The sequence below is a fragment of the Eulemur rufifrons genome, chromosome 6 (assembly GCF_041146395.1).
Source record: "Eulemur rufifrons isolate Redbay chromosome 6, OSU_ERuf_1, whole genome shotgun sequence".
Taxonomy (NCBI): domain Eukaryota; kingdom Metazoa; phylum Chordata; class Mammalia; order Primates; family Lemuridae; genus Eulemur; species Eulemur rufifrons.
In genome coordinates, this window is record NC_090988.1 from 58468467 (window position 1) to 58729333 (window position 260867).

At 43.8% G+C, this 260867-nt stretch overlaps 7 protein-coding genes across 8 annotated transcripts; 4 read left to right on the plus strand and 3 right to left on the minus strand.

The window, feature by feature from the left end:
• The first annotated feature begins 1113 nt into the window (after positions 1–1113).
• On the plus strand, positions 1114–18290 carry OLFML1 (olfactomedin like 1). The gene is made up of 3 exons (XM_069469497.1): positions 1114–1605; positions 3638–3926; positions 16849–18290. Exons 1-3 carry the CDS (start codon positions 1480–1482, stop codon positions 17637–17639), a joined length of 1206 nt encoding a protein of 401 aa, XP_069325598.1. The 5' UTR covers positions 1114–1479; the 3' UTR covers positions 17640–18290.
• Positions 18291–21368: 3078 nt separating this feature from the next.
• On the plus strand, positions 21369–155457 carry PPFIBP2 (PPFIA binding protein 2). 2 transcript variants are annotated; one of them, XM_069471128.1, is made up of 27 exons: positions 21369–21475; positions 52096–52191; positions 67674–67888; positions 95109–95201; positions 99136–99249; positions 110028–110159; positions 120458–120550; positions 122995–123106; positions 125890–125951; positions 127042–127117; positions 128195–128298; positions 130476–130543; positions 132073–132130; positions 133126–133167; positions 137573–137708; positions 138880–138912; positions 139319–139460; positions 139942–140070; positions 146395–146545; positions 146798–146909; positions 147483–147571; positions 147883–148005; positions 149232–149357; positions 150035–150223; positions 151353–151529; positions 153736–153801; positions 155344–155457. In XM_069471128.1, the coding sequence occupies exons 2-27, from the start codon at positions 52128–52130 to the stop codon at positions 155413–155415; spliced, it is 2778 nt and encodes a 925-aa protein (XP_069327229.1). In that variant the 5' UTR covers positions 21369–21475; positions 52096–52127; the 3' UTR covers positions 155416–155457. The 2 variants fall into 2 exon arrangements, with proteins under 2 accessions (XP_069327229.1, XP_069327230.1); XM_069471129.1 differs by lacking the exons at positions 21369–21475; positions 52096–52191; positions 67674–67888; ... (2 more) ...; positions 153736–153801; positions 155344–155457 and adding an exon at positions 98933–98968 and having other exon boundaries at positions 151353–151616.
• Positions 155458–157917: 2460 nt separating this feature from the next.
• CYB5R2 (cytochrome b5 reductase 2) lies at positions 157918–166009 on the minus strand. The gene is made up of 8 exons (XM_069469498.1): positions 165866–166009; positions 165590–165662; positions 162908–163014; positions 162494–162623; positions 161806–161889; positions 160765–160850; positions 159227–159326; positions 157918–158352 (listed from the first exon to the last, which is right to left on the minus strand). Exons 1-8 carry the CDS (start codon positions 165956–165958, stop codon positions 158180–158182), a joined length of 846 nt encoding a protein of 281 aa, XP_069325599.1. The 5' UTR covers positions 165959–166009; the 3' UTR covers positions 157918–158179.
• A 23727-nt stretch (positions 166010–189736) lies between these two features.
• OVCH2 (ovochymase 2) lies at positions 189737–207216 on the minus strand. The gene is made up of 14 exons (XM_069469499.1): positions 207129–207216; positions 204800–204909; positions 203037–203128; positions 201350–201522; positions 200876–200971; positions 200483–200634; positions 199621–199810; positions 197974–197997; positions 196175–196265; positions 195929–196053; positions 195052–195192; positions 194542–194672; positions 190412–190505; positions 189737–189909 (listed from the first exon to the last, which is right to left on the minus strand). Exons 1-14 carry the CDS (start codon positions 207214–207216, stop codon positions 189737–189739), a joined length of 1680 nt encoding a protein of 559 aa, XP_069325600.1.
• Positions 207217–222569: 15353 nt separating this feature from the next.
• Positions 222570–223523, plus strand: LOC138384889 (olfactory receptor 5P4-like). Its single transcript, XM_069470548.1, has one exon. It carries the CDS (start codon positions 222570–222572, stop codon positions 223521–223523), a length of 954 nt encoding a protein of 317 aa, XP_069326649.1.
• A 12805-nt stretch (positions 223524–236328) lies between these two features.
• LOC138384193 (olfactory receptor 5P76-like) lies at positions 236329–237273 on the minus strand. Its single transcript, XM_069469500.1, has one exon. It carries the CDS (start codon positions 237271–237273, stop codon positions 236329–236331), a length of 945 nt encoding a protein of 314 aa, XP_069325601.1.
• A 14794-nt stretch (positions 237274–252067) lies between these two features.
• On the plus strand, positions 252068–253021 carry LOC138384890 (olfactory receptor 5P4-like). The gene has a single exon (XM_069470549.1). The coding sequence runs from the start codon at positions 252068–252070 to the stop codon at positions 253019–253021; it is 954 nt and encodes a 317-aa protein (XP_069326650.1).
• Positions 253022–260867: the final 7846 nt, after the last annotated feature.

Consider the following 260867-nt stretch of genomic DNA (forward strand, 5'->3'; position numbering starts at 1 on the left):
ATGCCAGGCATGGAAAATTTAAGAGAGAGCATTCTTACTTGGAGAAGGAGCCTGCGTCGGGCAGAACTTTTAATAAGGATTTAGGAGGAGGGGTCAGGGGAAGTTCAACTAGTTTAGGGAATATTTCAAAGATGGGTCTCAGAAATAGGAGGAATTGTTTTTAAGGATGAGGAGCTACTGTTTGGGATTTTACCAAGGAGAGTGGGGAGGCATAGTCAGGGGCTGAGGTCATATGGAAGAGGGATAGGGAGGAATATCTACTGAGGACAAGGACATTCAAGGGCCACCAGTGGAAAATTCTCAGTCTATTAGTGTCTCTTGCAGGGACCAAATGCAAACCCAAGTCTTCTGACTCCTAGAGAGAGCTCTTTCCACATCCAAGAGTGGAAATGCCCCAACCTTCCTCGCTTTGGTAGGTGATTGAGAAAGAAGGATGAGGCGTCCTGGGCTTCCCCATGGAAAGAGAGGTTGAGATAAGTAGAGGCCTGGAAAGCAAAGGCAAAATTGGGAGATTTTACCGCTTTGCCCTAGGGATATGATTTATCTTCAACCAGACCAGGGCCTGCAGGAGTTGAGTCCTGTATATTTCTGGTCTGCAGCTACATGAAGGGAATTCTGCCACTAGTGATTGAGAAAACTCAAGGACTTCCTTACAATGGAGTTTCATTTCCTGATGGCTTGGCTCTGGAAGCACCATTGTATCAATAATTTTTGTTTCTCTTAACCAAATTCTTCTCAGCTCAATCCTGAGATATTTGAGCTGTGAACCTGGGCAGCCTGTACATCGCCCATTATACTTTCCTGCCCAATGGGCAACGCAGCCCTGTGTACTGGCCGTTCAGCAATAGTGGTACATCAGTGTCCATTTTTCCTGCTGTGCCTTTAAGAGCTGCAGGAATGCAAAGGGAGTCCGGAGGAGGGGTGGGGTCTCCTAATAGGACTTCTGGGAAAAAGATCCTGGAAGTTTTTGCCAGAAACTAAACTGATATTCCGACTCTGAGAAGTTGGGAACGGTTTGGGTCAGGCCTGTGATTGGACAGCAGAATTCACTAGGGAGGAGGAAAGCAAAAGTAAAAAGGAAACAGACGGGGGAAGGGGTTGGGAAGAAGCCCTCTCTACTTCCACCCCAATACACAGGCACCCAAGCCTGGAAGCAGCAGCATGCCATCACGAACCTGGGGAGGGTCCGTGTGTCAAGGGTGAGGGCGACAGATGTTGGACCCAGGGAACTCTCTGCCACAAGTTGGCCTACAAGGCCTCCAGGGACCAGCTAGCCAACAGCTGGACTTGATCACCAGATTGCAAACTGAGATCATGCATCGGGTGGAATAACAAGCAGACTTTGCTCTCCGGCTGGGCAAGACGCTGTTTTTGGAGGATTTGCCACAGCAGCGGATAGAAAGCAGGAGACCACCACCTGGACCCTTGAATCTTCTTCTACAGCATAAGAGTTTCCAGCCCTTGGTGGTTTGCAGGACGATGGTGGCCCTTTGGCGAGCTTCTGCGTTGCTGGTCGTGTTTCTCGCAGCTTCTCTGCCCCCGCCGCAGTGTGCCCAGGACCCAGCCATGGTGCATTACATCTACCAGCGCTTTCGAGTCTTGGAGGTAGGTGACATCTGGGCACCTTGCACAGGGAACATACCTCTCGGAAGTCACCTTATTTCACCCATGCTTCCCTAGCAGTTGAGAGCACCAGCTCCAGAGTTCAGTCTGTGCCCCTCCCAGACCTTGAGCACAGCTTCACCCTATGCTGTGATCTGGCAGTTTTTCTCGTCTGTAAGATGGGGATAATAATAGAATTGACTTTCTAAGGCTATTCTGAAGATTTAATCCCTAGTTTAATCATTGTCTGGCATGATGATATATATCCAAAATGTTATTATTCCCCGTCATTCATTTTTTTTTTAAAATATGGAAATTTTTGGTCACTTTTTTCTTCATGTTTGACTGTAACAGGATGATAATACATTTTAGCTTTTCTTTTTGTCTTTATATGATAAACCATTAGTTCACCGTAAAAAGTCATGATAGTGGTATATCAAGAAGCTAAGTCTTAGCTTCTTTTGCCAAATTGGACTTGGATTTAGAAATAAGCAGATTTCGGCAATGTTAAACTAGAGAGGAAGTGTTTGGGCTATCACCTCATTAAAATATGCGAAACCCAACATTTTCATAGCATGGACAGGCTCCCAGGGACAAATGTAACCCTGCTCTAGTCTTGGCCACACTCTGGCATTGACTATTTCGCACTTAAAGCCTTGCTTTTGTACAAGTTAAATAGATAAATTATCTTCTTTCAAAGACACTCTTACCTCTAATAATTATTTTCTATATTTTCTTTAAAAATCTTTGTGTCCAAATTATTAGTCATATAGTTACAGTCAGGGTAAAGTAATTCTGCACAGCAGGCTGAATGCATTTCCCAAGTTTGTGCAGCCAACAGATTGAGGCCTGGAGGCGGTGGATGAAATATTCCCAGATATTCCCTCTGGCTGCTGCTTCACTTGTTCCCTCCCCAGACACTCCCTTTCTCTGGCTTACCGTCTTAGAAGTGCCAGAATGATGTTCAGCTGTGGTCCCTCTACATTTAGCGCCGACTTTCCTTGGGAGTAGGGCCAGCCAGATCCCTGCAAATTGTCCTTGGATACCTTAAGAGTTAGTCTGCAGACAGGGAACTGCTGCGACTTTCACAGCTATGAATGTGGATTTGAAAAAGCTAGGGATGTGATCTAGAGAGGCCTCCCCACCCTAGTCCTGACCTGGAGGTGAAGCCAAGTCCCAGGTGGTGGTCACTCTCTTAGCCAGGGCAGACTCTTAACAACAAAGCCATATAATTCCCAGCCTGAGGGGTGTGTGTCAGAGGGGTAGGGAAAAACAGGACAGGGATTTAGGGAATTATTTTCTCTTTCTCTCCTCCCACTTCAGAATGAACAGCTTTACATATTGCTGTTTGGAGTATAAATTTTTACATGTGTGGAGAGCATTTTGGGAAATTGTGCCAAATAATCTTTAAATATATATACTCTTTGACTCATCAGTCCCATTTCTATTCATTTATTCTTTCATTCAACAAATATTTATTGAGTACTACTAGGTGTTGGCCTTGTGTCAGGTGCTGGGGATGGAGTTTACTTATGGAAATCTATCCTAAGAAAATAACCAGATATGTACATGAAGATGTAAATGCAAATATTCTTATTTCTTAGCATTGTTTGAATGACAAAAAATGAAAATTATATATAAATGTACACCAAAAAGAGTCTAACAGAATAAATAACAGGATGACAATTCAAAGGAATGCTCTATCTTATTAAAATTATGGTATAGGTATATATTAATTGGTATTGAAATATGTTCACAATGTATCAGCAAGTTAAAAATATGTTAGATGTATACGTAGTAAAATCACATTTTAAGATGTATATATGTATAACTAAATGCTTGGGAAAATTTTTAAAAATTGATACACTAAAGTATCAATAGTACCTTTGAATTTAGAAATTATGGGTGATTTTAATTTTTCCCCTTTATGATTATTTATATTTTTCTAATCTTTTTCTATGAATGATAGCTATTTCTATTACTTGGGTAACTTAAATAAGTAATAATAATTTGGGAATTTGTTTTCTGACTGAAGCAAGGGCTGGAAAAATGTACTGAAGCAACGAGGGCATACATCCAAGACTTCCAAGAGTTCTCAAAAAACATATCCGCTATGCTGGGGAGATGTCAGACCTACACAAATGAGTACAAGAGTGCAGTAAATAACTTGGCACTGAGAGTCGAACGTGCCCAACGGGAGATTGACTACCTAGAATACCTTCGAGAATCTGATGTATGTGTAGAATCAGAGGACAAAACACTGGCGGAAAAGCTACTTCAAGAAGCTGAAGAAGAGAAAAAGATCCGGACTCTGCTGAATGCAAGTAAGAGAACTGCATCTTTTCCTACCCCTTCTAGGGACCTGCACACTCAGACGCAGACTCAGAGCACTTAGGAAGTGTGACTGAGCAATGAGAGTAAGAGCTGGGTGTGTGCTTTTGTGTGTGTATGCTGGGAGGAAAACCTCTGCAGGGGTAGTTGTCCAAAAGGAAATCCATTCTCAGAAAGCAGCTTTTGCTGTCACAGAGAGTGCTTAAAGACCCCACTGAAGGTCAGGGCTACAGTATCAGAGGTCAGCCCAGGGAGGCTGCCACCTGATAGATCGTGGTTTGGTGAAGGTGTGTGGTTCCAGATTTTTCCAGGGAGTGTGGCAGGTTGTTGGATTCTACATCCAGTGTCCAGGGAATAGAGATCAGCTGCAAATGTGCCAAGAAACAGTCTGAAGCTGGAAATGGCAACAGCCAACCCTCAGAGCTGGGAACTGTAGTGAGTTATTACTGTGTGCGCTGTCTGAGATGGTGATATCCAGGGGATTTGTCTCCAATCTTGTGATATGTCAAAATCACTTCTGGGCCATTAAGAATAATGTTCAGCAGCTCAAATTATATAAAAAGAATCAAGCAATAACCATCAATGACAAGGAAAATTTCCTGTGCATGAGTTCATTTCATTAAAGCAATGAGAGAGACAAGTGTCCCACCGCAGTCTGTATTCTGAGATGGTTTCATTGCAAATAGGAAGACTTTATAAGCTAGTTATGTCTGCTCCAAATTCAGGAAACTCCATCAGGGAAACAACACATAAATTGAGTGTCATTGTTGTGCAAAGGGTTTCACATATCTTCTCAGTGTAATCCTTAGAAGAACTCCATGGTCACTGCAGGAAAAATGGTCTTTCTAAATGAGGTGACACTTGAATTTTGAACAAAGAAGCTAGAGAGGAATGAGCAGAGGGCACTTCAAGTGAAGGCACAATACATCAAAGGCATGAGGATGTGTAGCACCCTGGTGTGTAGATTTGCAAATGTGGCTGAGTGAAAGCTATTAATATATGTAGGGAGGGGAGTGTAGGGAAAGAAGGTTGAAGAGTTCAGCAGGCCCAGGTAATGAGAGACCTTGCTTGTTAAGCTAAGAGGGTTCACATTGACTGGAGAAACCATAGAGAATGATTGAACAATTTTAAGCAGGGGCATGTTATGGAGAAAGAGGGTAGGACCAGAGAGAGGAGACCAGTCTGGGAAATACTGCAGTAATTTGGGCCACAAGAGATGGTGTTGGCATTAAATGTCATGGGCCAGAAAAGAGCAGATGGATTTGAGAGCCATTGAGAGCTGGAATCCACAGAGTTTGGAGGCTAACAATTAAAAGTAAAAGATGCATGAGAGGGATGAGTCCGAGATACTTCCCAGGCTTTGGGCTGAGGTCATTGAATGACTGGTATAAAATATGTTGAGAGAGAAAACTCAAGAGGAGTTTGGAAGCATTTATAACTCTGAAATCTTTTAGTTCATTTGTTTGCTCACTGCCTATTTTCTACCTCCCCATCTATAATGTCAGCTCTGTGAGAGCCTGGAGCCCTGTTTCATGTTCAATGCTGTGTCTCCAGTGCCTAGAATGGTGTTTTTGTTCAATAAATAATGGTCAGTGAATAAGTGAACAAAACAAACGAATGAATGAATGAATGGAGGGATTGTCAGCACAGACAAAAGGGATAGTTAGGCTTTGATAGAAAAGAGAACACCTTATCCCTGAGTCAGAAGAAAGAGAAGAGGGTGCCTGATCTATGATATGGAGCAGTCAATCAAGATGGTCAAGTGAGGAATGCTTTTTGACCCTGACATGGCCCTGCTATGAAACATCCTCTGAGAGGGAGCCCCTGGGAGTAAGCACGGGATGAGGGAAGGGAAGGGGGAAAGGTGAGAGGATGGGCCAGCAGAGGATGAACAGGGGCTGCCTAAAAAACTGATGGAGGATTGGGTGTTAATGTGGCCTGAGCTAGAATGTGTATGAACTTTCACACTTTCAGACAGGACCCCAAGTCTGAACGGGGGTGCTGGATTAGATCCCTGAGCAGCTCCTTGTCCCTGGGCACCTTAAGCTCAAGGTTACCCCTTTCCACTCCAGCTGGAGCTCAGCAGAGGTCCTGAGACTGGACTTGATGAGTTTTCAACCCCCATCCTCTGCTCCATCCTTCAGACCCTGAACACCTGAAATAGTCCCTCTCCCAGTTCTATGGTCCATGCCTGTTGCTTCTGGAGCTCTCATTCGATGCTTTGTTGGCTTGCGAGTCAGCCAGCACTTATTGCCCCCACTATTGGGTAGGCCCTGTGCTGTACGGTAGGGATGGAGGGGTGAGCAGAATGTGTCTGCATCCGCTAGAGCTCTCTTACTGCCTCTCTTGCCTCCCTCAGTCTGCCTGCTGTCACGTACTTAGACCTTCCCACAATACAAAGTGGATCATATTACTCCTCTGCTTAGAATTTTTTTTTTTTTTTTTTTTTTTTTTTGCCATTTGCCATCAGTTATCAACAACAACAAAAAATCCATTCAAGTCTCCCAGACTTTTTATGCAGGAAAGGCTCCTAGGCCCTTTCCAAAGTGGTCCAAGCTGATCTCCAGCTCCTTCTCCCATGACTTACCCACATGCAGTTGCAATTTAAAAAAAAAATATATATATATATATATATTTCTACTAACCCTTTATGACTCAAAAATGCTGTGAATTCTCTGTGCAGACCTCTGGGGTTGGGGACAGGGGCCCGCCAGGCAGATAGGCCCCTGGTGCTCCTGGAGCACCTCATTCAGTCCTCCAAGGGAGCATCTCACATACTCAACCACATGTATTTGTGTGTATCTGACTCCTCAACCAGGCCACAGACATACTGACATCTTCATTTCTGTCTTCACAGAGTCTAGGTCAGGCCCTCCTATGGAGGAGGCCATAGAAATTACTTACAGAAGAAAAACTGATAGCAGAGGCCACATAGAGCTTAGCTTTGGGAAAGACAAACTTGTAAACAATCATAACCGTGTGATTCATGCTCACATGACCTATTATTTTCAGAGGTTCTCTGTCCACGGGTAGACTCTGGAATGCCAGTTTATTCCCCTACCGTGCACTGTTTTGTATTTTACATGTTTTTCCCGCTGTTTGTTTGTTTTTTGCCATTTCTGTTAGTAACTATGCCTGTATCAGTTCTCTAATGCTATACAAAAAAATTACCACAGATTTGGCAGCTTACAACAATGCACCTTTTTTTATCTCAGAGTTTCTTTGGTCGGGAGTCCATGCACAGCTAAGCTGGGTCCTCTGATTGTAGTTGCAGGACTGAAGCCCTCAGCTTCCAGAGGCCTCCCCGTCTGTAGGTATTTACAACATGGCTGTTGCTCCTTCAATCCCAGGAGGGGAGTGCTTTTCTTCAGGAAGCACCTAAGTACTTCTTTTAACGGTTTTTACCAGATTAAGTCTTCTGCCCATAATAATCTTCCTTTTGATTAACTCAAAATCAACTTGTTCAGATTTGCAACCTTATTTATATCTGTAAAATCCCTTCACCTCTGTCTTATGCTGTAACACCATCTGAGTGCCATCCTGTCCTATGCACAGGTTGTGCCCACACCTTCCCAAGGGAGGGGAATTGCGTAGGGCATGCTCACCTGGGGGTGGAAATCATGGGGCTCTGCCTACCACGATGCCTTAGTCTGCTAAGCCCAGCTGGTGCTGCTAATTACCTGCACCTGCCTTCTTTCTGGAAGACTCTGATCTTCCTATTTTCCAACCTTGGGCTATAGGGACTGTGCCAATTACACAACTTCCACTAAAATCCTAAAAACTCAAGTCAGCACCCTTGTGTGGGCAAAGACTTTGGGATTATAGGCTAGGGAGGTGTTGCCAGAGGTCAGAGCACAGGGTTTCATTCATACATACACACTTAGAGAGTTTGTTTGGAAAACCTCTAGGAATATTATTTGGGCAACTACTAAGGGCCAGGTACTGGGGATAGTAAGTAAGACAGAGTGGCTCTGTAATTAAGCCACTCCCTATAGAGCTGTTCTCAAGTCTTCAGCCTTTATTTAGAGATGATCCCAAAATGATGTCCACATGAGGGCCTCAACCCCAGCAATCTTTCAGGGTTAGGCCAAAATCTTAGAATCTTAACTCTCTTTCTCCTTCTCACCTCCCCTCCCTCTTCCTTTTTCTCTTTTACACACATAATGCAATTTAGAATGCAAGTGAAGGAAAGTTGCTTGAATACACTCTAACTTATATTTAAAAATTATTCAAAGTCCTTGTTATTATAACTGTTATTACTAAAATAAAATTTTGCATTGCACTTGACAATTTAGGGCGAAGCACACTTGCCTCAGACATTCAGATTGAGAATTTATCCAACTGACAAGTTTTGGAAGATTCCATGGGCTGCATTCTTATGTGGATAAGAGTATTAACCTCTTTTTAACTTGTAAATAGCTTGTGAAGTACAAATCTCAAGGCAGTCAAAACAAGCCATTATGGCAGATTTTATTTCCTGTTGCAGTCCGGCTCCTCTTATTGCAAGGGTGCACGCAAGTTACCTCAAATAACCTTCACCCTGCTGAATTAAATAACTCATATATTATGTTAGATCATGTCTCAAAGAAGAATGTCTGTTGCTACATATTTTAATGTGTCTGGGGCCGGGCACTCATGCCTGTAATCCTAGCACTCTGGGAGGCTGAGGCAGGAGGATCGCTGGAGCTCAGGAGTTTGAGACCAGCCTGAGCAAAAGTGAGACCCCATCTCTACTAAAAATAGAAAAATTAACCAGGCATCGTGGTGTGTGCCTGTAGTCTCAGCTACTCAGAAGGCTGAGGCAGGAGGATCACTTGAGCCCAGGAGCTTGAGGTTGCTGTGAGCTGTGATGACACTATGGCACTCTACTCAGGGCAACAGAGTGAGACTCTGTCTCAAAAAAAAAAAAAATTAAATATGTCTGGGATCCATTCAGGTAGTATAAATGTGCATACCTCATATTCAAAGCCATTCAAGACAAAATAATAAAAAACAAAACAAATAAACAAATTAAAAATCCACTATAAATCAAATAAAACATATCTGTGAGCCAAGTTCCAAGGCCCATTAGTTTGTGATGACTTCTTCTCTTAAAACATTAAGAGAAGAATAAGTAATTTGCAACAGATGTATTTACCACAAAGGAGAGGATTAACGATATACATGCAGGTATAAGAACAGGAGAGCACGAGGGTTTGTGTGTGTGTGCATGTGTAGGCTCACATGCATCCAGAGTTGCTACATTCATGGGGCCAGCAACATTGGAGGTGTGTGTACAGTACAGCTTATCCTGTGATTTCTCCTATAGAGTCCATGCCCATGAGTCACTACGTGGTTCAGAAAGGCCTATGTATACAGCAGTTCTTTTGTTTATCCATCTGAAAGCCCTATGGTCTATGAAGATACCTCTAGTCCCATCACTGCAAATACTAACAGAAGGTTAGCTTGTGGCTTCAGGTGGTATGAACATCCATTCATTCTCTCTATAACTCATTCATTTATTCAACAAATGTCTGACTGAATTCTAGAAATATGTCGGCATCATGCCAGGCATTAGAGATGGAGTATTGGATAGGATAACATCCCTGTCCTCAAAAAGCTTACAGCTGAGTGGAGAAGCCATCTAGACAAACCCAGGATAACCGCCTGGAGTGATGGCCGTGCAGATGGAGGGATGCCCAGGGTGTCCAGAAGCACAAGGCACAAGCATTCAGTAGACAGGGTCTGGGTTGCCATGGAGATGGGGGACTCTGAAATCTGGAAAGTAACCCTCAAGCTGAGGTTCAATTATGGAAAAGAGCTAATTAAATGGAGAATAACGGGCATTTCAAGCAAATGGAATAGTATGTGGCACCACAAAGACATAATTGGGTTCGGTGTGTTTGTGGAGCAAGGTGTTCAATAGAGCTCAGGTGAAGGAAGAAGTTGTGGAAAGGAGATGAAAGAACCAGACAAGAGCTAAGCTCCTCTGTGCTAAACTGGTTCACACTTGCAAGCTGTGGGGAATGAGAACAATGTGAATCATAGCAGTTACTCTTTACTGCATGCTTGTTATGTACTAGGTAATCTTGAAGCATTTTACACATCTTATGGGACTATATCATGCAATGTTCACAACAACCCTATGAGATAGGAATTCTAATTATCCCCCATTTTATAGATGAGGAAGCCAAGACACTGAGAGGATGAGCAGTTTGCCCGAGGTCACACAGCTAATAGATGGCAGAGCTGAGATCCAAGCCAAGGCAGGCTGGCTCCTCCTGCACACACTAACTTTTAACATTGCTCAGCTTCCTCTTGTGCTGCTGTTGCCTATCTCCATCTGCCTCTGGCCGTCCATCTGACCTGCTGTTCTGAAAACACAAAATATACTTTGTGCATGCCTGCATCATTCATGCCATCCAAGTCCAGCAATGTTTTCTGACCTTCAGAAGTAGTTTATTAGAAACTATTTGCCAGAGACGGCATTCAGTCCTTTTGTCTGTTATCTTGTCCAATGTCCATGACAACCCTGCTAGGTCAATACTATTATGACTTCTTTTCAGATGAAGAATGTGTGGCTCAGAGAGTTCCTGTCTCCTACTCCCACATTCCTGCTACATCCAGGAGTACATGTCACTCCAGACATATTAGATTCATCGCTGCTTCCATGTCTGTTCACAATCCCTCACCCAACTTTGTGGCAGTCATCTGTTGCCACAGTAATGCTACGTAACCACTCTGAAACTTAATGGGTTCAAACAATAAGAATTTATTATTTCTCAGGAGTCTACAGGGTGGCTGGGCAGGCTCGCTTGGGCACCTGCAGTCAGTGGCGCGTTGCCTAGGGATGGCTGGGTGAGGATGGCGTCAGCTGGGGTGACTGGGCTCTCCCCTGCATGGTCTCTGATCCTGCAGGAGGTTAACCTGGGCTTGTCCTCATGATGGGGGCAGATATCTGAGAGAGGGGGCAGAAGCACACAGGGCTCCTAGGGGCTTAGCCTGGTCACTTTTACCGTATCCTTTTGGCCAAAGCAAGCTCCAAGTCTAGCTCTGGAGCCCACCTCTCCATTATGACCTCTAGTTAGAAGTCAAATGTCTATTTGAATGCAAATGTCTATATGAAAGCAGTGAACTGGGCATTGGTGTGACAGATGGTTTCGAGGAGGCATCACCAAAGGACCAGTGAGAAGGCTGCTGCAAAGATCAGGTTCAGGCAAGTGGACCCTAGACCATCACACTTTGAGAAAAGATGAAAAGAATGAGTTTGGAGAGTAAGCAGTAAGAGTTTGAATGGTGGGGGAAATATATATTGTGTCCCAGGCACTGAGGATAAAAGACTAATAAAATACACTCCCTGTATAAAGTGTTTGCAAGGAAACAAAGTGAATAAGCAATTCCAAGTCCAGGTGATAACTGCCCTGGAAGGGACTGCACGGGAAGCTTTGGGCACATAAGAAGGAGCAACTGTCTGCTCTGCAGAAGCACAGGATTTTGTTTTGAAGGATGAGTAGGTGCACCCCAATTTAGCAAAGATGAGCTAAGAGAAAGTGTGGGCAAAGTCTAAAACTTGTGGAGGGCCATGGCAAGCTTGGTGACTAGTGACCAGTCCAGTGTAGTGGGGAAGTGAGTGATAAGAAAGGAAGTTGATTAAGAACTCTGTATGCTTCATTGAGACACAGGAACTTACTCTGTGGGCAAACAGCATAAAATAGCCCTAATTTTTAGAATAAGTCCACTCTGACAATTTTATTGTAATGGCGTGAAATTTTATAATTGGCTACTAGTCTGAGAGCTGTCATCTTTGTCATCTCACTGCCCAATGTCCTACTTATCACTTGGTAGGTATTTGCAAATGTTTATTAACATGAATACAATGCAGGTGGTTGAAAAAGTTAAGTTTTACAGTAGTATTTCAAGAAGCAGTCAAAATACTCGTGGTTTGAGGAGAATTCTCTTCTTTTTGATGACTTCATCACTTTTCCCAAGCAAACCTGCTTTTTCTTCCCTTGCTATCTCGGGCATCCTGTACCCCATCCTTGAGTCAGTCTAGTTTGGTATTACCTGGCTCCCTCAATCTAATCTGTTACTGAGATCTGACCTCTCTTTTTCTAACTATCCATTCCCATCACTATCTGGATATGTTTCATCTGGTTTGCACTTAGAAACTCATTACTGTTTCCCTCTGTCCCTCCCCACCCCTAAACCGTTCTCCTCCAGCAGCCAGACCAGTGTTTCTTACATGTAACTCAGATTGAGTCACTCCCCTATAGAGGGGACAAGTCTCACCAGATCTGGAGAGTGTTGCTATTAAATAAGAGGAAAAGTATTTAAATCGCTCAAATAAGTGACACTTGTGTATGAATTTACTGCGAGGCCTTGGGTCAAATTTTATCCTAATTGCTTGCCTGCAATTCTGCCTGAGGGAGAAACCACAGACTTTCATTCTCTGGTTTGCCAGTGGAACCTTGCATGGCATTGTTTCTGTTAAATAATTTGCATCTTGGCTGGACTCAAAGGTTTTAAAGTTATTTCCCATCCTTCCTCGACCTTTTCTTTCCTGATAATTATGTCTTCTCAAGAGAAGCACAGCAGGGAGTTTTAACTTGTCCTTTTACTTGAACACTAAATATATTTTCCCCAAATTCCAAAAGAAGAGAAATTTTTAAAACTTAGAGAATGTCAGCCCTGAATAAAGTGTAAAAGGCATCCAGTCTAAACCCTTTGTGTTACCGCTGGGATTACTAAAGTTGGGTTGACACAGGGGCTTGTAGGGGGACCCATAGAGAGCCAGAGCCCCTCAGATCCCTGACTCTCAGACCTGGGCTTCATCTACAAAGGAAGAAACAGGAGAATCAAAAGGGACATGGGGAAAATTCTGTGTTTCATTTCCCCAGAACTGTGTTTCCCTGATCAAAACCATATATCAACCCACTCTTTTGTTATTTCCCCAAGGGTTCTGTATCAGAAAGGAATAGAAGGAGAAAGAAGAATGCTTGTGTTAGTTTCTGCTGTATTTTAAACAAACATTTTCTAATGGGTGAGACCTTAATGTGCCTTGTTCTTAAGCATAGTCCCTCGGTAGCTGGGCTGCAAGCCTGCTGGCTTCCTTCAGGCAAGAGGGATGGGCAGGTTGGGGGCTTCTTAGTCTGGGCCCATATTCCATAATTAGGTCCCAGGGAGCTCATGGCCCTCACCCACCCCTCCCCAGGCACACACACAGGCACCTGCTCTCCATTCCTTCCCACCACAAGCCTACACGACCACCACCATGCCCCTGGGGCTGGCTGGAGGGGTCCTGGCTGGGCCAGCCTCCCAGCTCAGACTGAGCTCAGAGGACCCATCTCTACCACTTCATAGCTGTGTGACCTTTCCAAGTAACTTATACATGCCTTAATTTTTTCTCATTTGGAAAATGGGATTAAAATATCTACCACTTAAATTTATTGTAAGAATTACATGAGTTTCACATTTTTAACGTATATCAAAACATCACATTGGTACCCCATCAATATATATAATTATTTGTCAATTAAAAATAAAATTAAAAACAATTTAACAAAAAGAACAGAGCATGGCGTCTCATGCCTGTGGTCCCAGCTACTCGGGAGGCTGAGGCAGGAGGATTCCTTGAGCCCAGGAGTTCCAGCATGTAGTGTGTGATGACTGTGCTGTGAACAGCCATTGTATTCCAGTCTGAGCCATGTGGGGACACCCTGTCATTACATAAGTTAATGTAAATAAAGTGCCTAGCATAGTACCAAGCATATTATATGTCAGATATTTATTAACTTCTCTAGCCTTTGTGATTATTCCTTAATAGGAAACAGCTTCTGGGCATTTCTAACGGCCCATGGATGTCCCTCATCCATCCCATAAAAGTCTTGTATGGTCACGTGCAGGATTAAACCTTCACTCCTGCATCCTCTGGGATCAGCATAGAATCTGGGAAAGGCAGAGGCTTCACATGAGACAGTTTCAGCTTGTGAAAATGAAAAAGGGTCTCTTGCGCTCAGGCAGAGATGGGGCCTGGTAACCAGGGCAGCTCATTCCCCTGCTTCCACACCACAGGCCGTGGGCCCAGTAGCTCAGTGTGGCAGGGCTCATTCTGTCAGCTACTCCTGCCATGCACGCATTTCCCAGCTGGCCCAGGCTTCTCCACCTCCCCCGGGGCTCTGGCTCCCGGTAACCCAGGCCAACCTGGGCGGTGTCAACCCAGAGGCCACAAGAAGGCAACCCCTCAGGCTGGCGAAGCACGCCAGCAGGGGGACACGGGGGCAGGGGATGGCTAAGAGACTTCAGCTCGTCCCGAGTCTGGCTCTGGCCACAGCAAGACAAGGCCTCTGTGCCCCTGGGAGTGGCCAGTGAGGACATGACCCCTGAAGGGACTGACTCCCTGGGACTCGGCTCTTCCCAGCTAAAGTTGCTCCCCACCCCCGCTTCTGCCGTGTTCTCTTCAATGAGAACCTTGGGTCTGATTTTTTAATGAAATAATGGATTTGAAAGTATCTTAAAAGCTTAAAAGTACTTTTCAAATTATTATTTACTTAAGATGGGGCTGCAGTCAGAATTCCGGATGTGCAGTGCTATTTAGACTCTAGAAAAATATCTGCTTCAGTGAGGCTATTTTCTTCATCCAATGGATATTTACTAAGGCACTGTGAAGATTAGGGTGCAACACTATCCAGGAAGACAAGGAAGTAGAGTCTAGGGGTCTAGGAGTGGGAGAGATGGATGAAGAACTAGTAAATACACAGATAAGAGTGTGATAAGTGATCTCAAAGAAATAAGAAAGGTGCCATAGTAGATAATTTTAGAGTAGACATATTTCAATAGAGTGGTCACAGGAAGCCTCTTCAGGAGATGAAACTGAAAGTGAGAATTGAAAGCCAAGGAGGAGCCAGCTGTGGGAAGGTCAAGAAAAAGAGCACTCCAGGCAGAACACTACAAGTGCAAGGGCCCTGGGGCAGAGACAGACCTAGCATGTGCACAGGATATGAAGAAAGACAGTGTGATCTCAACACAGTGAGCAAGGGGAGGAGGGTACAGGATAAAGTCCAAGGATAGGCAGGGGCCATATTATGTGGGTCTTGTAGGCCAGGGTAAGGAGTTAGGATTTTATTCCAAGCATGATAGAAGAAAGGGTTTAGCCAGACCAGTAACATAATTTATGTTTTTAAATGGATGACTCTGGTACTGCGTTGTGGAGAACATACTATAGGTAAGCAAGGGTAAAATGAGGGAGACAAATTAGAGACCGTTGTAGTGGTCTAGGCAGGAGGCGATGTTTGATGATTACAGGGGAAGAGGAGATGTCTGGTAGAAAGTAAGATGTATATTTGAGCATCCTAACTGAGAGGTAAGTTTACCATCAGGACTTGCTGATGGTGGGTGATGGAAGAAAGAAATCAAGGTAGGTAAGAAACTTGGTTGATAGCTCTTGCCTGAGATGGGAAAAGTAGGGAGGAAGGGGGTTTAGGGGATAAAGTAAGAGTTCTGCTTTGGGCAGGTTAGGTTTGAAGATATCTGAGTGGGGATGTTGAGTAGGCAGCTGGATAAATGGGTTTGGGGCCATGTATATATCCAGATAGGGCTGAGGATACAGGCTACAAGTCATCATTATTTAGAATTTCCATGGAATTCAGAGCCATGAGACAGGATGACTTAGAAAGTGATTGTAGGTAGACAAAAAAAGAGGCCTGAGGACAGAGTATGTAAAAGTGGAAGATGAGAAGGAACCAGCAATGGATGCCAAGAAAACAAATCCAGAAAGATGGGAGGACAAACACAAGGAGAGGTGTCCTAGAATCAAGAGAAGAGTTTCAAGGGCAGATAGTGATCAAATAATCAAATTCTGCTGCAAGGTTGATAGAATGAAGACAGAACTGACCCTTGATTTGGCAACAGGGAGGTTGCTGGAGACCTTGACAGGAACTAAAGTAATTTTGTTGACTGTCTAGAATGCTCTTCCCACTCCTCTCTGGGTGTTCAACTCCATTCATCCTTCAATGTCCAATTCAAATGCAGATTCTTTCCTGCCTCAAATGACATCTCACTTCTCTGTCCTTTTGTAGAAAATTCCACTTTAAGCCCTGCCTAATAAGAAAGAACCATGCCCAATTTATGATTGTATCCCCAGTTCATAACACCTAGCTCAGTATCTCACCTTTTGTAGGTATCCAATGTCTGCTGAGTAAATGGACTCTTACATTCATGAATGGATTAAAGCTCTTATGATGTAGTAGTGATAAGGGCCAAAATCCTTCACTAGAACATAACTTTCTCAGGGTTTAGGATTGATATTATATTTTTCATCCTCAATAGTTAACACTGTTCCTGGGAGCATGGCAAGCTAAGTACGTAGTAGATTCTGGATAAAATCTTGGTAAATGGAATTGAATTAGGTGGCTTCACACTTAAGTCATTCTCACTGTGCCAATCCCAAGTGCTCTAGAAGAGTGAACAGGGTCTCTGACCCAACAAGTAGCTATTTATATCCTGAAGTGAATAAAATGCTCGTTCTTAGAACTGGATAGTAACTCTCTTAACAGAGCCCCATGTATTCATTTATTCTTTGGTTAATTGAATCATACCATAAATTGTGATTGATCTATGTGTAATAACTATTCTAGACACTAAGGAAGAAAAATAGCAATCTGTGAGAATAAATAGGTGAGAGAATAAGGTTGGCTCCTCGCTGATATTTAACTGTCCTTTTTATTAAGAAAATGAAATACATGCCTACAATGCATTTTTGCTCTAGGATTTTCCAGAAGAAACTCTTCTTCTAAGGACCATCATTTCACAGAATTGAAAATATTCTCTACCAGTATTAGAGCTGAAAGAAAATAGGATTTACCAGGCATGCAGAGCCTTCTAGAAAGTAGGCATCTCATGTTTATAAAGTAACCTCTCCTTTCTTCCCTGTTTGGCCAGGCTGTGACAACATGCTCATGGGCATAAAGTCTCTGAAAATAGTGAAGAGGACGATAGACACACATGGCTCTTGGATGAAAGATGCTATCAGTAACTCTCCAAAGGTGTATTTCTTAAGTGGATCCAGAAACAACGTTGTTTGGGAATTTGCAAACATGCACGCGTTCATGGAGGATAACACCAAGCCAGCTCCCCGGAAGCTAATCCTAACACTTTCCTGGCAGGGAACAGGCCAAGTGATCTACAAAGGTTTTCTATTTTTTCACAACCAAGGGACTGCTAATGAGATAATCAAATATAATCTGCAGAAGAGGACTGTGGAAGACCGAATGCTGCTCCCAGGGGGGGTGGGCCGAGCCCTGGTCTACCAGCACTCCCCCTCAACTTACATCGACCTAGCTGTGGACGAGCATGGGCTCTGGGCCATCCACTCAGGGCCAGGCACCTATGGCCATTTGGTTCTCACGAAAATTGAGCCGGACACGCTGGGAGTGGAGCACTCATGGGACACTCCATGCAGAAGCCAGGATGCTGAAGCCTCATTCCTGTTGTGTGGGGTTCTGTACGTGGTCTACAGTTCTGGTGGCCAGGGCCCTCACCGCATCACCTGCGTCTATGATCCGCTGGGAACTATCAGTGAGCAGGACCTGCCCAACTTGTTCTTCCCCAGGAGGCCAAGAAGTCACTCCATGATCCATTACAACCCCAGAGATAAGCAGCTGTATGCCTGGAATGAAGGAAACCAGATCATTTACAAACTCCAGACAAAGAGAAAGGTGCCTCGAGAGTGATGTATGACAGCCAGAGCGCCAGGCTTTGGCAGCTGCTCTCCAGAACACTGAGGCCACATGGCCCCTTCACCGTGTAACATCCCTCTAATTACACACAGAAAAAGGGTCTCCATGCATCCTTTCCCAGATGTCACTGCCTTAGGTATCTTCCAAGAGTTTAGATGAGAGTCTGTCATTGGGAAATTTTCAACAATGTCCATTACTCACCCAAACCTCCTGGCTCTCAAGGCTGACAGCATTCTGATCCAGCTTACTTCTGGCCCTTTCTTCTACTGCTCTCGAGCATTTACCCTAACTCTGCCCTCTTCCCCCGCAACATGTAGAGTTGTACGCCACCCGCTGATACTCACTGGCTTTTCTCTCCTCTGGCCTTGGCTCAAGCTCTCCCCTCTTTCTCAGATGCCTATTGATATTGTCCTGTTTTTCACTGTCCAACTAAAGTGCTATTTCTTATTGAGCTTTAATCTCTATTTCCCCTAGCCCTCCCCTTCCACCAAGCTAGACGGATGTAATAATAGAGTAAAAACATTAACATTTGAATACCGGTTTCCAGTTACAAAGTGTTTGCCTGTCATTTAATTCTCATCTCAGCCTTGTGAGATATGCACAACTCTTTACAACTGGCATTCTAGAGATGAGGAGAGTTTAGGTGTCATTCAAAGTAACACAACCACAAAGTGAAAGAGCTACAAAATACTACAAATCCCACAGTCTTTTTCCATTGCCCAAGGAAGCATCAAATATGTATGCTTGTTCGCCTAGTCGTTTATAGTCACTGTGTTCATCATTTCAGCCTAAATAATTGTCTGCCCCTTTAGCCAGTTTTCATGTCTGCACAAGACCTTTCCACAGGCCTTTCAAAAGCTATTTCCTCCAGAAAACCAGCCTAAGGGTGAGGACCCCACCTCTAGCCTCATCTTGTCTTACTGTCCTCTGCTTCTGTCTTCTTACTTTACATACAATAAAAGTGACACTAAGCAAATACCCTCAGCAGGTTATATTTGCCTACATACCCTCAGCATAAAAGACTTCAGGGAATGCTGCCTGTGTTGGGTTTACTATGAACAATTCCCAACACAATGAAGCCCTTGGTAAATATTCTGGAATCTGGACGGAAGCCAGACAGCAGGCAAGCAACTCTCTGCCACAGCAGGCGTGCTGTGTGGCACAGAGGGCAGTGTGCCTCTTAAGAGGGGCTTCACAGTGTTTCCCACGTGCTTGTCCAATTCAGCTAAGTTCGGGGTCACAAGTGCAGGCTGTTGTGCCAGACTGTGTCATGTGCCAAGGCCTCTGTCTTTCCAGGTTGGTCACATGAGAGGGTTTGCTTTGTGTGCTTGCAGCTGTTTTCCCATCTTTGCCAAGCCCAGGATGGGACAGGCAGCACAGAGAGATTTTTTTTTTTTTTTTTTCCGTAGCATTTGTGTAGATCTCTGGCAAAATGGATTTACCCAGCCCATGGATACAATATAATTACCCACAGTTCTAATAGAATAGTACAAAGAGCCCAAATCCTTTGTGGAACGAGGCAGGTATGAATTAATAAACGTGGTGATATTACCCAGTCCATGGGGTTGGGGACATAACCTGTCCCCTGCCCCACAGGGATATAACATTACCTATATCACAGATACAAGGAATGTGTCCTGCCTCACAGAGGGTGAAGTACAATTATCAATAGGAGTTGGTTCTGCTCACATGGGACCTTTGGAGGCAGAGGAGAGGTAATGTGCTGCCTGGCTTATATCTGGGATATGCTTTGATTTGACAATTCTGCAGGGCACATCTGCCCCCAACAATTCACCCTGGTACCATAAATCCCTGTAGCTAGAATCACTCTTTTAGGTCAAGACATTTCCTCAGGAAACCCCTGTTAATGTGCCACTTTGCTTCCTGGGAGCCAGGGCAGGACAGTCTGCAGAGCAGGCCTGGGAACACCTTCTCGGGCTTCTTTCAGGTGAAACTTTTCAGCTGTAGGGTCTTGCTGGATTTAAGTGAAGACTGACATCTCCATGACCTACATCAATGGTTCTTAAATTGTGCTGCACATAAGAATCACCTGGGGAGTTTTAGGAGCCCTAATGCCCAGGCCATACCCCTAAACCATTAAATCACACCCTCTGGGGGTGGGACCCAGACAGTACTTTTTAAGACCCTTTCTCCCACTTGGTTCCAAAGTGCAAATAAGCTTGACAGCCAGTGGCTTATAACATTTTAAAAAGTAATTACATAGTTCTAAGAGCAGGCTAGAATTTTCTGGGGGCTGGGGTAAGGACAGTGGGTCCACTGGGGCAATAAAATGTGGGAATTGGCAACACCCATGAACTCGTGTGAACTGTGGCAGCCTCAGTCTACAAAAGCCTCTCTGCGGCTATTTTAAGGAAGTGAAAGAGAACTGAAGAGTGTCCTCTTGTAACACAACTCTTGTGGGCCCCAGCCTTCCTCTGCTGCTGGCCAGGTTCCTGCAGTGACCACACGTCTCATATTTGTCAGGGTGGCTTAAGTTCTGTTCACATGCAAAAGTCTTCCGGGCCCATAGTAATTTCAGACCACAGGGGTAAATTTGGTTTGAAAAAAGACGTGTCCTGTGGAGTTTGTCAACACTCCAGCCTGTAGCGAACTGGAGGCCAAGGCTGTGGCAACTGCTGCCAGAGCTGGGGACTGTGCCAGAGTCCCTGGTGTCGCTGCCATGTGAGGCCCACAGGGATTTTAATCAGCTGAACTGAGCATCCAGTCCTTGGAGGCCCAGGCAGGGCCACAACCTAGCAGCACAACTAAAAGGGATTCAGGCCACACACAGGCGGTGGGTGTTGGACTAGATCTCCAGGGCCCAGTCCTCCCCAATTCGAGAATCCATTCCTGTGGTCTCTCATCGCCAAAGCTTTCCTTGGACCTAAGGTACCGACTGGACCTCGGTGCAGGGCACAGGGAAATGCTTCTCGTCCTCAGCTGTTCACAAGACCGGGCACCAGGGCTTTGTTTGGCGCCAACCACTAGAGGGACCTCCACCCCTGGTCTCGGGGTTCGAATGCGGCGGGACCTAGGGTGCCTCGGGGCTTTCCAACCGGGGGTGGGGGAAGCGGCTCAGAGACGAGGAGAAGTCTGTCCTCAGGCCAACCTCAATTGCGATGGGATCGCACGCAGGCGGCGAAGTCCGGACGCCCAGAAGGGTTGCTACGCTGGTCATGCCTCTAGTACGGGTTTTCTACCCTTCTCTCCCTCTTTGCAATTCTTGACACAAGTTCCCTTCTTCCTCGCTTTTAGTCCCGTGGCACGGGGACGGTGCCGAAAGGCTGGAGCAGCCCCGGGGACTGGGATCAGCAGCGCTGGGACCCACTCAGGGACCTCCCTGCGCCGGAAGGGTGCTGGGGGGCAGGAGGAGGAGGAGGAGGAGAAACGAAGGAGGCGTGGCTCCAGGGAGGGCGTGGCCTGCCCAGGGAGGCGGGGCTTGGGCCAGACCCGAGCGCGGCCCAGGGGGCGGAGAAGAAGGCAGGTTTGAAGGGGCGGGGTTGACCAGGCAGGTCCCTGGGGAACAGGAACAGTGGCGGACGGGTCCCAGCAGTCTGCATCGGGGCCGGAGAGGGTGGAGCGGTCCCTGGGGAAGGTCCCAGGGGTGGGGGAGCTGGCGCTCCGGGACGAGCCTCCTGTGGGTCCCCGCCCCCGTCACGTGGGCGCCGGACTCGGCCGCTGCCGGTCGGTCCGCTGGTTGGTCCCGCAGTTGATCGGTGGGCCGGTGGCCTGTAGGTTGGTTCTCGGCTCTCCTGTTCAAAGGTGGGAGAGACACGGGAGCGGCCCGCACACCTGAGCCGCCCGGAGAGGAGCTGCTGCCCCGCACCCAGGTCAGTGGGCTACCCCACGCCCCCGGGCTCGCCGCGGGATCCCAGACAGGGGCAGTGCCGGATCCAAGAACCACACAGCCGAGGAGCTCAGTGCTTCTTTCGGTCCTGGAGCGTGTCCCAGGCATGAGGACGGGGACCCTTCTCCCCTTTTCTGGCCAGATGACTGGAAGGAGGATGTAACTCCTGCGGATTTGCTTCGAGTCTTCACTCGATCCTGCCCGGGGTCCGCGGGCACTGGACGCTCCTGCAGGTGCCAGGGTGGCCCCAGAGATGCGCAGGGGGTCAATTACCTCCGAGGTCTGTGCGGGTGCGCCCGAGCTCTGCTCAGCCCCGGGGGCAGCTCCGTAAACTAGCGAGCCCAAGGTGGTACGGAAGCTTTAGTTCTCTGTTCCCCCAGGCGAATCTCTGTTCTACGGAGCGCGTGTCCAGATGCAGCGCCTCCGCTAAGACCAGATCTATACTGTAAAAGCAAAAATGCAACTTGCTTTCCAAAAATCTCAAGGCACTGCGTCCCAGTAAACTGCAGGATGGGGATGGTCCTATTTGAAAGTGAGTTCCTCCTCCCCTCATGACGTCTGACTCCAGACCGGCAGTTTTTTCCTCAGATGAAAATAAGATATGTTTAAAGACCAGAACTTCCAAAGTTTGGGTAGGATTAAAACAGGCATTCTAGGCAGTGTTTAATCCTCTTAAAAAACAAATCCAATTATGATTACTTTTAGAGCAGCTGCATATTTGGTATAGATCCGTCTCCCTTTCCATATTTTGCTTTACTGCCTTTCTCTTTATCTCTCTCCTTCCTCAACCATTCCTTAATTAATTATAATACAAATCTGAAGCATCTCCAAATTTTATGGTGTATTTTATGAAGTTACATCCTCAACTACAGAAAAGTTTTGGCCGTAGGCATAATTCATCTTCAGCATGTTCATTCTTTGATTGTTATTGGTGTCTAGAAAACACTAAATGTTATCTGATTTAGAAATTATTTCTCTCTTGGGCTTAAGAGAGGCAGCCTGTCTGTACTCTGCTTAAGTTCATATGTGAATAACTTTAAAGTGGGAGATGCGGAAGATTGGTGAGTTTTTCACAGATTGCCTTTATCCACAATTTTATTTAACATATTTTAATTATCAGTAGTATTACTTTGCAATTTGATGATGTAGCAGTTATTAGCTTAGTGTTCCTGGGGAGACAAGCCATGGCTTCTTTACTGAGATAGCAAAGGCAGATGTGTTTGGACTTTAAGACTAAGTGGAATGAGATCAATGACATGAAGGTGGTAGCAACCGAGTTGTGGGAATTCCTGGTTTTCATCTGAGCGGGAAGAATCTTGGATAACTTCAAGAAGGGTGAGGTATGTGATGGACCTCAAAGGTCCTGGGTTTCTTCAGGCAGAGGAGGGTAGAGCGTGGCCTGGGCTGTGAGAGCTGTGTGGGCAGGCAGGCACGGACTGGCTATGAGACGTGGTCAGTGGTCCAGCTTGGCTCCTGTGGCAAGTGGCAGACAATAAAGCGGGTGACAAGGATAGAGCATGGTTCCAGCTGGCCATGACGGCCAGGGGCAGAAGTCTGGACTTTGTCTGAAGGCATGGGAGCCAATAACAGGTTTCAAGTGGTGATTGATGTTTCTGTGAGTTTCTCAAAGTCAGAGACCTTGGCCCTTGGCCTTTCTGACTCCCAGCCTGATACAGAGAAAATCCAGTAAATATTTGTGGAATGGATGGACTGACAACACTTTAGAGCAGGGCTTCTCAAACATTAGCAAGTTGGAGTATCACCTGGGATCTTGTTCAAATGCTGATTTGGATTAAGTCAGGGGTGGGACCTGACATTCTGTATTTCTGACAAGTTCCCAGGAGGGTGTCATCTCTTCCCTATCTACAGGGAGGATTTAGAGTAGTAGTTTGCAAACCTGGCAATGCCTCAGAATCGCCTAGGGACCTTTGCAAAACATTCAGATTAAGTATGTCTGGAACTTTTTTCCAAGTTCCCCCAGGTGATTCTGGTGACAGCCAGGTAGGGATCGCTGTACTGGCTTTGCTCTGGAGGGCTGTGGGCAGCAGTGACCAAGGGAAAAGGATATTGGGGGTGGTGAGGCCAGTCAGAAGACTGGAAGGCCAGTTCAGGGTGTAAGTGATAAGGTATGAGGCCTTGTTTTGGGCCTGAGAACGTGGTGAGGAAGGGTCAGGTGGAGGAGAGCCTGGAGAGAGAGAGTCCATCTGTAGGACAGAGGACTAGAGAATGGGAGGTGCCAGTCTCTAGACTGGACAGGATGAAAAGTGAGGAGGGAGGAACAATTCTGGACGAATTCAGCTTTGGACTTGAGGAATGATGTGCTTTAGACTATAATGTTTGGGGTAAGATTTGAAGGTCGTTTTTTACTTGGCCACAATGTATATACATATATATATATATTTTTTTTTTTTCTGAAGTACAAATCTGTTCATGATGCTCTCCTGCTTAAAATTGTCTGATGGATTTCCTAATGCAAAATATGAGAAGGAAGAACTAATATAAACACAACTGACGAGGTGTTTAAACATTTCTTATGTTTCACAGATTGTGCACTCCTCTTCAAGATGTGACACTCAGTCACACCACCTGGTGTGGGCACAACTAGGCTGAAACTCTTGGCAGCTTTGTTTTTTCCTGAGTCACTATCTTTCCTGCTTCCTTCTTTCTCTGGGGAGTTCCACTTCCCTTGGCCTCTGTGTTTCCTAGCATCATTCTTTGGTTCTCTTTTCACAGAATCCATTCAAACTCTAGGAAAGGCGTCCTGCATCCCTTACATACTCTTAAAGCCAGGTCTGGATTGACTTTGTGGATCTCCACAAGGTCCGTTCTTATCTCTCACACATCTGGTAAATAATCTAAAAGATGCTGTCCCAGGGCAGTCTGTTTAGCTTGAGGCCCAGATCTCCACAAAGCCTCTGAGCTTTGTCGTCAGTAAATTTATGATTTCTGTTGGCCTTAAGGTCATTGGTTTGGTGCTCCTTGGTAATTCTCAATTTCCTCTCTCTTTCTCTGTCACATTCACACATACACATTTATGCACACTGAGAGCTGAGCATTCATTGTGCAGGATGTTTTTAATCACCCTATTCCATGTTGTATAGTAACCTTGGCCTCTGTAACACATCTGTAGATGGGAGGCCTAGACACAGACGGGATAGGATCAATATCCTATTGACAGGATGAAGTATAACTTCCTTGTATGGCATTCAAGGCTCTGCAGAGGCTGGCCCTAATTTAGCTGTCCAGCTGCATCTCTGGTGTTCCCCAAACTGAGGAACTCAAGAATTTCTATTCTTTTGTGCCTCTCTGCCTTTGCATACACTATTTCCTCTTTCTGAAAACCCCTTTTGTCCCTGTACTGCAAGAGGGATGAACTTTTATTAATCCTTCAGGATTTGTATCAAACTCTTGAGACCCCCTAACCCGTAAGTAATTTTTACTTTTCCGTTATGTACATGTCACATCAAATATAGATCTCTGCTATTTAGTCACTTTATTTGCATGTCTCTGTCCATACCCTCCCTGAGCTGCTTTTGGGCTACATCAGGTCTTGTGTGTGGCTCCACACTTAGCAGATGCCGGGGAAGTTTGTGCAGAGGTGAGCCTGAGCTGGCTGGCTTTGCAATGTTTGCCGCAGTGAAGAAGGGCAGGTTATTTTGTGTGTGGCATGAGGGAAGCTGAAAGACTGGGAGGAAGGACAGGCCCAACCAGGAGTGGGCCCACATGGCTAGAGTCATGGGGTTGGGTGAGGACACTGGGAAAGGTCAGGCTGGAGTCATGGGCTTGGGAGAGATCATGGAAGGCCCTGAAAATTGGAGTTAAGTAATTTAAATATTATTCTGATGACTTCGATACCCAAGTATGGAAAAGACGTGGTGAAAGCTGTGTTTTCAGGAGGATTCTGGGCTGGAAAGGGCAGGTTGGAGGGACGGCCTGTTAGAATAACCCACCAAGGCAGATTAGGACCTGGATCAAGGCAATGGCATAGGGATGGAAAGGAGGGAATAGAGGTGAGCGAGCGTGACAAGAAATCCCGCAGGCTTTGGTGACTGATTGGATTTGAGGGAGACAGAAAAGAGTCAAACTGGACACTGACATTTTGTGCTAGTTTGCTGGGGGAAGAATGGGGCAATTGTTAGTCGCAGAGAGCATGGAGGAGCTTCTTAGAAGGGGGAAGGGAAATGAGGGTGGTTGATTCTTTTTGGAATCAAAAGGGAGCCTTGGGTCGTTTCTTGTTTGCCCTCTATATGTTTACCCCTGAAGATAGTGAAGCCCAAAGAACACTACCCAAGGTCACCTGCATCTTGGTGGCAGAACCCAGGCATCCTGGCCTTCTGGCCTGGAGCTCTGTCCTCTGTAGCACACTGAGTTTGGCCAGAGGAGAGCTGCCAGAAGGTCCAGACGGAGATTCCATTAGGCCATGAAAAATGGGAATGAGACCAGGTTTGGGGTGAATTCAGTCTGCAGAACAGCTAAGTCTGGAGTCTTATAGGTCAAACATTCAGAGGGGAAATGTTTGCTGGTAGCTAATGCCAGCAGGGGCCTGAGGGCTCATGAGGCCTCGGTTTTTGTCCTGTGGCCTAGCTGTATGTGGGGCTGGTGGGAGGTAGGAAGTGACTTAGGGTATCAGCACTCTTGTTATGCTCAGTGTGGGTACATGTGTATAATTGTTTTATTCTGGGAATGTAATTACGAATCGATTTGTCAATTCCATGGACGTTTGTATGCTAAGACCCAAACACCATTTTCCCCCCTAAACATTAGGGACATGTCCAGACAGTTCGTGAGAAGCTGCCCGTACAGCAGTGGGGTGGGGATGGACACAGGGAACGGCTACCTAGGGAAGGCAACTGATCATGGGGACCTCCTTCAAGCAGGGCCATTTGTAGGCCAGGGTGGAGGATCCAGATGGTTGGGTGAGGACCATATCTGTCAGATCTTATCTACACTGCTGGTGACAGACTCTGTGGCCCTCTCTTCATCCTTCCCTTTCACACCTCTGGCCAGCCAGGCTCCTCAGCCTCCCAGGATGGAGTCTGGCATCTGCCATTTTCCCCGGCACAGTGCTCATTTTGATTTTCTAAGGCAGAGCTGGGTTAATGCATACAAAACATTTAGATGATTGCCTGGCATGTGGTAGTTGCTGAATAAAAACAAAGACACAAGGAATACTGCGAGTCAAATTTGAGGGAAAATTTGTCAAGCTTCTCTTGCTCTTTTGAGCTTTGTAGCTGGGCCTTGCCAGTTTCTACCTTATCTTGTTCTGAGTTTTATTTTTGCTTTTTGGTTTTTGTTCCTCTACTAAAACCAAAATGTGTGCATGAGCCTTGCTCACCCATGGTAAAGTATCAGGGACAGCCGTAGATTGCAGACTTAGATGTGAGTTGTGCATGTGTTAGGAAGTACGTGGGTGGAGGACCCAATAATGAATCTCTAGGAGGAGATTTGTTAGCCCAGGTGAGGCTATGGGGAAAAGCTCCTACAAGGCCTGGTCATTCCCCTGGCTCACAGCAGCTGTGGTGTTCCAGGTGGCTCTGCTTTGGCTACATTTGTTTCCTTCAGGAGATGAGGATCCACACAGGGAAGGAGGTGATCCAAATCTCAGGATTTCTCTGCCTGCCTAGGGATAGCTGCTTCTTGTTGAGTAGTGAAAGGGAGTTAAGTGGGGATAGTCAGAACTCCTGCCTTGACCAGGGTAAACCTACAATTCCACAGCGACTGTGTGCGTGGTTGGAATGTACCAGTCACATGCTGCTGGGCCTCTCACTCTGACCTGGAGGGCCACTCTTGTGACTGGAGTGGTCTTCTTAGCAAACTTCTTCAACCTTCCCCTGGCAGAAAGGCCCAGAGAGCCCTGCCAAAAGGACCGCCTTGGTTTGCACCTGTGTGCAGGTGTGTGTGTGTGTGTGTGTGTGTGAGAGAGAGAGAGAGAGAGAGAGAGAAATATAGGAGCCAAGAGGTCCATTGTAGGGACAAAGGGGACAAGGAGGGGCAGAGACACAGCTCAGGCTTAGAAAGACCAAAAATAGGTTACCTCTTTCTTGCCTGATTAGGTGGCAACTCCTCTCTCTTCAGGGGCAAAGAGTTTCCTTCCTCCGACAGAAGGGCCTTGTTTCACCTGAATGCAAAGGTTTTTGCATGAAGAGTCAGTGGAGGTGTAGACTGGCCCCACAGAAAGCTTCCTCCAGAGGGAAGGATAGAGCAAAGTTTCATGTGGTGGGGGTAGTGCTATTCCCATTTTATGGGAGTGCCAGAGAAGTAAAGAGACTTTTGACCATTCCAGAGTATTAGATCTAATTTAATTTATCGTTCACACTGGATGCTTTTAAGAGTGGAAGGTGGCAGATAAATCCTAAACTGGATGGGACCCTGAGATGACAGGACTATACCAGGCACACTGGGATGTGTGGTATCAAACTCAGAGTTCAAAACTCCGATCTCGAAGGCAGGAGGATCCATTGAGGTCAGGAGTTCAAGACCAGCCTGAGCAACAGCGAGACCCTGTCTCTACTAAAAATAGAAAAAAATAGCTGAGTGTGGTGGCATGCACCTGTAGTCTCAGCAACTCGGGAGGCTGAGGCAGGAGGATCACTTGAGTCCAGGAGTTTGAGGTTGCTGTGAGCTAGACTGATGCCATAGCACTCTAGCCAGAGTAACAGAGCAAGACTCTGTCTCAAAATAAAATGCAACCCTCCCCCACAAAAACAAAACAAAACAAAAAACAACTCAAAAGTCCAAATTCTAGGAGCAGTGGGGACAGGAAAGGGGAAGGGGTGTGGGGAAAGTGGATTGGCATTAGGGGAGGGGAGGAGTTGATTTGGGATCGGAAGGCAGATTCTTCTAATTCAACATTTAACCAAAGCAAAGGAATAGTTCTTGGCTCTGACACCTGACCTTGCCTGGATGTCATGAAAAAGTTTTATTACATAAGCTCTTCCTGTGACCAGCCAAGACATCTGGTTCTTCCATGCAACGTGCTCACCTGGTAACAATAACAACAGCCTGTGTGTCTGTCTAGGTTTTCACTGTGCTGGCTCACTGGTGCGGCGCGATGCCCCAGGCAGGGATTATTGTCCAGCTTCAGGGGATGAGGAAAACAACTCCTACCCCCACTCCCCCACCCTTCCCGCCATTCCACAGTCCTGGCAGGCAGCAGGTTTTCTCCCTCAGGAGGACTTGGCCGCCCTAGCTCCTGGGGACCCTGGTAGCTCTAGAGTGTGGGCTTTGAATCAGAGTCTTCCATAAAAATCTCAGCTCTACTCAGATTTGCTGTTGCTACTTTGAGCAAGTTTCCTTGCCTCTTTGAGCTTTAAATTCCTCATCTGTTAGATGGGAACAAACTTAATTTGGTGTTGTGAGAATTAAGTGAGATGATGCAATGTTCACTACTGTGCTTGGCACATGACAGGCAGTCCACAAATGGTATTATTATCATTATTATTCTCTTCTCAGGAAGCCCAAGAGAAAGGCTTTGTCAGGAGGAGAGATTTACATCATCCAGAGTGTTTATCCTGAAATTTCAGGGAGAAAGTAGTATTTAGAGGTCAGCAGAAAGTTCGGGAGGCAAAGCGCATGACCTGGTGGGGAACACCCTGGCTTCAGATGGTTGGTCCTCAGTGCACAGGACAGACAGGACAAGGGCAGCAAACAGGGAGCTCACAGCTCAAACCGGCTGGATGAGACGTGGCAGGGATAAGTACAAAGTCCTACCCTTAGGCTCTGACAGCCAATTGTGTGAGTGTCCTACCTATCCATGTGGAAAAGCCCACATAAATTGGCTTAGCTTGGCTGCACTAATAGAAGTCCTGGTTTAGACCTTGGTAGGGTACCTCTTCTTTGTGTTGGCCAAGACTGGCCACACCTAGAGGTGATGCTCTGGCCCCCACACTTTGGAGGCAGGTGTTAGAGGGACCCCAAATACTGCAAAACTAGGGGTCCCTGTCCTGCAAGCTTTGGAAGGACCCGAGGACGGATAGGAAGACACAGGGATGTGACTTCTATTTTCAGGTGGGTGAGGGAGCCAACATGTTCTGCATTGCTTGGAGGGCAGAGCAGAGGGCCCGTGGTGGTGATGGCAGTAGGAATTAAAGAGGAGCCTGATTTTAGTTTGACATGATGTAAGAAATTTCAGATAACTCAAGCTTGTCTCTAGGACCAAGCAGCTGTCTTACAAGATGTATTAGAGTCTGCCTGAAAAGGGTATTGTCCAAGCAGTATTGACTAGACAGGAGTTTATAAAATAACAGGGGAGGACGGTGTGCGGAATGGTTATAGGTAAAACTTCAGTGCTGTAGGATTTCGGCAAAGAGAAAGCTTCATGGGTTCACCAGCTGGGGCTGGGTCCTGAGGAGCTGAGAAAGGGAGGCTATGTGGAGATCCCAGTCAACCGAGTGTCATGAATAAGAGGCGTAGAAGCCTGAGCGAGCAAAGTGGGATCAAGAAATGATAAGGAAACCAGCTGAGCTGGACTCTTTCTGTTGTTAAAAATTTGAAAAAAGAATTTGAGACTCGTAAGGGGAAAGGGTCTGGAATGCCCAATCTGGTAGTGGCTCCTGAGCTGAGACAACATGCAGCAGAGGTAGGCTGGGGAAGGCTGGCCTTCAAGCTGTGCGGAAGCTTCTCTACCCAAGCCACAGGCTGAATGCCCCACTTAGTGACAGGAAAGGGCACTTTCTCAGAGCTGCAAAGGCTGCAAGTCTGAGACCATGACCCCAGAGATGTGACTGTACTGTGTGTATTCTCTGCTGACACCTGCCTTGGCCTAACCATCTGGCCAGGGCATGAAAGCTCTTTCAGACTCACGGGCTACCCTTGAAGGTTTTGAGAACCCCGTGTCCTGGGACCTGGAGGACCAGGGTGTGTGGTCTGAGGCACTGGGCTCAGCACACGACAGGGTATGGCAGGTGTGGAAGGGATGATCCAGGGACACTGGGGAGTCTGTCTGCAGCCTGGGCCACAGAGCAAGGTTCCAGCCCTGAGAGAGGGCGGGGAGGTGATGTGGGCATCAGGGCCTCATTCCAGCAGGCTGAGGTTTTGGGTGGGGAGCTGCGGTTAAGCAGTGTGGATGCCTGAGGGGCATAATATCTTGGTATGGGTGGCAGGGAGGGAGCCCGGCAAGGTGGTAGGAAGGGAGGCCATGGAACCCAAAGGCAGAACTGGCCCATTGGATCTAGGGAACCTCCTAACCTTTTAGGAACAGAGGTAGAGCATAATTCTTAAGTACTCTGGAGTCAGTAGACCATGACCTCAGCTGTTACTTCAGTCACTAAATAACTTCTGAATTGTGCTCTGTGCTGAGAATGATAATGATGGGAGCACGAGATAACTAAGACATGTCGTCTGCCTGAGTGGAACTTAAGGAATGGACCCCTTACTCAAAACAGGCAATAATAATGGCTCAGAAAGTACAGTGACTAGTCGGAGAAAGAAGAGGTTGGGGTGTCTGCTTGCTGAGGAGGTGGCTTTTGAGGTGTGTCTTGAAGGAAAGACAGCGACTGGGGACACCCCTTTATACGGGGGTGAAGAGAATTCCTGGCAGAGGGAACAGCAGGGCAGCAAGGAAGGCACGGGCCAATTAAAGGCACCAGTGGAAAACAGCTGGCGGTTTGGTTTGGCCAGAACTGAGGAGTAAACAAGATTAAATAGGGCACCAGGGATTGGAAATGATCATGTATTAAGTACCCATAATGCATCAGGCATCGAGCACGGCTTAAATCTCACAGCAGCCTTTCCGAGCAAGGACGGAGGAGGAAATGGGATCCCGGAAACATGGCCTTCTTTCCAAGATTCCCTCGCTGTTCGGCGGCTGAAGTAAGATTTTTGCCTCGTCTACGTTGTTCTTGTTTTTTTCACTCTATTTCACCACTATGTTTAGAGTCCAGATTATTCATTTACAGTGAAGACCTGTTCTCATCACGTGAGGCAGAAAGGTGTTCAGATGACATGTGACAGACCACATTAACCTTTGAGAGGCATTTGGTGGATGTGGCCAGGTTGTCACAAAACACACCTCGGCTCTGATAAATACATACACACACACATTTAGGAAGTTTATCTCTAAAATAGGTAGCAGGAAGTCACACAGTTTTCACATTATCATAGAAACGGTTACTCCCAGGCTGCTACAGGCAATTTCTGAATTATTGGCTGAATTCCTTTATTTTCTCACTCGCTCAAGAAAATGGAGCAAGATGAGTCTTCTCTAATTTATACAAAAAGCTTCTTGGCTTTAGTTACTTTATCACTAGTAACAAGTTACCTATAACCAACCTCACCTGTTTAGGACCCCAGGGTGTCAGCCCCGAGGGCTGTTTGGCAAGTGTGGTGCTCCGGAGTGGGGGAGTGGGGTGGAAGGGTGTGTCGCGGGTGAGAGTCAGAGAAACCTGAGCAGTAACCCAGGTGGGGCTGTGGGGGTGGGAGGAGGGTGACACAGCTCAGTGAGTGTTTGCCGAGAGCCTGCCCGTGCAGGGGTGTGGAGTGGGCACAGGGACACCTGTGTGAAAGGAGAGCATTGTTTCCACAGATGGCATGTTCAGGCTCTGGGCAGGTGGGTGTTTCTGGGGGTTGCCTGCTCAAGTCGGGGTTCGTTCTAATGCTGTATCCTGTAGAGGCAGCCAGTCCTTACTGCAGAGCAGGTCTGCCCAGGGCCCAACGCTCTGTCCCGCTCGGCCTTCCTCCTGGATCTCAGAGCCTGGATCCGACCCTGGTGGCCACACCTTGCTTCTGTCCTCAGGGTGGACCCGTGGTCCTTCAGGCTTCCTAATGGGAAGCTTTTCCTCAGCCCAGAGAGAAAGGTTGAAAAAGATCACCTGAGAGGCAGTAATAGCCACTGAGAAATATTCAGGGAAAGAAGTTAGGTGGCGTGTGGGCTGGGGGACTCCAGATCTCATGTCGGCAGGAGACTTGGCGTGGGAGAAAGCGCTCCCTCCGTGTCCTCCCACTTCAGAGGGAGCACTTTGAAAGCTGTTAAGGGCTGCTCCAGTGTCACAAATCCAGCACTCAAATGTCGTGGTTATTTCTATTTTTAAAAGAGAATTTTAAATAAACCAAGTGACAGTTGAATGAGGAATGGGGTTCATGAGAATGATCATATCAGCTGAACAAGAAATGCATCTCACTGCATCAGTTACACATCACGTGTGGAAACCTTTCCTAAGGAGCTCCAGAGTCATCGCCTGTCCTGTTGTTGGTGTCCCCTAAGAGTGTAGTGTCCACTAAGAACAGTTGTGGGGCCTCTTGGACACAAGTACAGCACTGCCATCTTCACTCAAAGCCATCTCTGGGGCTCTCTTGATGGCCAGTGCATGGGAACGGGGACCCCAAGGCTGAAGCCAGCCATGAATGTGGGCGGTACTTGGCCCTTACCCTCTCTGCCCCCACAGAGCCCAGCTTCAGCTTGAGCCTCCCTTTTGGGGCCTCCCAAATCCATCTCCCCCGTGGTGACTTCTGTCAGAAGCCTGCCAGATGGCCCCTAAGCGTCATAAACTCTGCCTGCTCACTGTCCCTAAGTAGGGCTGCCTGGGGGCTCGGGTGGAATTTCTGAGAAGGTGCCGAGGGGTTATAGGAGTGGGCGTGTGCTCTACAGGAAATGGTCTGCTTTGGAAGGCCCTGTGGCCCTGCCTTGCTCCCTTTCTGTCAGGTGCTGCAGGAGAGAGGGAGAAAAGCGGGAGCATGTGCGCTGTGTTTGGGCTACTGTACCCCCCAGAGTCTGCCTGTTTTTGGGGGGTGGCTCCAAGAGACTTGGTGACTTCTCCAAGGGATTCAGCATCACAGGTTTTCTCTCCTGATCCTAATATTGAGGCCTTGATGAAGGGTCTTGGCCAAATCTATCTTGTGGAATAGTGCAGTTAGGGACACGCTCTCTGAGTGGGGAGAGGCAGAGTGTTGCACATTTACTGGGCCAGGCACTGAGCTGGGTACTTTATTCTGTCTTCTTTCTTAACCCTCTGGCCAGGCCTGGGTGAGGCAGGCATCAGCTCCATTGTATAGTAACCTGAGAGGTTAATGTGTATTACCCAAGGTAAAAAACTAACACACCTCATAAGTAGTACGGCCAGGATTTAAACCCAAGCCTGTCTGATTTTGCTATGGTCTGCATGTTTATGTTCCCCCAAAATTCATATGTTGAAATCCTAATCCCCAAAGTGTTGGTATTACAAGGTGGGCCTTTGGGAGGTGATTGGGTCATGAGGGTGGAGCCCTCATGATTGAGAGTGGTGCCCTTATAAAAGAGGGGCTATGTATTAGGGGTACTGTATGTTAGCCCCAGAGGCTAGCTAGTCCCTTCCACCATGCAAGGACACAGCTAGAAGACACCATCTGTAAACCAGGAAACAGGCCCTCACCAGACACTGAATGTGCTGATGCCTTAATCTTAGGCTTCCCAGCCCCCAGAACTGTGAGAAATACATTTCTGTTGTTTATAGGCTACATACGTAGTTTGTGGTACTTTTGCTATAGCAACATGGAAGGACTAAGACAAAGCTTGGACTCCTGCTGCTGCATCCTGCTCCTCTGCTGCTTCAGGGAAAGGAGCCCCCACTCAGTTGGCCAGAGCGGGGCCTCAAAAGGCTGGGGACCGGGACCTGGCATTTGTACCACCGTCTTTTCTGAGACCCTTTTGAGTCACATACACCACTGCACCTTTCACTTCCTCAAGTCTGAGGAACTGTCTGGGTACCTTCTAAGGGGGAATAAAAACCCTGTTTTATTGAAAAGAAAAGGTGAGAAAGATGGGAAAGAGGTCCCAGGAGATTTTTAGACAGTCCCACTCACCTGGGGTTCAGCTGACAGACTTCCAGGAGCAGGACCACTTGAGTTTCCAGGGAGGGGGTTACCTAGTACAGTGTTAATGCTCCAGTGAGCTTGTCTTTGGGCTGCAGGAACATGTGAGCAAGTGGGGGATTCCTGGATCACTTTTCTTGGGAAAGTCCCTAAACCACTCTCTGGCCTCAAAGTTCTTAGTGGGATGAGCTTGAGGGAAGTGATCCAAGTGGCAAGTGTCTTGTGACTGGCGACTTGATGCTAGGGGACTGGGCTGCCCCTTCCTCCCACATCATATGCTGGAGCTGTTGAATTGGGTTGAAGAAGGCTGGGCCCAGGCCTTTTGGCCCCTTGAATGCATCTTGGCAGCTGGTCAGGCTGTAGGGTCTTAGGGCTTCCTTCTTGTAGCATCCTAAAATCTGGCCTCACTAAATGGTCTTGGTTTCCAGTGTGATTTGACTCAGAGCTGACTTACAAAGACTATCGATAAAGGGGTATTAGGAACTGCCCTTACCTGGATGTTGTTTAAGTTCTGAGGATGTAAAGCAAAGTCTCCCTTGGACTGAGGGAAGGGGACCGCCAGTGGGTCGGAACAGAGACCAATAGCTCTGGAGAGGAGGCTGCCTTCTTCTCACAGGCTCTCCCGGCTGTGTGTCCAAGATCAGACGGGAGTGGGTATGAGTTTACTTCAGCTGCCATAACAAAGTACCAGACTCAGGGGCTTACACAACAGAAATTTATTTTCTCACAGTTATGGAGGGGAGAAGTCTAAGATCAGGGTGTTGGCAGGGTTGGTTGGTCTGAGGGCTCTCCGTGGTTTGTAGATGGCTCATCTTCTTCCTGTGTCTTCACATGGTCTTCCCTTGGTAGCTGTCCACATCCTAATCTCTTCTAAGGACACCAGTCCTGTTGGATTAGAGCCACCTGTATGATCTCATTTTAATGTAATTACCTCTTTAAAGACCCTATTTCCACATTTGGCCACATTCTGAGGTTTTGGGAGTTAGGAATTCAACACAGGAATTTAGGGGGCGAGTCACAATTCAGCCCATAACAGGGTATTTCCAAAATCCTTAGTGAACAAGGCTCAGTGTCATGGTCAGGAATGGAGAGGCCCTCACTGCTTGTCCTGCCAAGCTTGGAACCAGGAGAGGGAGGTAGACCCAGCCCAGACAATGGAGGAAGCTTACTGGCCTTGTCTGAAGGCCCAGCCCAGAAAAGCTCCAGACTAAGGGATTTATTTGTAGTCTGGCTCCCTGGCAGCAATGGGTTCTGTACAGGGTCTTCATCTGGCTCCCATGTGGCCCTCAGCCCTCCAGTGAAGACGGAACTGCTGATACCCTACAGCCCAGGCCTGCAGGGGAAGCCCCCTCTTCCTGACAGAGGCAAGAGCCAGGCTATTATTGACAGCACACGGGGCAGTGGCTTTTGTCTCCCGCTGGTTTAATTTTCTTTTTAATGCAAAAGGAAAACCATTGCACTGAATCAAAATTAAAGTGTTCAACAAATGCTGAAATGAAGGTTTAAAATACAGAATAAACTTTGATTAATTCAATTCGTATTTACCTACAGCCTGCCAAATTCTGGGGCCTGTTCCCCACCCCAAGCGGGCAGCTAGGGAGGCTTGTAGGAGGTAGTTGGCTGTAGGCTAAAGTTACGCAGAAGGCCCTGAATACTCTAGATAAACGGAGAAGACTTGCCAATTTAGATCTGTTTTTTTCTTGTTGCTTAGCATTCTAAAATGATGGGATGAGGAGAAACGCCTGGTTTTATCATCTGTTAGGAGAAGTTACATCCTTTTCTCTTGTTGGTCCTTTGGGAATATAATTGTATCCATCAATTATGTCTCTTGCTCATGCCAGGCCGAAGCATGGCCAAGTTCTCCTTATGGTAGAGTTGCCTTCACCTCTGAGTATCAGGCTGTGAGAAAAAGAGGGGCCTCTGGTGTGGAGAAAGTTAGATGGGAGAGGCTGTCGTAGATGACCCACAGCCCTTGTTTCATAATGCTAGCCAAGGTCACACGCTCCTTCTCCCTTCACTCTCCACTCAGATGCACATTTAACATTTTGTGCCGGCAAATGTTTACTGCGTGCCCACCTGTGTCAGGCTCTTTGCTGGGCTGTGAGGATAGACAGGTGAATAGAACATACTCCTTGCTCTCAAGCAGCTCAACTTAGAAGAGGAGACAGACACACTGAGAAATAATACAAATTATTATCATTTTTATAAATAATGTAAACAGCTATGATGGTAAAGGTGGGTAACAAGGATGACAGCAGTGGAGAGAAGGCATCTGGCGCCTACAGGATGGGGCATCAGGAAGGGCTTCCTGGCAGTGGTCATTTGGATAAGGCCTTAGCATGGCTGGTATTCAAAAGTATGGATGGAGAAAGGCCGTCCCAAGTAGAGGAAATAGAGAAAACAGAGACAGGGCATTTCTGTATTTGGGGGTAGGAAGTGGTCCATTGTGGCTGGCACTTGGAACATGGTGAGAAGTGCAGCTGGGGGGTGGACTGTAATGCAGGACTTTGAGCTTCAAAATGTGGCTACTTCTGCTGAAAGCAGTGGGAAGCTGTGGAAAGTTTGGGAGCAGGAGAGCATGTCATGAGCTCTGTGGAACATGTCCTGCCTGCACCGGGAAACATAGATTGAAGGAGGGTGAGCTGTAGGTAGAAAGCCCAGAGGCAGCAGCTTTTGCAGGCCAGCTGAGAAATGATGACCCCATCAGTTAAGGGGTAAGGTGAGAGGTAAGGAGTTTGGGTGGACGTTAGGACCTATTCAGGGAGTCTGAATGGCACTGTAGAAAGAGCACCGAACACACCATCAGGACCTTAGGTTCAAATCTCAGTTCTGCTGGAAGGGAGGTGAAATCCTGTGCCCCCTGCCCCAGAAAGTCCAGATCCTTAGGTGGTGTTTTGGCTTTTTGTTTTAACCCTTTATTATAAAAAGAATTCAAACATACACAGAAGTAGAAGGAATAGTATAATGAATCCTCTTAACCATCACTCAGCTTCAACAAGGTCCTCTTGCCTGTATTATTTTATAGGGGGTAGTTTTTGAAGCTCTTCGGAAATATTCATGTTGAGGTTGTGTTCGAAGCATTTCTCTGAGTCTGTGATCAGGTTGAGGCAGTGAAATGACTTTATGTCTATTTGTTCCTGCCTGGAGGTAAATCGTGTGTTCTTTGTTGTGAGAAGGAAAATGAGGGTAACTTTCTTTGAAGGGTGGTGAGTTCTGGGGCTGAGGAAGCACATTGCCGGCAGGGGCCTGTGAGGGGGTAGGGCTCTGTCTGCCGTGGGGGCAGGTGGGGTGCAGACAGGGGAGAGAATGGAGGTAAGGGCCACTGGGAAGGTGGTTTGTGGGCCAGGCACCCTCATTATCCATTCATTGGAGGGTGCCTGTTGCCCAGGGCTTGATTCACACTGACCAACCTGACAAAGCTTGTCTAAAACCAGACCACAATTTAATTTACTTTGGCAGGCATTGTTCAGTGGCCATGACACAAATGCCTGCCTTCCCAGACCGCCTTCCTGGCATTACCCTACCTGGGAAAGTGAATTACAGCATCATCTGCAGGTTGCCCGGGAGCCAAGCTCCCAGACACAGGGCACCATGTGGATTATAAGCGCATCACCCCAGACCATGATGGGACTTCCAGGCCAGTGATGATGTCCTCCTGGGCAGGCCCCTTCCCTCTTCAAGGTGGCTCTAAGGAAAGGGGAGGAGGGGCCGAGCTACACTCAGTTTCTTCTTTTTTTTTCACCAATCAGATACTGAGCCACCCTCCAGGGGAGGAAGGTCTAGAAAGAGAAGATGCCAGTGTTCTCCCACTGGATATTCCCATGGCAATGGGAAACAAACTAAAGGAAGGTGTGAGCCCATGTTTCTACAGAGGTTCATTTGGACAGCTAGGGGTGGGTATGCTATTGTAGAGGACATAGAACTGGCTGGGTGTTGAAAAATTAGTTTTGATGGACAAAGACTGGGGAATGGGCCTTTAGGTTGAGGGGACAGCATGAAAAAAGCACAGTGACATGAGAATGCCCTCCTGTGGCTGGAGTATCAGACTCTCAGGAGGTAGTCAGGCTCGGTGAGGCAGTGCTGTACAGTGGTTAGGAATGTAACCTTGGGGTCAGACTGCTTGGATTCAAATTTTATTTCTGTTGCTTTCTGGATGTGTGATTTGGCCAAGTCACTTAACCTTTGCTCGCTTCTGTTTCCTTATCTGTAAAGTCTGGATAATAATAGTTATAAATATTGAGATAGTGAAATTCATATAAGTGCTTAGCTCAGTGCAGAGTAAGTGCTTAGGAAATGGCAGCCATAATTGTTACCATGATGAGTCCAGGGCACTTTGGAGTCAGCTCCAATTTGGATGCCAGCTCATGAGTTTGCACTGCTGTGGGAGAGGCCAGGTCCTTCAGTGCCCAGGTTCTGAATACCTGCATGTAGGAGTGGGAAGGATGAGATGGAGAAGAGCATCCCTGCAGAGGGGGACCCACGGAGACTGGGGCACTGGAAGGGAACAGGACTGGGGAAGTGTCACAGGTGAACGCAGTCTGATGGTTGAAGGAGGAACCCAGAGAGTGCTTCATCCCAAATGCCAGAGGAGAGTATCAACACTGATGCGATACCAAGTAGAATATCCAGCAGATGCTGGACGATCACTAGTCTAAGTGTTTTACTCTATTAACTCATTTAACCTCTACAACCACCCTTTGAAGTAGGTTCTTCTATTATTCCTGTCTTATAGGTGAGGAAACTGAGGCACAGAGGTTAAGCATCTTACCCTGTGACACATAGTGAGTGTTGGAATCTGGGCTCTCCCCCAGGCAGTCTCACTCCACCTTGGGCTGTTAATACCCCCCCCCCCAGATCCCCCTGGAGGAAATGGGAACAGAAGCAGCTCAGTGGGCAGTGGACGTCTCCCACAGTGGGCGTCAGAGAGCATGAAGGTGGGCAGTGGGGCTCTGAGGCAGAGGAGAAACGTGGAATCGTGGCTGGGGGTGCATGGTCAAAGGTAGTGTTGAAGAGTAGCAGAGCTTTCATATTTGTGTGGGTTGAAAGGAAGGAACTGGAAAGGCTGGGAGACATGCAGATTGAGCTCTGAGGGGGCATATTTGAGAGATTGGACCTCAGCAATGGTAGGAGACTAGGAGCCAAAGGGAGGAGGGGCAGCTCTTCCACAGGACAGGCGAGTAGGAAATGGAGAGAAAGGGAATCGAGGGGTTCCATTTCTCATTAAAGAAAGATGCAGGGTAGTTTGCTCAGAGGAAGTCTGACAGGAAGGTAACATGAGATTAAAGAGCTTGGGTACACGAGCATGTGATGGAGTGTTATATATTGTTTTAGCATCCTGGGAACAGAAGGAAGAGGAGACAGGTGAACTTGGTTCCCCAGGCAGAGGGAGTGAGCGGCTATGCTGTGAGCAGAAGGCAGAGGGGCTGGGGAGCAGGTTCATCGTGAGCTGGGAGGTGGCCGGAACCAGATAGAGTTTCAGGTGAGGACGCTGCACACTGACCGCTGACAAGCTGAGCCAGAGAGAGGCCTTGCGCCATCCAGAATAGGGGGATGGTGAGCAGGGAAACGGAGTCAAAGACAAGTGTGGGAAGAGGGAGGTGTAACACGGCGGGGACCCGCATTGCAGATAGAGGGGACAGGCTGCCAAAGCCTGGTTGTGCTTTGGGGGCCCGTGAGGGGGCCCGTGAGCCCCCAGAGGATGATGCTGCCCTCAGGGCTTTGAGTCCTGCCACAGGAGGAGCGGGTGCTCCTGGGCAGCTCCCTCAGCCGGTCCCATGGCCTGACGAGTTGAGGCCAAGTGCTAGGGGTGAGAGGAGGGGAGGGACCCTTCCCAAGCTGGTCCCAGCTTCATTTGCTGCCACTCTTTCCCAGCTCATTGGCCACAGAGCTACATCTTTGTAAAAAGGGGCTGATAATTGTAATATATCCCTCGCAGGACTGCCACAAAGATTACATGAGATAATGAGGACAGAGTCTTCTCACAAGGGCTGCAGCATCTTGTAGGAGACCGGAAACCTGCTGTGAACTTCCAGAGCAGGCAGCTTTCACAGACAGGTGGATATTGCACGTGCAGAAAGTGATTTGCTGTCACTTTGATGTCTTGTGAGCGGCCGTGTGGCTGGAGGGCAGGCAGCCGGATCATAGAGCGTGTGAGTTATTTGTTGCCTGGTCCTGGTCCTGGTCCTGGTCCTGGTCCTTCACATCTCAGCCTTGAAGGGTACGTTCTCATTTCCATTTACATCTCAGACCCACTCTTTCTTGAGTCTCTCAGATGGAAGGCAAAGAAACTTCCATCCCAAATTCTCTAAGTGGCAGCAGCAGGACCCACCGTGAGGACAGATGTACTTGCCACCGTGAGGACAGATGTACTTGCCTTACAGTGGGAAGGGGGGCACTGATGGGGCTTGGTGATGCTCTGCTCCCTGGACGCTGTCTGGCGCCCCATCTTGCCCCTTTTACGGCATAGATTCCTGTCTCATTTCTCTCTCCTCCCACCCCCTCTCCTTGTTGGAGTTCCTGCATTGTCGGACCTTTGACATCTTTCCAAACTGTTCGTCGGTAGGCTCAGGGTTAAGCCCCATGGCTTTGGTCACTGAGATTGTTGTGGCCTCTTCACCACAAAGCCCTTGAGTTGGGGAAAAGAACTCAGCTGGGGCAGGGGGCGTGGGCAGAATATCACCAGCAGAAAAGGAGGTGAGAACAGGCAGAGGAGAAGCAAGCGTTTGAAAACATTCAGGAGAGACACTGAGGGAGGCTCAACACCAGCTTCTCAGTGCTCGTCAACCAGGTCAGATGTGCCGTGTGGCTGTGAGCCACCAGAGCCTCAGGCTCGCCCATCTCCTGGCCAGACCCCGAGCTCCTCCTTGTGGGCTGGGCTCTCCTGCCTCATGCTCCTGTCTTTGGGAGGTGTTTCTCTTGAGAAGCTTGCCCTTTTCAGGAGAGAGGATGCCGCTCCTGACACTGCGGGACAGCGAGGCTGGGAGGGCCTCTGGCCTGGTGGCACCGGTAGGTGAGGGCTCAGTGCCTGGCGCTGTTCTTTGCCTTTTCTGGAGGAGGGCGTGCAGCTTTGTGACTGCGTGCCCTGCTGTTGTTACATGTTGCTGGAAAAGCTGTTTGGGATCACGGAGCCTTGTTTAAAGGGCTGTGGTTTGGTGAGAAGGGCTTGAGCTTTTTGGGTAAGTGCTTAAGTGGAAGCATCTGGGCTTGGCTGTGCCAAAGGAGGCTGGTGGTGGAGCAGGGACATGTGATGCCACTTGGGCTGGGTCTTAAATGGAAGGGCCAGAGAGCAAAAAGAATCCTCCCAGCGGGTTTGGTAGAGCTGGGCTCCAGCACAAATGTTCTTAGGGATGTCTTGGAACTCGCCCAACAGGGAGTGGCTGGAAATGCCCAGTGCCTACAACTCACTAACCTGGTATAGCGGGAAAAAGACGCTAAGCAAGAAATATTGCATTAGTCCCCTGCCGTCACCCAGCACTGCCAGCCTGCGCCGAGGCTTGGGGCCCTTTCCACAATTGTGAAGGATCTCAGCCCCCACCAGTTCAGCTTAACTGACTGATGCTGTAAAGCTTTAAACAAACGTTTGCTGTTAAGAGTTACTGATACCGTGATTAGATAGGCACCAGTTAAACACGCTTATTCACCTTCAGTGACATGCTTTTATTTTCTCCTCTTCAGCTTTTCTTAGGCTACTTAAGCTATTTATTGACAATAGAAATGAAAGCTCCACCTCTTCATTTTCACTGGACTCAGATATTCACCAAAGGCATCTACAACTCCGATAGCAGCCTTCTTAGCAGCCGGGTCCCTCTGTCCTGCTTTGACTCCTCTTTGCTGTCTTGCTGTGTCTGGCCCCTCTGGCCTGAGGGAAAGTAACGCCCAGAGAATTATAACTGCGTGCCTGTGAACTCCCATCCGGTCTTGAATTCCTACAATCCCACAGTGTGTGTATTTTCACCAGAATTTTATAAATAGGTAAAGTGAGGCTCAGTGGTGTTGAGGAACTTGTCAGGGGCACAGCTCATGAAGGTGAGAACTCGGATCCAAGCGCAGGTGTGACTACAGAGCCCACACTCCATGCGCTACCCACTGGTCCTTAACTTCCTCTCCGGGTCCAGGTGTCCCTTCGCTGCCTGGCGATGGGAAGCTGGGAAGTGCTGTGAAAGCCCTGGGGAACCTTTGTTAGATTTGGGAGGTAGACCTATCCCGGCAGCAGTGTGGAGGGTGAGCGGTGTGTGGGGTATGAGGCTGGAGGCTTCCAGTTAGGAAGCCAGCAAGGTAATTCTGATGAGTGACAGCAGCAGGGCAGGCGAGTAGGAGGGGACAGATCCAGGAAGGACGCTTGACTGGACCTGGTGACCAACTGGATGTGTGTGAGAAAAGGTGAGACCGAGGGATGCCTCCCGGGTTTGTGGCCTGGTGACCGTGTGGCATCACTGAGGTGGGATGGAGAGCATTTGGGGGATCCCCAGTGTGGGGATGTGGAGAGGGAGGAGGGTGTCAGGTGTGGGAGGGACACGGGGAGGACATGGAGGGCACCTGCAGCCACCTCCCTTGGCCCCCACTATCTCCCTGGTTTTAGTTTCCCATTGACTGTGAATCGGTTTATTTTATCAATAAATCTGTAAACATTTCTCCAGGGCTTACAGAACGGGGATCCCACAGGGACCCAGACACAGGGCAGGGTTGCCGGGGAGATGGCTGTGCACAGCTGCTCTTATCCCTTTCCTGCAGGTGAAAGAGATGATGGGACGATCCCATTTAGGTGGGTAGGACTGAGCACAGTTTCCTGGAAGTTGGCTTGACGGGAAGATGGGAGCTTAGCAGGGACAGCCGCTGACATGGGCATAAAAGCAGGAAAGCCCTGAGTAAGACCAGAGCAGGTCTTCTGTCCAAACTCATGCCAGTGGTGAGCTCATCTGCTCCCAGGCCTCACCTGCCCCTGCATTACCTCACCCTGGATGACTGCAACAGCCTCCTGACTGGTGGCCCTGCCTCCAAGCAGCCCTCTCCGCTCTAAAGATTCACCTATCTCAGTGGTCCCCAAACCCTGGTGTTAATCAGAATCGCCTGGAGAGCTAGTCGAACACAGAGGCCCTGCCTCGTGTAAGCAGAGGAGGGTCTGACCTTCACAGCTGAGCCAGTCAACAATGAGGCTCAGTCCACTAATGATAAGGTGTGTGGTCCAGCTAGGGCAGAGGTCTGCCCAGGGCTGTGTATACTGGAAGTTAAAGTTTCAACCAAGTAGGTTGAGTCACATGATTAGAGGCCATGAATTTTACCCTGTGGCTGGTGATGAGCCCCTGAGACTTTCAAAGCAGGAAGGGTGCTCGGTGTAGGGCTGTGTTTGTATTCCATCACTTCAACTTTGGTCAGCATCGGAATCACCTGAATGGCTAGGTCAGCTGTGAAGGTCAGGCCCTCCTCTGCTTACACGAGGCTGGGCCTCTGTGTTCGGCTAGCTCTCCGGGTAATTCTGATTAACACCAGAGTTTGGGGACCACTGAGATAGGTGAATCTTTAGTGTAGAGTGGAGAGGGCTGCTTGGAGGCAGGGCCACCAATCAGGAGGCTGTTGTAGTCATTGAGGGTGAGGTAATGCAGGGGCAGGTGAGGCCTGGGAGCAGATGAGCTCACCACTGGCGTGAGTTTGGAGAGAAGACCTGCTCTGGTCTTACTCAGCGGCATTTGGCGCACCTGACTGCACCCTCCGTCCTGAAACCCTTCGTTGGCTTCTGGGCTCCGCTCTCACTTTCCCTGCCTGTTTGCTCCTCCTCAGTCTCCTTTGTTGGTTCCTCCTCTCCCTGATGGCTGTGCATTGGAGTGTTGCAGAGAGTCCTGGGGCCTCCTCTATTTTTATCCTCACCACTTCTTAAGTCACTTTGTGCAATTGCTTTAAATACCATCTTGATGCAGACAACTCCCAAATTGATATCTCCAGCCCAGACTTCTCTCTAAACACCAGACTCCTATTTCCAAATGGCTATTCAGTGTGTCTTCCTACGTGTCCGTAGGCATCGTAAACTGAACATTTCCAAAAACAGTTTTCTGACTTCACCCCCCAACACCCCACATTGTTGCTCCAGCAGGTCTCCCCATTCAGGGGCTCCAGGCAAAAACCTTGTAGGCACACTCGACTTCTTTCTCTCATGCCTATGTCCAATCTATCAGTAAATCTTGCTGGCTTTGCCCTCAACATATACCAGGAATTATTAGAACATCTACCATGATCGCTGCTGTCCATGCTACCTTCAAGTCTTGCCTGGCTTTCATGTGTTCACCGCTGCGCCCCCTGCAGTCTATTTTTCGAACAGCAGCCAGAGTACCCCTGTGCTCAAAACCCTACAGATGGGTTTCCTTCAGGACAGTGGAAGAATGGGAGGAAGAAGGGTGTGCATCCTCAGGCACGTTGCCTAATCTGTTTTCTCATCTGTAACAGGAGGAGAGTAATTCCTAATTGGTGTGTGGGGATTAAGTGAGATAACGTTGGATAAACCTGTAGCAAGTAGCTAAGTTACCTACCCAATATGTGGTACTACAGAGAAGACAGAAGCCGCACTGTTGGAATACGGGCACACTACACACGTTATCTCTTTTAATCTTTTTGGTTATTTTAATTTTCATCGCTACTATTAATATATAGCTACACAATTTAAAGAGTCAAGCAATTGTATGGGATTTGTTAAAACAGCCATCTCCCTGACTACCCACCCCATTGTTCTTCCTCAGATGTAACTACTTAAAATTCTTTTAGTATTTTTATCTGTACCTCTAAAAAAAATGCTTGTTCTGCTATTTTCTTTTTTATTATCTAGTGACTTACGAGTCCCACTCTAGACGATGGGGGATTCAGTCCTGTCCTCTTGCCCACAAGCACTTTCTCGTCCCTTGTCCTGCCAGTGCAGTTTGGTGAGATCAGTGTGTGGTGTTTCATTGTTAGGATGGTGGTTACTTTTACCTTTCGGTTTCTGTGGAGTTCCTTTGTCATTTGCTTGGTTTTGGTTTTTCTATTTTTTTATTGCATTAAATTCAATTATATAAATCTCTTGATGAAAATGTTTAGGTGCATCAGATATTCTGTCCGTTTCATATTACTGAAGAAATCTCTCCCAGGGCTTCTGGACTGGCTGTCCTTGAAGGCTTGCTGCAGAGCTGTCACCCTGGCATCTCCCTAATGCCTCCTATCACTTTCTCTGTGTCCTTGTGCATTTGGTTTTCAAAATAAATTCCTCTGTTATTTTAGTGAGACATTAAATCAGATGTTTAGGTTCAATTTGCTTTATTTACCTGAGGTCGACCTTGTTTACTTTTGCCCAGAACGATGACATTGATAACTTGTCTAAAGATCCACAGCTATTGATGCAGCAGAGCTCAGGTTTGAACTTAAGTCAGTATGGCTATAAAATGTATGTTCTTTTTTCTTTGTGCTTTAAAAAGAAAGTTGTTATTGGTAAATATGGGATGTGATTGAGAATCTAGGCACTTCCATCGACTTCCTTCATCTCTGTCTTCCTCCTTTTTATTTTTTGATGCTGCATATGGCTTCTTGTTCTGCTATACCAGAGAGGTAAGTTTCTTATATCCTTTTAAGAGGCCGTCTCTTACGCTTAAGGGTAGCAAAAGGTATTTCTTAAAATAACCAGTTAAGAGCAGCTGTAGTTTATGGGAGGCCTGTAAATTATGGGGAAAAGACTTTGGTTTCTTATGATGTGGTGATACTTCTTTATTTTCTGTTGGTCATTTGGGGCTGGGAGAGGTAGGAAATGAGTCCAAGTTCTGTGGTGGTGGTGGGGCCCTTGGCTGAGGGCTGCTTCCCAGGCCTCGCCTTCTGCGTGGGGACGCTGGCCCCTGGCTGGAGGCAGCTCCCGAGGAATCAGGTCCCAGCTCTGGCTCAGCTATTTCCAAGGCTCAGGAGATCCTGGTGGAGCAGGGGTAGCAGGGACTCCAAGATCTGTTCCCAATTCCTTCCTCTATTCGGGGCTGTGTGAGCCTGCTCCAAATGGCAATTGCAACCCTAGCCACTTTTATTGAGAGAAAAGTAGTTAAGAAAATGGATTGGAAGGTTGCAATTCAGCGTGAATGGGATAAGTTAAAGTTTACGTGCCCCAGATTTATCTTAATCCGTAGTTCCTGCCTACTTCTGATTTTCTTTTGCCAAACATGAAAGCAGTTAATATTGTATCTAAATCACTGTTTGCCTCGGAACATACTGGATGATAGATATTTTAGAAGATATACAGATCTTTCCCATTAATCAACTTTTTTTATTTTTATTTTTTTGTTAAAAAGTTAGGATCTTGCTCTATCACCAGCCTGGAGTGCAGTGTCACAATCATAGCTCACTGTAACCTTGAATTTATGGGCTCAAGTGATCCTCCCACCTCAACCTCCCAAGTAGCTGGGACTACAGGTGCACACTACCATGCCCATCTAATTTTCTCTTTTTTTTGTAGAGACGGGGGTCTTACTCTTGTTCGGGCTGGTTCTTAAACTCCTGGCCTCAAATGATCCTCTTGCCTTGGCCTCCCAAAGTGCTGGAATTACAGGTGTGAGCCACTATGCCTGGCTCCTAATCAACTTTGAGGTGCCAAACTGGCCTTTGTGTGATATAGTTCATGTGACTATAGCATCTGTCGTCATACATTGTCATTCTAAAACATGGCTGTTCCTTCCTCATTGGCTGTTTTCACAGCTAAGGGGGGAGGGGCATTTCCCCCCTGTCTGGTAGCAAAGAGAAGGGTAAAGTCCTGTGTTAGCAGCAGCCCCAGGCTCAGATGCTTTCACAGATGGGAAGATGGCAGCATTTGCAGAGGCCGGTGAGTGAAGGGAAGGATGAATAATGAAAGGACCACACATTTTCTTTTCATAAACAACATGCCCTGCCTTATCTTTGTGGCCAGGGGTGAGCCAATTTCTTGGTATCAGAAGCCTGCCTGCTTCAGGGTCAAATGCAGAGCTATGTTAAGTGTCCAGAGAGAAGGAAAAGTGTTTTGTCCGATATAACCACTGCCACTGCCTTGAGCATGTTAAGAGCACTGTCCTCCTCTGTGCTCGCTCCTTCCTTTCCTGGGCAGGTTGGGTGCTCGCCGTTAGACTCCCCAAGGTACACTGTTTGCTCCTGTTGTCCACGCTGGGTCAGGTCCTTGGGTGACTACAGTAGCTTCCCTCTCATTGGTGGGAAAGTGATTTAAGTTCCACTGCCCACCATCTGCTTACATGTCACCCTGATTTTCACTTGTCCTTTTGGGTTATGACCTGGACTCTGGCCCTCTTTCCTAGCCTCTTTGGATTATTGCCTCTTCCTGATGCTATCTGGCTTTTGCACCTTAATTCTCTCCAGGAGGCCTCCTGACATGTTGCTTTTGGAGCTTCGCACACTTCAGCCCTGTGTCCCTGATGAACCCAGGCTCCTGAGGGAGATACTGTGTCCCTGTGGCAGGAACAGATGTGGAAGACACTGAATACACTGAATGTGTCAGGTGGCACGTTTGCCTCCGAGACCTGTGATACCGTGATATACAGTAGTGCCCCTTATCTGCAGCTTTGCTTGCCTCAGTTCCAGTTACCCGAGGTACAGAATAAGATACTTTGTGATAGATCACATTCACATGCTTTTATTACTGTATATTTTTTATAATTGTTCTACTTTATTATTATTGTTAATCTCTTATATGCCCAATTTATAAATTAAACTTCATCATATATATAGGAAAAAACGTAGTACTGTATATACAGGTTTGGTACTATCTGTAGTTTCAGGCATCCACTGGGGGTCTTGGAATGTATCCCCCAAGGATAAGGGGAAACTTCTGTAATATAATAAATATATATTTGGTCTCTTTCTGAGTTCCTAGCACAGGGCTCCTAAAACCCTTGGATGGGGGTGAGAGGAGCCACTTTTGTTATTCATAATAAGCTCCTTTCAACTTTACCTGAGTTTACGCTAACGAGGTGATTCTGGAGGATGTGCTGGTTGCCAGAGGAACCAACCATGCTATTAGAGGGTTAGAACTTTCAGCCTCACTTTCAACCTTATGCCCTACCTCTGGGGGAGGGAAGGGACGGCCCCAAAGATTGAGTTCAATCACTGATGACTGAATGAACAATGATTTAATCAATCATGCCTATGTAATGGGGCCTCCATAAGAAACCCTGAATGAAGGAGTCTGGAGAACTTCCTGGCTGGTGAACACATGGAAATGCTGGGAGGGTGGCGCCCCTGGAGAGAGCATGAAGGCACCACGCACCCCTTCCACTCAGTACCTCACCCCTTCCACTCAGCACCTCACCCCGAGCCTCTGCCATTTGGCTGTTTCTGAGTTGTCAGAATCCCTGCGTTGGCTACCAGGATTCTTATGAAGGTGCATAGTATGATGATGGAATTAAAGGGTGTTGTGGTCTTGTGTGCATAATGTAGAACTCTCTGTAATTTTTCCTTTGTTCCATATTTGGACTGTCAGTAAGAGGAGGAGGAGACTAAGCAGGCCAAGGAGTCACGGCCTCTGATGCGAGTCATGTGTTGTGAATAGGATACACCTTTGACTCATGTTTCATCTCAGACCAGCTCCCACGGGTCCACCCAGCTTGCTGTTTGCCAAGTACCAACTCATCACTGGGCAGAGGGCCCATAGGTCTTCTTTCATGGTCCTTCTGTTGCAGGAGGCCATAGCCTGGGTCCTTTGGGCTTGGTGCTCTCTAACTGCCCTCCCCCCTTTCACCCAGGGACTAGGGCCCCAAATGGGGCCAATCACAGCTCATCAGAGGGCCCAGTATGCTGACACATGAAATCTTTCTTTTAAAAATCTCTATCATGTTTATATCTGAGGCTACTTGATTTGTTATGCGCTGGTATCCAGACCCCTGGAGTAGTGGGTGTGATTCTCAAGCTCCTCTCATTAATTGCCCTTGTTTTGCTTATGTGAATTCTTGAAGGTTTTGACTCATCTTGACCAGCTGGATGTTCCTGTATGATCTCCTCAACCATTTTGGTCTTTGCCAACTACATCCTGCCCTTACATGCTTCCCTGCCTTTCTTGCACCACCCCCTCTGCCTGGAATAGCATTCTCCTCCTTATCTTCTGAGAAAGCTCCTACACATCCTTCAAGACCCAGGGAAACCGCACACCTACCTCTATCAGCACACCTCACACTGTGTCATAATTATTTGTTCATACATCTGTCTTCTCATACTAGACCATGTGGTCCATGGGGGCAGAGACTGGCCTGATTTATTAATATCCACCCTGCTCCTCCAGACCCAGCACAATGCTGGCTGCGTGGATCTATCTATTTATTCACAAGCATTTATTCATAAACTTCCTTGTGCCAGGTACTCTGCTAGGCACTGGGAACATAGCAGGGTGAACAGGGCAGACAGAGTCCCCTGCCTCCATGGAGAAAGGTGGTCAGATAGTAAGGAAACAAAAGCACAGACAAAGATACATTGAAATTGCTGTGCTTGGAAGGGGCTGCTTTGGTTTGGAGGGTGGTGTGGGGAAGGCCTCTCTGAGAAGATGCTTTGGAGCTGAGACCAGAAGGATGAGAATAAATCAGCTGTACAGAGAGCTGGGGAGTGAGGGCAGTGGGATGGCAGGTGTAAACCTGCAGAGGAGGAGAAGGTCTTGGAGTGTTTGGGGAGCAGAGAGTGTAGATCAGGCGGCTAAACATGAGGAGCGACAAGGAAAAGAGGTGCAGTTTCCCTGATCCTGCAGCATCTCTTCCACAGGCCACAGTAGGGAGATTAGAATTTTACCCCAAGAGCAGTGGGAAGTCTTTAGAGGGAATTATTTCAAAATTTGAGTATCCTTCATGTTGAACAGATGAGAATCTGCTGATTATTGCTACCCTCCTTTTTCCTCCTACCCCTTCTTTTATTCTTACCCAAGCTGGCTTTCCTTGAGACCCCACGGTTTCCATACCATGTTTGCTCTGTGGCTGTCTGAGCTGTTGTTCTTGGCTCAGAAGCTTTGTTCCTTGTTGTAGCCTTGTTTGGTTCCTGCCATGGCTTTGAGGTGCCAATGAGGTTCCCCGACCCCCTCCATGAGCTCCCCTCCTCATTCCCTCCAAGCTAACTGTACAGTGGTTCTTGGCCCCAAGGCTGAGTGTCTGCTTGGCCTTTGTAGCTGTGAGTCACTACCTTCTCCCCTCTCCACATGCATAGTTGCTTGTCTTCTTCCTTCTTCAAATGAACCAGCCTCTTGAGCTTATCCGGGTTCTCCCTTCTTTGAGACAGAGAGTCTCACTTTGTCACCTAGGCTGGAGTGCAGTGGCTTGATCATAGCTCACTGCAGCCTCAAACTCCTGGCCTCAAGAGATCCTCCTACCTTGGCCTTCCAAAGTGCTGAGATTACAAGTGTGAGCCACCGCATCTGGCCCTATTTTTGTTTAACGTCTCATCGGAGCTGTTCAGGCAAAAATATGTCCTGAGGTTATCTCCTCACTTAACAAAACCAAAAAGCAAAAATAGCTAACAAATATTCAACACTTTCTCTAGGGCAAAGGGAATGCACTTAGTGCTTTCTATGAAATTTTAATTACCCCTTAATCATGACATCAATCCTATAAGTTAGATGCTGTTATCCCCATTTTACAGATGAGGACACTGAAGCTCAGAAGTACGCGGCAGAGCTGGGTCTTAAGTCAGGCTATCTGACTCTAGAGCCTGTGGATTTAACTGCTTACTGCCCGTCCAGTCCAGTGTGGTTCTTTGTGCTCCTGAAATCCTTATCCACACCATGTCCAAAGCCACTCCTCTGTGGTGCCTATTTTCCTCTCTTCACTGCAAAGGTCCCACTTCACAGGGGAAACGAGCAGAGACCCTCAGAACTATCTATTTCCTGGCCTGTGCCATGCTTGGGTGTGGGAGCCAAGCCCTTTCCCCACAGCACTTATGCCCTTTAGGCACACGCGTAGGTTTTGCTGAATGAGCAAACAAACGACTCTTCCAATTTACAGACATGAGCTAAGTCTCTTCTTAGGATTACAAGTGCTCTTGTAGGTCCCTCCCTGCTACTCAGGGAGGGAGTGGGAAGGAAGAAAAATGAGAAGAGACTGCAGGAAGAGAGTTTAAGCTAAAGACTTTTCTAGGAGGCAGAGTTGTCCAGAGATGGAAGCAGATGCCCAGAGATTGGGGTGTGGGGTAGGGAGTTGGCAGCTCCCTTTGGCTATAGATAGGACCCTTAGAGGGGAGATTCAGCTTTAGGGAAGTGGCTAGACTGTGTATCCTCAGAGATGTTCTTCTGCCCCGAGAGGATGGGATTCTGAACCTTGAACAGTGCTGGGTAGAGTGGATCTAAGATGGTCAGTTACGGTGCTCCTGGGCCAGTGCTCTCTCCACATCATTGTGCCTGAGAAGACCTTCCTAGGCGGGACACATAGGCCCTTTTGGAGGAATGGAAGTGGCAGTTGAGGTCTTTCAGCCTGGATCACACTACCCAAGAAAAGCATTGCAGGTGTGGGGCAAATGCAGACATGACAGTGAAATGTCTGCTGTGACCGACCCGGTGCCGCGTATGCCCTGACAGGGTCCCCGCCTGGGACTGTCGTGGCGAGGTGTAACAATTGCTGTCTTGCTGCTACAGGTGACTCTGGAGAGCCCTGGTAGCTTTTCATTATAGAAGTGAACAGGATTGTGTACTGCAGATTTGTAGGAAAAAAAGCACTCATGGCAGGAGGGAGAGGCCCCGGAGACGCAGAAACTACATGGGGGCTCCTAGGATTCTTAGGAAAGTGCTTTGTGTGATGATGGAATTAAAGGGTTTTGCAGTCTTGTGTGCCTAATGTGGGACTGTCTAATTTCTTCTGTGTTCTGTATTTGAATTTTCAGTAAGAGCAGGAGACTGAGCAGGCCAAGCAGTCATGGCTTCGGATGCTAGTCACGCGCTGGAAGCTGCCCTGGAGCAAATGGACGGCATCATTGCAGGTACGCTCCGGGAATCCCAACGACTGAGGCCTCTCCCGCCACGTCTCAGAAACTCTTTTCTCTCGTTTTACTTAGTATTTTTTTTTTTCCTCTTTGCATAGAGAGAAGCGTCCTGTTATATATATTTTTAAATAATGCTATTGTGCATGTCATCTCTATTTTAAAGTACAAACTTGTAGAACTCTCTGATGTCTGGTGTGATACTTTAGGTCTCTGTGGAGATAGTGTGGGTGTACCACATGCTTGGACATACCTCTGTCTCAGTTTGGATCCTGGCTGCGAGGCAGCTTGGGTGCAATGAGATTGGTTCTATTGCAAATTTTCCAGAGCACATTATAACTTATTACAGTTGAGCTGAAACTCAAAATCTAGCAGACTTTGCCATCTAACATAGGTGTCAGCTCACTTCCTCAGCTGGTCTGAGTGTTTTGGAGATGGAAGGCAATTTTGTATTGATTCACCTAATGATTAGAATGTTCTTAATGTCATACTGTTTTTATCCATCTTGATTGTTTGGTCTTAATGTTCACATTAGCCAGCAGGGGACTTTCTCTTGAAAAGATTCAACAAAACTGTAGTTAATTGGAAAGAACTGCCAGTGGGCTATTCTGGCTGACTAATTTGACGGGAGTGCCCAGAAACCTATATGTTGTTGAAACCCTTTCCAAAAGGTCCCAGCTCTTCTTTCTTCTGTTCTCACTGATACAGTTCAGTGGCCTTATTTGTGGACTGAGTGTGCTTCCTCGGGACTTTTCTCCTCATCGTGCGAGCTGTGGCTGAAGGGGACAGGGAAGGAATGCATTGGGCTGAGTGTGGCTAGACCCCAGAAGTACGCAGGGCACCTAAGTCTGCCCCTTTTCAGGCATTTGCTTTTCCTTCCAATTGCAGAGATACTCTATTCACAGAGGGTTCTGGGTGCTTGACCTGAGATAGGAAAGGTTGTCTGTGTCTCGTAGCTTCTTCAGGTTATTGGTGGCACTGTAACATGTTCTAGCTGTCATCTATCAGGGTCTTAATTTCCCAGTGAGCAGAAGGCCCTTGAGAGGCCACGACTAATGTCCCACTTTTCAGAGCCTTCATAGATTGAGATATCTTATTCTAAGTAGGATCTCTGATGCCTTATTGAGAAGAAACAGTCAAGAGAGTGGATTTCCTAGCAACCTTTTTAGGGAGCCTGATCTGGAAGCTCCCAGGGGCTCACATGCATTGAGATAAGAGCTATAGAATCACACTGTCAGAATGGCTGAGGTGGTCAGCACTTTGGACCACCAGCCAAAGAGCCAGGAGGAGAAACTGGTCGAGCCCCTGGCTGAACCCTTGTGAAGGATGAATGAAAATACTATCTTTTCTCTGTCATATTGCCTTTGTTCTTTTGTGAAAGATCATTTAATTATATTTATTTGAGTCTATCTCTCTTTCCCTTTTTTTTTTGTTTTTGTTTTTGAGACAGGGTCTTGCTGTGTCACCCAGGCTACAGTGCAGTGGCATAGCCCACTGCAACCTCAAACTCCTGGGCTCAAGTGATCCTCCTGTCTCAGCCTCCCAAGTAGGTGGGACTATAGGCACATGACACCATGCCTGGCTAATTTTCTATTGTAGAGATGGGGTCTGGCTCTTGCTCAGGCTGGTCTTGAACTCCTGGCCTCAAGCAATCCTGTCTCAGCTTCCCAGAGTGCTAGGATTACAGGCATGAGCCACTGCGCACATCTTGCCTATGTGGGTCTATTTCTGAGCTCTTTATTTCATTCCATTGATCTGTTTGTGTATTCTTTTGCCAATACCACACTGTGTCAATTACTGTATCTTTATAGTAAGTCATGAAGTTGGGTAGTGTCAGTCCTCCAACTTTGTTCTTCAACGTTGTGCTGGCTAGCTTGGGTCTTTTGCCTCTCCATATAAATTTTAGAATTGGTTTGTTGATATTCACAAAATAACTTGCTGGGATTTTGATTGGGATTGCATTGAATCTATAGATCATACTGGGAAGAACTGATGTTTTGACAATATTGAATCTTTGAGGGATGAATGAGACACCCTCTAAAGAAGGCAGCCTTGTGTGGGCTTAGTGCCTCTCCCTGCCTCCTAATTTCTCTCCACAGGAATTCCTAAAATGACGGAGCCTTTGACAAAATTCCTTCTGCCTCTGAGAGAAGATTATGTGGCTGATCCTCAAGGCCTTGCCTTGGCCCAGGATCTGCAGTTGAGAATCTGGGATGGGTGTGGAGGGAAGAAGCCTAAATGTGGGTTGTGTGGACCCCCAGAAACCTATTTTCCTAACCTTTCAGCACAAAGTGTTCTTCCTTCCATTTCCTTAGTCCTCTATCCTGGAGGATTTACATCTAGAAGGGCTCCTGGGGCTACTGTCTGGAACAGGTGTGAGAATTTTGTAGAGAGAAAGTCTAAGACATTTCCAAGGCATTCTTTGTAGATCGGTCCTCTGCAGATCGGGGTGGGGGGAGGAATACCTGTGGCCAGACTATCTGGTTCAAATCCTAGCTCGACAAGTACTTGCATGATTTGTGTCTTAATTTCCTCATATTTATCCTGGGAATAATAATGGTACCCACCTTAGAGAGTTGCCTATGTGAACACATGTGAGGTGCTTAGAACAGTGCCTGGCATGTAGTAAGCCCTATAAAATGTTAGCTCTTGGTAAATTGAGGGACAAAAAAAATCTTTTATCATGTTGAGTCTTTTCAGGGAACACAGTGGAGTTCTCATTTATGGAAGCCCTTATTTTGCCCATTTGAGTTTTGTGGTTTTCATTGTATAAGGCTTGTACGTTCATCGCTAGACTTGCCCAGGGTCTACAAGATTGGTACATAGTCTTCTGATTGGTCTCTGCTTCTGTTCTTGCCCCCTTATAGATTGTTTTCCATGGAACCACAGAGTAAGCCTTAAAATTTAAATCAAATCACATCACTCCTCTCTCCAAAACTTTTCAGTGGCTTCCCATCTCAGGATAGAATCTAAAGTCCTCACCATGGCCAGCAATGTCATAATGTGATTTGGCCTTTGCTGACTCTCTTTCACGTTCCCCCTGGCTGTGTCACTTTAGCCATGTCTGCTGGCTATCACAGGGCCTTTCTACTTGCTGTCCCTTCTCCTGGAATGTTCTCCTCTAGATCAAGATTTATGCTGAAATGTCACCATGTCAGAAGGTGTTCCCTGTCCTTATCTAGCATAGCATTTCCGTGTCACTCTCTGTCCTCATACCCTGTTTACACTTCTTTGTAACACTTATCACCAGCAGACCTGTTATATTCATATTTATCTCTTTGCTTATTGTCTGCCTCCTGTACTAGAAGTAAGTTCCTCCCATGTACCTCCAGTGCCTTGACTGGTCTGTGGCACATAATAAATGTTTAATAAATATTTGTCATATGTATATTCTATTTACTTTTGTGAACGGATCTCCTTTTCATTGGTTAAGAGGCAGTTATTAGTTTCTGTATATAGCCTATGTACAGCTATACTTCATTTGTTATTTTCTCTATTTGTGCCTTTGTTTGGCTGAGTCTTTTGGAATAACAAATCACTAATTTTTTTTTTTTTGAAAACTCAGTAGTTGGCATGTCCTGTGAACCATCTCTTAAGTAGTAATTGACTCACATAGACATTTGACAGGAGCTATTTGACAGATAATTCAACATTGAAGTTATTAGTATCTGGAGGGCATGTATTCTATGCTATTCCTTATGAAAAGAATGATAATTATTGAATGCCTTTGTTCAGGATACTTTTTCTCAAGATTATTAATACCATCCCTATTTTCAAGATGGCTGAGCCATACTGGGCTGAAGAGGTTAGGAACTTTTGTGGTTATTAATGAGGACCACAGAGTTAGCCTGTAGGGGCTTGAATCCCAGTTCAGCCACTGTCTACTGGCTGTGGGATCTTTGCACAAATTGCTTAATTCTTCTGAGTGTCAATTTCCTTATAGATAAAATAATGGTAATTATATTACGTATCTCATATTACTGTGTGGATTGAATTAATGCAGATAAGGTACTTAGAGTAGTACTTGGCACTTAGTAAGTGCTCAATTGGTGTTATTTGTTTTACTGATTTTAGCATTATTAACATTATTATTTTTACCACCCAAGGTCATAGCACTGGTAAACGGCTAATCTAAGATATGAGTCCAAGGCCATCGGAGTCTTCTCTAAGCTCCTTTCATTCCTGGGTTGGTTTTATGGTGCTGTGTTGGGCAGTCTATAGGAGAAAAGAGTTAACCCAGAAGAGGGTACAGTTCTGCTCTTGCCCACAATCCCTTAGCCAGAATGGCTTTGTTCTCATCTCTTATACATTGTTCCTTCCAAGCAAGCATTCCTTTGCTTAAGGGTGGCACAACTAAAAGAAGGTTTAAAAACTGTAGCACCATATCATGATACCACAGATGCCGCAGAAATGACATTTTTTGTGTGAACATTTAAATCTTCCTCTATAGTCTTATTAATCTGAGATTGAATGATGTCAAGTAGTGCCACCACTGCTACCAAAAGACAACTGTTTTGGGGTCTGTTAAAGTACTCAAACAAGTGCCCAAAGGCTGTATTATCTCACTATTTGAAAACATAATGACCACTTATTTCAATGGAAGACATTTTTATAAGCTTCCTATGCTCCCCAAATAGTAGCCTGTTATACAAAAACAACACAGATTCCTACTAACATGGATGCAATTCTTTCAGTAACGATTATTGATAATCATACCACTACATAACAAGGAATTTCCCTTTGTTAATTACTCTGTAGTATGATAGGTTACCATTTATTTTCCAAAACTTTCTAAAAAGAGTGTACTCCGGGCATGTAATATCAGTGTTTATGTAATTAAGCCTTTAATGCAAAAAAACAATGTCCCCCTCCCCCATCATTGAAAACAACACAGACAATGCAGATGATCATCATTCCTGTAAATCAGGAGTACTGTAAGAGGACATCCTAATGCACAGGTGGCAGGTACAGAGCCACTGGTGTGATGACCCTCATCTCAAGGTGGTCAGCAGCTTAGGAGGTGTGACAGATATTAATAGAAATTGATTCTTGTAAATGCAAACAGAAGTGCCTTGCAAGCAGAAGTAGGACTAGTAAATGAAACTCCTTGTAAAGTTGAATTCTTGAAATCTGATGAGGTGTGCCCCAGGTGTGACTGTACTTGACTGAGACTCTAGAATTTTATATGAGAAAGTTGGGAAGAGGTACCTGTTAGAGACTCCAGGACCTGTGCCAATAATGATTTGTTTCTAATACAAAAGACCATTGTTATAGTTTCCAGTAGGATGTTAACCTTTGATCTAGTCTTCCTCCTGATTGGCCCCTGTGATTCTGCCTGTGAATAACACTATAATTGAATTACACTCTTGACAGTTGAAATTGAACTATATATTGCTTAATTACATCTCTCTGGATGGCCCAGAACAACTTCCATAAATGCTAATTCTGCATAGGGCTTCATTTGCGGACTAACAGATTCAGTGGCTGCTCTGTCAAGCCACTTCTGGCATAGGGCCAGAGAGCCACGTGGTCAGGGCACAGAGGGCCTCTTATTCCCCTTTGCTGTGCAGGAGGTTACTCACGCAGTTATCTACAAGCTGTACTCATTGATGAGGAATAGTTAAAAGGAGCCTGTTTTATGACAGTTAAAAAAGAGGTTGCCCTGTCTGCTGGGTCTTTGTGCCAACTCTGATTAGTGTCTGGGTTTGTAAAAAGACAAAAAAAAAAAAAAAAAAAAAAAAAAAAAAAGATTGTGTAGGGGCAGAGAAAGTTCTGGTCAAGACTGAGTTTCTTCACCTTGGCCCATGAGTGATGTCAGCTGAGGTGTTAAAGCTGCTGATGAGTCTGTGCTTTGAACAGTTCTTAATTGATCCTGTCCACTTCTCTGAGGTACATCGGTGTATAGCATCATCAGTAACAGAGTAGCAGAACCTGAATGTTCCTGTTCCCATAGCAGATATGACTTTGTTCAGAAGGGTGTCCTCGTGGAGGTTTAGAGGCGTCTGAGGGGCTGCGCTGTCAAAGACTGCCCCCTGTGTAAAGGGGTCAGAATGCCCACTGTGGCATCGCTGGTCTGCAGCCATCCTTCTGTTTTTCCCTTGCGGGTAGATCCCACCTCCTGCTCCTTGGTGCAAAGAATGTGCCTCATTTTCTATTCTCTGAAACAGAGTTTGGATAAGACTGGAATTATTTGTTCCTTAAATACTTGCTATATTGGTAGGTATAGGAATAGACCTGCAAAATCATGTGGACTTGGTGTTTTCTTGTTGGAGGATTTTCTTTTTTTATTAATAATAGTTGCGGACAGTCAGGTTTTAATTTCTTCTTAAGTGAGTCTTGGCAAGTTATATTTTTCTAAAAATCTGTCCATTTTACTGAGGTTGTCAATTTTGTTAGCTTTAAATTTGGCCATTTTATATTATGTAAAATAGTTTGTTAGATTAGAATTATTTACTTCTTGAATGTTTGGTAGAATTAACTTGTGAAAGCATTTGGCCTGGTATTTTCTCTGTGGAAAAATTTTTAAGCTATGTTTCAATTTCCTTAGAGGGCTATTCACATGACTTCTTGTTTGTTATTTTATCCAGTGATTTGTTTTTGTGGCTGTTTTTAGCAGTTTGATCAAAGTACCTACTCCAATGTATGGAATTCTGGGTTTTATCTTTTTAAACACTTTATGCTTGTCGTTCAGAGTCATAGTTTTCTCTATGTTTCTCATAAGTCTCTTTTGGTAGCATCAAAGAACTGGATTTCTTTATTTCATTCAGATTTTTTAGTTTAAACAGGTGAATTTAATGCATTTATAATTATAATTACTGGTATACAGGTGCGTGTACTTATTTCTCCATTTTGTGTTATTTTTTCTATTTAACTTTTGTTTGTTTTTGCCTTGCTGGATTCTGTTCCATTGATCATCAATTTGTTGTTTTTAAATCTCTGTTAGGAAGTTAAGTATCTATTTCTATTCTTTTAATGCCCATCCTTATATTTTTTAACATGCATCCTTAAAATGAAAGCTAAAGGTAAATATGTCTTTAAAGAATTATATTTCTGTCTTCCTCTGTAATACTTGACTCTTAGAATGCTTTACTTCCCATCACTGCCCATTCTTCCACATTATTTTGTTTAGTATTCTAGTATTATCTTAATTTATATCCCCCAAATTGTTTTTTTGACAATATTAATTTTGTTTAATCAAGAATTTTAACTTTTCCAATCAGAGTTGATTCTTTCATCCCACTTTTGTTTTGTTTTGTTTTGTTTTTGCTTGGTGTAGTTTCTTCCTTTAAAATTATTTTGGTAATAGTCTTGTCAGTAATAAATTGCACTAGTCATCTGAAAAATTTTCTTAAATGTTCTTAATCTTGAATGATAGTTTATCTTGTATAGGCTTGTAGGTTGGTAGCTATTCATAGGTATTTTTGGGACGTATTGCCAATGAGAAGTCTGTTGACAGTCTATCTGTTTTCTATCTCTAGTGGCTTTTAAATTTCCTCTTTATCTTTCGTGTTCTACAGTTTACTGTGTTGTTTCTAGGGTGGATTTGTTTTGATGTATCCCAGGGACTCAGTGTGTATCTTTAAGAGGGCTCAAGTTTTTCATTCTGAAAGATTCATAGCCATTTTCTCTTTCACTGTTGCCTTGGCTTCATCCTCTTTATTTTCTGGAATTCCTGAAGAATTGTGTTGGACCTTGTCGTTCTGTGTTTCTTGTCTCTTGACTCCTCTTTCATGTTTTCTGCTTGTATCTCACTATGTAGCATTCTGGGTTAATTCTTCAGGTCCACCGTCCTCTTGTCTTCTAATTCATCTGCCCACCTAATTTTTAGTTTTATTGCCTGTATTCTTTATTTTGGTTTGTATTTGGTTCTTTTAAAAATTTCCCATTCTTTTTTCTTTCTTTTCTTTCATTAAGGTTTCTATTTCTTCCCTTTCCCTTTTAATTATGTAAAACATATCATATATGCCCAAACATATTCCTGAATAGACAAATATTTACTAATATTAATGTATTGATTTAGTTATACAATAATGTATTGATTTAGTATAGGCACTTATTTTAAAGAGTATATTAATTTATGAATTTCTTATCTAACTGCCACATTTTACGAAATAATTTTATTCAAGCTTTTTACATTTACCTCTGTTTCTACCACGAGAGCTACTTTTTGAGTAATCATGGCATTCTAGAGCAGTTGTAGAGCATTTGGGAATGTTGATAAAAATGCAGATTCGTATTCGTAGGTTTGAGTTCTGTACGTCTAACCAGCTCTCAGGTATTGCTAACACTTATGTGGACTCCACTTTTTAAGTTGGCAAGGTTTTAGAGCACATCGTCCTCACTTGTAAGTTGTTTTAAATACAGTATTTTAAAAGTCCACATATGATGCTGTCAACAGATGTTTCATCCCGTATCAAAGAACCTCATTTACATGATAAAAGAGCATTCTTCAAAATATTATATTTCTGAATTGTACAACATATATACTTTGTATAAATGAAAGATAGACTAAGTTATACTACAATAAGGAACAGTCTTGAAATGTCAGTGGTTTGAAAGACAATGGTTTATTTCTTGCACACACTGCAAGTTCCCCCCAGAGGAGGCGGGGAGGGCTCTGGTCCTTGTCATCTTTACTCCTGAACATGGGCTTAATCAGTCTCTATTCTTGCCAGTGGCCAGGGCAGGTGGGAGAGATACGGGGAATTGTGTACTGGCTCTTAGACTTTTTCCCAGAGTGACACATGTCATTTCTCATATTTATTGGCCAAAGGAAGTCATGTGACTATGAGTGACTTCAAGGGGCAGAACTGTAAGCCTACTATGAGCTCAAGTGGAGAACCGAAATATTTCTGAATAACCCTAATGACTACCACATACATACTAATGTGCTTTTGAAAGTGATCTTTAAAAGGCTTTCAATAAAATCCTATAGTATTTGCCTTTTATGTGGTCTTACCCTCAAAAATAATTACTAAACCTGTATTAAATTTTGGTTTTGAGCCTTTAAATATTCTCAGGTGACCTCTATACGCACCAAACGCTAGCATTGATTGAGGTAATCTGCTAGTGCAGTGTTTTCAATTTAGGCTTCATTTTAGAATCACCTGGGAAACTTTTTATTACCTCAGGCCACACCTCAGACCAATTAAATTGGAATAACTGGAGGTGGGACCCAGGCATCTGTAATTTGTAAAATTCCCCAGGTGATTTCAATGTGCATCCAAAGTTGAAAACCTTTGTGCCAATCTGTCTTCGCTAAACAATGCTTTGTTGTTCAAAATTAAATTATTAGGATGCCCCCCCCAAGAGAAACTTATTATCTGTTTTGTATTGTTCTGTTAGTCCCAGGTATTAGGACACACATTTTCTTTGTTGTTGCATCTGGTTGTTCTATTTTGATTTGTCACCTCCTGTGCTTGTAATTTTTTAATAGAAGCTAATCCTCTGCAGGGAATGTGTGTAGAGCATGGAGTTGAGCCTTCTGGGAGATTTTGGCCTTGGTAATGCTGGGCTTTCGCGTTGCACCATCCTGGACCATTTTGTGTGCATGTGTGTTGACTTCTGGTTTGGGATTTTAGTAGTAAGTGCATAGTGGAAATTTGGCACTGCACCTGTGGTATGCAGAGGTCTGTAGGTTTGATTTCTCACAGTGGGTATGTGTATGTATATGGGGTTTTATAAACACACAGGAGGATCCATAGCACGCTGTAGGCTTCTCTGCCATTGGGTGAATTTTCTCAGACCCTCTTCATGAGACAGGCAATACTTAGGGGTGCTGCCTTTCTACAGGGGGTTCACTTTCAGCTTACAGCTTTTACTTGAGGGGTATTAAAACCCCAAGCCCCAACCCCATGTCTTTCCTATATCTGGATCTTTGCCCCTGGGCTACTCTAGAGTGAACCTGAACTTATTTCACTGTTGAGTTTGCTCTTTGTTTCTGGCACCCAAGGTTTTTGTTTTCTTTCAAGCTTGGCTCCACATTAAGAAAAAAAAAAGGTGTTATCTTTTTCAGCTTTTCTATTTATTCATTGTGTGTAAAGGGGACTCCTGGTAGTTGGGTCTGTCCTATTGCCAGAAGTTTCCTCCTTAAGCAGTGCATGATTTTATCACATGGCCTGCTCTGAGATTTTCTGAAATGATTGTTCAGTGAAAATACTACCAGGTTCCCCCGACCAGTTTCACTTCTGCAATTACTGAGAGAAAGAAAGCTAATCAACAGCACAAAGAGGAGAGCTCTCTGTGCTTACGCACTTATTTCCTGCCCGGAGAAGAGCCTGAATTCTCCCATATTGTCTAGCATCCTATCCTATCTGGACTTTCAAAGCACAAGAGAACCTAGAGCATGCAAACTAAATGTCACACTTGAATCTGTCACTCTCGTTCAACAAATTTAAAGTTTAAAAAAAATGATTATAGAATTAATGAAAATTAATTATTGTCAACATTTGTGTCTTTTTTTTTTTTTTTTTTTTTTTTTTGAGACAGTCCTCTCTCTGTCACTCAGACTAGAGTGCAGTGGCATGATCATTGCTCACGGCAGCCTCAAACTCCTGGGCTCAAGCCCTCCTCCTATTTTAGCTGCCTGAGTAGCTGGGACTGTAGGCATGTGCCACCACACCTGGCTAATGTTTAAAATTTTTTTGTAGAGGTGAGGTCTTGCTATGTTGCCCAGGCTGTTCTCAAACTCCTGGTCTCAATCGATCCTCTCACCTCAGCCTCCCAGTGTGCTAGGATTACAGGCATGAGCCATCACACCTGGCTTGTGTATTCTCTGTATGTATATTTGTTTGTTATACATATGTATATATTTTTAATTCTAACTTTTTTTACTGAATAGTCTAAAACAAGTATTTCCCCATGTTACTGAGTCTTTGGACAATTGTTTTTCTATGTAGCTATATGAATCATATTCTTTGAATGTCCCAGAAGTTATTTAAGATTCATCTATTTGGAGATATTTCCCCCCTACTTTTTCACAATTAAGACACTGCTGAGATCATACTTATATATTACTCTTTGGCCACATGTCTGATTATATTTCCTTAGGTTAAATTTATAGACCTGGAATTGCTAGGTCAGAAGGTAGGAATATTTTTACTATATCTTGCCAAATTACTTTTCAGAAAGGTTGGGCTGGTCTTTCTGTTAACCCCATATGAGGATACCCTTATTAATAGCATGAGCTTGCTAACATTGAATATCATTGCATTTTTATCTTCAATAATTTCATAGGTGAAAAACTGAACATGATTTTTAAATGTTCTATTTAGTAGTAAGAAAATATTTTATTTCCATATTTTTATTTTTTACTTTTGTTGTTGTTGTTGTTGTTCCAGAATTACCCATATAAAAACCTTATGCCTATTTTGTCTGTGAGAAGTGGATTGGGACATTTTTCTTATTGCTATATCAGGTCTCTTTTTATATGAAAGATATGCTGATCTTTTGTTATAATTGTTACAAGTAGGTTTTTCAGGCTATAATTTGTCTTTTAATTTTTATTTTGTTTTTGTGTTTCAGAAGTTAATTTCCTGTAGTCATATTTATTATCCTTATGTCTTCCTCAATTGCTCATGTGCCTATAAAATCTTCCTCTAACCTAATTTTGACCTACTTTTTGTTTTTATAGCTTAATTTTTTACATGTAATCGTTATCTATCTAAATTTTATTTTTGTGTATGGTGTAAAATAGAGATCTTATTTTTTTCTGTAAGAGTAATTCCAGCAACATATTTTTGTAGTCCCTAGTCAAGTTCCCCTTGATTGTGTTTCTCAGAAGGTTCTTATTTGTATCGGTTATCATGATCCTTCGTATACTCATATGTTGTTATCTTTTTCCTTTCCTCACTGAGCATTTATTAGCTATTGATTTTGATAAAATTTTTATTTTACTATGTAATAAATTACCCCAAAATATAGCATCTGAAAATAATGAACATCTATTATCTCTCAGTTTCTGTGGACCCGGAATTCGGGAGTGGTTTAGCTAGGTGATTCTGGCTCAAGGTTTTTCATGAGGTTACAGTTGAGGTGCCAGCTGGAGCTGCAGTCATCTGAAGGCTTGAATGGGGCTAGAGGATCCGCTTCTGAGACGGCTCATTCATAGGGCTGTTGGTAGGAGGACTCAGTTCCTTGATGGCTGTTGACAGGAGCCATAGTTCCTCACCATATGGACTTTTCCATAGGGAGGATTGAATGTCCTTATAACATGGCATCTGGCCTCCTCTAGAGCGAGTGATCCAAGAGAGAGAATAAAGCAGGAGTCAATGCTTTTTATGACCTCGCCTTGGAAGTGGCATTCCATCACTTCTGCCATATTGTGGTGGTCCCACAGAGCAACCCTGAGATAATGTGGAAGGGGACTACCTGTGCCGTATGAATTATGAAGAGGCAGGGGTCACTGAGGGCCTCTTGGAGGCTGGCTACCACACTTTTCTTTTAAGAAAAGAAATTTAGAGTCATTATTTCTCCCTTTGTATAGATGCCTTCCTATTCAGTATCATTTTGTCATTTAGCCCAAGGGTAGCATTTGGAAGTTTCTTTTTCCCTTAGTTTTCTGTCTTATGAACCATATCTGATTCTTAGATTTAAAACCGAGTGGAGTTTTTTCATCTGAGGCTTTGCTGTCACTGTCATTACAACTAGCTCGAGGATAAATTTTCGTTCATATGCTTGTATATTGTTATCTTTTTACTTTCCTCATCTAGCATTTATTGGCTATTGATTTTTTTTTAATGCACAACTTTCAGTGGAAGGATATTGATTTTGATGAGTAATAAAAGAAATACAAATTGCAAAGAAGTAAAAATTAGAATTTTTGTGTGTATACACATATATGCCTGTAAAAAATTGGCACAAATACACATGTGCTCCTATATGTGTACACACACACTCTCTTTGAATAGCAGGGAAGAATCTCAAGCTTTAGGGGAGGGAGGGTCCCAGAGAAAGAAAGAAGCTTACCCAACGCCACACAATGATACATAGTTCATGAAAAGCTTCCCACCACCCCCCCCCAACCAAACCTGACTCACTAATTTGCAAAATATAGAAAATGACACTGGACGGCTACATGTTTGGAGTTAGAGTGTGTCTAGAAGGGAGAGGGAGTTCTCAGCAAGGTTTGGAGGCTGGAGGTCTCACTGTGCGTCTGTGCCTTTGCTTCCCTGCACTTTGGCTGTGGCTCTTCCCAGTCAACTCCAATTTGGACTGGTAGGAGCCAGAAAGTGCTGAGCACACATCAGAGTGTGGGTCATTAGGCAGTTTCCTGGCTCCTAACAGCCACTGACTTGTTTGTGGATTGCTATCCATGATTCCCTCCATCATGCATTTTCAGAAGGCAAACTGGCAATCAAGTAGTAATTGTTTCCTTCTGTGCTTCTGTGTGGATTTCTCATTCCCAAGACTGCCTGGCAAGGAGGGAGTTGGCTCTGAGAAGAGTAAAGGGACCTGGAATTAGACATCAGGCCTGCAGTGTGGTGCGTGTGGCAGCCCTACAGCTCACATTTTCCAGTAGAGTCCTGATTTCAAATATTTTATCCTAATGGCCTTATAAATAATCCAGGTGCCCTAGAAATTCCACCATCTAAAGCTTATTTTCTGAAGTGATTCTTACTGCTGAAAAAGACACAGAAATCCTTTGTTAGACTGTGTCACCCCAGTTTTGATTTGAAAAATATATCACTGTACTTATGGAAAGACTTTTTTTGTTGTAGTTGTTAAATGATGGGGTTTAGAAAGGTGAAAATGATCCTATTTGGGGCATATCAAATTAGAAATAGGTGACCCAATATCCCAGACCTCTGAGGAAATGTAAGCACTCATTCTCTTTAGATATTTTTTTATTTTATTTTATTTATTTATTTATTTTTTTTGAGACAGAGTCTCACTTTGTTGCCCGGGCTAGAGTGAGTGCCATGGAGTCAGCCTAGCTCACAGCAACCTCAAACTCCTGGGCTCAAGCGATCCTCCTGCCTCAGCCTCCCGAGTAGCTGGGACTACAGGCATGCGCCACCATGCCCGGCTAATTTTTTCTATATATATTTTAGTTGTCCATATAATTTCTTTCTATTTTTAGTAGAGATGGGGTCTTGCTCTTGCTCAGGCTGGTCTCGAACTCCTGACCTTGAGCGATCCACCCGCCTCGGCCTCCCAGAGTGCTAGGATTACAGGCGTGAGCCACCGCGCCCGGCCTCTCTTTAGATACTAATATTTATTCAAGTATGTATGTGGGCATTCAGTCAGATTCCTCTTCAACATCTACTGGGTGGAGGCATGATACCAGGAACTCAGCTAAATATGACCTGAATTCTGCTTTCAGAGACTTCCCCTCCCATAATGGGAGATGAAGTATGGATACATATAATAATACAAGTTTTAAAACATAGGTATGTTGGGGAGTATAGAGATCTCCCAATTGGGAAGATCCAGAAAGATTCCAATTCACTAAACTCTCACCAAAATGAGTGTAGTAATTGTTATCTATTGATGTCTGATAAACTAACCCAAATATAGTCACTTAAAACAACCACCACCATTTATTGCTTTATAATTCCATGATTTGGGCAATGTTCTGCAGGGATGGCTCAGCCTTGTCCCTTGTGGTGTCAGCTGGGGTGGCTCACTGGATCCAAGGTGACTTCCTTCACACATCTGTCACCACAGCTGGGAGGGCTGGAGCAACTGGGACTGTCCTTCCAGCAGGGTAACTGGGCTTTGTTACATGGTCATTAGGGTCGAGGAGAGGAAGAGTAGAAGCTGTCAGACCTCTTAAGGCCCAGGCCCAGAACTGGCACAGAGTCACTACCACTGGATTCTGTTGATCAGAGCAAGTCACCAGCCCAGCTCAGAGTCAAGATCCCCCCTTTGATGAGAGGACTGGGATGCACATACACAAATGGGAGGAATCTTTGGTGGCCATTCGTTCAATTTACTATATTAACTGAAAATAAATCTATTACTCTGAAAGCTGAAGAATGGGATCTCATTGTCTTAACTAGCATGTTTTGGTCACTGGGAAGGGCTGGCCATATTTTCCCAGTTGTCTATGTGTGTGAGCTTCATATGTCAATTTCAGTGGGTACAGTCACTCACCTCTGACATACCTCTTCTACCTTGCCCAGCCCAGGATTAGATAAAGAGGATTTCTGCAAGGTTTACATTGAGAGTAATTCTGCTGAGGCCCAGATGGCCTTCCTTCTTATTTAAAGACAGGGTCTCACAGTGTTGTTCAGGCTGAAGAGCAGTGGCTATTCACAAGTGCAATCATTGTGCACTACAACCTTGAACTCTTTGGCTCAAACAATCCTCCTGCCTCAGTTTCCCAAGCAGCTGGAACTACAGTGCACACCACCACAGCCAGTTCATTCCAGGCTACTTATCTGTCCCTTTCACTTCTACTTTGCTCTCCTCCACGACCTTTACTCATTACCAGTGGCAACCATTCTTACCGAGGTTCCTGCCCCTCTCTCTCATTCCAGGCACTAAAACAGGTGCAGATATTAGTGATGGTACTTGTGAGCCTGGACTGGCTTCCCCGGCCTCCTACGTGAACCCCTTCCCAGTGCTTCATCTCGTCGAGGACTTGAGGCTGGCCCTGGAGATGCTGGAGCTTCCTCAGGAGAGAGCAGCCCTCCTGAGCCAGATCCCTGGCCCAACAGCTGCCTACATAAAGGAGTGGTTTGAGGAGAGCTTGGTGAGTAGGCCCCCGGCCTGACTGGGGAACCACTGGGGAACATGGTTACACAGCCCATGGAATGCCACCACTAACTGGGGCTGTTGACTCATCTGTAACCTTCCAGCCTTTTCTGCTTCCCAGCCAGCTTTGACCAACCCCTGCTGGGTGGTCCATCTTTAGTTATACACCCTGCCTTCTTGTGGTCCACGGTCACTGTCTTCTGAGGAGAGGAAACCCAGGGCCAGAGAAGGGCAGGCATCAAAGATTGCACATACCTCCCCCAACCCCCAGGATGACATGTGCGCTTATGGAGTATACTCCCTGGCTGGAGTCTCTACCCTCGGCTGGATCCCACTACCCATTGTTTCTTACCACGAACTAAAACCTGGTTACCACATTCATTTCTTTACTTCTGCCCCTACTCTTGGCCCTAAAACTACTTCCTGTCCCTAGAGTGCATTGCAGATTTCCTAACTCTTCTCCTATTTTCTTGAGATCAGGCCCACAGACCTGACCCACTAGTCTCTAGGGGAAGCTGGTGGGTAAATGATGCTACAGCTTCCCTGTGGAGACCAGCAGGTTAACTTTAAGAGACTAGTAATATGTAGGAATGGCCCACTGGGGAGGTGATCTGGAATTCGACCATTCTAGGGCTGGAGGAAAGGACAGTGGGAAGCCAGGGGAAGTGTGTAATTACCTAAGCTGAGTTTGAGCGTGCAGAATGGGATGCAGTATTCTAAAACTAGAGTCCTGCAGACCTGATTCAAAATTGCAAGTAGGCACAGATGTGGGAGGGCAGGAACAGGAGCATTAAATTGGGAAGGAAGGCTTGATGTTGTAGACCAAAGACCAAAGAGATTGGGATACCCTGTCCAAAGGCCAAGTCACTTGTGATTAGATGGGCTGTTTCCCGAATGTCCCAGCTTACTGTCTGTTCAGGAGGCCTCTGTCAATACAGTCTCATCCCCAGGCCATCCTCTGAACACTGAACAATTTTTCATTATGTTCATTATATGTGTTATTCAATATTTTCATTGCATAGGCTGTCTGCCTGGTGTGTGTAATATACTTATACCAGTGTGGTAGGCAGAATAATGTCTCCCCAAAGATGTCTATATACTAATCACAGAATCTGTGAATATGTGGCCTTCTGTGTAAGGGCAAAGGGCAAGATTGCAGATGAAATTAAGGTTGCAAATCAGCTGACCATAAAGTAGGGAGAGTAGCCTGGATTATCCAGGTGGGCCCCGTGTCACAAGGGTCCTTATAAGAGCCTTCTCCACTGTTCCCTGAACGCTTTCATTAGACAGTAGAGCCTTATTTCATTTGCTCCCTGTCAGCTCTGGTCAGGATCTTGCCGTCACATACCATGAGATTCACTGAAGTGTCTTCTGGAACAAAGGCACAGTCTGCCTGTAGGACAGAAAATAGCCGGTTTTTATTCCTCCCTGTACCGTTTATGATGCCTATGGATGTTCCTTAGTCATCTTGTATGGATGTACCTCAATTTATGAGACCATTTCTCTAATTTTTGATATTTAGATTATTTTTAATCTTTCTGTAATATATGGCATTGCTGCAGTGAATATCTTTGTCCAGAAACATTTGTCCTTATCTCTGGATGTGTCTTAAAAGTAGAATTACTGAGTTCACATAGGGTTACCAGATAAAATATAGGATGCCCAGTTAAATTTGATTTTAGATGAGCAGTGGATAGTTTTTAATAAGTATACCCATGCAGTTTACTAAATCTGACAACTCTAATCCAAAGGTATTAATGTCTGTAAGCCTTCTGACACATTTTTCCAAATCACTTTTCAGAAAGATTTTTACCCATATATAGGGAGGCAGGGTTTGAGGTGAGTCTATCATACTGCATCCTGATCAGTAATCATTTAAGATTAAAAAATAGCTTTACTGATTTCTTAGGAGAGAATATTTTCCTGTCACTTTTGCATTTTGCATTTCTTAATGCTAAAATTTTTTTTATTAGTTTATTAGTATTTATTCTGTATGGTCTCTAAACTTTTGATTTCATACCTTATCTAGAAAAAAAATTCATCCCCCATATATACATACTCACATGTGCAATATTTTTCTTATATATATTTGAGTTATTAAAAAATACCCCCCAAATAGAAGATTTTTAAAGAATAGATTAAAAAAAATAGCTCTAATATTTTTTTTTTCCTCACACACCCCACCGATCACCGTAAGCCCCTTGGGTGGGTGTAATCCCACCCCAGTCTATTCATATTCTATGCTCTTATTTCTATTAGGGTTTTAGTGCTTTTCTTATCTATTTGAATGACCTTTTATTAGCCTTTGCTTTATTTGTAGCATCTATTTTCCTTACTTTGTTATTTAATGATTATAGTGCCTTTTGAGGCATAGATTTTAAAAGATTGTAATTAACTCTATCAGTCTTTCCTGTTTTGGTTTCTTGTTTTCCTTTTGGCTCTAGAAAGGCTTTTCCCAGCCTCAAATCAAGTAACTATTCACCTGTGTCTTTCTCCAGTAGGTGTATGGTTTGGTTTTTATCTTATAGTTAACTCTAATTCACCAATAATATTTTTTAGTGTGTGGTATCAAAAATGGATTTAACTTTTAAAATAATTTTTGGAAATTTATTAAAACTATTTTTGATCAAAGGCAGTTGACATGGTTGTTGGTTTTTGTAAGATGCATTGCAGAAAACAGCTTGCATTCAGATTCGCAGATCTGTTTGAGGATTATTTACAATAGTTTGGGGAATGTCTGCCTTTGGAGGGAAGATTTCCCTAAAAGTTATTGCGTTCATAAATCTTTTAGAGTAATTATGGCCATCAGCAACCTATGAATAGTGTACTTTTAGGGGGTCAGAAGTTCATATAAACATTCCAAGATGTGAGGGCTGGATGTTAAGGTTCTGATTCTGGACAGAGAGCGCTTATCTGTATTTTAGGTCTTGCAGACCCAAGGACATTTCACAGTCTGTCTATACACACATTCCACACTAGGTCTTAATCTGTATGGAAATAGAATTCAGAGCAGTGAACAAGCTCACCGGGTGTTTTAGATTGGTACTTTTAGTTAGAACTTGCTACTCAACTTTGGTCAATGGCCCAGCAGCTTTGGTATCCCCTGGTAGCTTGTGAAAAATGTAGAATATGGGCCCCCACCCCACAGCTGCTGAACTATCTCCAGGTGACTGATATGTATATTCAAGTTTAAGAAACGTTGCTTTAAACCATAGAGACTCACTTGAATTATTTTTAAGAAATCACATGTGGATTAGGATTGGAATTGGAACTGCTGAGGCAGTTTGAAGGGTTAGGCAGGACGGCCCAGTGCGTTCTCCCTCGTGATGTCTGTGCAGCCCTTGCAGGTTTGCTCCATTCTCTGCAGGCACACTGGCGATGGCGTGTCCCTCAGAGTTACTGCTCTGTCATAACACTGGCCTGACGTGGCCCATCTCTGCCTCATGACATCTCTATCAGTTGGGATACTTTCTCCAGGAAAGTGGTGTAAACAGTAAGGAGGTTTAGATACCACTAACAAGATGTCCAGAGAATGGACAGTCTCAGGGATAAATCAGCGGCTCTGGGTGACCTCAAGGGCTCTGGCTCTTGTCATCTTTCTGTCCCACCATCCTCAAGGGGTTGGTTTTTCCTCAGGCCTGTCCCCTAACAGTTGCAAGATGGTGACTGGGGCTCTAAGCAATGTCCACATACAGACACAACTATACACCTGTGTCCAGAGGTAGGGAACAGTTATAGTGTGTCCTTTTTCTTTTTAATCAGGTGAGAAAATCTTTCTCTGAAACCCTCCAGCAGATTTTCTATTTGGTCTCCCTGAAAAGGGTTTGTTCACATGTGCATACCCTGGCTGCAGTTGAGGCTGGGAAGGCAAGTACTGGCGCTTCCATTCACCACAGGGGGAGGTGGCCTCTGTCAGAAAGGAAAGGTGATGGGGCAGGGGCGGGGGAGGAGAATGATCCTCAGGAGGGCAGTTCCGAGTGACTGCCACAAACATCCATGAGGTTTGAGTTTACTCTTCTCATTGACTGACAATTTTTTTCCACATTTTCTCCCTGTTGTTTTTTTTTTTTTTATCTTAAAAAACTCAAATTCCTAAAGGAAAGGTTCTGATTGGCTGGCTCATAATTTTTGAGCTAAGTCCTCCAGGCCCATGAAGAAATGCTAAGTGCAAAAGAAATAGGAATTGAAAACTTAATTTAAGCACAGTTATGGAGTAGCTGTCCTTGGATCAGGCATCCACCGAAGGACAGTCAGCTGTGGCCAAAGGGGAAGGACTGTGCGGTAGGAAATGGGGACTTGTGCAGTTGCTGTTCATCAGGGACTCCCTGATCTCCCGGATCTCCCACGCCGTAACATCTGTAATCCACAAGAAAAGTGGGCTGCAGAAGAGGCACAGTGGAGGATATAGAGGAGTGGTTGGTCGTTAGAATAGAACAAATGGCAGAGTAGTCTTGGGCCCTCCCTCATGTTTTAAATGGAGAGGGAGCTCCTGTGCTAGAGCATCGTAGAAGGCAGCTGTGTTTCTTTAGAGTGGGGCTACTTCCCCTCTGCTGGGTCCTGGCAGAGCTGAGACACAGCTGGACCAGCATGGTCAGCAGCAGTAGGAGGGCTGTTGGCCAGGATTCTCTGCCCAGAGATGGGGATAAACTGGCCAGACTCATCCTAAAGACCGAGTGGCGCAGACCTGCTTTGGATTCAGTGGTGCTGGGTTGTGAGTGAGTTTCCAGGGCTCTGAGGCCTGAACCGGTGTCCTGTCCCTTGGCAGTAAGTACAAAGAGGAGAGGTGGGCTCCAGGCTCCAAAAGGCATGCATGAGGCTTTCTGAGCTAGGGATACCCACTGGGGCCTCAGTGAGGCAAGGAAGGAAAGGTCTGGATTCCCTTTGTCTAGGGGCAGTATCTGCATCTGAATTCCCAGCCTAGCCTATGTACTCTGGGCATGTCTTTTTTTTTTTTTTTGGAGACAGAGTCTTGCTCCATTGTCCCAGGTAGAGTACAATGGCATCATCATAGCTCACTGCAACCTCAAACTCCTGGGCTCAAGTGATCCTCCTGCCTCAGCCTCCCGAGTAGCTGGGACTATAGGTGTGCACCACCACACCTGGCTAATTTTTCTATTTTTAGTAGACACAGGGTCTTAATCTTGCTCAGGCTGGTCTCAAACTCCTGGGCTCAAGCAATCCTCCTGCCTTGGGGCTCAGAGTTCTAGGATTACAGGGTGAGCCATGAGCCCAGCTTGAGGGTGTCTTTGGAAGAGGGGTACATGGAGTAGGCATGGCCACCCAGCAGAAGCCCAGACTTTCCTTTGCAAGGTTGCAGGTATCCTGAGCAGTGTGCGTGGGCAGGTGGAGGCAAACTGAACCAGGGTGGGGCACTATGGGAGGTAGGATGGAGTTAAAATGCCAGGGCTTTACCCTGGCACTGTCACTCACTTGTATGTGGCTTTGGATGAACCTCTTCTTTGTCGGGACTCAGTTTCCCAACTGGAAATGACAGCTGAGTTTGACAGCGTTTGCATGTCTGGCCAAGCATCCATCCAATCCTGCAGTTTGTCTTAAGGGCTATATTGAGTGGCCTCTTTGTAAGCACCAGCCTTTGCCTCTCTTGGTTTCCAAAGTGGAGACAGGATACAAACCTCTCTATGTGTGGCTGCCCCTATATCAGAGCTTCACTGAGGCCCACACACCAGAGTAGTGAAGAGGCAAACCTGTTGACCATATTGAGCAGCCGGAGGAATTGTCCTCCTGAATGGGCAGCCTCTGCTGGGCCCAGCCGGGCTGGGGAGCGAGGCCCCATCCAGGGTGTGTGTTCACCTCTGCGAGCCCACCAGTCAGTTCAGGTGCCCTCAGTTACCTTTTTAACTAGCCTCTCAAGAAACAAAGAGAACCCAGACCCAGGCGTGGGGCACAGCCACCCCCGTCCTCGGCTCCAAAGTACCTTGTCACAGATGGTGGCTTCTTCAGCTCCCAGCTCCTCAAACAAAGCCGGTGCGTTCCTGCCAGATTCCACTTGCAATCTTTCCTTCTGGCCAAGTGGCAAATCTGTTTACCATATTGAAAAGCCAGAGGAGTTGCGAAAAAGGTGGGGAGAAAAGCTGTTTTATGAATTATAAAATGTGAATTTGAGTTTCTCTTGCTGTGTGATTCATTTCTATAATATATCTCCCTTCTCTACCCAGGGCAGGGAACAAAAGACAGATCTGGATATATGAATGTTGAGCATTTTAATTCTGAAAAGTTACAAACAGGAATTTTATAGGAAAACCTTTTCCTCTGGATCTGAAAAGAGAGAAGGGAAAATTGTCTTATTAAAAAAAGTAGAGCCTATGTGAGCCGGTTTACAGCATGCGTTTCTTACCTTCCCCTGTGATAGGGGTGGTCGCTGAGAGGGGAGTAGGTGTCAGGATTTTCTTTCCTGGGCTCAGCTCCCAAGGGACTCTTGTCCTGGACGAGGCCATAGGGGTGGCACCAGCAGTTCTTTGTTCCTCTGCAGTGCTGGAAGAAGCCACTAGGTGGGAGTCAGGGACAAATTCTGGGAAGTGTATGATCCCAAGGAATAAGGTACATTGTGGGCTTTCTATGAGAAAATAGCTTTTTTTTCTTTTTGAGATTAGAAAGATGACGTAAGCACTTCTCATTAGTGAAGCTGCTAGACAGTGCACCTGGGTCAGCTGGCAAAGCTTTCTCTCCCGTTTTCCTTGGAAACCAGTGGACAAAGGGCAGGCAGGGGAGGGCTCCACTCTTTGGGGTTGGGGAGAAGAGACAGGGAGGGCTCTAACCCACTTGGGCGCATAAACTTGACCTTCCATTGTGGATGGTGAGAAAACCTCTCCAAACTCCTTGACTGCAGTGGCTCTTGCTGGGGTGCTAGTGGATGGCCCTCTCCGTCCCAGGAGGCATTTCCTGACTCACAGGGTCTGCCAGGCCCTGCCCCCAGGAAGCTTCTTGTCCTTTGGTGGATTTTGAAGGCCTTTTTCCTAACACTGTACCCCAGATTAGAGGCTTTCAGACCCTGCAAATTTAGCAGTTTTAGTTTTCCTGTAGTTTGATCCCCCCCCCCCCCAAAAGTAATTTTACCCTACTGAATTCTAGTGATCTGGTTCCTTTCAGACCTGACCTAGAGAGACTATTTCAGCCCCTAAGAACCAATGTTTATAAATGACCAAGAATGTGCAAACACTGGTGAAAGAGCAAATAAATCCTTCCCCACTAAATTTCCTGCTTCAGGCCCAGGGGACATGGTGGGCGATGTTGCCAGGTTAGCGTAACTTGAGGTCTGAGCATGTAGACACCCACTTACCCTCCACCCACAAAGACCTGCCAGAGCCACACCACCGAGAGCCTTCTGCCCTTTCAGACACTCACTAGTGGGCAGGCTCCGGGGAATGCATGTTCCCAGGCCAACTGGTTCAGTCCCCTGGGCTTCAAGGAACTTCTGAAAGTGGTTTTCTGATCTCTTGCTACTCCTCGGACCTACAGTATGAGCATCACCTGGGGGCTTGCTGGCACTGCTGTGGCCTGTGTTTGGCCCACTGCCTATTTCTTATGCCCCATCAGCTAAGAAGGATTTGTTACATTTTTCAGTGATTGAGGGGGCAAAAAATCACAAGACTATTTTATGATGTGAAATGATATAAAATTCAAATTTTGGTGTCCATAAATAAAGTTTTACTGGAACACAGCCACACCTTGGTTTAGGTGTTGGCTGTGGCCCCTTTCACATACTACTAGAGCTGAGTATGACAGAGACTGCATGGCCCACCGAGCCTAAGGTATTTACCATTTGGACCTTCACAGGAAAAGTCTGCTGACCCTTGTCCTGACCCACTTTGGTGGCGGGTTCTCCGTGCTTGCTCGCTATGGGGACTTGGGCTGCAGTGGCCAGGAGGGTGCTTTGTGGTCAGGACTTCCTCTCCTGGGCTCTTCCCTCTCCCCCTGCCCTTCTCATTGGTGGCAGGCCCACTGTGCAACACCTCTGTTGAGGGACACAGCTCGTATCTGACTTTCAAGGTGGTGTCCTGGCAGCTGCCACCCATGGCCCGGAGGCCAAGGCTCAGGGCTAGCAGAGCCCTGGATGTGGGCGGTAGGTCAGCAGAACAGCACATGACCCACGAGACTCCTGCCAGTCCAGTCCTGCCCAGTGATAAGATGCTGCTGATTCCTGGAAGGCAGCTGCAGTCGGAGAACTCTCCCTCCCCCTTCAGCCATTCCCACAAGTACCTGGAATTCCAGCCAGGTAGGTGACAATCCCGGGGTTCTCTTAGAGATACCCCAGGTTGGGGGCGGGGACAAGCTACAGTGAGGTCCCCCATCCAAACCTGACCGCCCTGGCCTCTTAGCTGTGTTTCTACACCAGAAGGCCCAGGCTCAGTCTCCCGCCCCTTGCCCTCCACTGACTGCCTCACGTTCCAGGCGGAGATGGGCCTGGCTGTGGGCGAGCAAAGTGCTTCTGGGAAGGCCCTGGGGGCTGTCAGGGTCACTGTGACGCCCCCTGTTTGTGTACCCTTTGTGGTTCCTGAGGCCTCTGTCTTCAGAGATGGGTCCCTGAGACTCTGCCTCACAGGAGCAGTGTGATGGAAGCAGGAAGCCCAGGCTCCCATCCCCAGTAATAAGGGCAGCTAAGCCTTTGGGAGCAACTGCTTGGGCCAGATACAGCCAGGCTTCTAACCTTTTGGGAGTCTTGGGCCATTTCGATCATCTGAGAAAACTGTTTTAGAGAAAGAGATTTATGCATACAAGTAGCACTTTGTATATATTTTATGAACATATTCCGGGGCTTATGTGATTCCCTGAAGCCCATCTGTGGACCACTGTGAGGCCGTCCTGGCCAGGGCAGCCTGGGGTGGTGCAGCCATGGGTTTGCTCCCAGGCCAATAGGGAGCCGGCACTGGGCCCACTGCCCCTGGGGGAGTAGGAGTGAGGAGAGGCGCCGTGGCTTCCCAACCCCTGGAATCTTACACATCTCCCCCTTTCCCTCCTGCCAGCCACACACAGATGCCTTGCTCCTAGATCTTTTTGGAGTATTAATTTGTGGATTTTTTAGTTGAATTACAATATACGTAAGATGTATTTTGGTGGTTTTTGCTTTTTTTTTTTAAAAAAAAAAAGCTGAGGTAAGAATTGCTACTTGAAGATGCCATGAAAATATGTCAAGAATTTAGCTGCAGTTTGTCCAGATTCCTCTCTCCCTCCCTCTTCTCCCATCCCTTTCTCTCCGCCCTCTCCTCACCCCACACATACCCCTCTTTCTTCATCACAAGTGAGTTGAGCTAATACATGTCCTTTCCTCTTTAACCCGGGGAGACAGTCCTTTAAGTCTCTCTTTTATACAGGTAGAATTTTAGTCTTCTTTTGCTGGTCTTACCATGTGAGCCTCATTTTTTTCCTCTGAAGAATGTTTAAGTTCCTGCTGTGTACCAAGAATTGTGCTAGACATGTAAGTTGGAGAAGTGAGCCAGAAATCAGACGCACCCCCTACAGTCCGGTGCAGAAGGCAGATGTGTGGACAGTCAGCCCACGACGGGGCAACTGGTGAAGCAGCGGGGGTGGGTGCTCAGCAGGGGTGGAGGAGGGGTGCCTGGGCCAGGCTTCACGGCAGCTGGGAGTCAGGAAGGAGGATGAGAAGCAGCCCTGGTGGACACCCCATCCCCTTTTCCCTCCTCTCTCGTGCCAGAGCATAAAGAAGGGCCTGAGCTCCTCCAGGGAGAGCAGGGGTTTCTCCCATCCTGCAGGTGCTGGGTCTCTGCCTGCCTCTCCCTGCCAGCCCCCAAATCAGCCCCTCTGCCTCTTCTTCCCTGAGGCCCAGATACACCTTTATTACATACCATGTGGTAATTCTTTATTTACCCAGGGCAGGAAGTCGGTTTCATTTGCCTTGGATGCTAGGCAAATGGGTATTGACTAAATGAATTTCTTCATTTGACTTTCCCAGGCTTTTAGACAGAAAAGAAAACAACCTACTACCCCTGCCACCTTAGCGATGTTCTTCATTGCCACATCCCGTGGCAGTCTGGGTGGGTCCCAGGCCGTGCTCTGAAGCTGGGCCAAAGGTGAGGAGGAAGGGGCTAGAGCTCAGAGCCTGGGCCCTGCTTTTCCTTTCTGGCCTCTATACGGGTGTGTCTCTAGGAATTTACCCCTCCCCTCATGCCAGCTGCTGGCCGGAGCCCTCCTCCCCGCCGCCTCTGTGATCTCTGTGGGCTGGGCCAGCCTGCTGGACGGTGCTGCAGGCATTTTTTCTGCCCCGTGTTTCTCGGGCCCTGCTTCTGGCTGTGGTGACTGTGGATGCCGAGGGGCACGCTGACACCCAGCACAGCCTGCTCTGCAGGCTGGGAGTTCCAGGAAATCCCCAGGGGACCCCCAAGGGCACCAGGAAGGCCCAGCCACTGAAAGATGGGCGTCTGCAAGTCCCTTACCCCAGCTGAGCTCAGGGCCCTTGCATGTAACCACAGCTCCCGCCGCACCCACATCAAAGGTCACTTTCATGATCAGTCATAGCCAAAGGCCGCACATTAAGGGCTGGGTGAGGGAGAAAAGCTGCTTTTAAAATGGGAGTAAGAGGAGGAGCTGGGGGTGGCATCTGGGGAGTGCTGGAGGGGCCACCCTGGAAAGCCAGCATGTGACCCGCCCTCCCTGTCAGTAGGAGAACAGACGCAGCTCCCCATCTGGCCAGCTCTCCAAGGCTCCTGCCTACCCAGGGCTGCTCCCTAAGTCTCATGGAAATGCACACGAAGGGCCTCACCCTCTCCACCTCCTTGGTTTGTAAAGCAGGTAGTCCAGAGCCCAGAGCCGGGGCGGGCAGCCAGGAAGGCAGGCCCCGGACTTGACGGAGGCAGCAGCCTTCCCCAGCCCCCTGCACAGAATGTGGCCCCAGGGAGCCCCGGGTGGGGACTGACCACAGCCCAGGGCCAGACTCCCCTGAGGCTGCAGCAGTTGGTCTCTCTGGCTGACAGTGCCACCGGCGCCAAGGACAGCAAACACCCTGCACGGAGCCCGGCACGCAGCAGGGCCGAGGACTCGGACTGGAGCTCGTTCTGAATCTGTTCTTTTTTGGAAACAACAAGCTTTCCTCAGGGCACAGCCTGTCGCTCCTCTGGAAAAGGGGTAGGCGTGGGCTTCGGGGTGGGGGTCAGGCTGTGTGTGGGAACCAGCAAGCTCCTCCAAGAGCAGCACTTATTTTTAGTCTTCTCCCCAGTCCCAAATAAACTGAGAGCAGCTGGGAGCCCTGGGTAAATGCAGAGTGAAGCAGAGACAGGAAATCGGGGCTCTCGGTAATGAGTTCCAGCCACACCAGAAGGGGGAAGCCAGACGAGGAATTTTCTTCAGGACTGTTTCCCTCTGGCAGTCTCTGGTATTATCCCTGGGAAGATCGTTCCCGTGTGTGCGCGCGTGTGTGTTGTGTTTACAACTCCTGTCCAAGTCTCTTTCCACCTACCTTTCTGTTAGGTTTGAGCGCTCCGCAGGGCTCTGCATCCCAGTCCCGGGGTGTGTGTGGCTGTATGTCTGTGGGGGCGGTGGGGGAGGACCCTGGCGCGGCACAGTCTGGTCCGAGTCCTTGTGTATCTGAAACTGTCTAGGGAAAGGCTGAAGGACAAGGACGCGGGCCAGGGAAGTGGGGAAACTTGAACACAGCCTGGCGTTCCGAGGGGGGAGGGGGCAGAGGCAAGGAAGAGGAGAGAACTTGGTCTCCAGCCAGAAAAAGGGCTTTTTCCACCGAGGAATCTAACTGCTGACATGGGTGCCCAGCATGGATGGGGACATTGATGTTTACAAGCATTTCTCGTGGCTGAAGAGGGTAAGTGGCTGGCTGCTTTGTCTGGGTCTCCATGGAGATGAGTGGAGGGGAGACACTTTGGGGTGTTTGCGGGGGGAGTGTGTTAGGGGGAGGTATTGTCCGGCAAAGCCCTGTTGTGGCCAAGTTCTACATGAGAATCTAATTATAGACACCAGGGGCGAAAACAGTCAGCTGTCTTTGTTTCTCCGCTGACATTCTGGTGAATGAGCCTCTGTAAAGAAAGGCAAGAATGGAGTGAGGAAAGTTGGTTATTTTTTAACTTTGGCACTTAAACAGTCAGAGGCTGCAAACACCGTGAGCAAAAGAAAAAAATGTGTCCATCGGTACGAGGACACAGAGAGGAAGCTGCTGCCTTTTTAAATGCACTGAATTCGGAAGTTGTTTAACTCATTCTCAGCTGTAATGTTAGCCGGTGTGAAGGGTACGTGTGCTGCCAGCCAAGTGAGCTGCTGCGTTTCCGGAGGGTGGCTCTCGGAGCTCTCCTCTGAATGCTCTGAGGCTGAGGGTTTGGGCTGCAAGTTGTTCATGCCATTTCTGTAGGGGATGAGTGTGAGCAAGGGATGAATGAACATTGGGGGCTGGAGTGGCATCGTACTCATAGAATTCCGACTGTCTCCTCCTTTGTGGCTGCCTTTAAATTGGCTGAGATAGATATGCATTTATTTTCACACTGAGGGATTTTATGCTGAGTGTTTTTGGAGACAGGAAGGACAAAAGCAGCTGACAGATAAGAGATTTGACTTTGTAACTGCAGAAGTACAGGAGGGCCAGAAAGTGTCTGGCTCGGAAGGAGCATGCCAGGTCCCAGGACCCCAGCTCCCAAACACTGGCTGGCAGGCCTTTGTGTGTGCCCTCTGCGGCGCTCCTTCAGCAACTGTTTGCTGAGTTTTGGGTACAGGGTGTACAGTGAGCAAAGTAAAACCAGCCTCTTGTGGACCTTCCACCTAATGCTGGAGATGGAGGTTAAACAGTGCCTGGAAATAAACCTCAGATTGCAAACTGCTAAGTGCAGTGAGAAGGAACAACAGAAGGCACAGGACGGCTATGATGATTGAGGAGGAGGGGTCAGGGAGCCCTCTGCGAGGAATTACACTTCAGTGAAACCCGAAAGTGCAGTAGGAGTGAGTCAGGTGAAAAACAGGGTGAAGAACATTCCAGGCGAAGGGGATGGTATGTGCAAAGGTTCGAAAGCAAGAGGGAGTCTAGGCAAGTGGGAAGATGGAGAAAGGTGGTGTGGCCAAGCCCTGTGGTGGTGGGCAGGGCAGGCAGGTGCCGGCTCACGCAGGACAGCGAAGGCCGCAGAGAAGGGTTGTGGGTGATGTGGTCTGTGTGCCGGGGGACTTGGAGCAGGGGCGCGGCACGGGATATACTGGGGGCCCAATTTGTATTTTAAGAAAATAACTCTAGCTGTGATGTGGTCTATGGTATGCAGTGTTGGGAAAAGTGAGGCAGCTGAACACAATTATAGGGCAGGAGGGCTTCGTGGGATCAGCCAGTACAAGCCCCTCATTTAGCAAAGCCCAAGAGAGGCGAAGAGCCTCCTGGTTATTAGTGTCATAGCTATTTGTGGTGCAGCCTGGTCATGAACCCTGTTCTCTATCTCCCAGTCCAGTCCTCTTTCTTCATCTCCTCTGCCAAATATGTAGAAAATTATTGGTTTAGAATCCAGCAGAAATCCTGTCTGTGCTCAGCCCCTGGGGCATCTCAGCCTCCAGAGAGCCTGCTGAGATGACCAGACATTTTGGCATGGGTTGGAATCATCTTAAGTAAAAAGCCTCAGTGGGGAGATGCTGCAGGAAAACAGGTAAGAAGTGCAGTTCCCATCACTTAGTCTTTATTTCTCCATATCTAAAATGAAGCTCTTAACTAAGAGGTCCTTACAGCCAACATGTGCTTGGAATTACCGGAGCCATGTCCCAGCCCCTGGGGCCGATGTTGTAACTCTGCACCTTGTGCAAGAGAAGCTCTGTGTGTGGAGGAACTAATTCTGCACATGATGCAATGTAAGGAGGCCCCTTCTGTCCTGAGACACAGGGGTGTGAGCTCTGGCCATGGGGGATAGTTAGAAGTTTGTGTAGGGAAGCTCTGAGCAAGGAAACTTCAGAATCCCCCAGGATGACTCGTAGCTAAACAGATATTTTTCTTCTACCTTTTAAAGAACATAAAAAAAAGCAAAACATGAAGTGCTGGACATGTTATAGGTAATGTGATCAGAGTGTTTTCCCTATTCTTTACCCTGAACAGTACTGCCAGCTTGTTTTAATCTCCTTGAAAACAATCCCTTTCATCCTATGACCCTGATCATGAGTCCTAGTCTTTTATATCTACCTGATGAGCTCCTGAGCATACTCCCTCCCTTTTCAGAGCTTTTCCCCCAGATGTGCTCCTTCTCATTCCCACCCACTCTTTCTGACTCCATCAAGCCTCCCCCCGCCCCACCCCTACCCCGAGAATCCTTTGCTGACCCCAGCCCGCCTCTCCCCAGCACTTCTCATCTGCATGGCTCACTCACCCCTTCTCACGTGCTAAGCTGAGGTAGCTTTGGAGAGCAGGTTTCTCTGAGCCCGTGTTTTTGAAGGTGAAAATGCTGTCTCCTTCATTCTCCCATACAAGGGGTTGGGGGCGGGGGTGGATTCTAGAAGAAGAGGTGCCTGGGTGAGGTGTGACCTGACTCACAGGGTAGGAGCCCTTGTCCTTTGCACTAGTCCAAGAGGGTAATGCCTCAGGGTGGAGGGGAGACACCTGTGTTCAGGGAGGCACAGAGCTGGGTGAGAAATATTTGCTCAGAAGAAAAACATTGCTCTGGGGCCTTTGATGGATGGGATAGTGTGTACTGTTATAGTTAAGGACATGGAGTTTGGAGTGAGGCCTGGATTAAAATCCTGGCTTTGCCGTGTTTACTAGCTATATGATCCTAGGTAGGTTATCTCAAAAGCTTGGATTCCTCCATGTATAAAATAAGGAAGATAATAGTACCTGCCACTTATAGATTTTACCTGAGGATCAAGTAAGAAAATACATATAGGATGGTTTTTACATAGTACCATGCATGTAAGTCAACGTTCAATACCATGTTTGCTGTTAACTACTATTGGTTATTACCAGGAAGGGGAAAATTGAAAGAGGAACAGGTGGCACCAGGTTCTCTTTGAGCAGTGCAATTCAGCCCATTCAGTTCTTCAGCTCTAGGCCCCTTCCTGCATTCCAGATGGAGGTCTCAAACTGCACATGCTACAGGCCTAAAAGAGGCAGCTGCAACCCAGCCTGCGTAGATAACCAGAGGCCCCATTGGCTGTTGGCTTCAGCCAGCTTGGCTGTGGTTGCTGAGTAAAGGCTGTCCAGGAAGCCAATGCTCTTGCTCCTTCTAACAGATGAAGCAGAGACAAGGCAATCTCCTGTCACAAGTGTCTAGACGGACCTCAGCCAGGGGTGGGGAAACTGTGGCCTTCTAATTTCAAGACTGTTCTTTTTTTTAAGCACCAAAGGAGGCAAGAAAAGCTTCCTCTTTCTCTGCTGCACCCCTTTTAATAAAAGTATTTGTTCTGTAAAATATGGATTCAGTCAAAGGCTGCATTTGAGGACCTAGAAGGTCACGTGTTGGTTCCTGGCTCACAAACAGCTCACACCTGTCCTGCATTGAGATCAGTGGCTCCAACCCACACAACCATGAAAGCTCTCTAAAAATAGCTTCGAGCAGGGTCTGTGGGACCTACCCACTGCCCTCTGAGCAGGAGTTCATTTTCCCAGGAACAGTAGTCCCAGCACTGTCAGCATCTTCACACCCCTCCCTGGCTTCCAGCACTCTCAGTGTTTAAGCCAAATTCCAACCCAAAGTCACAAAGAAAATGGAATCACCATGGATTCCTCATGCAATTGGCTTGTGTTCTGCAGTAGAATGTGGAATGAACTCAAGCTGCTAATGTGAGACTTTATCCTATGTCATCTGGTGCTCAAATGGGTGATCTAGTAGCCTGGCCACTTGGGCCAGAAGGGCAGCAAATACAGACACACAGGTGTCCTAGCTCCAGACGCTGACTTGCCTTGCTTTCATGTTGGGCTGCATTGAAAGTTGGAGAAGTAGCAGCAGCTTCTGTGAAAGCTGCTTCTACAGGTTAAGAGCATGAATCCTGGATCTAGACTCCTTGGGTTCATATCTCATCTCTGTGTAACCTTGGGTAATTTATTTAACCTTCCTGGGATTCAGTTGACTGTAAAATATGGATAAATAATATATGTAAAGTGCTTAGAAAGCACGTCATAAGTGTTGGTTATAGGGATGATGACATCAATCACAACTGACAACTTCTGGTTACTCCAGAGCCAGGCAGCCAACCTTGAGTCCGAGCAGAGAGGGTTTTCAAGCCCAGTGGAAGGGCAAGAGTGTGGTTGCTCAAGGGTGCCAGCTGTCCACAATTTCCTATGGGTACCTCTAGCCGATGTACCCAAGGTGCCTGCCCATGATGTTCCCCAGTACAACTGAGGAGCTAGAATTATGCCATCTCTGACCCCTAGCACCTGTGACTCCTGTCTGCCAGTTCCTTGAAGAGAGGCCTTTGGGCCTCTTTTACACAGTGGGATTTAATAAAGTGGCATCGTACCAGGGTCATGTGCCAAATAGCTTGCAGGTACTCCAAAGCAGCACAGCCATTGGCAGTTTCGTGGGCTTGGGGATCCTTTGACTCATCCCTGCATTCCTTTCTCTCCCATCCTTTCACACTTTCCATCTGTCTCCAACCTTATACTCCCCTCTCAACTGATGTCACTGTCTACTTCATTGATAAAAAGAAAAACAAATAAACCTGGATGTATCTCTCATCTTCTCTCCCCTTCACCACAAAGTGTAACCGTTTACAGATGTCATTTTTCAACTTCCTTGTGTTTCACTGGCCAACAGTCCCTTCTCTTGGCCAAGGCTATCACAGTATCCTGTCCTCTTGACCTGATCCTGTCGCAGCTCCTCTTGTTCCTCTGATTGTTTCTTCCCTCAATTCCTCCCTGCCTACCTGTCCTTTGCCCTCGGTGGAAAATGCTTCTCTTCAGTACTTAGGGAAAAAGTAAATCAAAACTATCATTGACCCTGTGCTTACCTCTTCGTGCTGCCTTACAACTTACCTTCCTTTCACTATTAGGATTCTTGAAAGAGCAGGCTAAAAACTCACCATCTCTACTTTTCTTGTTCACTCCCAGACCTACTGCGCACTGGCTTTGTTCCTGTGGTCAGCTTTAAAATTCCTGTAATGTTATTCTTGCCGCCTCTAGTGCCCAAGCAACCTTCCTAGCCATTTTCCCCTGAATTCATTCCCATTTATGAATCTTGTAGAGTTAATGACAATCTTGTGACCAAAGGAGCAGCTCACTTTGGCCCTCATCTAATTCTGTATTCTCCAGCTATGGCTCTTTCACGCCTATTTGATTGTTGGCTCCTCATGTGGAAGGTCTAGGCAGTCCAAGAGGCACCAGGCAGTTAGCTCTATTGCCTCCAGGCGAGCTAAAACAGCCACAGCGCCCACTCCACCCCAGCTCCAGCACCCAATGTTGCCGCTCTGTCTCTGAAGGTGTTTTCAGTAATAATGAGTCAGTGCGTCTATTGGAGTTGGCAAGATGAGGAAAGTCTTCAAAGAGTCTGCTCTTTTTACTCTCCTTCTGACTTTAATATCATCCCTTCACAGATACCAGCACACTTGCAAGTACTACTACTGCAGCCCAGTGCCAAAACCTCCTTTTGTACCCAACCACCTGATAGAGAATTTAGCAGTGACCAAGTTTAGCCAAGGCTATAATTTTGGGAAAAGATCTTGGTAAATGAAATGCATTTCTCTCCAAATCTACTTCCCCAGGAAGATCAGTTAGGAGTCTCACGCTAACTCCTTGGTTGGAGAGCTTATGGATAGTCCATCTTCAAGGTATCTGTTGTTTGCTGTGTTAGTTCTGGAAGACCAGGATGTCTGAAGGATGGCTATTGTCATGGCTTCATGAATAGCATGTCTGTATTGGGAAGACTATTTCCAAAGGTGCTGTTCTCCCATTCTAGGGGCATTCCTTTAGCCTTCAGACTCAATCATCCAAATGGTGCCCCTCCTATAAAGCCTCTTCCCTCTTTTGAAGGTAAAATTTATCCTTCCCTCCCCCATGCCCCTGCTGTTGGTGTACGTACTATATCCTGCTGTAAAGGTTGATTTTTTTTTTTTTCCTTTCTGTCCTCCTTCCCTGTAAGACTACATAGCTTTTTGATGGCAAGGACTGAATCATTGCTTAAAACAGAGTGGCACCTAATAGGTATTCAGGAATATTCGAGTCATTGAATAAACACATGAATGGAGTGTGATGACATGAACATGGGTCAACCAAGAAGCTATTTAATTACTACTTATGAACTCTGCTTTGGTCTTCCTTATAGGTGGACATTTAGATCATTGGATGATAACCCCACCAGCAGCACTTAGCCTCTCCTCATACGTAATTGAAACCAAGAGGAGGTGGGCACAAGGGTCAAAGTCAGGATAGGATCTCTCTTGTTGGACTCCTGGCAGCTAAGGACCTAATTGCGCTCTATTCACAGTGCATTTGGGAGAAACTTCTTTAACTCTGTGCCAAAGACGGTAGATTGGCTTGACTGTTCTTTGCCTAGAAAAAGTGGAACTGGTCCTGGAAACAGTTGGGTTTATAACAACTGCCAGAAAGCCCCAAGATTCCTTTTAACCAAAACAATCTAGAGGAAGTTTACCTATTTATAAGCATCTTTCTATACTCACACTGCTTGGTTCCCTTGGTGATGAGTCACCCGAGTCATGTAAGAGGAATTAACTGTAGCTTCTGTGATCTACATATTTTTATTTATTTTGGACCTCTTATTTTTAAAGTCTGTATAATTTCCAAGTTTTGAAAAGGTTTGCATGTGAGTGATGTTTCTGAGCTTGTGATACAGTCTTAGTGATTTTGGCATCTCCCCTGCAGCCCCGTATCTGGCAGCCGGGGCTACTTGCTATGGGTTTTCTGGATTTTGATAAGATCCTCTTGACCAGGCAGCCTGGAAAAACTACACATTTTGTTTTGTTTTGTTTTGTTTTCTTATTGTGCTAAAAACACGTGTTATCTCAGTGGCTAAAGAAGGAAGAACCATTCCAAGACTTATCCAGGGCCAAGGCTTACCCAGTGTATTGTGTTCAAAATCCCAGCATATTTACAGGCAAAGAGCCATCATGTCATTTCACATGCTCTGACCAGGTGGAACAGTGTATACACTGTGGCCAGGATCCTGAATAGTTTATTAGAAGCACTGAGGGGAAACGTGACTCTACCTGGCCAGACAACAAACCTTGATATCAGAAAAGGAAGGCCGATGTGTTCCGAGGACCCCAAGGCAGGAGCTCTTAGAAGCAACCGTTTGCTCTGAAAACCAACATGATGGCTGGAGTTGTCATGCTGGGGAGCTGTCTTAGGATTTTCCCACACTCCTTACTTGCATACCAAATGACACTCCCCTTGTGACCTCCCTTGCCCCATTTGACTGCTCTGGAACCAACTCTGTCCCCATGTTTAGTGACGTGTAGTGCCAGCAGGAGGTCAGTTGGGGAATGCTACAGAACTGCCCTCACCCAGCATCTCTGAGAGTACACCAGAGCATGTGTAAAGGGGTGCACTCCTGGCAGATGCCAGCCAGGCCATAAAGGAGTCTTGCTCCCAAGGATTCTGCTGACACCAGCCATGGCATCAAGCACTCAGCCCCCATCTGGAACTCTGTAGAGAGCCCGACATGACTATCCCTGGGCCAAGCTGCAGCGGAGGGTCCAGGCTAGGAGTGAGCAAGCCCCGTGGGTCTGACCAGCCACTGCGGACACAGGGTGACGTATTTAGGAGGCTGCTGAGGGTTGATCTGGCTGGTAAAGCTCACGTTTAACCTAAACTTGACCTAACTTCTAGATTGGAACAGAAACAGGAATTCAAGTATTTATGATTAGTCATTACCAGCTGTTGAAATTCTCAATGTACTCATTATAAATGTGTATGTAACACATAGTACTTATAGTACTTAGTAAAGTGCTTGTAAAGAGGAAAAAATTGTGGCCATAAAGATATGACTCAAAATGTGAGCACCTTTTAAGGGATGATGGAAAGTGAACACACCTTTCGTTATGTGGATCAAAGGCACGGTCCCAGGGCTATTAGCTGACAGTGGGTTCTGTGTTGTCACGTAGGCCTTTTCTCCCTTTCCAGCCCGAAAGTATTTTGGATATTGCTCCCTTGGTTGTTTGCACAGATTTTTATAGCTATTTCTTAGGTGTCCTGATCAGAAATATTGCCTCTCTTGTTCTCTTGCAGAAAAGGAGTGAGTCAATTAAAACTTTGAGTAGAAGGGATGAGCTGTTTGTACCTGAACTTTGGTCTTTTAGCTTAAAGAAAGCCATTTAAATGATTTCCATATTCCTGAGATCATTCAAAAGCTGTTTATATTACACAGAGTATCCTGTTATAAAGAGCATCCTGTACTTTCATTCCCACGTTTTAAGATATATTGACCTAACTGACTGTCTCTGTTGCTCTGCGAGATGTAGCTTTTCCTATTGAAAGGCTGGGAAGCCTAAGACGAAGTGATCTGCCTGAGATCACGCATGGTTAGCCATAGCCCTGGCCTCCTACTTGTTCCTGGTTTGTGCTCTTTCTGCAGAAAAGGCTGTGCTCTGGGGAGGAAGACCCTGTAGGATTTCTGTAAATGAATATGGAAGCTCCCAGCAAAGTCCCCAGGGATTCCTGCCTTGAAGTCTGCCTGGGCAAAGGGTGGGGAACAGAGAACCTGGAGCTCTCAGCCTCCCAGCTCCCAGACCTGGCATTAGTACAGCTGTGTGTGATGTCTGATTCTTCCAGCTTCTTAAACGGTTGTGAGATAAATTTATGTTCTTATTTACCTTTCCTTTATTCATTTTCCCTTGCACTCTTATATCTTTTAGACTTTAGCTCCTATTTATTTCTTGTTTTGTTTGAACTTAGTTTTTCTTTTTTTTTTTTTTTTCTTTTGAGACAGAGTCTCACTCTGTCGCCCGGGCTGTTGGAGTACAGTGGCGTCATTGTAGCTTACTTTAACATCAAACTCCTGGGCTCAAGTTATCCTCTTGCCTCAGCTTCCCGAGTAGCTGGGACTACAGGCGTGTGCCACAAGGCCTGGCTAATTTTTCTACTTTTAGTAGAGATGGGATCTCGCTCTTGCTCAGGCTGGTCTTGAACTCCTGAGCTCAAGCAATCTTCCCACCTCGGCCTCCCAGAATGTTAGGGTTAACAGGCAGGAGCTACCACACCTAACAAACTTATTTTTCCTTATCCCACATCCTGCAACCCCCACCCTCCCAGCCCCCAGTTGATGCCTGTTGCATCTTGTGTTCATTCCCTGTCTTAACCGTCTTGCTCTACAGGGGAGATAAGAATGGAGGCAAACAGGCGAAGGACAGAAAGCCATCCATTCCACACACAGACACTGGGTGCCTTTTGATCCTGGCACATCCCACACAGACTCGCCTTGTGTCACAAAGTAGATTCTCCAGTGATTCTCAGCCCTCAGTGATAATCCTGGTTTTAACTGTAGTTGACTTAGAACTGACAACCCTGTCTTAAAAATTGCCAGTTTAAGCAAATCAAGCAACAGTAGGCAGAATTCCTTTGTAATTCAGTTCTGCATCCAAATAGCAGGAATTCTTTCCTTTAAGTCTGTTTCCAAAGGAGTAAATTTCAGTCACTTGATCACCCTTTGAGACAAATGCATTAGCCAGGACTTTTGGTTGCAAATAACAGAAACTCAATTTGAACTAGGCCAAGAGGGGACCAACAGAAAGGGCCTGGTTATAGCTCCGTCTTTAGACAGCATGAACTGGGGATGAGAATGCCACCAGTCTCTTTCTTGGCTGTGGTTTGCTTTTCTGTGCATGTTGGCTTCATAGCTGACTCCTGCTGCAAACGAGCTTTTTCCACATGGAGGGGGACATGGTCACTGACCACTTCAGAACCAGAACCTTCGAGCATCACTACCACCATGCTCTGTTCCCAAGTTTAAAAATTCCGAGGAAGGATTCCAGTGAGCCAAGGTTGGATTGGGTGGCTGGGAGCTGAGGATATCTCTAGGAAGATGGCAGCTCTCGCTTGTGCCTCATGGTTACAGTAAGCATGATGATCCCAGCCTACTCTGGATGGACTAACAATAGCTTCCATTAAAGCAGGGTTCTGAAGAATTCTCTGCCGGGATTCATACATGTCTTCTGGATTCCTTTCCCTTAGCCAGAGAACAAGGAGGAAATCTACTAATCTGGGATTTCTCCACAATTCATGATAAGGTTTCTTTCTTGGGCCTTAAATATCCCCTCGTAATCTGATCCCTAATTAAAATGCAGTGTTCCCCAAGATGTGGAAACCTTTAATTCTGGAGTCTGCCAGTATCTAGGTGTCTGTACATAAGGAACTTATTAAGAGTAAACTCTTTGCTTACTGACCCAGGGGAGCGATGGGAGAGGTAGGGACAGGACTTGGTTTAGATTAGGCTAGTGTCCTTGTACAGCCCACACTGCCCTTTCTGTGGGGACTGTCCCAGCTGCAATCTTGCTGGTCAGCCTTGTCCCTCCTGGCTACATGGCAGTCCTCCTTCTGTATTCTCACTGCTGAGGCTGATTAGCTGTCATGATCAACCCCAGGATCCCCAACCACAATACCCTGCCCAGATGCTACATCTCCCTGAGCCTCTCACTTAGGGATGGCTTAGCAAATAGCCCCACCTTAGGCTGTTGATTGCTCCAGCTGTGTATTAGGCCTGCCCAGCCCCAGCAGCAGTAGCCTTTTGGGTCTTACAGAAACAGACCCGTAAGACAACCTGTAAGAGTCGAGCTATGTTGTCACTGATCCTGAGGGCACTCTGGAGTATCCCTCTCAAAGCCTAGAGAAGACCTTGACTGTGTTTTATATGCCTCCAAGAGATCTGGGTTTTAGAGGATGGATTCCTTATATCCAAGACTTTGCCCAGCATCTTGAGAGCAAAGCTGTGATAAAGGCCAAGGTGGTTTGACTTCAGTAATCTTGCCTAAAGGTTCTGAGTCCTTGACAATATACATTCAAGAGGAACTCCTTGTCCTGTTTCAATTCTGTGATATAAGAGATATAGTGTGTTTCACTGTGGCGTTCTTGAATCAAAATGCAAGAGGCTGTGGAAATGTCAGTCAATAGTCAACATCTCACCTCCATAGAATACATAGATCACATGACCCTCACAATATTTTTAGGTAACTAACATGAATTTTATTTTTAAATTTTATTTATTTATTTATTTTTTACAAGTAGGGGCTTACTCTGTCACCCAGGCTGGAGTGCAGTGGCAGGATTCATAGCTCACTACAGCCTCATACTCCTGGGCTCAAGTGATCCTCCTACCTCAGCCTCCCAAGTAGCTAGGACCACAGACGTTCATCACATACCCAGCTAATTTTTTTATTTTTTGTGGAGATGAAGTCTTGCTATGTTGCCCAGACTGGTCTTGAACTCCTGGCCTCAAGAAATCCTCCCTCCTTGGCCTCCCAAAGTGCTGAGGTTACAGGCATGGGCCACCACACCTGGCCAGAATTTTAGTATCATGAACAGCTCTGACCTTGGAAAGCTTGGATGAGAAGATTGATTTTTCCCTCTGTCACATTTGTAGCAATAACTGTCAAAACAGGACAAAATTTGATCAAATATATGTAACACAGCTTAGTACATTAGTAGTCCATTGGACAGGTCTGGCCTGGGGGCTAATGTCATTGGTTGAGGAAACATTAGCTCTTTCGTACTTATACTCATCTGTGGAGAGTAGAACAGGGTTGGTACTATCCTTTACATTCACTTGTCATCCCATAGTGGGGAAAAATCGAAGGTTAGCATATAGCATCCTGCAGAATTCTATTTAACTTTCTTCTCAGTGGAATGTGGGCATGGTTCTTTCAACCCAACTTCATGCTGGAGAGCTGGGCAAGTGCTCTATCACTTCATCTAATTGAGAATATGGACAAGACTTTTCAGAGATGTCACCAACCCGAAATCACGTAAGGACCCCAGATGTATGACCTGAGTATTGATCCAAGCCTTCTATTTGCAATTCCACTATTAGAATTAAGGAAGCAGGTGTTACCCTCTGATACAACAAGCTCTTTTCAAAGTAGAACAAAATAGAGGTGTGTCCTAGCACTGTCTTTTAAAATATGTTTCTCAATACATTGGAATCATTTGATAACCACATGGCTTTTTATGCCCTGATAATGCAGCCATTTTATTCATGTAATGCAAGAGTAACATCTGAAAGTGATTGAACTTATTGCCCAATTACTGGAATAAAGAACATACATCTTCATTCAAACTCAAGTGCTTACCTTTGGCTAAGGAATATGGGCATCAACAAGATAATCCTCTTCTTGGCCCTGATCTTGGGAGCTTTCCAGGTTCTTCTGGTTCTTCTCCACTTGGAGGTGGCATTTGATCCTGACCTGTGCTGTTCTGAGGAGCTGCAGTTTTCTTAACATGCCAGTTTTGTCTAGATGGTGAAAACATACAGCTCTGGACTTCACTGAAAGCAAAGGATGGCAATTCTGTGGACTTCTGTCTGAAACATTATTTCCATTTTACTACTGTTTAATACCTTTCAAAAGCTTGCTAGGGAACAGCAGTGATTTTGGAGAATATGTAGAAGGGGAAGGCACTCTGTTCCCCTAGAACAGGGATTGGGGTAAGGGACCTCTCTGCTATGTGCACCACTGCTATAGGGGCCAGCGTGGCCACTGGGAGAGGATTGTCCCCTCAAGTCTGCTGTGGGAGGGAAAAATTACCAGGAACCACTGTTCTAGGTTCTCAAACAGTGCTTCTAGATTGTAAAATATATTTTAATTAATAAAAAAAAAATTTGTAAGAAATTCAAGCATTATGGTAAAGTGCCCTGGATAGTGCCTGGCGTGTGTTGAGTGCTGCCTAAGTGCCTGCTGTGTATTTATAGCAGTGTGCTTGGGCCATATTGCACTGGTCTCCATAGAATTGCTTTGGTTTTTGGCCCATATTATCCATTAGCCTCTGAACCATCACACAAAAGCATTGAGTTCTGCTGGGCTCTGTTTACTGTCAGGATGTCGTCATGGATGTTGTTTATCCCATTACACAAAGTCTCTCTGTGAAAACAAGAGAAGTTTCTCCCTTGCCCAGGAATAGTTATGCTTCCCCAAGGCAATCAATTTCATTTTATCCTACTAATCTGGGTGCTTTTAACTGATCGTGCTTCTCTTTTTTCATTGGCTGCTAGAGTGGATTCAGACTTTTGATTCACTTCTAGTATGTGTTATGGTCTCTATGGCATGCATTTTGTTTATTAACTGACCTTCAACTTACTTTCTTATCCTTATTTTTGTTTGTTTGTCAATTGGTAAAAATAGCTGCCCCTCTGGGTGATTGTATGGGCAGACTATTATAACAAAGAACATCGATTTAAATAAGGCATAGTTGGTGTGGTGTTTGCTGGAGTCTTGTGGAAGGAATCTTCCCTTTGGTCTTCCTTCGCTTCCTGCTGGAGAAGTGGCAGCCACCAGTGCTAGGCAGCTCCATGCTGATTTTGGCACTGGGGTTCCACGCGCAAAGCTTCATGAGGCTGCCTTGGTCCATTTCTATTCTCTGTCCACTGAAAATCACCATCATGTGAGTTCTTTGACAGAGAAGAATTTGATCTGTTACTAACAATTATTTTCCTTTCTTTTCTTCCCGGGTTCTGAGAAAATGTAGGTTATAATATGTCCTTGGATGCTAGTCAGAGAGTTTGACCGTGTAAGAACTGGAATATTAATTAATGTAACAATAATAAACTGCTGGCAACAAAGAAGTCATTTGCAATTGTTAAGGCCCCCTGTCTGTGGCATGAAATAGCTTCCATAACAATGAACAAGACACAGACTCCAGAGAGGCCGGAGTAGCAGGCCATGAATGGTGTGGCCGCAGGTGTGGTGTTTGCCATCTGGATGTGCCTGGCACAGCTGCCCTGGGAGGTGGCCGCTGGGCTTGTCCTCCCACTGCACCCTCCGCACTACTCACTGGCAAGATACTAGGGTTTGCATGCAGAATGCTTGGTCCCCATTTCTGTCCTAGGCCTGGGCATGGCTCTGTCACCTGCCCTCACTTAGGCAGTTCATTGGGAAAGGGTGGGATGTGGGGAGGAAGGAGGTGCCCTTTCTCATGGAGGGAAGTGGGAAAGCCCATTCTAAAAGCTGAGATGTGGGCAAATGGGCTCAGGACAAGGTGAGCCAATGCTGGGCCTTTCTGACTCACCCCCTTTTGCACAAACGTGACTTTCCTCTTGGGTGGTGGACACCTCATGAATACTGGAGCAATGGTTTCACTAGACCAGCTCAGATCATCATGATAGCCACTTCCCATTTAGCAATAAGAGTTTTTCCAGACTGCCAAGCATCTGAATGGCTATGACAGGGCAGCCTGGTTTCAGCCTTCCATTTGGCATGGAGGAAGGGGCATTGGTGGTATTGGGGCCAAGTCAGTGCCATTAGTGACTCCTTCCCTCCTCTTTGCCCACAACCAGGTCAGACACACCCTAGAAAGTGACAGCTCCTGTTTCTACTTAGGGCATTTGATAAGATTCTACCTCTCCTCTATCATTTCACATCTTCTCCCTTTCCTGTCTTCTGTAGTTTCTGGCTCCTCTCCATTTCCTGTGTTTTCTCCCTGAGATACCTCTGACTGTTAGTTAGCTTTTTCTGTAGTTGTTCCATCTTAGCTTGCTTCTCTCGGCTCTAGCACTACGGAAACATGACTTGGCCACCTGGCTGCCAAAGCCCTTGTTGGGGGGTGAGGGGAGGATTGGGGTGGGAAGAGACACGTCAGTAGATGAAGGGCCTTGCAGTTTGCACACCCCCCCCCCATCTTCCATGCTCACTGTGATGTTCAGGTTGAACCACCATGCAGCAAGGTGTGCCTTGGCCTTGGAGAAGCCTGGTGTGGAAGTTAGGAGATGCCAAGATCTGGACATGAGCTGTTCCCACATAGTTCCTTGGTGAATGGTACCAGCTCTCTGGTCTCCTCAAAGAGCAGACCCTCATTGTTGCCAAGCTGCTAGAGGCTGTGACTCCAGCTGAACCAGACCCAGCAAGTCCAGTCAAGTCGAGCACTGCTGGGTCTGGAGCTCCACCGAGGCCCTCCTGGCCAGAGGTGAGGTCATCCGGGGGGTGGTTGTGCCAACTTCCAGGGCACACCTTTCGATGGCATGTGGTCTGGTCCTCCTCGTGGTAGTTTTGAAATCTTGTTTCCTGTTTTTGGTGGGTGATTTTGTACATATAATCAGTGAAACTGTCCTCACAAATTGCATACGTTGCATGTTCCATTTGGAAGTTGGTAAGATGTTTTTCCAATCCTTTAAGTGTATTCTTTTTTCTCCTCCCTTTAGTCCCAGGTAAATCACCACGGTGCTGCTAGCAATGAAACCTACCAGGAACGCCTGGCACGTCTAGAAGGAGATAAGGAGTCCCTCATATTACAGGTGGGTCCTTTTTGGTGGGAATCAGCGTGTCCTGTTACCTTCAACTCTGTAGCTTCCCTTAAGTGGGAGGGAGCACATGAGCTTTTCTCGGTTGGGATTTTTCTGCTCCCAAAGTGTATGGTTTTGTGCTGGTTTTTTGGGTTTTTTTTTTTTTTTTTTGTCTTTAATTTTCTTTTCTTTTTAAATGCTCTTTTGCCAGAATCCCCAAAGTGTATGGGTTTAAAAAAACACTTTTCCTGAAATAAAGAAGAAAGTAACTGGGGGCACAGTTTAACTCTGGACTTGGTTTTTGGGGCTGTGAATTCATTTATTTCTCATGTACTACCAAGTACCTGCCTCTATGCACGGGAAGCCCTGTGGTCAGGCTGACTGCCAGGCACTAAGAATGAACAAAATGGGCCCTGTCCTCCAGGAGCCCTTGAGTCATGTCACTAACGAAACAAAGCTGTTCATGATACAGGCCTGAGGGTGAACGCTAGTGGGATCAAGTCCAAATTGTCTGAAGCTGGATCTAGACTGATCACTTTCATGCCAGATCTCCCGGAGCTGGTGACATGGGCTAAGCCTTTGATGGCTCTCTTCCTTTGAAGAGAGAACTCCAAAACTTTTCATGGAGAAAGATAGCCAAAGGAACATTTTCACTTCTGGAAGCTTGTGTTCCCTGATATAAAGCTGGGCGTTCTCACAAGAAGGCAGCCATTGCTGAAGCAGGAGCTCTCTGTTGTGTTAGCTCTCAAAAGTATAAACTGATGTAGCAAACGTTTACTCAAAGTCTGGTATGCATCAGATACTAATTAACAGTTTGAAAAATATGAAGACTAATATCCTAGTTCCAGCTCCTTAAAAGTTTAAAGGACGATGTATAAGACTGGTAGTGGAATTGAGGTGGGTATCAGGGGTGGGGGCTGTCTGGCCACCAGGCTGTGGGCTTTAGCTTGGAGCAGTAGGGTTGTAAGGCAGCAGTACGGTTTTTTTTTTTTTCTTTTTATCTTATTTGTTTTATTTTATCAACATAAGAATAATAAATGATTCTAGAGACTTTCAAAATTATAAAAGAATTTAAAGAAATAGGTTAACAATTTGTTTTGTTTCTAGTGTTTGTTTTCCTTCTGCCCTGCCTCTATTTTAAATGATTGAGCTCATACCAAATATACAATTTGGCATTCTAGTTTTGTTTTTTTCTTCACTCCATTGATTTGTTCATTATAAAATAATTGAGTAGCCATGACTTGCGGAATGCTAGTTTTAGACACTGGGTATGCAGCAGTGAACAAAACAGACGAAGTCCCTGTTCTTGTGGATCTTCTGTGTGTGAGAGAGAACAATAAACCAATACATAAAATATCTCAGGCAGTGGTAAGTACCATGGAAAAAAAATAAAGCAGAATGAGGATTGTGTAGATAGGGAAGATCTCCCTGGTAGGAGGGATCTAGGGAGGGAGCTGGCAGATACCTGAAGAAGCGCATTCCAGGTGGAGGAGGTGGTCAGTCCAGCCCACACACTGAGGCAAGAGTGTGCTTGGTGTGTGGGAAGAACAGTAAGGGGCCATTGTGGCTGGAGTTGGTGCCTGTGAGGAAGGGTGGTGGGAGCCGCCTTCAGAGAAGTGGCAGGGGCCAGATTGTATACCACATTGTAGAGCAGATGTTTAAGGGATGTGTAATTTGAAACTCCATCCCAATGACATGATTAATGAAAGAGTATCCAAGTTAGTTAGAATTTTGCAGCAAACAGTATGAAATTGTAAACGTTTGAACCAGGACCCTCATGGTTGAAATAACACATGCTTATTTAGAGAGGATTACAATTTAATAAAGAAGTCCTGTGTAATAATGTTCTCTTTTACATTCGTGGTTTCTTAAAATTCTGAATTCTTGAATAAAATCCCTATTTTAAATAATCCTAACACAATTGGGAAGTTACTTGCCAGTAAAGTCAGAAGTCGACCCCCAGCAGTTTCTATTCCACCAGTAGCTTACGGGCAGATGCTAGGAGTTGCTCTTATGTGATCCCTCCTGTTCCTCAGTGGACTCACGGAGCTGGTTAGATGGATCCTCAGCAGGATAAAGCCGCTTGCTTCCTTCACACAACTGCTCGGCCAGACTGACCTAATTGGAGATCTTGGCCCAGAATGTTTTTCTGTCCCTGCTCTACTTGTAGAAGAGCAAGGCAAATCGCATGTAACAAAATACTTTGTTTCTAGGATTAGTTAAAAACAAAACCAAAATCTTTTATAACTTCATTATAATGTAACACTTTAATGCAAGTATTGTTGTCTTTTTTTTTTTTTTTTACGTCTGTATCTCCCAGTGCCTGAAATTATGCCTAGCATGTAGTTTAAGGGCTTGAAAATATTTGTTTTTATTGAACAAAGGTCACATTTTAGGTTCCTTTATGTTTTGTCCCAATTTTCTATACCCCTCCATTCATAATAGTTAAGAGTCAGCATTGAGGTTCGTAAGCCCCTGCTGCAGCCCAGTCTGTATATCTTCAGTCTGTCGTGCACCTGATGAGCTGTAGAATGCGGGAGACCAACAGCACATGGCCCCTGGGTGTGGTGTAGACCATATAAATGTTAATCCTCATAATAAGATTAACCAGAAAACATCCTTCCCAAGCAGAAGCTCTGGATCCCAGGGAGCAAAACCCACCTCCCCAAATCCTACCTTTTTGAAAGTGGAGTTAGCTGTTGGAAAGGCCAGTGCTGATAGTATTGGGCCATAAGGATTAAAAAACAAATCCCAACAAAGGTTTGTGTGTAAGATGGACAGAAGAAGACCATTTTTGGATTAAAAGTGCAATGTTAGCACATCACGCATCAACTCCAGGAATATAGTTCAATAATTCATCATTTGGATCATAAAAATGGAAAGCTTAAAGTAGCTGTATTAATTTAGATTGGTTCCTTTTTAAACAGGAGCTTTATAATTCATAAGGTTTATTTAAACACTCGTAAGCAAATTCACATTAACTCTTTCATGTTCCATCTATCATTCCATTACAGACTGAGAAATAATTTAGGATAATCTATATGTAAATGGGAATGACTCTAACCAAAAGGGTCTAAGGCATCTCAAGTTACCAACCATCGATTTCTTTACTTTTGGGAGGCCACTCATTCTCTTTCTCTTCCTGCTTTGAGCCATCTCTTAAGAAAGGAAAAGGATCCTGGGGCAGTTTGCTAATAGAGAAGGCCATGAAAACCCTACTTAGTATGCATTTGGGGCATAATTTAATTGCTTTAAATGATGCATTATAAATGAGTTTTTATTACTGATAATTAATGTCTTTTCAGTAGAGATTCTCGGGGTTCTTCAAAAAGATGAATTTTTTCCCCCTGTCATTGTATATACAATGTGGCTTCTCTATATTTATGATTTAGAGTCATGTTTTGGCCTGTGAAGCACAGAAACCTTTTTGGAGCCAAGTTTTGTCAATGCTAATACATGCCCTTTTACATCCCACATTCCTTAATTGCTTCAAAAGCCTCACCTGATAGGTGAGCGGGCCTCACACCCTTATGAGAGAGGTAAGGTCATTGGCTGGTTTCCATGGAAGTTTGGATTGCTCTTCCCCATGAGGTGGCGGAAGCCGGGCAAGCCAGCTGAGATGTGCCTTAAGGTAGGGGCTGTCCTACAGGAGACACAAGGAGCAGGAGTCCAGCCCAGAGGCAGCTCTTGTGGCTGCTGAGTGTTTTTCTCTTGAGTCTCTCGTAGAGCAGGAAACGTGATGCATGTCATTCAGGCAGGGGCCAAGACTCCCTGGTAAGGTAAGACTCTGACTGGAGCTGCCCTTGACCAGGAAACTTCCCCCACCCACTACCCAGCAAAAAGTAAAGCTATTCCTCCCATGGTGGAGTCCATGGTGGGGTCTCATGGCTCACCTATGCGGGGAGACTTTCCTGCCTCTCCAGCACTGCTTTATTTTCTGCAACAGGTGAGTGTCCTCACAGATCAAGTGGAAGCCCAAGGAGAGAAGATTCGGGACCTGGAAGTATGTCTGGAAGGACATCAGGTGAAACTCAATGCTGCTGAGGAGATGCTTCAACAGGTGAGGGCGGTGGGGCTGAGGGCCCTTGGGTTCTGAAGCAGCCCAAGTGCTGAAGTCCCTTTGTGTGCCCAGGCCACAGCTTCCACTGCTTACTCTCCCGTCCTGCCTGGAGCTGGGCTTGGCCCTCAGTGCATAATGTTGATACAGCAGGTGAAACCAGCCTGAACACTGAGAGTGGCAGAGGGGGCAGGGCGGAGAAGGGCTGGGCTGAGAACCTGTTGAGAACTTGTTGAGCTGGTTAGACAGATTCCCAGGCAGCACTTTCTCCAGGCCTGGTGTGGTCAGGGAGCCCTCATCTTGTCACAGGAACCACAGTTTGACTGCCTGGCATCTGGGGCTTTAGAAAGTCAGTTCTCAGTTTATTCTGCGCCCGTTTCCCACCTTGCTCTGCACCCTCCTGCTCTGTGTAGTTTTCTTTGATAAAAGTTATTAGATAATATTTTCATTTAATAGACATCAAAATCAAATTATTTACCTGCTCCCCTACCATTCAAATAATGTCTTCTCCTTGTTTCCTTTTGGTCCTTGTTGTTATGTTTACATGTAATTTACAAAGCCATTGTCACACCAGAGGTGCAATTTAGTCCTCAGATTTTGTATGCTTACCATGATATAGTGACTTTTTTCCATCTTTAAGTTTTACTCTGTAGTCATCTTTACTATCACTTATCATAGATTATTTTGGCCAAGTATTATAATTGACTTAATCATTCTTTTACCCCTGAATAGTTTTACTGTATTACAAGTAATGAGCTGCAATGTTTAGGAAGAAGGGGTCTTTTCAGAACTGTTGAGAAGTTAATTAGATTTTTAAATAAAATCTATTAATATGACATATCTAATTAACAGATTTTCCTAATTTAATTTGTTTTTGCATTTTAAGTTATTTTGAAAATTAAACTATGACTAAAATTTGTGTGCGTGTGTATGCCTTATAAGTTCCTGGTATAGCCCTTGGCACATAAAAGATGCTCACCAATTATTTAAAGAGTGAAAGTCCCTTAAAATAAGTGGATTCAATTAGATGACTGCTTATAATCTTTCTCCCAGAGTACTAACTTTTTTTTTTATTGTCATGATCAGCATAAGATTTAGATTGTTTCTTGACAGCATAGTAATAATTAAAGGCTTTGCATTTTACTTTTAGTCTTAGGGTAAACATCTTAGTTCTGGTGTTTGTTTTGTTTGAGTGCATTTGAAGAACTTTTTTACAAAGTATTTTTATACATATGTCTTCAGAAAAACTAGTTGCAACAGCTCAGGAGCTGTTTGTTATCATTTCATTGCTGATTAATAAGTTACTACGCTGTTGGCTTAGTTTGATTTCCCATTTAGATTGTATGCCATTTCTCTTACTCATAATAATCTCTGAAAATCTGAGTAGCAGTAGTAGTTGAGTCTTTTTTCTTCCCCCTTTCAAGTTGAGTCTTTCTTTTGAAGATTCAGGAAAGAAAATATTCTGATAGAAAAAATCTCAGATGGTAAGAAAGCATTTTCATAAAAGGTGCATAACACAGCCCACTGGACTGTATTTTCAAGTCTGCACAAGGTGTCGTTTTGAGGTGGGAACGATACGGGAGGAAGGTGATGGAGTGTTGTGTAAACAGTCCAGAGAGAGACCAAGAAAATTTGAATGTGGCAGGGAACGTGTCAGAAAAATGTCAGAAGGTTGATGTTTCAGGAAGGTAGTCGCTGGCAAGTAACCACATAATGAGAGGTCAGAGAATGGCTGCATTGTAGTGCCTGAGTCATCTGCAGCCGCCTCGGCCTCTCCCCTGGGACTGCTCTCCACACCTCTCCATGGCAGTGTGTCTGCTCCAGTGTCAGAGTCTGTGCCAAGGAGATGTTGGTGCCCAGCACCACCTGGGGAGAGGCTGTCTTGTCCCTGTGGGCATTATCCCATGGATGGCATTGTAGACTTTTTAAAAAGTCTTAACCTCAGTTACCCTTTTTATCCTATTTGTTCTAAATCCTCTTTCCTTTTATGCTACCAGTGTGGTATCAGGCTTGTGGTGCCATGTGCCACAGAGGTGGATGTCCAGACCTGTATATTTTAGAGTATGGTAGCTCTTTATTTGCCACTTCTGGATTTCAAAGGTCTTCATGAACTTGATCAAGTTCTTTTTATGCCCATAGCTTTCCCCGTGTTCTCTCAGTCTTTCAAGGGTAAAATGATAAGAGTGTGGAATAATCCCTTCTTGACACATTGTGAGTTCAGGTCATAGGATACATTTGAGCCTCAGCTCTCACTCACGTGTTTGCTGGGCTTGATGGTACTAGAACTTGAAATCTTTGAGTTCCCAGCTCCAAATCCCCAGTCGAATGTTCAGCCGCACATGCTGCTGCTCTCCTGAAACCTGCCTGTTGCTGTCTGTAAAGACAGTTGATGGTGGCCCCACAGTGCTGACGCAATGCCGTCTACGGCTTGGGGTGTGTATGTGTCCTGCGAACTGGGGGCAGGCAAACACTTGCCGGATTTGCCTGAGATATCCTGGGCTGCAGGGCTCTTGGCTTCTGCTGATGGGAGCAAGAATGACCCATGGCCTGGAGGCAGAGCATGGAGGCAAACAATTGCCTCTCTCTGCCGGCCTCCAAGACTGGTCCTGCCCTGAGCCAAGCCTGGCCTCCTGCTCAAAGGCCTTGGGAGGCTGAAGAAGAACCTTTCACTGTCTCAGCATGGGGCCTTCTGACTGCCTGTGGACGAGGTGCTTCCCCTGGGAGTGCCGCTCCCGATCACCCTGTGCACTGAATCCACCCTGGCTGCTGCTGCGGCTGCTGCCCACCTCCAGTTGACTGCCCACGTAGGTAGGCCTGGTAATGCTCGCTATTCCCATTTCCACAAGAAGCTGGAAATCCGAATTTAAAGATTTAAATATGTCTGTTTTTAAAATATTGGCAGCTTATTTAAATTTAAAAAATGCTGCATGAATGATACAATACATGCCTATAGGTCAAGCCTGACCTGCAGGCCTCCAGTCTGCTAGATTTTGCCCCTCCGCTGGCTAGAATAGCAGGAGGGAGGACTTAAGGAAACCCAGATCCAGTGAGCACAGCCTAAGCGCTGTGCTTAGATAGGCTGCAAGAACTAGAGCTGTCTCTCCCCACAGCCATTCTCCTGACTAATGTTAGCCTCCCTCTAGGAGCCCAAGGGGGAGCAGTTAGTCCCTCACCCAATTTATAAGCCATGGACCCCTCAGCCTGGCCTGGCCCCATCCCTGCTCAGTGCTGCTCTCCCAGCTCCCGTCTGTTTTTGTCCACACATGAACTCATCCAGCCTCCAGGAAGAGAGAGCATGAGGACCTCTCCTGGGGCAGACAGGCACACCAGGACCAAACAGAACCAGCACAGGGGCAGGTGCACACAGGCAGAACCTAGATTGTGAACACATTCGAGGGCAACATAATAGTTCTTGTCTGTAGCCCTCTGCAGGATGCAGGGTGGGGAGGGGACACTGACGAGCATCTCTCAGGACTGCCTATGGAAGCACCTACCCAGATATGGTCTCGGAGCATGTCTGGATTGCCCAGGAAACTTTCCCCATTAAGAAGAGACGTTTCTCAAATGGATCTTTAAGGGGGAACAACCTGAGTCAGTTTTCGTGGTCTGAGGTAGTCTGAGCCAGGGTATAGATCCCAGAGTGCTGGGCCCTGCCTCTCTGGTCCTTAAACAAGTCACGGTGTTACCAGCTGCACACTGGACTCCTAGGGTCCAGTGCCCAGACTTGCATCCTAGGAGTTCAGGCATGGACCAGCGACCTCATTGTGACTGGCTCAGAAATCTCTGTATCACAGGAAGGCTTGCCCTTGGTCTGCCAGTGTATTTAAGGTCTCTGGTGGCTTTTTTTTAAGTGGTCTCTGTGGGCTCTCTAGGGTCCAGTATCTTCCTGCCCAAGTTTCTCCGCCCCTGATCGCAGACTCTTCTCCAGAGGGGGGTGACTCAGGAAAGAAGCTGGTGCTTCTCAGTGGATAAGAGGTTTTACACTGAGCTGGCAGCCAAATGGAGTATTTTCTAGAGACTGGCCATCTGCAGGTGTAACAAATGTCAAGAACAGAAATGATGTTCAATGTCAAAAGGAAAACGGGGTAAAGGGGTACAGTGGAGAGGAAGAAAGGATGCAGACCTCCTTGTGAGGACACAACCCTGCTTTTGGAGACAACAGCCTCTGCTTCCATCCTCCCACCTGACCCAGAGCTTCGGGTTTTAGGTGCTCCACTGCTCTGGCTGCCTTTCAGGGGGCGGGGTGGGGATGGGAGACGGACAGATGTCAGGGTGCGAGTCTGTGGTTGTGTTTGTAAAGTTACCATTTGCTGTTAATCTGGAAAAGTCAGTGAGCCTGTTTTTTTACTTGTAGAGGATGGGGATGACAATATGGACTCTCTATTGCCCAACTCTTACCTTTTTAGAGTTGTTGTAAAGCTATTCCAGTTTTGTTAAACATGAAATACGACACAAATGGCCAGTGTAAGTCAAGACACTGAGCAGGGGGTTATGGGGCCCACCACATAGGTCTAGTACCTGGCTGATAAAGTTTCCAGGAGAACCTTTAAGGAGGCATTTCTGTCTCAGAAAGAATATTAAACGGAGCTGTGTACATGATCCTGTGGGAGCCCAAATCTGTCTGGAGAGGTGAGACACTGAGTCATGAGTGAAGAAAACAGGAATTTTCCAAATATTCCCTTAAACTCCCTCTGGGGGATTTATGAGGCAGAGATAACTAGTTTCTTTAAGTTTATCTCATTTGATGTTGGATCTCCAGACCACAGTATGGAGCAGATAATTTAACACCTTTTTACAAATATGGGTGAGGTTCAGAGAGATGATTTAGTTAGTGGGGACTGAGTCTGGAATCGAGCTCAAGTTGACTGTAAGCACCTTTGCTCTGCACAGTGTTACTCATGAGCGAGGCTTCCCCGCAAGGCCTGGTCTTTACTTCAAAGGGCGAAGAGACTGATTTTTCCTTTCATGCCTTTCCATGGCCCGTTCATTCATTCTGGTTTCAGATTGCCGGTCTGGCTGCAGCCGTCTGTCATTGGTCAGCAACTCCCGGGGTCCTATTCCACACTTAAAGATGGAGGTAATTGCTTCAAGATGTGGCCCGTTAAGGGGAGAATAAGTTGAAAGGCAATTCTTTTTATCAGCTCCAGTCAGAACCTGAGCTTTAGAAAAAGGAAATGGCCGGTTCCTCTGTGATGTAAACTTTCTTTCATCTCTGAGACAGGAGGAGTATTTGTCCTTCTGGAAGAAGTTAGAGGTAGTGGTGAAGTGAGAGGGGTGAGTGGTAATTTTGTCTACTGGTTTTTTTTCCTAAAACTTCATCATTCACTTTCATGGCCCTTTCACAGTAAGTAAAACAAACCACGCTCCTCCCATGCCATCTCCCTCCCCTCATGCTGGCACCCTGGACACAGCTGGGAGTGGAAGCAGAATGCTGCCTGGGACACCTTGGCCCCCATCCTCAACCCCTCCCGACACACTGTGGTGGCTGCCTGCCTCCAGGAGACGCCCACAGGGTCCCTCTCGCCCTGAAGGTCTGGAGGCCTCCAGCAGGGGGCGGCCTTTTTGGCCAGACAAGTAGTCTGGATGCAGAGCTGACTCCAGTGTTGGGGAGGAGAGCTAGGGATCCAAGGATGTTTTCCCTACAGGCTAGACAGGATACAAGCAGCCAGCAAAGGAGATGGAGAAGAAAAAAAGAAAGATTGTGAAAACCTAGAGCAAGGCAGATGGGGTGGCAAGGAGTAGCTTACCCTGGGTGGATGTGGGGTGAGTTGGTTACGAGCTGAGAAGTATAAGTTGCATCTCAAAATTTGGACATTGGTCCCCAGAACCAGAACTGTCTCTGTGCCCTACTTGGTGAAGGCAGCAGCCAGGTTGCAGGCAGGCAGAAATCTTGTTGAGGAGTGACGGGAAGATGAGGCAGCAGGGGTAGGTTATTCTCTCAAGAGCTTGGCTGTGAAGAAGGGGGACAGAAGGGACAGAGAGAGACAGCATTTACACACGTGCACACACACACACACGCACACACAGTGTGTGTGCACTTGCCCAGCAAGAGGACATGGGTGTTGGTAGTGGTAGATTGAGGGGAAGGCAGGGTCAAGTAGGAAGTTTCTTTAGAATGTCAGAAATTTGATCGTGTTTATAGCCTGAGGAATGGAAGCTGATGGTGAGGGAGAGATTAAATGCCTGTCCGAGTGGGTGATGGATGGTGCTCCCCTGGAGTAGCACAGAGCTGGATGGGAACTTCCTCAAAGGCAATGCAGAGGAGAGGGAGAGTCTAGGACCACGTGAGTGGGAGTCAGTCTGAGTTACCAGCTAGAGGGAGAAACAGGACCAGAGCTCAGAGAACAAAGGCTCCCGGCTAACCAGGAAGTAACCTTAAGGTTCATCAAGTTGTGTGAGGATGTGTGAAGAGTCTGGAGACTGAGAAATGGCCAGAAACAAGGAGGTCAGTCAGGAGGGGCAATTCAGGAATGAATTCTGAAAGCATTTTATCCTTTGAAGCATACTCTTATGTGCAACCTGGAAACTTACTGGGCTAGGGAATAGTTCTTAAAGGTGAAAGAAGCTAACAGAGAAGATGGCAGTATACAATTGTGGCAGATTAGCCTTGGAAAGGAGCTGAGGGCTTGTTTTCTCTAAGGCAGGGATTTAGGAGATATGAATAATTCTGAGAAACTTTGAAACTTAAGTTTAATGAATTATCAGATTTTTTTAATCTTTTCAGTAAATATGAGGAGAGGTTATTTGAGGAGAAGAGGGGACAGGGTGGGAGTTTAGGGCATGAGGAGAACAGAAAAGATTTGAAACAATCCCTAGATGGAATCAGCCAGAGGTGAATACAAGTTTGGCCATACACTATTGGAAGATCAGCTGTGATTAGATAATGTAAATTTGAACTGCAACCAGTTGGCATCATTAAGTGACTTTTACTAGCAATTCTCAGGCTAGGGAGAGTGGAAACACAGACAAAAGACTATGAGCTTTGGCGTGGGCAGGGGCTCTGATTAACACATAGACAACAGGTCTGGGGGCAGGGATGAGTTTGGATGAAGGATTTTCTGGTGTAGATATGAGTACAATTGAAATGATTAACCTCAAGGTATAAAGTGGATAAGGAAACAAATGCTGCTTAAAGGAAGTTGATAAACCAGGAAAATAGGGAGTTATTAAGTAACTATGAGTCACAGAAGAATTTAGAGGTTGAGTGAGCAAGTGGGACAGGTGAAAGGTCAGAAGATTGTGGTCAGAGGAGAGAATTTCAGAGCCGAAGATTTTGGAAGCAAAACAAACACATTCTGGGTAAAGGTGAGGGCCAAGTTGTGGCCATGCTGCTGAGAACCTGAAATGAGGTGGAAGCAAAGCTTATTAGCGATGAAGCCAGAGAGCATACTGAGCGGAGGAGTCATTAACAAGGATGTGGAAGCTACTGAGGAGACAGAATGCACCTCAAGTAGGTAGAAAAGCTGTTGATCAAAAGATGAAAGCCTGAAGGGAAACGAGAGGCTGTATTGGTTCTGAGTGTTTGGGGAGAAAGTGATATCCTGAATAGGCTGTCTTAGAATAGGAGGGTGGATATGGATGATTGCTGGGGGCAAATCATAGTCCGGAAGCAGACCTGAAACAGGGAGAAACGGTGTTCTCTGTAAGTTGGGTTGGTGGAAGCAAAGTGGTCTCCACTTGAGGTGACTGGGAAGAATGTGTCATGTTGTACAAAAGCCAAGATTCAGTTTTTGTTGGAAGTAGATGGAGCAATTGAGGATGTAGGGTAGTTAGCTCCTAATAAGACAGGCATTTAGGAGATTACAGTACATAATAGTGGCTGGGCCCTTGCTGGATCTGGAGATGGAGAGGTAGAGATGGATTGGGATAAGTTTGTTGAAGGCTGATTTTTAGTTCAGAGACTAGAACAGTAATTAACAACAAGGGCAAGGAGGAGATGATCATGAAAGGTGTAAGCATATGCTAATAGATACAAGCTAGAAGGGAGTACATAAAAGTTTTATTATTGGAAAATTATACAAAGTTAAGCAACCTCAGGTTTCTAATTAAAACATTAGTGTGTCCTCTTGTGAATGTCCACTGGAATGTGAGTGTGGCCAATTCAAACGCTGGCATCACAAATTGGAATGGCTATTGAAACCAATTAAAATATTACCCTCATCAGCTGGAACATTGGTATGACTAATTACAACCTGATAGTTAAAACAGCTAGAGGGATTTTGGCAACGATGGAAGTAAAGTAGACTCTTAGCTTTCAAAAGAGATCTATTATGATACTTTCTTGAATCCCACCAAAGCAGAATCTTGAATGCCGATCAATAGACAAAACTGCATGTTTATCACCTTCAGATGCTCAAGTACTCAACAGGGGTTGTGTTTTTAACTTATATCCCTAGGCATTGGCATCTGGTAGGTATTTAAAAACATATTTTTTGAATAAATAAGGCTCATGGAGGAATTATTTTTCTCAGATCTCAGTACTCCAAAGAAATTGATATTATCTTATGGACCTCAATTTGTGTGCTCACTTTTTTCACCTTTGCATTGGCAGCCGGGAAGCTCAGACATACATTATAGTCCGTCTTTAGCTGTTTATAGAACTTTATGGTATGGGTCTTCTAGTGACCGTAACTCTGGTTTCAACTTCTTTTCCCACTTGCTTTAGTTTTTATGTTGTATTTTTTACCTTGAAATATCTATTTTGCAAAGTGCCTGAAATCATTTTTGGAACAAGGCAGATAGATGGAAGGGTTGAGAGAGAGAGAATGAGGCGGTGGAGGGAGAGAGAGAGGTAGGGAAAGAAAAGTGAGGGGGTGGGAGAGAGTAGGTGGTATTGGGGAGGATTACATCTTACGATAGTCACCAGCTCAAGAGCTGGAGAACTCATCATCGCTGTGTGCCCTCACACCCAGCGAAGAACTGCTTAAGGCCCTTTATAGCCTGTGCAGCACCAGGCCCTGGTACATCATATGTGCTCAGTGAAATCTTGTCAATTTGAGTGGACATTTCTTGAGCTCCCTGAATATTTGTTGGTTGCTTTTTTTCAGCATTTTTTTTTTTATATCTCTTAAAATTCTTGGACTTCTTTCTCTGTTTGGGAAACAGTATGCTACATTAGACAGAAATGAGTTCTGGAGTCAGATCTCGGTTTGGAAACTAACTCTGCTGCCGATTGGCATGTGCCCTTGGCCAAAAAATTTACTTACCCTCTCTGGGCCTGTTTCCTCTTCTGTAAAATCAGGATAATAATATTTATTGCCAACTCACTGGGAGAGTTTATTAAGAAGATGTATGTAAAAGCACTCAACAAATCCAAGTCCCCCCATTTTATAAGATACACACTCACTGGCTGACTCCTTATGACTAAGTAGCCTGCAGTGCTGCTGCCTCTGCCCTGTGAGCCAGCTGCAAGTCTGGCTGGCCCAGGAAGAGCTGGCCTCCTTGGCCCAGTGCTCAGGAAGCTCATCATGCTGAACTGCTGGGCTTCTAGATACCCATCCCTTCAGGTTAGCAGATGGACAGTTTGTAGCCTACCTTCCCCAGGGACTGGGGGTCTTTGGCCTAGGGAATCACGTATTCCAAGTCAAAATCTCTGTTGTATATGGTTTTATTTAAGATCTGAGGAAGTGCCAAATCTGTGAACTCAGAGCTTTTGAGTCAGAATGTTGAGATTGCCACACTTGTGCTGGGGTTGGGTTGCCCAAGCTGATACAGAATGTTCAGACTGTGGCAGGATGTGTCTTTTTCCTCTGGTTCTTTGGCCTGTTGCTCTCCTGGTTGCTGTGCATATTCTTCTTGCTAGGGCCTGTGTAGCCCGTGTCTACCATGTGCCAGGATTTGGGACCTCACGGGACATTGCTATTTGCCAGTGGAAAAATATGTTGCCTTGGACTTTGAGAAATACTCCTGGTTTTTGAGGTCCTTTATAATTCCTAGTAGTCCTAACTGGGTGTCTCGCCTGTCACCTTCAGTTTTTGTTTTGTTTTGTTTTGTTTCTTTACCTTATTTATGCTTGTTAAGTGCATTTATTAATGACAGGTTTGCTATTGAGTACCTGAAGTATCTGGTTGTAGTATACCACTGTTCTAGTTATGGCAGGACTAGTAATAATAACCTCCCTGGTCTATCCGCACACAATCAGGAAAGAACAGTCCTTTTTTTTTTTTTTTTTTTTCTTCATCCCATAGTGGCCAAATTGTAATTTTTGTACAGCCCAGGAAAGATCCATTTCATATAGTATCCCTATATAATCACTCAGTAAATACTCTTTGAGCATCTACTTTGTGTTCTAACTCCCTTCTAGGTTTAATGCAGTGAGGTCTTACACTGAGATGTGTTGAAGACTGGGCTGAGCATTGACTGAGCCCAGGAGGTGATCTAAAAGTTTTGATTTTGAAAAATATATTGTTAACATAAGTGTTTTCATTTGTTGCTGCTTTATCTTTAAAAAGATGGAGAAATTTGGTTCTCTGAGACTACCCATTCATTTTTCTCTATTGGGAAATAATGAATGATGGTTTCTGTGGGCAAACATGTTTTTTGAGAAATGTAGCTCACATTGTCTTTCAGAGCGTGGTGGGTGGTGGCAGGGGCTGTGCTAGCCCTGGGTGGCCCTGTGCCAGCCTATGTCCATCCCTAATGGCCTGTGGCTCATATGCAGCAGTCTCAGTTCTGTGTTGTCCAACACACAACTTAGAATGTTGCCTTACGCGCTAGATAAAGCTAGAGCTGTCCTTGTTGCCATGGTGCTTTCTGATTTTGAGATCTGTTTTTGCTTGCAGGAGCTGCTAAGTCGCACATCTCTTGAGACCCAGAAGCTGGATCTGATGACCGAAGTGTCTGAGCTGAAGCTCAAGCTGGTTGGCATGGAGAAGGAGCAGAGAGAGCAGGAGGAGAAGCAGAGAAAAGCAGAGGTGAGTGTGATGCACCAAATTCGGGGGGGACCTGTGCTGTCCTAAGCTCAGATCTCAGGAGACTGTCCTGATGTGGACTCGGGCCATCTGGTGAACCCCAAGCCTGGCAGCCACTGGGGGCCAGAAACATCTATACACTAGAGACGTAATGATCTGTTAATACCAAGTTATCAGGTTTTGCTGTGGCTGCACATTTTGGCAGTGCCCAAACCACCTCGTTTTGGCTCTAAGGCTTTATCCTCCCTCAAACTGCTGACAAGGGTGGAAAGGGAAGCGGTCGTGGGGAAGGATCAGACAAAATGTGGAGGGACACAAGATGTCTTTCATGTGAACCAAAGTGAGGATGACATACTGGGGTGAAATCAGCCTCCCGGCAGGCCGTTGTCACTTTGTCCAAGGAGGCTGGAGGCACTTTTGACGTTTGTTTCACTGACCGAGATGGAACCCTCAGATTATGTGTTTCTCTTCTCCTGATGGGTCACGTGGGTGAGCCTACATGCAGGCCTTCTCTGAGAGAATATGTCCTGATTTGGTTTTTTGTTTCTGAGGCCTCATATGCCATTGGCTAGAGCGTGCCAGACTCCTTTTTGAATAAACGTTTAGAGTATTTAGGCTCAGGGCTCCTATGAGAGAGGGCAGTCTGTTTTAATCACAGATAACTGTCTTCCTGTGCCTCTACCTTCAGGTCCTCGTATTCTCGCCTGGCAATGTGAGCTGTGCAGGAAGACGATATGGGTCAGGTTTAGAAACATCTCATTTACTGGCCTAACTGCTTAATGACTCTATGAACTTCAACAAGCTAGCTACTTAATCTCTCTGAAGTTTCCTTTCTTTATCCATAAAATGAATATTTGCTTGGTAAAGTCCAAATAAAATCATGAAAGTTAAGTGCCTATCATAGTTACCTGGCATTTTGTAGGTACTTGGTTTCTCTTCATCTCTTTCCTTCATTTAGGCATCTCCAGAATGTAAAGATGGATGGTGTTCCTTTCTGGCACCTGCCATCGGGTAAACACTAGTGATTGAAACACTTCTAATGTGTAGGACATAAGCCTTGCATTGCTTTTGAGAACATGCTCATTAGTAAGAAATAGAGTTGCCTAAAGGAGATATCTCCAGCAAGCTGAGGAAAGCAGCCAATAGTGATTAAGAGTACAGGCTGTTGAATCAGACCTCCTGGCTTTAATCCAAGCTCAACTACTAAGGCTTGTGATCTTGGGCAAGTAATTTAACCTCCCAACCCTCTGTTTCTTCTTTTGTAAGATGGAGATAGTAATATTTCCTATTTCTTTGGTTATTATGAGGAGTGAAAGAGAGAATGCATGTACAGCCTTTAGCATAGTGCTGGACAGATAGTAAAATAATAGCTTTTTTTGGGCACTTAATGATAGTGTTGTTAAACGTGAAATGGAAATGCAGACTTAAATACATTATTTATATTCTGCAAAGGTCTTACAGACTGAAATCTGATCTGTGCGAAATATTAGTTGAATGGATTCTGTTTTTCAAATGTTCAGAAAGAAGTAACTGAATTTTCTCCTGGTTTAAAGGTATTTTACCAATGTTTCAAAATGTGTGATTACCTGTGAACATACATTAGGGCTTTGGGGACAGAATTTAATGAGCTCTGAGAAGGCTTTAAATGGCAGAGACTCAACTCAAAGCCACTTAAGAAAAATAGGGAGGAGAAAGAGTTATTACATCACACAACTTGAAAAGTCCAGGGTTTAAAAAGTCCCATAATGACACTAGAACCAGATAATCTCGTGGTGTCACTAGAAATTAGTCTTAACTGTATCACTTGGTTCTGTGTTAGCCTTAGTCTCAAGATGGCCATCTGTAGCTTTAGACAGATTTCCTGCCAGCCCGGCAACCCTTGCAGAGAAAGAGATTCTTTCTCAAAAGCTCCAGCAAAAACCCCAGGATTGCATCTCATTGGGCCAATTTGGGTCACATGCCTAGTTCTGCACCAGTCACCGTAGGGATCCATGTGTGGGAGTATGTGTGAGCGTAAGAGTCGGTCCCCCCGAGGAAGCCTGCAGAGTTGGTACCAAGCTGGGACAACTCAATCCCTTCATAGGGAAGGCAGGAAGGAGGGAGAGCTCCCACTCCTGGGACAAGTATCACTAACACAGTCATTTTACTGTTTGCTTCTTTCTTTCTTTTCTGGAGGATTGTTTCAAATATGAGGGGTTTTGTTTTTTGTTTTTTTGTTTTGGTTTTCCGTCAGGCTGTTCATGCGTGAGGCAACACAGATCCTGAGCTGGCCTCAGTCCTACCAGATAACAGCCCTTCCCAGTTGCTAGTACAAATATTAGGTTTCCACGTGGAGGAATTCCGTAGGCTGTTCAGACCTGTGATAATCAGTGAGCAGCCACATGACCTGAAACAAATTCCTCATTCTTATAATCGAGCGCAGTCTTTGCTGGTATGCCCAGAACTGTCTGGGTCACCAAGGCCTTAAAGCCGTGGAGTGCTGCGTAAGCTGCACTGTTGTCATGTGCGTGGAGATGTTTATTTTGAGTGGGACGTTTTGCTAAGGTCACCAGGAGGCTGTAATTGCATGAGTAAAGGGAATGCTGCTTCCCATTCGATACTGCTGCTGTTTTCTTCCAGTGAATGTGCTTAGCCTAAGGGCTGATTGCTTGTGGTTTGGAAAGGGCAGGGTGGTTTTTTATTTTGAGGTATGAAGTAGCCAGATCTGAAATAAACTTCCTCAGTGTAGCTCAGGCCTTATCCTGAAATTCCGTTTTATGTTTTAATGAAAAAAAGAGGATGCTGTTGACAAGAGCATTGCAGACTGCTCCTGCTCTGGTTCTGATCATAGCCTAAGCCAGAGTCCTGTTGCCTGTCCCAAGTTGTGGAAATGATTACTGGCGGTTGTTCTGGAAGAGCTGAGGACTTGGAGGCACAGGTTTGCTGATGGCCGGCTTTGCTCAGGACTCGGTCAGTGGCAGCAAATGAGATGTGGGTGAGTTACTGGGTTTCCTGTTTACCTTTCCTCTTCAGCCTTTTTGCAGTGGTTTTGGGTCATTTCAGGTTACCCAAGATTGAGTGAATTAAATTTAGTCCTGAAAAGTGGGACTGTGGGAAAGTGATTGACTTGGAAAGTAAATACCAGAATAAGGAGGATGGAGCATGAAAGAAAGAGATCCAGAGGCGAATAAAAGCCTCTGTGTGGCACACCGGAGCAGAGTTATTTCAAGGGCATGGTGCTTGGGTGGCTCTTCCTTGGAGGGGGGAGTCTGGCTTCCCTGTGCTTTGGGGGTACAGGGGGCCTCTGCTGGATCCCACTGTGGCACCCAGAGGGTTCTGTGCAGAGTTACCAGAACAGCCTGTTAAGAGGGGAAAAGGGGTCCAAGATGTGCTAAGAAGTGGAGTCAGCCCGATTGGTGAGGGATATACGTGTGCAGGAGAGAACCGTAAAGAATCTTGAGGATTTCCTGGCAGAGGATGGAAGGTTTTACAGCACAGGTGGTGCCATCTTCCCCTCTTTCTTCACGTGATTAGCACCCCGGAAGGGAGGGACTCTGATTTCTGAACTGGCACAGCCAGAATGACAGACTTAAGGTACAGAGAGGGCTGGGAAGATTGTGTTTGCTCAGCGATGAGCTGGCCTGATGAGGAGAATTGTATTATTGTTGTTTTTATTTTAATTACTTTATTTATTTTCATTAATATAGGAAATACACTCCCACAGTTCAAAAATCAAAAGTTCAAAAGAGTATATAATAAAAGTCTTTTTCGATATGTGTCCTCCAGCCAGAAGTCAGAAACCGATGCTATCAGTGTGCTTTGTATCCTCCCAGAGTTATTTTATGCATGGACAAGCAAATTTGTGTGGACATATATGTGTACATACGTACACACATACATACATTCTTTCCTTCATTTTTATAAAAATGTACACTATTCTAGACCTTTCCTTTTTACATTTAGAAGTCGGCATTATTTTCTTATCAATTATGTTGAAAAAAAAACTTTCTCATTCATATTTTTGTCTACATATTGTTCCACTACCTGACTATAGCCTCATTTATTTAACCAGTTCTCTCAGTGGACATTTACATTGTTTCCAAGTTTTTGCTATTATAGATAATGCCGTAGCGAATACTCTTGTCTACACGTGAGGATGTTGAAGTGGAATTGATGGGTCACGGGGTACATGCACGTAAAATCTTAGATATTTCCAGATTTTTCCTGTATAGAATATAGAGGTTGTGTTCCCATCAGCAATGCGATATATAAGAGTGCCAGGCCGGCCGGGCACGGTGGCTCACGCCTGTAATCCTAGCCCTCTGGGAGGCCGAGGCGGGTGGATCGCTCAAGGTCAGGAATTCAAGACCAGCCTGAGCGAGACCCTGTCTCTACTAAAAATAGAAAGAAATTATCTGGCCAACTAAAAATATATACAGAAAAAAATTAGCTGGGCATGGTGGCGCATGCCTGTAGTCCCAGCTACTCGGGAGGCTGAGGCAGTAGGATCGCTTAAGCCCAGGAGTTTGAGGTTGCTGTGAGCTAGGCTGACGCCACAGCACTCACTCTAGCCCAGGCAACAAAGTGAGACTGTCTCAAAAAAAAAAAAAAAAAAAAGAATGCCAGGCCAATACTAAACTGAGCCTGAAGGGAGAGAGTGAGAAAGAACTAAGAAAAAACGTGTACAGGATTAACAGGTAAAATTGGGTGGGAAGCACTATGATTATGGGAGGTGCCCAGCAGTTCCACATAGAAAAGAACCATAAAAAAGAACACTGATGGTTGGCAAAGCAGGAATAATAAACAAAGTGAGCTGAGCTTACAACACAGGACAGCAATTATAACCTCATAAATGTAACCTGGACTTCACAATGTGGGACCCAAGAACAGAACAGAGCTTGAAAAGGGTCTGCCTACGCGAGAGAAGCAAACCTGTTAAGAAAGGAGATGGGCTGGCACCGGAGATGAGGAATCACAAAGCTAAGTTGCAATCAATGCCAGGCTTGAGGCTAAACACAAACTGGAAAACTGCAACGTGTGTTTGGGGAGAATTAAGAGGAGAGGCCCAGGAGTATGGGGAGCACCACATAGTCACGCTGAGCCGAGGGAGAAAAATCGATGCATTCCTGGTCCCCAAACTGATTGATACAGACAAGGGACAGTCACGGAGGGAGGGGAGCAGCCACTATTTGGATAGCTCCTAGAGATCTCCAGCTGAATACCGAAGTATTTGAAAGTTTGATTTTCTCACTTGCTTACTTTCTACTCAGAGAATAGGAAACAAAACTGGGAAAACTGCCATTCTAGTTCCAATATCGAAGCAAAAGCAGAAAGTCATTTATGACGTAAAAGTGATAGGCACGTTGAGAGAAAGTGGTCATTGTTATTTGAAAGCTCAGGAACGCGAGTGTGGGGAAAAAGTAGGCATAGACAGACGTGTACCGTAGACTTGGGTAAGTCATAACTTTGGAAGCTTAGAAATAAAATGCATGGGGAATTCGAGAAGAGAAGATGACTCAAGAATGTTTAACTGCTTAACAATAATATAATTCTGACTGTGCAACCTCACAGATAATACCAATAAAAAGGAAGAGCTTAGAGGTAACTTGAGAGGAACTGGTTTTCAAAGGGGCTTGTACAAAGGATAGAAAGAACATATGCTAAGGATGAATAAAAGTGCACCTGCATGACCAGCGTCAGGAAGGTCAAACCCCAAGCCAAAGGACAATGCTGAGGACAATACAAAGCCTTTATATTTTTGGGCTATGTTCTTGATAAGATCAGAGAATGGATTTGATTCCATTGGTGCCTCTGATAGGTGCACTAGTCATCTATTGAATTTGGGGTCAACCCTGTGATTGTTTGTGAGAAGCTAAAAGACAAAATAGGGATCCATGTCCTCTAAGAGTGAGTCACATCAGATTGACCTCATTGGTTTGGCCAGGAATGTGTCCCAGGTGAATCCACAGCAATGAAGTTTTGCAAAAACATTGCTTGGGATAGTCTTTTAGAGAGGATGGAGAAATATAGGAAGAATGCTAAAATAGGCATATTGGCACCTGAATGCGTGTAGGGTTGGGGACATACCATGTATGAGTGTGGTTCATGCTGTATATATCACCTGTGTACAGGTGTTGACCTGTTGAGTGTTTGAGCATGGTAGTTGGCATGTATGGCACGGACACGTGAGTAGAGGCTCTGTTTCCGAGTGTGTGTCCCTGCCGTGCACCCATTTCTGCCATTGCTCCTTGGATGAAGGGTTTCTTCTCGACTCTGTGCCTCAGATGTTGACATGCAAGGATGGCCATCTGGTATGGCACAAAGGAGCCATTGGGGGTTTGTTCAAACTGCAAGACAGGCCCCCAGATGGGGCAGGCCTCAGGAAAAATGCCTGTGAATGGTTGCTGCGAAGAAAGTGGATGGCCATCGACTGTGACCGCTGGGTGCCACCTGCTGCTCGCCCTCTGCACACTTCCTTCCTTCTGTGCTACTCTCTTAAGGAGTGCTCTGTCTGACCTTGAGTGCTTTTCTCTCCTTTCTTCTCCTTCCTGCAGTCGGTTCTGAATGTGATCAGTGAGCTGCAGGAGCAGATGTGTAGGCTGCAGCTGGACATCCACAGGCAGATCCAAGCGCGCCTGTTACTCAATAGGGACCACCCCGAGGAGATGGCGGCCGGCGACGGTGTGGCCGAGCCCCAGCCCTGCAGCCAGGACTGTGCCCGTTGGGAGGGGTCACCTGTAGGAATCACACTTAAGTATATCAGAGCATGCGTGTGTGGGGCACTTCACTGGTGGAGGGGCTGGGGTTTCTGTTAACCAGAACAGAGTGCAGTGGCTTAGCATGGATCTGCTGTTACCTCTGGGCAGAGCTGGGACTCACTCTCTCCTCTTGGGCTGTGAGCTCTGTGACCCTCACTGAGCAGGGTCCGAGCAGGTGAGGCCAACCCTCAGACAGGTGGCACTTATCTCCCTCAGGGCTGGAAATGAGGTGTGCCAGATGCTCTGAGCGATGGGGCATTTGTGCAAAAGGAAGCCTCGGGATTCTCCTGCCCAGATATGTGATTCAGATCCTGATTCCCTCTCCTGGGCTGGCAATGTGAATCATTTCATGAGATTCTCTCTCTCTTTTTTTTTTTTTCTTAAAGAAAAAAAATAGCATCATGAAAAAGAATCCTTTCGAGTTTATGTTTAAAGAGATTTTCCCCCAGTGAGAAAATAAATCACCAGTTTCCATTTGCTGTGAACAGTTAAGTCATCATCTGAATTTCTAGGAATATTTCCCCCACATCATGACATCAGGGTGATTTCAGGACCTCTGGGCCATGTGGAGTGTATCTGACTAGGATTCTGGACTTGGCCCCTCACACGGGGGTGATGTGGTCCTCGGGGCCTTGCTGATGCCGGGTGTTGGCAGCTGCACCAGAGGTGAGCCTATTGTTGAAGAGGACTTGGAGGCCCTCCCACCCCCCAAAAAAGGCTGAGATCAGAATAGCCATGAGCACTGCTGAGCGTGGCCTGGTTCTGAAGGAAGTTACCATGATCCATGCTCGGTCATGAAACCTGTCGAAAATCTCTACCCAGACTTGGGCATTAGGGGAGAGGTTAGGTGGAGAAGATTTTCTACTACTTTAGAGGCAGGGGAGAAAATAAAAGTCAAGATGTGAAATGTAGACATGGATAGGGAGGTGCTGGAGGGTGTTAGGGCATGTCCTATGTTGGGTGGGTAACTCCAGCAAGACTTCTAAAGGAGGATAAAATATGTACTGGTGTTTGTAGCCGGTGACATGCAACAAATAGCATAGGAGGAGGAGGATGTGCCAAAGAGGTCACAAGCGCCCCTCCAGAGAGCATGGCCTTTGTGTCCCCATAGTGGCCACCCTTCAGGCAGTAGTAGCCTACATGCTTCTGATTCTGATATCAGCAGGCCTGGAGTCCTCTCAGGACAAACTGAGTAGCCCGGCTAAGATATAAGCCTGAGCAGAAGAATCCCCGATTTCTGGGTGTTGGAGCCCCTCAGGCAGGGCCGATAATGCTCTCAGGAAATGATTCTGGACCTGCTGCAAGTCAAAGCAGGTGACTAAGTCCTTGGAGTTCAGTGATGCAGATTACAGATGCAATAACCTTAGCTTGGAAGATACTTTTTAAAATGGGCATCAACAGATGCTCACCTCAGCCATGAGACAGTCTTATTAATAAATTATCCTACAACACTCAAGTGTAAGCAATGTCACCTATGGTGGATTGTCTCAGAATGCCAAGACCTCCAGGCCAGCGAAATGATGATTTGAGCTTCATGTGTTTATTCATTGACAAATAGCACATCCTTACTATGTGCACTGCTATTAATAGATAATCAGAGGTTGGCAAATGCCTCATGGAGTTTACGGTATAGGAGGTGAACTAGCCATTAGCAATTATACAAATGAACATTTGATTGCAAATTTTGTAGGAGGCTCCCAGAGTACAAGGAGCGTATAGCACAGTACAGCGCTCCTGGCATAGTGTGGAGGTCGGGATAGCTTTGGTCAGGGAGGCCCGAAGGACCGGCAGGCATTAACCTGGCAGACAGTTCCGGAGGGAATGGTGTCTGCGAAGGCCTAAGTTGGGAAGAGGAACTAGACACTATCCACTGTGGCTGGCACATAACTGGGGACAAAGAGTGACCCAAGAGGCAGGCAGGGAGCTCAGTGAGGCCTGGCTATTGATCACGTCCTAAAGTTTATAGCTTTGAGGAGCAGGGGAGCTCCACGGTCAGATTTGCATTTTAATCATATTGTTGCCTTGAATGTGTGGGGGTAAGTGGACTTGAGAGGGGCAGGACAACAGAGGGGCATCCAACGAACGAATGTCCAGGCTGCCGACATCAACTGCCAGGCCGGAGCAGTGGTGGTCGAGTTGGAGAGAAATGAGACATTCAGGCTGTTTTCCTGGAAGTGGAATTAATAAGGCCTGGAGGGGAAGAGGGAGGAGGAGATACCAAGGAGGGATCCTAGGCTTCTGAGTCAGGGGATTAGATGGGCGGACGTGCCATTTGGTGAGATGGGGGTGACTTAGAGGGGAGTTAAGGGTTCCCCTTGTGGCATGACAGTCCTGAGATGCCTCTCCATGGGGAGATGTTAAGGGGGACATTTGTTGTGTGAGTCAAGAGTTCAGAAAGCCTGTGGAAATAACTGCCTTTATGCCAGTTCTTCTGATAGGAACTAATCAGCAGGACCAATTTTCTGTTAAGGGAAACTTGATTAAGACAACAGTGCTTAGTAGAGTCTTCTTGATCGAAGGGGTAGTTTCAAAAGCAGGGCCTCTGGAGTCAGAAGGTTTGGGCTTGAATTCCAGCCCCACCTCTTACTAGCTACACGAACACAGACAAGTGTTTAAATATCACGTCCCCACTTAGTACCTTCCTTGGCTCCCTGCTGTCCAGAGAGTGGCATCAGAACTCCCTACACTCTCACCCCTTTACAATAGGGCCCCACCTTAACTCCCCAGCCTCATCTCCCACTCTCTGCCCTTACCCATCCTCTGCTCCAGCCCGATGGGTTACCTTTTCACCTCTTATCCCTCCCCTTCCCTGGATGCCTTCTTCCTCTCTTCTTTCTTCAAACCAACCTCCTACTCTGAACTGGAACACCCATACTGGCATCTGCATTTGGCATGTAGTGTTTCATTTCTATCCTGCTGCCTATCACTTCCTCCGTGAAACCTTCCAGGACCACTGACCACCTCCTCTGGGTTCCTCGATTCCTAGCACAAAGAGATGCTCCCAGTTGGCCTGCTTCCTGCTACTCTGTCTGCATCAGAAGAGAAGAAGCTGCTTCATTTCAGCATCACTGTTCCTGCCACTCCAAAGCCCCACCTGCCTGGCCCCATACACGTGTGCATGATGCTGGCACCCCACAGAGGACAGAGATGTCAGAGAAAGGGGCAGGCAGAAAAGGTTCTAGAAATAAGAGAAAAGTTTTTTCCTGAGACAGGGTGTCGCTCTGTTGCCTGGGCTAGAGTACAGTGGCATCGTCATAGCTCACTGCAGTCTCGAACTTCTGGGCTCAGGCGATCCTCCTGCCTCAGCCTCCCAAGTAGCTGGGACTACAGGCTCATGCCACCATGCCCAGCTAAAGTTTTCACTTTCTAGTTCAGGAACTCCATGGCCTTTGTTTTTAAATAGCTACACAGCTTTTGTGAAACAGGGCCATGTTTAAAGATTATAGCCACCGCATGGAGCTTGATGCAGTTGCCGCATCCTCTGTGCATGAGATTAACCCGGTTTGTAGATCCAGGCACATCCTTTAACCATCATAACTTTGTCTTTGTCCTTCATCCCTCCAGGAGTTACTGCAAGAGCTCAGGCACCTCAAAATCAAAGTGGAAGAGTTGGAAAATGAACGGAATCAGTATGAGTGGAAGCTGAAGGCCACTAAGGTAAGAGGCAGTTCTGATGCTTACGGAGAGAGCATGGAGGCCTGTGGGGAGGGTCTGTGTTCAAACTCAGGCTTTCCAGTAGCTTAAGTGTGAAAATGCAGATCAACCCTACTGTGTGGGCATGCGCCAGTGATTCAGATGTGATTCAGGCAAACTCCTCAGGGGGAAAGCCTGCAATATTATGAGCCACTGAAGTGCAACAACTTAATCTGCTTCCTCTTGCTGCGTCCTATAGCACCTAGCTGAAGTTGGGCCAAGAAGGGGCTAGGCACTAGATCTGCATGCCTAGATGACCTCCCTCAGAGGCAGGGAGAAGAGACCTCATAGTGCCAGGTGCTGGGCTCTGTCTGATAGGCCCACATCGCTGAGTTCCAGCTGTGGGGCCAGCAGACAAGCTTCAGGATGCAGATTCCTAGTAGAGACCGGTACCCATCCTGTCTGCAAAGAAAGGGAGAACTGGCCATGGAGACATGCAAGAAAGGTTAAGAGAATTTCTTCCAAGAATTGTCTGGCCCTTGTAGAAATGAGAGGCATTTGGGTTCAAAGTCCCAGGACTAAGATTTTCAGAAGCCCATGGGTACCTTGGCCCTGAGTGAGCTCTGAAAAGCTGGTCCATGGCTGCATGTAGCTGCACGTCTCAACAAGCAGTTTGGCACAGCAGGGCCCGGCTCTCTGGCCTCTGGGGGTGGAGACCAGAGCAGAGGGGTAGTGCTTCATGGTGAATTTGGGAGTAAGGAAAACCCTACCCCTTGTTGCCTCTTTTTCCTTTACGTGCTTATCTCTGTCCCATTTGGGGGATGTTAGGGAAGGGAGCCCAAGCCTCGTAAGAGGAGCCCTCATCTGTCCTATTAACTCAGAAGCAGGCAGGCTGGCCGGCGTGGGTGGAGTTGGAGCCCTGGCATTGGAGCTGGCAGGTCAGGGTTTGCATCCTGGCTTGGTCACTGAGTAGCTCTGTGTTTTGACACCAAATCCTGTACTACTCCTGTTTTCTCCCCAGTGACTTGCAGAGGTATTGCTTCCTCCTGTGATTTCTGGTGAGGATTGAGCAAGGTTTGATGTAATTTGTGGGGGCTGACACAGGGTGGGTGCTCAGTCAGGAGAGAAACTGAACACAAGGCTGTCCAGCAAAGGAGCCACCAAGAGGGCCAGTGCTCATTTTGTTACTTGGGGTTGTTTAGAGGTTAACTTGGGCCTCTGTGGGAATGGACAGCCCATATCATAACCTTGAGGAGCAAATGTGGGACATGACTGGGCCCCCACATGGGGAGCAGGTGGCCAGAGTAGAAGCCTTTGCTGTGTGTTCCATTGACTGGCTCAGGGGTCAGTTCTCAATCACTTTCTTATTTAGTTGATGCTCAGAGAACTTATTATCCATAAGGAAAGGAATAAGATGAAAGGAGCAATAGCAGTAGCATTTACTGAGCACTTAATATGTACTAAGCATTGGGCTAAGTTGTTATAACCATTGTCTTACTCAATCCTCACTGCACTCCCATGAAGTAGGTGCTATTTTTCCCATTTTATAGATGAGCTGAGACTGAGAAAGGTTAACTTATTTGCCCAAGGTCACCCTACTAGGAAATGAGATGAGAGTATCAAAGTTTGACTCTAAAGCCAAGGTACCTCTTGCGATGGGACCTATGCAATTCTGATCTTCTCATGAGTATAGGAAAACATGGACATCCACACAGCATTGCGTGTGAAATTCAACCTGCTGTACTTAGTGGAGACATGGGAACCATCCAAGGCACCTGCCCATGTTTTGTGCATATGTGTTTGTACTTACATGCTTTTTTTTTCTTTGCAAAAGTATATCTGCTAAGCGCTGCCGCATGCTTGTACACGTGTCTGTGTGGGTGAGTGTGCACATGAGCCTGGAAGGTGGGCAGAGGTAGTAACTGCCCAGTGTGGGACAGTGTTGTGGGTGGGAGCACTTGGCTCACCCTTTGTCTACCAGTAGTGATTTGGTTTCCACTCTGTTTCCTGTATGAGGTGGGAAGATGAAAGTCACATGCATCTGTCACAGTGGCATATCTAAATGCTGTTGGGTAAATATCTTGGGATTAGGAAGACCATGTCCAGAAAGGATATCCATCTGTGCACTGAAGACAGCCCACCCTTTGCACATCATCCCAGCTCCTTGGGCCTCAGTGGCATCTGGGCCTCACAGCAGGGGAGAGAAAGAGCCTCGTCAGGTTGGAAGGTGCAGGGGAAGGATCAGATTGATGGACAGAGAGTAGGTGGGGCCAGAATGGCCTGGAAGAGTGAGTTCATTCAGAGAGGTCCACACCATGGTGAGGGCAGCCAGCCCCTCCTGCTGCTCCCCTCTGCTCCCAGCTCCTGACGTGTGCTGGGGCCCAGTGGGCTCTGGACTCTGGTGGAGGCACTTCATCATGGCTTGGCAGTCCTTCTGACCTGGGAGGGATCCTCTGTTGCTCTTCCAGGCCGAGGTCGCCCAGCTGCAGGAGCAGGTGGCCCTGAAAGATGCAGAAATTGAGCGACTGCACAGCCAGCTCTCCCGGACGGCAGCTCTCCACGGTGACCACGCAGAGAGAGGTAACTGGCTTGACTGAGACAGGATGCAGTTGTCCTGGGCCCTGGGCACACTCTTATAAGTGGGCCTGTGTGCCTGTGAGTGAGTGTGTGTATGCTTGTGTGTGTGGGCATGCTAATGTGCATGCACATGCATGTTTGTGTGTGAGCGTGTCCAAGTGAATGGATGCACGTGTGTGTTTCCGTAAAGCACAGCTCTGTTATGGATTCATAGCCTTGGAAGCTTCCCCCAACCAGAGGGCTCAGCCCTGAAGGCTTTTCTCGGATATACAGTGTTAACTGAAGCTCTGTGCAGCCGCCTCTGGAGCTTTTACTGAGAATGTAGGAAAGACCTGGCTCTTTGATTTGATTGAAACGCCTTGTTTCTGTGCCGTCACCAAAGGGGAGGCTTCAGCAATTTATTCAGTCATTTCATGGATACCTACCTGACATTTGTACAAAGCCCTGAGGTTACAGCAAATCAGTTCTTTTTCATCCTTGGGATTCCAAATGTTTCCTCTCAGACTTTTCCTAGCCACCCTACCTCAAGTAGGTGCCCCAGACCTATTGTTCTCTAACTCAACATCCTTCTTGTTTCCTTCATAGCGCTTATTATAACTTACAGTGCCGTGTTTTGGGAGATCTCACGGTATAAACTGTCATCCCCACTCTAGGGCAGAGACTGTATCTTTCTTGTTTAAGAACGTATCCCCAGGGCCCAACACAATATTCAGCCCATCGTAGGCTCCTCAGAAATATTTACTAAATAAGCGAAGGATGATGACTTGTCCCTGAAGAGTTCAAGTATTGCTGATTAAAAATAGAGGGTAAATCCTCAGCTGCTCTTATGAACACGTATTTTATATTCACGCCTGTTTACCATGTATGGAAAGTGACCACACACCCTCAACTTCTCCACTCACCACTAGGCTGCAGAGCAGTGCTGGAGGAGATTGTGTAGTCCCATGCATTGGTGCCACCACCTGGGCTCATCCCAGCCTCAGCACTGCTTGGCCCACCTGGGGTCTGGAAGCCATGCAACTACTGCTTAGGCTGGGGAAGGAAATTGGTATCAACATGCTCATCCCTCCCCCAGCCTTTCTCAGTGTCTTCCCAAGCCACTGGGTGTGTCACCTACCTGCCAAGGCCTACCCGTGGAAGCTGAGTTCTCCTAAGATAGCCTGGACTATCTTCCGATGCCAGCCCTGGGCAGAGAGTGCCCCACACCATGATCTCTAGGCCAGGCAGCCTTCCCTTTCTACCCCATGCTTCCCCACAGTCCCAGCCTTCCTGACCCGCACCTGACCCCACCCCTGGCTACATTCTAGAGCTGGTCCTTTGGTCAGTTGCTGCTCAAATTTGGTTCTGACGAGTGAATCGAGGTTTGCCAATCTTTGTCTGGAGGTTACCGCCCTCCCCCCTGCAAACTGAGCTGCAGAGCTGATGGTGGCTGCCAGGAGCCTAAGATAACCAGCAAGCACTCTCCATTTTACTCTGGAAATGAATCCCCACGACTGTTTACACAAAGTCTGTAGATCTACTGTTGCTGTTCTTGTTGGATGTAACCAGCATCCCGAAAGGAAGTGGGATGCCTATACTTCTGTTCCCTTGTCCCCTGTACTTTTCTTATATAGACAGCCCTATTCCCTTTGCAGTGACCAGTTTAGGGATGGGTATGGATCCTTCTTTGGAAAATCTAGCTATGGGCCAATTCCCAGACCTCTGAGTATCTGGCAAATGACCTCCAGCTCCTTTAGGCATTGGCCTTTGACCTGGCCTTCCAGAAGAGTTAGGGAAGAAGTCAAGAGAGTCCCTGCTGGGTCCAAAGTGAGACAAGGACATGAGTTTGCCACCACAGACTGACAGATCCCTTGGCCTATAGGGAAATTCTATAGGTTTATGATGACATAAAATTGTTTTCTCGTAACCATAGAGTTTGTGTTAATATATTTATCAATACCTCTAAACATTTGTTAGTCAATTTTGATGATACCATTTTAAATTAAGCCAAGTACCCAACTCTTTCACATAATTTTTATTTCCCAGTTTCCATTCAGCTGTAGACTTTTTTCCCCTTTCTTTTAAATAGTCCTCTGCCTACAGTCTGTCAACTGTATGATTTTCTGCAAAACCAGTCAGCAGCCGAGGCACATGCCTACTTGATTGGCAAAGGATAAGAATGTCTGCATTCTTAGGAGACATTGTCTGTGAAAGACTTTTGGGTCTCTCTGCCACCTTTGAGTACATGGCATTTTAATTTTACCCATAAATGTCTATAAAGAGAAAGTCGGGCGCAGTGGCTCATGCCTGTAATCCTAGCACTCTGGGAGGCCGAGGTGGGAGGAGGGTTGCTTGCGCTCAGGAGTTTGAGACCAGCCTGAGCAAGAATGAGACCCCATTTCTACAAAAAATACAAAAAATTAGCCAGGCATGGTGGCGCATGCCTGTAGTCCCAGCTACTCGGGAGGCCGAGGCAGGAGGATTGCTTGAGCCCAGGAGTTTGAGGTTGCAATGATTTGTGATCATGCCCCACTGCACTTTAGCCCAGGCAACAGAGTGAGACTCTGTCAAAAAAAAAAAAAAAAAAGTCTATAAAGAGAAGACAAAATACTAGGTTAATTCATTTAGTAGTCTAACAAATATTTAATGCGACTGACTCTATGCTAGATACCATCCTGGCCTCTTTAAAGAAATAAAGGAGCCATGTTCACATAAAAAGTCTTCAAGTTTGAACTTGAGGAACGTCTTAGCATGTGGAATAACTATTTGTATTTATGTAAATATTTCTACACCTATATTTTTTTTAGACCAAGAAATTCAATGTCTGAAAAAGGGGATGGAAACTTTGCTTGTTGCCAATGAAGATAAGGTAAGATGGTCATTGGGCAGCCCTGTCCTTTCCTTTCTGACACCCTTGGCTCTGTTTGGTCCCTACTGGTCTCTTATATTCTGAATGGGACTGTACGTATCATGTCATTGTCACAGTGATGTGTCAGGAGAACAGCTTCTGCCTCCTAGAGACTTGGCCTCAGCCACCTGTTCTTGCCTTGATGCCTGGGAACTTTGCCTAAATGGTGTCTCCCAAAGGCAGATAAGAGCACTGCCTGTTCCTGCTGGTGTGGGGAACACACTGCTGTGGTTACTGCCAGTATCACAGCTCCTGCTGAGACTCCGAGCAATCTCCCACGTGCACAGCCTGATGATAGAACCATCAGAGACATTGGGCATCATACTCTGCCTCAGTTTACCCTGCTGCCTTTATATTCTTCATATCTAATTCCAGCATAATCATAAATAGCCACCTCTATAAAGAGCACCTAGCTGGTATAAACATCATCTCTGAGGATCAGAACCCTGCATTTTACAGATGAGGAAACAGACTCAAAGTGCTTAAGTAATTTTGCCCAGAGTCAAGTAACTAATAGATAGCAGAGCCAGGTTTCACACCGGGTTTGGCCAGGATCTGTGTGGCCTCCCAAGTCCCTAGGCCATTGCTTTGAAAGATATGCTGTCTTCTGGGAATTTCCTCTGTAGTATAAGGTATCTCAGACTCCTAAGAAACAGGTGAGGATGTTGAGATAAATATGACAGCTTTATTTTAGTCTTTTGTATGTAGCTCCAGAGGGCCACACTCAGACTAGGAGGCAGATTTCAGTAGCTACTTCAAGAGGGTAGGAAGACAGTGGGTTTGATGCCGCTTAAAATGTTTAAGCCCTGTGAAGAGCATCTCGGTTACTGTTGACTCATAGCCTTCAGGTAGAGTCAGGAGTGCCTGCATGAGTTGCCATGGAGCAGACCACTGAAATCCCAGCCCTATGGGATGGGGCCTGGATATGCTTTTCCTTTGGACTATTCCATACATTCCACATGGGGTTCTCATGGTGCCCTGGACCCCAAAATGCAATCATCTGAGATGCCAGTGGCGGCGTTAATCTAAATCTACTCTCACACTCTGCCAGGACCGTCGCATAGAGGAGCTTACTGGGTTGTTAAACCAGTACCGAAGAGTGAAGGAGATTGTGATGGCAACTCAAGGTAAGAACAAGGGTGATCCTGCCATTTCCTTTGAAAGATACTCCCTCAACTATGTTAAATCCAGAGCCAGTTCTGCCAGAAGAGGTTTTATCTCCATTTTGGAGAAGATCCCCCTAGGAGAATGGAGCTGTTTAGACTTTCCTGGATAGTGGAAAATTGGCAGCTGTTGGTTTCCAGAAATTTTGTCAAATGGCAGTCAGCCTAGAGCTTTCAGGAACTATTCAGGTCACCTACCCTGGGAGGGCCTCCTGCACATCTTACCGGGATACCCCTTAGGGGCAGCAAGTGGAGTCAAACCTGGATCAAAAATCAACTCAGTCCCCTCACTGAGGATCAGGGCTTGTCCACCTCCTAGAGAGGCTAAAGCTCCCCAGCAGGCTCAGAGCGCCCTCTGGGAGCCTTCTTTGAGTCACTGGACACCTGGATTGCCACAGGAAGTCACAGGACAGGGAGAGCGTCTGTGTTTCTCATCTGCCGCCCAGACTGAATGCAACATGCAGGCATCGGTGTTCTCATGGACAGGGTTGGGCCTATGCCTGGCTTCCCTCCTTTTTGTTCATGCCATTGACCTGGGCTCCCATCACAGATCCTGAGGAAGCTGTATTACAAAAGAGGGCTGCTTTGGAGGGTACTCAGGAACCCCTGATTCTGGCTGAGCTGCTGCCTCTTAGGAAGAAGCCGAGCCTCCCCTGGGATGTGGCTGACTGGTCACTGCCCAGGGCCTCTGCCCGCTCTTCTCACCCCAACCACATCACAGCCCTCTTTTCTCCAATCCTTGAGATCTTGGGTCAAGTTACTCTTGGGGCCTGATTGCCTGTGGCTGCGGAGTGAGGAGGTGGGAGACAGGGGGTGCCTTACCTTGTTCTGCAGGTGAGCTTTGACCCTGAAGTGACCCTGATGGCAGCCCTTGCTCAGATGCCTTGAAGAACCTTCCAAATCACCTTTTTAATAGTCTCTTTATATATTTCTTAGTCTTTCTTAATGAAGGAGAAACAATGTTAGGATTTTGTGGTACAATTATAGGTTTCTGAGCAATTCACGCTGTAGTGATCACCCTTTCTGCATTAATGATTCCAGGGCCTTTGGAGAGAACACTCTCAATCAATGAAGAAGAACCGGAGGGAAGTTTCAGAAAGTGGAACACTACAAATAAAAGCCCCGAAGACTTATTTAAACAGGAGGTACTGTGTTTCTGTCTACGATGTAGGATTTTAGCAGGTCCTTGGAGCATGCCCTGAGCTTGGGGAAGGATCCAGTTAGGTATCAGTCAGGCACACATCTTGACAGGTGAATAATCAAATCAATGGACTGGCCCTCAAGGGAGAGGATGAGGGCCTGGCACTAAGGCTTCACCTGTGTTATGGTTGGGATGGTGGATCCTGGAACTTTCAAGGACAGAAATTCTCTTTTTAATTGGGTTTCTTGTTTGTGTTTGTCTTTCTTTTCTGGAATGTAAGCACAGAGCAAAGGTGATGTTTGTCTTATTTACCACTGTTTGTCCAGGGGCTACAGTAATGCTTGATACCCAGTAGAATTCAACAAATATTTGTTGAATGAATGAACATATCTTTCTCATTTAAAGGGTTAACAGCAACTTCTGAAGTGATACCCACCTGCTTCACAGTTATCCTCTCAGCCCCTATAACTAGCACATAGATTTTCCTTCTCTCCTCTTTTGTCTGTTTAAAATCTCGTCCTATTGTATGGATCTCTCCTGATTTAGCTAGATGTAAATAAGCAAACAAGCTCAGAGATACAGACCTCAGGTGGAGGAGGGGCTTCAACGGCAGGCCCAAAGGATTCATGAAACTCCAGGTGATCAAACTGAAATGGATCTTGGTTGTCCAGCTCAACCCTTTATTAAGAGAGGAGCAAAAGTATCACGCAGTGACCCACCTATCGAGTCAGGACAGGCACCCTAGATTTCTGGCAATTACAAAATTACCAGTGACTGACACCGCTGTGTGGTCACTGTGATGAGCACTGTATGTGGCTCACCTCGTTTACTCCTCATGACACCCCATTGGGATCCTTATTACTGTGATGAAGCTGAGATTCAGAGAAGGTACGTCATTTGCTCTGGGTCACACTGCAAGTAGATGGCAGAACCTGGCCTTGAACTGAGGCCTATCTGACCACAAAGCCCAGGCTTGTAACAACTGTACTGTAATGCCAGGGCTCTGCCTACAGCAGACCAAGAAGATGCTGGGCTGCAGAGAAGAAAGGCCATCTTTGCAGTCAGTGCAGTACTCAAGACGTAGGAATGTGTTCTCCCACACCACCATTAGCCCACCTTTGGTCCGCCTGTGATGCTCTTGCCTTTCTTGCTGAGCTGATTCTCATTTCCTGAGACTGAGCTCAGCTGTTCTTTCCTCTGAAACCTTCCCAACCCTCTCACCAGGGAGAGGGCGGGGCTTCCTCCCTCCATTCACATGTTATGTTACAGGTGTCGGTGGCGTAAGGACATGTTGCATTGTTCTTTTATCCTATTTTACTTGTCTGCCTCCTAGATGTGGGAATGCTTGCTCCAGACCCATCACAGGGCCTGGAAGGTGGTAGATGTTGCTGATGCTTGCTGAGTGACCATATCGATCAGGGTTCTCTCACTGCAAACAACAAAATCTGAGCCAAAAGGAGTGTTTTTGGTTTTTTTTTTGTTTTTTTTTTTTTTGAGACAGAGTCTCACTTTGTTGCCCAGGCTAGAGTGAGTGTCGTGGCATCAGCCTAGCTCACAGCAACCTCAAACTCCTGGGCTCAAGCGATCCTCCTGCCTCAGCCTCCCGAGTAGCTGGGACTACAGGCATGTACCACTATGCCCGGCTAATTTTTCTATATATATATTTTTAGTTGTCCATATAATTTTTTTCTATTTTTAGTAGAGACGGGGTCTCGCTCTTGCTCAGGCTGGTCTCGAACTCCTGACCTTGAGCGATCCACCCGCCTCGGCCTCCCAGAGTGCTAGGATTACAGGCGTGAGCCACTGCACCCGGCCCAAAAGGAGTGTTTTGAAAGGGTGTGCAGTGGCTCACTGAGTGAAAGGAAAAGGTGAAAACCAAGCTCAGAAAGGGCAGGAGCAGCAAAAGCCCAGGGACTCAGGTCTCAGGACTGTGCTGGGATATGAACATCACCTAAGATCTGGGCCCAGGGAGGAGAGGCAGGTTGGCCCAGATGCGTGGATATACCTACCCCCTTGGCATCTTGAAAGAGCAAGGCGTCCATACTGATGTATCCACCATGACTGTACCCAGGGGTGGAAATGTAGCTCCCTAAAAGGAATCATCCAAAGAAGAGGAAAAGATGGTGGGTGGTCCCCAAACAGTGACTGTCCCCTACAGTGACTCTTCTGTTTCTGGTGCAGATGCCTCCAAGATGTAGCTCTCCCACAGTGGGGCCACCTCCACTGCCGCAGAAGTCACTGGAAACCAGGTAAGAGGCCTGACCATTTCCCCAGAGCCACTGTGCTCTCAGGCCTCCCTTGGGGCTCCTGAAGTGGATGGTGACTGGCCATGCGTGGTGAGCACAGCCACCTGGGCACACCCACTCTCCGTTGTCAGGGCAGTCGAGAACCAAGCCTCTCTCTCCTGGCTGCAGAGGGGCTTCCCTTCCCATAGGTTGAGGGTCTGGATCACTGTCACTGGCCAGGGGTGGGAGCATCAGAGGAGAGGTGGCTGCAACTCATGTGTCCTTCAGTGGCTCCGAGGGCGGAGAGCATCCCATGATGTGTGTGGTTTCCGTCAGCCTCCTTCCTGCTCTCAGGGTGAACTTAGCCCTTTGACAATCCAGGCTTTGTAGGGAGGGTCATTTCTCCTCACAGGGTAGCTGGTATAATTGCTTTGGGGGTGTTTCACAACAATGAAATTATAATGGGCTCCTTCTGAGGTCAGTTGGCTGCCTGGTTCCCTCTAAAATGAACCGGTATGTAGTTACCTACGTCTGAACTTTAGAACGTGTTTTCAAATTGGGCCCCATGCTTACATGGGTTCTGGAGCCTTCACTGCCAAGAGCAGCTGTCTTTCAGCTAAGGTGTCAGGGGAAGACGGTCACGAGCATGGCAGAAGCTTCCCAGCATGGTGCCTTGGCTCCAGAGCCTGCACTCTCTGAGCCCACTTTCCAGACAACGGTTGTTTCCCTGAGCCTTTAGCCCCAGAGAAAAATGGCAGTGTCACAGAGGGCAATGGGCCAGTCCTTAGTTTTACAGAATAAGAAATTTGGTTTATGGGTTCACTCAGAGGATGTCAACACCAAGGAACTCACACTGCCTAGAGTCACAAGAGACTCATGTATAAAGATGCTGACTTATTCATATAAACTGAGAAACTATGACTGCCCAGGAGACTTGGCACAAGGTTATCCTTGTGAGCACTGGTGGCATTGCCTCTTCTTTACCTATTTGGTGCCCTTCTCTGCAAAATAGCCCCTGAGGGAGTAAAATTCCTCTGAGCAGACTGCACAGGTCATGTGGAGATGGAGCAGAGGGTGGAGGGGTCCCAGAAGGGGGTGCTTTGGAGCTGGCTGATGTGCTCGTACACCCTAGGCAGGTGCCAGCCCCCTCCGCATGGCTCACTCTTAGACTCCTACGCAAGCCCAGCATCAGTGCCTTTCCTCTCTTTTGGCTCTGTAGATATTGGTAGTCTTTTATCCCCACACTATACTCACCCCCATCAATGCAATGGAATTGAGTGTATTCTAGCTTTCTGAGCAATGCTAAGGACTTTTCCTCTGGATTTAAGTGATGCCCTCGTGCCTTCACCAGTACCCTGTCAGACCAGGCCATCCAGAGGGTGGGCCCATCTCATTTTATATGCAATGGCTATTATGAGAGGGTGACTTTTTTCTTGGGGGGTGACCCTAAGCCCAAGACAGACTACTGGTTAAGCATTTGAAATGTTCTCTGAATGATATTATATACCTCATTCTCCAGTAACTGTTTCTTTGTTCACTTTGTGTTTTTCCAGAGCTCAGAAAAAACTCTCCTGTAGTCTGGAAGACTTAAGAAGTGAATCTGTGAATAAGGTCAGCCCATCACTCTACCCTTAAAGATGACTGAGTTACTTCTGTGGGACCAGTATGGTGCTGGGATATACAAACAATGTCCTGGACCCTACCTTGTAGAGGCTTTTATAAAATTTTTAGGGAGGCAGGAGTTACATGAACATTATGAGAAAACCAGTTAGGTGTGGTCCAAGGCATCCTAGAGAAAAGACAAGTCAGGAAATGCTGCCTGGAGTTGCTAAGAGAAGATGTTGAGCTGGGCAAAGGCTTGGTTAGAGTCTGGTGGGCATAGGAAGGTTTTGAGAAATGGTGCAGAGCAAGAAGCGGCAAGTTCAGAGCCATGAGTCAGGTCAAGCCAGAGAAGATGTTGAATTCTGGCCCTGTAGCCCCAGGGCGCTTGGGGACATCATAGAGATTTTGAATGAGGGAGTTATGTGGATAAAGGAGATGATCCCAGGAGTAAGATGAGGGATAATGTGGGTTATTGGAGGGGAGCTATTGGAAGAGTCTAGGAAGATACACAGAGGGCTTTGTGGCTCCTTGTATGAGGGTGGCCCTTGATCATGTGGGTGGACCCCGGGCTTCAGGGGAGGGTTGCAGGCTCTTGAGCTTAGTCTTTAGGGACTGAGGCATCCTGCCCTGAGAGAGGGCCCTCAAGTGCCCATGCCGCATACCCTGCCTGGGTCTCCAGCGATGGGCCAGCTCCCTGGTGTGACGGTGGAGAAGCCATAAAGGCTGGAGTCAGCAGGAACTGTGGCCTCATTCAGTGGCTTTGCTCCTCCCATGGTCACGTGCCTCTCACTGCCCTGGTCATATTGCCAGCAGCTTCTCAGGACGTCTGTCCACGGAGTTGGACAGGGACCTGTGTTTCCTGCCATGGATGGTAATTACCTGACACGGAGGAGGAGGGGATGAGCCTTTCAGATAGAAGCAGGCAGGTGGTTCTGAGTTGTTGTTTGTGACTAACACAGGTTTCTTTTTCTCCATGTAATTGAAATCCTCTTGCTGCTCCACAGTGTGTCAATGGGAACCAGCTCTCCCCGGTGGTAGAACCCAAGGTACGTACATTAACTTCATGCCCCATCACCTATTTGTGGTTGCGCTGTTTGCTAGCGTTTTAATTTAGCAAATCGTAGCTTTTGTAACCTTAAAATATGTTAGCCATAAAAGGGATAAGAGGACAAGAGGAAAGACAGAACTTCCTTCCCCAGTTTATTTTTATGTGCATCCAGGTATATAATGTGTTATTACCGCCATTATCTGTGGGGTAGGATTTATTACTATTGCCTCCACTTTATAGGCTCAGAGAAATTAATCCTTAACAAATCAATCTAGATTTAATCATTGGGAAGGGTGATGTTATTGTCTCAGCACACATCAGAGTGTGGCAGCTCTTATCCTTTCTGTGCTGTTAGGTTGTGGTTAAAAAGACACAGGAATACACTCAGTCCCCCTTTAATGAACAAGTCATGCTATAAAAATCCCATTAGAACTGATTTTCTCCAAGGAAGCCTGTTGTGGAAGAAGATTAAGTTTCCAGGTCAATACACAAATGTTGAGCACATGATAAACTGAAGATTTGTATAATTAGCATGATTTCAGCCACGCCCAACCACCATTTATAATATACATGAAATGTAAGGCCAGTGGCATTTCCCTTCTCTGTGTCCTGCCTCCACATCCATATGACATGTTGGGCCTCACTGCTTGCTGACTTCTGCCTGAGAGCGTTGTCTTACATTTTCATGTCGATGTGTTAGAATGGGGCTTTTCTGCCCGTTCAGCTATAAGAGGAAGATCTTTCTGTACCTCTGCATCCATATAAAGGGATTCTCTGCACTTCCGTATTTGTAGCAGTGGTTGCTTCAGTTGGGCAGCCATTCCTTGGGCCACCTGAACTGTGCAGCAAAGGTCTTCTGCCTGCTCCCCTGCCCAGGTGCTCTGGACACACAGTCCCTGGGCCCGGGGCTTGTGTGGTCCCTTGGTAAATTGAAAGGCTTCCTATGGAGGCTGCTGTGTTACATCTTCCACTGTCCCCGTCCCTCCTTGGCCTCACAGAGGTCATTCACAGGTGTTTCTAAAGCACGTCTGTAAGTGATCACCTGCTCCTTTGGAAGCACAGCTAGCACACAGGCTCAGGCTTTAAGGCACTGACTTGATTACCAAGACACATGAGTGACGTGGGACTGTTTATAAAGAGGAAATATTCTGGATTAAAAGATGATTCTCATATGGCTTTGACCATAATCGCAACTTCTGCAGACTCAATTGGTTCCATGTGGCCACCCCCTCCTCACACCCACATACACCACTGTGCTCCCCAGGACTGTTCCACAGGTACAGTGGTCTCTCAGCACACCCCCTAACCTTGCTTCCTGTCCCTTGCTTTCTGTTACTGAGAGCTCGTTACATTGTAAGACGCCCCTGTATTCTTTTCCAGCTCTGTCTATCAGAGCTTCCCAAGAATGTGCATCCACTGATCCCGGCTCTTCCATTGGAGCCCATGGAAAAAGTCAATCTCCCCTACTCCTGACAGCTCTAGAATTTAAGTCCCTCATCCCCTCTCTGAGTGCTCTGTTCTCCACTGAACATGTGGGTGGATCACAAGCCTTTAAAGCTCCTATTCAGTCTCCTTAGTGTCAGCCCTAGTTTCTCAATGTGTTCTTCAAGTTGTGCCCTGGACCAGACTTGCGTGTGATACTCTACTGGTAGTCTGACCTGTGCCTTCCTTGATGCAGGGACTGTTCTTCTAGATTGCTGTCCCTCTAGGACCTCGGCACATGATATTTCTGTGCTTCTGTTTATCTGATGTCCACTGTGTACTGGGCCCTGAGCAGATGTTATTTCATGTCAAAACTGAGGCAGGAATTGTCATTCCCCATTTGGGAACGATAAGACAGAGGTTCTAAGAGGTGAAAGAGAAAGAGCTTTGCCTGAATCAGTCTGACTCAAACCCTGGGCCCTTTCCACTCTGGCCTGCTGCCTCTCTGTTCTAATTGGAAGCAGCTGGGTAATCAGTCTGCGCTGGTCCCTTGCCTGGGGTTGCCTTCCCCACAGCCAGGGTTACTCTTGCTGGAGACAGAAGAAACAGAACTGGAGTTGAGCATCCCCGTTTCCTCTGTGTCATGTCTTGACACTGCACTACCTTCTCCAGCAGTGAGTCCTTCCCTCCCAGCTTTTATTCTGGGCCTCAGCAGAGCTCAGAGAGCCCTTGCCATTGCCCTCAGTTCCTTTTGTTGTCTTTCCTACAAGTCTGGGCCGTTTTTTTACCACCATTCTTGGGTTAGGTGTGCGCTCTCTGCATCTCAGCTCCTCAGGGAGCTCCCTGGGTGACCCATGTGGTGTCCTTGGCTGTGTCTGATCTGCTTTGGGGGAGCATGTGTGAGGATGCAGCCAGAGATCTGCTTTTCAGAGCCCTTCCCCCTCCCATATTTCCTGTATAATGTGGCGCTTGGAGTCATTCCCTTTAGTTCTCTAAACTTTTTGAACACTGTCTTCCCACAGCCAGTGGTTCCTGGGTGTGACTCCATCAGAATAATCTGAGATGCTTGTTAAAAATACATACTCCTGGGGTGCACTTCCAGAGGGGCTGATTTATGGAGCTGAAGGAAGGTGGGAATTCATGTTGTTTTAAAAATGCCCAGGTGATTATGAAGCAGCCAGTGCACGAACTAGCATTTGGTATTTGGAAACTGTTGGTCTTTTTTTCTTTCTTCCTTCCTTCCTTCCTTTCTTTCTTTCTTCCTTTCTTTTTTTCTTGAGACAGAATCTTGCTCTGTTGCCCTAGCCAGAGTGCAGTGGCATCATCACAGCTCCCTGCAACCTCAGACTCCTGGGTTCAAGCAATCTTCCTGCTTCGGCCTCCCAAGTAGCTGGGACTAGGGGGATGCACCACCATGGCTAGCTAATATTTCTATTTTTAGTAGAAATGGGGTCTCACTCTTGCTCAGGCTGGTCTCGAACTCCTGAGCTCAAGTCATCCTCCTGCCTCAGCCTCCTAGAGTGCTAGGATTACAGACCTGAGCCACCACACACAGCCAGTCTTGATCACATGTTTGACCATGTCTAATCTCTACTTCGTGGGCTATCACAAATGTGAAAATCACTTGGTCTTTATCTCTAATTACTTCTACTTCATTACTTCACTGGCCACTTCTTTCAGAATTCTTTAAGAGTTTATTTTCCTCTTCCCATATCTCTCCTTTCTGAGCTTATTTCTAGAGGGTTATATTCAGTGTTCAATGAATGAATTGAATTTCAAACAGTTTCTAGGGCATGCATTTGTAAGCAAACTGATTTCATAAATGTACCAGACACTTGGCTTTTAGCTAAATGGAACTTCAAAAGATGTCTGAGTCATGGCAGTCTCTCGTTGCTGTTCTGACTTGGCAGTTTGAAATCTGTTTTGTCTTTCATATCACTTTTCTTCTGAGTCCAATCAAGTGATCCATAGTTGATTCTCTTGGTGACATTGTTTCACTTTCTCATTTCATTTATTCTCACTCTCTCAGTGCATTCCACTGTGTTTCCCTCAGGTTTGCAAATTTAGGGGCCATAGTATGCTTCTTGACCAAATAAGTACTATTCTTCTTCTCTTTTAATCAGCTTATTTCTTTGGGACCTTTCCATGGCCAGGGTCCAAGCACAGAGCCTAGGATCCCAAGTTCCTAAGGGAAGTCTGCTGGCATGTAGCCCTCTGGCCCATTTCCTGTTGTCATCTCTCCCAAATGTGTATGTATCTTCGTGCTTTGCCTTAACGTGATGTTTTTCAAGTAACTGTTATCACAATATAGGTTTTTTCAAATGTAAGCAGTAATCCCCCCACTGTAGCATAGCGTTCTCTCAGGCAAGGTCCATATAGTTTATGTACTTGGTCAAGCCCTTGCGTGGTCTGAGTAAGGGTCCTAATTAGCAAAACTGCCTCTCTCCTGACCATAGGAAAGCAAGTCTGGGGAAAACAGAGAAGCCCAGACCAAACTGACCTCAGTCTCCTCTCCTGTAACAGGATTGTTATTTCATATATATACACATACACACACACGCATATATACACACACAAACAACGTATATGAATGAGTGTGATAAAGCACTAGGTAGATTTTATTAGAATTTGCTTTGTATATTCAGAGAGCTCAAAGAGTAAATCATGCCTGTTACATCATTGAGCCTCTGAGCACTAGGCCAAATAGCAAAGGCCCCCTTTGCAAGACACCCCCACTTCCAGGTTAGAGTCAGTTGCAATCAGCCCTGGATTTGAGCTTATTTCTGTCCCCGTGTTACTGTGTGGCCTTGGGAAAGTTTCTTCCTTTCTCAGATCTCTGATCCCCTTTCCTGGCCTAGGCTAAATGACTTCTGAGAGGTCTGTGAGTCAACCTAAGTGAACAGTGGAGTTGTTCCTGTACCCAAGGGTTTCCTAACTGGGTTTGAGTCTGAGACTCAACTCTCTCTCTCCCCTTCCAACAGACCAGCCCTTTCCTGGTGGAGCACAAATACCCCACGTTACCTGGGAAGCTTCCAGGAGCCATGCCCAACGGAGAGGCTGCCAAATCTCCCACCGCCGGCCTGCCTGACAGCGCAGGGAGCAGCCTGCAGAGGCTGAGTGAGTGTCCAGACCCGGGGCTGGTGGCCTCTGAGCAGCATGCTTGGCACTTCCAATGACTGCACAGGTCCCTGCACCTCCCACCGCAGTCCACAGTTGGAGAATGGTGGGGGTAGGTGGCTGGGACAAGTTGTACCCTGGGTGGTCCCGTTTCTAGAGGCTACTCTGGGCCTAGGCAAGCTGTTTCCTAATGTCAGCACTCAGAGTCCCAGCAAACCAAAGTGTATATGCCCCCCACTTCTTTCCAGCTGCAGTTACCCAGCCTCATCTCCCCTCTTCTTCTCTTTCTCCTCTCTCGCACCCCTTCCTGTCCTTCCTATCATCCCTTCTCCTCCTTCTCAGACACCCCCTTCCCCCTTCCTATCTCTCACTCTTCCTTCCTCTGTCGTCCTGATCTTCCCTCTCCTGTCTCTGCCTTTTCCTCTGCAGCCTCCCTACCACCAATAGGAGGATAGTGTGGGCTCTTCAGGTGAGAGCACTTCCTTAGGCAGATGGGGTCAGTGGCCAGTGGGCAGCGATGTCTGTCTACAGGGATCCTTTTGGTGATTAGGACCTAAAACCATAGAGGCCTTTGCTGCTTTTTATTCAAAACAGGCCATCTTTCCCCAACAGCGATGGTATATTCGATGGGGCCCAGCAGAGAATGTTCTGGTCCTGGCAGAGCTCTCCCTACCCTTGACTCCTCAGCCCCAGCTGTTCCCTGAGCCAGCCCATGTGTTGGCTTCATGAAGAGCAATTCTGCACCCGGCTGCAGGAGCTCTAGATCAGCCCTTATATGAGTGTGTCCTAGTGACACCCAGGCTGGACTCAGGGCAGCTTCAGATCATTCTAGTATGAGCCTAGTGAGCCCTGGTGCCCACGTGGGACATGGCCTGGTGTGTTCAGACTCTGCTGCCCTCCTTCCTTCTCTTGAGTGTGCATATCCCAGTCTGCCGGAAAATGGCACCAGGAGCATTTGGTCCCCTCCCATGAGACCTCCTCTCAGTCTCTGTCACCACTCACCCCATCCTTCGATTAATACATGGGATTATTTTTCTTTCTGTTTGAGTTTTTCTCTCTTGCTCGATGACATCCTTTTGTTTATTTCTTTGCTCCCCTATAACTCTGTTGGGCTGGACTTTGGCCTCTCTTGTTTCCTCATGTGGCTTCTCTGCTTCTTGGTTGGCTGGAGATCGTGGCCGGAGTGTCAGTGCCCCCGTATTAGGTACTGTACCCATTCCAGGTGAGGTGGGGAGTGAGAATGCCTTTGTTTCCCTGCCCTGATACCTCCCCCTCCTGCCTGCATTCCTGCTTCTCCCTCCGAGAAAAGAGAGCAGGCTTCTTGTCCAAATAATCTGCAAGTGCTTGGATCCCACGTCCTTAGAATTTGAAAATATTAGTTCACCTGGATTTGAAATGTTGAGCTCACTAATTTCTCAGAGAAAGCCCGGAGTGTGCTTGAGTCCCTGCTAGCTTCTGAGGCCTTGCTATCTGTGGAGTTCTGCCCTGAAGGCAGAGCTGGGTAGATTCTTCTGGACTCTCATTGAGGGATGGCCCAGGTTCGGGGAGAGGGTCCCAGAGGTCACGTCTGTTACTCTCATTCACACATCATCTCATTCTCCCAACCTCAGGAGACACAGAAAGTGGTTGGGATGACACTGCCATGGCCAATGACCTCTCATCCACGTCATCTGGCACTGAATCAAGTCCCCAGTCTCCTCTGACACCAGATGGTAAACGGAGTCCCAAAGGCATCAAGAAGTTCTGGGGAAAGTAAGTCAGTGGTAATGATTGTAATCATATTGCTTGGAATTAATTTTCTTCTTGACTGGTCGAAGAGTCTACGTAAGCCCCTGGTCCATTAGACATTGGAACAGCAGTAAAAGCAGGGCAGTCATGTTTAGAGAGAACAATCTTAGTTATTTTTCAGGGCTGAGAGAAGAGGAAATGTGAAAGACACCCATTAAATATAGCCAGTTGCCTTGCGTGTCGTTCATTCTAAACAGCCACCTATCCCACACCTCCTGAGCATGTGCCCCGCAGCTTACACTCACCCAGCTTCACTTAGGTCCCCATGGGGTGTGGCCCAGACCCCAGAGGCAGGAACAGAATTGAGCCTTGAGTCTGGCTGAGGAACTGTCGCAGGTTGTGATCTTGGATCTCCAGGGAGGTACTGGGATTTGGTGCCGCCCAGAGTCCCGGGGCTGGCTGCAGGCTGTCCCCTGATAGTCTCCATGGATTCTTCTCCATGCAGAATTCGAAGAACTCAGTCAGGAAACTTCAACACTGATGTGCCAGGGATGGCAGAGTTTCGACGAGGTGGGCTCCGGGCGACTGCGGGGCCAAGACTATCTAGGACCAGAGACTCCAAGGGACAGAAAAGGTAAGGTTCCCTTACTGGTCCACCTACGAAGGAAGGCCAGCTTGTGAAGTGCTGGCCAGGGTGGAGTGAGAGGGGCGCTGGTTGTCCCAGCGCCTCCGGAGATGGAAGGCAGGGGCCCTTCCTTAGTGCAGAGCCTTCGACTTGCCTGTTTGACACACGTAGACATCGCTTGTGCTTACAGGTAAGCTGAGGTGAAGGCAAGAGGCCCCTGCAGTGGGAAGTGGCTCGGGGACACCTCCCTGAGCACCTCGACAGCTCTGCATACACATAACCCGTTCTCAGCAGTGCCTTTGCACACTGCATTGAGAAGCCCTGGTGCAGCCATTAAGAGCACAGGTTCTAGACCTGGGTTGGAATCTCTGCTGTACCACTTTCTAGCTGTGAGCCCCAAGCCAAGTTATAGAACCTCTCTCTCTCTGCCTGTGTTTCCTCATTTGTAAAGTGGAGGTCAAAAACAAGTATTTTATTAAAGTTCTTATGAGGATTACATGAGCTACTGCCTCAGCTGTCTGCCATTCAAAGGTTGACATCCTCTAGTATATTCGGGAAAGAAAGCGTCATCTCTTACCTGCTTCTTACCTTCTCTTACCAGCCCCCACCTTCCACACCGACTCTGCAGAAGGGCGCTGGTGGAGCCGGCCACGTCTCCCATATTCCCATTGTACCAAACTTTACTGAAGGGCATTAACTAAAGGGAGGGCACTAGAATCAAAATGGGAAGTTTCACATGGCTGGTCCCATTGCACCCTAATAAAAAAAAAAAACCATAGTAATCATTAAATTTCTCCAGAAGTGTCCCTGGTGGACACCCTCCAGTTATTAGTTTTATCCTCTTTCCTTCAGTTTCCCTGCTTTGAGAAAGAATGTCTCCCTTCAAACCAGCACAGGTGATTCTTTACTTCTGTGTCCTGGGGACACCCCTTTCTATATCCTGTCCCCCATCAGGCAGTCTCTACAGTACATCATCTCCAGTGGAATATCTCCCAAGGTCTGAGTTACTCAGCCAAGATCAGTGCTTCTGGGGGCCTTCCCCAGGAGTGGATTGTGACATTTTAAATCTAACCAAAAGGTGAAAAGTACAGTTTTACTCTCTTAAGTTTAGATCCCTTGAGACTGCCATACAGTGGTGCAAAGTAAAGGTAATTGCTGAATAAGAAGGGCACAACTCAAATATCATTTCTCAGAAATAATACAGTCTAGATTCCAATTAAAGGAGAAGAGCATTTCCCTAAATGCATCATATTGTTCACAGACCTGCATCCGCTGTGGAAGGGAATCTTAGCTTATTATGCACGTGGGTATGATATTCACCTTCCCTGGCTTGCCAACCTCAGGTTTCCACGCTTTGCTAGGTCCTCCTGGTGTATGAGACACAGGGCCTTTCCAGATCCACTTACACATGGATGGGTATCCCCAGACCTGTATTATACTTCAGGTGCCTGGAAAAGAAACAGGAGAACCTATAGACCATTAGCCTTTTAAAGGCCAGAGAATCAAAGGATGTGGTCTGAGAAGTTAGCAACCAATTCAGAGCCATTAGAAAGTGAGCTATAGAAAGATTACCTACTATATGTTCTGTGATTAGACAATTGAATTTACTTAGTGATTTTCTTAATTTAGACATTAGTGTTGTTTCTGATTTTTTTTTTCTAAGCTGAAAAAATAAAGTTAGGGTAAGCTTGAATGATTCATCTTTGTTCTAATTCTGGCTCTTTCTTTAAAGATTGATTCTAGAAGGGAAATCACTGGATCAGGGCATAAGGTCTAGGACCCTTAGGCATTGCTCCTAGCGCAGGACTGCATTGTTAGGAAGCCCTGTGCATTCTCTCTGTCACTTTAGGGGTTGGGATAACCAGTGTCAGTCAGAAACTTTCTTTGCCAAAGGAAAAAACTGCAATTCAGCCACAGGGCTGCTTTGTTTGAATGTTTTGTGCTTTGTTAATCACAACAGTGGATGATAAAGAGAATAGAAATGAAGAGATCCTGATGAGATGGTTATGTTTGGCGTAACAGTGCTTGTGGTAATGAATTTGATGGTGGAAAAGAAAAACCTTTATTACTCTTCAGCAGAAATTGGATATAATTATATGCTAATGTCCTCTGGTGTTTACAGTTTACAGATATTTAGGTATAGCCTTAAAAAAAAATGTTGTCACTAATATTCTTGTAGGAAAAGTACTTTGTTATGGAAAGCCTCCAGCCCCAATTCCTTTTTTCCCAATGAAACAATTATTTTTTTAAATATAATATTCGATAACATTTTGTAGGAACTCTTTCTGTGATTGTGGAAGAACAAATTTTATTGTCTTTTTTCCTCCAGGAAATGTTTCACTGATTTGCATTCCAATCAGCACTGCTGTACAGAGAGTACCTATTATACCCCATCGCTGTCAGCATTAAGTATTTAAATTTTTATTTGTTTAAATTTCTCTACTTTTATAGACTTCCAAAAAAATTATACTTTTATTGGTAATTTAGTTTTCATGGTTTTCATTTTAATTCTTTTGTGAATTATCTGCATTTTTTTGGCCCATTTTTATTTAATTATTAATGTCTTTCTTATAGATTTCCACCAGTTTTCTCTATGTTAAGACATTAAGCCATGTCTAATAATTGTGAAAAAGTCTTTTTAAGTTTGTGGCAGAATTTCACTTTTGTTTATGATATTTTGATATATGGAGTTTTTATGTTTATATATAATGAAGTTCATCAACTTTTCCTTTGTGATTTCTTTAAATTTTTCCATGACTTTTTAAAACTGTGTTTGAATAATGTATTTAGGGTTTTATTTTAGTACGTAAGTTTATTATGAGTTTCTTTGTTCTGTTTTTGAGGGAAAAAGCAGCACTAAAGTATAATGTTTAAGGCAAGCAGATTCTAGAGCCATCGCTGGGTCCCATCTTTGTGGAGAATTTTCTGAGTCGATCCACTAAGTGTATTACTCTTTGGGACTCCAGCTTTAGAAGGAGTCTCCACTCAGACTGCTTCCCTGTCTCGGGCCCCATTTTATTACCTTTTCCCCACATTCATGGTCAGAGACAGATTTATCACAAATGTAAGGAAGCTTAAGCTTCGAGGGCCCTTACTTGTGTGGGATCCAGTCAATGTGTTGAGGGGGCCAAGTGTTTTGGAAATTTTGCATAAATAAGGTATTTTAAACACAACCAGTTTTAAGACTGCTAACTCTTTACTTCAACTTTCCCTTGGTCTACACTTTCCCTTATATCAGATGATGTTGGAGTAGCTGTGGGGATTTTCAGGGACTGGCTAGAGCAAGTTGAGTTGGGGATCCATGTAATTTGGGTTTAATGGAATGTGTGTATGGTTTGCAGTCACTTCATGTTTAGTTTAGTTAGGCTTAGTTAACTAGCTGCCCTAGTGTACTAATGCTTCCAGGATTACTTCTGCTTTCCACTGGGCCAGTTTGCCCAGCACTGTGTACTCACTAGTGAAGGGTATGGTGGTTATAAGTGGGCCAGGTGTACCCCTGCTCCATGGGAATGGCATATTTGATAAATCTCAGTTACATAATTTTGACTGCAATTTGGAAAGATGTTTTGGAATGTGTCAGTAAAACAGATAGTTTGGTGGTACGTGAAAGGTACCATCTCTGTCATCTCTAAATTATTTCCTAGCGTGTTCGCCATGGCCCTGGCTGACGGGAGACGCTGGCACTGAGAGAGGCTGAGGAGGTGCAAGCTGGGGCTGGTGCTGTGGGACAGTGCGAGGCTTGGGAGGGTAGAGAGAATCCACAAAACAAGGAATGGGGAGACTGCTGAAGATTTGGACCAGAGCACTAGGTTGTTTTGCAAAGGGGTACAGGACAGAGGCTTTCAAATCATGATCTCAAAAACACTTATTTCCCTTTTAGAACTGAAAATGTCCCTCTGATGTACATAATGTTTGTTTTTTCCCAATTTCCAGAAGCAAGGAAATGAATGAAATAAAAACCTAATAGAATGTAAAACAAAAGTGGTAAAATGAGCATTGAAATTGAGAGAAATTATTCCCACATTAAGAAACAAATTATAAACAAAAAAACCTCCAGATCATACCAAACGTAGCAATTTGCTAAGAGTAGGAGATAAATTTCAAACAGAAGTAGTGACTAGGGTCCTAGATTGTTGTTCATATAAAGTGAATCATATGAACACATTGGAAAAATAGTGAAATTTCTGGCTGATTTTATGTGATATATTGACATCAACAAAGACAACGTAAAACTCATGCTACCACCACAAGGACATAAGTAACACACTGGTTAATGAATAGTCAATTCATAGAATGTATAAGATTAGCCATAGCATTAAAAACTTGAATGCTATGTGGTTTACCACTCACATATAGAAGACACATAATAGGTTTTCCTAAATTTAAATTAAATGATTCTAAGAATGCACCTGACAATACCAATTATAAATTGTGAAGCTGAAACTATTTTTTAACTACTATCATAAAAAATATCTATCAGTCATGCTAGAAGACTGACTCAAATATTATAGGGTTGTAGACATATGAAGAAGCAAACAAAGAGTATGTACCCAAAATATGAGGGTAAATTACTACAGAGGTATATCTAGACGTTAATTAGCAAAAATATTAATTTTTCTGGATTTTGTAATGTTTTTCGGTTTGGCCAAATTTGTAATTTCTTGTAATTTGTTTTCTCATTCTAATACTCAGTTTCTAATTCTATTTTCAAATTTTGTAATTTTCTTAAAGGGGGCATCCCAAATTTTGTAAGTTTCAGGCCTCATAAAACCTGGATCTGTACCTATTCAGGACCCATTAAAACCCAGGCTGTGAGTGATCAGCACCTACCCCAGGGTACACATCGTATCTAGCATTTGTTCTAGAATGGCACTTCCTGGTCATTCTGGCCCATTAAGGAATTCCCTCACTTTAAGCTCCACCAGGCATTAAAAAAAATTTTTTTTTTAAATCTAGTGTGTTTAGGGGTACTTTCCTGGAAGGAATCTTTATGACTATCTAGTCTTCTATATTCTATAAATCCTCATTTATTTTTAAAAATGAATATGAAATTGCTCAGTCGAATTTCCCCTCTCTAAAGACTCTATTGGGATTTTTAATGTGCCATTATATTCACACTTTAAATGAAAAATTGATGTCTTTAAGAATTGATAGCTTTATAAAACCCAGCCATCCTGTCTGGGAACATGATCTAGCTCTTCATTTATTATTCATGTCTTTTTTATCTTGCTCTGCAGAGTGTTGTAGTCACCACCTTCCCCGCCCACCAGTCCCCACGCGGAGTCACACAGGGCCCATGTGTCCCCTGTTAAAGCAATTCCTACACCTTTTATAATTTTAGTTGCTGTGAGTAGGATTTTTCTGTTTTAACAAAAGCATCAGTGTCCGTACATTGATGGTATATGGAAAATTGTTGATTTTTTATGTAACATACAGATTACATATGTTCATGTGTGTGTGTATTTTATAAGTAGCCACTTAACTGAGCTCTCTTGGGTTTTCTAGGTGGGCAGTCCTACCATCTGGAAAAAAATGGATTTATTTTGTTTCTGCCTTTCTAATAGCTATATTCTTGTTCTTAATCTCTCCTTATACTGGCTGCAGCTCTCAGACCAGTGTTATTAGTATTGATAACATACTGTCTTTTTATTGACTTGAATGTGAATACCCCTAGTATTTCATTAATAAATAAGGTATTGGCTGTTGTTGATTGGGGGGACTTGGGTTTTTTCATTTAGTGTTTTGGTGTTTTTTGTTTTGTTGTTTTTTTTTTTATGTTAGAAAGCTGCCCTCTTTTCCTAGTTTTCTAAGTATTTTCCTAAAAATTAGAGTGTTGAATCTTATTGAAAAGATGATTCTTTTGTGGGTTGTCATCCTAACGTGGCCACAGTTCTGGGCCTGTGGCATGTACATGTGTGTATGCGGACCTATGACATGTACACATAGTCTCAGGACAATCATACCAGCTACCCCATGCTCTAAATAGCTGGAGATTTGAAATTCAGACTGTGTGTTATCAAGGAAACTCCCGAGTCTACATCAAATGAGTATGCAGTAGTGGAATTTGGTTCAACTAAATTCCATGACTGGGGTTGCTTATTAAAAAGATAGTCCCTGAGCCAGGTGTGGTGTTGCGTGCTGGTACTCCCAGCTACTCTGGAGGCTGAGGTGTGAGGATCCCTTGAGCCCAGGAGTTGGAGCTTAGCCTGGGCAACATAGTGAGACCCCATCTCTGAATAAAAGAAAAAAAAGTTCCTTCTTTATGAGAAGTGATTAAACTCAGAACCTCAGGCTCTCCCGCTAACAGAAACATGCTGTTTTCCTGCTTCCCAGTGACGCCAACGCCCCCTTTGCCCAGTGGAGCACCGAGCGTGTGTGTGCGTGGCTGGAGGACTTTGGCCTGGCTCAGTACGTGATCTTTGCCAGGCAGTGGGTGTCTTCTGGCCACACCTTATTGACAGCTACCCCTCAGGACATGGAAAAGGTAAGGGCTGAGCTTGGGGAGGCTCCAGTTTCTCCCCAGACCAATGCATGGGGAGGCCAGGGCCCCCCACCCCTCCCACACCTACAGGAGGATGGACAGGGGGGTTAAGATCCCCTCTGTAGCTGTGGGCCATCCTAGGGCACTGTGCATCCATCGCCACACTCTCAGAGCATCTCCACCCAGACGCCATGTCCTCTGAGGGCCAAGTCGCCTGCCACAATTTCATATCTGGTCTTCATCTTTTAATTTCAGGAGCTAGGAATTAAGCACCCTCTTCACAGGAAGAAGCTGGTTTTAGCAGTGAAAGCCATCAACGCCAAGCAGGAGGAGAAGTCTGCACTGCTAGACCACATTTGGGTGACACGTAAGAACAGGCATACATGTATTAAGTATGTTTCTGGCAGTAACAAAGGGTAGAAAGAATCTCCCTATTAAATGTGTGCCTCAAAGACAGCTATCTCCTTGAAAAAGGCAAGGCATCCTAGCACTCTGGGAGGCCGAGGCGGGTGGATCGTTTGAGCTCAGGAGTTCGAGACCAGCCTGAGCAAGAGCGAGACCCCGTCTCTACTAAAAAAATACAAAGAAATTAGCTGGACAACTAAAAAATATATTCATATATAAAATTAGCCGGGCATGGTGGCGCATGCCTGTAGTCCCAGCTACTTGAGAGGCTGAGGCAGTAGGATTGCTTGAGCCCAGGAGTTTGAGGTTGCTGTGAGCTAGGCTGATGCCATGGCACTCTAGCCCAGGAAACAGAGTGAGACTCTGTCTCAAAAAAAAAAAAAGAAAAGAAAAAGGCAAGGCGCAAAGGGTTACTAAATCCTTTGGGGAATAAAACTAAAAGCTCAAAATGATAATTTGCTCCTTTTTTTTTTTTTGCATCTACATTCTCCAGCTCTCATGAATCTTGACACATCTGTTTTTTCTGTACTATTAGGGTGGCTTGATGATATTGGCTTACCCCAATACAAAGACCAGTTTCATGAATCCAGAGTTGATGGACGAATGCTGCAATACCTGACTGTGGTGAGGACTTTTCCTTTAAATATTTCAGGTGTCCCTATGAGCATTCAGCTCAGGTGTACCCATGGTGGTTATTTTAAACTTGATTCCGCCTCTTCCCTCATATTCTTAAGGCCATGATATAGTATTGTTTGTCACATTAGAGGTTCCAAGTAGCAGAGTACAAACCACTGTGATGAGAGAAGCTGTCCGTGTATCGTGGGCACCTTCCTGAGGTGCAGGAAATTTGTCTATGTTTGGTCTGGGAAGGGACATCAGAGATCTTCTGTCACTTTGGAAACTCTGGTTTATCAACCAAAACATTCCTCTTCCAGAATGATCTACTCTTCTTAAAAGTCACCAGCCAACTACATCATCTCAGCATCAAATGTGCCATTCACGTGCTGCATGTCAACAAGTTCAACCCCCACTGCCTGCACAGGCGGCCGGCTGATGAGGTGAGGGGAGGATGGTATCTCTCCAGCTAGCCCTGAGCCAGGACACCTGAAACCTTGAGCATGAGAAAATAAGAACGTCGTCGTCACAGATGGCTGCCTTTCAGATCACAGTGCTTGAGATTCTTTCCTTTGCTCAAGCTTGATGTTGCCCAAACACCCCTGTTACCTTTACTGTTGTCTCATGATAGCCATAGGCTTCCAAGCTCCCACTCTCCCTTGGGGAGACACGTGCTACAGGCCAGAGGGCAGTGGCAATGAGTCTTTCAAAGTCATCATGTGATTAAAGAAGCCATGGTGCAAAGGAGGGAGAAGGCAAAGACAAAATGGAAAGATGTGTGTCCGGTAGATGGAGGAGAGGAGAAGAGACAGAGGAGGAGGAGGGAGGGAGAGCCCTTAAGGAACCAAACATTTCAGAATAGGTTTCTCTACTTGTAGATACCAAATTAACTGACCTCCAGGCCCAGATACACAGGGGATCCATGAGCAGGTCTTGCTAGAGAAGAAATAGTGTAGGTAAATACTAGCACCCCAAATCACGGTGAAATACTTCATGATGTTCCGTGAACCTTGGTGTTCGTGGTGGGCCCCAAAGCTGACAGGTTGTCAATCACATCTTGTCGCCTCTGTTCCTGGGAACTGAATGTAACCCTGCTGCAAAATTAACTCAGCCTCCTGAGGAACTATAAAAACATTTTTACCTTCGCCCTCCATCTCCTGTTTTCTCCCTGTTCAACAAACATGTTTTGAATGCCTTGTATGTCGGGCACAGTGCTGAGCATTTTGAAGACCATGATGCCATGTGAGGGCACTTAGGTGTAAGTATCTTAGTGTGTGCTCCCCTAAAACGTTTGGCCACACCAGAGAGATCTTTTGTCTATAAAACACTCAGCTTACAATTGACAATCATCTTTAAAGTTCTTCTGAATCATGGACTGAATAACTGTGTATGTCTTCATTTATTTGTCCCAAAGTTAACCAAAAGATTAGGGAATGACAGGATTCTGGATTCAGATATCTTAGCGTAGACGATCATGCTAGATTCAATGAGAGCTCCATTTCTTGGAAACTGGGAAGGCTCTCAGGCAGGTGGTCTGGCTGGCCTGGGTCACTAAGATTCAGGGTTTTCCCAAGCCTGCCCCAGATGCCAGACCCACAGGGGCTAACCCTACAGAGGACCGTGGTGGGACCTAGTTAGCCTAACTTCTTTCTTCTCTTCCGTCCCACAGAGTAACCTTTCTCCTTCAGAAGTCGTGCAGTGGTCCAACCACAGGGTGATGGAGTGGTTGCGGTCCGTAGACCTGGCGGAGTATGCTCCCAACCTCCGAGGGAGTGGAGTCCATGGAGGTCTCATTGTGAGTGGCTCTTCGGCCTAGCCCACCTGCCTTGGTACAAACTGGGGTATTCGGAAACTGTTTCTTAAGGGCCAGACATAAATTCTAGTGAAAAAATAGGTACTTCCCCTGAAACCCCTGCATAATTTGAAGTCTCAAAGAAAGTATTTTGGTGATTTGTCGTTGAGGATTAATATAACCTCATGGAAACAAGGTGGCTTCTGGAAGGACTTCTTAGCAACAGACCCAGAGGATTCCAGGTCAACGGGATTGCATAAGGACCAGCTCTTACCAAGGCAGCTCTACCTGTTCCCACAGGAACATGGGGGCTGGGGAAGTGAGGGGGAGGCCATCAGAAAGTGACTTCCTGCTTACTATGATCTTTGTCACTACTACGATCAGTCAAGTGGCAAAGCCAGAGGGGAAATGAGGAGGGGGTGGTGGCTTGGATGTTGTCCAGAGGAGACTCTGAGAGGCAGCCTCACCAAGGAGGTCCCGGTCTCTGCTGGTCTGTGCAGACGAGGTGCTCAGTGGACAAACGCACCAGTGTCTGCTCAGAGTGGGACTCGGGGCAAGTGGGTGAGTTTCAGCCCCTGCCGTGGAGCTCCCCCAGGCCCAGTGGCCGATTTCTCAGTATCCCCCACCTGGAGCCGTTTGTGGTCACCCCTGGCTAGGTTTGTCTGTGGTTTTTTTTTTAGATCCTGGAGCCACGCTTCACTGGGGACACCCTGGCTATGCTTCTCAATATCCCACCACAAAAGACACTCCTCAGGCGCCACCTGACCACCAAATTCAATGCCCTGATTGGTCCTGAGGCGGAACAGGAAAAGCGAGACAAAATGGCCTCGCCAGCTTACACACCACTGACCACCACGGCCAAAGTGCGGGTGAGTTGCCAGACCCTTCCTTTGTTCTGTGAGAGCTGGCTCGACGCCTGCAGCCAGAGCAGCATGGGCAGCCTGGGCACAGAGGCTCTTCAGCTTCTGCGGTCCCGGTGCCTGCGAGTCCTTGCTAGGCCAGTCCCTGCCCATCTTGAGTCCATGGAAGAGAGTGCAGGCTTCTCTGCACAGAAGGGGTAGGAACAGAAGCGTGTATTCTTTACACAGTAGGTGCAGGAAGCACCTACTCGCAGGCGGCTGGGAGCTCCTCTGCGCCAGCGCTGCCGTGACTCAGCCTGCAGGGCACAGGAGCTCTGAACTGGGCTCCCTTCACTCAGGCCCGTGTGTGTGCCCCACAGCACCATGGGGTCTTGACTAAAGCTGCCCTGACAACACAGGAAGTGCTCCTGTTGGCAGCAGGTCCCGTTTGTCTTGTTCTGTGAGGTGGCCAGCACGCAGCTGTCCAGAGGTCCCGAGGTCATCCAAGCACCAGCACTGCTCACTGGGGCTCCCTGAATCCCACAAAGCCCGTTAGCCCTGCCTGAGCCACACTTCCTCAGACCACATCCCTGCCAGACCGCAGGTCCACAGGCGATCTCTGGAGGCCGGGCTGGCCCTGGCCCTAGCAGCACGTCGGTGCCTCAGGCCTAGCTAGAACTCGCGAGCAGACCCCTTCCCCAAGGGAGCAGGATGGGAAGTGTTGCTCGGGGAGGTGAGCAGAGACAGTGCTGGGCGCAGCTTGTCCAGTGTGCCTTCTGAGGGCACTGGGTGCCGAGGGGGTGCTCTCCACGTGGTGCCGGCAGCTGTGGCACGGCGAGTTCTCCAGTGCAGGCTGCAGCGTCCTGCAGGAGGGCCCAGTCCATCTGTGGAAGCAAGAAAGCCACGGGCGGGGCAGAGCCAGGTGTGAGTTTCAGGCACAGCGTCTTGGAGGGGCAGCTCTCTTGGTCAAGATTACGTATCTGTTGGCCTCTTCTCCCACGTAGAGTTGCTTACGGGAGCTCTGTTTTGTTCAGAGAGTTTTTCTAGAAGCAGTTTGCCTTATTCCTTTCCTCGTGAGCCTGCCCTAAAATATATTGTCGGTCATATCTGCACACTGGCTTGATAACCTTCTCATAATTTTGCATTTGCTATGTTTTAGCCAAGGAAACTAGGATTTTCACATTTTGGAAACATAAGAAAAAAGAAATTTGATGAATCGACGGACTACATTTGCCCAATGGAGCCCAGTGACGGTATCAGCGACAGTCACAAGGTCTACAGTGGTTACCGGGGCCTCAGCCCCCTTGATGCCCCTGAACTGGATGGGCTGGACCAGGTGGGACAGATTAGCTGACGCCCTTGTCACCTGCTCTCTCTGTGCACGCCGAGCACTCACAGTAACAGCGTGTGTCACCGTATAACTGCACCTCACCCCCTGCACGTGTGCATGTCTCACAGAGAACATTCCAGCAATTGTGGACCCCTGGGCTAGTCTCTCTTCAAACCCTGAAGGTGGCCAGGAAATGGAGCTACACCTCTGCCAAAGGGGCCAGGCTTTGGGGACTGTTGCCAAAGGTGGGCTCAGGAGGAAAGACAATTAAAGACACTTCTACATTTTTAGTTATTCTTGATGTCCATCCTCAGCACCAGTGGAAACACAGGAACTTGGACACAGGTCCAGAGACCCTGGTCACTGCCAAGAGGCTCAGCTCCCAGACATCTCTGTGCTTCAGCTGGGGGAAAAGCTCAAGTGCCTTAGGCCTGTGGGCCACAGTCTTAGCTGAGATCAGTGGGGACAGGCAGCTGGGACTTGTGTCACAGTGACAATGGAATTGTGTCATGCCTTACTACAGAGATGGCTGCTTCTTTCTGGTAATAAAAACAATATTTATGTACAAAGCCAACAGTGCAACATATATTCAATCTGGTTGGAGGAAGAGAGCTGGACATAGCTGGAGAACCAGTCCTACTCATTGCATAGCTTAAGAGCCAATGGCACTGAGGTGGCCTCGGACAGGTGCACACTCAGGATTCACTTGGGGGACGGAACAAGGAGGGACCCCGCCCCCCATTTCCTTCAGAGGAGGCCTGTGGCCTCGCTGCTGCAGGCTCCACCTCTCTGTCACACACATCCTGACTGTAGGTCACATCTGTCGTGCAGACCCCACAGTTGGCTTCCGTTTCAGTGGCATGAGCCACCTAGTGCGGGGGAAGGTGGGGAGCTTAAAGGGCAGCCTTGCTGGAAAGACTCTCTGCTATTTCATGTGTTTATCGGCTTCTCCATCACGGGCTTAGCTGGGCCCGTGACTGTGGTGGGGGTTGGTCTGTCTGTGCTGACAGAGCTGGAACAGGTCCGTCCTCTTGATTTAGAGGCTGACTCGATGATAATGGGTCCTCCAGATGGGCCCTGTCTGGCCGGAGACCAAGGGAGAGACGTGCCTTGCCAGTCTGGGCTCTGGCTCATAAGATTCCAGTTCACCCCAGGGCAGCTTTTGGCTCCACTGGGTCCCCTGGGCCTCATCTACAGAAGAATAACAGCCGTGTCGTAACTATCTGATGGCCAGGGCAGGGCCCAACATCCCCAGCGTGGCACTGTGATTCTGTCCCAGATGGAGGCAATGTAAGATTTGCTGCTTTAACTACTGGCTGCCTCAGGCCACCACCTCCTCTGAGTTTAGAGATGTGGGCACAGCTTGCAGCTGGCAATGCTGGTGTTTGATCCCAGCACCAGGGCCACTGGCTGACAGGTGATCATTCAGGCTAATGCCTGACCAGTGCAGCTATAGAGAGCCAGTCAGGGCAGGCTTGGTCCCTTCTTATCATGTCCTGGTGAGAGAATCTCTGCATGCACCTGTTTCCAAACCCTGCATGGAATTGTTTTGCCACTAATTCTCTGTGCAGCCTTGAGCAAGTCCCATTTCCTTTGTGGGCCTCAATTTTCTCACTTGCAAAACAAGGGGTTACACTTGATGCCCTCCAGATTTACAGAGGATACTTCCAAATCTGCTGTGCGTCTAAGCAGTTTTAGGAAAGAAGCAGCAGGCCGGCATTACCTGGGGAGGGGAAGGCAGGCGCCCAGGCAGTGAGGAAGCTCCATCAGCAGCTTCCCGAGGACACCCACCTGTACCAAGGCATTCGTGCCTGGGCTCCTGTTGGTTCCTGGAAATTGTCAGTCTGTTCAGCATCCTGAAGGCCATCATTCCTGCTGCTCTCTGCTCCTGGAAATAGCTAGAACACTGAACACATGCAGAACGGCTACTTCTGACAGACCCTGGCTCTGTGCACCCTGAGTGCTGGTGCTGGTGCCGGGTGGGGCCCCAGGAGAGTTGTGCATGTGGTGTGGGACAGTGACGCCTTTCCCCAGGAACAGAAGCAGCATGTGCTCCACCCACCTGTCACTCCTCGGGGCCTGGCCCGCTGCTTGCGCATCTCACCAGCGTGCCCTGGAGAAGCCAGGCCCAAGCAGGACAGGACTTGCATGCCATCTCTGCAAGTCACAAGCTGCACCGTGTGTGCTGACCAGGCTGCTGCCCGTTTTACAGATGGCACCTTCAGAAGGCACCGTGACGCAGATAGGGCTCCTCTCCCAAGACATCCACCGCCTTACGGTAGGACTCTGACCTTCTCCCCCTAGTAGGGCTGGTGCTGGAGAGGCCGGGTGAGTTTGGTGTGATGGGGCACAAGGCCTGAGGGAGAGCAAAGAATGGTGCTGGGTGCTGGGTCAGAGTCCGAGCCTGAGCCTGAGCCAGCTCTGAGGCAGAAAGCATCCCAGGGGCCTTCTCCATTGGCCTGTTGCAGGGCCTTGAGACCCTCAGGGCATCAGGAAGGCTCGGGGGCCTTTAGCTGGAGTCAGCTAAGTCATGCTGGGTCTCAGGTCCTCTCCCCAGTCTCAGAGCTGGTAAGGAGACCGAGGTGCTCAGCAGCTCCAGGTCACCTGTCTAGTCAGCCCGAAGCCCAGGGCACATCTCTGGCCTAATGGACACGGTTCTGCCCTCTCTCTGCCCAAGAGACACAGGCATTTCCCATCACGCCTCTGACGTGGTGGATACCACAGGCATGCGAGCACATCCTGGCATGCCCGAGAGGACAGACCGTATCGTGGGGAGCCAGCTTGGTCTCGGGAAAGAGGAGGAGGCTCGAGTCCCTGCTCTGACTTTGCCAGCCCTGGGACTTTGGGTGTGTCATTCTCTTTCTGAGCCTTGGCTTCATTATCTGTAAACAGGGCTAATCATATCCTCCTTGCCAGGCTTTTAGGCAGACGAGAGCTGGCAGCAAAAGGCTAGCCACAGAGCACAGATTTGGTTTTTAGGCCCGTAACTCCCAGGGCCCTTTAGTTCCCAGGTATCACGTCACTGAGCCGGTGGGCTGTAGTATCTGTCCACATGGAGGCCCCATCACTTCACTTGCTGATCTATTGAGGCACGATTAAAAGACAGGACAAGGATGGGAGAGTCTCCCTGTGTCCAAGGAAAAGACAGGAGAGTCTACCTGATCCAAGCAGGATCAGTTTTTTGTTTTTTTTTGAGACAGAGTCTCACTGTGTTCCCCAGGCTAGAGTGCCGTGGTGTCAGCCTAGCTCACAGCAACCTCAAACTCCTGGGCTCAAGCAATCCTACTGCCTCAGCCTCCCAAGTAACTGGGGCTACAGGCATGTTCCACCATGCCCGGCTAATTTTTTCTATATATATTTTTAGTTATCCATATAATTTCTTTCTTTTTTTTTTAGTAGAGACTGGGTCTCACTTTTGCTCAGGCTGGTCTCGAACTCCCGAGCTCAAACGATCCCCCTGCCTCGGCCTCCCAGAGTGCTAGGATTACAGGCGTGAGCCACCGCACCCGGCCCAGGATCAGTTTTGTTCAACTTTTTTATTTCTTGGCTCAAACACTGAAAGGGATCTGTCCAACCTTGCCCTTATAATCTCTGCTAGACCTTTGGTGGCCTTGACATAGCAACTTTACCTCCAAGACAACCACTTTATTTTTATCTTAATAGTAGTGTTTATTCTGACCCAGTACTGGGGGTCCCTGAGACACCATAAACTTACAGGGCACTGGCATCAGCCGTAGACCACACTACACTCAGTGCCCCTCTGCTTCCCACGTAGCTGCCGCAACCCTGTTAAAGTGCCCCTTCGCCTGTGTCCTTTCAGACCATGCTGAGCCAGGACCAGCTGCTGAATGACTCTCGCGTGGCTGCTCCCAACGCTGATGGCTGGAGATGAGTTTCTTCGTGGCTGAGAGCCCAGAGAGGCACGTGTGGGGGCCCCGAGCCTTTGCTTCAGTGGGAAGCTGGCACACAGCCCCCTGCAGAGCCCGTTGGGGCTGGCAGGGTGTCTCGCACAGGGTGCTGGCAGAAGTGCAGCAGAGCTGTGGGACAGATGCCCAGGAGGTGGCCTTACTGTCCCTATGTCTTTGCAACCGTGCTGTGCTCTCCACTGCAGCTTTTAATACCTTTTGTACTTTTATACGTGGACTGCCGACCACTTTTGTGGAAAGGGCAATGAGATGTGAGCACAGACTCAATGGCTCTTGCATTCCTGGGACAGCCTGGAGGCTCTTACACCAGACAGGAAGAGCTGTTAGTTCATAAAACTTCTGCTGGAAAAAAAGATTCTGGAAAAACAGTGAGTGTTCTGTAGTGACTGAGTTGGGTGAAATGACAATGGGGAGGTCCCTCAGGGCTGCTTCGCATGTCTTTCCATTCACAGGAATCCGGTCGGGAGGGGGCATTTCGGGTGCGAGCAGGGGGACTCCTCCCGACTGCCGGCCTCCATCACCCTCCTGTGCAGTGGGTGTCTGAGCAGAGGCGTCAAGACACACACAGCAGTCTCCGAGGCCTTTCCTGCATCAGCCTCAGCTGTAATGTCTGATTAAACAGCTCCCCCCAGCGGAAGGCTCTTGAGCACCTCAAACTCGACGGGTTTCCACAGCAACTCACCATCTTCCCAAACAAGCCTGTTTTCTGTCCCCTACCCCAGTGACGCAGCGCCCTTCCCACCCAGCCTCCCCCCAACCAGGACTGCTGCAGTTCAGGCCTCATCTGTCACCTGAGCACTGCAGCTGGAGTCCAGCTGGTCCCCTCCAGATACTGTCTGCCCCTAAGCACTGTTTTATCCTGTTATCCTTCAGCTCAGAACTCCTCGGTCGCAGAATTACCACAGGTGAGCACCCAAAGCCCTTCCCATCCTGAGCCCTTCCTGAGCCCACTCTTTAGTCTTTGCTAGACTAGTCTTTGGGCTAGAGAATGGGGCCAGAGTCTAGGGAAGGAGAAATCTGATGCTGCTGAGGTCAGCAGGGACAGATTGAGAAAGGCCTCGTCAGCCAGGCCCTGGAATTATGTATGTATGTCGTGGAGATGGGGTGGCCAGGGTGGGGACTAGAGCAGCGATCCAACATTTTTCGCATCTGGGACCAGTTTCATGGAAGACAATTTTTCCATGGACCTGAGGTGAGGGTTGGGGGGCATGGCAAGCGCTGGGGAGCAGCTGTAATATAGATGAAGCTTCACTCCCTTGCCTGCTGCTCACCTCCTGCTGTGCGGCCTGGTTCCCAATAGGCCATGGACTGGTCCAAGGCCTGGAGGTCGGGGACTGCAGGAGTATGGTGTAAGCAGTGAAGGTTTTAAAGCAGGTGGCAAGCATGACCAGATTTGCTTCCTGGAAAGACATCGGAGGGCAGGATCCTACTTACGGTGAAGTGCCCAGCGGAGTACTTTCCCTGGAAGGGAGATTCGCTGGGGATGCCCTGAACAGGTACGTGGACGAAGGTTAGCGCCACCTCCCTCCGACCCCCTCACAGGCCCCTGTGACACCACCCCTGTGTGTGGACACCCGTGGGCAAGACACAGCTGTACTTCAGAGAGCTGTCTAGAGCCACGTTCCTCCCCTCTCCTCATATCCACACGTGTCAAGTAAGGGATCCAGTGACACCAAGCTCCAACATTGCTGCTGTTTCCGTTTTGTGAAAAGAGGAACAACTTAAAGTGAAAAGGATCCATGTTTGAAGCCAGTTCTGCCACCTATTGGCTGAATGAGCTGGGGACATTTAATCTCAGGCTCAGTTTCCTCATCTATAACATGGAAACTAAAGTCCTCACAGAATCTCTGACTTGTTAGGAGGATTATATGCAATTGTGCGGAAGCAGCTCTACCCACTCCCAGGTAACAGAGCAGCAGTATGTCCTCCTGGCCATGAACGGCAGATGGCGATAGTGGTCACCTGCATCCCTGGGGTTTAGCGATAAAATAGCTTCTAGAAGCTAACTTTGTAAACTGGGAAGCTTCTGTATGTAACCACCCCTCCCATGGCCCCTAGTGCCAGGCTGGAGCCCAGCATTTAGAGACTGCTCTGTCTGCTGCACAAAGTGCAGGGAGTCTAGGAGGGATTCCTGGAGCCCTCCTACCCTGTGGATTTATTGTCTTGACACGTGTTTTTAATACCATGCCCATTTCAAGGGTCTCCCACAAGAGAGGAAGGAGAGTCCATGGAAGGTGCCTGAGCCCTCTGGTAGGTCTGACCTTAAAAGCAGAACACTCCGGGGAGAAAGGCCCAAGAGAGATTACTGAGAGTCATGTGACCCCACTTGGATTCTTTTGGAATTCTGCTCAGGTACTTTGCCAGTTCTAAGCCCCCTGGATATGCGGAAACCCATTAACATGCAGGGCAGGTCAAGGCCTCCTGACTGCCGAGCAGGTTCCCCACAGAGCCACACTTCCTAGGCTGGCTGCTCTGTATTTAAGTTTATTTCGCTAAACCGTGGGGTGCGATACTGAAATGGAGCTCTTCCCAGCCTCCAAGCAGAGAGGCCTCAGACACCACTTTGTCTCCAGCCCCTTGAGCCCTTCTTCTTAGGCCCACATCTGAAAGAGGAGAAGCAGGTGTGCCCACGGGTGTGTGGCGAGGCACTTTTGAAAACATCCCAGTTTAACGTGGTAAAGCTAAACACATGCCAGGGACCCGGCAAATTTGCTGAGAGCACAGGAGGTGTTAGTAGGTAAAAATCATGTCCTTGGTATAACCCAGCTGCTCCAGGTTCGGGTGAGCGGCTGTCTGGATCAGGGGGGGTGGGCCACACACCAGGATGAGCGTGGACTTCCCAGGAGGAGGGAGGTGCTCCTTGATCATGTCGGCAGTAACAAAGCCCGAGCTGTACTTCCAGCCTGAAACGAAGCAGAGGCAGAAGAGCTGGGGGTGCCAGGTGGAGCTCCTGACCCCAGGCCTCCCCACCACCTGCCCTCAGGCCAGGCAGGAGGCGGCCAGGGAGGAGGCGGCCAGGCTGCTCTACAAAGGCTTAGAAGTCTCTGTACTTCTGTTCCCTACAGAAAGCCTGAGAAGTAGAGGATATGGGGGTGTCAGCCCCCTGCAGGCTCACTACTGGGACCCTGTGGTCCGCTGGTGTCTGCCTGCTGTTAGTATTGATGAGGATAGAGAACTCCACGGTGAGGTGTACCAGGGTGTGGTGTGAATCAACACAGTGCACTGGCGTTGTCCAGCAGTGTGTGGTGTAGTGTGTTTGTGCAACTGCTCAGTCTGGCGGTGCCCTCTGCTGAGCAGAGAGCTGTGTGAAAAGACGGGCACAGCGGGGTGCAGTGTGGGAGGGGTTGCTGGGGTGCTGGCTGAGGCTGCAGCAGCTGTTGGGGGCTCAGCACGTGAAGGCTACTGTCCAGGTGAGGGGGGCGGTGGCCATGAGCAGAGGCGTGAATGGTGAAGGGGTGCGTGCCCATTTAGATGCGATGTGTGTGATGGCCGTGTGGGGTGAGTGTTCAGGGTGGCTCAGGGTCCCTCTTGATATTCAGTGCAGTGTGTAGAGTGCTGCTGAGACAGACATATTGGACACCTGGCCTTGCCTGTCCTTATAAGCAGGTCATCCCAAATCCTCTCTCCCCTAAACTCTCGCATTTCCCATCTGAGGCCAGGGCCCAAGGCCCTACCCCAAGTCCAGTCCTAAAAAACAAAACAAAAAAACAGACCAGTCCTGGAGGTGGTCAGGGGTCGGAGCTGATCCGTGATGGGTGAGGGCGATGGGGATCGTACCCACAGGAGGCCTGTCCAGGGTGTACCACAGGTGGAACTGGTCTGAGTGAATCTTGGCAATTTCTTCAAGCTCCTTTCTCACCAAGATATCCTGCTCTGTCTAGAAAAGAAGCAACATTAGAAAGTCCCATCCAGGGACATTCTGTTGTTCTCCAAATTGAATACACCGGTAAGCACATCCCTCTGCCCCAGCCTGAATGCAGTAGACTCTCGGCAAATAAGAGTTGTGCAGCTGCTCCTGCAGGTCTTGTGGATGGGCTTGATGGGGGGATGTACGTTCCCACAGAGCTGCAGTGACTGCCTCCCGCCAGAAGGACGACTGGGCTCCGCTGGAGTGGCTTCACTCAGAGCTCCCAGCCCCACCTCCTGCACCCACACTGAGCTCCAGGCATGGCAAACCCAGATGGAACAAGCTCAGTGCAGACCCTGGATCTCCTGCAAGGAATGCAGTAGAACAGCACTGGAGATCTGACGGAAAGGAAAAGTCTGGAGCCTCATTTGGGGAAAAGGAAGCCACAGCCAAAAGTACTTGTCACAGGCTCAGAGATCACAGAAGACCTGGATCTTAAAATTTCATGATTCTTCTCCCAGTAATTCCACTTCTGGGATTCTGTTTAAGAAAATAATCTAAAGGCCGGGCGCGGTGGCTCACGCCTGTAATCCTAGCACTCTGGGAGGCCGAGGCGGGTGGATTGCTCAAGGTCAGGAGTTCGAGACCAGCCTGAGCGAGACCCCGTCTCTACTAAAAATAGAAAGACATTATATGGACAACTAAAAATCTATATAGAAAAAATTAGCCGGGCATAGTGGCGCATGCCTGTAGTCCCAGCTACTTGGGAGGCTGAGGCAGTAGGATCGCTTAAGCCCAGGAGTCTGAGGTTGCTGTGAGCTAAGCTGACGCCACGGCACTCACTCTAGCCTGGGCAACAAAGTGAGACTCTGTCTCAACAAACAAAAAAAAAAAAAAAAAAAAGAAAATAATCTAAAGGAATCAAGACTAGGCACAGTTATTCATCACCATATCATTTATAACTGAAAACCAAAAACAACCTGGATGTAGGAGATATAGAGAAGATCTAGTAAATTGTAGGCTAGGGAGAAAATATTTATACAGCATTTTAATGACAAGAAAATGGTGATGGTGAGTGAAAAAAATTATATATTTACAAAGATATAGCATGTATAGAAAAAAGACAAAAAATAAGTATACTCTGTATTTTCCAAAACTTCCACTGAGGGCATTTATGATTTTATACTCAGAAAAACATAAACACGTATTAAGGAAGAAAGGAAAGCTCAGTACTCAGGCTTGGCTGGGAAGACACAGAAGAGATGAACAAAAACAAGCGCAGAGCAGGCCTGGACTGGGCTCCGCCAGCTGCCCGTGGCCCTCCCACAGCCGCAGGCACCCAACCAGCAGGAGCTCGGTCAATGGGGGAGGCATGAAGGAATGAAGGCAGGGCCCCAGCTCAGCGAACATTCCATCCTACACACCCCCACCCCCCAGGCACGCTCAGGGCTGACTTGGCAGAACTGACCTGGTTGGCAAAGATGAGGGACATCTTGGTCCTGTCCCTGGGGTTCTTGGTGATGTGGCGAATGAGCTGCAGCATGGGCGTGATGCCTGGAACACAGTGGGCGGGCAGGCCAGCCTTCTCCCTGTCCCTGAAGCCCCCAGTCCCTGCCCAACAGCAGCTCCATAGTTTTCCTTGGTCTCAATTATGCTTTTCTCACTTCTGTCCCCAAAACTCAAAGTGGGGAACAGCCCTTCGTTTTGGTTTTCCTTTCTAGTGTAACAGCGAGTCAGAAGCCCTTTCTCATGTTCACATGGCAAGATGGAAAGGACATTTTGAGCTCTGCAGTGTCATTCATAAAACAGAATTAATGACAAGTGAATGTAATCATTTTAAAAGTGCCTATTTCCTAGCACTCTGGGAGGCCGAGGCGGGCGGATCGTTTGAGCTCAGGAGTTCGAGACCAGCCTGAGCAAGAGCAAGACCCCGTCTCTACTAAAAATAGAAAGAAATTATATGGACAGCTAAAAATATATATAGAAAAATTAGCTGGGCATGGTGGTGCATGCCTGTAGTCCCAGCTACTCGGGAGGCTGAGGCAGGAGGACTGCTTGAGCCCAGGAGTTTGAGGTTGCTGTGAGCTAGGCTGACACCACGGCACTCTAGCCCGGGCAACAGAGTGACCAAAAAAAAAAAAAGATTAAAAAAAGTGCCGATTATGGAGTGTGGCACACCGTTTGTCTCCTTCAGGGTTTGTTCTCTTCTTTCAGGCATTCATTTTCAAGGTATGGGGAGCGTCAGGCTGGAACTGGATTCCAGGAGCTCTTGGGAGACCGTGGGCAGGCCCGCCCAGCCTGACATGGGAGGTTGCCCGGCAGCCACCATACAGTTAGGGGGAGCCAGGCACACAAGGTGCATTTCAAGACCTGTCACTGGTCCATTGTTCCTACTCACTACAGCTAGGAGGAGGAATCTCTCATGTCATCCCTTCTAGGATCAAATAACTCCCAAGGCAGAAGAGTCTCAGCACTTACCCTTTGGGTGAAGTCCCCAGAAGCCTCTTACCTGTGCCCCCAGCAATCATCCCCAGGTGATGGACCAGTTTTTTTTCAGGCTTGCTTGTTTTGTCTGGTCTGACTCCAAGATTCCCTGGAAACACAGAGAATGTTTCTGACTTGTGCAGCTCCTGCCTGAGAGACTGCAAAACGTCACTGATGTTCCCCAGGACTTGCAGGAGGCAAGTCCACTGATGGGAGTGTCTGCACCATCTTAAGCCAGAGATGGGGGTCAGGGCAGCCTGCTCGGACAGCCCTGGTGCACCAGGAATAAAGCCTGGGCTGCCTCAGGGAATTGCTGGGCCTTTTCCTTCTGAGGAAAAGAGAGAAGCTGAAGTTAACATAGAGCCTGAAAGAGCATGCTCACCCACAGCAGGGAGTCGGTGAGTAAATGCTGAGTATGTGAGTGAAGGAGTGAGCGTGGGCTCCATCCATTTTTCAGTCTTAGCAGGCACCTTTTATGTATCAGGCACGTACTGGCAGTGACCGCGGGCACACCAAATCATTCCCCTCCTTTAGTGAAGCTTACAGACTCGTGCATGGTTGATAGGCGTAGTTATAATTGTGTGTGAATGAATGTACGAAGACTTTAAGGACAAGCCTATGTGACTCAAATCTGAGGAGTATTCTAGAACAATGGAACCACTGCAGGAATCTTGTTCCTCCCAGCTGGAAGCCCAGTGTGAACCCCCCAATACCTGGCCCATGGTAGAACAGGCGCCCATTTGGCCCTCGAAAAAGGATGGTGTCCCCAATTTTCATGTTCTCCAGGTACTGAGTCATCTTCCCTCCTTCAGGATAATGGGGGTGTACATTTTTGAAGTAGATCTGAAAAACAAGGCAGCAGTTTTCATGCCCCCAGACCTAAGGCCACAATTTTCAATGCATTTTGCCACTAGAAGCTGTTCAGAGAGAAGGCTCTGCCCTCACAGTTGCTGTAAGCAATCCCTACAGACACCACAAGGTTAACCGTAGCTTCACTGTTAATGACACTGCTGGAAAGCCCTGTCCAGGGCATGTGTCCCCTCAGAGAAAAAGCACTGCCCCTCCACCCCACCACCCTCAATAGGTTGGAAGGACGAGGCAGCTGGACATAGGTGGGCATCATTTACCTTTATAATTAAGTCCACAAAGCCTCGGTCGTCATCACTGGAGACAGGCGTGTAAGCCCTGACCACCAAATCATTTTCAATTCTGGCCAAGAGATGGACATAGTTACCTACAGAAAAGGCATCAAATGTGAAGTTTGAGCATCGCCAGCCTAGATAGGGCCCAGAAATCCCACACAGGATTGAGTTCCACTGAGGGGGGCAAATACTGCAGCAGGAGGTAGGGGGAGGGGACAAGCAAGGAAGGAGCCACGTCCAGGACACCTGGACCCTAGGTCTGCCCTCGACACTCCCTGTGCTGCCCTGGGCAAGTCACTTCACTCCTCTGGGTTTTGGCCTTGTCATCTACAAAATGGGGATGATACACCTGTCCAGCTATGATCATAGTGTAAGTGCTTTGCGGAACAGCAAGAGCTAATTAACACACTGCCACACTAGAAAAAAAGATTTTTTTCCCTTGGGGCCACAGTGTTTATTACAAAAATAGAATAAAAACTTCAAAAACAAAACGATCCTTTCTAATTTAATGAAAACTTTATTTGTTTTCTGTGCATGACTTATATGCAACTTGAAAAATAGCTCTCCTGACTCCCAAGGTGAAGAGACACGTGAGTTACATAAGGCTTCAGCGGCCATGGGCTCACGACTAGCTTGAGTTAAATAAAACTCACATGGCAGTTAATGTGTTAAAAGTGGAAGGTAAGCATCAAAAATTATAGAAAAGACTATTTCCCTTTTCAAGAAAAATATTTTGCCTTCACGAACTCATTTTCTTCGTAAACTGAGTGTATCACTGGGCTCTATGAATAAATTACAGCTATCCCATCTGTGTCCTGTGCCAAGCACAGAGTAGGCCTGGCCTCCCAGACACTGCAGGGCCTCAGGACTTGGATAGGCAGGGACCAATGAGGCAACAGCACTGTGTCTTCCTGGCCTGTGGCTCTGCTGAGGAGCAGCACTGAAATTTTAAACCAGTAATTCTGCCCCTCCAGGGTAGAATTCAATAGACCCGGTGTGGCCAGGGACCTGTGGATCATGACTACATGCCAGTGTCAGATGAGAGCTGGGCAGCTCAGGCTTCTGTTGGATCTAAGGTGGGAGACTTAAATGACAAAGGCAATTAGTGGTGAGGGCAGGAGCTGCAATCAAGAAATGCTAAGAGCTAGAGGCAAGAGAAAGCTCTGTGCCAGTTTCTGAGGCAGTAGATACTAATTACACAATGGAAACTAGTCAAGAGATGAAGGAAGATGGAACAGATGCAGATAGGAACAGAGGCGGATGGGGGGAGAAGAGAAGGAGGAAAAGGAGATAGAGTAGGCACTACAGGGGCTGCTAGTTGAAGTTGCTTCAGGAGCATGAGCCAAAATCTTTAGGAGGCCATGAAGCCTGAGGTACAAACACTCCGGGGCTGAGAAAGAACAGGCTCAGTAACTCTGGCCATGGCCCACGTGGGCACCAAGAATACTTCAAAATAAATGCCTAAGGCAGCTGCCTTCTGAGAACCAACCTGAAACTGGAAACCCAGGAAGGCTCTTTCAGATGCAGCCGACCTGGGCCTGGCCACGTCCCCAGAGAAAATGGGGCTCTCCTGGCTGTTCCCTCAGACCCCCTCTCTACCCAGCTTCACTTCAGCAGAGCTGGGACACATCAGCAATCTCTGAGCCCTCCTAGGAGACCCTCCCAGCAGAGAAGCCTCTATGTTACCTTGTCCCACTCACTTTCCACTGCCTACACCAGGGCTGAGGAGGGAGGGGGTCAAGGCAGTTTCTAAGAAATTTTATTTCTCAATGTTTTTCATTCTTTCAGGCTTCCTGCCAACAGGACTGGCCTGAAAGGCCAGGCAGGGGGCTGGAAGGCAGCAGGACACTGAGCTCTCGTGCACAGAGAGGGCGCAAGGGAGCAGCTCAGGGCCCCACTGGGGCTTAGTGTGTAATTTTATCACCTGATAGGGTTCAAGTCAAGGTTTTGTCTTGTGAATATAAGACATGTAGGCCATGGGTTAGGATCTACACCAGGCAGGCAAGCAGCACTAGCGGTTTGTACAAAGCTGCTCTGGATCCCTGGGCCTAGCAGAGTTCTCCATCTCAGCTGTCTAGTGTCTTGTGCTGGTATGGACTAGAACTGCAATAACTCAGAACTCTAGGTCCCTCCTTACGTGGGTCTGAGGCCCCTGCAGAGAATCCAAGTGATGGTGAAATGATAGGGGACACCTGACTCACTCCTGCCTACCCACACATTCTGGACATTTCTCCTGTCGGGCAACAACAGTTCCTCTCCTCCCTCCCATGGCACAGCTCCTTGCGGTCTCTGAATTTTCACATCTACCACTCACTTTTTCCTAAAACAACCCAAGTGAGGCAGGCAAGCAGCCTAAGAAATCCTGTTTCATAGACTGAGGCTCAGAGAAGTTGAGGGACTTGCCTAAGGTTGCAAGGAGCTTTCCATGAGATCTTAGACATTCTGACTCTAGGCTCGCTTTTGTGTCAGCCCAAATGGAACAATGAAGAAAGGGAATGTACGGCCCCAAGTCCATCTACCTATCTCCCTTAAGCTCTCATGGCTCAGGAAGAGTAACAGGGCACCTGCCACACCTCAAAAGGTTGGAAACCTGTGTTTCTGATAGGAGCAGAGTGTCTAGCCCCAAAAGGCGCCCCGGTCCTGGTGATGACACCAAACCCTGCTCACCTACAGGAAGCCCTAAGACATGGTCCGGTGAGGGCAGTCCAAAGCGGAATCTCCGGGTGTTGTGGCTGATTTGCTAATAAAACAAAACACAGGCTCTGTCAGCTTTCTAGCAGCCTTGCTGGACAGTCAGATGCCTAAGAAAGGAGCTCTATTGGGCATTCTCCCAGCACACACATAAACTCACGGCCATGAGAGGACCGGTTGCTCTGCCTTCCCAGCCATCATCCCCCCACCCCACTCTGGATCTCTCTTTCACCCACCAGGGTGACCCATTACCTCTTTCTCAATCAAGGGCAGTGGGTACTTGGCTTCAGGGTCCTGTAAGGTGATAAGATCTCTCCTCCTCCAGTTCCTGCTCTTCAGGGCCATCAGGAGCACTGTGACCCCAATGACAGTAACGGCCAGGAGCAGGGATGGATCCTAGCAGACAAGGTGAGCAGAGCACCTCAGGTCTTGCCCACTTTGGGCAGGGCAGCTCTCAGGCACAGCATACCCTCCCCACACCAAAGGCCCAGAAGCTGGGGGAACAGGCAGAGGGAAAGGTCTCAACGCAGAAGGCAGGCTGGGCTTATAGAGGACCAGAAGGTAGGGAGGGGTCAGCTGTAGGTCACACAGGCAGGATGTTTCAGACCCCCTGGACCAGGCTAGGCACATGGTTTCAGATGCTCATATCACCAGGCCCCTCCTGCCCATCTGCCTTCATCCTGGCTACACAGGGTGCAAACGTTGGGATTCCCCTCCTTGAGGTGGAGGAGGGTAGGGCATTACTTCTAACACAATCTGTAATAAAAAATCTCCAGCGCTCAAGGACAGAACTTGGGGTGATGAGCTCTAACTAGGGGGCCTGGGGACTCACCAACACCCTCCAGGGCAAGCGAAGGGGGCCTGGGCACTTACCTGCCAGAGGCTGGGCCAGCCTCCCGGCACCGGTCCCCAACTCTGCCACCCCCACCCCACAAGGCCGGCCTGCTCATCTCCCAACCCAAGACAGACCAGGGAAAGCTCCGCTGGGCCGTCTTCTCCCGCGGGGCCAGCCGAGGCTCGACTCCACCACACCTCCCCCGGAACGGGCGCCGGCCAGGCCCAGGGCCCGCCCCGCTGCCCGCCCCTCGCGGTCCAGCGGGCTGACACCGCTCCCCGGCCTCTCCCCCGCCTCCCGTGCCGGCCTCCGGCCTCAGGCTTCTTCCCGTCCGGCCGTCCGCCCCGGTCGAACCCACCCGGAGTGAGATGCCCAACATGTCGTCGAACTGGGCTGGCTGGGGCCCGCCGACACGTGGGGCGGCCCTGCAGCTCCGCCTGGCAGACGGGAACCGGCAGAGCCCGAGACGCGCTCTCGGGACCCGCAGAGGGCGGGCGGGACCCGCAGGCTGGGGACCCGGCAGCGGCCGCCGCCTCGGCGTCTGGCTCCCCTCCCGAGAGGGCCGGGGCTGGAAGGTTCCTTCTCGCGTGACTCTGGCTCTGGGCCAGCCCTGCCCCCAGGGCCGCGCGGACTACCTGGGCTTCCAGGGCCTGCCGGTGGCTCTCCGCATGCTGGTGAAGAATGCCTCCTAAGTCATTACGCGCACACTCAGAGTGACTGAGGACTCCGCAGCTTGTTCAGTCGTGGCAAGGCTGGAGAAAGAGGATCCTGGAAAAGCAAATGAGAATTCAGGCCACGCGAAGAGCACATAAATACATTCATTCGACATGTCTCCAGAGCTCCTCCTACTCTGAGCCTGGTCCAGAGTCAGGTGTTTGCAGAGTGGGGCTGAAGTGGACTATAATTGAGTTGAAGACACTTATACAAAGAGCTCATTCAGTTCATTCTTTCACTAATTGGTTAGAGGTAACAAGAGCCAGACACTGACGGATGGGAGGCAGAATGACAGGCACAACAGTTACAGAGGTTCTTAACAGCGAGTTTCAGAACCTTGGTATCCCCTCCCACCCTGCCTCCTGGGCTTGCACAACCCAGAGAAGTCAAGAAAGAGATCCCCACCTCTTTTAGTTTGCTAGGGTGGCTGTAACAAAGTACCACAAACACAGGCTTAAACAATAGAAATTAATTGTCTCACAGTTCTGACGTCTGCAAGTCCAAAATCAAGATGCAGGCAGGGTTGGTTCCTTCTGAGGGCTGTGAGGGAAGGATCTGTTCCATGCCTCTCCTCTGTTTGTAGGTGGCATCTTGTCCCTATGTGTCTTCACATTGTCTTCCCTCTATGTGTGTTCCTGTGTCTAAATTTCCCCCTTTTATAAAGACATCAGTCATATTGAATTGGGATCCATCCCAATGACCTCATTTTAACTTGATTACTTCTGTAAAGACCCTATCTCCAAATAAGGTCACAGTCTGAGGTGCTGAGAGTTAGGACTTCAACACAGGAATCTGAAGGGAAAAACAATAACCCATAACACCATAACCACCCCCACTTCCAAAACACACACCACCAAGCCCACAAACTAGGCACATGTAGTGGGGCCACCCGCACCCCCACCCCCACCCCATTACTGGCAGGTGCCTGGATATTATTATCAGATATCTTAATTTTTGACAACCTAGTAAGTGTAAAATGATGTCTCATGAACCTAATTTGCATTACCTCATAACTGCTGATGAGAGTGAACATCTTTCACATGTTTATTTCCAATGGAGTTTCCTTTTTGGAAAAAATAATGCCTCATCATGATTTTTGCCCATTTTTCTACTGAGTTGTCTTTTCCTTACTGATTTTTAGGAGTCATATATATATATATGTGTGTGTGTGTGTGTGTGTGTGTGTGTGTGTTAGATACCACTCCTTTGCCAGTTATATGAGTTGCAAATGTTTTCTCCCAATTGGTAACTTTCTTTTTTTTTTCTTTCTTTTTTTTCTTCCCTTTTTTGTGATGTCTTCTGATGAATAGAAATTTGTAATGCCAACGTAGTCAAATGTATCAAACTTCAATCTTTTGCCTTTATGGTTAGTGCTTTTTGTGACTTGTGTGTTTCTACCCAAGCTCATAAAGATAGTCTATATATTCTCCAACAAAATTTAAACTTTTTCCTTTCATATTTAAGTTTCTCAACCACTTGGAACTGATTTCTGTGTCTGACATGAGGCAGGGATGCAATGTAACTTCTTCAATGCCACCCCTCTCATGTGTCACTTTTCATATATTAATAAGTGTGAGTCTGGTTCTGGCCTCCCTGTTCTCTAACATTGATCTAGTTGCCCAACCCTGTGGCAATACCACACTGTTCTAGTTACAATGGTTTCTAACAAATGTTTATATCTTTCACTATTATACATTCTTCAGATATCAGCTATCACTTAGAGATGCCTGTTGCAATCCCCCAATTTACATATGTGTACACATTCCATTCCATCCATACCTTGTACTTTAGTTTGTAATTGTACATCTTGAACAGTATATTATTAAATGACTGACTTTCACACTAATATGGAAGTTCCATTATGGCAGAGACCTTGTTTCTCCAAGGCTCTAGCATGGTGAATGTCACATAGACAACAGTCGATAAATATTCAGTGAATAAATGAATGCACGCATCTCTGCCCTGCAACATTTAGCACTCATGGTAGATGCTATACTAATACATCATCTGTGGGAGAGGAACCGTCCTCTCTGTCAGCACTCTGTCAACCTAAAGGAAGAAGCTGAGGCACAAAATGTAATTTTAAAGAGTGTACTTGAGCCAAAGTGAGGACAGCTGCCTGTGAAACATGTACAAGTTGCCCTGGGAAGTGCTCCATTCAGCCTTGGTTACAAGCAGGTTTCTAAAGGCAAAAAGGAGTAAGGAGTGGGCTGATACGAAGTTGTTTGACAGGAATTCTCACTGGCTTACAGAAATAACATTGATTAGTGATTGGTTATACGTTGTTAAACTATTGGGTGTGCGTTATGGTGTCCAGTGTACAGCACTGTTAGGTTAATTTTATGACTACTTGGCCCCAGTCAGTCTAAAGCCCACTTAGCAAGTGGCTTTAGGAGGCGATTACTTAGTTCAGGGATGGGGAACATTTTCATGTTGGAAGGCCACATTTAATTTGGCTGTAATCAAATAAGGCTGCATTCAAGAAATTTAAATTAACAGATATAGTATACTTAAAAATGTACATTATTTTGTAAAAATCTACCATGTACTTAATAATTTCATAAAATGAAAACTATTTGTTAATTTTAAAGTTAACTAACCTTTTAATGACTTTGTTGTGTCTACCTTTTGTTGGAAAGCATTTGAATATTTGGTTGCAGCATGGAAGTCCACATTTTCAGTTCATCCTCTAGATGGTCATCAGTCATTTGTGACCTTAAAGGCATCTTGATTTGGGTTACATAGGAGAATGTAGATTCACAGCAGTAAGTGGTTGAAAAGCAAGAAAGCACTTTTCAGGCATGTTGCCGAAGGCGTGGGTATTCTACTGCATTTTTCCATAATATTTCAATTGGATCTTTGTTAGCATCAAACAATGACTTTAAAATGTCATCTACTGAGAGCTCAATCAATTCCATCTGTAGTTCTTTAGATATTCTTGGTGATATCAACTAAGTGAGGCTGAAATGCTAATTTGAGTGTGATATCATGATTCTCAAAGTCAGTGAAGCTTTCATTGTATTATCCAATTAATGGTCTATAACAGCTGTGTATTCTTCAAATGATTCATATATAACATCCTGTTCATCAATGACCTTTGCTAACTGGGGAAAATATTCATCCAAAATTTCCTTTTGAAGTGTTTTGAAAAAAGATAGCTAGCTTTTTTCAAAATGCTTGGATTTTTTGCCACATATCATATATAGACTTAGTTTTACCTTGCAAAGAAATATTCAGGTCATTTTGATTTGACATGATATCACACAGAAATGCTGCCTTGCTATAGAAATTTTCTTTCAGTAATTCACATTGCTGATTCTGTTCTTCATAAAGTTTAACTGTTCTCACAGAGATAAAATTTTGGCTAACACCTGTGCCTGCAATAGCCAACACACTTTAGCAAAGACATACTGAATACCTCATCATTCAATTTTAGCATGTTATGAAGCTGACGATGCCATGTTGCATTTGCATGGGTATATTAATAGTTAATAATACTTATAACTTACAACTTGCTGCAAAGTGTCACTTAAAATAGCAGCTTTAGCACAGAGATTTTGCTGATGCAAGATATTATACAATGAAAAGAAATGAGAACCTTTGGATCTCTTAATACTTTTTTATCTGTGCAATAAACTCTTCATGTTACCCTGTCATGGAAAGTGCACTGTCTGTACATACACTCACTACATTTATCAAATTCAGTCCAACTTCATGATATTTATCTTGAAATTTGTTGACAATATCTTTTCCCCATGTCCTGTTTGCAAGAGTGCCCAAAGCAAGTAACTCTTCATAACAAAGAAAATCTTATGTTATGACCCAAATGAAATATAAAACCTGTGCTAAGTCAGTAGTATCAGTTGATTCATCCAAAGTGATTGAATAATATATATTTTCCTCTTGAAGTATTGCATGAAGTTGTTAAGTTGAAGGCTAATTCATGCTGCTGATCAGTTATGGCTCTTCTTGAAAGAGGCAATTGTTTGTACCTTGAAATGTTATCAGGCTCTAAGTATCATACAACTTCGACAATGCGTTCTTTCACAATTTCTAAATCACTGAATGGTTTCCCTTTTTTCCCAAGTATATAAGCTACTTTATAAGTTGCTTCAGTGGCATTATTTCCAGGTTTTATTGCTGCTTGAAAAAATTGTCTTTGTTTTTGCTTTTCATCTTTTAATTTCTGCAATATAACTTTTTGTGCCTCTTCCTCTAATTTAAAATATTTGGGGTCCTTACGAGTGTTATAGTGCTGATGAGCACTGGATTCCTTTGATGTTGACATTCCAGTATCACAACACAAGCAAATCATCTTATCTTTAGCAGAAACAAGATAATATTCCAAGTCCCAATCCTCATTAAAAAATCTGTTTCCTTCCTTCAGGGTTCTCTTGGTCTTCTTTGACATGATGGGTTAAGCAGACATAAGTAAAAAATACTGTTCAGCTGTGCAACTATTCACAAATTCTACTTCAAACAGAAACACAGTGCACTGTTGTCAAATGCTGATAACAGACTGGCATACTCGACCCTCATAAATTCTCACCAACCAGCCTCATGTGGCAGCAGCCCGCCGGTCAGGAGGGGGAAGTTAGAACTAAATCGTGAGCGTAGCAGCCATCAATTTAGCCCTTATGGCTTACTAATGTTCTCATTGTGCCGGTTGATCCGGAAGTATTATTTTGTTGAAATTTATTTTATTCTTTGGTATTTTAATAAATTATATTTATTAAATGTATTTTAATAAATTTTTATTTTATAAATAAAAAATAAAATATGAACAAAAATGTATTAATAAAAATAAAAGGATTTGTTCTGTAAAATTTGGATTCAATCAAAAGGCTGCACTTAAGAACCTAGAAGACCACAGGTTCCCCGCCCCTGACTTAGCTCCAGAGGAGAGTGAGATGTGACTCCTGTCACATTTCAACACCTCTCTGGGCCTGATCATTTAAAGGTGTTCACATTCCTCAGGTAAAATTTTTTTTGTTTCTCCACTCTGTCCTTCTTCTTTGCTTAATTCGTCTCTATGACACATATCACCAGATGAGATGATATTTTACCTGTTTGTTTATATAGAATGTAAGCTTCATAAGGACAGCAATTGCTTTGTTGGTTTTAACTCCGCTTTATTCCAGGCCTAGAACAGTGCCTAGCATTTGCTGCATGCTCGATAAATCTTTATTGCATGAATGAGTGAATGAACAAACTTCATTCTCTCCCTTTGATTCAATCAGAAGTCTTTATGTTTGGCTTTGGAATCCAGAAGCACCTCCCTTTCTCCAGTGGCTTTCTTAGTAGTTTGCCTCAACCCTCCATTCTTCCTTCACATTGTTTGGGCTCAGAAACTGATACCCCAAAATATGTCACTTCGACATTCTGGATTGACGAAGCCTCAAGGTTCATCTGACTCCCTTACCCAACCCCATCCCCTGTGTCTCATCCTCTGTCCCCAAAGAACAGAGTGAAGTTGTTCTCTGAAGTTCCCTCATCTGCCAAAGATGAAATCAATTACCTCAACTCCCTTCCCTGAGTTTTCATTAACTGAACTCATATCGCAGGAAGAGAGATTGAAGTCTGTGAGAAAAGGAAAGAACTTTTATCTGAGGAATGCATGTCCTTTTAAATTATCAGGCCCAGAGAGGCACTAAAATGAGACCACGATAACATCCTACTCTGCCCTTTCAGCTATGTACTCATCTCTTGAAATTGCTTGCTATTGCCACAAGTAGCACCAGACACTATAACTCACACCCTGTCACTTAACAATGTACAACCAATCACTAATCAATGTTATTTCTGTAAACCAATGAGAATTCCTGACAAACAACTTGGTATCAGTCAACTCTCTGTCTCCTTTTTTGCCTTTAGAAATCTGGCCTTTGTAGCAAAGGCCAACAGAGCTCATATCCAAGGTTACTTGGGTCTGGTCTTCTGGGCAGCTGTCCTTACTTTGGCTCAAGTAAACTCTTTCAATTATATTTTGTGCTTCAGCCTCTTCCTTTTAGATCAATATCTGTCAATAAACCCAGACATACTTTTTGTTACAAACCATTGTCTGCTCTGCAGGCCTGGCACACTTTGTCCCAAGCCATTGTATGTCCTTCAAAGCCCACTAGATTTTCCCACAAAAATCATTACTACCTCCCTAAAATTTTAACAGAGAGAATGGTCTGGAACAGGGAAAAGAAAGTTTTCTCTTTAAAACCTCTCCCATTCCTTTTGGAGAACTAAAACCTGCATTCCTGTCTCAAGCCAGGGGAGGGGCAGGGGACTGTCCTTTGTTCTTTGTTCCACAGGAGATGGTTCAACAGAATTGTCTGGGCAGAGGTCACCAGATCATCTTCCTGGAGATGGGAGATGGGATGGATCAGAATACCCTACAGCTGAAAACCCAAAAGCTCTATATTTCTGCTTACAATTAGGATGATGGCACTTTAAGACAGGCGTCTCCATCCTCCTCATTTGCCAGCAAATTAATAAATCTCTCTTTCCTTTTCCTCAACCACTTGTCCTTGGTTCTTCTGATGTGGCCTCAGGGACAACGGCCTGGCTTTTGATAACAAAATCATTCACACTTCCCCATCTCCCTTTCCCCTAAGACTACAGATATATAACCCATCTGTACTCCATTGTGTGGTGAGGTAATCACTCTGTGGTTCCCCCACAACCTGTGCACACTAATGTATTTGTGTGCCATTTCTCCTATTAATCTGCCTTTTGTCAGTGGATTTTTCAGTGAAACTTCAGAGGGCAAAGGGGAAGTTTTCCTTTGGCCCTTGCATTATTTTCTTTCCATGGTTCCTCTGTGTTACCAGAGTGGCAGATAGCAGGCACATCCTCCTTTATTCATTTTTGGAGCAGGATAAAAGACAGGCATTTATCTGGGTTCCCAGTAATTTTGAGAGGGCAATGGCTCCCCTCTCTTCTCAGAACTCCTACACGCTTTATAGGTGCCCCTCACATGCTCATGTGCTACCTGGATTTTGGCTCATCTTCTATTAATCTCCTGAAATAGACCATGAGCACGTGCCTCATAGCTCTAAATCGCCAGCTTGGTAATAGGGCCTGGCAAGAGTAGGCTCTCAGCAAGCATTTGCTGAAAAAAAAAAAAAAGAGTGAAAACCACAGTTGTTGTCACTGTTTGAACACCCATGAAACTCCAGACCACAAGACTGAGAAAAGAAATTTTATCTAAGGAATACAAGTCCTTTTACATTACCAGGACCAGAGAGACTTTAAAATGAGAATACAATAATGTCCTTTGAGGTATGTATTCATCTCTTGAAATTGCTTGCCATTGCCACAAGTAGCTATAAATTAACCTAACATTGCTGCCCCAGACATTATAACCCACACCCTATAGTTTAACAATGTGCAGCCATGGTTAACTAACTAACTAGAAATAACTAATCCATGTTATTTCTGTAAACCAATGAGAATTCCTGACAAACAACTTTGTATCAGCCCACTACCTGTCTCCTTTTTTGCCTTTAAAAATCCACTTGTAACTGCTGCTAATTGGAGTGCATATGCAGGGCAACTTGAATGTATGCTCCCCGGTTGTAATCCTTAACCTTGGCCCAAACAAACTCTCCACTTTTGTTAATTTTCCCTCACCTTTGAAGGAGCTCAGGAAATTTCACCCCAGAATGTGACTCCTTGGCATTTTGAATTAAACGCTCTTAGAAATTAACAGGCCCTTGGAAAGAGGCTTTCCCTATCTGCATAAACCACACTGACCAATCAAAAGAGTAATTGACTTCCCTTACCCTTGTGAACTAAAATAAAGTCTTAAGGCTCACCGCCTGCCCCCCCACCCCCCACCGCACCCCTCCACTGGCTGACTGAATAGACCCCCTCATGGCCAAAGGAATATCCTAAAACTAAATTGCCTGCCAGGAGGAGGGAGGTCAGACATGCCTCATCATGCCCCCCCCACTCTTTTTGGGGACATCCTTTGTAACTCATTAACAGGCCTAAGGGTATGCAAGACAAACCTGCAGGTCCTCAATTTACACAACAAATATGTCTGGGTGGCTTATCTCTGATTAACAGCTTCTTGTCTTAAAACATTCCAAACCTCTAGACAAAGCCTCACGTCTTTAACCAATTACAAGTCAAAGCATTTTTAAACCAACCTATAACCTGTAAGCTCCCCCCCACCTCCACTTTGAGATGGGCCACCTTTTGGGGCCAAACCAATGTATGCCTCCCACGTATTGATTTATGACTTTACCCTAACCCTTGTCTCCCTGAAATACATAAAACCAAACTGTAACCCAGCCACAGCGAGTCCACTTGCTCAAGACTTCTTGAGCATGGCTCTGGGTCATGATCCTCAAATTTGGCTCAGAGTAAATTTCTTTAAAATTATTTTACAGAGTTTGGTTTTTTTCCGTTAACAAAATTAACTTGTAAATGATCCTCTTTGGAAATTACATTAACCTCAGAGACAGGTATTACCTTTAAAATGGGGTGGGCCAAGTCTGGTTGCATTTTTGATCTTCTTTCTTGCAATATATTGAGATAACAGGGAGGGGACAGGAAGTCAATTGTTCTTTTTGATGGGTCTGGTTTTATGCAGATAGAAAGAAAGGCCCTTCCATGCCTGTTGATCTCTAAGAGCCTTTAATTCAAAATACTCTTTATACCAAGTGTTAGGTTTGTTCCAGGTGGAAACCAGAAAGTATGTATAGGACAGAATGTGGTTAATGCAAAACTCAGGCTTGTAAAACAATAGCCGCAGACTAGTTCCCGGCCTTTGTAGATCTGACAGACAGCTGCAGCCAGCATTTCTTCCCCTCCCTTCCCGACAGAGACAAAGGCCATCGCTCCCTAGCTCTCCTGATAAGAACAACGCCAGAGCCAGAGCTGAAGGATGGAGAATGTGACTGGGGCAGGAGCCTCAGGAGTTGGTTATTTACAAAAAAATTTATTACAAGCAACTGTTCTGGCCCACTTACTCTCCCCAATAAACCCTCCATAAAACCCAAGGCTCTCCCCTTTTCTCTCGAGGACGCTTTTTTGCCTCCACCCATCTGCATCCAGATGCTCAGAATAAATAGTATTTTGCTACACATGAGGCTTCATGTGTCTCTCTTGGCTCCAGACTTAGCACCAAGGAGTTATATTTTGGAGTGAAATTTCCCCAAGTTCCTTCACATCTCTTCCATTTAGCTGTTTATCTGTATCCTTTGCAATATCCTTTATTGTACACCTGTAAGTAACATGCTTGTGAGTTCTCTGAGCTGCTCAAGCAAAATAATTGAATCTGAGGAGGGGGTTGTAGGAACCCCAGTTTATAGCTGGTTCTGGAGGCTGGGCTTGAGACTGGCATCTGAGGTGGGCGGCAGTCTTAGAGACTGAGCCCTCAACCTGTGGGATCTGATGCTACCTCCAGAGAGATGGTGTCAGAATTGATTTAAATTAAAGGACACCCCTGTTGGTGTCCTTTGGAAAACTACTTGCTTGGTGTATGGAAGAAATTTCCACAAATCTGAGATCACAGAAGTGTTCAATGAGACAATAGGAAAAACACTTTTTTTTTTTTTCCTGTGTCTCAGATTGTGATTTAATATTTTGAGACAGGGAGACTCTACTGAATTACCTGGGTGGGCCTGGCATGATTACAAGCATCTGATAAGCTTCAGGCCACATGTGACAGTCAGCAGACTTCCAAATTAATCTGCCTTGGGGAGGTCTTGTGACTCAACGGTGACATTCTATTTCCGAGTAAAGAATCTTATTTTAAATTCCTCAAATTGTGATGTCCTGATCAATGTATATAACCTGCAGACACTAAATAGGACACTGATTTAAGATTAGCTGACTCATGAAGTTCTACTGACTGTCTTGCACATAGACATTTTTAGCCTAGATAATGTAATCTGTAGCCAGTGATTATAACTTCCATATTGTACCCTCCAGTGATAAGAGAACAACTCCAGTACGTGGAGTCCCCTGTCTTCTTTTAAACTTTCCTGTAAAAATCTCCTTGTAGGAGATGCCTGAACACCCCCAACTCTGGGGAATGCCTTCCTGGGTTCCAGTAAACCTTTAACAGGCCAAGGGATACAGGCAGCCACTAGAAGCTGAAAGGCAAGGAAACGGGTTTTCCCCTCAGAGCCTTTAGAAAGAACCAGTCCTGTGGACACTTGGGCTACAGCCCTGTGAAACTGATTTCATATTTCTGGCTTCTAGGACTGTAAGAGAACAAATTTTTGTTGTTTCGAGCCGCTAAATTTGTAGGAATTTGTTATAGCAGCAAAAGGAAACTGGTATACTAAATGAATTATTGTTTTGGTCTCTTAGGGCTAATTTATTTATACTTGGATTTATTTTTTAAAATGTCATGTGACTTGGATCAGAAGCTCCTCCTCTCCCGTGGCTCATTGTTTTGATTGCGGGTCTCTTTTCTAATGTGCGCTTGGCTAGCTGGTCACATCTTCAGCTCATTGTCTCTGCCAGGCCACAGGAGCAGCCTACCCACTCTGTCCCTTCTTCACCCTGGATCTGGCCCATCCTTTGTGCATTTTGCTAAAATGTCATCCTGAACAAAGAAGCTCAGAAGACAAATATAATTGACTGGGGTGAGCTTCATGAGAAACCACAGATGCAGCACCTAACCCATGCAAACACCCAACACTGTGACCAATGCAGAATGCTTCTTGAATCAGTGTTTCCCTGATTTTCCTCTTCAAGGATTTTAAAGTACAGTAAGTTAACTCCACCTGATCAGAATCCCCCACTGAGAACTACAGATGGGCATAAAGCAATGGCAACATTTGCTTTCTGGAATATCTTCAACCTCGGCACATGCAACAGAAATGTGCTCGTGGAAAACCTTGTACATTCCTGGCAATGTGGGGTTGACACAGGGCCTGATGGGGTAAGACTATATAACGGCAAGAAGCTTGAGACACCTGGAATGATACGAGTTTGCTAGAAATGGTGTGGTTGGGAAGAGTCAAAAGCACAGCTTGCAGAATCCTATTCCTGTCATTCCTCCCACACTCAGGGGAATCCTTCCTGAGCTGCTATGCCTGCAGAGATATGCCAATGATGCTAGTCAAGTTCTCCACCAATATTTACAGCAGTTGCTTCAACTCTTCCCAAATAGCATCTGTTGTGGCAGGGGCTGGGTTAGAGACTCCAGAAGGTATTGATCATGAGTTCACAGCTTGCTTGGGCTGTGGAGACAACAGGGAGTAAATGGGAAGGCAAATGCAGTTCCTAGGGGAGAATTCCACCTGCAGGGACAGCCTGGGGCTGAGAGCCTCGGACCTACAGTAGGAAAAAGCTTGGCCTCCCGGAAGGGGAGAAGGGGACAACGTTCAGAAGAAGGAAATGAAGGAAGACATTCCAAATTCTTATTAAACACAACCAGGACTTTGGTTGTTCATAAACTTGCCCCAGCCTCTGCTTCTTTATCTCTTATAGGGAAAAAAGTAGGAGCTTTTCAGAAAATAGTTTTGTTTGGGAGGACAATTTCTGTTTTAAAACAAGTTTTGAAAAGCAATAACAAGTAAAGATAGAGGAAACTGGACTCAAGTCTCATTCGGAGGGTCATTCTAAAGCTTCCATTTTCATAGAACTGTAGCATTTACAAAACATTAATCACAATGGAAAATATCCCTCTGAAATTGTTATAATCTTTTTACAACCACTTTAGTTTGGAGAAAGAATCTCGGATTCCATGCTTTCTCCAAGGTCACATAACTTGAACATCGCAAAGCTGGGATGCAAGCCCAGGTTTGAGTCCAGCCTCGTGTTTTTCCCTTACCCACAGCAACCTGTGAGGCAGTTAATGCACAAAGAACATTTTGCTTTTGATGCCACATAAACTTAAACTGAAATCCTGATTTCAAATGGAAAGAAGCTCCCCGTTTTCAGCTGGCAAATCTGAGGGCCAGAGGTGTTTGATGATGCTATGGAGGAAGGGCCATGATTGGGGCATTTGTATTGAGCTGTCAGCCTTGCACAACTGCAGTTTGATTAAGAGCAAGTAGAAGAGAATTCAGAAAGTATACAAATTCAGGAAACACACCGTTTTCTTTTGCCTTTTCTCTTGTATATCATCTGCTGCGTTCCCACCTAACCAATTGTTCCCCTTCTGTCCCAGTTGTCTTCCCCTCTCATCTGCTCGAGAACATTGCCCGAGCAATTATTTGTCCTTTATCAATTCCTTCTACTTGATAATTCCTGTCAATATACATACGTGCTGTAATTTCTGCCTTGTTAAAAAAGGCAAAATACCTTCTCTTGATTCCATTTCTGTGTTCCCAGTTATGATAAGATTCCTTCAAACAGTTGTCTATCCTTGCTGTCCATAATTTTCCCCATCTCTTTCTCTCTTAGGTCTGCTCTAAAAAAGCTTTTTCCCTTACTGCTCTTTTAAAACTGCCCTTGTTGAAAACATCAGTTGTTTCACATTGCTAAAGTAATGTTATGGTCAATTCTCAGTCAGTTCTTCTCATTTCCACCCCATGAAAGTGTTGAAGTGGCCCAGGACTCAAATCTCGGACAGCATGCAAGGCCTCTTACCTGATGGGAGCTTCTAGCCAGTCACCATGCCTGCTGCGTGCTGGCAACAGCTGCATGCTGTTCCCTGGAAAGTGAGAGGAAAAGGAATTATTGCGAACATATGGGGTTAGGTCCAGGTGACTCTCTAACAAGCCCTGGGGTGAGAAGGAAAGCAAGCTGCTGCGTGGACCACCACAATGACAACAGTAGCCACACCATCCCACAGCCCACAAAGCTCTAGAAAATGTTCTCTCTTCTATGTGTACAGAAGATACAAAGACTTAGAAACACAAAGCAATTATCTGGCATCACACAAAGAGTGAGGAGCTCTAATGGGAACACAAGGAAGTCTTGAAGCTTCCTTCCAATAGCTGTGCCTGTCAATCATCTCACCTGCAGCAAATATCTCAGAGCCACGGGCCCCATCCCTGCTTAGCCTACCTATCCAGAACAGCTGAAATTACTCAACAGGACACAATCGGAGGAAAGGGCATCATTAAAAAAATTTAACTCTTTTCTACAAGAAAAACAAAATCTCTATAAAGTGACAAAACATTAGCTAGTCCAATTTTTACAAAGGATTTTTAAAATATACAAAATTAGGAACTTAAAGTAGAAAATATCCCCAAAACAGAAGGCATTAATTATCAGGGAATGCTATGAACATCACAAGACAATGAGTAGGACAATCTGAATGGCAATTCCCAAAAGATTATAAATTATCTAAGTGGACCAAAGGAGAGATTTTTAAATCTAAAAACCAATAACTATGAAGGAAATTAAGAAAGTTATCTTCAAGGCTTCAAGGAATAGATGTTTAGGATATGTAATTACATGACATCATTATTATTACTGTTTATATATTGTATATTCTCATATATATCAATATTATTCTCAAATTATGAATTATATGCAAAGCATAGAGCAATCCCCAGTTCTTTTCATGAAGAACACTGATAAAGCCTGACAAAGGCAAAAGATAAAAAGAAAACTCTAGTCCAGTGGCTTAGAGACTAGCGACAAGGGTAGCTGGAGTGGTTAAATGTCCCCTCCCTTGCATGTCGGACTGCTGGTGGGCTCCTGAGTGGTTGGAGAGCCCTGCCAACACCAGCCCAGAGATGGCCGCCACCAGAGCCTTTTGTGGACAAAGCACCAGGCTTCCAGCTCCCTCGGGGCACCTCCCAGCCCGCAGACCTGAGCTGATCTGCAGGCACTATATTGCTTCATTCTCCCCTTCCCCTTCCCTACCCGCGGCTGCCAAGAGAGACAATTTAGCCACCACCTGGAGGCATCTGCAGGGAACGGGACCTTTCCTTTTGGGGCCCTACAGCGGACTGAGGGGTACGCAGACTATGAGCTCACTACCTTAGCCCTCCCAGGCGCCGCTTACCTGAACTCCAGGAGAGTTGGGCAAATCCCGAGGCAGAGAGACATGGATCCAGCTTGGGCAACCTGTGGGTGACTTGAGACCAGCACTCCTCTCCCTGGCAGGGTCAGAGATTGATCTCCGGGGCCCAGGGGACAGGCCTGCTGACCACATTGGGTACACCCAGGTCTCCATTGCATTGCCCTGGGCCACAGAAGGGATATTTGTGAACGAGTGCCTTCAGGGGCAGACCAGCGTGCTTGAGGGGCAGCCCTCCTCCCACAGGAAGGCTGTGCATCCAGCTCAGGCTGCGATCCTGGGCAGGGACCCTCCCAGCCCGCGTCACAGCCAGGGGAGATCCACTGGCTTGAGGTCCTGCCTGCTGGCGGAGGCCCAGGAGAAACTGTGGAATAGTGGAGGGTGGAAAGGAGTGAGGCCTGCTCCAGACTGCAGGTCTCAGACAGCCCCACGCCCACATGCAGGCTTTTCAGCCGAGTGGGGTGTTTCAGCCCCTCCCTGGCAGATTTACCCAGAAGCAGAGAACAGAACTTTGACCCCTGCTAACAGCATTTGTGGAGCTTGAGGGCAGGCTCACCCAACCCAGCTCCACCCACACTCACTTCCCCACCTGTCCCTACTGAGGTGGAGAATAAGGACACACCTGGAAGTCCCAGGGCACCACCCACCACCTGAAGCACTAGAGTGCCTCTCCAGAGGAACAAGAGCTGGATACAGAACCCCAAAATAACACTGCAGCCTGCTCCTCCCGGCAAGTGTCACCTACTGACAAGGAAGTCATTCTGCACATCCTTTTGCTGCATCTAGTGACTCATAAAGCATGTGGTCGAATCCCACTCACAAACACCACCTACTAAAATCCTAGCAAACCGAATCCAGGTGCTTATCAAGAAAATAATCCATCATGACCAAGTGGGCTTCATCCCAGAGATGCAGGGATGGTTCAACATATGCAAATCCATAAATGTAATTCACCACATAAATAGAGGCAAAAACAAAGACCATATGATCCTCTCAATAGACGCAGAAAAAGCATTTGACAAATCAAAGACTCAATACCCTTCACAATAGCAACAAAGAAAATAAAGTACCTAGGAATATATTTAACTAAGGAAGTAAAAGACCTCTACAGGGAGAACTACGAAACACTGAGGAAGGAAACAGCAGAGGACATAAACAGGTGGAAAACCATACCATGCTCATGGGTCGGTAGAATCAACATTATTAAAATGTCTATACTACCCAAAGTGATCTACAGATTCAATGTAATTCCTATTAAAATACCAAAATCATTTTTCACAGATCTAGACAAAAATAATTCTACGCTGCGTATGGAACCAGAGAAGACTCTGTATAGCAAAAGCAATCTTAAGCAAAAAGAACAAATTGGGAAGCATCAATTTACCAGACTTAAAGCTGTACAACAAGGCTATAGTAACTAAAACAGCATGCTACTGGCACAAGAACACAGACATAGACCAATGGAACAGAATTGAGAACCCAGATATAAAACCATCCTCATATAGCTACCTAATCTTTGACAAAGCAGACAAAAACATACACTGGGGAAAAGAATCCTTATCCAAGAAATGGTGCTGGGAAAACTGGATAGCCACATATAGAGGACACACCTTTCACCTTTCACAAAAATCAACTAACGGTGGATAACAGACTTAAACCTAAGGCATGAAACTATAAGAATTCTAGAAGAAAATGTTGGAAAAACTATTATAGACATTGGCCTAGGCAAAGAATTTATTAAGAAGACCCCAAAGGCAATCACAGCAACAACAAAAATAAATAAATGGGACTTGATCAAATTAAAAAGCTCTGCACAGCTAAGGAAACTATCATGACAGCAAACAGACAACCTACAGAATGAGAGAAAATATTTGCATGTTACACATCTGATAAAGGGCTGATAACTAGAATTTATATAGAACTCAGGAAAATCATCAGGAAAAAAAATCAAACATCCCTATCAAAAAGTGGGCAAAGGACATGAACAGAAACTTTTTAAAAGAAGATAGACTAATGGCTAACAAACATGAAAAAATGCTCAACACCCTAATCATCAGGGAAATGCAAATCAAAACCACAATGAGATATCACTTATCTCCAGTGAGAATGGCCTTTATCAAAAAATCCCAAAACAATAAATGTAGGTGGGGATGTGGAGAGATAGGAACACTCATATACTGCTGGTGGGACTGCAAACTAGTGCAACCTCTGTGGAAAGCTATATGCAGATACCTCAGAGAGCTACAAGTAGAACTACCATTTGATCCAGCAATCCCATTACTGGGTATCTACCCAAAAGAACAAAAGACATTCTATAAAAAAGACATCTGCACTTGAATGTTTATAGCAGCACAATTCATAATTGCAAAGATGTGGAAACAACCCAAGTGCCCAACTATACATGAGTGGATTAATAAAATGTGGTATATGTATACCATTGAGTTCTACTCAGCCGCAAAAAACAAGGTGATCTAGCACCTCTTGTATTATCCTGGATAGAACTGTAGCCCATTCTACTAAGTGAAGTATCCCAAGAATGGAAAAACATGCACTACATGTACTCACCATCAAATCGGTATTAACTGATCAACATCTAAGTGCACATATAGTGATAACATTCATTGGGTGTCGGCAGGTGGGATGGGGGAGCAGGGGATGGGTATACACACACCTAATGGGTATGGTGCGCACCGTCTGGGGGATGGACATACTTGAAGCTCTGACTCGGGTGGGGCAAGGGCAATATACGTAAACTAAACATTTGTACCCCCATAATATGTTGAAATAAAAAAATATTAGAAAAAAAAAGAAAACTCTAGTCCAGCAGTTCTCAAACCTTTTGGTCTCAGGATACCTTTGCACTTCAAAAAAATCACAGATAGTCCTAAAGAGCTCTTGTTGATGTGAAGTATTTTTATCAATATTTACTATATTATAATAGAAATTAAAGCAGAAATTTAAAAATCTGGTAATTTATTTAAAATAAATATAATGAAAACATTAAGTAGTAAACATAAATAACATGTTTACACAAATAACTACATTTTCCAAAACAAAAACTTTTAAATAAACTGGCATTGTTTTACATTTTTGTAAAACTCTTTAACGTCTGGCTAAATAGAAGACAGGTAGAATTTCCTATCTGCTTTTTATATTCACTCTGTTGAGATATGCATATTATGTGGCCTCCAGAAAACTCCACTGTACACTCTCGAGAGAATGAGAAGGGAGAATAATGCATCAGTATCACTATGAAGATAGTTTTGACCTCACATACTCCATAAAAAAATCTTGGAGGATCCCCAGGTCTCCAGGCCTTACTTTGAGAACCTCTGCTATAAGTCAATTCAATTATGAGCATTGATGCAGAAACCAAAGTGAAATATTAGTAAACAGAACCCAGCAGTACATTGAAAGATGACTGCACCATGTTCAGGTGGGATTCATTTCAGGAGTGTAGGAATGTTAGGAAATAGATTTGTATGGATTTAACATATTAATAAGCCAACGGAGAAAAATCACTTAATCATTTCAATAGATGCCAGAAAGTACTTCACAAAATTCAATATTAGTTTCTGATTTTAAAAATCCTAGGGAGATATGGTAAAATAAATATATCTGTATCCAACAGTCAGCCTCAGGCTTAATTAGAATATGCTAGAAGCCCAGTGCGATGGAGCAGAACTTTCCTGACCACCGAGGAAATTCATGGGTTGCCCAGCATGGGGACAAATGGGGGGTGAGCAGTAGGTAACTCACTGCAGACCCTGCTGGATAGCAGAGGTGGCAGCTGAATGATTAAAGATCGACCAGCTCAAACCATCAGCCCCCACCCATCCATTCCCCAGGTGCACTTACTTACTGGTGAAGCCATGGGCAGCCTGACTACCCAGGTCTTTGGGATGACTGTCCTTCCACAGAGATGCTCAGTGGCAGTCTGCAGGCTGACCTGCCATGGCCAGGAGCTGGGTGTGGCCTCCTTGCTTCCCAAAATCCAGAAAGAAACCAGGAATGGGATTGGGGAGAAGGGGAGGAGAGAGTGGCTCCATAGAGGCCACCCGGAAAGGGGCCAAGGAGACACCTCTATATGACCTGTGGATCCTCCTCACCATCAAGCCCAGATAGCAATCTCTAGGTGTCTCCCTTGTGCAGGGCACTTTAATAGAACCTGGGAATGATGAGAAATGCTTGCATTCCAGGGAGAAAAAATACATACATTACTGGAAGTGGATGTCTCATCCAGGAATAAAATATCAAGCTCACCTTTGACTGTCCTCTCTTTTTTGTTCCAACTATCCTATCTTCAAACACTTTATATTCAATACCCACCATATGTCCTGCATCCATTTTCTACCTCAATAGAAGGTATTCTATTATACTATAAGGTAATATGGAGCATTTGTGTGCTCCATGTTGCTCACCTGAACTACTTTCCCTGCAGTTAATCTTTGCCTTTCCTTTTCACACTCTCAAATTGACCCCTCAAGGTGCTGCTTCAACCACATCACTCCCTTGATTAAAACCATCCAAGGGGGCTGGGTGCAGTGGCTCACACCTGTAATCCTAGCACTTTGGGAAGCTGAGGTAAGAGTGTCACTTGAGGCCAAGAATTTGAGACCAGTCTGGGCAACATAGCAAGACCCCATCTCTACAAAAAAGAAAAGAAAAAAACAATTAGCCAGGTCTGGTGGTGTGTGCCTGTAGTCCTAGCTACTTGAGAGGCTGAGTGAGGTAGGAAGATTGCTTGAGCCCAGGAGTTAGAAGTTACAGAGATATGATTGTGCCACTGCACTCCAACCTGGGTGACAGAGCAAGACCCTGTCTCAAAACAAACAACAAACAAACAAACAAAAACCAACAATAACCATCCAAGGGCACCACACAGTGTATAGAATAATGTTGACATCCTACATATCCCTGTGTGCCCAAATCAAATGCCAGTTTCTTGATTATTCCATCCCAGAAATTATTTCAGTTCTTTCTTGTATTATGGTTTTCTGTGAACTTTTTTCTTTTTTTTGTGAATTTTATTAAAGTATAACATAAATACAGAAAAGCATGAGTAATAATTACATAGCCCAAGGAATTTTCAAAAAGCGTAACTAGAACCCACATCAGAAAACAGAACAACTAACGGAATTGCGGAAGAACCACCATGAACACTTCCAGTCACTATTCTCTCAAAGGATAACTGCTATGCTGACTTCTAACACCACATATGTATCAGTTTGGAATAATTTTAGTTTTATATAAATGGAAATTATAGAATACCTACTCTTTATACACTTCCAATTTTCAGTATTGGAATATAAGTTCTTTGAAGATAGGTACTATATCATGTTCACTTTTGTACCCTACTGTGCTATGCTCTGGCATAGAGATTCACACAGGGAAGACACCAAATGCTTTCTAAGCCAACTTGGCAGATGTCAACAATTGAATGCATATGGGGACATATAGGTGTTTATTGCATTATTCTTTCACCTGTTCTGTAGACTTGCAAAATTTCAAGATAAAAAGTGAGGCACAAACTGCTTATTGAATTAGCTAAGTCATCCAAGTAGGTGTTAGGACACATGTAAACTCTTTTTCTTGTTCTTCTTGAGTTTTAGTGTATTTGTGTAAAGACTGAAAGTTCTAAAGTAGAAATGAGTTCAGTGAGAAAGAAGCAGGAAAGTCTCTCTCATTGAAGTTTTCTCTCAGAAGCTATTTATGGATTATTTAATTTTATTCACCGTATATTTATTTGGCACCTACTGTATTCTGGGCATTGCAGTAGGTGATCAGAATAAAATAATGAATACGTCTTGCTGAGTGTTGTAATGAGAGTCCTTGGAAAATATTGTGCTTGGTTTAGGCTGACAAAAATGGCTTTGCTGAATGTGGCCCATGGTGGCTAAGAGAAGGAACCACTGCAGCCACACTTTACCGAGGTTTTTCTACCTGGGGTATCTGTGCATCATGAGGTCATTGTCAAAGAAGCCGGAACAAAAGGACTCAGACTGCCTCCATCCCTTCTTATTAAAAGGAATATTCATTCTCCACATTCTATTATCCTGTGTTCTGTGTGTCAGACGATTTGTAAAAATAAAAATAAACAATAAAGTGCTTGACTTTTCTCTTGACAAACCATCACAATGGTATCTACAGAAGTTTCCCAACCTCATTGTCCACCTGCTCCACTCACCACTGTCTTTTCCATAAGGAACAAGATGTAGTACATATATACCAACAGATGTCATGGAAAAAGTAACAAAAAGGGAAAACCCAGCTCTTCTCAATTCTCCCTGGCGTTAAAACATGGTGATATAGTCAATATTTTTCAGCAGAGGGAGCTTTAGAGTCAAACCATAATTTGGAACAAAATTTATCCATTTCTACTAAATAAATCACTTGAGTTGGGAATTTTGATTCTGGTGACTGGGAATATTCCAGTCTAGTTTTGAGCAAAAGGGACAATGACCACCTCCCATACAGCTCTATGTGATGGCTTTTTTTGTGTCAACTTAGCTAGGCTACAGCCCACGGTTATTCAATCAAACACTAACTAGGCGTTGCTGTGAAGGAATTTTGCAGGTATAATTAAAGTCCCTAACCCGCTGACTTTTGGCAACTATTATTCAGCAAGGAAGATCATGGTGGGTAATCCGGTGGGCCTGACTTCATTAAGTGGAATGCTTTAAATTCAGAGCTGAGGCTTGCCTAAAAGAGGAAAGAAATTCTGCCTAGGAAGAACAACTTCGGCTCCTTCCTGTGGAATTCCAGTGTTCCCATGATTTTTCCTTTCTGCCTGCCTGCCCCATGAGTTTACATGCGTAGTCAGCCCCACAATCGTGTAAGCCAATTCTGGTGTATCAGTTTGCTAGGGCTGCCGTAACAAAGTAGCACAGACTGGGTGGCTTAGAACAACAGAAATTTATTGTCACACAACTCTGGAGACTAGAAGCCCAAGATCAAGGTGTCGGCAGGGTTGTTTCTTTCTGAGCGCTATGATGAGGAATCTGTCCCATGTTTCTCTCCTAGCGGGGCTGGCGGTTGTTGGTGTTCCTTGGCTTGCAGAGGATTCATCACTCCAATCTTGACCTTCATCGTTACACGATGTTCTCCCTGTGTGTGTGCGTGTGTCTGTGTCTCCCTGTACCCAACTTTCTCCTTTTTATAAAGACACCCGTCATGTTGGATCAGTGCCCAGCCTAATGACCTCATTTTAACTTGATTATCTCTATAAATACTCTATCTCCAAATAAGGTCACATTCTGAGGTACTGGAGGATAGGACTCCAATATATTTTGGGGGAAAACATAATTCAACCCATAACACCTGCTTCTCTGGTTGAACCCAGGGTGATATACTCTGTGTGTATCATTTGGTCACATTCCCCAAAACAGCTTACCAGAAGCACTGATTTCTCAAGATGGCACATTCCATGTCTCCAGAAACATTGATTCATCCTCTAAGTCGGTGGAGATGTTTACATCTGGATGTAAACAGAATACAATTGCTCAGCTCGCACAAAGAAGGCCAGGGTTGGGGATTTATTAGAAATTAATTTATGGAGATATTTTAGAATTCTGGAGCACCTCAGCCAGCTCTATTCTGGGTATTTTAACAACTGCTTAATGCCTAAACGAGAAAGAACAACTTGGGAAGCAGATAACCTGCTTCATGGGGTTTGGATGGAGGGATCATGGGTGTGACAACATGGAAGGAAGATGCTTAGGCGTTTCAAGTGTCCACAGTCTGGGATTAGTGAAGGTATTTCACATTTCTGTTCCATATTGCACATTTACTTGTGGCCAAGTGGATCTTATCTGATTTAACCCTCACCACATTCTTAATAGGCATGCATTATTCTCCTATTGTAGAGTTGAAAAAAAATGAGTCTTAGATGACTCTTTCTTAAAATCACACATCTAGTAAGGCTAGGCCAGGATTCAGACATGCAGTCAATCTTCATTAGTTGTGGATTCCTTACGTGTGAATTACCTACTCGCTAACATTTATTTGTACCCAAATTCGACACTCACGGTGCTTTCACGGTCATTCACAGACATGCTCAGAGTGCCAAAAAATTTGAATTGCTGGACATGCACGTTCCCAGCTGAGATGAGACAAGGCTAGGTTTTGCCTTCTTGTTTCAGCTCTCACACTATAAACAAGGGTCCTTTTCATGGTCTATTCAGTGCCTTTTTTTTTTTTTTTTTTGCGTTTTTGTGATTTTTGTTGGTGAGCTCGCTGGTCAAAATGGCCCTCAGGCATGGTGCTGAAGCGCCCTCTAGTGTTCCCAAGTGCAAGAGGCTGTGAAGTGCCTTACATAGAAAATGCACGTTGGATAAGCTGCATTTAGACGTGAGTTGTAGTGCTGTTCATCATGAATCTAAAGTTAACAAATCACCAATGTCTATTAAATGAGGTGTCTTCAAACAGAAACACACACAAAACATGGTTGTGTATTGACTGATGAAAATGTACGAGAGGTTTTCAGGAACCTAACTCTGCGTATCTCTTAGGAGCAATGGGTCTGTATTCTCTTATTTAGTGTTTGTAGTGACGTCATAGGACATAATTACTATAAATAATGAGACTTGACTGCATCCATGTTCGGCTTTAAAGGCTTCCCCTTAATACCACATTGTGAAGATTAGCATTGGGAACCACAGAGCTGCCCCCCTATCTTCTCACCTGCTTTGGGAATGAAGGCGACTGTAGCCTGAAAGCCACTGCAGGTCTCGTTTTCATCCGACTGGAAGCTGATGAGCAGGACACTGGAGGGGCTGAGCACAGGGCTGGGGACCATATAGCCACACAGCCGAGCTGGTTGAAGCCCAACCCAGGCAAGACGTCATCAAGGGCCCGGCAAATAGACGTGGTATTGGAGAAAAGAAAAAAATTTCCTTTAGGTAACCTTTTCTGATGAACGTTACAGTTCATTTTCAAAATAGAAAGGCAGTTAGCTTCATTTAAATATGTAATTAACCCCAACAACATTTCAATTCTGTTTCGTCTCCCAAACTGTCCCCCTGGAAATGCTGCTGAGGGAAGTGGGTCTAGCCACAGGGCCTATTTCGCTGGGAACGTTCCCCTCCTGACTCCTAGTTCACTGTGGACTTTTCACATTTTCTGTCCCAATGGTTCTTTGATTTTCCCTCTCTCTCTTCCTGCCCCTGATACAGAGGAAGGAGTGGTGCTGAGACCATAGGGAGGGATGGAGCTGCAGGGGAATGAAGGAAGATTGAGTCATGTCATTTTTAGTCCCATCTCCAGCCCGGGACCACATCCAAACCAGAGGAAGCTGAGGCTCCAGGGGGTCACAAACCTATTTCCTTCTTCCTTTCCACATCGCTGTGCACTGTCACGTAGTCAGAAGTGCAGTCCCCGCTTTCTTCTATTTCCAGACTCTGAAACGAAAGCTGAGAAGACTCGAAGTTACATCGAGAGTAAACAATATGAATGAATTACGTGATTTTTTTTTTTTTTTTGGTTTGCAAAGATTCTTTTTTTTTTTTATTTCATCTTATTGTTATGGGGGATACAGAATTGCAGGTTACATACGTTGCCCATGTACCACCTTTCCCCCCAAGTCAGAGCTCCAGGCGTGTCTGTTCCCCAGGTAGTGCGCGTTGCACCCATCATGTAGGTATATATCCCTCCCTTCCCCACCCCCCCCTTCCCGAGTCAGCACCTTCAAGTGTTACCATTCCCCAAAGGGTGTGCAATGCACTCATTGTCTAGGCATACCCCCATCCCCTCCCCCACCCCCCACCTCAGTCTGATATCCGATTGGTGTCATTCCCAGATGTGTATTTAGGTGATGTTCAGGGAAACCAATTTTCTGGTGAGTACATGTGATGCTTGTTTTTCCATTCTTGGGATACTTCACTTAATATAATGGGTTCCAACTCTCTCCAGGAGAACCATAGAGATGTCGTATCTTCATTATTCCTTATAGCTGAGTAATATTCCATGGTATACATATACCACAGCTTACTAATCCAATCATGTATCCATGGGCATTTGGGTTGTTTCCACATCTTTGCTATTGTGAATTGCACTGCTATAAACATTCGGGTACATGTGTCTTTGTTACAGAATGACCTTTTTTCCTTTGGGTATATGCCCAATAATGGGATTGCTGAGTCAAATGGTAGGTCTACTTGAATCTGTTTAAGATACCTCCATAATGCTTTCCACAGGGGTTGCACTAGTTTGCAGTCCCACCAGCAGTGTATTAGTGTTCCTGTCTCTCCACACCCACGCCAACATGTGTTGTTTTGGGTTTTTTTGATAAAGGCCATTCTCATTGGGGTTAAGTGATATCTCATTGTGGTTTTGATTTGCATTTCTCTGATGATTAGGATGTTGAGCATTTTTTTCATATGTTTGTTAGCCATTCTTATATCTTCTTTCGAGAAGTATGAATTACGTGATTTTGATAGGGCAGAGAAATTTGGATTGCTCCACTTGCTCTGGAGTAAGACCTTAGATGAGAAAGTTAGTAGGTTTTCAGGAATGGGTAAAAGTGCTGCATCATAGGCTGTCAAACTTTCTGAAACATCTAAGCTATCAAATATGGGCTGAATAAAAGGGCAGGAAAATGTGCAAATACTTGAGCTCCCCAGCAGCTCTAGGAGACCAGAAAAGCCACCCTGTGGAGATTTTTTTCCTGTTGGAAGCAACTAGGCTTTGGGTTATGCTATCCTGGACACACCAGGTACATGAACACACAACTGCTTCTCTGGACATCTTAGTACTGTGTACCTTGTTTCTGATATTTCATCTTGAACCTCCAGTTCTCCTGAATCAAGACTGAAGTTGGTAATGTCCCTTGGAAACTGTGTCTTTCTGTCTGACAGGATATATCTGGCTCCCACTCCCAGGCCTTACTTTGAGAACGTCTGCTATAAGTCAATTCAATTATGAACATTGATGCAGAAATCAAAGTGAAATATTAGTAAACAGAACCCAGCAGTACATTGAAAGATGACTGCATCATGTCCAAGAGGGATTCATTTCAGGAGTGTAAGAATATTAGAAAATTGATTTAGTATGGATTTAACATGTTAATAAGCCAACGGAGAAAAATCACTTAATCATTTCAATAGATGCCAGAAAGTACTTCACAAAACTCAATATTAATTTCTGATTTGAAAAATCCTAGGGAGATATGGTAAAATAAATATATCTGTATCCAACAGTCAGCCTCAGGCTTAATTAGAATATGCTAGAAGCCCAGTGAGATGGAGCAGAACTTTCCTGACCACCCAGGAAACTCATGGGTTGCCCAGCATGGGGACAAACGAGGGGTGAGCGGTAACTCACTGCAGACCCTGCTGGATAGCAGAGGTGGCAGCTGAATGATTAAAGATCGACCGGCTCAAACCATCAGCCCCCACCAGTCCATTCCCCAGGTGCACTTACTTACTGGTGAAGCCATGGGCAGCCTGACTACCCAGGTCTTTGGGGTGACTGTCCCTCCACAGAGATGCTCAGTGGCAGTCTGCAGGCTGACCTGCCATGGCCAGGAGCTGGGTGTGGCCTCCTTGCCTCCCAAAATCCAGAAAGAAACCAGGAATGGGATTGGGGAGAAGGGGAGGAGGGAGTGGCTCAGGGAAGGGGCCAAGGAGACACCTCTATATGACCTGTGGATCCTCCTCCCCATCAAGCCCAGATAGCAATCTCTAGGTGTCTTCTTTGTGCAGGGCACTTTAATAGAACCTGGGAATGATGAGAAATACTTGCATTCCAGGGAGAAAAAATACATACATTACTGGAATTGGATGTGTCACCCAGGAATAAAATATCAAGCTCACCTTTGACTGTCCTCTCTTTTTTGTTCCAACTATCCTTTCTCCAAACACTTTTGAATGCAGGAATGGGGAGAGGATGACATGTGTCAGAAACGGGATTCATTCGAACATTTATTAAATATTTACTGGATATTTTCTGGGAATGGGCCCTTTTCTCTCCAAGTCAAATGACATACACTTTGTTATGATTTGTAATCCCAATTTCCAGATTATCCCCTGGGATAGGTCCTGAAAAGTGAAGCTGTCCCTGGCAGGGTTTAAGAGCATCTTTCACTGATGCACAGCTCTCAGGGTACATTTACTGAATAGATGTTTTTGAATCACTTCTCACTTATTTTCAGATTTTCAACTACATTTTCTCTTCATCCTCCTCCTAGAAATATGCGCATAACCTAAATTCTTAACCTTCATCACTAACAACAAATCTTCCCTTAATTATGCTGAAATTTCTGCCTCAACTCTGGGTTTGAGAAACTTTTAGAAGGAGAAGATCTACACTTCCCTACTCTGTATCTTCCTCTCCCATTCATTCATAAAACTGGCATGATCTTGTTCCTGCTCCTAACATGTGAATGTGATATTTCAGACATCATCAATCCCAACTCCTCTCAATTGTTCAATTTTCAATCCCATTATTCTGACTTTTTATTGAGGGGTGGAGTGGACTGGACAATTAACCCTCAATTCTCATCTCTTTATGTTCTAACTTTGTGTGTAAATCCAAATTACTGGCCGCATCTCTGCTTGCTTTGTTTTGTGTTTTGAATTAAAGGCTCCATTCTCTGAACTGTCAGAGATTGCACCAATTTGGTCCTCCTACATCTCAGAGCTCTTCCACCTCTTCAATATATGATAACTCTGAGGTCCCGTCTGCCCTCCCTCCTCCCTCCTTTATTTTCTACTCTACTTTCTCTCCTTCATACACTGTCTTGCTATCAATTATTATTTTAAGAGAAAGACTTATAAATAAACGCCTAGTTCCAATCCCACCCTGACTGCGGTCTTACCTTCGTCTACCTGCTGATGTCTCTCTGCACATGGACCCCTAGTGTTTCATGGATGAACGAACAAACAGCCACAAACGCCACTAATTGAATGTGGAAAAAACTCTGTATCTGGGTATTCAAAGGCCTCCATACTTTGACCCCAGCCTCACCTTCCAGTCGCCCCTCCTCGTACACCTTGGGACTCCCTTAGACCAGCAAGTACTGATTCCTCTGGGCTTGCTCTATCCCCTCTGCTTGGAAGACTTAATGATTTTGGCCAGATTGTCATGGACTTTTGTTATGCATTACTTACAACATGTTTTGTTAGCAGCTTAATTAATAAGGAAGAAATGCTTGTTTCTAGAAGGAACTGGGAAAGTCACCAATGCAAAGATTGAAGCAGCCTTGTCTTTTAAAAACAAAAAGTGAAGAGCACATGGTGCCACCTAGTGGGAAAAGTGGGTAGTTGCAGGGGAAACTAGACTGGTCCATTCTTCAAGTATTTATTGAGAGCCTGATGTGTCAGATGCTGGGTACTAGATACTGAAAATACGGCAGTGAAAAAATCAGATAAAAACCTCTGACCTCACGGTGCTTATGTGATCTGTTTTGTGCATTTACCGTAGCTAAATAAGGATAACCAAAGTCAATACCTCAATTAGGTGATGTTTGGGAGCTTGAAAAATCCAGTTACAGTTGGCCATGTCACTGTAGTTTCCAGGATAGTTAGGACTCTGTATGAAGCCTTCTTCAAAAAGGACAGTTATGACACTGCAACCTGAATCTGAAACACAAGGAAAAAGTCCAAACAAATGGCACTACACAAATAAAGAAGAATTCTCATTGTTTCCCCTCTTGTCTCCCAGAAAGGATGCATGAAGTGAATTTTCAGACAGAGCAAACAAGAAGGAAGAGGTTTATGCAATGATTTCCCAGAACTCTTCAGGCCCTCTCGACTCACCTGAGTAGGTAGCAGAGATGTGCTAGCTGGCCTAACTCGGGGTTCAGAAGAGACTGCACCCTGTTCCTTAGCTAGCCCGCACCCTTCACTACGGAGCCGGTGGGCCTTGGGAGAGGGCTCCCTGCCCCTCACCTGATTCCTATGGGGCCTAACCAGCTACAAAAGGCTGCAATAGCAGGTGATAAAAGTAAATAGTTTTTACCAGGAAAGTAGTTTGGTTTAAGAGCTTTATAGGTGAGATGAAACCCAGTAGCATAATCTGTGGCATCAGAGATGAACTTCAGCCTTACAGAACTGGCACCAACAAGAACGGATGAAGGGAGGCTTTCTCCACAAAATTTTCCTGCAACATGAGAAAGAAGATTCTTTGTTCAGAATCTAGAAAACAGTACTCATTAAATGCCTGAAGGAGAATTGAACTTGCCATGATACCTCGGGATTGTCTAAATCAGGGTTTCTCAACCTTGGCACTACTGGCATTTTGAACCAGAACATTCTTCATGTTCATGCTGTCCTGTGTCTTTTGTAGGATGTTTAGTAGCATCCCTGGCCTCTATCAATAACACTCCCTCTAGTTGTGACAACCAAAAATGCTTCTAAGATGTTGCCCAATGTCTCCTGGGGCACACAATCACTTCTGGCTGAGAACCACAGACATTTCTGTTTCTTATATAAGTAATCTTTGCTTCCTCATGTTTATCTATTGGTATTTTTCTTTGTAGCTGGATGAGGCAGGTAAAGCTCATTTTCACAGTTAGGAAAGCCGTATCCTGCCTGGAGTGGCCCGTTAGAGGCCTTGCAATATGTCTAGGCTTTACTCTTGATGGGCTCTAGGTCTGGTTATGGCTCTAGGAAGCCTGGTTTGATGGGGAGCAGATGCCGCAGGTGAAATGCATCGTGCCCTTGCGGCCAGCACACAGGCTCGGATTCGATTCCTCCCCACTCCCAATTCTTAGTCTCAAAACTGGGGATAGGAAGTATGGCATTTAGAGATGGCTCAGGGCCAGACACGGTGTAACCAGGCCTCATTAAACCCACTCAGCACTGGTTTCCATCTGACAATGTGAACATCCACTCACCAATGAGGCTGTCTTCTAAAGAATATATCGATAGGTAATTGTGGTGACAAGACTCGACATCCAAGCGAGAAAAGCGGAGCAATACGTGCATTCCCTCTGGTAACAACAGGGTCCAGACACACAGTCTGCAGGCGGATCATGGAGAGGGTGTTATTTCTAGACAGAAAATGACTATCACAGTCCAATTAGTGGGCACAGCCAGACCGGAGGTGGGAGTCGGGGGAGGGCAGCAGAGGGGGTACTCACTGCTTGTTCTCGTAATACAGCTGGAGGCTTTCTGGGAAGTGCAGCTGCCCCTCAGACCCACTGACTACGCCATCCTGCTCGCTGCACCAGTCTGGGAGGCAAAGCCAGGAGAACCGGGGTGAGCAGTGATGGCAGCCACATAGCGCCCCCTTCCAGAAGCTGCACAGACTCAGTAGCCTCCTGGTTCTTCTTGATGTGCTCTTCAATTCTTTATGAAATCTTTCCTCTCTTGGCTTCTACGATGCCTTATGCTTTTTTGTTTTTTATAGATCCTGCTTCACCTTGAGATTCTATGATTTTCTTTTTCTCCTTAACTCTTCTTTCTCTGATCCCACATTTCATTCTATAAGTAGGTGTATTTCCCAGGTTCTTTCTTTCATTCCTCATCTTTTCTCTCTCCATGAGCCCTCTGAACATTCTCATTCATACCCGCCGTTTCAAATATCATCTCTACGTTTCTGAACTTCAGACATGATTTTATAATGATCACCCATCTCCCGGCAAATTCAACATGCTACAGATAGAATTCCTCTGGGTCAGCAACTGCATCTGCTTCTGATTTTATTACTTTTATGTGCCCTTTTCTTAGCTCTCATGCTCAAAACTTCAGTACTATCTTTAATTCCTCCCTCTCCTTTACCACCTTTCATCTAACTGGCTACCAAGTCCTAATTATTCTTGTTTCTATTCTCTCTGTTTCATTCTCTGGCCATTGCCTTGGTTTGAGCCTGCATTTCTTGCCTTTGGAACTAATGCAGAATCTCATGAGTTCACTTTGAATTATTCTCCCCACAACATATCCACCACCCACTGTTCTTATACCATTAAAGTATATCTCAAGTTTATTTATCTAATTAGTCAACTTGCTATTCCTCAATAAAGTCCAGATTTTTTTTACTGACATTTAAAGTTTCCATAACTTGATTTCAAGTTATCTTTCTATTATTCTGTCTCATAAAATGCCATCACACATCTTAGGCTGCTTTGGCTGACTTACTGGTCTCTGTTCCACCTGACATTTTTCTATCTCCACCCTTTAATACCCATCCTTTGATAAGGCTGATTCCTTGAGCTGGAATACTTTTCTTTACCCATATTCCATTTCCACCTGACAAACACCCTACTTATCCTTCAAGGTTCAGCTTTAAAAATGTCTGTGCTCCAAAGCCTTCCCTGTTCATTTGTCCGTTTTCAGCTGGAAACGGCCTCCCGCTCCTCCGAGCTGTCAGGGTGTTATTTTCCATACTGCTCATTGTAGATAGTTCCACAGACTCAAAGAACCACAAAAGGTTTGAGCTAAAGACATCTTAGAGACCATCTGGCCCAAACTCTTTTCTTTATGAATAAGGACTGAGGGCCAGAGATAGGAAAGAGCTTGTCCAAAGTCACAGAGTGAATTTGTTGCACAGTTGCAATGTAATGCAGGGGATAAGACCCTTATATAAGTAGAAACACTTTCCAGGGAAGGTGTGTAGCTTATTGACCAAATCTGCACTGTCTCACCCTCTTTCCTGGGGTCTCTGCTTCAAAGCTAGGGTCTGGCAACTGCTGATTGAATTGAGATGGAGCTCTGGACTGACAAGCAGTGAAACGGGCGGGAATCCAGGGCTCATACTGGGCATGGGATTGCCCAGACTGGTGGGGGGTGGCTGCGGTGCTCCAGGTTGTATGTAGTTTTACACCTAGTGAGCATGGAAGACTCTTGAAGAGGAAGACTTTTGATTACAAAGGGAACCAATATTCAGAAATGCTAGATGTTAATTCACGCTCCTGTGGAGCAGGCTGCAAGGAATACCCACCTCTAGAGCTCTTTCTCCGATGCCCTGGGAAAGAAAAAGAAAGATGCAATTCAAAGCTTGTGGTATCCTGAACCACAGGATTACTTTGGTACTGTCTTTGATTCCTCCCTCTCCCTCAACACCCTTCATCTAACTGGCTGCCAAGTCCTAATTGTTCTTATTTCTATTCCCTCCTTTTCATTCTCTGGCCATTGCCTTAGCAAAAATAAATAAATAAATAAATAACATATTCTTGCTGTTTGAAGAAATCAGCATCTCCTTGTCTCAAAAGTACAGAGATTTTTAAAGTCAATATGCAACTAATGAAAATCTAATCTATGGAAAGAACAGAAGAGATAAACTGACAAAGCAGGAAACGGGCCCTGGTGTTTTAAGGAGATGATTTCACTCTCTTTATTGAGTGAGCTAACTAAGAAATAGTGATTCACTTGCAGGTCACACAGAGCAAGAAGAGGTCATTTTACATGAGAACAGAGGCTAGAGATGTAAATAACTTTCTCACAACTACCAAAGAGTTGCTGGGACGGCCACAACTTGAACTGAGGGCTCAGATACCTACCACTGTTAGAAAACAAACTCAGGTTCTTACTAAACTAATTTAAATTAACCTCTTTGGGAAACGATTAAAAGCCCTTTTGAGGGTGGGAACCCTCAGTTAAGGAAACAGTTAAGTTGGGTTTGCAAGCAGAAATGAAATTGCAATTAACTCACTGGTCAGTCTAGCAGAAGGGTATACAGTCAGCCCTCTGCATCTGAGGGGGATTGGTTCTAGGACCCCTGTGAATGCCAGAAATCTGAGGATGCTCAAATCCCTATATAAAATCACGTAGTGTTTGCATATAACCTATGCACGTCCTCCCCCACACAGTTCTTTAAATCATCTCTAGATTACTTATGATACCTAATGCAATGTAAATGCTATGTAAATAGTTGTTATACTATATTTTTAAAATTTGTATTATGTTTTATTGTTTTTTTTTTTTTTTATTTTCCCCCCTGAATATTTACAATCCATGGTTGAACTACTGATGAACTACTGTTGTAGAACCTGCAGATATGGAGAACCAACTGTCTACAGACCCTGGCCTTTTCAGACTTTCTATACCCGGTGCCTTTCTATACTTACACCAGGGCTTCTCACCCTTGGCATTATTAACATTTTGGGAGGGATCATTTTTTGTTGCAGGAGACTGTTCTGTGCATTGTCCTTGGCCCCATTGCACTGGAAGCCAGTCCTCCTCCCACAGTTGTGACAATTAAAAATGTCTCCTAATATTGCCTCCTATGGACAAAATTGCCCCTGGTTGATAACTACTGATCTATGCCATAGCTTGCTGAATCTTGCTAGAACAGTTGAGAAGTAAATGGTAAAAACATATCATCAGCTGAGATAGTTTCAATTAAAGGCAAATTGAACAAAATCTAGGATGGCTGGGTTCATTTTTTATTGAATATTTGCATGCTGTACCATATACCATATTTCACTCTTGGTTCAGACTTGGCAAATTTGACAATCCTCATGAGCTACACTGAGGATAGAAGTGCAGCTCATCTGTTCGTGGGTCCTGACTTGCCTAGACTCTGCTGATGCTCTCTCTGGCCCTAGCAGAATGGCAGCTTCTTAACCTTGCCTGATGGCTTCATTACCAGTCTGGATGTGTTCAAGGATCCAGAGAAGCACTTTACTGAGATCTGTGAAGATCCCAGGGGATCCTGGATCACTTTGATGCATATTGTTTCTCCAGCTTCGACCACAGCCCAAACCCCAGGAAGTCACGCCAGCCAGAGTCCAGGCCCCCTTCTTATTCTGGCACATGAGCGAACCTCCTGAATCTCCCTGCAGGAGAAAAAGTCATCTGTTACCATCACTGGCAATGCTATGCCCAAAAGTGATCACTTTTTTCCCCACAAGCATGCTAGATGAGGATCAATAACATTTCCTCACTTATTATAATTTAAACTCAAGGGCCGGAAGGATAGCCAAGCACAATTCCCCTATGATCCTCAAATATCACTGGAGCCCATCAAATCCACCTCCTTCTTTCCCATCCTGGGCTTTCCTCAAAGCAGCAGACTGTCTTCCTTCTCCTGTCTCATGCTGCAGACTCAGAGAAGTCTTGCCCAGCAATAGGACTGACCTCAGTTCTTGGTTAGCAGGAAGAATGGAGGAAACTACAGTTCCCAACATCCAAAAACTGGAAACCTCTAATGAGGAAAGAGCCAGCCATCCTTCAGGAATGGGAGAACCCTGAGCTCATTCTTGACATTATCTCTGTTATTTGATCTTTCAGAAAAAGCAAAAAAAACTCTTCTGAATTCATACTCCCTGCTAAAATCAGATTGTTTATACTGTCCCTTTATTTTGACTTAACCTCCTTTGTTACTCCTGACCTTTGTTTCCAGATTCCAGTCATACTACCTGGAATCAGCCTTCTTCCAGCCCCTCACCTGATAGCAAAGCTGAAGGAAGCCCTGCCCAGAACCTGTCAGGCCAGCAGCTCGCACCGACCTGACATGCGTCCCTCCCTCCTTCAGGGAAGCCTGTGCAGAGAAAGGTCTTTCCGCTAATGAACTTCTTTAGGGATGACAGAGCTGCCATACACTCCTTATGGGTCAAAATTGGCAGGTTCACTTCTTGCAAAACCTGTGGGAGGACACCATCTGGAAAACACAGAGACAGAGGTCCCAGCAAGACACTCTTTCACCCTTTCTGATCTGAAGATGCCCCATTCAGGTTTGAATCTTTTGGAAATACCTGAATTTCTAAGTAAAGTATGACATTCTCTGTCTTTAAAAATGTTTGCACAATTGTTTTTAGAAAGTAGATTAAGAATTCTATTTTCTGATTATCCACCAGAAAGTTCTGACCTCTGATTAGGAGGAGTGGCACAGACGTTCTTACCTTCACCCAAGCGGCCCCAGCCTGCTGTTGTACAAATAAATCCAGCCTCAAATCGCTCCCCTGGCTCTGGAAGACACATGGGCCCCACAAACTGGCCTGAAGAAAAGGTAAAGGCAGGGCTTGTCTTATTCATGGAGAAGAGGACACCATAAGCCACTCACCACTTGGCATCCAGCTGGTCCCCCAAAGACTTTGTGAGAGTTGTGATATCTCTGACTGACACCTCCAGGGGTCACTTGTCAAACAAAGAAAGACCCTTCCCTGACTGCACATAATCCTATATAATCCATATCCATAAACCACAAGCAAAAAGTTTCAAGTAGGGGAATTTCCAGCCCAAATCCCTGTCTCAAAGTGCATGACCCAGAACAGCTGGGCCTATGTTACATAGCATATACTGCAGGGCATGTGCTGTGGGACAGGGGTTATGGAGAGTATGGGGTGGACAATTCAGGGTGAGCCTCAAATGTTTACCAAATTGGAAGGCTCCAGCCATCTTCAAAAGGGCGATATCATAGTCCATTGGTTTCTTGCTGGAGAAAAGTGGGTGTACGATGACAGATTGAATGGTGAGGGTTTGCTCTTCTGGCTCTGTCTGGCTCAAGTCATGTTCTCCAGCAGTGACATTCACAGTTGACACAGTGTTTCTATGAAAAGGAAACAATAATATGAATGAATTTCATTTTGTCTTTGAGTATAGTTGCAACGGTTGACAAACTGGCCTCTTCAAAATGATATGGATGGATATCGTGGGGTGTGAGTGCAATGAGCAGAGAAAGGGAGAATGATTCCAACACTATTAGAAAAAATGCAGAGTCCTAGTTCCAGTGAAGGACTAGTAAAGAGAGGCCTCATCTGGAGCCAGTGATACAAGTTTAATATTTTGCAATATTATTTGTAAATATCTAGACATACACATATTAATATAATACATTGTAATTCAGGGCTCTAAAGCTATAGGGCACTTTATTCAGCTACTCTAGGAGGCTGACCTGGCCTAAATACCAGTGAGATCCTTTGGGAATGATTTGTGATTCCTAGTAAGTATGCTGCTTCAATGTCAGCAATCTTATGCTTAGCATATACTATGAAGGTCAGACAGCACTATGACTGATGTCCCAGAGAGCATGTACATTCAGGGCTTTGGGACTGATTACAGCAATGGAAAGTTGAGATCTTCTCCTTACCTTCTTTATGTTGTAATTTAGAGATCTTGCCTGACTTGGGAAAGATCCCATCTTCCTGGATCAATGTTATCTGAAAGGAACTCAGTAGATGCATTGAGCTGGATTAAGAGCTTTGAGCTTACCATTCTTTGGGACTCTTCATTCCCAGAAGTGGTGCTTTTATACAAAATTGGATAGGGCATAATTTTCCCTGGGTGTACCTCCCTGACTCTTGGCTACATTAGATGCCTAACTTAATACATAGCATCTTTCTAGCCTACCACCTGCCACATTGCAGTGAAATGATCAGTTGACTCTTATTTTAGACTATCAACTCTTTAGGGGCAGGAATTATGTCTTAGTTATTTTGGTACTTTTGGTACTCACTAGTGTCTAGCATCAAGTAAACATCCAGGGAATGTTTGCAGACTTGAAATGGAAGAAGGAAAATATGGGGACAGACCAGTAGTATATACCAAGAGTACTGACAATAATAGGATATTTGGATCATCCCAGAAAGTGGATAAAGAATAGAAGTTGTTCAGTTGAGGTTCAGAATGTCAGGATCAATAAGAAAGAAGATGTGGGAGCCTATTTTATATTTTACTGGCTTCCTTTTATTCATTTCTTAAGATGCATAATAAACCAGATTAATTTTTTCACTGAAATTTAAGAAAACTAGGAGAAAAATTTCAAAAATCCTTCTTTGTAATGCTTTTTTTTTTTTTGCACTCGGATGTTATTCTTTATTAATTTCCAGTAGTTTTAAGTGAATGAAGTATTTTACTTCTGCAAGGAATGTATGTTTTCTAACAAGTTAAGTACCATCTAACAATTTTACCAAGCTCCATTTGTGTCATGAAATTAAGATGGTCCTCCACCAAAGCAACACTCACTCATCACAGAGGTCCATGTTTTAATAGAGCTATTGCTGCTAACTCCAAAGGAGAGGAAAGAGTGGTCTGCTCTTCATCCATGGGCTAGGCCTTCCCTACCTGTATGAAACGCAGTGAGCAGCTGTGATCACCCATTGTGGAGAGATGATGGTTCCTCCACAGATATGCTTCTGTCTTTGTTTCAGAGACACCTAAATTGCAAAGACCTTAAATGGAAGTGAGTTAATGCCCTGGGTTCCCCCAAAACATGGTGATGAAGCATATTCTCAAAAACAGACTCAGATATCTTACTCGTAAATATCAACAATCATGCACTGTAAAGAGTGAAACTCATACATCAGCTCAGAAAGAAGAGTAGTGTTGGAACTAGAACATGCCGAGTCCTGGTCTGAATGAGACGTTAATTTGAGATGGTTGCCTATGAAGGTTCTGATAGAGTTGGCAATTAGAAGTATTCATATTTATTTATTTATTTTGTAACACTGTTGATGCAGACCTATTACTCTAACAATATGAACAATATCTGTGGATAAAGATAAAGGAGTATAAGATACAGCAGAGTCCAGCTGAAGGGGTTTGGAGGGAAGGCAAGGTAAGGGCTAGAAAGCCTTTCAACACATGCTCCAATTCCTCCAAGCTTCTTAGGGAAATAGTTTGGATCTAGCATTTTCTCATACTCTTAACTAACTATTTGATAACTATAACTTCTTCAAGCCTATTCTTTATTCTGCCTCTTTAACATATTATACTTTCTATTTTTGGTTTATCCTATTCATAATATTTTATTTGATTTTATGAGTTGTGGTGTACAAGTAAATACTTTTAATAAGTATACTCACATTTTTGGAATTATAAAAAAGTCAATTTATTATAATTGTCCCCTTTTTGACCAAAATTATTTAATGAGCCAGCAAAAAAAAAAAAGTAATACAGAGAAGAGGTTAAGAATAGAACAAAGAGCACATAAGGAAAAGTCAATGAATCACTCTTATTATGATTTGAATATGAACTTTTGAAATGGCCAGACAACAAATTGATCAAGTAACCAACTGATCAATTAACTATTCAACCAAGTAATTAATCAGTTAATCAAATGACAATGAGTCAGCTATTCAGTCAACCTACTGAACACAAATTAAATCAACCAGCAATCACCAAACAGCCATTGATCTAAAAGTTAATATGACTAACTCAAGATAAGTAAAAATAAAGAAGATTGCTCTCCTTGAAAAGTTAAGAGGCAAGAATACAAAATGAATCCCAGGGTTAAGAAAATTGGGAGACTTTCAAAGATAATAAATGTAAACACCATGGGCTAGGGACAGAGGTACAAAGTCATTTCCATGGCATGGGAGGACCAGGAGATTAAATTGGGGCAGAATTCTTAGGACATTAACTAATAAGAAGATAGTACACTAGACTATTCCTTGAGAGGTTCTATGGTATGGGTGCGAGCTTTATACCTAATCACAAAGTGGATATGAACTCTCTGGTCTTCTTTAAGTATAACAAGATAAGATATTTTTAAAATACACTTATTGAATGAAAGTTTTCTCAATTGTAAATTCAAAAGACTTTTAGCTTCTTGAAGTGGGACTTTTGTCTTAGAGGCTGAGGAGTTTGGGATGGCATTTATAATACATGGAACAAGTCAATAGTGCATGCAACTATTCTAAACATAGATTTTCTGGAATTCAACTGATGCACATCAGTAGGGGGATTTGGGTCTTTGTACACATACATGGGATCTCTTGTGAGGAGGTAGGCAGAATGGAGCACTGATGAATAGCATGTGATTCTGGGAGATCCAATCCTGAGACTTCTCATAGCCCACCCACCAGAGAACATTCCCTGAGACTCACCTGCCAGGGATAGGAACCCTTTTCCGCTTGGCTTCCCCCAAGAATGCGACTGAAAATGTTAAAGTTATTCCAAGGCTGTACCTTAACAAGACTTTGCCCACAATTGGGAGCTGACAAAAAGATAAACATTGAGCAATTAGATAGGCTCTAGGACTGAGGGATACAGAAAACTCTTCTGAGCAAGAAAAAACCATTAAGACAACAATTAATATGTCCATGATTCTTAAATTTGTATCTTCAGCTCGGATCTCCAGACCCACATTGTCCTTAAGATGTCTCACACAGACGACAAACTCAACGAATCTCAAACTTACTCTGTAACTTACTCTAAATCATCTTTGCATATAACTCTGATACATTTGAATTTCTAGAGTATGTAGAAATATGACAAAATGGCTTTAAGTTAATTGTAGGGATTTTCTATGATTTGTAGCACAAGGGATTGTTCAATTTTTGTCATATAGAACATGTATATCATAAACAGATCTACTTTTCTGATATGAGTATGAAGGACCTCATGGGTAGATCCTCACTGGGTTATCAGGAATGCAGCCACCTTTTGATTCTGAGCTCTCTGGCCCCTGAAAGGCTCCTCACAGCCCTCTGTACTCTCCCATGACATCTATCACATGCCATTATGGCTACTTCTACATCATTCAACCCAACGAGACTGTGGGCTCCTCAAAGATAGGAACTTAACCTTAGAAGTATCTATATCCACTACCTCTAGCACAGTTCCTGAGGCATAGAAGTTGCGCAATTAATTTGTTGATGATCCCATAGTCTGCCTTGGATTGCAATTATGTGTATGTTTTCTCTGCTCCTCCCATGAGACTGAGTCTGACCATGGTCTGTGGTGTCTGGAACACATCTGGATATCAATAACTCTTTACTGGATTTAATTCTCTATGGGGATGGAAAGTGACAGGTTGTTCAGGAGAATGAGGTGGAGAGAAGACAGTGTCCTGCTTCACAGACCAGCATTAGGATAGAGGGTTGCCAGGGCATAGAAGAAAGAACTCCTTCCTCTCTGTGTAAAAGAAATTATCCCTGAAAAAGTTGCATGTACTTAATTGTCCTCAGTGGGTTTTTTGCCTCCCCACCTGAGAGATAAGCTAGATTAAAGATGTTTGCCACAACCTGGTAGTCAAGGATGGCACATTTTCTGCTCTCCTGCAGGTCATTCTTTTCCATATTTTTAAGGAGGGTCTAGAAAGCCTTGCCTCATAATTACCACCTTCATTGCCTACTTAAGTCCTCCAATCCTCATTCCTCAGCTTGGCAGTCTTTCTTGATTTCCTCAGACTGGGTTAGGTGTCTCTCCCTTGTGTTATGCAGTACTCTTTCTTCACCCCTTTAATAGCTCTTGCCATGTAGTATTGTGATAGTGAACTATTTGCCTCCATGATTGGACTATAACTACTTGAGGAAAAAAAACCTGTCTTATGCATCTCTGTATTTCTAAGATTTTAGCACAATTCTTGGAATAAGTAAGCATTTAGAAAAGTTGGATGGATGAACAAATGATTTTTCTTGAAAATGCATCCTTAAGAGCATAGCTATTTAGATGAATGTGTTAAAATATACAAAGCTCTTTCATACAATTTCTTGTTTAATACCCACTCTATGTCTGTAAATCCAGCATTATTATCCCCATATTACAGAGGGGAAAACTAAGAATCAAAGAGATGCACAGCTAAATAATGTCAGAACATGGATATAACACTATTTTTTTTTTTTTTTTTACTCTGAACGCAGTGCAGGCATGACATTAGATCAAAAGCTTATTTTCTAACTGTTTTGGGTTAATGAGTCACAAAAACTTTAGACATGAAATTTACTATTTTCCGAACCCACTGAAGCAAAAACAGAAAACTTGTTGATTGTCAGGGCTGGCAAAAATCTGACCATGTAGAATTCTGCCAAGAACTATTTTCAGCTTAAGTTAATTGAGGAAAAACAGACCATTTACAAAATACTATGGTGAACATGCTTCATATTTCCCAGGAAGATAATTTTCCAAAAGATAACAAATGCTGACAAATCCATGGTGATTTCCAGAATTTGCTTTATGAAAGAACATGGGATTATGTAATGTGTTCAAAGAATCCCAGTTTTTGACCTGTATGTTTCTAATCATAATATTTCTATGTCATATGCTGATTGCAGGTAAGAAGTCCATAATAATTACTTGAAAAGCAATTAGATCTCCAAAATGTATTTGCTTCTCCTATTTCCCCAAAAGAATATAGAGTGGAGTTGCAACGCTCATTCCCAGCAAAAGTTATTCCTTTGTAAAAGGTAGTTATAGATTTCATTTGGAACTTACCTTTGGAAACAGAAACAGTCACTGATATACCTTGTTCCAAACAGATCACTCCTAGTAGTAAAATCAGCCTGTTCTTGCTTATAGGCATTTTGAGACTCAGAGTTTTTCCCTGAAATTTTAGAGAGACAAAGATAACAAAAATAGGAAGCCTTGGGAGACTAGCAGTAAATCAATTCTAAAAAAGTTTATTCATTAACCAAGACTTGAAGCATTCAACCATGTCCATGTAATGTCTCCGAATGTGGTTTCTTACAAAGATTTTTTGCAAGATGTGGAGAAGCCACCGCACAGGCAGTCTCGACTGAACAGTATTTCCACATCCCATTACACCTACGTCAATTAGTTACTTCCCCTAAGTGTATCTGGCAAGCAAAGTGGTTGGTATGTAAGGTTTTCATTTGAAACCATTACCTGCTCCTTTGTACAGGTTACCACTACTATAAGAGGATTGGCTATCAAAGTTGTCCTTGTTTGCAACGGTAGACTTGCCTACATGTTTGCAAATAACTCATCTGAATATTCTAAAATATTTTTCCTTTTCTTATTTTGCAAATGTAACTACATGATTACTAAAGCCATGTGTTGGAGAAAGAGAAGATAGAAAAAATAATCAAGTAGCACACTCAGGTCACGCTACGAGACAGTATTTAGGATGCTGTTTATTGGGGTACTTGTGAATCTGCATTTTCCCACCATTTTTTTTTTTGTATTTATAGAAGGCCAACACTAAATGTCCTTTACTTCTATACCTGGTGGATGTCTAGGAAGAGGAAAGTGGCTATGATTACCTGCAAATCTTCCTCTTTTCTGGCTGAGTTTTTGGCACACAGTCAGTATGTGAGAAACACTCACAGACTGGTCAGTGCCATCTAGGACCACGTAGGAATATGATTTTTTCTGTCAATTTTTTATAAGTTACCTGTCAAAACCAGAAAATGTCAAACTAGAAGTGCCTAACTTCCTTTTGGCAACGTTTGCCCTTCTATAAAATAAATCTACACAAATACAACACGTACAGATAATATAAAGGCAAAACAAAAACATTTTAAAACCTAAAATTTGTGAGCACCACATATTTAGGAAACAGTCAAGACCAAAGTCTTATGGAAGGAAAGAAGCTCAAACCTCCGACTGAGGCTTTATCTGCAAATACCTTAATCCTGAAGCCAAAAATTTTTGGTTTTTGGTATGGGAATGATATCAGCCCCAAGAGGTCTATGCCATAATCAAAATCTCAATATTTCTTTGACAACAAGTGCTCTTGAAGATTCTATTGTATTTTGTCAGTCACTTTTGAGAGCAACTTGATCAGGAATATGGCCCTTCTGACCCCAAATTCCCTACATCCTGTCTAAAATTTGTGTGGCTGCTAATCTAGAAAATGCAAGAAGACCTGGCATGGGCCTGGGATGTGCCAGGGTGGACAAGCCTAAAGTAGGTATAGAGGTTTATTTAAAGCACAGAGCCTTTTGAGCTTTTGACCAATTATTGATTTCCAATATTACAGGATAATGAAATTTGACTCTATACTCAAAAAATGATGGATTTACCCTTGTCATGTGGGAGTGGGGCATTTTTATTGGTTGTCACACAAAAATACGATGAGATCTTGCTTGCTCCTTTATTTCAGGAGAAGATATTTGCTTCAAGCTCTTGTATCAAGACATAACACAGTTATCAATACACATCAACACACTTATTCACCACATAAAGCTGGTCATTAAGAGTTTGGTACTCTCATATCCTGAGGAAGTAAACTGTGGTCCCCTTGCTGTGAAAATCTTTCATCTTCAGGGACAGTGTACCAGGTTCTGAGACACTAAGTTTCCATGAGGCCAGCTACCCAAGCCTCCTAGAGTTCTAGAGACAAACTATAATAACTGTACATTGTAGTTACTTGCAGAGAGGAATATGCTGAAGTATCACTTGGCGTGGTTTTATGAATTTTTGATCCATGAAACTGTTAAATCTTTTAAAGGGAAAAAAATCTCTCTTGGAAATTTTGGAACAAAGTCTGCACTGAATATGGGTTTGGGGTTCAAATTATACTGTCTTTCTTGTCTGTAAATCTCAAAGTTGAGAAATTAGCATTAAAACCTATCCTGAGTCAGTGATACAGAAGGCAGCTGGAAGAAATAAAGAACAAACCTAGTTGGAAGGACATGCTCTCATTAAGAGTATGTCAGCAGATATATCAGAGGGTAGACTTAGATGATCAAGAACTTCAGATAGTAGGATGATCTAATAAACATTACAAAATATTTGTTAATATTTTTGAAGAAATAAAAATAAAAAACTAAGAAAAGAAACATTTAAAAATATATATAGATTTGGGAAAAAAGAGACATTCCAGATTAAAAAAAAAAAAGTCTTTAAAAAATAGGTTAAACAGTAGAGTATACAGAGCCGAAGAGAGAATTAATGAATTGGAAGACAGATCTTAGAAATTAGCCAGAATGTTGGGGGGGGGGGGGGTGGGGAGGGAGGAGAGAGAGAAACATGCACAGAATGAAAAAGAAGTTATATGATGTGTAGAACAGAATGAGAAAGTGCAACCCCTATGTCTAATAGGAATGGCAGAAGGAGATTATAGTAGAAAGAATGGAGGACAGGCAATAAATATTATAAAACAAAGTGGCTGAATTAAAACCCATGTAAAAGCTGAGAGAATAGTATAAAGGACACCCATGGACCCATCACTCTGCTTCAATAATTATTCACACTTGGCCCATTTTATTTCTTTTATGACATTCTAATCCCTCTACAATCTCGTTTTGAAACAAATCTCAGGTATTATATTATTTCATCTATAAATAATTCAGTGCATATCTCTTAAAAATAAGGATTCATAAAAAACATAGCCACAATACCATTATTAAATAAAAAATGGATACTTTTAAAATATCGAATATTCAGTGTCTGAATTCTCCTATTGTCTTACAATTTTTTTACACTTGGTTTGAGTTAAAAATTTAAACAAGGTGTACCTGTTTCAAGTAATTGTTATATCTTATGTCTTTTTAAAGCCATAGCTTCTTTCTCTCTTTTTGTTTGTGAAAGTATTTTTGGTGAAAGAATTGGTTATCTAGTCCTTTAGAATTTTCTACATTCTGTATTTTGCTGATTGCAGAACTGTGTCTTTAATGTGTTCCTGTAACCCCTGTGTGACCTGTAAACTGATAGGTAGTTCTAAATAGAGTCTTGATCAGATTAAGGTTAGATTTTTGGCAAGAAATTTTATAGTAGGGTTATGCACTTCCTATTGCATCACACCATGAGGCACTTAATGTCTGGTTGTCCTTTCTATGGTTTCAAAATTAGTCAGTAGGTTCAGATGTCATTAGCCTGCTCATCCAGTATAAAGTCACTTTTTTCACTTAGTTTTAAACAGCCCTTGATCATTGCTTAGATCCATTATTTCAGCAGCTTTTACAAAATAATGATATTCTGATTTATCATTGCTTCTGTGTTTATCAATGGGATCTATTTTATAAAAATGTTCCTTTCATCAATTATTTAAGTACCCCCACATTATATTTGATGTAGGCAAGTTAAGATAAATGCTCGATTCTGTTTCTTTATTAATCATTCTGAAGATGAATGAGTTAGTTTCCTCCAAAGATGATTAATTTTTCCAGTATCATTATGAAGCCATGTCACGTATCACAGTCTAAACAGTCCCCCATAGGTGTCATTTTACTAGATAATCACGAATTACCCCATCTGCTCTTATCCATATTTTATAAATATGAAGGGTAAGAATCAAATAGCTTCGTGGACTTGCCCAAAGCTACACAATTAGTCTTGGAGTCCTGATTTCAATTAATGTTGATTTGATTCCTGATCCCATCCATACCTTTTGTGTCACGCTATTATGCCAACTAAGTCCTTGTTAGTTTCCCTGTGTATCTTCTGTTTTTCCCTGGATTTCGTTCATTTTTTTCGTTCTTCCTTTTTTTTTTTTTTTCTTTTTGGCTCCCTCCAATCACTAGCTTCCAAACTGGCACAAAAGAAAGTAAGATGCATTTGTACATTTTTCCCCTCTACTAGCCTCCTTCCCCATTTTATGCATGCAAGAGTTTTTTTTAAAAAAATTGACCTAAACTGCTCTTTTCCTTTTTTTTCTGGCTTTCTCACTAACCTACATCTGTTGCTCACCCCTTCCTCCATTGTACCACAAAAATTTGGTCTTCATACAAATTGGTATCTTGGAGATAGTCTACAGAGGCTGAAGCATAACACAGAAAGTCTTCACCTAGAATTTTGGGGTTAATTATGTCTCCTCCAAACACACCCCTATCTAATTTCCTCTCACCTGCCTTCTTCATGCCTGTATGTGAAAGTTTTTGCATTTGCAGAGTACTGACTCAAGCACATCCATACACTATTTCTCTTTCATTCCCTCACATGCCTGGCCAGCTCACTTTTGTCTAAGTTTATTTCTCTGCTATCCATCCCATGTGTGTAGTATTTATGGGAAAACACTTCCCACTCTTCCTTTTCCTGATATTCCTGAAATTCCAAGGCATTATTAAACCTCTTTTCTTCCTGGAATCTTCCCATTTCTATTCTAAAACTCGTAAGGTGAGAAGGGGGGAAGTACTCCTTCCTTTCCACAGCTTCCCTCCGTTACATCTCTCATTTGCAAGTGATTTCTTCTAAGATCTACTTTTTTAAAAAAAATACCGTCATTGTTTTTGATTACCCTTGAGACATTCTCAGATTGTCCTTAATTATTTTACAGTTCAACTCACAATCTCCACCTTTCATTAGCCTTTAATTTTCAAGTGTGTCATCTCTTAATTACAACAGGGAATAAGCAAGGTGTTTATAAAGGAGGATTCTGTGACCTCTGCCTAGGGATTGGATTAAGTTGGCAGCCTGAGAACATGTTATAGCCTTGTCCTTCTGCTCCAAATACATGATAGGAAATACATACTCAATAAATGAGCCATAGCAGTGCTGGAAAACCAAAAAGAGGAAAGGTACTTTTAGTAGCCTCAAATTATGAGTACTTCTAGAAAGATAAAAAGCAAATGGAATCCAATTAAGGAAAGAATCAAAGCCTAATATGACTGTTAGGAGAAAACTGCTGAAAAAGTTCTGGAGTGATGGAACTTTGGAGGCAGCAGCAAAAGTGAGCAGTAGAAATCTCTATTATAATAAACAGGGTCATTGTTTGGGGTATCCCAGTAGAAGCTAAGCCTTTAAATTAATCCTTCCCACTCCAATTTATTTCAAACAAGAATCAGTTACAGTGTTTTCCTCCAGGAGAGAGATAGGAAGGAACATCTGGGCCCAAGAGGCAAAGCTGGCAACATTCAGGAAGAATGAGAAGCAGACAGGTCCAGAAATCCAACTTCTAGGGCTCTCCACCTGGCAGTACATCCTGTCCCTATGTTCAGGGGCACTGGAGGTGGCTGAGAACATTACCGGTGGTAAATGTTTATGGCATTTTTGACTGAAATTGAGGGTTCTGAGGCAGAAATAATTAGATAAAGGTTTAATTGGAAGCCAAATATGAGTATTGACCCAGGAAGACACGCCAACAGAGTTGGGGGTGTTCCAGAGTCTGTCACAGGTGAAAGGTTCTTATAGGAAAATTTAAGAGAAGGGAGGAGACTCCTCGTACTGGAGTTATCTTCTTTTCATTGGAGGGTACAATACAAAAGTTATGACCATTAGCTTCAGATTACATCATACAGGCTAAAAAAAAAGTCTACATGCAAGACAATCAGTAGAACTTCATGCTTCAGCAAATCTTAAAATAAATCTGTCCTATTCAATGTCAACAGGTTATACATTGATTTGTACATCAACAATTTGAGAAAATTAAAATAAGATTCTTTACTCAGAGGTAGAATGTCACAAGACCTCTCTCCCCAGGGTGAGTTAATGTGGAAGCTTGCTTAATGTAATGTGACCTGTAGGTTATCAGCATTTACATAAAGGTAAATAGATCATCAGAGGTACAAAGTTGAGCAAACTATGAGAAACAGCTAATGATTGAGGAAAAAACAACACTGTGAAGGAAAAACATCAAATGGTCACCAGAAGATCTAGCTTCAAAGGAAACAGAGTTAGGTAATTATACTCACTCTAGTCTTTATTCTAATTAATAAACTCAGGGGGATATAAGAAAATATTACATGCATAAAAATCAACTCCAGATACTGGAAAATAAAAATGTTTTTGTTGAAATAATGAAGCAAACCCTCAATAGATGGGTTGAACATGATAAAGGTCCCAGGGAGGTGAGCTGGGAAGCAGAGCTGAGGAATACACCCAAGATGTAGCACAAAAGCTCTAAGAGATGGAAAGATAAAAAAAAGTTGAGATATAGAAAATTGATCAAGAAGTTCTAACATGTATCTAGCAGGAGTCCCAAAAGAGAGAGCGAGAGTGGTGAAGTGGCAGTGTAGAAGCAACATCTCATGAAATAATTGAAGAAAAAAATTCAGTGCTGAACAGAGACAGGGGTCTTTAGAGAAAAAGGTCTTCCCAAGTACCAAGTAAAAAGAGTGACAAGAAAGCGCTACCTCCAAAATTATGCAATGAAATTTCAAAAAAAGGATTATAGAAAATATCCTAAAAGTTTCTATAAATAATAATTATCTACAGAGGAAGAAAATACTGACACCAGACTTTTCATCAACAACGCAGGATATAGGAAGAGAAGGAAGCAACTCTTCTAAGTTGTGACGTAGTGAATAATTAAGTATATAGAATCCAGTACCCAAATAATATGTGACTCAAGCAGGAGTGAAAATAAAGAGATTTTTATATCGTGGTAGGACTCAGAAATTTTACTGCTCACAGCCTATCCTTCTGGATGAAAAGAGAGAGAACCTAAGGGACACACAAACTCAAGAGACAGGAGTGAATAGAGGAACAAGTAAAAGTACTTTATTAGTCTAAATAATTCCTGATCAAAACTAATAATTTGTAGCTAAATTTCCTGATGATTTAACAAACAAGATGGGGAGTGGTAAGAGCAGGAAGGGAGGTAGGTAAAAACGTGCTAATAGAAAATGTAAACAAAGTGTTAAAACTTTAGGAGTTACAAATATTGCAAGAATGGAAATAAGATGCATAAATTCCATATTATTAGATTAAAAGTAGTACAAAGAAAATTAATTCAATTCAAAGCAAATATTGATAGTAAAACAATAACAAAACCAAAAAAGGCATAGTGAATAGGAAACAAAATCAGAACACGTCACAATAGATGGCTTGATACTATCAACAGTTTAAGGAGTGAGGAAATGTGTACTTTCAGATATCGCTGGTGTGAAGTAAACTGACAAAAATACTTTTATAGGTTTTAGAAAAATAAAAGGTATTATTCACAAGAAAGTTGTAGCAGTCTTAACAATTTACATAGCTAATAACACTATGTTAAAATATTTAAAGCAAAATCGTATAGGAATATGAGAAACTGTAATAATGCGTGACTTTCAGAAACTGGTAAGTCAAATAAATACACAAAAAAGTTTCATCTAATAGATTCTTAGCATAAAACATCATGATGCTAATTTTCCTTAAGGGCAATTTGGCAATATCTATTAGAAGTTTAATTGTGCAAACATTTTGATCCACTAATTCTGCTTTCTGGAGTACATCCAAGAGAAATACTGGTACAGTAAAGCATTAGGAGTATGGTTAAATAAATACTAATTAAATCCTTTGGAATAGTGTGTATCATTACAAAGCATAAAGGAGATGAACATGGAATTATATAAAAACTATTTTTGGGTAAAACAAACAATTTCAGAACAATACAAATGGTAACATCACTGATTAAAAAAGCACGTGGAAATTAGGGAAAAAGAAGAGATCCTTGGCTTATCTAGAAAGGGAGGTTTGGGACCAGGGTAAACATGGGAAGGGGAAAGAAGTATCTTCAATAATTGGATCTCTGTCTATCTCAAGAGTCCAAGGTTCTGGCCGGGCGTGGTGGCTCACGCCTGTAATCCTAGCACTCTGGGAGGCCGAGGTGGGCAGATCGTTTGAGCTCAGGAGTTCGCGACCAGCCTGAGCAAGAGCAAGACCCCATCTCTACTAAAAATAGAAAGAAATTATATGGACAGCTAAAAATATATATAGAAAAAATTAGCCGGGCATGGTGGCGCATGCCTGTAGTCCCAGCTACTCGGGAGGCTGAGACAGGAGGATCGCTTGAGCTCAGGAGTTTGAGGTTGCTGTGAGCTAGGCTGACGCCATGGCACTCTAGCCTGGGCAACAGAGTGAGACTCTGTCTCAAAAAAAAAAAAAAAAAAAGAGTCCAAGGTTCTAGAAAAAATACCATATAAGTGGGAAATGTCAAAGCTGAACTGAAATGTAGGTCAGCTTCACAGGGAGAAAAGAATTATGGTTCCTCAATACAGCTCTCTAAGGGGTGACTAATTATAAACCACATGACAATGCTCAAGAAAATAGTTCCAGGTACCTGGTCATAGCTGCTCCTCAGAAATGGCACAGGTGATTGCAGCCATAGCTCTGAATAATTATGTTGATCCAAATCAAGCCCCAAAACTAATTAGATCTATGCAGTTGTAATAACTATATACAAATAATGAAGAGAATTAATGAAACCCCTGAGATCTTAGTGAATCTCTAAGCCAGCATAATGGTGTGTGAATATATAAACACACCTAATTGTCTCAATCTGACTGGATTTTATCCGATTGGATTTTCCATGCATGTTAAAGCTCTGCATGTCTGGTGCTGAGGTACTTTTGGTCTTATATTACAAATGGTCCTAAATCCTGCATAAATAAGCCCTGCCAGACAGAGATGATTCCTGGAGTCTGTCATTGTATTTGACCAGCAGGTAACATTCATTCTTTGTTCCTGTATATAAATGTGCTTTGCACTTGTAGTGGAAGCTAATACTTCCTTAATTGAAGTGGATTCTTATTTATGGATTACTCATTCATTGCCATTCATTGCTAGATGTTTTAACATAAATTATTTCAGTTAACATAGTGGCCATGGGAGGTAAATATTATTATTACTGTATCACAATTTTTAAAATAAGGAAAATGAGGCTCAGAAGGATGATATAACTTTTCTAAAATCTTCTGGATAGTAAGTGGAAGACCTAGAATTTACTCCCAGAACATTGGGCTGAAATTTTATTTTACTTTCAATATAGCGCTGCACATGATGCCTCACATTTCATAGTGGTTGGCACTCAAATTGTGTTTTGAATTCATTTGGGTATTTCATGTACATATTTTCTTATAAAAATATAATATTTATTCTAGATTTGTGCTTTTAAAACCTCTGACACAATCCTGTGACAAATTAATAAAATCAGAGATTTAGCATTCTTCCACTATATCAAGTTAATTCATGTAAAAAATGGATCAAATCACATTGAATTAATCTTCCCTGCATAAAGCATGTTTGTCATAGTCAGGCTGACTAAGAAAGAGGACTGCTAGTTATTCATCTGTATATTTTGTAAAGAGATATTTTAAATGTTCTGATCTTTCAAAAAATAGCAAATATTCCATTTGGCTATTCAGGGGACTAACACATGGTCAGTTCTTTTCTTCTAGAACAGAATCACATAACCTTCTTCCTCAAATGCAGGCTTCTGATATTCCATAGTACTTCTGAAGTATTATTTGGTATTTGGTAGTTTTTTGTTTTTGTTTTTGGTTTTGATACAGGGTCTCGCTCTGTTGCCTGGCCTTGAGTGCAGTGACATCATCACAGTTCACTGCAAGCTCACACTCCTGGGCTCAAGTGATTCTCTTGCCTCAGCCTTCTGAGTAGCCAGAACTACAGGCACATGCCACCATGACCAGCTAATTTTTCTATTTTTTTTTTTCATAGAGATGAGGTCTTGCTCCTGCTTAGGCTGTTCTCCAATTCCTGTCCTCAAGAGATCTTTCCACCTGAGCCTCCCAAAGTGCTAGGATTACAGGTGTGTGCCACCACACCTGCCTCTTTTCACTTTTCACCTTTCTGAGCCTTTATGATATCACAATCTTGCTTGTAAACAGAGTATAAAGAAAATTTATTTTTTAAATCCAAAATGAACACTGTATTTCTTTTGACAGACCACTTGAATTTATTATGATTGCTGATTTATTTGGATTTCCACCATTGTATTTTGTTCTTTCTATTTAATTTGCTTTCTATCCACTCTCATCAATTTCTATTTTTTTGCTTCTTTTGCATTAAATTAATTTTTAAAATCCTTATATTTTTGATACTAGTTTGAAAATTATATATTCAATTTCTAATCTCTAACACATCCCTAAACTTTTAACATACCACATAGAATTTCAAAAATATCTTTAGCCTTCTCTCAGAACAAGACCCTTAGAATTCTTTAATTTTGTGGTAGACAGAATTCTAAAGATGATCCCGAAGATTCTTATCCCCTGACTTTTCAATCAAACACTAACCTGGATACACCTGTGAAGAGACTTTACAGATGCAATTCAAGTCCCAAGTCAGTTCACCTTAAAACATGGAGATTAGCTGTATAAGCCTGACCCAATCAGGCAAACTCTTTAAAAACAGAGCACTTTCTCTGGTAGCTGAGAAAGGAATCAGAGAGATAGGAAGTACAGGAAGGAATTGGCGTGTTGCTGCTGGCTTTGAAAATGGCGGGGGTCATGTGACCTGGAATACAGATGGCCTCTGTAAACTGATAGCCAGAAAGGAAATGGAGACCTCAGCCCTACAACAGGCTGGATTCTGCCAACAAACTGACTGACTGGATTTCGCCAACAACCTGAATGAGCTTGGAAATGGACTATTTCTCAGAGCTTACAGATAAGAGCCCAGCCAGGCTGACACCTTGATTTCAGCCTTGTGAGAACCTGAGCAGAGAATCCATTTGAGCCAACCCAGACTTCTGACCAAGAGAACTGTGAAATTGTAAATGAATATTGTTTTCAGCTGCTACGTTTGTAGTACTTTCTTATGCAGCAATGGAACACTAATTCATACTCCTTTCAAACCACTTCCCATTTTATGAGTTATTGTTTAGTATTTTTGTTTCACTATTTTTAAAAAATTAATAAAATTTATTTATTCAGAGCAGTTTTAGGTTCAAGCAATTTTGAGCAGAAAGTACAGAGAGTTCCCATACACCCCCATCCGCACACGTGTGCAACCTCTCCCAGTGTTGGCATCCTGCACCACAGTGCTACATGTCCCCTGGCTGATCATTAAATTTCCAGTCTGATAATTCCAATATTCCAGCCATATATGACTGCGGTTTTGATGCTTGATCGGTCTCCTCAAATTGTTTTTTATGCATTTTATTATGCTATGTTATTTTTTATTTATTTATTTATTTTTGAAACAGAGTCTCGTTCTGTTGCCCGGGCTAGAGTGAGTGCCGTGGCGTCAGCCTAGCTCACAGCAACCTCAGACTCCTGGGCTTAAGCAATCCTTCTGCCTCAGCCTCCCAAGTAGCTGGGACTACAAGCATGCGCCACCATGCCCGGCTAATTTTTTCTATATATATTTTTAGTTGGCCAGATAATTTCTTTCTATTTTTAGTAGAGACAGGGGTCTCACTCTTGCTCAGGCTGGTCTCGAACTCCTGACCTCGAGCGATCCACCCACCTCGGCCTCCCAGAGTGCTAGGATTACAGGTGTGAGCCACCGCGCCTGGTCTATGTTATGTTATTTTTTAAAACATATATGATATACTGGATAAAAGTAACCGCAGTAAATAGGCCTTTAGTAATGTAGTGGCAAGGTGTGGGGGTGGAGAAGTGTCTGCAAATCTGTAGTTAGGTCTCAGTGTCCGGTGAGCCTGCGCCCCTGGATTGTGAATTTCTCCAGTGCTCCTTGCTCCCTCTGCAATTCATCAGTTACACTTCAGGTTCCCCCACCCCAGTACAGGTTCCTGCAGTGGTTTCTGCTCATGCATCTGCCTGTCTCTCCAATTTTGGGGGCAGTGTTTTGCCCTGTGACCTCATTTTTCTGACAGATCTAAAGATGAATTGTTGATTTTTCAGTTTGTTCAGCATTTTACTTGTTAGGATCCAGTGGTGACTTCCAAGTTTCTGATATGCCAGGCTGGAAACTGGAAGTCTCATTTGCCATTATTTTTCCCTCCAAATTAATCAGTTATTATTATTTTTATGCATTCAATGTTTATTTATATTTATCCATATATTTGCCAACATATATATACACACAATTCCTTGTGTATAAAGACCTTCCTTCTAGTTTATTTTCCTTCTTTCTTTACTTATTTCGAAATTCCTTTAGTGATGATCTGTTTGTGATAAATATTGCCATTTTTTTCTTTGTATTTATTCTTCTCATGCTGGATTACAGATTGGCAAATGTCTCCAGATGATTGCGGTTCTGCTTCAGCTTATCTTGCTGGTCACTATGACATCATTATTTTTCTCTCAAGCCTTTTAACATGTAATTTATTACTTTATTATCTAGTGTCTTCTGGCTTCTATTGTTACTGATGTAGAGTTTGCTGTTAGTCTAATTGTAATAACTTTGTAGGTAGTTATATATTATTATTGGCTAACTTAAGTGTGTTTTCTTTGTCTTGGTATTGTTCAGTTTTACTATATTAGGATATCTCTTCATTTAATCTTTATTATGTGTGCTTTCTCAGCCATTATCTATTTTAAAAATTGCCTCGACCCTATTTTCTCTAATTTTTTTCTTCTGGAACTCATATTGAATGTGAAAATAGGCCTTCTCATTCAGTTTTCTATCTTAATGTCTCTTTCACTTATTCAGTTATTTTGCTTCTCAAAATAACCGTTTTCTCAAAAACACCTTATATCCATTTCCAGGTTAATTCTTCTTTTAATTCTTCTTTTCAGCTGGATCTAATCTTTTATTTAACTATTTCTTGCATTTTAATTAGATGACAGTGTTTTTCATTTCTGGTAGTTCTTTTTCATTCTTTTATAAAATTTGCTTTTTAAAACAGCATCTTATCGATCCTCTGATTTTTTAATACTATATTTTATTTCTATAATCGTTTTAAATGTAATTATTTTGTATTTTGTTTCAGATAATTCTACCATCTGGAATCTTAGGCATTAATTCTTTATTTCTTATTTGTGCTAACTCTTGGTCATGGTGACTCATTTCTTCTTGTCTGTGACAATTTTCGACTGTGCATTCACCTTTGGTGTGTCTGTATCAGTGTGTGATCTTTTGGGACTTGTAGTAAAGGAATGTCTATCCAGATAGGATTGGCATTTGCTCTTTTAGGCAACATATGGTTATCTATTTCTGATAAACTACAATAAAACATGGTTTTAAAGAGCCATTTTATTTATTCCTCGTAATTTTATGGACCAGGAAGTTGAGAAGGACTCATCTAGGTTTGGCTATGATCCATGTGGCATCACTTGGGGGAAGTTGTGACTACAGGGTACACTTCCCAGATGGGGTCTCCACTCTCATGCCAGGCTGGGCTAGTCGTTGATGGGGAGGTATCTGCTGGGAGCTCAATTGTAGCTGTCAACTGACATTGTGGGCAACCACACATTGTGAGAAGTGAGAAGCCTCAGCCATCTCACAGCATGGCAGCCATGTCCCCATAGGCATGCTCCAAGGATGAGTGTTCTAAGAGTCTCAAAGGGAAGCTGCAAGGCTTTTTATGATCTAGCCTCAGAAGTCCCAGAATATCACTTCTGCTTCTCCAAGCAAGTCACTAAGTTCTGCTTAGATTCAAGTGGAGTGTAATTAGGTGCCTCCTTCCATGGGGGTAGTAGAACAAAATTTGAAGTCATCTTTAATCTATCACAGATATGTATTTAATATATCACATTTTAAATATATTATAGTAATATATCCTATATTATTGCCAATGTATGAGTCCCTTATTATAACTCTGTTTGTGGTTTTAGACTAATCAAGAAATGTAAATTCAAATCCCAAACCTGCATCAGGATAGACAAATTATAATTAATTCTTAGGAAAGGAGATTTATGTTTTTTTTCTCTTTCAGACACTAGGCTGACACAGAAGATTTTCCTTCTCACCTCTCTTGGCTACTAAGAGGATATTTTAAAGACTGCCATTTCACTGAGGCTGAAGGCAAGGATTCCTGCATTATGAGTAGACATGTGGGAAGAGGGTGTGTGAGTCTCAGTCTCAGCTCTCCAACTTGCACAGGCCCAAACTGTTACCTTCAATGTCTTCACAGCTATTAAAACACAAGGTCCTTATTCGGAGAGTTGGCAAATGTCTCTAGACAGTTGCAGTTCTGCTTCAGCTTATTTCGCAATTATCAATTCTCACAGCATTTTATCAGTGGGGAGTTCCTTTATTACGTGAAAGCTCACTTCTGCATTCTGAGCTCTTTTAATATATCTAAGCTAGCAGTTTATCCAAGTATTGTGTTGAGAATGTTTTATGATATTTCATATTCACAGATTGCTTAAGATGGAAATGTTTTCATTTTGTTTATTTTTTGCATTCTCATGATTAAACCTACTAATTAATTGTTAAATGGAATGACTTCTCAATTTCCTTCTATTTATGGATTACTCTGTGCTCTCACACAGCTGGCATAATACATTTGACATTTTGTTAAAATATTTCAATACATGCCTTATTAATATATTATTATAAAATATATTTCTTTTTGTTAGGACTATACAGTACCTAAAGAACAATTAGTGACCCAAAGTGGATTTATTTCTCACGTTGATCTCACGATTAAACTCTACATGCAGCTTCCATTTACAGCTCCTCTGTAATTATATTAACCAGATTAGGTGCTATTACACTGTTCTGATAAATTAATCTTGGAAACTCAGTGTGGTCTAATACAACATAGATTTATTTCTCACTTCCAGTAAATTTTCAGTATGTACTCTGTTCTTGATATTCACTCAAAACCCAGGCTGGTGGGAAGTACCACTATATTACAGTTGTATCGTGTAAAATGTATCATGTGGAAGAAGAAGAGAGAGTTGCCCATTGTCAATTTAATTTTATCCGGAAGAGAGACACAAAATATCCTCTCATAGCCCATTGGCATATACTGTTCACAGCCTTACCTAACTGCAAGTGGGCTGGGGAGTATGGTCTCCAACGTGTCTGGGAAATAGAGACAAATTGGACAGTGCTAAACAGTAGCATAAGGTCAATTATTTTGACCATTTTGGTTCTCAAAACATTATCGCTGTAAGTGTCATTCTACACTGTGGGTATATCAAATGACAAATATGAGTACTACCCATGTTCAGATCTGAGTCATTGATCTCTTTAAATCTGTGGCTTTATGATAATAGACGTTAATTTTCTCAAACCATGATGAATGCAATATGTTTAGAAACATTAGACAAAAGTGGTATCTACATTTTGATTTTTACTAGGCTGAATATTTAAATAAATATATTCATTATGAGATCATTTAATTTATTCTAATATCCACTGGGTTTTATTTTAATAGGCACCATTCTAAGAAAGATGGAGACTGGAAATGGCACAATGGTGACAGAGTTCATTATTTTGGGGTTGACAGAGGATCCCATTCTTTGTTCAGTCTTCTTTGTGGTCTTTCTAGGAATCTACATTGTTACCATATTGGGCAATATCAGCATAATCATGTTAATCCGAAGGAGCCTTCAGCTTCACACCCCTATGTACTTCTTCCTCAGCCATTTGGCCTTTGTGGACATCGGCTATTCTACATCAGTCACACCTATCATGATTGTGAGTTTCGTAAGGGAGAGAATTGCTATCCCTGTTGCTGGCTGCATAGCCCAGCTTGGCTCTGATGTTGTCTTTGGGACGACCGAGTGCTTCCTGCTGGCTGCCATGGCCTACGATCGTTATGTGGCCATCTGTTCCCCACTTCTCTACTCCACACACATGTCTCCCAGGGTCTGCATCCTCTTGTTGGTTGTTTCCTATGTGGGTGGGTGTGTGAATTCTTTGTCATGTATCAGCTGCTTATTGAGCTTGACTTTCTGTGGGCCGAATAAAATCAACCATTTCTTCTGTGACCTCCCACCACTAGTAAAGCTTTCTTGCACCCATATGTATATTGCTGAATTATCTCCTGCCATCTCATCTGGGTCAATCATTGTAATCACACTGCTTATCATGGTTTTTTCATATCTGTACATCCTCCACTCGATCCTGAAGATGCGCTCTACCCAGGGAAGGCACAAGGCTTTTTCCACCTGCACCTCCCACCTCACTACGGTCATTCTGTTTTATGGGACAGCTGCATTTGTTTATGTTATACCAAAGTCAAGCCACTCAGATGATCATATTAAAGTGGTGTCTGTGTTCTACACAGTAATAATCCCCATGCTCAACCCTCTGATCTACAGTCTGAGGAACAAGGAGGTGAAAGAGGCCGTGAGAAAACTGATGGTGAGAACACATTTCTCATTTGAAAGAAATCCAATGTGAGTCTAGAAATCATAAAACAATAGTTTGGGGACCATATGTGGTGGATGTTTACATTGTCTGTTAGCCTTATTTTATGTGAAGAACTATCCTAAATATACAATGACGGTATGTTGATTAATGTACACTTTATAATTATACAAAGTCACAAAACAAAATATATCATTTTCATGAAAATCTACTGGGTTCAAGTTAAATGTGTATATTTTAGGGTTAGGATACCTGGAGAACATAGTTCCACTTTTTCTCTCCTGTGCCCATTACTTAGGGAGTCTATGATTAGAGAGTGTATTTTTTTCTTCAGTTAAGTAGTGTGGTGTTTTTTTTTTTTGTTTTTTTTTTTTGTTGAGACAGAGTCTCACTTTGTTGCCCAGGCTAGAGTGAGTGCCGTGGCGTCAGCTTAGCTCACAGCAACCTCAGACTCCTTGGCTTAAGCGATCCTACTGCCTCAGCCTCCTGAGTAGCTGGGACTACAGGCATGCGCCACTATGCCCGGCTAATTTTTTCTATATAGATTTTTAGTTGTCCATATAGTGTCTTTCTATTTTTAGTAGAGATGGGGTCTCGCTCTTGCTCAGGCTGGTCTCGAACTCCTGACCTCAAGCGATCCACCTGCCTCGGCCTTCCAGAGTGCTAGGATTACAGGTGTGAGCCACCGCGCCCGGCCTATTTTTTAAATGTCATGTTATAACTTAGCAGCTTGGAAAGCATCATGTATTCAATGGACATGCAATTGATGATAGTATCGACATCCCATGTCACTTTTCTGGAAGACCTGGTCTCTTTTACACAGGATTATCCTAATCTTTGGAAATAGTGATGCTGGCATCTTGGAAAAGTTTTATTCCCATTTAACCTAAACTAGACCAAAAGAATTTTTTTTCACAATTTTTCCACCAGGAGACTCAATCCAGGTTACACAGAAGGAACTCTGAGTGCTTATCAGACAAGCCTTTGAATAGTAGGGAAGTTTCCCAAGCGGTGCTGGTGAGGAGGAGGCTGGGCACAGTGCAGCTTGCTTTCAGCTAGCCAGTTGGTATTTTCAGGGCATGAAATTATGGACTGAGACACCCAGGCTGATGCAGGCTTGGAATACAGCTGCCATCCTTCTTTGTAGTATCTCTCAAGAAGGTGTTGATTGCCACTACTTCTGTCACTTCCTTATTTTACGTACCCAATTCAAGGTTCATGGCATATAAGTTAGTGAAAGCATAATTCTTTGCAAACAGTCAGGGATACAAAGACAACCTATGGAAGGAACTAGTTTAAATAAGTCCTGGACACTCAGCACTCTGGTGGATGAAATTATTTACCTACGGCTTTTGAAAGGATGACACCATAGACTTCAGGAGAGGACACCAGTTTTTATAATGAAGTAATCAGGCAGTGCTCACTCTCATCACTTTGGACCTCTTATATTGAACATTTTAATAAATACGTGTATCAGCCATTTGTATATTCTGTTTTGTGAAATGTCTTTTCAGGTCTATTGCCAATTTTATTCTTTATTGTACTTTTCTCATTGATTTGTTCTTATTATAATCTGTCACAAGTCCTTTGTCAGATTTGGATATTTTAAAGATATACTACCATTCCCATTCTGAAGTATGCCTTGTCACTCTCTTAATTGTATATTTTGATGAACAAAAGTTTTTACTTTTAATGAGATCTAATATAACAATCTTTCCTTTAATGTTTAATGTTATAGTAACAACTTCAAAAAATCTTTGCCCAATCCAAGGTCACAATGATATTCTCCCCTCTTTCTTCTAGAGGCTTTATGCTTTTGAAATTCAGTGTTGGGCTAAAATTTTAGGGTTGTTTTTTTTTTTTAACCTATGAATTCCACACAGGCCAGGCCCAAAATCTACTTACTATGAGAATGTGTGGGACTACGCGATTTCTCTCTTTGTACCCGCTCCTCCTCTGCTGCTGATTTCTAGGTAAATTCCTGGGAGGCTATTGTTGGGTGAAATGATTTGTTCTGGCATTTGGGTTTCTTCTGGTCATCCATAGACTGGGTGATTCCACCTAATCCCCTCAGTCTCCAAGTCTGTGGCTGGCCAAAGTACTCACCTGCCCTCAGGTATGCAAACTGCTACAGTGCTTCGCTGGCCTATGTGCATATGAGCTCATCAAAGCATCCATGAATCAATCCTCTCGGTTCATTGCATATATCAATGTGAAAATCATTGATTTTCATTTTGCCTAGGTTTTTCTTGCTTTGATTTGATCAAAGGTTTTATTTTTTACATTCTTCTATATCTTAATTCAGAGAGGCAAGTCCCACTTTGATTAAAGTTCATAATTTAATTACTAAATCAATCTAGAATTCATGGAATACATCTAACTTGTGTTGCTTTTTTATCCGCTTTATTATCATTGAATTTTTTTTACCAATTTTTTTTTTAGGATGTTTGCATCAATGTTCATGAGAAAGTTTTACCAGTCATTTTCCACTCTTGAAATGAAATTTTCAGGTTGGGCTATAAAAATATAAAAATGACTTGGAAAGAGTTTCTTTGTTATCTTTTCTCAGAAGAACTTTTTACCAGATTGATGATATTTATGTCCTCAATGATTGTATGAAATTAACATTGAAACCATTTGTGCCTTCCACTTTTGTGGAAAAATCACTGTAAGAGTCATTTTCTTTAATGGGTAAAGGAATATTTAGTTTTTTCAATTTTTCATATGTCATTTTTGGTAAGGTGTTCTTAAAAATAGCTTACCAGTTCACTTCTATTTCCAAATTGTATCTTCTTAGTTTTTTATTTTCAGTAAGATCTATAATGTTATCATTTCATTCATGATGTTGTAATTTCTGTATTTTTATTAAGTCTTATTAAAGTATTAGAGGTATATCAATTTTATTAGCATTTTCAAAGACAATTTTTTTTTTCTTTTGAGTCAGATTCTCAGTCTATTGCCCGGGGGTAGAGTGCTGTGCGGTCAGCCTAGCTCACAGCAACCGCAAACTCTTGTGCTCAAGTGATCCTCCCGCCTCAGCCTCCCGAGTAGCTGGGACTACAGGAGATTATGCCATCCTATTTTTTTTCTATTTTTTTAGTAGAGATGATGTCTCACTCTTTCTTAGGCTGGTCTTGAACTCCTGACCTCAAGCAATCCTCCCGCCTTGGCCTCCCAGAGTGCTAGGATTATAGGCATGAACCACCCATCGTGCCAGGCCAGAATAAAATTTTTGATTTCTGCTTTTCTATATTGTACATTAATTTTCTGTTTCTTATAGTTTTATTCATTTTTATTATTTCTTCTTTATTTACTTGGGTTTAATTTAGTGTTCTTTATTTAAATTCTTGAGAAAGACACTTAGATCTTTGTTTTCAGCCTTTATTTTGCAATATATCATGCAAAAGATATATTTTTTCCTTTCTTTGCAATATAATATTATGCAAAAGAAGGCTATAAATTTCCTTATAGTGATAACTTTAGCTGTGTCCAATATGATTTAATGTGTTATATTTTAGTTATGTAATTGAACACATCTGATTTTTATCATGATTTCTTTTTTGATTTTTGTATCCTTTATAAATAAATTGCTCATTTTCCAAAATGTTGGGAATGTTTAAGTTATATTTTTGCCAGAAGACATACTCTGAAAGAATCAAGTGCCTAAACAAATTGAGACTTGATTAGTGGCCCCATTTATGGTCAGTTTTAAAAAAATTGTTCCATGTATAATTATACCAAATGCACTCTGCAAGTATTTGTTTTAGTGTTATATACATTTCAATGGGATTAAATTTAGCTGTAGTAGTCAAATTTTCTACATTCTTACTGAATTTTTGACTGATTTCTGTCAGTTATTGACATGTTTGAAAAGATTACAGTTTTTTTTTTATTTTTATTTTTTTTTGAGACAGAGTCTCACTCTGTTGCCCGGGCTAGAGTGAGTGCCGTGGCGTCAGTCTAGCTCACAGCAACCTCAAACTCCTGAGCTCAAGCGATCCTACTGCCTCAGCCTCCCGAGTAGCTGGGACTACAGGCATGCGCCACCATGCCCGGCTAATTTTTTGTAGATATATATTTTAGTTGTCCATATAATTTCTTTCTATTTTTAGTAGAGAAGGGGTCTCGCTCTTGCTCAGGCTGGTCTTGAACTCCTGACCTCAAGCGATCCACCCGCCTCGGCCTCCCAGAGTGCTAGGATTACAGGCGTGAGCCACCGCGCCCGGCCTACAGTTATTTTTAAAATAAAAATTTCCTTTAATTATATCAGTTTTTATGCTTTCTATGCTTTGAAGCATCATTGCTATGTACAAATGAATTTAGATATTATACCTTCCTGGATGATTAAGCATTTTATCAATATAAATGCCCCTCTTTATAAACATATATTGCCATAATGGCCATTTTGTTTGATATTGGTATGGGTATACCAGCTTTTTATACATTAATATTTACATTGCACATATTCTTCTATCTTTTTGCAGTTTTTATATCATTTATAAATATATAAATCAGATGGCTTTAATGTCAATTTCTTACAAACAATCACCTAGAAATCAAATATGTAAAATTTCACAAGAAATTTTTTTATATAGTTGTGCATTTAGATTTATCCTTGCAACTAGTCCTCATTCCTTATAGCTTTTTCATGTTTCATATAAGAACATTTTCCTTCTGCCTGAATAACTTCCTTAAGTCTTTTAGTACAGCTATACTGGCCACACATTCTTCTAGGATCCTTTGTCTCAAAATGTCTTTATCTTGCTTTTATTATTTAAGATATTATTTGCTGTGTATAGAATTCTACGTTGGTGGCTTTTTTTTATTTAGCACATTTGCTATATAATTCTATTGTTTTCTGGTTTCTATGGAGTCTATTCAGAAATCAGCTGCTAGTGTTATTGTTACTCTTTTGAAAGTGGTATGTTTTTTCTTCTTTAGTTGTTTTAAGATTTTTTTCTTTGTCATTAGTTTTGACAGTGTGGTTTTCTTTGTGTTTATCCTATTTGGTTTTGCTGTGTTTCTTCAATCTATGAGTTGATTTATTTTAATTCCTCCAAATTCTTTATTTCTAAATTCTAAATTTATACATATATTTCTTTCATATACATTATATATATATATATATATATATATTTCTTTCCCATTATTTTCTTTTTTTTAAATTTCAGCTTATTATGGGGGTACAAAATTTAGGTTATATATATTGCCCATCCCCCCCCCCCGCCCCCAGCTCCCTGAGTCAGAGCTTCAAGCGCGTCCATTCCCCAGACAGTGTGCATCGCACTCATTATGTAGGTATATACCCATCCCTTCCCCCCACCCCCCCACATCTGTCCGACACCCAATTGGTGTTATTCCCAAATGTGCACTTAGGTGATGATCAGGGAAACCAATTTGCTGGTGAGTACATGCAGTGCTTATTTTTCCATTCTTGGGATACTTCACTTAGTAGAATGGGTTCCAACTCTCTCCAGGAGAACAAAAAAGATTCTATATCACTGTTATTTCTTATAGCTGAGTAATACTCCATGGTATACATATACCACATTTTACTAATCCACTCATGTATTGACGGGCATTTGGGTTGTTTCCACATCTTTGCAATTGTGAATTATGCTGCTATAAACATTCGGGTGCAGATGTCTTTTTTATAGAATGACTTGTTCTTTTGGGTAGATGCCCAATAATGGGATTGCTGGATCGAATGGTAGATCTACTTGAATCTGTTTAAGGTATCTCCATATTGCTTTCCACAGGGGTTCCACTAGTTTACAGTCCCGCCAGCAGTGTATGAGTGTTCCTGTCTCTCCGCATCCACACCAACATGTATTGTTTTGGGACGTACTTGCGAGAGCTATCAGGCAAGAGAGCAGAATCAAGGGTGTCCAAATAAGGACAGAAGAGATCAAACTCTCACTCTTTGCTGATGATATGATATTACATCTAGAAATCCCCAAGGATTCAACCAAGAGACTTCTGGAATTTATCAATGAATTCAGTAAAGTCTCAGGATACAAAATCAATACACACAAATCAGAGGCATTCGCATATGCCAATTACAGTCAAACAGAGAACCAAATTAAGAACTCAGTACCCTTCAAAATAGCAACAAAGAAAATAAAATACCTAGGAATATATTTAACTAAGGAGGCAAAGAACCTCTATAGGGAGAACTATGAAACACTGAGGAAGGAAATCGCAGAGCATGTAAATAGGTGGAAAACCATACCATGCTCGTGGATCGGAAGAATCAACATTGTTAAAATGTCTATGCTGCCCAAAGTTATCTACAGATTCAATGCAATCCCTATTAAATTACCAACATCATTTTTCACAGATATAGAAAATATAATTTTATGCTTTGTATGGAACCAGAGAAGACCCCGTTTAGCAAAAGCAATTTTAGGCACTAAAAACAAAATGGTAGGTATTAATTTACCAGACTTCAAACTATACTACAAGGCTGTGGTTATTAAAACTGCTTGGTATTGGCACCAGTGCAGGGACACAGACCAGTGGAATAGAACCGAAAATCCAGATATAAAACCATCCTCATATAGCCATCTAATCTTTGACAAAGCAGACAAAAACATACTCTGGGGAAAAGAATCCTTATTCAATAAATGGTGCTGGGAAAACTGGATAGCCACATATAGAAGATGAAACAGGACCCACACCTTTCACCTCTCACAAAAATCAAATCACAGTAGATAACAGACTTAAACCTTAGGTGTGAAACTATTAGAATTCTAGAAGAAAATGTAGGAAAGACTCATATAGACATTGGCCTAGGCAAAGAATTTATGAAGAAGACCCCTAAGGCAATCACAGCAACAACAAAAATAAATGGGACCTGATTAAATTAAAAAGCTTCTGCACAGCCAAAGAAACAGTCTTGAAAGTCAACAGACAACCTACAGAATGGGAAAAAATTTTCGCATGCTACACATCTGATAAAGGACTGATAACAAGAATCTATTTAGAACTCAGAAAAATCAATAAGAAAAAATCGAACAACCCTATCAAAAAGTGGGCAAAGGACATGAATAGAAATTTTTCAAAAGAAGATATAAGAATGGCTAACAAACATATGAAAAAAATGTTCAACGTCTCTAATCATCAGGGAAATGCAAATCAAAACCACAATGAGATATCACTTAACTCCAGTTGAGAATGGAGTTTTCATTATTTTCTATACTTTCCTTTTGGAACTCTAATTGCCTGCATGTTAGAATTTTACACAAACTTACATATCTATTATTCTCTTTTCTCTTTCTTATATACTGTTTTCTCTCCATGTGTCTGTCTATATATTTTCTATCAACATTTGTTCCAGTTCTCTAATCTCTACTGTGTCTCATCTGCTGTTCAATTCACCTACTAAGTTCTCAATTTCAGTTATTGTTTTTTTCAGTCCTAAAATTTCCAATTTTGGGGAGTAGATTTGACCTCTCTATTGAACTGAGATCCTTAGAAGGACCTCAATTAAGTGCCTGATGCTTTTTTTTATTGTTTTGTTTTGTTTTTACCAGAGCCTCTTTTCTTTGACAGGCTCTGAAATCTAAGTTTTGCATCATTAGCTTCATAAAACTGCTTAAATCTCTATCTATTAAAGCCTCATAGATGCTGCTTTTTAATTTTCTCAGCCTTTCACCTTTGCAGCTTCAGAATCTGCAAATGCCTAAGGACAAAAAGACCTCTGTGATTTCCGTTTCTCCATGGTATTGATCACTCCCCTTCTTCTAGCCATAGCATTATTAAACTCTAGTTTCTATCCTCTTGGCCCCTGAGACTATCAACTCAGAGACACTACTTTCTGCTTAGTCTCTGTCTTAAGCTGCTTACTTATGAACAAATACTTGGAGAAGAAATGTGACAGCAACCTCAAGTCCACTTCAATTTGTTTTTCTCTTTTACCAAGATCTTGGCCTCTCAAAGCATGATTGCTTTGTTGCTTTCTAGTGCCTTCAAATATTTTTTGTCTTTAATTTTACTAAGCACATGTGTGTTCTTGGAAGGAGTGTTATTTTGATAAAAGCTACTTCATTTTAGCATGTTTTGACAAACAGAAAAACCTTTGGCAAACACCATTAAAAAGAATGAGAGAAAACAAAACGCAAATGAGTGACAAATGACATAGAAATAGCTAAATTAGTTTTGATCTAATCTTATGCACATTTTTACAACAATAATTTTTTAAATACATGAAATATTTCATGTTCTATTATAATGCAAATGAAGAAATTTTAAGAATAAGTAAAAAATTTGAGCAGACGTCAAGAAATTTTTGGATGTACATGTTTATTTATTCTACACAGAACTTTAAGAATATATTGTCTGCATTTCTAACCAATCAATTTTTTTTTTTTTTTTTTTTTTTGAGACAGAGTCTCACTCTGTTGCCCAGGCTAGAGTGAGTGCCGTGGCATCAGCCTAGCTCACAGCAACCTCAAACTCCTGAGCTCAAGCGATCCTCCTGTCTCAGCCTCCCGAGTAGCTGGGACTACAGGCATGCACCACCATGCCCGGCTAATTTTTTCTATATATATTTTAGCTGTCCATATAATTTCTTTCTATTTTTAGTAGAGATGGGGTCTCGCTCTTGCTCAGGCTGGTCTCGAACTCCTGAGCTCAAACGATCCGCCCACCTCGGCCTCCCAGAGTGCTAGGATTACAGGCGTGAGCCACCGCGCCCGGCCTAACCAATCAATTATAAATCAACTCCTGTGGAAGGAAAATAGTATTACCAGTTTAGTATTTCACTTTCAATGCCCTTTCTTTATAATTATGTAACTATATTTAAATATACATTAATATATAAAAAAACTTCAGGTGTAAGAGGACAGAGCACATGTAATAACCTTCAACCCTACAACAAACCTAAGAAATTATACATAGTGTTGAAGCAATATATATATTATCTCATTATTTTGTGATCTATATACACAAACTTACAGCAAAACTACTTATAGAAACACACATATGCACATACACACAAACATATATTTTTTAAATGATAAATGCTTTGTTATCCCAAAGCAGTGAGAAATGTCTAAAAATCTCAGAGGGGATAGAAACAGAAGAAAGAAAAACAGATATCCACAATGTGTATAGGTGCCAATGAAAGAATAATGTCAACAAACAGTGGGCCGAACACCAGAAATTCTCACTAACAAATGTTTCAGAAGCTGAAAGGACATCAGGGCAACCAACAAATGGTTTAGTTGTGGTGCTTTAGTGGGACCAGCTAGACTGGTTTACCAAGCTCTTCTATCACATCTCCTAATGACCAAGCACCAATGATTGGGGCATGTTCTCTAGGCCTAATCAGGAGAGGAGTCAAGTGCAGGGGACCAGATGATATTACACGTCTTGACTGTATGTCCTGGCTTTCTCCAACCCTCAGCAAAATCTATAAGAAACTACAAGCCGAGGCAGTGCTCAACAAAATAGAAAATATCAGCTGTAAAGATGACCTCACAATGGATATTCATACAACACTTGAGAAATAATAAAAGAGAAGCAAGATGAAAAAGGTTATATTCAAAGAAAAATTTATTCATAATATAAATTATAATAGGTATAACTAAAATTTTTAGAGATAAGGGAGATTCCTGAGTTCATGAAACAAAAACAAATGTCATACAACAAGAACAGGTAGGCATGAAAGAGAACTAGTTAGAGATTATGGGACTTAAAATAACAATTTTGAAATAATAGCAACATAGATACTTTGCTATTGTTTAAAACAAAAATAGATATTCTGCTCCCGTTAAAAAACAGCAGCCACATTGTTTTTAACCAGAAATGTTTTTTGTTTTGTTTTTTTTTTTGAGACAGAGTCTCACTTTGTTGCCCAGGCTAGAGTGAGTGCCATGGCGTCAGCCTAGCTCACAGCAACCTCAAACTCCTGGGCTCAAGCGATCCTACTGCCTCAGCCTCCCGAGTAGCTGGGACTACAGGCATGCGCCACCATGCCCGGCTAATTTTTTCTATATATATTTTTAGTTGTCCATATAATTTCTTTCTATTTTTTAGTAGAGACGGGGTCTCGCTCTTGCTCAGGCTGGTCTCGAACTCCTGACCTTGAGCGATCCACTCGCCTCGGCCTCCCAGAGTGCTAGGATTACAGGCGTGAGCCACCACGCCCAGCCCAAAAATGTTTTTTAAACACACCATTTATATTTTCTATAACTTTCTTTTTGGTTTTAATATTTTGTAGAATAGAGATAAATCAACCTCATTCTTTAAATAATTCCATAATATTGCATACTTTGAAGGTAACATATTAAACTCAGTGGCTATTCAGACACATTCAAATGTGCATGGTAGTAAAAACAATTATGTAAAGAATATTTTTGTATAAGAGTTTACGTACTCAGACATTTTAAAGTAATTTTATTTTTGTCATTTAAAAATATATACAAAAATATACAGAATCTACACCTCCATGCATTCCTCCACCTAGCATTTGATTGCTTTGAGCAAATTCCAGACAAATTTCGTCTGTAAAATCTTAAAAATAAGAGCTTCTTTAAAAGCAAATAATTTAAAGAAAGATTGAAAAATATTAATACTACAGGTCTTGCTCAAGTAATGTGAATAAAATTCTGGTTCAAGACATGATAGAAGCAATTTATTCTCTGCAATGGGTTTGGGAGGTTTTCACTCATTGAAGCCTATCTCTTGGATCATTCATTAGTCACAGTGAGCTGCTTAATAGGCTACATATTGATTTAAATCCAGTTTTTAGGAACTGAGATTAGAACCAAAAGTAGTGATTCCTTTTTGGAATGATGTAATGAAAAGATAAATGGAACTCCTGAGTATTTAGAGAATATTTCAGACAGATACCTTTAGGTAATTTTGTGTACACACAGTTTTCAATCCCTGAGGATTCTCAATGTAATTTCCCCAGACAAATAATATAATTTAAAGGGATCAATCTTCACATAAACATGGTTTTCCTGCATAGTGAAAATTGCTTAATTCTATACCTACTGTTGAAGTATAAATTAATAGACAATATTTGTTATTGATTGACAAAAATATTTGTACAAGAATTTGTCAGTTAAATCAAGGAAATTTTCAATTATTCAGAAGTTAGTTATTGCATAAACAGAGCCTGGTGTTTTTATATACATCATTTAAAAATATATAAAATGATGTCTATATATCTATATGTAATTTAAAACAAGACTACTGTGAAGCATATGCTATTATTCTCTTTTTAAAGTGATGGAACCAAAGATCCTATATAATTTGTATCATGTATTAATTTATCATACACAGTAAGTGACAGAGCTGGAAAGTGATCAAAAGCCCATGTTGTTCACATCTCACTTTGTTTGACACACTATACTACCACTCATGTCACACTATAAGTTTATTTCTATCTTTCATATACCTTTTTTTATATAAAAGGTTCATTTCTGATTTGGGCTCATGTCTACACAATAAAGTTCTTATCTATATTCTATGCTGAGTTAAGATGTCATAATTTAAGGATTTAGACTCAACTCTAGTAAAATTCATGACAGTTCATTCAGATAATTCCTGTGTGACATCAATGATTTATTCTTATAAAGGGTAAAATGTAATGGTGTGGTTGACTAAGAATATGGTTTTTTCAACTCTTTACAGATTGAGACTCATGAGGAAGAAAAAATAATTTTGAAAACTTATCCTCAAATTAAAGTTAAGTGTGAAAAGGAATATGTCTAATATATCTTTCCCTGTCCTTGTATAGTAGACTTAATTCATAGCCAAGGGAACATTTTTTGTAATGCTCATCCATTATTCAAATCTAATTTCCTAATTCACTTTATATTTTTAGTCACTCAAATTGCCATATCCCCAGTTCTCAAGTTCCTATCTGATTGATACTTAGTCCCTAAAAATAATAACTGGTTACTTATTGTTTCAAGCAGCACTTCAGAAAGAAAGCATGTGTGTGTGTGTGTGTGTGTATGTGTGTGTGTGTTTAGAATATGAATATTGGAAGGATCTGCAAAATATGCAAGATATTTATTCAATAAAGATAGTTACTTTTTCAGTTTTCAACTACCACTCTACATAGACTCACCCTATAATCCTCCATATCAATTATTTTGAATAGGATGTGGTCCTTCGCCCCAGGAAAAGTAGCAAGTGTGAAAAATAGATATCAAGAATGACTCTATGTTTTATGGCCTAATTGGATGAATAGAGATCCTATTTACTAAGATTGGGAACAAAGGGGCACAAAAGTTGGTATAACAGTTGGATAGGGAGACTAAAAATCAAGAGTTTTCTTCTGATGAATTTTCAATGCTGTCATAAACATTTTTGAGGATTGAAAGTTGCAAGTAGATGTTCACCTATGGATGGATTGTCTTAGAGCATTGTGAATCATTAGAGACATCAGAAGTGAAGAAGAGGGAAGCAGGGTGAACTATTGGGCAGGATCGGAGGTACCTAGGGAAGGCACCCACATGTGGGGAAGGGACACAAGAGAGAACCTGGGACTCCATACTCTCCTCACAGAGCGTATAGAACAACTCTTACAGTAGAAAACAACTTTTAGGAAAAATGCGAATAAACTTTGAAAGGATTTTAAGCAGATTAAGCACATTTTCATGTGAAACAATGTTCTCCTAATTATAAATTTAATTTTATTTTATTAAACATGGGTGATTGACCTACTATTTGATGTGAAAATCTACCCCCTATGTTTACTAAAAGGCTCCACACTGGGTAATGAACAGATATATTTTAACCACAGATACTCAATTTCTTATTACTATCGTATTAATGAGACATTATTATAAAAAGTCCTACAAAATAAAAGATGTCACTAAGAAAATATTTTTCTTCCAAGCTCTCTCTTCAGAGCCCCCTTGATCTCCTTGTTCCTGAGACTGTAGATGAGGGGGTTCAACATGAGGATCACCACCATGTAGAACACAGACACCACCTTGTTCTGGTCAGTCGAGTAGCTGGACTTGGGCATCACATAAATGAATGTAATGGTCCCATAGAACAGAGTGACCACAGTGAGGTGGGAGGTGCAGGTGGAGAAGGCCTTGTGGCGCCCCTCACTGGAGCGCATCTTCAGGATGGTGATGAGGATGTACATGTAGGAGACGGCTATGACAAACACAGTAACCAAAATGACTAAGCCAGCAGAAAATGAGGAAACAGCTGTGTGGACACTGGTATCAAAACAGGAGAGTTCAATTAAAGGAGAAAAATCACAGAAAAAATGATTGACTTGATTTGGGCCACAGAAGGATAAAGAAAAGAAGGAAAAGGTAAAGGAGGAAGCGTTAAGAAAAGCAATTAAATAAGCCACTACGAGTAACTGGACACAGACTTGTGTGGACATTTTGGTTGAATAAAGCAGCGGGTTGCAGATTGCCACAAAGCGGTCATATGCCATGACAGCCAGAAGACAGCATTCAACTGTTCCAAAGAAAGCAGCTGAAAAAAGCTGGATGCCACATCCAAGGTAGGAGATTGTATTTGTCTCCACCAGGAAGTTTACAAGCATGTTGGGGGTGACAGAAGATGAATAGCCTATGTCAGCACAAGCCAAGTGGCTCAGAAAAAAATACATAGGATGATGGAGCTGAGAGGAGATTCTGATTAGAATGATTGTGCTGAGGTTGCCAGAGATGGTCACCAGGTAGATGCACAGGATCATCATGAAGAGGATGAATCGAAGGTCTGGATCATCTGTTAAGCCCAATAGAATGAACTGTCTCACAGCAGTGTGGTTCCTGTCTACCCAGGAATCCATGAGACAAGATAGCTGCTGCCAAAATGAACCTGTGATGAGGCCAGTATAATAGTTAGAAACTTGTTGGTTTCATTTTCATTAATAACATAGAAGTCATCATAAAGATATTTGAGCACCAGTATATTTTTATATGAAATAATGAATTATCTGTGCTTTTAAAATTATTTTTATCACAAACACCAGAAAAACTTCACTCAAATAATGTCTTTTTTACTTTTCTTGTCATTTTTCTTATCATATTGTTTCCAAAAATGCAGCTGAAGTGGCTTTAGGTTCAAAGTATAACAAATATAAGGCATATGAGAATAAAAAAAGAGATTGGCAGGTATATAAAACAAGGAAAATATGCATATAGAGATTTTTAATGAAGACTTGAGTAACAGCTAACATTTATCACATGCTTACGAACTGATAAGGCTAGGGCTAAGAATGTTATATCCATAGTCTGGTTCATTTTCCATAAAATAATATTAGTTTCATTATTATTTTATATATACATAACACTGAATCTGAAAGAGCTTATGTAACTTGTACAAGGTTACATAGCTAGTGCTGGAGTCAGAATACGAACCCCAGGAAGTCTCACTGTTCATTCCTTTAGTAACTACACAGCAAATAAAGTTGAATAATACCATGAAGTCCAACACACCTGGCAATGAGTAGATAACAGTTTATCCTTTAGGTCTTCTGGCATCTAATGTGTAAAAGAGGCACTTGGTTAGTAACATTTCACAATATCTATAAGTTAAATAAGACTACTTTTAAAAAGAAGAAATAAGATTGATTCTATTACCGGAAAGAAATTTCAAATTAAGATTATGAATAAGGTCACTTATTGTGAATTACTGGATATCTTTAAAATATTTATAATTAAATATATTACTGTTTTATTTTTAAGTAGTTTGAAATAGCAACGTAATCACTATGCAAAAAATGATTAATATTCATTACATATTTAAAATATATTTATTTGAATAAATCAAATGACTTCCTACTATAACAATGTTTTCTAATTGTTTTCTAAATATTTTCTAATTTTACAAAATTAGGGTTTTGTAGAATGAAATAATACCATTTTCCACACAATACAGAGCTGAATAAAGTATAGCCTAAACATTGAAGAAGGATCATGCAGCTAGTGGCCAGGTTGACCCTCATCTCTAAATTTTCTGACTTTATGTCCCAAGCTTTGTCTAGTATGTTGTTGCTTCTAAGCTAAAAGCATCTGGATCCATAAGCAAAGTAAGTCTTTCTGCAAATATTTACATCATCTTTACATTTTTAAATCTTTAATTAAAATCTTTATACTATTCATAAGTGCCCAAAGTGTCTCAAAGCTAGTGAGTTTATTAGCATTTTGGCAGAGTGCTGTTTCTTTCCTATGGGTAGATAAACAGGGAATCCTGGTGACTTGGATTATGCCTGTTTATTCACATGAAACTGATGGTGGAAACAGAGCAGTTCAGCCAAACTCAGTAGCTGATTGCTTGATCATACCTGCCCTGTTTCTGCACTATGGCTGGTAAGTACAGATATAAAATGTTCTCAAAGGGTAAATGAAAATCAATACATCAGATTCATTACCAAAAGCCAACGTCTTACCTCTTGCAATGAGAACTCGTTCATCTTTCAGCAACAACTCAAAGTCATAGTGATTATATAGGTATCTTTCATTTTCGTTTTCCTTTGAGGAAAATTCTCTAAAGACGCTAGAGATTCAAATGTGAATTCAAAGGCACCGTGGAGCATCAGTATTTTCCATAGTGGATACTGAGCCGTTCAATTCAGACACAAAAACAACTAATCTTTCCAGATTCTGTCAATTCTCAAGTGGTCAATTTATTCTTTTGTTTCTATCTAGGTGTTCATGCATAGTTCTATAATCTTTGTTTAATAATTATTAGAGAGTATAACAAATTTTTATAAATAGAGGTTCCAAGTTCACAATGATATTTCTTAAGAAATATTCAGTACTAAATTTCAGATATAAAATATTAACCTTAGCTTTATTCATTCAATATTGTTTATCGATAAGTATTTTATATTGATATCTACAAGACATATCACTAAGTACCTTGAGGGGATATGAGGTATAGCGTGAGGTAAAGTTTAATTTTAAATAACAAAAATTTTAAAGACATATACATTAATTATCAGAGCAGAAGTAAGAAAATAAATGTCTTGGAAGTTGTACAAAGAAGTTCAAATTCACAGGACGTTTGGAAGATTTCCAGATAAGAAATAGTCTCTCACTTCGATGCCTCAAAGTATTGTCTCTTAAGTGGTGCCATACAGCAGCAGTCCCCAACCTTTTTGGCACCAGGGAACAGTTTCATGGGAGACAGTTTTTCCATGGACAAGGGGTGGGGAGGGTGGGGGGAGTGGGAGTCGGAGCTCAGGCTTGATGGGAGAGATGGGAAATGGCAGTAAATATAGCTGAAGCTTCCTTGCTTGCCTGCTGCTCACTGGCTGCTCATCTCCTGCTGTGCAGCCCTGTTCCTAAATTTTCTGGAAGATAATTTTTTCAGCAGCCAGGGTAGGGGGAAGGCAGATCTCAGGCGATGATGCGACTAGTTCCTAATAGGTGGCAGGTTGGTACCAGTCTGCCGCCTGGGGGTTGGGACTGCAGCCATACAGTACAGGGGGATGATGGTGGAATAAACGTATTTTCAAACCAAGGATTCTATTTTATCCTAGTTCTCTTGCTAATCCTAATTTTAGAATCTCCTATATCAACCCCTGAAGCCCCTCTTTTGAGGAAGTGGCTTTACCACCACTAAGAGAATTAGAACCAACATTCATTCAGAGCTCACTTTATGCCAAGAATTATGCTTAACAGTTTACATACATTTAATCCTCATAAAAATTTTATAAGGTAGGTGACTTTATTACCCTCATTTTTCACATGAGAGAACTGAGAATGAGAAGTTCAAGCAACTTTTTCCAGGTGATTCCATTATCAGTGTCCTGCTTCCAGTGCTAACCACACTGACTTGTCCACTTGAATGCCCCACTTCCCCTTTGGAGCCTAAGACCTTCTGGTAAGCCCTTAGCAGCCCGCTCAGTCTCACATGCCAGACATCCCAGGTATGGAGGCAATTAAGACTCCCAAGTGTTAGGTCTGGAGCCAAGAGAGAGACATGAAGCCTCATATGTAGCAAAATGCTGTTTATTTTGAGCATCTGGGTGCAGATGGGGTGAGGGTCAGGGTCTGTGGTTGACCATGAGCTCACATGTTTTGGTGAGGCTGGTGACAGGGATTGGGCTGGTATGCCCTTTCTTAGTGAAGTTATTCTTGATTTTTATTTGTTGTACCGTGTGGCTATAGCTTCTTTGCTGTACTCTTGAGCTCTCCCAGAGTATTTTTATTTTGTGGATAGCTGTTTAATAGTTATTCTTTGTGCAGGACAAAGGCTGAGATCTCCTACTCTGCCATCTTGCTCAGCAATTTATTCCTATACACTAGCAACAAATAATAGAAAAATTATACTTACAATATGCCAAAACCCATAGACATTTAGTGATATATTTATGAAAAGCTACAGAAGACCTCTTTGCTAAAAAATATAGAACACTGCTGAGAGAAATTAAAGAAATCTAAGTAAATGGAGCAATGTATACCATGTACTTGCATTGGGAGACCCATTATCATTTAGGTGGCAATTCTCTAAATATTGATCTATAGATTCAATGCAATATGAATTAAAATTCTGGAAAGAGTTTTTTTTTTTTTTCTTTTGAGACATAATCTTCCTCTGTCACCCTGGCTACAGTGCAGTGGCATCACCATACTTCAAACTCCTGTGCTCTAGCAATGCTCCTGCCTCAGCCTTGTAAGTAGCTGGGACTACTATTCTATTTTGAGTAGAGATGGGGTCTCACTCTTGCTCAAGCTGGTCTCCAAAACCTGAGTTCAAGCCATCCTTCCACCTCAGCCTCCCAGAGTGCTAGGATTACAGTTGTGAGCCACTGTGCCTAGCCTGGAAAGATTTTTTGTATGAATAGACAAGATGATTCTACATGAATATACAAACTAATCAAACAGAATAGTAAAAGGCATGATCTTAGGAGGAAAGTTTTAAGGATGAGAGAGAAGCAAGACAAGGCATGGGAAGATGTCAGAGAAGGATGTGGGTCAACTGAAGCATAGCTTCAGTCTGATCCCTCAGGGAGCACTGGAGCATGAATGGAACCTCAAAGTGCTTCTACTTTGCACCAATAGGGCATTTTTGTCCTTGTTTTTAAATGACTATATCATTCAGTTGCTGGCTGTGGGCCACCCTGGCATGCACTCCCAGATATATTCGGTCAATTTTGTTCCTTTTAGCCAAGAGCAATTCTCACAAAAGAATGGCTATAAACATTAAAAGCTGTGTTTCAAAGAAGCTTGGGAATGTGTTCACTGCCCCAGTAAGGGAAATCCAGGAAAAGCATGAAAATGTCTACCTAGCTTCAAAAGTGCCAAGTTATTGTTATGTATACCTATCTACACCACTACACCAAATCCATTAGCATTGGTGTTATGGTACCCACTGTGGGCCATCCAAAGTAAGTGCCTCTCCTTATAGAATTCCTTCTTAATGACTGTAATTTCTGTCTCAGTTTTTATACATTATGCACGCAAGAGCAGACATGTCCAGAAATTCAGCTCCTAAGACTCTCTCCACCTGGCAGTACATCCTGTCCTTATGTCAGGGGCACAGGAGGTGGCTGCAAGCATTACTAATGGTAAATGTGGTAAATGTTTATGGCATTTTTTACCAACATTGAGAGTGCTGAGGCAGAAATAATTTGATAAAGGTTTATTGGAAACCAAATATGAGGATCGACCCAGGAAGACACACCAACAGAGTTGGGGGTGTTCCAGAGTCTGCCACAAAGTGAAAGGTTTTTATAGGAAAATTTAAAAGAAGGGAGGAGACTCCTCATACTGGAGTTATCTTCTTTTCATTGGCAGGTACAGTACGAGAAGTTATGACCATTAGCTACAGATTACATCATACAGGCTAAAGAAAAGTCTACATACAAGGCAATCTGTAGATTAGCCTCAGCTAATCTTTAAATATGTCTTATTAAATGTCAACAGGTTATACATTGATCAGTACATCAATAATCTGAGGAATTTATAATTAGAGTCTTTACTCAGAGGCAAAATGTCACGAGACCTCCCCAAGGTAGATTAATTTGGAAGCTTGCTTAAAGTAATGTGACCGGTAGGTTATCAGCATTTACATAAAGGTAAATAGATAATCAGAGGCACAATGTTGAGCAAACTACAAGAAACAGCTAATGATTGAGGAAAAAACAACATCATGAAGGAAAGACATCAAATGATCATCAGAAGATCTACCTCCAAAGTAAACAGAGTTAAGGTAATTATACTTACTCTAGTCTTTATTCTAATTAATATACTCAGAGGGATATAAGAAAATATTATGTGCATTAAAATCAACTTCATATACTGGAAAATAAAAATGTTATTGTTGAAAAAATGAAGCAAACCCTCAACAAATGGGTTGAACCATGATAATGGTCCCAGGGAGGTGAGCTGGGAAGCAGAGCTGAGGAATACACACAAGATGTAGCACAAAAGGTCAAAGAGATGGAAAGAATAAAAAAAAGTTGAAATATGGAAAATCGATTAAGAAGTTCTAATGTGTATCTAGCAGGAGACCCATAAGAGAGTGAGAGTGGTGAAGTAGCAGTGGAGAAGCAACACCTCATGAAATAATTGAAGAAAAACTTTCAGACTGAAAAGAGACAGGCGTCTTCAGAGACAAAGGTCTTCCCAAGTACCAAGTAAATAGAGTGACAAGAAAGTGCTACCTCCAAAATTATGTAATGAAATTTCAAAAAAAGGATTATAGAGAACATTCTAAAAGTTTCTATAAATAACAATTATCTACAGAAGAAGAAAATCGTGACACCAGACTTTTCATCAATACCACAGGATATGATGGGAACAGAAGGAAGCAACTGTTCTAACTTGTGAGGTGGAGAATAATTATGTATATAGAATCCAGTACCCAAATAATATGTGACTCAAGCAGGAGTGAAAATAAAGACATTTTTATATCATGGTAGGACTCAGAAATTTTACTGCTCAGAACCTTATCCTTCTGGATAAGAGAGAGAACTTAAGAGGACACATGAAACACAAAAAAGGGAGTGAATAGAGGAACAAATAAAAGTACTTTATTAGTCTAAATAATTGTTGATCAAACTAATAATTTGTAGCTAAATTTCCTGATGATTTAACAAACAAGATGGGGAGTGGTAAAAGCAAGAAGGGAGATAGGTAAAGACATGCTAATAGAAGTTGTAAACAGAGTGTTAAAACTTTAGGAATTACAACTATTGGAAGAATGGAAATAAGATGCATAAATTCCATATTATTAGATTAAAAGTAGTACAAAGAAAATTAATTCAATTCAAAGCAAATATTGATAGTAAAACAATAACAAAACCAAAAAAGATATAGTGAATAGGAAACAAAGTTAGAACACATCACAATAGGTAGTTTGATACTATCAACAGTTTAAGGAGTGAGGAATGTGTACTTTCGAATATTGCTGGTGTGAAATAAATTGACAAGAATATTTTTAAAGATTTTATAAAAATAAAAGGCGTTATTCACAAGAAAGCTGTAGCATTCTTAACAATTTATATACCTAATAACACTTTGTTAAAAGATTTAAAGCAAATCTGATAGGAATATGAGAAACTGAAAAATCTACAATCATAATATGGGACTTTCAGAAACTGGTAGGTAAAATAAATAACAAAAAAGTTTCATCTAATAGATTATTAGCATAAAACATCATGATGCTAGTTTTCCTTAGGGGTAATTTGGAAGTATCTATGAAAATTTAAATTGTGCAGACATTTTGATCCAATAATTCCACTTCTTGAAGTACATCCAAGAGAAATACTGGTACAGTGAAGCATTAATAGGAATATAGTTTAATAAATACTAATTAAATACTTCGGAATAGTATGTATCATTACAAAGTGTGAAGGAGACGAATGCAACATGGAATCATCTAAAACTATTTTTGAGTAAAACAAACAATTTGAGAACAATACAAACAGTAACATCACTCATAAAAAACCTCGGGAAAATTAGGAAAAAAAGAAGAGATCCTTCACTCATCTAGAAAGGGAGCTTTGGGACCAGGGTAAACATGGGAAGGGGAAAGAAGTATCTTCAATAACTGGATCTCTGTCTATCTCAAGAGCCCAAGGTTTTAGTTAAAAAACCACATAAGTGGTAAATGCCAAAGCTGAATTGAAATGTTGGTTCTCTTCATGTGGAGAAAAGCATTATGGCTCTTCAATGCAGCTCTCTAAGGGGTGACTAATTATAAACCACATGACAATGCTCAAGAAAATAGTTCCAGGTACCTGGTCATAGCTGCTCCTCAGAAATGGCACAGGTGATTGTAGCCATAGCTCAGAATAATTATGTTGATCCTAATCAAGCCTGAAAACTAGTTAGATCTATGCAGTTGTAATAACTATATACAAATAATGAAGAGAATTAATGAAACCCCTGAGATCTTAGTGAGTATCTCAGCCAGCATAATGGTGTGTGAATACATAAACACACCTAATTGTCTCAATCTGACTGGATTTTATCCCATTGGATTTTCCATGCATGTTAAAGCTCTGCATGTCTGGTGCTGAGATACTTTTGGTTTTATATTACAAATGGTCCTAAATCCTGCATAAATAAGCCCTGCCATACAGAGATGATTCCTGGAGTCTGTCATTGTATTTGATCAGCAGGTAACATTCATTCTTTGTTCCTGTACATAAATGTCCTTTGCACTTGTAGTGGAAGCTAATACCTCCTTAATTGAAGTGGATTCTTATTTATGGATTACTCATTCATTGCTAGATGTTTTAACATAAATCATTTCATTTAACATAGTGCCCATGGGAGGTAAATATTATTATTACTGTATCACAATTTTCAAAATAAGGAAAATGAGGTTTAGAAGGGTAATGTAACTCTTCCAAGATCAGCTGGATAGTAAGTGGCAGACGTAGAATTTATTCCCAGAACGTTGGGCTGAAATTTTATTTTATTTTCAACATAGCACTGCACATCATGCCTTGCATAGCATAGTGGTTAGCACTCATATTGTCTTTTGAATTCATCTGGGTATTTCATGTATATATTTTCTTATAAAAATATAAGATTTATTCTAGATTTGTGTTTTTTAAACCTCTGACACAATCCTGGGACTACTGAATAAAATCAGAGATTTAGCATTCTTTCATTGTATCAAGTTAATTCACATGAAAAATTTATCAAATCGCATTGAATTAATCTTCACTGCATAAAGCATGTTTGTCATAGTCAGGTTGACTAAGAATAGAAGACTGCTAATTATTCACCTGTATATCTTGTCAGAAGATATTTTAAATGTTATGATCTTTCAAAAGTAGCAAATATTCCATTTGGCCATTCAGGGGGCTTATACATGGTCAATTCTGTTTCTCTAGAAAACAATACCATACCTTCTCCCTCAAATGTCAAGCTTCTGATATTTGATGGTACTTCTGAAGTATTATTTGATATTGGATAGTATATTTGTTTTTGTTTCTGTGTTTTTTTTTCTTTTTTTTTTTTTTTTAGGCAGAGTCTCACTATGTTGCCTGGGCTTGAGTGCAATGGAGTCATCATAGCTCACTGCAACCTCAAACTCCAGGGCTCAAGCTATATTCCTTCTTCAGCCTCTTGAGCAGCTGGGACTACAGGCGTGTGCCAAGACACCTGGCTAATTTATATATATATATATATATGTGATATATACATATATATATATTTTTTATTTTTTATTTATTTATTTTTTGTAGAGAGGGGGTCCTGCTCTTGCTCAAGCTGTTCTCCAACTCATGGCTTTAAGAAATCCTTCCATTTCAGCTTCCCAAAGTGCTAGGATTACAGGTGTGAGCCACTGAACATGCTTCTTTTCCTTTTCTACCCTTCTGAGCCTTTATGGTTTCATGACCTCACTTAACAGAATATAAAGAAAATTTATTTTTTCAATGCAACATGAACACTGTTTTTCTTTTGATAGACCACTTGAATTTATTATCATTGCTGATTTATTTGGATTTCCACCATTGTATTTTGTTCTTTCTATTTAATTTGCTTTCTATCTACTCACATCGATTTCTATTTTTTTGCTTCTTTTACATCAAATTAATTTTTAAAGTCCTTACACTTTTGATACTATCTTGAAAATTATATATTCAATTTCTATCCTCTAACACATCCTTAAACTTTTAAGATACTACATAGAATTTCATAAATATCTTTAGCCTTTCTCTCAAAACAAGAACCTTAAAATTGTTTGACTTTGTGGTAGACAGAATTCTAAAGATGCTCACCAAGATTCCTATTGCTTGATTTTTCAATCAAACATTAATCTGGATACTGCTGTGAAGAAATTTTGCAGGTGCAATTCAAGTCCCAAGTCAGCTGACCTTAAAACATGAGATTTTCTGTAAAAGCCTAACCTAATCAGGTCAGCTCTTTAAAAACAGAGCATTTTCTTTAGTAGCAGAAAATGGAATCAGAGGGATAGGAAGTACAGGAAGGAATTGGTGTGTTGCTGCTGGCTTTGAAAATGGCGGGGGGTCATGTGACCTGGAATATAGGTGGCCCCTGTAAGCTAATAGCCACAAAGGAAATAGAGACCTCATCCCTACAACAGGCTGGATTCTGCCAACAACCTGACTGACTGGATTTTGCCAACAACCTGAATGAGCTTGGAAATGGACTATTTCTCAGAGCTTACAGATAAGAGCCCAGCCTGTCTGACATCTTGATTTCAACCTTGTGAGAACCTGAGCAGAGAAACCATTTGAGCCAACCCAGATTTCTGACTAAGAGAACTGTGAAATTATAAATGAGTATTGTTTTCAGCTGCTACGTTTGTAGTAATTTGTTATGCAGCAATGGAACACTAATTCATACTTCTTTCAAACCACTTCCCATTTTATGAGTTATTGTTTAGTATTTTCATTTCACTATTTAAAAAAAATTAATAAAATTCATTTTTTCAGAGCAGTTTTAGGTTCTAGCACATCTGAGCAAGAAGTACAGAGTTCCATACACCCCCATCCGCACACGTATGCAACCTCCCCCACTATTGGCAGCCTGCACCACAGTGCTACATGTCCCCGGGCTGATCATTAAACTTCCAGTCTGATAATTCCAATATTCCAGCCATATATGACTGGATGCTGATGCTGCATCTGATGCTGATCAGTCTCTTCAAATTGTGTTTTATGCCTTTTATTACACTATGTAATTTTTTAAAGCATACATGATGTACTACATAAAAGTGACTGCAGTAAACAGGCCTTTAGTAACGTAGTGGTACAGTGTGGTGGGTGGTGAAGTGTCTGCAGATTTCCAGTTAGGTCTCAGTGTTTGGTGAGCCTGCGCCCCTGGACTGTGAATTTCTCCAGTGCTTCTTGGCCCCCACCCCCATGGACAGGATAGCTGGAGAGGGCTGGTGTTGTGTATTTTCCTTCCCCCAGGTAGGTTAGGCTCTGATATAACACAAGCAGGTTAGACTCTAGGAAAATACTTGCTCCTGACAGCAGGCCTCGTTAGGAAGAACAGAAGTCTCTGGCATGTTTCAAAATAGTTATTTTTTTCCCTCCCCATGTTGGAAGCCTGAGGGAATTTTTCTTCGATATTCACTTGGAAGACCTGGTAGAGTTTCCTGGAGGCAAAACTAAGACTGAGTGTGAGGGCTCCCCTCCCACTGGGACCCCTGAAGTTTTCCTCTCTTAGACTTGTCCACGCTGAGCCTCCAGCAATTCATCAGTTACACTTCAGGTTTCCCCACCCTAGTACTGGTTCCTGTAGTGGTTTCTGCTCCTGTATCTGCCTGTCTCTCCAATTTGGGGGACAGTGGTTTGCCCTGTGACCTCGCTTTTCTGACAAATCTAAAGAAGAGTTGTTGATTTTTTAAGTTTCTTCAGCTTTTTACTTGTTAGGATAAAGGAGTGACTTCTAAGCTTCTTACATGCCAGACTGGAAACTGGAAGTCTCATTTGGCATTATTTTCCCCCAGATTAATCACTGTTGTTATCATTTTTATGTACTCAATGTTTATTTATACTTATCCAGATATTTGGCAATATATTTACACACTACTTCTTCTTGGGTATAAAGATTTTCCTTCTGGCTCATTTTCCTTCTTTCTTTACTTATTTAGAAATTCCTGGCCGGGCATGGTGGCTCATATCTATAATCCTAGCACTCTGGGAGGCAGAGGCAGGAGGATCACTTGAAGTCAGGAGTCCAAGATCAGCCTGAGCAAGAGTGAGACCCCATCTCTACTAAAAGTGGAAAAAATTAGCCAGCTGTGGTGGCAGGTGCCTGTATTCCCAGAACTTGAGAGGCTGAGGCAGGAGGATGGCTTGAGCCCAGGAGTTTGAGGTTGCTGTCAGCTAGGCTGACGCCATGGGACTCTAGCCTGGGCAACAGAGCTAGGCTCTGTCTCAAAAAAAAAAAAAAAGAAAAGAAAAGATGGAAAAAAAGAAATTTCTTTAGTGATGTTCTTTTTGTGGTAACTATTGCCATTTTTTCTTTGTGTCTATTCCCCTCGTGCTGGATTACAGACTGGCAAATGTCTCTAGATGATTGCAGTTCTGCTTCAGCTTATCTTGCTGGTCATTATTCATTATTTTCTCTCAAGCCTTTTAACTTGTCATTTATTACTTTAGTATCTTCTGGCTTCTGTGGTTACTGAAGTAGAGTTTGATGTTAATCTAATTGTAATGTCTTCATAGGTTATTATATTTTAATATGGGCTAACTTAAGTGTTTTTTGTTTGTCTTGGTATTGTTTCAGTTTTACTATATGAGGATATTACTTCATTTACTCTACTTGTTATTATTTGTGCTTTCTCAGCCATTATCTATTTAAAAAACTGCCACTCCCCTATTTTTTCTAAGTTTTTTTCTTCCTGAACTCACATTGAATGTGAAAATCGGCATCCTCATTCAATTTTCTATCTTAATGTCTCTTTCATTTATTCAGTTATTTTGCTTCTTAAAATCGCTGTTTTCTCAAAAACATTTTTACATCGATTTCCAGGTTACGATTCTTCTTTTCAGCTGTATTTAATCTTCTACTTAACTATTTCTTGAGTTTTAATTTAATGACAATGTTTTCTATTTCTAGAAGTTTTTTCATTCTTTTATATAATTTGCTTTTTAAAATAGTATCTTGATCCATCCTCTGATTTTTAATATTATATTTTATTTCTTTAATCATTTTAAGTGTAATTATTTTGTATTCTGTTTTAGATAATTCTACCATCTGGTATCTTAGGGATCAATTCTCCATTTCTTATTGGTGCTAAATCTTGCTCATGGTGGCTCATTTCTTCTTGTCTGTGACAATTTTGGACTGTGTATTCCCATTTGGTGTGGCTTTATCAGTTTCTGATCTTTTGGGACTTGTATTAAAGGTGTCTATCCAGACAGGATTGGCATTTGCTCTTTTAGGTAAAATGTTTGGTTATCTATTGCTGATAAACTACACCAAAACATGGTTTTAAGGAACCATTTTATTTATTCTTCATAATTTTATGGATCAGGGAGTTTAGAATGACTCATCTAGGTTTGGCTATGATCCATGTGGCATCACTTGGGGCAGCTGTTACTGCATAATCCACTTCCAAGATGCAGTCTCCACTCTCATGCCTGGGCTGGGCTAGTCATTGATGGGGAGATATCTGCTGGGAGCTCAGTTGTAGCTGTCAACTGACATTGTGGGCAACCACACATTGTGAGAAGTGAGACACCTAAGCCATCTCACAGCATGGCAGCCATCTCCCCAGAGAGATGGTCCTAGGGATAAGTGTTGCTTCTTATGACCTAGCCTCAGAAGTCCCAGAATATCACTTCTGCTTCTCAAGCAAGTCACTGAGTCCTGCTTAAATCCAAGTGGAGGGTAATTAAATGCCTCCTTTAATGGGAGTAGTAGAACAAAATTTGAAGTCATCTTTATTCTATCATAGATATGTCTTTAATATGTCACTTTATAATATCAATATCTTTATAATATCAATTTATAGTAATATATCTTATATTATTGCCAATGCATGACTACTTTATGACAATTCAAAGTTTGGGGATTTAAACTAAATATGAAATGTAAATTCAAATCCCAAACCTGCATCAAGATAGACCAATTATAATTAATTGTTAGGAAAGGAGATTTATGGGTTTTTTTTCTCTTTCTCAGAGACTAGGCTGAGACAGAAGATTATTTTTCTCGCCTCCCTTAGCTAGTAAGAGGATATTTTAAAGACTGCCATTTCATTGAGGTTGAAGGCAAGGATTCCTGCATTATGAGTAGACATGTGGGAGGAGGGCATGGGAGTCTCAGTCTGAACTCTCCAATTTGTGTGTTCACAAACTGTTACCTTCAATGTCTTCACAGCTATTAAAAGACAAGGTTCTTCATTGCAGAGTTTGGCAAATGTCTCTAGAGAGTTACAGTTCTGCTTCAGCCTATTTCATGATAATCAATTCTCATATCATTTTGGTCAGTGGGGAGTTCCTTGATTACATGAAAGCTCACTTCTGCATTCTGAGCAATTTTAATATATCCAAGCTAGCAATTTATCCAAGTATTTCGTTCAGAATGTTTTATGATATTTCATGTTCACAGATTGCTTAAGATGGAAATATATCCTCATTTTATTTTTTGCATTCTCATGATTATACCTACTAATTTTTTGCTAAATGGAATGACTTCTCAATTTCCTTCTATTTATGTATTATTCTGTTGTTCTCATATGGCTGGCATAATACAAGCATTTGACATTTTGTTAACATATTTCATCAGATATATCTTTAATATATTATTACAAAATGTATTTCTTTTTGTTAGGACTGAACAGTACCTAAAGTGCAATTAATGACCCAAAGTGGATTTATTTCTCATGTTTATCTCACTATTAAACTCTACATGCAGCTTCCATTTACAGCTCCTCTGTAATTATATTAACCAGATTAGATGCTATTACACTGTTCTGAAAAATTAGTCTTGGAAACTCAGTGTGGTCTAACACAACATAGATTTATTTCTCACTTCCAGTATATTTTCAGTTTTTACTCTGTTCTTGACATTCACTGAAAACTCAGGCTGGTGGAAAGTACCACTATATTACAGTTGTGTCATGTAAAATGCATCACTATGGAAAAGGAAGACTGAGTTGCCCACTGGCAATTTAATTTTATCCAGAAGAGAGACACAAAATATCCTCTCATAGCCCATTGGCATATACTGTTCACAGCCTTACCCCTAACTGCAAGGGGGCTGGGGAGTGTGGTCTCCAATGTACTTGGGAAATAGAGACAAATTGGACAGTGCCAAATAGCAGCATAAGGTCAGTTACTTTGACCATTCTGGTTTTGATCAGGTTCTCAAAATATTATTGCTGTAAGTGTTCACTGAACAACCAGAGTTGATCAAATGACAAAAATGTGAGTGCTAGCCATGTTCTGATCTGAGTTATTGGTCCCGTTGAATCTGTGGCTTTAGGATAATGGACATTAATATTCTCAAATTATGCTTAATGCAACATGTTTATAAACATTTTGTGAAGTGAAAGCATTAGACAAAAGTGATATCTACGTTTTGATTTTTACTAGGCTGAATGTTGAAATATACATATTAATTATGAGATCATTTAATTTATTCTGATATCCACTGGGTTTTATTTTAATAGGCACCATTCCAAGAAAGATGGAGACTAGAAACGGCACAATGGTGACAGAGTTCATTATTTTGGGGTTGACAGAGGATCCTACTCTTTGTTCAGTTTTCTTTGTGGTATTTCTAGGAATCTATGTTGTTACCATATTGGGCAATATCAGCATAATCATGTTAATCCGAAGAAGCCCTCAGCTTCACACCCCTATGTACTTCTTCCTCAGCCATTTGGCCTTTGTGGACATCGGCTATTCCACATCAGTCACACCTATCATGATTGTGAGTTTTGTAAGGGAGAGAATTGCTATCCCTGTTGCTGGCTGCATAGCCCAGCTTGGCTCTGATGTTGTCTTTGGGACGGCCGAGGGCTTCCTGCTGGCCGCCATGGCCTACGATCGCTATGTGGCCATCTGCTCCCCACTTCTCTACTCCACACATATGTCTCCCAGGGTCTGCATCATCTTGTTGGTTGTTTCCTATGTGAGTGGGTGTGTGAACTCTTCATCATGTACCGGCTGCTTATTGAGCTTGACTTTCTGTGGACCAAACAAAATCAACCATTTTTTCTGTGACCTCCCACCGCTAGTGAAGCTTTCTTGCACCCATATTTATATTGCTGAAATATCTCCTACCATCTCAGCTGGGTCACTCATTGTAATCACACTGTTTATCATAGTTTTTTCATATCTGTACATCCTCCACTCGATCCTAAAGATGCACTCTACCCAGGGAAGGCACAAGGCCTTCTCCACCTGCACCTCCCACCTCACTGCAGTCACTCTGTTTTATGGGACAGTTACATTCGTTTATGTTATACCAAAGTCAAGCCACTCAGATGATCATGTTAAAGTGGTGTCTGTGTTCTACACAGTAATAATCCCCATGGTGAACCCTCTGATCTACAGTCTGAGGAACAAGGAGGTGAAAGAGGCCATGAGAAAATTGATAGTGAGAATACCTTCCTCATTTGAAAGAAACCCAGTGTGAGTCTAGAAATTGTAAAACAATTTTTTGGGAACATATGTTGTGGATGTTTATGTTTTCCATTAGCCTTGTTTGATGGGAAGAACTATCTTAAATATACAATGCCAATATGTTGATTCATGTCCACTGTATAATTCTATAGAGTCACAAAATAAAATTGATCATTTTCATGAAAATATACTGGGTTCAAATTGTGTATATTTTAGGGTTAGGATACCCGGAGAATACAGTTCCACTCTTTCTTTCCTCTGCCAAGTATTAACAGAGTCTATGATTAGAGAGTGTGTTTTTTTTCCTTCAACTAAGTAGTATATTTTTTTAAAATGTCATAAATTAGCATCTTGGAAGGAATCATGTGTTCAATGGACATGCAATTGATGATAGTATAGACATCCCATGTCACTTTTCTGGAAGACCTGGCCTCTTTTACACAAGATTATCCTAATCCTTGGAAATAGTGATGCTGACATCTTGGAAAAGTTTTATTTCCATCTGATCTAAACTAGACCAGTAGAATTTATTTCACAATTTTTCCACCAGGATACTCAATCCAGGGAGCATAGAAGGAACTCTGAGGGCTTATCAGACAAGCCTATGAATAGTAGGGAAGTCTCCCAAGCAGTGCTGGTGGGAGAGGCCTGGGCACAGTGCAGCTTGCTTTCAGCTAGCCAGTTGGTATTTCCATGACATAAAATTCTTGACTGAGACATCCAGGCTGATGCAGGCCTGGAGCACAGCTGCCATCCTTCTTTGTAATATCTCTCAAGAAGGTGTTCACTGCCGCTAATTCTTTCACTTCTTTATTTTAGGTACCCAATTAAATGTTCATGGCATGTAAATTAGTGAAAGCATAACTCTTTGCAACATTCAGAGATACAAACACAACCTATGGAAGGAAGTAGTTTAAAGAATATCTGGACACCCATCACTCTGTTGTATGAAACTATGCAGCTGTGGTTTTTGAAAAGGATGACACCATAGAATTCAGGGTAGATCCCAGGTTTTATAATGAAATAATGAGGCAGTGCTAATGCTCATCACTTTGGACTTGTTTCTTGAGCATTTTCATAAATTTGTATATCCTCTGTTGTGTAATTTCTTTTCAAGTCTTTTGCCAATTTTATTCTTAGATTGTAGTTTTCTTTTATATATATACATACATACATATATATATATCATTTGAGAATATTATGGGAGTACTAATGTTTAGGTTACATATATTGCCTTTGCCCTAACTCAGAGCTACAAGCGTGTCCATCCTCCAGACAATGCGCACCACATCCATTAGGTGTGGACATACCCATCCCCTCATCCTCCCTCCCATCTGCCATATACCCAATGAATGTTACTTCCATATGTGCACATAAGTGTTGATCTACTAGAACCAATTTAGTGGTGAGTGCATGTGGTGTTTGTTTTTCCACTCTTGGGATATTACACTTAGAAGAATAAGCTCCAGCTCCATCCAAGATAATACAAGAAGTGCTAGTTCACCATTTTATTTTATGGCTGAGTAGTACTCCATGGTATACGTATATTTTAACTGTTTTTATATATTATTTTGGCCATCGTGTCCTCCTCCTCCTCCCCCTCCTCCTCCTCCTCCTCCTCCTCCTTCCTCTTCTTTCTCCTCCTCCTCCTCCCCCCCTCCTCAGCTTCTCTTCTTCTTGAACTTTTAAACTGTTCCATTGACTTTGCCTTCTGTTGTTTTTTTATGAGAAGTCAACAGTTATTCTTATCCTTGTTTTTCTATAGGAAACATTTTTTTTTCTACAGCTGCTTCAAAATTTTCTCTTTATTTCTGGTTGCCAGCAGCTTACTATGATAAGCCATTATGAATATATACATATATATGTATGTATATATATGTTTGTCTGGTTTTTGTTAATCTTAAAAATGTGGGTTGGTGTTTTTCATCAATGTTGTGCAAATTTTGTTCTTCTTCAAATATTTTTATAGGCCTATTCTTTTTTCTTATCTCCTGGGTATTCCAAATATTCATGTGTTAAATTATGTGACATTGTCTTAACATTCCTTCACATTATTTTAAGTTTTAATTTTGTTTTTGCTTCTGAGCTTCAATAATGTCTAAAAACCTGTTTTCTAATTAACTGATTCTCTCTTTTGTATTCAATAGTTTGTTATTCCTATACAATGTATTTTTATTTTACATATTTGATTTTTTAGTTTTGGGGTATCCATTTTGTTCTTTTTTGAGTTTTATTGTTTTCCTAAATTTCTCTTTTTTATTTATTTATTTTTTTATTTTAGCTCATTATGGGGGCACAAAAGTTCAGGTTATATATATTGCCCATGCCTCCCCATCCCCCGAGTCTGAGCTTCAAGTGTGTCCATTCCCTAGACAGTGCACATCGCACTCATCATGTAGGTATGCACCCATCCCCTCCCCCCACCCCCATCCCCCCCAGTCAGAACTTCAAGCGTGTCCATTCCCCAGGCAGTGCGCATCGCACTCATCAAGTAGGTATACACCCATCCCTTCCCCCCAGCCCCCACCTCTGTCCGATACCCAATTGGTGTTATTCCCCAAATGTGCACTCAAGGAAACCAGTTTGCTGGTGAGTACATGTGGTGCTTATTTTTCCATTCTTGAGATACTTCACTTAATAGAATGTGTTCCAACTCTCTCCAGGAGAACAAAAGAGATGCCATATTGCCATTATTTCTAATAGCTGAGTAATATTCCATGGTATACATATACCACATTTTGCTAATCCATTCATGAATTGATGGGCATTTGGGTTGTTTCCACATCTTTGCAATTGTGAATTGTGCTGCTATAAACATTCGGGTGCAGGTATCTTTTTTATAGAATGACTTTTGTTCTTTTGGGTAGATGCCCAATAATGGGATTGCTGGATCGAATGGTAGGTCTACTTAAATCTGTTTAAGGTATCTCCGCATTGCTTTCCACAGGGGTTGCACTAGTTTACAGTCCCACCAGCAGTATATGAGTGTACCTGTCTCTCCACATCCACACCAACATGTATTGTTTTGGGACTTTTTGATAAAGGCCATTCTCACTGGAGTTAAGTGATATCTCATTGTGGTTTTGATTTGCATTTCCCTGATGATTAGAGATGTTGAACATTTTTTCATATGTTTGTTAGCCATTTTTATATCTTCTTTTGAAAAATTTCTATTCATGTCATTTGCCCACTTTTTGATAGGGTTGTTCAATTTTTTCTTACCATAAGGGAGATTAATAAAACAAAAAGTTGGTTCTTTAAAAAAATAAACAAAATTGACACGCCTCTGGCTAGACTAACCAAGAGCAGAAAAGAAAAATTCTTATAAACTCCATCAGGAACATGAAAGGAGAAATCACGACTGATGCCACAGAGATGCATGATATAATCTATGAGTTCTACAAAAATCCTTATGCACACAAATTAGAAAACCTAGAGGAAATGGACAAATTTTTAGAAACATACAGCCTTCCCGGGCTCAACGAGGAAGAAATAGAATTCCTGAATAGACCGATATCTAGATCTGAAATCGAAACAGCAATAAAAAACCTTCCCAAAAAGAAAAGCCCTGCATCAGACGGGTTCACATCTGAATTTTACCATACCTACAAAGAAGAACTGGTGCCCATCTTACATAAACTATTCTCCAGTATCGAGAAGGATGGGATTCTCCCCAACACTTTTTACCAAGCCAACATAATCCTGATACCAAAACCAGGAAAGGATGCAACAAAAAAAGAAAACTACAGACCAATATCCCTTATGAATATAGATGCAAAAATTCTCAATAAAATCCTAGCAAATCGAATCCAAGTGCTTATCAAAAAAATAAACCATCACGACCAAGTGGGCTTCATCCCAGAGATGCAGGGATGGTTTAACATACGCAAATCTATAAATGTAATTCACCACATAAATAGAAGCAAAAATAAAGATCGTATGATCCTCTCAATAGATGCAGAAAAAGCATTTGATAAAATTCAACACCCTTTTATGATAAGAACACTTAACAAAATAGGCATAGACGGGGCCTATCTAAAAATGATACAAGCCATATATGACAAACCCACAGCCAACATCATACTGAATGGGGAAAAACTGAAAGCATTCGCACTTCGAACTGGAACCAGACAAGGCTGCCCACGGTCCTCATTACTTTTCAACATAGTATTGGAAGTCCTTGCGAGAGCTATCAGGCAAGAGAGCAGAATCAAAGGAGTCCAAATAGGGACAGAAGAGATCAAACTCTCACTCTTTGCTGATGATATGATGTTATATCTAGAAATCCCTAAGGATTCAACCAAGAGACTTCTGGAATTGATCAATGAATTCAGTAAAGTCTCAGGATACAAAATTAATACACACAAATCAGAGGTATTCATATATGCCAATAACAGTCAAACAGAGAACCAAATTAAGGACTCAATACCCTTCAAAATAGCAACAAAGAAAATAAAATACCTAGGAATATATTTAACTAAGGAGGTAAAGGACCTCTATAGGGAGAACTATGAAACACTGAGGAAGGAAATCGCAGAACATGTAAATAGGTGGAAAACCATACCATGCTCGTGGATCGGAAGAATCAACATTGTTAAAATGTCTATGCTGCCCAAAGTTATCTACAGATTCAATACAATCCCTATTAAATTACCAACATCATTTTTCACAGATACAGAAAAAATAATTTTACGCTTTGTATGGAACCAGAGAAGACCCCGTTTAGCAAAAGCAATTTTAAGCAACAAAAACAAAATGGGAGGTATTAATTTGCCAGACTTCAAACTATACTACAAGGCTGTGGTTCTTAAAACTGCTTGGTATTGGCACAAGTGCAGGGACACAGACCAGTGGAACAGAACTGAAAATCTAAATATAAAACCATCCTCATATAGCCATCTAATCTTTGACAAAGCAGACAAAAGCATACTCTGGGGAAAACATTCCTTATTTAATAAATGGTGCTGGGAAAACTGGATAGCCACATGTAGAAGACTGAAGCAGGACCCACAGCTTTCACCTCTCACAAAAATCAAATCACGGTGGATAACAGACTTAAACCTTAGGTCAGAAACTATTAGAATTCTATAAAAAAATGTAGGAAAGACTCTTACAGACATTGGCCTAGGCAAAGAATTTATGAACAAGACCCCTAAGGCAATCACAGCAACAAAAATAAATAAATGGGACCTGATTAAATTAAAAAGCTTCTGCTCAGCCAAAGAAACAGTCACAAGAGTAAACAGACAACCTACAGAATGGGAAAAAATTTTCGCATACTGCACATCAGATAAAGGACTGATAACAAGAATCTATCTAGAACTCAGGAAAATCAGAAAATTTCTCTTTATTTTCCCCAATTATGTCCATATTTTCTTTAAATTAATATATTTATATTTATTTTAAAACATTTTCCCACTAATTCAGCAATATGAGACATCTGTGCACATCTGCCACTTGCTGTTTTCTAAATTTTTAAAATACTATACCACATACGCAAAAGAATTATAAGTGACATATACGTTTCTCCCTTTCCCAGATTTCAGCCTTTTTACTCTGTCTATCATTTACAGTGAAATTAGGTGTTGCCTTTTTTTTTTTTTTTTGAGACAGAGTGGGTGTCTTCATAGCTCACTGCAACCTCGAACTCCTGGGCTTAAGCAATCCTATTGCATCAGCCCCCCAAGTAGCTGGGACGACAGGCGTGCACGATGACACCAGTGTAATTTTTCTATTTTTGGTAAAGACAGGGTCTTACTCTTGCTCAGGCTGGTCTCAAACTCTTGAGCTCAAGCAATCCTCCTGCCTCCCAGAATGCTAGAATTACAGGCATAAGCCACCCACCAGCCTTTCCTTGTAAATCCCTCCTCCACTGCCAATTTCTTTGCAAACTCCCAGGAGGGTTCAAGATGGAGAATTCTTAGGTCAAACAATTTATTTTCCAATTAGAGTCTCTTCCAAAGTCTACCAGCCCACAATGTCATTACATTCTTGGATGATTTTCTTTTCTGATTCTTGCAAAGTCCCTGTCTATGGCAAACCTGTTCTTCTGCCAATCACATCAAGACTAGGTGCTTGCTCCTGAATGTAGATGCTGCTTCAGCTCTGTTACATACTCCTTCCTCTTGAAAATTTAGTTAATCGGTTTTCTCTCTCTCATCCAGTACTCTTTGATAGCCCTACACAAAACAATGCTTTTTATTTTATCCATTTTTTTCTCACCACATGGGTAAGAAATTTCATTTCCTTCTAACCTTCTAACCAGAAATACAGTTAATACATTGTTTTTATAATAGTTTGGAATATGTTTTAATATAGGTTAAGTTACCACCTCACAATGCTTCTTTGGTAAGATTTTTTGGCAATACTTTCACAGTTATTCTTTCATTTTAAATTTTAATTCATCTTGTACAATGCTTCAACCAAAAAAATGCTCAAGATTCTCAGTGGATTTATATTAATTATAGAAATTGATTTAGAGACTATTAATGTCTACACAATTAAATCTTCCTATCTGATATGTTTATTTATTCATGTTTTGCTTTTGGAAAGGTTTTGTATTTTCCTTTATTTCTAAACATTTAACAAATTTGCAGTTATAAAGATAAGATTTAAAATTTCCTTTTCTAGCTGGGTATTGATATAATGGAAGAAAGAAATAATTTGGAGTCTTAATTTATATTCAGTCACATTATTAAACTTTCTAAATGTTTTACATACAACTGCACACGAAGACATGTAATATTATCTTCATATCATTTAATCCTTACAATCCTATGAGACTTGTATAAATATAATATACAATTCTGAATTAAGAAACATTAGACTTGAAGAGGTTAAGAAACTTATTCAAAGTCACAGCCACATCTCATTCCAAAGCCTGAAAACCACTGGGACAAACTTCCTCCAGCAGAAATACCTACATGTGAGCAGTAAGGTGTAATCAGAGTCACTTCCTGCACACTTTATATTTTCTGACATAACGTCACCATCAACTGAAACGTTTTTAATGATTTGCACATGTGAGTCAATTATAGCTTATTATATCTTCTGATAGTCAATTTTGAGTAAACGTTTTGCAGTATGTTGAAGGAGTTGTGTAGTAAGTGTACAGGTGGAAAGCGATACCTGAATGAGGGCACTTCTTCCAGTGACCTCTCTGCAGTGAAATTATTGTTGCACACTTCTTTACTGAGGTTAGTTTATCCCCAGGAAACACCTGCAACACACTTCTATAAAGCCTTTAAAGTATTACACCTTCTTTCCCTTTGCACAGCCACTTCTGAGACTACTTAAATTGTGGGGTGTATAATCCCACTGGAACTCCTGCAATAGATGCAGAAATGTTCTTCCTGCTTCCTTCTTCCTTAGTTTTAGAACTTGAAAATATTTTTAACATTACAAAAGGAATTCACATTTTTATGTAAATTTTAAAAATACATAGATGCACAAGACAATAAGCATGGTAAAAACTTAAAAACCTCAGAGTGCTACATATCTCCCGTTTGTCTTCCCAGATCTGCTTTCTACCCATTTCCACCTTGACATAATCCCAAGAGACTGACCTGTATGCACCGTATCAACAGACTCCCTTGCATGTGGCTTCTGGGAAACACTGGCGGAGGACACTGAGGTTTGGGTACTTTCCTGGCTCTTCCCCTCCTGGGTCAGGTGCTGCTGATGTTCCAACAAATGCCTCAGCTCCTGACAGGTGGTTCTCTTACCACAGCTCTGCAAGGTCCAGTAACTGCCCACACCCTTTGCCCCTTCAGGTTTTGAGCTGGTCAGTGTCCCTGGGTGCAGCATTATCCTTGAAGCTTTTCCCAAACTCTGCCCACAACTTTGCAAATAGTTCCTTT

Bases quoted from the DNA above. Each gene is read 5' to 3' on its own strand.
- OLFML1 (XM_069469497.1), top strand. From the start codon at position 1,480: ATGGTGGCCCTTTGGCGAGCTTCTGCGTTGCTGGTCGTGTTTCTCGCA. The intron at 1,606-3,637 runs GTAGGTGACATC...TTCTGACTGAAG, and splicing joins AGCGCTTTCGAGTCTTGGAG to CAAGGGCTGGAAAAATGTAC. The intron at 3,927-16,848 runs GTAAGAGAACTG...CTGTTTGGCCAG, and splicing joins CCGGACTCTGCTGAATGCAA to GCTGTGACAACATGCTCATG.
- PPFIBP2 (XM_069471128.1), top strand. From the start codon at position 52,128: ATGGCTTCGGATGCTAGTCACGCGCTGGAAGCTGCCCTGGAGCAAATG. The intron at 133,168-137,572 runs GTACGTACATTA...CCCTTCCAACAG, and splicing joins CCCCGGTGGTAGAACCCAAG to ACCAGCCCTTTCCTGGTGGA. The intron at 139,461-139,941 runs GTAAGTCAGTGG...TTCTCCATGCAG, and splicing joins ATCAAGAAGTTCTGGGGAAA to AATTCGAAGAACTCAGTCAG.
- CYB5R2 (XM_069469498.1), bottom strand. From the start codon at position 165,958: ATGGCCCTGAAGAGCAGGAACTGGAGGAGGAGAGATCTTATCACCTTA. The intron at 163,015-165,589 runs GTGAGCAGGGTT...CCTTTTCTGTAG, and splicing joins TGTCTTAGGGCTTCCTGTAG to GTAACTATGTCCATCTCTTG. The intron at 161,890-162,493 runs GTATTGGGGGGT...CTGTGTTTCCAG, and splicing joins CCTGTTCTACCATGGGCCAG to GGAATCTTGGAGTCAGACCA.
- OVCH2 (XM_069469499.1), bottom strand. From the start codon at position 207,216: ATGCCTATAAGCAAGAACAGGCTGATTTTACTACTAGGAGTGATCTGT. The intron at 197,998-199,620 runs GTAATGAAGCCA...TTTCTTTCCCAG, and splicing joins CCTTGAACACATCCAGACTG to GGCATCGGAGAAAGAGCTCT. The intron at 189,910-190,411 runs GTTTGTGACCCC...GGCTTCAACCAG, and splicing joins GGAAAGGAAGAAGGAAATAG to CTCGGCTGTGTGGCTATATG.
- LOC138384889 (XM_069470548.1), top strand. From the start codon at position 222,570: ATGGAGACTGGAAATGGCACAATGGTGACAGAGTTCATTATTTTGGGG.
- LOC138384193 (XM_069469500.1), bottom strand. From the start codon at position 237,273: ATGGATTCCTGGGTAGACAGGAACCACACTGCTGTGAGACAGTTCATT.
- LOC138384890 (XM_069470549.1), top strand. From the start codon at position 252,068: ATGGAGACTAGAAACGGCACAATGGTGACAGAGTTCATTATTTTGGGG.